The following is a 242,398-nucleotide window of genomic DNA, read 5'->3' as shown; positions in this document are numbered from 1 at the left end:
TGCATTTGGCTATCTATTACAGTAACCTCTAGCTGCGGGTGGCTAGTGAGACTTCACACATCATGGTCCTACTTGAGATATGCTGTTAGGATAAAATACATACCAGATTTTGAAGACGTATCATGAAAACAAGAACATAAAATATTCCATTAATTTACAAAATTTTTAACTTAAATTCAACTTAGTTAACACATAATTTGGTAGTATTAGTCATCTCAGGGGTAGAATTTAGTGCTTCATCAGTTGCATATAACACCCAGTGCTCGTTACATCACGTGCCCTCCTGAATGCCCATCCCTCAGTTACCCCATTCCCGAACCCCCTTCTGGAAACCCTCAGTTTGTTTCCTAGAGCTAAGAGTCTCTTATGGGGGACACCTGGGTGTTTCAGTGGTTGAGTGTCTACCTTCAGCCCAGGGCATGATCCTGGAGACCTGGGATCGAGTCCCACATCGGGCTCCCTGCATGGAGCCTGCTCTCCCTCTGCCTATGTCTCTGTCTCTCTGCGTTGCTCATGAATAAATAAATAAAATCTTTTTTTAAAAAAAGAGTCTCGGGATCCCTGGGTGGCGCAGCGGTTTGGCGCCTGCCTTTGGCCCAGGGCGCGATCCTGGAGACCCGGGATCGAATCCCACGTCAGGCTCCCGGTGCATGGAGCCTGCTTCTCCCTCTGCCTGTGTCTCTGCCTCTCTCTCTCTCTCCGTGTGACTATCATGAATAAATAAATTTAAAAAAAAAAAGAAAAAAATTTAAAAAATAATAAAAATAAAAAAGAGTCTCTTATGGTTTGCCTCCCTATCTTTATCTTATTTTATTTTTTCTTCCCTTCCCTTGTGTTCATCTGTTTTGTTTCTTAAATTCCACATAGGAGTGAAATAACATTGATTACATGTTGAAATGGTAATATTTTAGGGACATTGAATTAAATGAAATTTGTCATTGAAATAATGTTACCTGTTTTTCACTTTCTTAATATATCTAACTATAGTAAGCTTACAATTACATATGTGGCTCAAATCATGTTTCTTTTCAACAGAACCATTCTATATCATAAAGATGTAATGTTTTGTGTAAGTTCTTCATTTTCTTGCTAAAGTAAAATCTATCTGGTATTTCCTTTATGGTTTTGGCTTTCAGTATCAGGCTTATATACTCCACACCCCACAATTATATTAGTGATTGCATATAATTTGTCCTAATACATTTAACATATAAATAATTACTTAATATGAGGGCAGCCTGGGTGGCTCAGCGGTTTAGTGCTGTCTTCAGTTCACGGCATGATCCTGGAGACCCAGGATCAAGTCCCATGTCAGTCTCCCTGCATGGAGCCTGCTTCTCCCTCTGCCTGTGTCTCTGCCTCTCTCTCTCTCTCTCTGTTTCTCATGAATAAATAAATAAAATCTTTAAATAATTAAATAATTGCTTAATATGAAATGCTTTTTTTGCTCATCATAAGAGATTAGAATCTAACTTTAATTCTTTTCTAGTTATTTTGCTTTGTTTCCGAAACTTTGCTGGTCTATTCATAGTCTAATCATTATAGCTTTAGAAGGTATTTTAACATCTTTTAGGACAAATATCCCACATTGGTTTTCTCTTTCAAGTATTTCCTTCCTAAACTTGTACATGTGTAATTCCAGATGCACTTTCTATCCCTTTCATAAACAACAACAAAAAAAAATCCTTGGAATTATGATAAATATATGAACTATTTAGTATGTAGCATTTTTAATAACAGAAAAGAATAACAACAATGCCCAAGAATAGAGAATCCCTTGTCTAACTCTTGCTCCACCCCAAGTTTATGCTGTGATGATGTGGTTGTATACTTATTTTACCTGGAAAGATATCCATGATATATTATTGAATGAAAAGGACAAGTTCTGAAATATGAAGTTTAGTAATATTCTCTTAATGTGAACTTGTATACATAGATCTATATATATCATGTTCAGAGACTCCTGCCTAAAACCAGTGACAATGATTATTCTTACATGATTCTCTTCAGTTTCTTCCTCTTTTTTTTGCATTTCCTACATTACTTGACTAATTTTTTATAATTAGCCATTTTTTAAAAAAACAAAAGGTTATACAGTTAAATATCTAATTGACCAATTAATTCATAAATCCTGAATTAACATTTGTACTATACAACACTTTGTTTAGCCATTTAAGGACATATCACTCAATTTTTTTTTTTTATGATAGTCACACAGAGAGAGAGAGAGAGGCAGAGACACAGGCAGAGGGAGAAGCAGGCTCCATGCACCGGGAGCCCGACGTGGGACTCGATCCCGGGTCCCCGGGATCGCGCCCTGGGCCAAAGGCAGGCGCTAAACCACTGCGCCACCCAGGGATCCCCATATCACTCAATTTTAAGAAATATTTTGCCTCCCTCAAAAAAATTTTGCAGTTACAATCACATAGGCCCCATATATTCCTTATTATTTAAATTCCAACTTTTCTATTTTTCTACTATATATTATAGTTAGTTGTTGATATGTGGAAAAACTAGAGAATTTTATTTATTTATTTTTTTTAATTTCAGTTACCTAGAAAGGGAGCGATGCTAGGGGAAAAAATTTCAGTCACCTGATGAAAGCCTTAATTAATTCTACATGTTTCTCAGTTGATTTATTCTCTCAAATTTTCTCAATAGACAATTATATCACCTGCAAATCATCTGTTTATTTTTTCCTAATGTTTAAACTCTTTCCTTTTTTTACACATAATACAGTGGGTAGTTCTTTTTATTAATATTAATATAATTATATACTGCAGAGATATAATTATAATGTTACTAACACACATGCTTGTCTTCTTCTCGATCTAAAAAGAAATACCCCTATAATTTTGTCATAGTTACAGCTGTGGGCTCCTGGCTCCTTCTGGAACATACCACCTTGGTGTTTCTGTCTGGGGCAGACCCCAGCACAGCCCTTGCTAAGTTTTGTTTTGACATAGCTCTAGTTATAGCCAAGAGGCTGGCAAGAGATGCATATGCTGTCTGGAGAGGATGAAGCCTCTGCACTGTCTCCAAGTGAAAGCGGAGGAGGTGCTCACTCATAAGAACCAGCAAAGTCTTTCCAAGGCTCTGGGAAATGCCAGGTTGCTGGAGACACCAGTCTGAACTTCCTCTTCTTTCCCAACCAGGACCCTGCCTGGGCACAGCACACCTGCCTTGTTTGGGGATTTCACCTTTTCCAGAGCTCAGCCACACTGAGCATTCGGTCTTGGGCCTGAACCTCAGCATACTCTGCCTCTCTTCTGCAGGAGATGTGCCTCTTTCTATGCTACCAAGGAGACCTCTGCTTTCAGCTTTTTATTAGCTATACCCAGAACATCAGTCCATCTTATTCCATGGCTCTTAGAGCTGCTACTTCCCCTCCATGTCCCACTGCCTGAAACACTACAGCAGCTAACACAATCCCTTCCACCATCCCCATCCACCACCAGGGAAAGAGGCAACAATTAGACCTCTGCTTGGTACCTGGCTCCCATCAGGACAGGATCCAAAACCCCATCTTATCCCCTATGTAGCGGGCTGAGCATATCAAAAAGATATGTCTCTCGGAACCTGTAAATGGAATTGTATTGGAAAAAAATCTTTGCAGTTGTCTTTAAAGTGAAGACCTTGAAATGAGATCATCCTGGATTAGAGTGGACCCTAGGTCCAATGACAAATGTCTTTATCAGAGAAGGCAAGAAGACAGAGGAGAAGGTGAAATGAAGATGGAGACAGAGACTAGAGCTGAGCCAAGCATCTAGAAGCCAAGAATACCAAGGATTGTCAGCAGCCACCAAATTCTCCCCCAGAGCCTAGAGAAGGAGCCAACCCTGCTGACACATCAATTTAGAGTTCTAATTTCCAGACTTGTTTTAAGTCACCTAGTTCCTGGTCATTTGTCAGGGCAGCCCTAGGAAACTACTATAATCTTCTTTCTAAAACCACTCTTGGAAATAACTGTCTCCAGTTGGGTTCCCTAGGAAGCAGACTTTGTGATGGAGTTTAGAACACAGAATATTTATTGAAGACTGTCCTTGGAACCAATATCTGTGCAAAGGAAGATTGGGGGCTTAAACCAACATTTTCAACCAGAGAAATATTTTAAGATCTTGCAAAACAAGTTTTCCAAGAGGCACCATTTGGGATTTATAATTTAAAAAAACTAGGCAGGAGACATTTATTGCACACTAAACATGTCTCAAATCTCACAGAGCTTTGTCATAAGGTTTTACCAATTTTGCTAAACAAATAATCCTCATGTCATTTATACTTTTCAACACATACATGAAATATGGAAAGGTTCCCAATTTGCTCAACCAAACAAGCAGTTGCTAAGACAAGAAAAACCTGAATAGGATAAGACAAAGGAAGAAAATTATGGATCACGCTCACTTATAATGATGGATAAAAATACAGTCCAGCAGCAGGAGAAGGAACAAAGCTCTTTGACCAAGTGGGATGGGTATATTCTGGGATTACATAACATTGGGAAACTAATGAAGGCAAGTCACAATACTAGATGGGTGAAGGTGAAAATCAACACAATCATATTGATAGATGCCAAAATGGCAGTTGATACAATTAATGATCAAAATGTTCAGCAAAATTGGGGAGTGAGGCAGTGAGGTAATGTCTTAATAAAATAAAAAAGTATTATCTGATGCCAAAAGCAAATGCCACACTCACTGACTGTAGGGGATGCTGTGCTGTGCCACCTGGACCCCTGTGACACAGGACCCAACAAGACAGCAGTATGACGTTCATGTGCCATAGTAATGTTGCTTTTATGAATCTCTTCCTTCATTAAAAAGAATACATATATGTTAAAATTTATATTTTTATGATTGCATTGGTATAAAGACTAATATAATCCAAGGTGACTATATCCATTTTTCTTTTAATTTAAAAAAAGTTAAAACAATTTTGTGGCCCTTGAAAGTATGGTGACCTGTAAGCACCATCTTCCCATGTCGATAGAGAAGACAACCCTCAAGTTCCTTGGTGTGCAGATGCCTTTAGCCGCAGTCCTCTTCTGGGCTTGCCTCAGCTGTAGAGAGAGGGCACCTGGCCTAAGGTTGTGCTCCCTCCTGGGGGGCCTAGATCCAGGCTTGGCCATCTTGGTCCAACTTGGGGCAATTCAAAGAGCCATCTAGCACCACAACCACCATGGGGGCAGCCGACTTCTCCCTGGGCCCACACCTATTTCCATCCCCTCCCTCCCACAGGGGTCCCAAGTGCCCCCAAATAAACCTCCTGCCTAAGATTCCATCTCAAAGTCCTCCTCCCAACCTGATAGAGCAGCACATTACAAAGGAAACCATATTGTACATTCTTGGCTCAGAAACAGGCCAAAAGAACCTATCGTTTAAGGGGTGCATTCACAGGGGCAAAACTGCAGGAGAGTGAGGGTGCTATCATCACAAAGTCAGAACAGAGGTCTCTTCAGTGGGAGGGGGCATGCAGTGAGTTTCCCGGCGGGGGTCAGGGGGGCTGGCAACGTCTCATTTCTTGATCTTCGTGAAGTTCCAGTGGTGTTTGCTTTACAAGTGTCCTTTCTGCTGTACATGGATTTTTTTTTTACATGGATGTTTTTATGCAGTCTTCTATAATGCTAAATGCATTTTAAAAAGAAGGGTTTTAACAACAACCAAGAAAGTATATTTATTGTCGTCATTACTCTCACTGTTACGGTTTAGTGGCGGCGCTGTCCACTGTTCTGGATTCTGGATTCCCCTCCAATAGGCAGGAAGAAAGAAAGACCATATATTCCGGCTTCCGTGTAAATATAATGTATAGCCATGGCTGTGTACAACTGTGTTCCCAAATGTTGGCATCCAGGTTCCCCAGCAGAGAGGAAACATAAGTACTATCGGTGTAGATGAGTAGCAATGAGGGCTTTTTCACATAGCCTGAAAAAGTCATGCCTGCCTTCTTGACCTGCTTCCATGAATGATGAGACCTGGTCCCTTGTTACCTGCTCTTCCCAGCAGTGGGTTGCATGAGCCCAACTTCCAGGACGTTGGTTTCACATCTGACCCTGTCTGTGACATTAATGGGCATTCTCCCCTTGCTGAGACTTGTACTCAATTAAAGAACAAATAGACACCAAGATGGATGTAATAATCCCCAATGAATGGAGTGGAATTGAACCTCATCTTTCCAACAGACAGGCTGTTCAAAGGAAGGCAGCCCAAAAAAACACCATGGCTTAGAAATTTCCTTTGTCCTCAAAGCCATCAGAAGGGTAACCACAAGCCTCATGATCTGGTGAGAAGGAGAGCCACAGCCTGAAAGGCAACATTATTGCCCGCCTGCCGCCGTTCAAGGTTGTGGCAAAGAAGTGTGATATTGTCAGACCTTTCTGGGGAAAAATGGTCCATTAGGCTCCATCCACAACACGGTAGGTGTCCTGTAAAAGCCAAGAAAGTAAGCACAAAGTAGATACCTGGAAAATGCAAAAGTGCTGCCCTCCAAAAAGAGGAGGGGGAAAGTAATTTAGCTAAAGCCCCTGTTGCAGAGCCACTTAGAAATCTCTGTAAGTATTATATTTGCACTAATACTTATTTGGTTTCCATTTGGCTCTTTAAAACTTTAAAGCTAGATCCAAGAGCTATTCTCTGAAATCACTTGGTAGTTCTTTCCAGGCTTGGAGATTTGGGATGCTAATTGGAAAATGGTGCCTCCACCCAGATTCCATTCTAACTACATACTCTGGATTGACAGGCTCCCCTCACTGCCACTCAGGGCATTTCAAGGACACTTAGAAGTAACCCCTCTCATCAGCCTGCTCCCCAGCCCCATGTTTGCAAGTCAGCGAATTATGTTCCTTAGCGGCCGTCACAGTTCAAGTCAAGCACTGGACCAGGTGTTTTTACACAGCTTGTCTGATTGAATTTCCACAACTCTATGAAGTAAACACTATTCCCATTTTCCAGCTGATGGATCTGACATTCAGATGAATCACCCAAGGTGGCCTTAGTCACAAGCTGCAGAGTTGTGATTTTACATGAGTTGTCCCCCTCCTTTGCTCAAATGATTGAAAGACACAATATGTGTAAGTTGCTTAGCACAGTCTGCTCCATGAACAGAGTTATTGTTACTACCACTTATAAGAAGTGAATTGCCCCAGGACCCACCCACCCCCATCCCCTTACATTACCCTTTCAAAGAGTCATTCAATCAAGGCCATCCTTGAGGCCCATCGACCCCCCTAAGCAGAGCCTATCATGGGCAAAGGACCAAAAAAGGATAGTTTACAGAAAAAAAGGAAAAAAAATGCCCATTCAACCTATAAAAATATGCTCAACATAATAAGGAAAACTAACACAAGCTAAAGTTTATCTAGATTAGCAGATCAGAAAAGCAAAGGTCAAAGATTCTGATAGCACATGACACTAAGGAGGACATTTCTTGTCCGACTATAAACTGGTAGACCCCAAAGGAGGCAGTTTGGCAAAGTTTATCAAATTCTACATGTAATTACCATTTCGTTGCAATTACCAATTCTGAGTTATCTCTGCTCACTTCCACATCCTTCTCAATCTGTGGCATGCAGGCACAAGGAAATGAAGAACTCTGGTTTTTTCAATAGTTAGAGATCAAAGATGAGAACCATCTACTCATCAGTAGTGAGTCAGTTAGACAAAGGATGATACCTGCAAGCTGTGCCATCCTCAGCAGCTATTAAAGAATTAATTTACTAAACAAAGGTTTAAGGCCCACTCACTATGTAGTAGAACTGCAATCTTCATCAGAACCCAGGAAAAGGATGCTTTACCTATCCCCAGATGAGAAAGCAGAAGCACCAAAAAGGTAAATACTTTACCAAGATCACACAACTAAGAAGTGACAGAAGCAAGCTCTGAACTAGGCAGTCTGGCCCAGAGTCCTGCACTTGCAACACTATGCTGCAGACACCATCAAAATTATTTTTCAGGGGATGCCTGGGTGGCTTAGCGGTTTAGCACCTACCTTTGGCCCAGGGCGTGATCCTGGAGTCCCGGGATCGAGTCCCACATCAGGCTTCCGGCATGGAGCCTGCTTTTCTCTCTGCCTGTGTCTCTGCCTCTCTCTCTCTCTGTGTCTTTCATGAATAAATAAATAAAATCTTTTAAAAAATTATTTTTCAGGGACACCTGGGGTGGCTCAGTGGTTGAGCGTCTGCCTTTGGCTTAGGTCATGGTCCCAGAGTCCTGGGATCAAGTCTCACATTAGGCTCCCCTCAGGGAGCCTGCTTCTCCCTCTGCCTATGTCTCTGCCTCTCTCTCTGTGTCTCTCATGAATAAATATGTAAAACTTTTAAAAATTACTTTTCACACTGAAGACCAAATGAAGAGCTTTTCAGACAAAAAAAAAAAAAGCCATGAAAAAAAATATACTTTTTAATGCCAAGAACTGTTATTGCCAGCAATCATATTAAAAGAAATGTTAAGGAAAATTCTTTAGGGAGAAGGACAATGATAACAGATTTTTTATAAAAAAAAAAATGAAGATATCCAGAAATGGTAAAAATGAGAGTACATATAAAAAATTGCATATTCTCATTTACTCTAAAAAATAACTATCTGAAGCAAAAATAGAAACAATGTGTTACAGGATTTATAATGTGTAAAAGTAAAATGTGTGATAAGAATAGCACAAAGGAAGGGATATAGGAATTGGAGTTGTACTGTTTCAAGGCTCTTACACTATATTTGAAGTAATATGATATCATTCGAAGGTAGACTGAGAAATCAAAAATTAAGTTTTAAACCATAGGACAACCATTTAAACACGTTTAAGTCAATAACTGGGAGATAAAATGGAATCATAGAAAATAATTAACCTGAAAGTAAGCTCAGTTAGAGGAAACAAGAACAAAAAGAAGGTGGGACAAGAGAAAACATGCAGGATTCAAGCAGATTGCATTCCAACCATATCGATAATTAAGCAAAATGTACATGATCTACACTAAATAATAAGCAGAGATACCAGATTGAATTTCTTTTTTTTTTTAAGATTTATTTATTTATTTATTTATTTATTTATTTATTTATTTATGATAGACATAGAGAGAGAGAGAGAAAGGCAGAGACACAGGCAGAGGGAGAAGCAGGATTGCGCCCTGGGCCAAAGGCAGGCGCCAAACCGCTGAGCCACCCAGGGATCCCCCAGATTGAATTTCTTTAATGCAATACCCTACTATAGGCTGTCTATAAGAAGTCTATTTTAAACATAAAGACATAAATTAAAAGAAAATGAATGGAAAAGGATATTGTGGAGGCCGAGAAAAATCAAGGCCATTCCACCTCAAGTTTAGCATTAGCACAAGTACAGCCATTTAGGCCCCTGTGAATAAGAGCTGTACTTTACAGGAAAAACTGCAGAATGTCCTCGGCAGGGAATCCCATATTGGAAAGACAACAGAGCCCACACCCGTGGTAGAGGGTCCCATATTAAAATGAGAACCGAGCTCAATGCCCTTTAAAGCCCCATATCAGAATGTAAACAGAACTTGAGAAATTCCTCCACCCCTTCTGAAAATCCCCTAGGCCAGCCTATAAAAAACCCAGCTGTAACCCACTTCGGGGTCCAAGTCCCTGCTCCGCTGTGTCGGGTATACTTGGACCCAGGCTCGAGCTTGCTAATAAACCCTTGTGCACTTGCATCGGTGTCAGCTCCTTGGTGGTTTCTCAGATTCGCAATCTTGGGCACAACAGATACACCATTCAAACAGTAATTAAAACTAAGATGGAATGGTTATATCAAGAACAGACAAGTTAGATTTCAGGGCAAGAATGTGCCACAAATAAAGAGGGACATTATAAAAGGGTAAACTGACAGTGCACTAAAAAGACATAACCATCCTAAACGTAGTTAGCAGCAGAGTTTCAAAATACATGGAGTGAACACTGATAGAACTGAATTAAGAAACAAATCCACAATTTCAGTTGAAAAATTCAAAATTCTCCTCTCCATAATTGATAAAGACAAGTAGACAGAAAATCAGTAAGGGTATGAAGGACCTGAATAACACAATCACACTCGACTTAATTGACACATGTCAAGAGCAGGATATATATTCTTTTCAAGTTGTGCAGTCCCCAAGATTGACCCTATCTTGGACCATAAAAAAAAAAAAATCCTCAACAGATTTAAAAGAACCGTAATCACACCAAGGGGTATTCTCTGACCATTACAGAATTACACTTGAAAACAGTAATCCTAAGGTGGTGGCCCAGATCTGGGGGTGGGTAAGGGTTTGACAACAGAAGCAGAAGGGAATTTGGGGGTTTGATGAAACTCTTCTATATCTTGGCCATGGGGGCTATTGCCTGACTGTATTTGTCAAAACTCATAGACCCTACACTGAATCAATAAATGCTAATTTCTATAAATTATTCCTAATCAAAACTGACTAAAATTTTTCAAATAATGATAACAGGAAAACTCTCTAAAGGGCTGATATAAAAGGGAAGTCATTTTAGATTCCTTTCCAAGTCAACATGACTGTAGATAAACTTTGTTCAATACAAGGCCTGATTTGTGCCTTGTAAACCTGCTCTGTGAATAAGTAGCCTTTACCCATCCTGTCCTTGAGATATGGATCAATGCTCCCACTCCCTGCATTCCTTGAGAATAAAACTGCTGATTCCTAAGTGTTAATCTGTAATCTTTTGCAATTTTACAAGACGTAAAAAGTATATAGCACTATAAAAACTGTTCATTCTCTTGGAACACTTTCTTCCTGGTGAAGAGCATGTTTCCCCGGGCAGCTGTCCTAACTTGGCCTCAAATAAAAATCTCTTTCCTACTTTTAGAGATTCTAAAAGGTTTGTTCATTTTGTGTCGATACCTTCAGGGTATGAGGAATTCACAGGTCCTCCAGAGGTAAACAATCAGGCTCAAGGACACTCACTGCAAACTAAAGAATATTCCAGATAAAGGAGACATTGGTTTCTATAGTTTCTCCTCTGAATACTAGCAGATTATATCATCAATTTCAGAGGGAATGACTAAAAATGAAGAACATAATATTTTCATAATAAATACAATGTGTGGTAAAAACACTACTCATGGGCATGGAAAGGAGTAGATACAGAAATGGGAGTTTTTATTGCTTTCGTCAAATACTTACAGAACAATAGAATTCGGAAAAATTTGTAAAGAGTTCCAAAATACACAGCCCACTCAGCAATAAAAGAAGAAGAAGAAGAAGAAGAAGAAAAAAAAAAAAAAAAAAACCTGGGATATAAGCAAGACATCCAGAATACAGAAGATGAGAAAACAGGTGAGAAGTGAGAATCCTAAAAAGCCCACATTCTGTACATTTTATAACCATGTTAAGAAATCATTGTGGTAAATGAAAAAGACAGAAATTCTTATCTCCTGCAAGAAATAACTTTACAAGAATGGCGACGGTAGTTGAATATAAAAAGATAAAGGTAGTTGAGAGAAGAGCTAACACTATGAGAGTAAAAGTTAACTTTACGTAAGGTCTGGATGTACCAAAACTTCACAAAACCCAGAACAGAGTGTCTTCTGTTCCTTTCAAACAGACCACGGTTGACCCTGGGAGGAAAGATAGAACTGCAATGACTTGTCAAAGAGGAGAGGTAATCCTGGGACACTTCTAAGGTAAGTCATTTTTTTTAAGTATCTAGCAAATTATCAATTAACCTGGTGCCTTCTGTTCTCAAACTATTCATACAGAATAGCAGAAGAGCTGATCCTTGAATGCTTCAGAGAAAGATGTCCTCAGAGTTTTCAGGTCCATAAATAATGGGGTTGATTAAAAATAGGTCATCCAAATCTAATTGCTTTCTATTTTTAATATAAATTCGTTTCATTGATTTTTAAAATGGGCAGTCCATTAAAACACATTAATCATGACCCTAAAAGTGTACTTGTATTGCAAAAAGCTTAAGGTGAAGAATAAAAAGCAATTTCCCACCACATGAAGCTGAGGTGGGAACATCACCAAAGAGAGATGGAGCCCTACTTTTCCTAGGGAAAAAAAAAAAAACATTTCTGGGCAAAAGCTGGGAGGTGAGGTATCATTATGATAAAACATTGTCCAGCTGTTTGACAGCAGTTTTAGAATGCTTGGTGCCTTGCATGTCTAGTTTGGATAAGTGGTCCCTGATTTTGTAGAGCCAAGGTAAAAACATAGGATTGAAACTGCTGTATTTTCCTTTACGTGCGCACTCATAATTGCAGAAGACTTGTTTGTTCTAGAAAATGCAGCTAAGGAAAACTAATACTAAAAATAATCCATAATATCATCATCCGGAAATAACAGTAGAAACATTTTGATACATATCTAGTCAAATTTTTTAAACATACAATGTATATTTTAATTGCAGACCTATAATAGGCCTATAACCTTTTATACTAAAAATGTCACATACATTTCAGATGCCAACATATAGTTTCTCAAAATTGTTGTGAATGGAGCACGCTGCACATCCAAGACCATTTATCCAATCACACTTCTAGTATTGGACTTTATAAACAGTGCTTCACTAAAGTCCTACAGCTAAACCTTTGACGACATCCTTAACTACTTAAAAAAGATTTCAAAAAGTGGGCTCGTTAAATCAAAGAATAAAAACCCTTTGTGAACTTTGATACTTTTGGAAAGCCAACTTGTCAGTCCCTACAGTCTCTTACCATCAGCTCCAGACCCACGGAAGAGAATGTACCCTTTACTTGGCAGCCAAACGGATGGGGCTTTAATGTTTGTGGTTGATAATTCATCTCAGATGGATGTTTTCACTGTTATGTGGCAGTTGCTATGTCAACTGTGGGACCAGCCCAAAACTATGCTTCTCCAACCACAAATGGTGGTGACGTTTCCTCACCTTTCCAACACAGAATTATTTACATGTAAACTCTGCAGAACAAATACCCATCAATTATGTAAAATTCTGATAAAATTTAGGCACACTTTATGAGAGCAGTCATAAAAAAAATTCCAGTGAGAATTATTTCCTATGCTCATACTTTTAAGTAACACTAGAGGGTTGAAAATTCTGGCCAGGCCAGCAGAGGGAGCTGTGCAGGTGCAACCAGAGGTGGAGATCCTAAGGCAGGGCTGAGCAGCCTTCATCTCTGTTGCTATGGAAACCCTGTGAGACCCTAGGTGATGCACCTAACCAATTCTGCTGCCAGGGAAAGAACTGACTTGTGATCCTCCCCTGTTACATGGGAGCAGTGCAAGAGGAGTTTGGAGCTCTGGGGTACTGAAGTCACATGTTTAGACCGCTACATAGGGGCAGGTTGTTTATAGGGAACGGGGTCAAATAAGAAGCACCTTGTAGGGCTCCTTCCTTTGCTGAGCCATCACTTTGGGCCATGGGATGGTTAAAATTCAGTCAAAGAGGACTGGGATACCAGCTGGCCAGAAGGACAAGAGCCAATGCACTGGCTTTGGCTGGTTCGCAGGGGATTGGCCAAAGTGGGTGTGTTTTGGGAATTTCAATTAAAGACATGCACTTGAGATTGAGAAATTGTTCCCCTGAAGCTGTCCATGAATCCCTGGGGTGGAGGCAGATCCTTGGACAATCAATGAAATGAGGGTGATTAGCCCTGGAACCTAGGAGTGGGCCCACGCCCTAGGAGAGGCCAATTTTGAAGTCTCAAATCTCTAAACATGGTGAGTTAAATGTTTGAAACTAACTTGTGTGGAAACACAGAATTGAAGGAACATCAGGTTAAACTTCTGAACACTCCCAAGGGAGGGGAAGGAAGAAAACAGCCTATCTGCAAAAATTCCAAAAGCAAGAAATTAAATGTGTAGATTCAGTGGCCACTGCAGCGAGACCCTTGTTACAGGTTGGGTCCTCCAGAGATCAGACTGAGTTATTGTGCAGGGTAGGGTGTCTGCTGGGAAGTACCTTTCAGCTTGACCCCTGTGGAAGGGAGGGAAAGAATCAAAACAGGACGGGTTTCTCCATTCGTTCCAGGGAGAGGTCAGGAGCTGGAATGAACCATCAGAGCTGTCCCCCTTTGGAGTAAAGTGGCCAAGCCCTCCTATTCCCACCCGGATTTGTCAGTGAATTTGGGCCACCCTCAGGCTGCACACCATGGGCAAGGGGCTCCCCTGAAACCGAGAGGTAACCCCTGACAGCACCTGCAGATAGCCCTGCCAGCAGCTGGGGCGTCTTGAAGGCAGATCCATCCAGCACACTCTGTGCCCATCACAATACATTTCCTGGACACTTACACTCCATGCGCCCCAAAGTTCTCACCTGCTACTTCTCCCTTAATTTCTTCCTGATGGCCTAAGAGGATTGGGTTACAGGCTGAGAGGATGTGAAGAGCCCCATCTAAGGGACCTAACAGTGCTCAAAGTTATGACATTTTATAGCATTCTTCGTGTGATTGATTTTTAGTTTCAATGGCCTTCTAGAAAAGATGGTTGATAATTTCAATCTTCTTTAATTCATTAAGACTTGTTTTGTGGCCTAACACACAGTCTGTCCTGGTGAATGTTCCACGTGCCCTTGAGAAGAATGTGTGTTGTTGCTTTTGGATGAAAGGCTCCATATATACCCAAATCCATCTGATCTAACATATCACGCAAGGCTGATGTTTCCTTATTGATTTGTGTCTGGATGATATATCTCCGTTGATGTAAGTGGAATACTAAAGTCCCCTACTATTACTGTACTGCTATTTCTCTCTTCAGGCCTGTTAATATTTGCTTTATGGATTTAGGTGCTATGTTGTGTGCATACATATTTACATGTTACATCGTCTTATTAGATTGACTTCCTTATCTCATGTAACACCTTTCTTTGTCTCTTATTAGTCTTTGCTTTAAAGTTGACTTTGTCCAGGGGCACCTGGGTGGCTCAGTGGTCGAGCATCTGCCTTTGGCTCAGGCCGTGACCCCTGGGGCCTGGGATTGAGTCCTGCAGGGAGCCTGCTTCTCCCTCTGCCTCTCTGTGTCTCTCATGAATAAATAAATAAAATCTTTTTTAAAAAATAATAATAAAGTTGATTTTGTCCAGAATTAAGTATAGCCACCTCCAGTCTTTAAGTAAGCACTCAAAAACTATGTAGGAAAAAAAAAAAAAAAAAAAGGTGCGCCAGAAGGTTAATAAAAATATTATTTTCCAGGATCCTGCCACATTTACGGTATTTCTTTTTAAATATACGTTCGCTTTCCTCCTTCTGTAACGGTAATTTGGTGGTGTCCTCTTGGATCCCCGGGGTCCTAAGTGCGCACGGCCCGGGGGCCACCCCCTTCCCGCCCCGCAATCACCCAGACATCTCAAGTGCACAACTAAGAATCATCCGTATTTCGCAGGATTCTCGGTTTAGAAGACCCTGCACCTGCAGCGCCAGCACAGCCCGCATCCGGCGCAGGCGCAGTGGCGGACCCCAGCCCCTCCTTTTCGCCCCTGCGCGGGCGGGGGCGGGGCCGAAAACTCGGCAGCGGATTGGCCGGAAGAAAGATACGCAAACGCGTTTGAAAGGCCCAATCAGCGCCCGGCCTCTCTGCACCAGCCAATAGGCAGTCGGAAGGCAGGCAGAGGGGGCGGGAGTCGCTATTTGAACCGGGGGCGCGGGAGGAGCCACGGTCCCGCTTCCCGCTGCATTGGGCGGCGGGTGTCGGCGGGCCATGGAGGGCCAGCTCCGCGCGGAGGACAGGCTGCTGCGGCAGCTCCGGGACAGCCGCTGCCGCTTCCAGAGGCACATGCAGCAGCTGATAGAGAAGGTGGGCCCCCCCCACCCGGCCCAGTGGAGGAGGGGCGGCGGGGCGCCAGGCCGTTGGGGGAAACGGGGTTGGGGGAGCCCGAGCGCGGGGGCGGCGGGGCGGAAGGGGAAGGGGGGACGGGAGTGGAGAGGAGGACGCGGGCCCGGGGGGGCTGGGGTAAGGAGGGGGCAGGGGGGAGGTTGGGGGGCTGGGGTAAGGAGAGGGCGGAAGGGGCAGGGAGGAGGTGGGGGGGGCTGGGGTAAGGAGGGGGCGGAGGGAGCAGGGGGGAGGTTGGGGGGCTGAGGTAAGGAGGGGGCAGAAGGGGCGGGGGGGAGGTTGGGGGGGCTGGGGTAAGGAGGGGGCAGGGGGGATGTTGGGGGGGTGGGGTAAGGAAGGGGGCAGGAGGAGGTTGGGGGGCTGGGGTAAGGAGGGGGGCGGAGGGGGCAGGGGGGAAGTTGGGGGCTGGGGTAAGGAGGGGCGGAAGGGGCAGGGGGGAGGTTGGGGGGGCTGGGCTAAGGAGGGGGGCCGAGGGGGCAGGGGGGAGGTTGGGGGGGCTGGGGTAAGGAGGGGGCGGAGGGGGCAGGGGGGAGGTTGTGGGGGCTGAGGTAAGAAGGGGGGCGGAGGGGGCAGGGGGGAGGTTGGGGGGGCTGGGGTAAGGAGGAGGGCGGAGGGGCAGGGGGGAGGTTGGGGGGTGGGGTCGAGGGGGCAGGGGGGAGGTTGGGGGGGCTGGGGTAAGGAGGGGGCGGAGGGGGCAGGGGGGAGGTTGGGAGGGCTGGGGTAAGGAGGGGGCGGAAGGGGCAGGGGGGAGGTTGGGGGGGTGGGGTAAGAAGGGGGGCGGAGGGGGCAGGAGGGAGGTTGGGAGGGCTGGGTAAGGAGGAGGGCGGAGGGGGCAGGGGGGAGGTTGGGGGGGTGGGGTCAGGAGGGGGCTGAGGGGGCAGGGGGGAGGTTGGGAGGGCTGGGGTAAGGAGGGGGCGGAAGGGGCAGGGGGAGGTTGAGGGGCTGGGGTAAGGAGGGGGGCCGAGGGGGCAGGGGGGAGGTTGGGGGGGCTGGGGTAAGGAGGGGGGCGGAGGGAGCAGGGGGGAGGTTGGGGGGGCTGAGGTAAGGAGGGGGGCCGAGGGGGCAGGGGGGAGGTTGGGGGGGCTGGGGTAAGGAGGGGGGCGGAGGGAGCAGGGGGAGGTTGTGGGGGCTGAGGTAAGGAGGGGGCAGAAGGGGCAGGGGGGAGGTTGGGGGGGTGGGGTAAGGAGGGGGGCAGGGGGGAGGTTGGGGGGCTGGGGTAAGGAGGGGCGGAAGGGGCAGGGGGGAGGTTGGGGGGGCTGGGGTAAGGAGGGGGCAGAAGGGGCAGGGGGGAGGTTGGGGGGGTGGGGTAAGGAGGGGGGCAGGGGGGAGGTTGGGGTGGCTGGGGTAAGGAGGGGTGGAAGGGCAGGGGGAGGTTGGGGGGCTGGGGTAAGGGGGGCAGGGGGGAGGTTGGGGGGGCTGGGGTAAGGAGGGGGGCGGAGGGAGCAGGGGGGAGGTTGAGGGGGCAGAAGGGGCAGGAGGAGGGTGGGGGGGTGGGGTAAGGAGGGGGGTGGAGGGGTGGAAGGGGGGCAGACAGGAGTGGAGAGGAGGAGGCGGGCCTGGGGGTGCTGGGGGGAGGTGGTTGGTGGGCGAGAGGGAGGGAGGCCAGTCCCGTGCTCCTCGGCTGCGGCCCCTCGAACCTGAGGGACGCCCCTTTCTCTCCCGCAGTACAACCAGCCCTTCGAGGATGCCCCGCTGGTGCAGATGTCCACGCTGACCTATGAGACACCCCAGGGTACGGAGTCATCCCCTCCTCCTGCATATTTACAATGTGAACAGAGTAGCACCTTTCCAGAGTTTGCAGTGCTCTCCTTGCTCTCTTAGGAAAGTAAACTTGGTTCTCCTAGTAAGGAACTAAAATCTGACTAGTTCCTTGAACCTAGAAATGACTTAAATTACTTCTTTCCGGCAGAATTACTTACTAAAACAGAATTCCGCAGGTGCATAGTTGCCTGCTGGCTGGAAATGCCTCTGCCTGACCACGTGTCCAGTCATGGGCTGGTTGCTTTAACAGTGCGGGGGTGGCGGCCTTTCTTCGGCTGTCAAATGGGAAGATGATACCATCTGCTTGACGGGGATGTTTTAAGTTGCATGAATGTGCTTGTGGAGCTCTTGGAACAGGGCCCGGCCCTAGTAAATGCGTCCAGTAAGTTCCATTTGACTTGGAGTATTAACTGAGCCACCCCCACTTGTCAGGAATTGTTGACCATAGGCTGTAGCATGTAGCTAACACTCCCACGCTGATTATTATGAAGACCGTTGGGGAGTAATGAACAGTTGTTCACATGTGTTGACAGCTAACCGTGTGTCCTATGCTTCTGAGAATCTCATGTGTTTGATTCTCAACAACCCGTTGAGGCAGGTACTGTTCTTAGGGTCGTTGTTTTATAGCAGAGATGCAGCAGAAAGAGGTTCGGGAACTAGCCCCATGTCACTCAGCCAAACTGGCAAAGCCTTGACTGGACTTAGCACATTGGCTCAGCGTCACTCTGTCCCGGAAAGGCCACATGGCTTAGTGGTCAGGAGCACAGAGAGCCACTCCCCTGGGTTCGCAGCCTGGTCCCACCACTTAGCTGAGCAGCCTGGGCTTAGTTACTTAACCTACTTCTTGCCACTGTGTCTCCATCTGCACATGAACTTGGTGAGTGCCTACACCCTAGGGAGTTAGGAGTACTCTACACGGTCCATAAACGTGAGTTGTCAATACTAAATACAGTCTACATGCAAAGTGTTTAGAGCCTGGAACACTGCAAGCACCCTGTCAACTGCTTGCTGCTGGTATCGTGTTAGCAACCATCTCAACCCAGGGATCCCTTCTTACTCACTTTGAATTTAGCTGGGGGCAAGTGGAGGTTTAGGGAGGGACTGACTAAGCATTCTTGCCCAGGTTCTGCTAGCTAGTAAGTGGCGGGACGCCCACATCTCAGTGTTCACCCCCGTGCTTAGGCCTTGCTCCGTACATACAGATTGTCCTCAGAAAGCACTCCCTGTGCGGGGTATGGGGTAGAGAGATTGCCCTCAAAAAGTGCTCCCGGTCTATATGTAGTACGTAGATTGCTCTCAAGTTACATACTGTGAGGACGGTACTCGGCAGTTGTATGTTCCTTGTTCCCGTTTGACTCTGGCTTAACGATAGAATTGAATGAACTGCCTACTAGGTAGGAAAATTTCATTAACAGATTTTTGTCCAACCTTAATTTCAAAAAAAAAAAAAAAACCCTTCAACCTCACAAAGATGAAAAACAACAGAATATCATCACAAGTGTGGCTTGCTTTCAGTGTTACACCTTTTTTTTTTTTTTTTTTTTTTTGCCCTTCCCTTTGGTTCTCTTTGAATGCAGATTGGAGGGAAATTCCACAGTCATGATTACTTAGGTGGTAATTTTTATTTTATTTCTTTTCTGAAGGATTGAGAATTTGGGGAGGAGGACTGGTAAAGGAGACAAACAAAGGACAAATCCAGGTACTTGACGTCAAATCATACCTCCCACACGCGCTGCTGTGCAGGCATATGGATGTGAATTAAGGTGTGGGTCAGCTGTGGCTGCACCAGGAGCCTTTGGAGGTCCCCGGGGGGGCTGATCTCTGGCTTGTCAGGTACCAGGAGGAGCTGATCCCTGTTTCCTCTGCTGTGGACTGAGGAGCTCTTGACAACAGGGTGCCTCCCCCCACCCTTGCAGGGCTGGCCAGCAGGAGCTTACTTTGTTGGATTCTTACAGAAAAGACCCAACCCAGTTTCACTGAGGAAAGAAACCTGCCTCTTTCCTCTTCTGCTAGGGGAAGAGATTAGGAAGAGGGTTCAGAGTCACGCACTTCTTTCTCCCCCTAAGCTACCTTCCAAAAGCCAAGGGTGGTTTTTCCCGAATCTGGCCATGGACACTGGCGAGGTGGCCTGTTACATTCACAGGAGGAGCCAGTACAGCTTACCTTCCCCCGGGGAGACCCACAGAGTCTTGCTGCAGTAATTTTTGCAAGGATGTCCGGTGTTCCCTTACTGACTGCTTCCCAGACAGGAAGCCAGTACCCCAGAATGAAAACGTCAGGGTTAGAATTCCCCAAGCCTTTTTTTTTTAACAGCAATTCTGAAATAAAATTTCTTCCCGATTAGTCTCATCACACACATAATGCATTTAGTTGTGGAAATCTTAGAAATACACGTAACTATTAGAATCAACCCGACTTCCTTCGTCACTAATGATATTTTAGTATAATGTAATAACTGTTTATAATACACGTGTTTATTTACCCTCTTTTTCTCCACATACGTGTTCACATATACATTGTGAACCTTCCTTTTTCATCATCCACAATATAATTCAATTACCTTTTTTAAAAAACAGCTCTTGTAGATAGTTAGCTGTTTGCCCCTTCCCTTCTTATTAATCAAGATGGGCACACTTCAGATGAAGGGCCAGGTGATAAGTATTTCAGGCTTTGGGGGCCATGTGGTCACAGCTGCTCTGCTCTGTATTGTGAGGGGAAGGCTGCTATAAGCCCTACGTAACCGGGCAGGCATGGCTGTGTTCCCGTGAAACCTTATTTATAAGACACCTGTTACAGATACTCCTCAGAGGACCATCCTTGTCTCTTCCCATTGCTGATATTACGCCTTATTAATAGGTGCCAGGAGGTAGGATTATTAGGTCAAAGGATTTGCATCCTAAATTTCGTGTAATAATGATGCCCACCGATCAGACTGGTGCTTGAATGGCCCAGGTAGCAAGGTGCTTCCATCTGGACATTTATTTAAGGTTTTTGCTTAAAATGTAGGAGCGTCCCTGCCTGGGGTCTATAGAATTTTAAGCTCCTAGGATAGGAAACTGGACGTCACCTGTGCTGACCAGTCAGACGTCTGCAGCCCCCGGAAGTTACTAGGAGTGACTGTGCCCGAATCTGCCTTCTTTTCCCAGACACCCAGATAGTCCACTGCCCATCTCCCCCTCCCACACACACCCTTGAGATGCCTGCCTGAAGGCTGTAGGAGGCCGTCAGCCACAGTGGGCTGCGCATGTGTCGACCTGCCAGTTTGGTCCTGACACAAGGCCCGAGTTCTCTTTGAAGCCCCCAGAGCTTCTGGTCATCAGGGGTCATCCCCCATGGGCCGCCTCCCCACAATTCTCAAATCAAGTTCCGCCTCACTTCCAGACACAGCAGCCCACGGAGCAGCCCTGCAGACTCCACAGGTCCCTCCTGTGTGTTGTCCTAGGTGACCCAGTCCCTCCTTACCTGAGCCAAAGGGGGCGACATTCCCAAGGCAAGTTTCCTCTACCTCCTGGTGTTCACAGACAGGCACAAATTCCCCTGATCCTGAGGTGACACCCAGGGATCATCCCTGAAGGGACAGGCCTCACCGTGTTCTCATTCCTGTCCCTACAAGGTGACACGGTTCCTGAGATCCTTTGGCCAACCTGGTGTCTCGAATATTCAAGTTGCACTAACGAGAACCCATTGAGGGCATTCATCAGGATTGTCAGCGAGGCCAGGGGTACAGGCCTGGTGTGGAGAGCGGAACACGGCCCTCCCGCCACCCCCGCGGGGTGCGTCCCATCATGAGGGCTGACTGCCCCTGAGAACTGGCTTCCTCCTGCACAGGGTCACAGAAAGTCCCCCAGGGCCTCTCAGATTTCCGGGTTCTACTTGCAGACCTAGTGCCAAGGCTGGCCTGTGGCCTTTTGGTTTGTGTTGTCGCCCCCCTGGGCCGGGGTCTGGCCCCTGCATTCCTGCCCTTGCTTCTGCTTCCCCTGCTCTGCCCCTCACCACCCGAGGGGCTCTGGGAGGAGCAGCCCAGGCCACAGCCAGAGGAAGAAAGCTGTTCCCCCTGAGGGGAACCTGTGCACCCGCCTCGGGGCCCTTTATGCGGGAAAGTGCTAGGAGAGAAGCCTGTGAAACCCTGTGCTCTCAGACCCTAAAGGAAGGATTGTAGGGTTGGTACTGCACAGTGGCCTCGGAGTGTGTTGTGACTGAATCGGGCCTGTCTTTATCCACTTCCTGATTTTGAGGACTCCCTGGTGGAGTGGGTCAGCCGGAGCGGCAGCAGCCCCGAGGGAGCCAGCGCCCAATGCCCGAGGCTTCCCCTGTCCTGCGCACAAGGCCTGGGAGCGGGTGAGTGTCCCTGAGCCAGGCCGCGGGGTCGGGGGTGGGGGCTTGCATCCCGGTCCCAGCATTTAAATCCCAGATCCCCCCACTCTGGCTTCTCCCCGAGGCTATATTAAAAGCAAGAGCATCTTAAAGTGCCTGCCCCTTCCTTCTGTGCTCCTCAAAACTTGCTCCGTTACCCCCATGGTACTTGACACCTGAACAGCACTCAGACATTCCTGAATAACGGACACACACTCTCCCATTAATTAGTTTCTTAACTTATTGCCCCCCTCTTTAAAAAAAATTAATCTCAAAAAAAAAATCTCAGGAATTTCACAAGACTTCAGATTTGCCCCACAGGGCGGTGTTTGAACTGCTGACTTCCGTGCGATGTCTTCTTTCCCTCTTCCTTGTTCTCAGAGGGGCCTCCCCTCCTGCCCCAGGCCAGTCTCGCTGCCCAGACCCCCACCCAGCCTGTTCTGGGGGAACCTGCTGATCCCTGCCATGGGTGCATGGGGGCACTAGTCACCTGTGGCTGTTCAAATTAATTGAAAATTAAAAATTAAGTTCCCCAGCCTCACAAGCCACATTCCAAGTGTTCACCAGCCCGTGGCCAGCGGTTGGCCTACCAGGCAACAGGTGGGGAACTTTACATCATCACAGGATAGGTCTGTGTGGTGGTAGCGACTCAGCTCCTGGTATCAGAGCCGTTGAAGGAGCTCAAGGGGACACAGTGCTTCTCCGGGGGCACCTGGGTGGCTCAGTTGGTTAAGCATCTGCCTTCAGCTCAGGTCATGATCTCAGGGTCCTGGGTTCAAGTCCCACATTGGGCTCCCTGCTCGCCAGGGAGCCTGCTTCTCCCTTTCCCTCTGCCCTTCCCCTGCTTGTCCCCTCTCTCTCAAATGAATAAATAAATTTTTAAAATAAATAAATAGGGATGCCTGGGTGGCTCAGTGGTTGAGCGTCTGCTGTCGGCTTGGGGCGTGATCCCAGGGTGCCGGGATCAAGTCCCATATCGGGCTCCTTGCATGGACCCTGCTTCTCCTGTCTTTGCCTCTCTCTCTGTGTCTTTCGTGAATAAATAAATAAATAAAATCTAATCAATCAACCTGCTTCTCTGGTTTCCACCACTTGAGGCATAGTCCCGTTCTGATGAGTTTGTTGCATTACTAGTAATCAGAGCAACAGATGGCTATGTCCTAATTAAAGGGAGAACTCTAGAACATTCTCTAGTGGTGCAAAAAGTATCCTTAAGAGGAAAATGCTAGCTTTCTTTAAAATTCTCACTGAGATTTCCTTTTTTCGCTTTTAGATTCAAACAACAATGATGATGCGTCTTTCTATCAGGAAGATGTGATTGCTGGGTCCTTCATGGTAAGCCCTGCCTGTTGGAATGAAGGAACCGAGCTGGAGATCGGGGTGCAGACGCACATTCTCATTTCCAATGTCTGTCTTGTCCTCTTTGGAGGCTCGCTCTTTGGCTAATAGCACCCCTCACGTCTCTGGTCCTCCTCCTGTCTAGCGTGCAACAGCCATTGCTGTCTCCAGTCCAAGCCCAGTTTCCTGAACATGCATACATGTTGGGATGGAACAGTCACAATTTGTAGTGTGCCCTTACCCTTGACCGAGCACACCGTCCTGAAAGTTAGGTTCTACGTTGGTCTTTGTCCGGACAGGCAATGTCAGGAGGAGGTTGTTTCTGGGAAATATTTCCAGCTCAGCCCTTGGAAGCCCATGTGGGCCCATGTGAGGTCCTGTAATCCGGCCACTGCTCTGCCTCCCAGAATGCCCCCGTGGTCCCAGAAACCACCTGTCCTCCCCACCTGTCAGGATCTGATCTCACCTTCCCTCCATCAGAATACAGAACTTCGTCTAGCGGGCGCCTTTCCTGGCCCAAATCAGACGCTGCGATAGCCGGTGTGAGGTTTTTCTCTCAAATTGCTCTTTTTGTGCAGAGTTGGCCCATTTACCCAATGTGTGACTTCTAGTGTGTAACTAGAATAAGGTAGTGACCCTGGGGGATTGGAGGGGGTGCCTTCTGAAGTAGGACACAGAGTGGCCCCAGCAATAAGGAGCATCCTGAACCACGTGTGTGTGTGTGTGTGTGTGAGAGAGAGAGAGAGAGATTCCCCCACCTGCATCCCACTCAGCTGCAGAACAAAGGTCAAGACCCCGGGTACCTGGGGCGGCGGGGGGGGAGGGGACGGAGAGCTGGTGCCTCCTGCCTCCCGACCCAAACTGCTGAGCATCTTGTCTTAGAAACATACTGATGGGGGCTAATTCTAATAGTTGAGCCCTGGACTCACCTAAGAACATTCAGATTGTTTTCAATTATTTTCTTTTTTTTTTTTCTTTTTGGTCTTTTTTTTTTTTTTTTTTTTTTTTTTTTTTTTTACTTTCTTGGGGATTGTTGCCACTGGGTACATTATCTAAAGTTCCATTTCTGGGTCAGGTGGCTTTTCAGAGGGCCTGGACCACTTTGCGGTGCCATCTGTGGAACTTCATTTACTGATGCGTGATGAACCAACTTGCTGGTTTGTTCTAGAATCCAAGAGCACCTCCAGACCCCAGAGCTCTTAAGAATACTGATTGTCTTTTCTATCAGCCTGCAGCGCCTTGGAGCCCTTCGAAAAATGAGTTAAGGAGGAAATACTTGACCCAAGTGGATATACTGCTGCAGGACGAAGGCTGGTCAGAGGTAACGTGCTTCCCGGGATGTATCTTCATATAATCGAATCCCTAAGACACATCAAGGTCCACTAATCAGGTTTTTTTGTTCACTCTTCATGGAGCTTGTTCACTCTTCATGGAGCCTGTAAGGAGCCTTGCGAGCAAGTTTTTAACCCATTTCATTCGTGGCCTTGCAGACTTCCGGTCTTGAGGAAGCGCTCTGGGTCCTCCGGGGCAGCGGCTATCAGGGAAGCTCGTGGGATGCGCCCTCATGGCCCACTGTTCTGGGGCAGCTCACAGAAATGTAGAGGGCCCCACCCCCCCTTGGGGGCAGTGACGGGGGAGTGACAGCTCCACCCCCTGCTGCTCTGGTGTGACCGGGGCTGGCACTGGCAGCAGGGTCCCCACTGCACCTGGTGTGCGGTGTGGGCAGCCCCGCCGGGCCCTCGCAGCGTGGATGCCCGCCACACTCCACTGCAGCCGTCTGTCAGAGCTTGGCCTGACAAAGAGCAAGAAGGCCAGCTCTATTTTCTAAGTTCTGATAAAGTCTGATAAAGGACGTTTTCATACCAAATAACTAGGAGGCACGTGTCGTGGGATGAGTAATTTATCTCAAAGGCAGCAAACCTCATAGGAACATAAGACTTTTTCTCACTGTGCTGCTGACCAGTGAGGAGGCTGTGTCTGAGGACCACTGACTTGGCGAATGTACTGGAAAAGGCCTTCCCTTTATCCCAGGGCAGCGGGGGCGTCCTGGCAGGTGCGTGGTGGCAGTGGTTCCCTGGGGGCTCCCTGGGGACCACGTCGACCAAGCTCCCTGATTGTACTAAGACACTTCTTCCCACCACCGCTGGAGGCAGTGGCCACTGTGAGTGCAGTCATGCTTGTCACCTCTGCGGCCGCGCTCAGATGCACAGCCTGTGGTTGGCGAGGAGTGGCTCCTCACACCATCCCTCCCCGCACGGCACTGGCCATGGGGGGCATCTTAGGGCGCCTCCATGTGGTGATTATGTTAGAACCCTGTGCTTTGATTTCAGGGCACTGATGGAGATGGAGAGGACGCCCATGTGACGCTGATCCCTTCATCAGCCTTACCTGCCACACCTGCCCATGGTGAGTGTGACATAGAACCTTTGCATGAACTGTGTCCCTCATTCAGAGCCACGGCGCCCCTCAGAGCAGCGCCCTTAACACTGGGCACCCTTTTGCTCTCGTTCATGTTTCATGGACATAAACTGTTAGAGACAGCAAATTATTCATATTTAACCAATGAACTGCTTTTTTTCCTCTGGGATTCCAGCATGCTAATTGCTGCTGTGAAACTTTTTGATTTTCCAGAAACACAGGACTCCCACAGTGAACCTCCTTTGCTGACACGTAACAATCCACATTTTGTGGCATTTGCGTACCCGTGCTGCACCCACGCTCACACGCGATGTGCATCGGCCTGCACTCACATATGTGCTGCTGGTCTCCTAAGAACAGGGAGCCCCCACAGCCGCGGTAGGCCCGGCACAGGCCAGGAGGCCCCTGGGCCGTGTGTGCTGTCACCGTCGGCACTTTTCCTATCACGACTTCCCTGAATAGTCCTGTCCACTGATAATTTTCCAGAATGTCCCTCAATTTGGACTTCTCTGGACATTCTCAAGGTTAAGTTCAGGTTAAACATTTTTGGCACAAATACTACTCGTCTCTCTGTCCCGTTGTTGGAGATGCATAAGCCTGGGCACTTAGCCAAGGAAGGATCCCCCAGGTTTCTCCCTCCCCCAGAGTTGTCTGGGTTTCCCCTTGAGATCACCTGGGTCCCCACAATCCTCACATCCCATGGTTTGGGCGTCAGACCACAACTCCTACCTGAGTCCTGCTGCAAAGTCACATTTTTCTGGTCCTGCCATTCCTCCCATGTGCACCTGTTGGTGTTGTTGCATATATATATAAGCTTAGCCGTCTCACTTCTTTGCTGAATTCTGTTTCTTCGTTTATCTCTACATGCTTTTTATTTAAAAAAAAAAAATTTTTTTCTAGAACCAAGAAGAACTAGACTTTTATTTTTAATTCACATGTTAGAAACCACTAATGCTCGAGTTGTCCCAGATGCAGGCTGCAGGAGCCCTTCACGCTGGCTTCCATGTCCTGTGGCCCGACCCGTCAATTTTGAGCACGTCATCCCCTCACCCCGGCTCCAGCCCCGCTGATCCCCAGCACCAAAACCCTGTGTTCATCTGGTTGGTCGTGCAGCATGGAGCCGTTTGGAGTCACGGCCCCTGCCACCACTTGCCGACAACCTGCTAAGGAAGGTTCTGGAGTTCCAAGCAGCTCTTTGATCCTCAGACCGTATCCCTCTGAGGGTACGCGTTCAGAATATTGTGTTCAAAGTCATTTGGATTCTTTTTCCTCTTTCCGTTATTTATTTGATATGCACCTGGGTCCTTTCTGTGTCTGTTTTTGCTTTTAGGGTTCTCCTTATCTTTGGTTTAATTTTCTTTCTTTCTTTCTTTCTTTTTTTTTTTTTTTTAAGATTTTATTTTTTTATTCATGAGAGACACAGAGGCAGAGACACAGGCAGGGGGAGAAGGAGGCTCCCTGTGGGGAGCCCGATGTGAGACTCGATCCCAGGACCCCAGGATCATGACCTGAGATGAAGGCAGACACTCAACCACTGAGCCACCCAGGCGTCCCTTAATATTATTTCTTAAATACATAACACATTTAACATGATGTGAAAGTTAAGTCTGCATGAAGATCTGTCTCGGGAGCCCTGTGCCTTCCCCTGCTTCCCCAGCCCCGCAGGTAAACAGTGTCACTGTATTGTTTCTAGTGAGACTTTGAAAAGGCATCCAGTGTGTAAACCATCACCTGGGGAAGGAAGGCCCCTCTAGGGAAGTCTGGGTTTAAGTTTGAGAAGAATCTATTCCCACATTCTCCTGGACTTTCTGTCTTGGTTTTTGTATTGCTTAAAAACAGCGTCATGGTCATGATCCACCCTCCTTTACTTGCGTGGTCTCTGCAGATGACACGCACGCACATCACTTTGTGTATGTTTTCCTCCAGGGTGCTGTGACGTGTCTGGAGAGAGTCCTGGCGACCCAGTTGAGCCAGCTTCATGTCCCAGAGAGTGTGATCCTTCACGCCCCTGCTCGGCAGACCTGGCCCTGGTGCCTAGAAGCGACAGTCTCTGGCTACACGGGGCCGGGGGGAGCAGCTTCTCAAGCAGCCCACCCCTTGAGGCTGACAACATCTGTGACGTGACGATCAGCGACCTGTACGCAGGCATGCTGCACTCCATGAGCCGGCTGCTGAGCACAAAGCCGTCGTGCATCATCTCCACCAAAACCTCGTTCATCGCTCACAGCTGGAACTCCAGGCGGAGGCACAAGTGTAAGAGCAGAATGAACAGGACGCGTTGCCGGGGAGCCGGGCCCTCTCGGAGGGGTCCCCAGGACAGACTCCCTCCCTGTTCTGAGCCAGGGAAGAATAGGGAAGTGTTAAGAGATTGTGAGAACGTACTAGATGCTTCTGGCCAGAAAGCAGATTTAAAAATGGAAAAAGCTTTTCCTAAAGTAAACAAACTCAAGGTCTGCAAATTAGATCCAAGTTGGAGGGAGTTTAAGGGGCTAAGGAGTTTAATGTCCCAGAGGAGTTCTTCGATGACTTTCAGAGATGCCAGGGCAGTGCGTCGTCTTGATCAGGAAAATAGATTCATGGCATTAAAATGGTTAATTTCTCCTGTAAAAATCCTTTCCAGACCAGGAGTACTGCCAGGCAAGGGAGGGAATCATTACAGGCAAATTGAAATCAAATTTGATAAGCTTCATCAGGAATATTGCCCCAGCCCCGGGAAGCAGCCCTGCCTGACTGCCCCCCCAGGACCCTCGGCTGTGGCCATGTACAGGGGTGACCCAGCGAGCCCTCGCGGCCCCCAGGCCTTAGAAATCCGCAGTCTCAGCGGGCTTTTCTGCAGAGCCGAAGCCAAGAGGTCAAATGAGGCTTTTGAGGACCTGGGTGAAGGAGCTATTGGAGCAGGGAGACGCCTGCAGAGGAGGAGCTCCCCTCCCTCGCTTCCAGAGACCAGCTCCGCGCAGAGTCTCAGCCGCTCTGAGCAGACGCTGGACCTTCTTTCTCAAGGAAACAATCTTGGAATACTTGGAAAGTCACTATCCCCCAGCAGAACTAGCTCAGTAGCAGGGGTACTGCCTCTAAGCTGCGGAAGGGATCGTTACAGTGAAATTAAAGAAAAATTTGACAAGCTTCATCGAGAGTATTGCCAGAAATCGCCGAAGCGGACCCAGGCGCCTTTATGTATCGGAGCACCTCCAGAGAGATCAAGTGTGGAAGCCCCATATCCAAAAGGAGGCATCTTAGAAAAATTAAACCCAGACTTTGGCTTCCAGGGTCCCCCAAAGCTGTCAGCATCACCCCAGCGGAGCAGAGAAAGCACGCCGGGCTCAACCACACTCGAGTGCTTCATGTTCACGGCCAGGAGGGCCCACCAGTCCCCTCCAAAGAGACGCCAGTTATCAGACTCCCTGCTGTATGGACAGTGGGCCAGTTCCCCGGATTCGTCGCGTGTGGTGGGCCAGGCCACCCTGAGGCCGGGCGAGAGCCCAGCCCTCGCCAGCCCCCCTGGGAAAAGAAGGTGCGTTTCTGTTGGTTGAATGTGGGTGTTTTGCAATAGGATTCTTCTGCATTCAGTTTCCAAGCTTTCTCCCAAATTCTTTTCCTTCCTCTGAAACGAGCATTTATACCAAGAGCATGTTCATGTATAAGACGCATCGAGGTGGAGCCGAGAATGTTCCGACTGGGAACATCTTACACTTTTCCCGCCGGAGTGCGTTCAGGGGTCTTCTCTGAAAAGCCTCACTGGTGTCCTCGTCAGGCTGTCCTCCCAGCCTCTCCTGGTCTCAGGCAGCAGCTGCCACAAAGCTGATCTGGAAATAGTGACTTTCCTTCTATTTCTGGATTCCTTCCTGGGGACAGCGGGAGCGGCCTGCTCGGCCCCGCGCTCCTGCCCTGCCCACGATCTCCGTGCTCCACGGGGAGGTCTGTCTGCTGTCCTACCTCGCCCTCCGCTTGGGTTTGTGTGGACCCCTCAGTGATACACGTGTGCCACTCTCTTTTCTCCAGAGAAGCTTGGCGGAGGGGGGAGCATTGCACATCACGGCGGGTTGTTCACCTGTTTCACATGAGCGCCAGGCTTTCCAGCGTGCACTTCAGTGTATCCCCAGGCCAGGATTCAGACACGTGACTCCTCGAGTGTACGTTTGGGGGTTTGTGCGTTGGTGGTGTGGGCAGGCGAGGCCACGTAGACCACTTCCTGCTCCCTCCTCGGCGGTCGTTCAGATGGACCCGTGTGCCCTGGACGCCCCGTGTTCTCTTTGTGCCATGATCCCATCTCAGGGGCAGGTGTGTTTCTCTCAGAGATAAGCCCCAAGTTGTCACTGTCACCACCCCTCAGACCCCACAGGTCCTTCTCTGCCTTTGCTTATACTTCTCAGCATTCAGACCCACACGGCTCCCCTCGGAGAATATTTGCAAAAACCTTGCAGTGCCTTGGCCACAGCAGAGGCTGGGTGCAGGAGCCAGCTGCCTCCTCCGAGTGAGCACAACGTGTAAGTGGCCACCCCGGCTCCTGCGGCTACGTCAAGGTCAGGGTCAGAATCGTGGTCTGGTCTTTCTTCCTTCTTCCACTTCTTGGGCTGCTCCTGTTTTCTCCACCTACCATCTGGCTTGTGCTCCCCGAAGCCGCTCCCGCCACCAGCACGTCCCGTGGCCTTAGCCAGGTGGGTGGTAGCCTTTGTCAGATTAACCAGACCTGCGTTGTGATTGATCTTTCTGGTCAAGGATTGAGGTCCGGGGCCTTGGTGAGGCCAGACATGGAGCTGGAGCAGAAAGGGAGGGGACTGCCCACGCCCCAGGAGGCCCTCCCCCGATAGCATGAGATCCTTTCCCTTTCTTCTGGGCCTTGTGCTCTTTGCCTGCACCCACCTCACACCAGGCCCTCAGCAGGGTAAGTGGGAGCCACAGGGAGTCCTGTGGGGCCGAGGCTTTCAGGGACCATGGCAGGGACTCCAAGGAGACTTGAGGGTGGGTACCAGTGACCCTACAGAATGACCTTCCTTCTCAGTTGAGAAGGGTTGTCACGAAGGCAGCGCCTCTAGTGAGAGCCATTCCCGGGGTCCCCCAGCCCCTGACCCGTCAGATGTCAGGGCTCCCTTGTCCACTGGCCCCGCTCGTCTAAGCCTGCACCTGCTCCTGCAGTGTCCGTCCTGCTCCTCAGGCTCAACTCTGGCTTTTCCCACCTCGTCCCCAGATTTGCTGGCAGGTCACACCGCCTGCTGGCTCAGCCCCTGGAGCTCAGCGGGTCGCTCCCCAGCCCTCTTCTGGCTCACCAGCACCCGACCCACCTTCCCACCTCAGGAGATCCCCCTTCTGGATGCCTGGCTCTCTCGTTCACCTGCCCAGCGAGGGTGCCTGGAGCAGGGACGGCCCACCAAGGTCACAGCCGTGAGCAGTGCCTTCTGCCTGGCATTGGAGCACCTGGAGGAGGACTCAGCCCTTTGTGGGGCCCTTGGTGCGCCCCTGGAATTTGATAAGTCATGGTGGCCGCCCCCTGGACGCCTTTTGCAGTTTCGTCTTAGAACTGTGATACAAACATCCTTAACCATTTTCCACATTTTTCCTTGTTTTCCTACTTAAATTACAAATGTCTTGAGGAAAGGGACCAAAGCTTCATGAGCTGTGACTACAGAAGGGATTTTAATGGCTAACGTCTGGGTGCCTTTCTGGGTGCCAGGCTGTAGAGAACGTTCTTAATCCACGCATGAACCCGTTGATGAGATGGGTTTCATCCAACAGGCGGGTTCTGTCTCTTATTTTACAAATAAGGGAATGTAGCTGAAGCCTTCTAAGTCCTGGGTTCACCCGGGTGTCGGGGGCCAGGCCAGGATTCGAAGGCCGTGGGTGTAACCGCCCGCTTGCCCGGCTGCCCGGGAGGGGTTTACCATCAGGTGGGCTTTCACATCCCTGCCCCTTTACTGTCTGTAGTGGACGCACAAACATATGCGATACAAAACAGTTATGCTTTTGATGGCTTGGGAATTCTAATGGAATTTTACTGAAACTATTTTCATTCTTTTTTTTCTAAAGGAAAGAACACCTCTTTCAAGATGGAAGAGAAAAGTGACTTTGTATTAGAGAAATTGAAAGCTGAAGACGTATAGCCGAGTTATTTTAGAGAGTTGTCTATCTTCCCCCTTCCTGTGTGTGTGTGTGTGTGTGTGTGTGTGTGTGTGTGTTTAATCCTCAAGAATATGTGAGAACTGGCTTCACTTAACTGCCCTTCAAAGCAAATGTCAGTGAAACTGATCCCATTGAAATGACTCTTTGAGTTCTTGGTATAGAAGTTATTTGAATAAAGTTACTCGATTAAAATTTTTCACGTGACCTTTATAGGCCTGTGTTCCTCCTGTGTTCTTTTTAAAATATAGACACGTCCTCGGGATGCTCTTCATTCCTGTTTGGTTAGACAACCTCCTTTGCTCTGAAACTCCTGTAAGCCACAGAGACGATGGTTTAAGGTTTAAATTCAGAGCCAAAGGCTTGGTCTCTTCCACATTAGCAGGTAGCAAATTGAAACAGTAACCCTGAAAAGTAATTCCTAACATCATAACGTTAGCTGAAAGTGTGCTCAGACACTCCTGGGATGGTCCCCAACCTCACAGCCACGTGGCGTCCCTGACATCTCAGATTTTCATTGGCGCTGCTTATAATCAGGTACCACGGTGACTTTTTAAATAAAATATTTCACATTAGGAGCACAGTGTCAGCCCATGCATTGCCATGTGTGGCAGACTTTTAAATAAAAGGTCAAAATGAGATTAAATTCTGCACGCCTTTCCTCCCTGCCCCCTTCTGATTCTGATGGTTCCCTTTCCACCGACGCCTTCATGCCAGGACATCACCTCTGCATGAATCAGCTCAAGCTGCCTTAACAGAATAAATCCACAGACCGGGTGCCCAAGCAGCAGAAATGTATTTTGCACAGTTCTGGAGGCCAGAAGTGGGTGCCCGGACAGTTGGCTCTGCTGAGGGCCCTCCTCGTGCAGGCCCCGCCCTCAGGACCTCACCTGAACTTGATCACCCCCCCCAAAGGCCCTACTTTAGGTACCATCACATCAGGGTTAGGGCCTCCATGTGTGAATTTTGGGGGTTGCATTCAGTCCTGAGAGCCGTGAATCAGAAGACCTGCGCTGAGAACCTGCCAGGAGTCTTACCCTTGCAGGCAGCTTATCCTTCCTTGGCACAGACCCCTGGGATGCTAGACCTTTCCTTCGTGCCTGCACCTTGCTAAAAGGAGCATGACCCATCCTTTGCTCTTGGTCAGAAAAAATACCCTTACCCACAACTGTGCCTTGTCACACCACCACCACCATCCCTGAGCACGCATGCACATGCACATAGGACACTACAGTTGATGCGTGGGATGGTCTGTGTATTCTCTGCAGCTTGGTTTCACCAAGAGGTGTTTGCCCTTGACAGGAGCTGATGGATGTGGGTGTCTCGTATTTCAAGAGTCTAGGCAGCTGGTTTCCTCCACGCTCCTGCTGGGTGTCTGCTGCTACGGACGCACGCAGCCGTGATCCTTGAGCACGGGCATGGGCTCCCCTGCAGCAGACCTCTAGCGGTGAGTTGGTCGTGGATACCGGTGTCGTGGATATGTGTGTCTTCAGCTTCCCCTAATGATCGCCAACTCGCCCTCCCAAATAGCTCTTCCAGTTTGTCCAGCAACAGAAGAGATCCCATGACCCCCCTGCTGCCACCAGTCGGTGCCAGGCCGGTGGAGGTGGGGAGTGTGTGCGAAACACCTTGCACGTTACATTTCTGAGGTACTGCCTTTTCAAGGGTCCTCTCAGGACTCTCTCCTTTTTTTAAAATATTTTATTTATTTATTCATAAGAGACAGAGAGAGAGAGAGAGGCAGAGAGCAGGCTCCATACAGGAAACCCGATGTGCAACTCGATCCCAGGGTCTCCAGGATCAGGCCCTGGAAAGAAGCACCCCAGCATCATCCCCGGCCAGTGGCCATTCCTCCCCACTGCCCGCACCACTAGGGCACTAACACCCTGGCTGGGCCCTCCTTACTTGGGTCACAGTCCCCGGCATCAGACGCCTCTTTTCCCTTCAAGAATGGGGTCCTGAGGGGCAGAGACTGCGGCAGCCTGCCTCTCCTCGCTGGTTGGCACAGGGCTGGGTGGCACTGAACAAAGGTGGATTCTGACCCCCTGGGCTGAAGGGGCAGTCTGACACCCGCACGCTCCCGGGAAGCAGGAATAAAACCGCTCTCTTGGGACTAAACCCCTCTGTCTGGGCTCTGGGATGTTGTCACCTGACAGTCAGGAATCTGCACTCGCAATGACAATGGGGGTTTATTTCAAGGGGGAGGAAAGAAAGGGACACTGATTATTTTAGAATGATGCTTTTCTTAACTAAATTAAAAATATTTTTGCATTGCCGTGCTCCAGCTGCAGCCTGGCCCTCCAAGGACGCAGTTTACACTTTACACTCGAACCACCTAGCAAAATCCTCCGGATGAAGCCAAAAGCAGGTGCTGACTACACGTATCCAAGATTTTGAGAGTCTCCAGGGCTGCCCTCCGGACCCCGGGATCCGAGTCCAGCTGCAGCTCCTGGAGAGCTGAGAGTGAGCAGACACGGGACACAATCAGGACCCAGCTCGGCCGTCCCCTCCGCCCCGGGGGCCGCTGAGCCAGTGGAAGGCCCCCTGCTCCCCCCAAGCCACCATCGTCACAGCGCGGGGCTCCCGCGGGCTGAGGAAGGGGAACCCCTGTGTTTGCAGCCAGGAGACAGCAGGTGGAGCTGTGTCTGCACACACGTCCCCCCATCTGGGCCTTCTGCTAGCCTCTAGGGGGGACACAAAGATCACCCACAGAACCCGAGCTCCATGCGGATCAGTTGAAGGAATCAGGGAGGATGCATTTCGCAAATATTCGTGATGGGGAGCCGGGCAGAAGGCCTGGGGTACGGAAGGACTCCACGCCCAAATAGTTGTCTTCCTGGGAAGCCCCCGTGCAGGCCCTGATTACACAAGGAAGGGTCGGCTGGCTCTTCCCCCAGGGGTCTCTCGAAGTTTCCCCAGATGAGGTTAGCCGTCTCTACTACTCACAGTCCCGCAAAGCCGGAAAGTCCAGTTTTTTCAGATGATGTGCAGACATCTGCTTCATAATAACGCCTGGAACGAGAGCGAGGGGAAATGCCCAGCTCACAAATATTAGGGCAGCGAGAGATTCCCTTTCACCTTTTGAGACAATCTGTGTAGGGCTCCGCTGAAGATGCTGAAGTGAGAATCAGCCAGATGCGGTGGAATCGGACACCGAGAAGGGGGGCTGGCCCCTACTCTGCTGCCTGCCCCCCTCCTGCTCCAGGCCCCGGGTTCGGGCCCTCCCGCGGCCGGAGACCTCTGCTCGCTCGCCCACCTGCCAGGTCGCACGCAGCGCTTCTGATCCTTGGCAAGTTGCTACTAACATAGGTCATTGTTCCTAGCAAGAAGCTGTAGAGCACAGCGGGTTTTTTCTGAGTCTGCAAAAGACAAAGGATGAACGGAGCCATGGGGATGAGGCCCTAGCGATCGGCTGCTCACGGAGCGCGTTCCCATCTGTCTGACGCGGGAGGGGCTAGTGCCCATCCCAGCATCACACAGCAAATAGCTGGACAACTGAGGGACCTTCGGACCCTGGTGCATCGTCTGACCCAGAGAAGAGATGACATTGTCTACAAACTGCGTGGCCGTCCAATACTGTGGCCCTCTGGCCGCGTGTGGCCCTCGAGCACTTGAAATGTGACTAGTCTGAATTAAGTATAAAGAGCCTCCTGCATTTTGAGGACAGAAACTCAAAAAAGGAAAATATCACATTAAAAATGTGCACATTAAAAAAAATAAATAAATAAATAAAAATAAAAATGTGCACATTGATTACATGTTGATATGACAACGGTTTGGGTCCACTGGGTTAAGTAAACTCTCTTATTCAATCTGGTGTCACGTCTTTCACTTTTCCTAACGTGGCTACCAGAAAACGTACGGGCACGAGGCTTGCATCCTGTGTCTGTTGGACGGGGCTGCTCTGGAGGCTTCAGGTCCGACAGGTGAGCACCGGGTCACAGGACGGAAGCCTGTGGCGGCCGCGACCATAAGCCCCAACCCCAGGGCTCCCACCTCCAGCAGGCCCAGGGCCCTCGGCTTCCTCACCAGGATGGAGCAGAGCGTTGTCTGGAGGACGGTCATCTCGTCGGCCGTGCTGCTGTCACTGCGGCCTGAGCTGCTCTCCGGCGCCTTCCAGCCCCAGAAGTGTGCACACTGAAACACGGTAGCCACGCAGGCCTGGGGGGCCACGCGGCACAGAATGGAGGGAGGGCGTCAGGCAGACCCAGGGGCTCGAGGGGCTCTCGGGGCCCGGGGGTGGGGGTGGCAGGGCTGACATTCCACCCGTGGGCCAGAGGGCAGCCCCGGGAAAGCCTCATGGAAGGGTACCCGGGACCGGAGCCCTCCGTGTGCATTTATGGAAAACCCATTGGAGGCAGATGCAGCCCACTTGCACCCTCAGCCAGCACCTCCGTGCCCTGGGCAGCCCTGCCTGGGACCTGCCATCTGGGACGTCGGGGACATCAGGGTCAGGAGCCTGGCCGGGACTGGTAGGACCAGGCGGAGCTTTCTCATCCCTAGACCCTCGCTGAGCACCGAGCCACCAGGGCCCCTGGCCTCTGGCCTCCAGCGGGTGTAGGCCACAGGAGGGGACGACAGGAGGCTGCGGGGTGGGAGAGGCTGGGCTATCCATTCCCAGGGACAGGAGTGGCAGCAGTGTGGCTGGGACCAGCCCCGGGGTTCACCTCCCCTTGGTGGCCCTGCCCTGGCCCCTCCTGGCTGCTCCTTCCATCACCTTCCAGAAGTACGCCCCACAGGGCAGTCGCCATACAGCGTGAAAGAACAGTGTGAGCCACTGATGGATTTGTGAGGAAAGCATCTCTGAGAGGTGACAGTTCCCAGCCGGGTTCTCCAGTGTCTCCAAGGGAGAGCAGGTGTCGGAGCGTACCGCAGGATGCCCCTCACTGACCTAGGGGAGCCCCCAGCACCCCCACGCCAGGTGGACACCTGCAGTCCTCACAACGGCAGGATTCTTGGGACCCCAGGGCCGGAGACATGGTACTAGCTGAGCATGAGCACCCCAGTCCACGGCAGGGAGACAGAGGTCAGGGTCACGGCCTGCGCGGGGTGAGGGGCCGCCGTCGCACAGGCGGGAGCTGCGGTGGGAGCTCCCAGCAGCAGAGGAGCTGGGCGTCCAGAGGGAGGAGAACCTCGGGGTGCAGGGCCAGGCCCGGCGGCCACCCCCTCACTACCCCCCTGCAGCCCCAACACAGGCCTGCCCCACCCGGAGCCCTGACAAGGGATTTAAGGTGAGTTTTGAGTGTGACCGAGTCCTAACGCCCAAGAGTGGTGGCAAGCTGTAGAACCCACTGGAAGAAAAGGAGGTTGGGCAGAGGATGCCCACAGGCAGCAACCGGAGGAGAAAGCTACGTCAGACGCCTCAGTAAGCCTGGGGGGCGGGGGCGGGCACGGCCCCTCCCCAGCCCGGCATGAGGAACGGGGCCGATGGGGAGAGGCAGGGGGAGGACCCCCGCGCAGTCTCCTTTCGGGGCCAGCAGTCCCCCCACTTGGGGACACAGAGCGGAGGGGGTGTCCCACCTGGGCTGCATCCGGGCAGGGGTCCTGGCAGTGCAGCAGGAGCGGGATCCAGGCTTTTTTCACTTCCTCCTTGAAGAAGTGCTTCTTGGAAATCCCGACCACCTTCGCCAGCCGCCCGAACAGGACGAAGGCTTTCAAACGCAGCAGCTCGCTCTCCTGCGGCCCAGATGCACCGGTGACGCTCAGGAAGCCAGAGGCCCCCACAAAGCCCCATCTGCTCTCCGTGGACCTTTCTAGCTGTCTTGGCCCCTGCAGAGGCTTCTGGATCGCTCCGTCAGGTGGGAGGCTCTCCTGCAGGGCTCTCCGTACCGGGCCCCTTCTCTTCCCTGGGGGGCACACCACCGCCCAGCAGACAGCCCGCCCAGTACCTCACAGGGCCGAAGCCCAAAGAGCATCCCTAGGCCGCAAGGGATTAGGGGAAGCTCCACCCTAACAGCAGGGCAGGGGGCCCACAATCAGCCAATGGGTGCATCGGCGCCCAGTCAGGCCTGCGGCCCTCTCTCATCCAGAGCCTGCCTTTTCTTTAGGGGATGAGAAGTGCTGACCCAGTGGCTGAGGGGGCATTGGAGAAACCCCCTGCCACCCCGTCATAGGGCCAGGGCCCGGCGAGGCTGCACTCTGGGCTCACGCTGTCGAAGAAGGCCCTGCACTGCTCGCAGAGGACGCTGAACGAGGACCCCACGTCTCCCTCCCGGAGCTCAGCCAGGATCTTGGCCAGGGCCTCCATGCCCTCGGAGGTCACGCTGGTGCTGACGGGCCCCCTCAGGGAGTCCAGGCACTTCTCCAGCAACAGCTTCCGGTACTGCCTCACCTGAAGGGGGTGGGGGGGGACAACGAGGAGCTGCAGTCCCCACCTGGTTCCCCACTGGGTTCCCCACCTGGTTCCCCACCGGGCTCCCCAGCCAGCTCCCCAGCTGGTTCCCCTCTGCATGCGGCCAGAACAGGCCAGCCCTGAACCCCGTCCCCCAGCCCCTGCTCGCTGGGTCCCTAGGCTCTGGGCCGGGCGCCGCACCTTCTTGGGGGCACCGAGGGCCATGTTGCCCAGGGCTCGCAGGGAAAGCACCCGCAGGGCCTCGTCCTCCTGGTCGGCCCCTTTCTCCAGCAACAACACCGTGGGTTTCAGCAGTTTCTCCTGGTACAGAACCGGGTCACTCATGAACTAGAAAAGAGAACTTTCTGGCAATTTGGCCCCATGCGGGCCCCTTTCTCATCAGCCACAAGGCCAGTGTGTGACGAGATCCCATGCACAGAGGGTCTCCGTGAAGAGAGAGGACACCAAGCCCCGGCTCCCCAGGACCAACTCTTGGCTCCTCCATCCACCAGCTGGGGCCCCTGGCCAGTCACTCAGAACCCCCCGAGCCTCAGCTTCTCCCACCTGCAAGACCTGGCTCATGGGGCTGTTGTGAGGCTTCCTAAGGAGACCGTGGGGAAAGCCTCGTGAGTGTGGCCTATAGGAATACACCTGTTCAGTTAAGCTGACCGAGCAGCTCCTGTGTGCAGGAGCCGGGCCCACGGGCTTGCTGGCTTGCTTGCTTTTGTTTTTAAAGTTTTAATTATTTGAGAGAGAGAGAGAGAGAAAGAGAGAGAGAGAACACAAGCAGGGGGAATAGCAGAGGGGAGAGGGAGAAGCAGACTCCGCACTGAGCAGGGAGCCCCACACGAAACTCGATCCCAGGACCCCCGGATCCCGACCAGAGCCAAAGACAGAATCTAAACAGACTGAGCCACCCAGGCGCCCCTGTGGGCCTCAACAGATACATGAACTTCCCTCCCCCGGGACTCAGAGAACCACATCCGGCTCAGCACTCAGAGCGCCAGGACCTCAGGCCAATGGGGCCCCCCTGGTTTGTGTGTGTGTGTGTGTGTGTGTGTGTGCACGCACACGTACACAGATTATAAATAAACCTGAAAAAAGTAAACACCAAACTGGTGACCCCAAAGCAGGAAATTTGCCATCCAGCCCTTTATAGAAAATGTTTGCTGACCCTACACCAGGCGGATGTGGGGCTCCTAAGGCATATCGGGAATCACGCAGCCAACCCAATTTCTCCTAAAAGTTTTCTGGCCAATTCCCTTGGGACCTGGTAAGAGCTCAGGAGGGTGGCCGGGCCCCAGTGGGTGTCACCCCCTTCCCTGGCCTTCCTGCCTGGCCAGGCCCTATTGGCCCCTGATAGCCTTCCTACAAGGCCTTCCCCAGCCCATCAATCCTGGCGAGAGCCCAGGTGCCCTCCTCCGGGCCCTTGGGTGTTGCCGGCACTCAGCACAGCACCGCTCATTTAGCTGTGCACCCTGGGTCTGGGGCCCCCTTTCCCCACGGCGTACACCCCAAATCACTCACATCCCCAGGGAGGTGGGACAGTTGCCTGCCCCTTGACTCAGATGCCCCTCAGAGCCGGGTCCTGGGGGGTGGAATGGGGAGGGTGCACCCAGCAGCCCCGCCCCAGCTCCCCCAGCCCTCCGCGCCCCGAGCCTCACCTCCACGCAGACGGCCGTGCTGCTGATGCGACAGCTGAGGACATCGGAGTCCATGCCTCTGAGCACCAGCTCCGAGAGTCGCTGCCTGTACCCCTCCATGCTCCGCATGCACAGCCTGCGGGGTGGGGGGGTGCAGCCCAGGGCAGGGAGGGCTTCTCAGCTGCTGCCTGCAGAGCCGCTCTGGGGCTGGGCACCCGGGGGCATATCTCTTAACCTCTCTGGGCCTCTCCCTCCTTCACCAGGGGGATTTGGTCGGGGTGTCACTGGAGTACCTACTTTTCATTTCCTTTTCATCAAAAGGGACCAGAATGAGTGATCAGGACCCAGGAAATAGCTCTCTGACCTGGCCCAGCTTGGAAGCCCCATGTGGACTTGGGTGAGCCCCTCACAGCTCCCACCTTGGAGCAGGACGGGTTATGATAAAAGATTCCCCCTGCCCTACACGCTGCCATCCCAGAGTCTGGAACACGGGTCGACTTGGCAATCCCTCAGAAGCCAGGCACTCAGCCGTGACCTAGACCATCCAGCAAGGAGGCCACCCTGCGCGTCCCGCTGCCCGGGCCTGGAGGCTGGGTGCCCACCTGGCCAGCAGGCCCACGCCCTGCAGGAACGTGGAGCTGCTCTGCAGGAGGGCCCACACGCCCTGCTCCTCCAGAGTGTGAACCAGCTGCTCGCTGTTGAGTCTTCTGAACAAAAGCTGCATGGACTGGATCGTGATCCTGGAAGAAGGTGGGACTGTATCACGACGAAAAGGAGCACCCACCGCCGGGCAAACACTGCACCCGGGTCGGAGAAACAGGGGTCCCCATGCCTGCTGGGCCTCGCTCAGGGGGCTAAGGGCGATCACGTGAGGGAGTGGGTCTGCAAACAGTGAAAACTACACTGCCCTGGACTCATGCGAGGGAGGGTTGTTAAGATCTGCTTCCAGAAACTTCTCTGCAACACGAGAGGACCACAAGGCCTCTTGGTGGAGATGGCTCTTGGGATCCTTGACTTCTAAGAGGCCGGGTCCAGGTCAGGCCCACTGCCTTACACCCCCACCCCAGCCCTGCTCCGCAAGCCACCCCCAAGAGCACCTCTGCAGGTTGATCTCCTCTGGCAGCATCCCTGCATGGACCAGTCTCCACGTCTTTAGGACAGGCGACATGGCCTCTGGCCCCTGGCTGCTGCTGAGCTGCAGCAGGAGGGTGTAGATGAGGTCCGGGAAGAGGTCCAGGAGCTTGTCATTCACATCTATCTTCTGGATGAGAAGGTGGATGGTGCACAGGGTCTGCAGAGAGACGCGCTGAGGTGTCAGGGCTCCTGCTCTGAGCCTCCAAGGAGCCCAGGGCCTGCCCCTGGGACTCACCATCAGAGGATCCACTGCGGCCAGGCGCCAGATGTCAGCTTTGGAGGTGGCATTGGCCTTGGGGGTGAACCTCGACTGCAGCCGGCCCATCAGCCCGTGGAGCATCGTCCGGGCAAAGGGCACGTTCTCTGCCACAGCCAGCCACACCTCCGTCAGGTGCCTAGCCAAAGACAGGACACAAGGACCGTGGGTCTCCCGCCCTGGGCCCTGGCAGGTAAGAGCCTCTTTGGCTCCGCAGGCAACCCACTGAATAGGGGCTGAACCCCGAAGGCTGAACCTCAGGGAGGTGGGCTGAGTTGCCAAAGGTCACATAACCAGAACCCGGTCCGTGACCCCATGCTCAGCTCCCTTTCTCTGCCGTGGCCCCAGTGCCAGGTGACCTTAGAGGTGCCCACGGGGCCTCCCATCTGATGACTTTATAGGTACTTCCAGCAACAGCTGCCAAGGCCCCAGCTGGTCAGGCTGGTCCAAAGCAGCTGCCTCAACGCACAGCATCTCCTCCTCCCAACACATCTTTGAGGAAGATGCTTTCAGCTCCGTGGCCCACAGGAGAGGAAGGGGGCCTGCGGAGGTTAGGCAACCTGCCAGACGACCGTCCGAAGCGGCTCCGCATCCCCAAGTCGAGCCCACAGCTCTGCTGAGAAGGGAAGGACCTGGGGGCAGTGGTGTCATGGGCCCAGAGTGCGTAGGTGCGGGGGGGTGGGGGGGTTGCAGGGGGCTTTAAAGCACTAAGGGGGCAAGTCTACCAAGATCAAATGCAACCATGAGAGGTGCCCCCTCCCGCGTGAATCCACAGAACCAAATCCACAGACGTGAGTTCGGGAGGACACGCGCCGGGCGCCTGGTGGTCGGACGGAGTGGAGGGGTGGGCCATGAGCTCACGGGCAACCGCTGCTCATAAAGAAGCCATCGGGGTGTGAGGAAACAAGAAAGCAGGACCTCAGCCCGCGACAGCCAGAAACCGCCGCGTGCCCTGGAGGGAGCAAAGGCCCCAGCTCAGCCGGCCCCGGACCCCCGGCCATGGAAGCTGTTGGGTGGCGACGGGGCTGTTCGGAGCCTCCAAGCTCGTGGCAATTTGTGCCCAGCGAAAGGGCGCCAGTGCAGTGAAAGCCAGCGGGCGGCGGCCACCGAGACCACCAGCCTGACGGAGGCCACACTGCACTGTCCCCCACCCCAGCCCTGCTCCGCGAGCCACTAACCCCCAGCAAATCAAGCAGTCCTCACGGGCCTCCCGCCCGATGAGGAGCAGCCCCACGGCGGAGCCAGGCCTGTGTTTCTCACGGGGCAGCCCGCTCTGTTCGTGTCACAGCATGTTGAGTGACATCGGCCACCCCTCCGTCGCCCACAGTCTCAAGGCTCTTGGCTGCCCACCCCTTTCTATGCACTCCCCGGTGGGTCCTGGCACCATCCCAGACGCACTCCCCCTGCCCGGGAGACCCTGCCGCCAGCCCGAGTGCCACCGTGATGGGGACACAGGGACCCAGCAGGCAGCAGGGAACACGGAGAGGCAGGGCCGGGGCTACATTACCATGAGGCCACCTGAGGGTTTGAGGGTCTATTAGCTCGATCCTCGGGCACCTGGACCTCCCCTCTCAGGGCCGCATTTGGAAGGGAGAGGGACACAGCGGAGCGTGTCCAGAGGCCTGCATAGGCCTTGGTGACCACGTCTTCAGGCATGTCCTGGAGAAGCCCAACCTCGGAGGGGGCCCGGAGCCCTGTCCTCCAGGGGAAATGAAAGGGCTGCTGCGGGCAGAGGCCAGAGGGGATGACAGGACACCTGAGAAGCTGCGGGATCCGGACTCCAGCTCCGAAGGATGGAACGGTGACGCTGGGGCTCCAGGTCCGTGGTTCCCAGAGCCTGTTCCTCCCACAGGAGATGCAGGGACAGGGCTTGACCCACCCCAGGTTTGGACACGCCACTGCTCAGGGGCCCTGTCCTCCCGGACACGTCGGGCTGGTGAGATGGGCGAGGTCTGGGCTGCAAGGGGCGCTGTGGCTCCCTGTCCAGGGCACCCACCTCTCCATGGGCAGGGGCTGCCTCAGGAGCGATGTGAGGACTGTCTCCTGGTGGTAGTGCGCCAGCAGGAGGATGCCCTCGATGAGGCAGCGTCGCACCTCCAAGTGGTCCACCACGGGCAGGTGGACCAGGATGGCGCCCAGGATCTCGGCCACCTGGGGAAGGGCAGGCATCACCAGCACAGCCTGGGCCCCTGTGACCGCTGTGCACCCCTCCTCCAGGGGACCTTGCCCAACTAGATGTTGGGGAGGTTAAACCACCTGCGCCTCCTTTGGCCTCTTCCTGGATTTATCAGGTTTTCTGTGTGGGAGGCAGGACGCTCTGGGAGAGCGAGCCAAGGGCCTCCAGTCCACTGTCCTCTTACTTACTAGCTTCAACATGTTCCTTTCTCATTCTAGAACTCTACTCCCTGTCCTTTATACAATCAAGGGTTTGAGGAGACCTTCTCCGTAAGCACAGCTGGGCCCTTGCTTGTCCCTGGGCGCACTGGACAGCCCCAGCCCCGAAGCAGCCCAGCCACGGCTCAGCCACCTTGTCTTCCAGCTCCTTGGCCCGCATCTGGAGGAAGGTGCCTATCCAGGTGACGGAGGCCTTATCGTGCTGTAGGTCCATGGCCCCGATGTTCTCACAGAGCTTCTGGATGAGCGAGACCACCTCATCGCAGTTGAATTGCACGCAAGCCACCTAGGACCAGAGAAACCACCCCTGGGCTCCAACAGCCAAGTTGCAGGCCAACTCCCTGCCCCCACCTGCCACCACTAACGTCCCCTTCCTCTTCCATCCGACACCCCGGCCCCGGCCCAGGCCCCCATCCTCCCTCAAACCACCGCCAGGGCCTCCCCCCGCCCCGCCTCCCTGCCCTGCCCTGGGCTGTTACTCCTCCTCCACCACGGAGACCCAAAGCTCAGCCCTGCTTTCCAAGGCTTAGGACATGTGCCCCCAACCTCTGCTGCACCTCATGTACCTGACACCGCCCACCGCACCTGAATTCCACTCAGGAAGCCCCACCCACACGTTCCCCATCCTGTCTGTACTGCCCTGCAGCCTTCACTCAGGGTGTACCCTGAGCCCGGCTGCCCTGCCACCTCATCCTGCCACCCCCCACCCCCCCCACTCCAGAAAGCCGCCTCTGCCCCCTGAGGCAGCAGGGCCTCGTCCCCTCTGCAGAGTTCGGGTGACTCCGGGCATTCGGCCATCAGTGTGCCCGTGTACCGACACCTCTCCGCGGGACCCCATGTTTAACTCTCTCTGGGGCTCTCCACCTTCAGTGCGGCACACCGCAGGGATGGAGACTATTGAGCACCTACTACGTGCCAGGCACCACAGTGGGGATCTTACATACTGCAGGCCATTTAAGCACAGAGGGCATGAGTTAGACCAAAAGCCATGGGAACTTCGACATCTGGAAGAAAAGGAAGGCTGCCTGGCCAGGCTGAGCAACATCCCATGCCCCAGAGACAGTCCAGGTGCCAGAGTCCAGCCCAGGAGCCTCCCCACCTTTCCAGCTTGTCACCTTGGCAATTCTGGAAGATGCACTGAAAATCTTCTCCACATCTGGGCCCTGGAGATCCTCCTTACATTTTGCAAGCTCCAGCTCCTTGGAAGGGCCCCATGAGGAGCAGGTCTGGCTTGCTGTTAGGAACATGATTTTAGACACGATCAGAAGGATAAAGGGTCCATCCACAGGCCACATCAGGGTGGCCTCCTGGCCTGGCCCACAGGACTCCCTGGCTTCACCGGCCTGGACCACCCTTCAGTCTCTGGGCATCTCACCCATTCTTGCCTTTGCTCTCATTGTCCTATTCCCCCCACACCACCTCTACACACAGCTCAGATACCTGCTTTCTAGGAGGCCTCCAGCCGCCAAGCCGGAGGCAAAGTCTCCCCCTCTGAAAATCATCACCTTGCATTAGCCCCTGAGCTCATCTCTGGTTCCTTCTACTGTGTCCTGGGTATCTGTGAGCTGATCTTTTCCCAGGGAGCCCCTTAGTACCCAGGACATGCCCTCAATGAGTTGTGCCAAACCAGTGAGCTTGTCCTTCTGGAAACTTCCATGGCCTCTGAGCAAGCTCTGCACCCTCTCCACCATCTCTGCTGGCCACCCTTATTTGTCTATACAAAGAGGTCATGTTCCCCCCAGGATAGCCCCACAGCTGACACCCCTGCTGTCAGACCTCCCTCCCAACATCCATGTCCTGGGTCTCGCCTTCCCCATACCATGGAGATCCAGCAGGCTGGACAGGACATCCATTGAGGCTATGCGAGTTCTTCTGTGGGAGTCACAGGTACAAGGGGCCATGAGTCCCACCAGCATGCCAAACTGCCCCAGCTTCAGGGGGATCTGAGGGACAGGAGACCTCAAGGCTCACACCCTCTGTCCACTCATGCACACCTGGTGCTGTCCAGGGACAGTGTAACAGGCAACCAGAGAGAGTGAGCCCTGCTCGAAAGCACCCCAGCAGAGACCCTGGAGGCTCAGTAGCCAGGATCCCAGGAGTCTGGCTCAGGACTTGCCTTTCTGTCCACAGGCCCAGGTTTTATAATCAGGGCTCCTGCCTTGTTCCTGTAATTGAGCCCTGGGATTAAATCTGGCCTCCCCTGCTCACTAGATGTGTGACCTGGGCAGGGTACTTAGACTTGCGCCCTTATGTTCCTCATCTGTAAAGGGGAGATAACCATGGTGCCTCCTCCTCCAGGGGGATGTTGAGAATTGTGTCCAAGAATCCAGATGATATATTCTGTACAGTATCTGACCTCAAAGCTAGCATGAGGCTAGGCTCTGGCTTCACTTTGCTGGGCCTGGGTCTCCACCTGAATGGCACTCCCAGACCACCAGGAGTACTGCTCATCTAGTTCTCATCACACACCGGCCCCCACACCCCAGGGAGACCATCCTCCCAACACCATCACTGAAGACTAGGAAGTCAAAGAGCATGAGGCCAACAAATGTACAAAGAGAGGTCTCATCAAGGTGGGTCAGATTGTTAATCAACAAAAATACCTCATTGCTTTCCCAGATTTTGTGATGTTCAAGTGCTTGTCAAGTTTTATAAAATTTGTAATTTTGTAGTGGTTTATTTTCTTGTTCTAAGTAGATATTTACTCTCCTAACCAATGTGGTATTTCCTAAGTGTGTGCTCTTTTTCTTAAAGAGGGCCCTCACTGCTATGTGAGCCTGGATCCATGCTGAGCCATGGCCCACCCCTCTCTCAGCATCCCCAGAGCCTCAGGGCTAGCTCCTAGTGGGGCCTCCTCTGCCATTCCCAAATGAGACAGCCTCTTCCCAAGGGACTCTTCAGGGGGCAGAACTTGATTTTGAAAGTGTGCCCTCTTCTCATGAATAGAGACAGGAACTCTTCTGTGGGTGCCAGAGCAGCAGGCTGGGGGATTGGGGGCTCCAGGACTCACGCAGACACCGATGCTTTGCACGTAGATCTGCATGAGATGGAGATGGAGGTTTGTGGCCTTCTCCCGCTCCCCTTCTTTCTCCGACAAGATCCACTTTTCCAGGAGCTATGGGTAGAGGCCAGAACACAGAAGACGCCATTAAAATCCCAAGGCCAGCCTTTCCTGGCCAGCTATTGTCCGCCTCGTCTCTCCACTCAGAGTCTGAATTTCAGAGGTGTTGGGTGGTTCTGGAAGCCTCTCATTCTCTTTCCAGGCACCTCCATGAGGGAGATGAGGCAGAGGGCAGAGACTGTGTCCCCATTATCCTGACCAAGATGGCGCTTGGCTGACGGGTTTGGCCTTATTCCAAATGTCTGTCTGTGGGTGAAAGGTCCAGAAGCATAGCCTGCCTTGCACTCCAGGGCCTAAATGTTCACACACACAGTGACAGAGCTTAACAATGTATGAAGCAAAACTACCACAACTGAAGAAAATATAAATCCATAGTGAGAGTCAGAGATTTCAGTACCTCTTTCTTAGAAACTGGTGGAACAAGAAGACAGAAAATCAGGAAGGACAGGGAAAACTTGAACAACCCGACCAGCCAGCTTGGCCTAATACTTAGGAACCCTTGACCTGAAGCAGTAGGCAAGTGCACACAGAACACTCACCAAGATAGACCACTCTGTGCAACAAGGTAAGTCTGGGTTGATTTAAAAGGACTCCAATTATACAGAGTGTGTCCTCAGACCACAATGGATTTAAATTAGGGATGAAAAACAGGAAGATCTCTGGAAAATCTTCAAACATTTGGGTGAAAGAAGAAATCAGAAGAGAGATTAAAATGTACTCTGTATTGAAACAAAATGAGAACACAACATATGGATATTTATGGGATACAGCAGCAAAAACAAAACAAAGTCAGTGGACTCATACTATCTGCTCCTGTTTCCAAGGTTTATTATGTTACAGTAATCAGGATGGGATGGCATTGGTGCAAAGATAAAGAAATAGGTCAACAAAGCAGAAGAGGTGCCAGAGACAGGTCCATGCATACGTGGTCAGTTGATTTTTGACAAAAATGCAAAGATAATTCAATGGAGAAAAGTCTTTCCAACAAATGGAACTGGAACAGCTGGTTGTCTGTGCACAAGCAAACAAACAAACTTGGATCCATACTTCACACCACATATAAAACTTAAACTATATCCTAGACTTACTTGTGAAACCTGAAACTACAAACTCCTAAAAGAAAATCTTTGTGACTTCTGTGACCAGGCAAAGATTTCTTACATAAAACATCGAAACCAGGGGCGCCTGAGTGGCTCAGCGGTTGAGCATCTGCTTCCAGCTTCAAGGCCTGATCCCAGAGTCCTGGGATCGAGTCCCACATCGGGCTTCCTGCCTGGAGCCTGCTTCTCCTCCTGCCTGTGTCTCTGCCTCTCTGTGTCTCTCATGAATAAATAAATAAAATCTTTTTTTAAAAAAAAGAAAACAAAAGGCAAATTAGACTTCATTAACATTGTAATACTTCTGTTCTTTAAAAGACACTGTGGGGCAGCCCTGGTGACACTGCAGTTTAGTGCTGCCTGCAGCCTGGGGTGTGATCCTGGAGACCCAGGATCGAGTCCCATGTTGGACTCCCCGCATGGAGCCTGCTTCTCCCTCTGCCTCTCTCTCTCTCTCTGTGTCTCATGAATAAATAAATAAAATCTTATAAAAAATAAAAATTAAATAAAGAGCACTTCCTTAAAAAATAAATAAATAAAAATAAAAAAAAATAAAAGACACTGTGAAATCAATGAACATACAAGTCAAGGATGGGAGGAAAATATTTGTAAATCATATATCTGATAGGGACTTGAATTCAAAATATATAAAACCTCTGAAAACTCAATAATAAGAAAGCAAACAACCCAATTAAAAAAAAAAAAAAAAAAAAAAAAAACTAGGGCAGCCCGGGTGACTCAGCGGTTTAGCTCTGCCTTCAGTCCAGGGCCTGATCCTGGAGACCCTGGATCGAGTTCCACATCGGGCTCCCTGCATGGAGCCTGCTTCTCCCTCTGCCTGTGTCTCTGCCTCTCTCTTTGTCTCTCATGAGTAAATAAATAAAATCTTTAAAAAATAAAAACTAGACAATACCCCTCAAAAAATGCCAAGATTATGGAAGATTGAGGAATTGTTCTGGATTAAGGGAGATTAAAGAGATGTGGTAAATAAATGCACTGTGTAATCCAGCTTAGATCCTGGATCAAGGAAAAGAGCTATAAAGGGTATTATTGGGATAATTCATGGAATTTGAATATTGGCCATAGATTAGAATACAGCATTGTGTCAACATCACAATTCCCCATTTTGCTCATTGTACTGTTGTTATACCAGGTGTTTTTGTTTTCGACGTCTGCAACCAACTTTCATGGTTCAAAAGTGTGGTGGTGTGTAAAACAAGAGAAGGGAAGACAAAGAGGAAAAAAAAGGAAATGTGGCAAACGATTAACAATTGTGAATCTGGGTGAAGGGTATACAGGAGTTCCTTGCAAGTTTTCAGTGAATCTGAAATTTTATCAAAATAAAATTACTGTGGGATCCCTGGGTGGCTCAGTGGTTTAGCACCTGCCTTCAGCCCAGGGTGTGATCCTGGAGTCCCGGGATTGAGTCCCACATCGGGCTCCCTACATGGAGCCTGCTTCTCCCTCTGCCTGTGTCTCTGCCTCTGTGTCTCTCATGAATAAAAAAATAAAATCTTTTAAAAAGAATGAAAAATAAAAAAATAAAATTAGTGAAACAATTTTTAATGCATACCCTTGTTTTCCATAGAATCTGACCATGAGGCCAGCTTTCTGGGAGGGGTGGCCATCCCTGGCTCCTGGCCCTCCACCAGGGAACTCACGTGTACCATCTCCTGCAGCCCCTTGGGGTCCAGCTGCCTCTGCATGAGACCCTCCATCAGCTGCTCCAGGGCATGCATCGCATTCGCATACAGGGTCTGTGGCCAAGAGAGGAGAGTACCCAGCAGCAATGAGGGGACATGCACAGCCACCCACCAGGACGCTGCAAGGATCCATGTCAGGGTTGAGAAGTATGAGATGGTTTGAAACTCACCCCTTTACTTCAGCTCAGACTGGGTTCTTAATACCTATATTCTCATGTGACATACGAGACCACCTCTAAAGAGGAACCCATTTTACAAAGAAAGAAAATGAACCCCCACCACCCAGTTCTTCTGACTCCTCATCTGGGACTAGGACACTGAAGCAGAGATGGCTACCTGTTCACAAAAGGTTTGTCCTCCTTTTCCACATTGTTGCTGGGAAACAGGCAACTAGTCAGGAACTACATTTCCCAGCACCCCTTGCATTTGGGCATGGCATTTGACTGAGTTCTGGCCAGTGAAAGGTGCAGAGTGGCTCATAAAGCCTCCATCCATACTCTTTCTCTTCCACTCTAGGCTGGATATCAGTATCCCAAGGGACCTTAGGCCATGCACTAAAGATAGTAGGGCCTCTGTCAGCCTGGTTCCCAAATAACTGCATGCAGCAGCTCCATCTCCACCCCTATTGCCAGCTGGACTTCACTTGAGTGAGAAATAAACTGTCTCCTTATTAAACCATGGAGATTTCAGGGTTTAGCTGTTACAGCAGCTAACGTTACCTTACACTAACTAATAGGGCCTACTGCACTTTGCTGCCCTTAACCACTCACAGGTGGTTCAAGGCGGCGTGCTCTCAGCACTGCCCAAGTTGTTGTAAGCTTCCAAGTCCTGACCCGGAAAATGAGGCAGCCCAGAGGGACCTACCTGAATGGACTCATTGTCCTCTGCTGGGGGTTGGAGAGAAATTACAGAGTGAATACTGATATCCATCAGCTCATTGTTTTCCTCCATGGAGTAGAAAGGCTTCAGATTGCTAAGGAAAGAAGAAGGGACAAGAGGAAGGGTCAGAAGGGAGTTGAGACCCTGCCACCCCACTGCCCAGTCCAGGGTGCAGAGGCATGGCACAGAATGAGGGAGAAGACAGCTTCCCCGGCGGCGGGTGCAGGCATGCATCCCTCCCTCCCCAGGGGCCCTGGCTCCCCTCCAGTGACTGTGTCTGTGACTGATGGGGAGACGCAGGGGCCCACAGGCAGCTCTCCTCCTTGTTGCCTACTCTGAGCCTGTCCCTCTGCTGCTTGGAAACATTCCATGACTCCTCCCCGGCCATAACCATAGACTCCGCCTCCCAGGCTGGCCCTGACCCAAGGGTTTTTGGCACTTCCGAGAAATGCAAATTCTCTGGCCCTACCTCAGAGCTACTGAATCAAAAACTCGGAGTGGAGCTCAGCCATCTGAGATTTAATGAACTCTCAGGGGTGGAAGCTGGCTGCTTGATGCCTGCTAACTCATTCTTCTCCTATTTCTTCATCAATAGTTCTCAAGCCTAGGTGCATTCTAGCATCACCTAGAGAAGCTCCGAGGTGCCCAGGGGCCACATCCAGACTCCAGGGATCCTTATATAAAGATGTGGGGTGGAGCCAGGGTATCAGCTACCATTCTACTTAACTTTAAACACCTGCCCCCCAAAGATATCCTGTATTTTGCCCTGCCTGGAGCTTCCAATTCCTACCTAAATCCTGTTATTTTGTGTCAGATGCCAGCACCTTCTGATCGCCCCTCTTGTATCGACAAAATTATAACTTGTTAGTGGACCCCCTTTCTCTGGTCCTAGATTTTTTTCCTGCTTATTCATGCATTAATACACAGCTCTGCCCTATTATTCCTTCTGTAGGCATTCGTTTTACCCCACAGGTGAAGAATTCCCAGAGACCACCCAACACCCAACCACTTCAGATACTAATGTTCATAACTTCTTCCTCCCTCCCCCATTTCGCCCCAGTGAATGGACGGCTCCAGGAAGGCAAGCCTGGGGTATTATATTACTTTATATTAACTGTATCATAAAGCATCAACAATTAAATTCTTTGATCCCTGCCCAACCCAACTAGAAGGATGCCATCCCCCTGCTACCCTATCCAGTGCCATATGATTTCTTGCTCAAAATATCCCCTAATGGACCAAAGAACAGCCTACCCACCTGCCAGTCACCTCCCAACCCAGAAGAGCCCAACTGGAAATATTGCTAAAATTATGGAAAAGACCTGGCGGAAGCAGACCCCACCTCCCCGGGTGGCCCACTGCCCCAAGAGCGGCCACCCAGGGCCCCTGCTACAGAGATGGGGAGGCAAAGTAGGTGACCACCCCCCCACCGACCAAGGAGCACTGAGGGGTGGTCTCAGACTCTGCCCCAACCCTCAGAGATACTTGGGGCCCAAACAGGGGCCCAGCTCACCTCAGGTGCGAGAGGGCCTCCATCGCCATCGTCCGCACGGGAGAAACCAGGCTGTCGGTGGGTTCTTCCTTGATGGTGGCCTGCCCGGCACAGCAGAGAATGAGCCATCCAGGGCCCGCCAGTGAGGCCAGTGAGCGTGGAGACAGCGGCACCCCCAGGGCTAGTGCCCAGGGCCTGGCACTGCATGGGGTGCTGACACCCCATACCACATTCTCTGTTTTTAGGATCACTTGGCCTTTAGCATTGTAGGGGAAGCAGCAAAATCTGGTGTGGGAAGCAGCAGGGCTCCAGACAGGCCAGGGCTGCTCACTCAGGCCTGCCGCCTGCTTGCTGTGTGTCCTTGGGCAAACCCCTTCCCCTGCCTGAGCCATCACGTGTCAGACAAGGCCTGTTTCACCAGATTGTGCCCCTCGTGTAGCATGAGATGGCACACGGACAGCCTATGTCCCTGGGCTGGAACAAGGGTTCATTTCCTTCTCCAAACCTCACCTCCCTCGGGGACAGCCTCCAATGCTTTCCAGGGACCACAGCTTTAGAAGGCACTGGCGGGGCGGGGGGGTGGGGGGTGTGTGTCTGGGGACAAAGGACAGTAGCTGCCCAGAACTCCACTGCCTCTGCCATGGCTTCTTACCCTCAGGCAGCTGACGCTTTCTAGACCTTACTGAAGCTCTGTGCACAAAGAGCTTTCAGACCCTCCTGCCACGGAGCCCACCCCCTAGATCCCTGCTGTGGAGAAACACCAGGTGACAGAGGGGCGGCCCGGTGGGCTTCCTTCTGCCCACTCTGAACCAGCCACCTCCAGGCACTAGCGCATCCCTGGCCCATCATACCCTTTGTCAGATGGACAAATCTCATACTCAGAAATCCTACAGTTGGACCGAAGCACAATTGAGATAGGGAGGGACTCCTGTGACACCCCCCCGCCCCCCACGGCACCTCCATGTCCCCTCAGATGCCCTCAGAACCTCTGGAAACCTCTGACCACGGAGAAGCCGGCAGGCATGAGACCCCCAGACCGCCCAGGACCAAGGAAGCCCCCACCCAGCCTACCGTTATAATGCCCGTCAGAGTCATCTTTTGGGCAAATTGGAAATCCTCCAGGTCCTTGATGTTTTTGATGGCTTTGGTGACTTGCATCACACTCTTCATGAAGGCCATCTTGAGACAGATGTCCTGAACCCAAACCAAGAAGAGGGAATAGCAGGAGCACGTCGTGAGTGGGCCCGAAGCCCCCAGGCCGCAGCCCTGGTCAGCACCCTGCTGCTGCGTAAGGACCGGTCCTCCGCGCCCAAGGAGAGGCAGTGCCAGGGGCGCTCCGCGAGATGGCAGGCCTCCTTCTGTCCTTCAGCCCCTGGGCCGGGCGTCTGCCACATGGCCAGGGTGCCAGCGGGGGGCTGGACAAGGCGGAGTGCTCCTGCGCCCCTCTGAAAACGCCACCTCCTTCCAGCCCCCCCACACCTGTGCCTGACGACAGCAATGCCAGGACACCAAGCCCCGTGGGTCGCCAAAGGGACCGAATAAGTTGAGATAAAATCATTTTTGTTGGGGCGCCTGGGTGGCCCAGTGGTTGAGCATCTGCCTTTGGCCCAGGTTGTGATCCTGGGGTCCTGGGATCGAGTCCCGCGTCGGGCTCCCACAGGGAGCCTGCTTCTCCCTCTGCCTGTGTCTCTGCCCCTCTCTTTCTGTGTTTCTCATGAATAAATAAATAAAATCCTTTTTTTTTTTTTTATTGTTTTTGCTTTGACAACATGGAGGAGCCTTGAGGACATTATGCTAAATGAAGCAAGCCAGTCATAAAAAGACGAATGCTCTGTGAGTCAAATTCATTAGAGGCCAAGGGTAGAGTGGGGCTTGCAGGGGCTGGGGACAGGGGGTGTGGGCATATCGGCCGGTGGCTGCACAGTCTAGGCCTAGAAGACAAAGAGCACTGGAGACGACCGGTGGGGACGGTGGCACAAGTCACATGTACTCAATTATTAATTATTTAAAATAATTTTTGCTTTATCCTGTATTTCTTCTTCCTTGCCATTCCAAGAAAGTAGCAAGTCCCTTTGCATCCCTGAGGACAGCCCCACTTCTTGTCCCTTGGTAAAGGGCTTGGGTCAGATGTCAGGAGGGGAGGGAGTGGAGTCAAGGGCAGAGGGAGGGAGGGAGTGAGGCTGGGAAGAGGGGGTGCTCCTCTTGTGATTTCTGGGACCTGCCCTCACCCCCCCCCCAGCACCGTGGGGGAAAGGCTGTCCCCCTTCTCCCCCCTGCAGCAGAGAGCACCAGCCTGAGGCAATGGGCTTCCCAAACGCTGAGCGTCGGGTAGGAGTCCTGGCTGTCTGCTGGGCGGGGTTGGGGTGCTCAGATAGTGAGGCAGGTGACTGTGACTCTGCCAGCCTGGCTCTGGATGTGGCGCTGTGGCATCTGGGGTTACCTGGCAGCTGCTGGAGTAGTGGTGAATGATCTTGGCCGTGATGGGGTTGTCCACGTGGGTGAGGAGCATCTGGGGGTGGCAGTACGAGGCCACGCAGCTGTATATCACCATGAGGGCACTCTTCACTGTCTCCCGCCTCCAGGGATGGTCCTTCTGTGAGCCCAACGAGGAGAGGAAGAACCACCGGATGTGTGTGTGGGAAGAGGGGTCTTGCTCAACTTGCCTCTCTGAGAGGTAGCAAGGCCGCCCCAACTGCGCGTGGACAGTCTCTGGGCGCATGGCCGAAGGAGCCATAGAGTCAGCAGAAGGTGCTTCAACTGAGAGTTTTCTGGGTGCCTCAGATCCTCATTCATTTATTCATTCATTCAACATATCTTTCTTGAGCACCTACTACTTGCCAGGTGCCGGGTACACAGGGGTGAGCAACTCACACGAGGGCCCAGCCCAGGGAGGCTCCAGTCCAGCGGCCGATGCCCGCAGCACCTGTTAGCTGTGAGCAGGTGGTTTGTGTGGACGCCCCTAAACGAGGCCACCCATACACTCCTCCATACCCTCACATGCCAGCCACCTGCTCCGGCCCGGGGCTCTCCTGATACTGGGAATCCAGTGGGAATAAGCAGCCCGAGATGCGGTGTTGCGGGCCACCAAACCCCCATGCAGGGCGGGCAGGGGTGCCCATGCCCATGCCCTGCCAGGCCTCTATAGAAATCCCTGCCTCAGGTCCTGCTTTGTGGAGAAGCTGGGGTAAAAGCCTGAGATGCACTTGACTTTCTCCATCCAGACTGCCAGACCCCCAGGGCAAGGGTTCCAGGTCAAGGCCAAAGTCCGGGGCACCAATGACTCTGGATGGTTGCCCACTGGGGCCTCAGCCAGCCTGCGGCTCTGTGTCCTGTGGCAGAGAGGGGCAGCCTCCAGAGGTCCAGCTCCTGGCTTCACCGCTGGCCAGCTGCACACCTTGGGACAAGCTGCAGCATTCTCCTCTATGGGGCAGAGGGCAGGGTAGCCTCTCCACCCCACTCCCATTGATCCACTGAGGCAGAGCTCCCGACACGTGGGAAGTACCCACTGAGCGCTCCCTGAGCAGCTTCTTCACCTGGGTGGGGGTGAGGCCTGGGACGCTGCATTCTCACCAGCACCCAGGGGCGCTGCTGCCGCTGCTCTGAGGAGCCCCCGGTGGGCACTCCTTTGTAATATCTGGGTCCTGGAAAGGCCCACTCTGTGTTCTTGAGATCATCCAACAGCAAAAGCTTTGGTGGAGGAGGCCTCCGGGTGACACTGAGGGGAGTTTGCTGTTGAGATCTAGCGAGGACCTCGACTGGGTGCTGAAAGCACTGGTCTACGAGGCCCCCGGAGCCCTGACGCTTACCCGCCAAGCGCCGATCTGCCAGGACTGCTCCGACTCCTGGATCCTCTCCTCGAAGTCATGGAGCACGTTCAGCACAGTCTTCACCTGGCCACGGGCACAAAGGCCAAAGCACAGAATCACGCCCTGCAGGGAGAGACCCAGCCAGCTGGGCTGAGGGCGGCGGGCAGGGGCCGGAAGAGGAGCCCGCACAGGTACACATACACACAGGCATGCACACGGACGCACCTGTGCACACACATGCACACACACACTCCAGTACACGCATAAGCATGCAGGCACTCATGCACTCACAAGTAAGCACATGCCCATAACCCCGAGGGTCCAGAGGGGTCCGGTGGGTAGGAGGGGGCTGCCGGGCACCCTCACCTCCCGGTCAAAGTCGTTGCTGTAGTCTGTCTTGTACAGCAGCTCCAGCAGCAGCACCTCCACCTTGTCGGCCTCCAGGCCCATGGCCAGCGTGAAGCCCAGGGCCCGATACAGAAAGCCCTGGAGAGGCAGAGGGGCAGGGGAGCTTCAGGCCTCTCTGCTCCGCCCTCCAGGGGTTGCCGTCATGGGGATTCCCCTGCCTCACACTCGAGGCTTTTTGTTTTGGTGCACAGATATCTGTGCATTTCGTCGAGTCTTTAAATGTGCAGGTTATTGTGGAGGGCTGGACTGCGTGCAGGGAAGTGTATTATAAATAGTGGCCAAATTATTCACCCCTATAGAGGTTGAACCAATTTTCACTCACACTAACCAATCTAAGAGCACCTGCCGATTAGCCATGCTGAACAACTTCGCACGTTCTCACGATCCAGTCTCCGAATCCCTGCATGTATTCCTTTTATTTATTTTTTTAATTTAAATTCAACTGATTAACATATAGTGTATTATTGGTTTTGAGGGTAGAGGTCAGTGGTTCATCGGTCTTATATAACACCCCGTGCTCATTACATCCTGTGCCCTCCTTCATGCCCATCACCCAGTTACCCCATCTCCCCACCCACCTTCTCTCCAGTGACCCTCAGTTTGTTTCCTATGGCTAAGAGTCTCCTATGGTTTGTCTCCGTCTCTGATTTTTGTCTTATTTTTCCCTCTCTTCTCCTATGATCCTCTGTTTTGTTTCTTAAAGTCCACATATGAGTGAGATCGTATGATGATTGTCTTTCTCTGGTTGACTCATTTCACTTAACATAAGACACTCTGGTTCCATCCATGACATTGCAAATGGCAAGATTTCATTTTTTTTTTGATGGCTGGGTAGTATTCCATTGTAAACATATCCCACATCTTCTTTATCCATTCATCTATCTATGGACATCTGAGCTCTTTCCATAGTTTTCCCTGCCTGTATTCTTGCCCCATTTCCTGTTGGCTTATTTCCCCTGTCTTCTCTTTTATCCATAAGAGCCTCATGTGTAGGTTTGGAAAAACAACAAGAACAAACACGTCTTATTTCATTTAACCCACATGGCAACTCCAGATGGTAGATATGGTTGCCGTTTTGGGAGATGAAAATGCAAGGAGGAGGAGATAGAAGCAGGATTTAAAATCTGCAAAATAAAATAAAATAAAATCTGGGGTGCCTGGGTAGCCAGGCTGGCCAAGCACCTGACTCTTGGTTTCAGCTCAGGTCATGGTCTTGGGGTCATGAGATCAAGGCCAGCATCTGGCTCTGCACTCAACTCAGAGTCAGCTTGAGGATTCTCTCCCTCTGCCCCTTCCCCACCCACCCCCACTCACTCTAAATAAATAAAATCTTTAAAAAAAAAAAAAATCGAGCATGATCTGAGGCTCCTTTCTTGAGGCTCGCATACCAGAGGCCTCAACCAGCAGATCACTCTACTGCTTTGTTTTCCCCCTAAAGTCTTCGTTCTCTTTTGATTTTATATTGTGACTTTGTCACACAGGAATTGTTCATTTTCACAGAGGAAAGTGTCTTTCACTTCCTTTGCCTTTCTTGGCTGTCTTTCATGCATATGAAGGCCTACTCCACATCAAGATTTTAAAAAAATATTCATTGATATATTCTCCTAGTTGTTCCACGGTTTTCTTTCATTTTGTACACTTAAATCTTTGATCTGTTCCGAGAGAGTAAATCCTTCCTTCGTGAACTTTATTGTCGATATGTTCCTAGCTATTCTCTTCCACTCGGTCATTCAGATGAACTTGGACACAATCTAGTCAAATTCCATAAAATTACCCAATTTCCACAAAAGCTCCTTTTGGGAATTTGACGGGGAGTATGTTGTATGGCAGATTAATTTGAGAAACATGGACGGCTTTCCAACGTTGAGACTTCCCAGCCAACAACAAAGATTGTGTCAATGTCATCCCATTTCTCTCAGTGTTCCTGCCCCTCCTTGTCATTTTTTGTTCCTCACACTGGTTCCACACATATCATATAGGCAATAATTTATTCAATTACGTATTTACATTGTGTTGCTACTCGGAATGGGATCTTTTCTCATTATATTGTATTTTTGTTTTATTTGAATGTGGGAAAGATAATGATTTCTGCATATCAATTTTGGGAGAAGACTGGATCCTACACCTGGGACTGTAAGTCTGGAGGCTCCTGGTGGCCACCCTGCTCCTACCTGGAGGGTGCCAGCTGAGCCAAGAAGAGATAGGACAGTCCTGGTGAAGTTCTGTATCCAACTGTGCCTCCTTAAGTTTTCTAAGCCAGTAAAATCCTACTTATTGATATACTTTCCCTAGGCTAGGTGATCTATTGAAATAAGGTTGAATTCCACACATTTGCTTATTGAATATCATATACAACTTCCTTTTTTTAAAAAAGATTTTATTTATTTATTCATGAGAGACACAGAGAGAGAGGCAGAGACACAGGCAGAGGGAGAAGCAGACTCCTCGCAGGGAGCCCAGTGGGGGACTCCATCCCTGGACCCCGTGATCACAACCTGAGCCAAAGGAAGATGCTCAACCACTGAGCCACTAGGCATCTCATTTTGTGTCCTTTTAAAAGAAAGGCGACTGCCACATGTATCGCTTTGTTTGGATGTGTCTGGAGTCTTGGAAGCTTGACTGCCCTATGTTCTCCTTAAAAAGGACGTTGAGAGCTTGTTTGGAAGTTCTAGCAGGGGAGCACAGGTATTTGTATACCCATGACCAAGAAACAGTCCTCCTCTACTGGGGAAGGTCATCCTCCTTGACCAGGCATGCAGCTTCGAGGGAGACGCACATGAAGCAGTGAGGGAGGATGGAGATACCCAGCTAGCCAGCCAGATCAGCCAAATCAACTCTGGCAATCAATGAGGTGACACATGTCACAGCCAGATTGCCCTCACATCCTGCATACAACATTCTTGTGAATGGTCATTGTCCTTAAATTGACATTGGATAAGATCTTATACCCACAAAGAAGATTATCTGTAAGATAGCCCTGCTTTTTGTTATTTTACATACAGGCTATAAAGGCTATCTATCTCTTTGAGCAAACACAATTTTTGGTTGACACCTGTAAAAACCTTTTCTTAGACATCTCATTGAGATATAATTTACATACCATAAAATTAACCCATTTAAGGTCTACAAATTCAACAGTCTAGTCACAGAGTTGTGCAACCATCAGCACAATTTAAACTTAGAACATTTTTATCACTCCTCCAAACACACAAAGAAATCTCATACCTGTTGGCAGTCACTGCACATTTCCCATAGCCTCTGGCAACCACTGATCTACTTACTGTAGATGCTTAAGAAGATGCCTATTCTGGACATTTCAAGTAAATGGAATGTTATAATAAGTATGTGGTGGTTTGCATTCCTTTGAGTCTGGCTTCTATCATTTAGCATGATGTCCTCAAGGGTCATCCTTTCTGTACTTCATTCCCTTTAATGGTTGAATAATATTCCATTGTATGAATAGACCATATTTTGTGCTTTTTGTTTGTCTTTTCATCCATTGGTGGGCATTTGGGCTACTTCTACTTTTTGGCTATGTGAACACTCCTACTGTGAACATTTATGTACACATTTTTGTGTGGGTTTATGTTTCTGTTTCCCCTAGGCATATACAACTCAGAGTGGAATTCCCAGATCATATGGTAACTCTGTATTTAATACTTCAAGAAACTGGTTTTCCATTCACACCAGCAATAGATGAGTGTTTGAATTTCTCCACATTCTGGCCAATATTTGTTATTATCTGCTTTTTTTATCACAGCCATCCTAGTGGGTATGAGGTAATATGTCCTTGGGGGCTTTGATTTGCATTTTCCCTAATGGTGATAATCTTTAACATTTTTTTCATATGCTTACTCACCATGTGTGTACTTTCTTTGAAGAAATGTCTGTTCATATCGTTTGCCCATTTCTAAACTGACTTGACTTTTTGTTATTGAGTGATAAGAATTCTTTGTATACTCTAGATACAAGTCCCTTATCAAGGACTTAATTTACAAATATTTTCTCGCATCCTAGGAGTTGTCTTTTCACTTTCTTGATGGCATGATTTTCAGCATAAGAATTTTTAGTTTTGATGATGTCTAATTTATCTATTTTCTCTTTCCTCACTTGTGCTTTTGGTGTCATATCCAAGAAGACTTTGCCCAAAAGCAGCTGACAGTAAATGTGAGGTTTATTTCTGCACTCTCGATTCTATTGCATCAATCTGTCTACCCATCCTTATGCCAGTACTACATTGTCTTGTTTACTGTAGTTGTGTGTAAGAAGTCTTGATATTGCAAGACTTTATATTCTTGTATTCCCACATGAATTTTAGGATCAGATTGTCAACCTCTAAAAAAAGACAAAGAGGGGGATCCCTGGGTGGCTCAGCCGTTTAGCGCCTGCCTTTGGCCCAGGGCATGATCCCAGAGTCCTGGGATCAAGTCCCACATTGGGCTCCCTGCATGGAGCCTGCTTCTCTTTCTACCTGTGTCTCTGCCTCTCTCTGTGTGTGTCTCTCATTAAAAAATAAATAAATAAATAAATAAATAAATAAATAAATAAATAAATAACAAATATCTTTAAAAAAAAAAGACAAAGAGGGAAAGGCCGGCTATGGTTTATGACAGGGGTCAAAATGAATCTGTAGAGAGATTTGGGGAGTTGTGCCATCTTGACCATATCATATTCCAATTTGTGAATATGGGATCCTTTCTGTTAATTGAGACCTCTGACTTCTCTCAACAATGTTCCAAGTTTCATAAAGACCTTTTTAGGTCTTAAAGGTCTTTAGGTCATAAAGACACACATGGTCATGAGCCAGTAGCTAGATGGGTCAGGTGTACACAATGACATCCAACAACCTGCCAGTGGGGGTGGGGACAGTTGAAGGTGCTGCTCCAAATCTTAGCTTGCCTACTCTTTCTTTGCCCCCTCCTGGCTTCATCGTCTTCACTGGTGAGCTAGAACTCAACAACCCCTCAGCCCCCTTCTGTAATTCAATGTCATCCTCATCATTTTCACTATTTGCCAAAACCTGTTCAGACATCTGGATCCTTGTCTGTTGCACTCTGCTAGGAGACCAGTTCAGGTGGAGAGTGAAGTGAGAGAATCAGGAAGACTGAAGAAAGGACCACCCCACCCTCCACCCCAGCTTCAACAAGGCAGGTTCTTAGAGAAGAACAAAACAAGACACAAAAACCCACTGGCCTAAATCACCCACTTCTCCTCCCAGGACCCTGTAGACAGCCACAGGTGCAGCTGGTCTCACACAGTCTGAGCCTCCATTCCACCATCCCTGGAGTCCTCTCCCTGTCTGAGTTGCCCTGACACTGTGAACACAAACCTTCTCCAGGGAGGGGCTATCGAAGCTTTCGATCTGGTTGTTCAGCTCTTTGCTCAGACGCAAGCTCCAGTTGGAACCTCGGGTCTTCTTAAGGGAGTTTCTCAGAAACTGAGGAGGCAAAAGACGTCGGTGGGCAATGCCAAAGGCCCCCAGTCCTGTTCTCTCCCAGGCTCCAGGAGTGTTGTGTGACCTTGAGCTGTGACTCACCCTCTCCAACCCCCTTCCCCAATTCCTAAATTGCTCGACCCACTGAACCCTGACCCAGAGCTAACATTCTGTGGACCGGGGAGCAGCTGTGGCTTTTGGGCTGGAGGCAGGAGAGTCCCTGCTGTGCTGCTTTCCTGAACACTTGGTTCCCCAGGATAGAAGGCTCTCTGTTCTCCCCTGCTGACAGATATAGCTGTGGACATGCCTGGTACTCCCCAAGTCTTCTCTGACAGAAGGAGAAGTGTCCTTTAGGGACTCCTAAACTCTCCACATGCCAACCCCACCAAGCATCCTCCCATGCACCCCTCCCCTTTCTCCCTACCCAACCTCAGCAAGCTGGATCATATCTTTACTTGAATTAGCTTGTCCTCCCAGGTCTTCTGATTCCAAGTAAACTCGGTATGTTCTGCAGAAAGAAGGTCCACATATGCTACTTTCTTCTGCTGCTCCCCTCTGGATCAGCCTCCTTAGTCAGGCATTTAAAGCCCTCCATAGTTGGGCTCAGCACACACTGCATGTCCCTCCCCACGCCCCCAAGGACCTAAATAAGCCATACTGGTCCACCTTGAGCTTTGGTTCCTGTTGTTCAAGCCACAGGATTAGGACTCTCAGTATGTGCACAAAGTAGAGAGTTGACTTGGGGTCGGTGACCCGGATGCCTCACCTTCCAAGTACTTGACCAGCAGTGGGATCTCCACCTCCCACATGTCAGCCATGGAGGGCGCAATGCTCTGGCTCAGGGTCCTCAGGAGGTTGAGCATGGCTATCCCACGGCCCTCCCCCTTGTAGGGGGATGACATCAGCACCTGGGGAGCACCAACACTCCAGTGGGGCCCTGTCCCAGGCTGGGCAGTGCCAGGCATTTTGTTCCCAGAAAGGAGAGGAAGGGTAAGATAGTGGGCTTTCTCCCCACCTGAGGCTTCCGTGGAATGTGGATTAATGCCCAGAGTCAACACAAGGAGGAGAAGGGGGGCACCTGGGTGGCTTAGTCAGTCAGACATCTGGCTCTTGATTTGGGCTCAAGTTGTGAGGGGGGGTCTCAGGGTTGTGAGATTGAGCCCCGGATCCAACTCTGTGCTGGGCATGGAGCCTGCTTGGGATTCTCTCCCTCTCCCTCTGTCCCTCCCCCTCCCCACTCTCTCTAAAAAAAGAAAGGAAGAAAGAAAGAAAGAAAGAAAGAAAGAAAGAAAGAAAGAAAGAAAGAAAGAAAGAAAGAAAGAAAGAATAGATGCAAGACCTCCAGGTCTTTGGAAGTGTCATGGGGATGCTGTAGAGCTGCTCAAAGGCTGAACAGAAGAATCTGGTAACATGTCCTCACCGGGTCCCTGGGCATCTGAACACACTGCCCCTGCCCCATCTACCCAAGAGGAATGGAAGGGACCCAGAACACTCTGTCCAGCCGAGTGTCTAGTTCCCTCCTCCCACTGAGGGCTTTGGGAATTAGGAACTCAAGAAAGAGGTGCCACAGGCCATGGCCTGCTCAGGCCAGGGCAGAGCCTGGGTGAGCCACTCACCAGGAGACGGGCCAACAGTTTCTGGGGTGCAGGAAGGTCCACTGAGGAAGAAGGAAATGGGAACCTGCTCCAGTTGTGTAGCTTGAACCAGGACATGCCCGTCCCTGCTCCCATGCCCCCGTTACTCTGAGAAGGGCTTTGCCCTGGAAGGTACTTCCCCAACACCATCCCATTGCCCCCAGAACAGAGAATAGGTTGGCACAGGGACCAGTGATATGTCCATAAGGAACATTATTTTAAGTGGCTTATCCTGAGAAGAGGGGAGGACCATGCTTTGGGCTAAAGCATAGATGTCGTGGGGGTGGGGGAGCTGGCCCAGGGTCCAGATGAGGTCAAGAAGACCCCTCACCATTGGCTATCCCTTGGTCCTAAAGGGCTCCTAAAATCAGGCCCATCCCCAGTGACGCCCATCCAGCAAAGAAAGCTCCAGGTCGGTGAGAACAGCCCCCTTGGAACAAGCAGCGTCATCCTGCCCCTTAGATCGTGCCAGTCATTTTTTGAATGTCTGCTGTCAAGGGTGCCGAGTTGGGGGCGGGGGTAGGGGGAGGCATGGTAGGGTGGTTTACAGAGCACCCACCGGATGGGACCTGCTGGCTCACAGAGACCCAGACAAGCCACACCTGGAGAACAGCTGAATCTCCACAGGGCGGGGTCCTGGGACAGGGTGCAGGGGGAGGGGACATGAGGAATGAACCTGCCAAAGGAAGTTTGCACAACTTTAGGACCTCCTCAGGTATGATAAGGGCAGGCCTTTGGCCTGGCTGTCTGGATTTCTGGACGCTCCCTGGAAGATGGGGAGGGGAATTATTCCAAGAGAGCGAGCGGCCCCCCTGCCCGATGCCAGCAGCTGGCGCAGGGAGGCTGCCCACCGTGCTTGCTCTTGCTGGCCACACCGGCCGCCGCGTCCTTGGTGTGGAGCTGGCGTTCGGCCAGGTTAGTGAGGCTGATGCAGATGGGGGTCAAGGCCTCCGTGTAATCCGTCTCCATGATGTAGCACAGGAGCCTCACCCAAAACTCCTGGATCGGGCGGGGGTGGGCGGGGGGTGGGGTGGGTAGAGGCAGCATTAGCGGAGGGCAGCCGTAGCCGACCCGTCCAGCTCGCCCCACACCCGCCCCACATTCTGGTACCTGCCCTAAGCAGCAGCTCCACGGATGGTAGCTCCCACCATTCTCAGTATCTCTGTTATTACGAGAAACTGCCCCAGGACGGGGAGCATCTAGCCCAAGGCCTCACTTAAAGGACAAGGATCCCCTCCTTATAAATTTTTCCTACTCTTTGCTAGGTCACCCTGTGTCGCAATGAAAAGTTGGCACATTCGTTTCCCCCTTAAGCCTGTGACGTCCTGGGGCGTATCCTGAGCCTTCCCAGCACATGCCTTCATGTCTTCACATAGTAGGAGCTCCCTGGATGTTTGTGGAATTAATCCATTAATCCATTCGAATCATCTCTTCACACACACACACATACACGCGCACACACACACCTGGGTGGAAGGGACACATTTCTGGCTAGAAGTCAATGGGTATGTATCGAGGCCCGCTGTGTGCCAGCAACTGCCTGAGGCTCTGGGGGACCAGGTTCCCATCGAGGGTACAGCCTCTGGAATTGCATCTTCAAGGGCAAGAGCTCAGGCAGTGGGAGGATCAGGGCCTTCCCGGCATCCCAGATAGCAACAGGACAGGATTCTGGGCATGTGCCATTCGCCCCGAGCTGGTGCAGGACGCACACAGGTGAAGCTGTCACCTGCAGGGCCCTGGCCCAGGGGGTGGGGGACACACTCACATTGGTCATCCCACTGACAGAGGAGGTTATGATCCTCACGGTGTCCATGGTGACTTTATGGACCATCTTCTCCTCCAGATCCCTCTGATAAAAGCTCTCTCGGTGATTTGTCTGGAAGCCAGAACCCAGGGGTCCCTGCTCGTGGGCCGGCAGGGGCTTGCTGTGGTCTCAGGTGTGGTCTCCTCACCCCCATGGGGCTCCATGCCCAGATACTGGGTCTCCAGAGTTTTCTAGATTCCTGCCTGGGCGACTGCACACACCTCTACCTACAGCTTGCCGTGCACGTGGGCACTCGTGTCATGGATGTAGATTCGTGCGGGTTCAAGCACAGGTGCAGCAAGCAGATTCTTTCCTCAACGCTTTGGAAACCCCTTCCAAGGACCTGCAGCACCATGGTCTGCATATCCGGGCCACTCACCAGCTTGTAGGTGGACAGGGTCAGCTGCACGGACACATACTTCAGGCCCCAGCCTTTGATCCTGTCCTGGTAGCCGGATAGAGCCAATTGGCCGATGATGCGGAGAATAGCCATCCTCACCTGAGGGCACAGGGCAGTGGACAAGCCGGAATTGGGGTGGGCTCCCCGGTTGGGGGGCTTGGCATCTAAGACCCAATCTTGTCCCATGAGACAGCGAGGAATCGGGGGTGCTCTGGGTGGGGAGGGGTCGGGGGCTACTGCCCTCTCTGTCCGCCACCCCTTGACTCATCCATCCAAGGAATCAAACTCTGCAGCAGCATGCCCACCCAGGGCCGTTATCTGAGCCCTTCAGAGACACGGAGCACACCTGTCCCTTCCAGATGGGGTGCTCCATCCTCGGGCCGTCCTGTGGGGACAGCCTGACTCTTATCCTGGGCTCCCCAGGCTTGGCCAGCCCAGAACACGCCTATTCTCTCCCCCCTTGACGGCCTCCACATCTTGAGAATGGCTCTGCCTAAATCTCCAGCCCTAGCTCCTCCCCAGCCCCATGCCCTCTCACGTTTGTGCAGACCCTCACCCCCCTGGGCCTTCCCAGGGGACATGCAGCGACCTCCAGGGCCTCCGGCCAGAACTGAAGCTACATTCCAAGGTGGCTGTGGCTACAGTGGACCTGGGCTGTGGTTATTTTTTTTTTATTTTATCCTCTATTTGGAGGGTGAGGGTGAATTCCTCAGTTGCTGCTTTCAAATGTAGTAAAGATTTTATAAAACCCTCAGGATTCACTCAGCCTCCCCTCTGCCCAGGGCGGTGTCTGAGCCCCTTCACCCGATGACAGTAAGTGTCTCAGGAGCAGGACCGCAGCTCCAGTGGGCCTCTCTCCTCTACCCCTACTCCGTGCCACCCAGGAAGCTAGGTTTCCCATCAAAGGGCCTCGGGCGGGCAGCCCCCATCCACAGAGCAGATGAGCGAAGGCCACCTGCCGGGCCTCCCTCTGGGTCCCCCACAGGTGCCCTGAACACCGTCCCCTTCCAGGTCTCTGCCCTGTTACCTTGAAGCGGGTGTCAGAGAGGGTGTTCTTGACCACCCGGATGGCCAAGGAGATGGTCCTGATATTCATTCTGGGCTCTGAAAGAGGAAAACCAGCCTGGAGGGCCACCAGCCTCCGAGCTGGGCCCGGGGGGAAGCGAGAGTCCCAGAGCACCAGGCCTGCCTGCCACCCTCCACCGGGAGCCAGGCGTCAGGTGGCTCATCCACATCACGCCTCCTGGGAGCCTCTGACTCCCACCACAGCTCGGGGACACTTCCCTCAGGAGCCTCACTGGCCACCTCCTTGTCCCCTCAACACCTGTCCCACCCCGCCCGGCCAGGGGACGGTGTTTCTACACCTCATTCCCTTGGCCTCTCTGCTTTGTGATTCCCTTTGGAACCCAGTGGACTCTGCTTGCCAGCAGGGTCCCCACCTCCTACGTCGTTAGTGCCTCCCGGTGGACACGCAGGGCCAGGCACACAGTGGGCACGCACTGGTCACAAGGCACAGCGCTGCAGAGCCGGGGCGCTGGGGCCGGGCTGCCTGGGTTCAAATCCTGTGTCTGCCCCATCCTAGCTACGTGATCTCAGGTGAACTCCTCAGCGCCGCCCCCTAGGCCTCAGTCTCCCTACTTTTGAAATGTGGATGATAATAGCACCTCTGTCACAGAGCTTCTGCGAGCAGTAAAGAGTGCTTTGTAAGTGCTTATGAGTCATAGCACCGCTGACGGGCGATTCGGGGAAGAGGAAGACTAGGAGACATAAGATAGAGCCACGAGAAGGTTCTGGGGAGGCCAAGTATGGATAGAATTACGGTTGGGTGCTCAACCTGACGCTACACTCAAGGCCCCATGTTACTACGGGTCATGGCTGGTGGAAGAAGGAGAGGCGCGCAGGACAGGATGGAGGTAGCAGATAACCAGGCACTGAGGTAGCATGTTACAGTTCCAAGTTTGCACCTGCAAAGTAGAAGCCTTACACCCCACCCCCGTCCCCTATTTTAAAAATAGCATATGCTCCTTGCAGAATTATTATTATTATTTTTTTTTTTTTGCAGAATTAAAATAAAAGGTACCCACTCAACAGTCCTGGTGTGTCCCCTAAACTCACGCAGCAATAAGCATGTGGATTTCCCGCAGGTGACCAAGGTGGTGCTGCGTGTCCTGCTGCCCTTCACCCAGAGAGGGCATCTTGTCCACAAAAAGGTACAGACGGACTACACCCTTTATGGTTGAGTAATATCCCACTAGGTGGATAAACTCTCATTCGCTTCAGGAATCCCCCCCTATAGAAAACTGGTTAGGCTGTTTGCAGGGTTTTGCTTTTACACAAGACACGCTCACCAACATCCTTGTCCGGTTACCTTTAGGGGAAGGATTCCCTTCAGACAACGGTCACTGGTCAAAAAGTCGGGATGGTTAAGCCCAGGTTTTGGTCCCTATCCAATTGAGCGCCCAGAATGCTTTATCAGTTAACACCCCCTGTCCACAAAGTGCAAGAAGCTAGTTGCTTGTTGTTCCAGCTCTGGGCTTAGCAAAGTAGAACCCGCGGGCTAAATCCGGCCCAAAGCCCATTTTGGTAAACAAAGTCTCATCGGAACACAGCCACCCTCTGCAGTGTGTGACGGCTTTTGCACAGTTGAGTCGTCGTCGCAGAGGCCGTATGGCCTGTAAAGCCAAACATATTTTTACTAGCAGGCCTTTGACAGAAAAATAGCCAGGCCAACCCTAGTCGTGATCATCTCTGGCCGCCAGACAACTCAAGATGGTCTCATTGTTGCTTAAATTTGTATTTTATTTTGTTTTTCAGAGAAGGCTTTACTGGCAGCAGAATGTGCTTCATAGACAGTTGCCCAGTTTGTGCAGTGCTCGAGGGCACCCAGTTGAAGGGCTGAACAGGAGTGGCCCGGGCTCCTCTAAATAAATCGTGTACCTGCAGGGCCACAGGCTGCCAGCAAAGGGTGCCTTGCTCCAACTCACACAAAGGTGCCGTCTGAGCTAGTGTCCCAGTTGGGGACAGGTTTCCCCCCTTTTGATTGCAAGGCCAGGTTTAGAGTTTGGGCCTAGGGATTTAGAATCAGGGTGTTTAACTGCAATGAGGGACAGTGGGGCTTTAGCCCTACACCTACACGGTGGGATGTGGCCTTATTTAAAGCCTTTGATTTCACTTTGGGGTCGGGGGTGGGGGGGTTCAGTTACCAGTTTGGAATTCAGACTCAGAGGGAAGCTGGGATTCAGAGTTTGAGGAGACGACTGAGGGTGGGGAGTGTGGGTCACGGTGCTGGTTAGGCCCAAGGGTAGAAAATAGGAAGCAACCGGGAGCTGTGACTCCATGTCCAGCCCGTGGGGTCTATGAAAGAGGAAATGACAAGGGTCCAGACATGGGTGAGACCTGCCTCCCTGGCCTCCCGCCCGGTCCAGTTCCGTCCTTGCTCACCATCTGCGCTCACCACGGCCCTAATCAGGGTCAGGGTCCCCACGCGGATGGCCTCCTTGCTCATCTCTATCTGACTGAAGAAGAATTTCATCAACTCCTTGGGATAGGACCGGGCTGCAGGGAGAAGGCTGCTTTAGTCCCGGGGCTGGGACTCCCCAGGCTCACTCACAGCGGACAGGGGGTGCTCACCGAGGGCTATGAAGCACTGTACGATCTCCACCAGGTTTTGGCTGCTGTATTGCTGCTGGGCAGGAACCTTGGCACACACCTGGGAAGGGGGCGTGCAGGGAGGGTGGTGAGATCACAACCAGAGAGGGGACGCAAGTGCAGGGCCAGCCCAGCCGGGCCGTGCCAGCAGCACGTGGGCATCAACACCTTGCACCCTGCCACACCCACCCTGGGGGTACGGGAGCCCGTGAGCAAGACCGGGACTCCACCACCACCACACCCTGTCCTCCCCAGGTCGGGCATGCCACCTGCCGCAGCCCACTTCCCACTGATCCACCCTGAGGATGCTGGTGCCCCAGCCAAGCTTGCCGGCCTCACCTGGACGTGCAGTTCTGTGAAAATGGTGTGCAGTTGCATTTCGGGGACTGGGGTGTTGGTGGTGACGGACATTTCCAGGATCTGCCTTAAGACCTACAACAGACAGGCAAATGGTGGGAGATGACCTCCTGCCGATCCAGGTCACTTAACCCTAGACTCTTGCTACTCAGCCAGCAGCGTGGCCCAGCAGCCGGCAGGCCACATCCGCATCTCCCGCTGGGAGCTAGTTAGAAGCGCAGCCTCTCAGGCCCTGCTCCAGCCCCGCTGAATCTGACCCTGCATTTCAGCCAGCCCCCAGCCAGGGCCTAGCACAGTGAAGCTTGCAAAGGGCTGTGCTCGGCCACCGAGCACGGCATTCAAGGCCCTCTTCCCCTTTCTCTCAGATCCACCTGGAGGTGAAGCCCATTCTTTCGCCAGAGTGACCCAGCAGCGGGCCTCTGGATCTATCACATTAATTCCTGCTCCTTGCTTTTAGAGTTGAGGACCATGCCTCATCTGCAGACAGATGAGTGATCCCCTTACAGTGTCTTCAGCCTGGGTCACACCTCCACTCCGAACGCTGCCAAGACTCCATCTCATGTGGCTTAGGGGCTGTCGTGGGTTAAAGGGTCCCCCCAAAATTCACGTACACCGGGAACCCCTGAATGTGACCTTATTTGAAAACAAGGCTTTCCAGACATAGTTAAGGGTCTCATATGAGACCATCCTGGATTTAGGGTGGAGCTTATGTCCAACCATCGGTGTCCTTGTAAGAAAAGGAGAGGACACAGAGGCAGACACGGAGAAGAGGCCGCGTGAAGAGGGAGAGGGACCCTGGAATGGTGGGGCTGCCAGCTGCGCAATGCCTGGGGCCACCAGAAGCTGGAAGAGGCAAGAAAGGATCCTTCCCCAGGCCGTCCTTCAGGGCCTTATGGCAGCCGCCCCAGGAAACTAATGCACCACCTCACTGTGGCCTCCAAGACACTTTGGGATCTGTCCCTTCTGCCTGGAACAACAGTTTTCTCAAAAATCCAACAAGTGCCAGGCCCCAGCTTCTACCCAGGTGACACGTCCCTAGCACCCCCCCCACCCCACCCTGGAAGCAAGCATCCCGCCGGGCTGAGGCCCAGCGAGCTCTGACCTGCGTGATGAAGAGCGCCTCCAGGCTGCCCCGGTACTCCGCCAGCAGCAGCGGGATGTAGTCATACACCTGGTCCCGCAGGTCATCGTTGGGCAGGAGCAGGTTCAGCATGGGCTTCAGGGATTTGATGACCCCCAGCTTCACCTACCCCAGGAGCCCGGGACCCCGGCAGTCGCGTACCTGCAGGGGCCCCATGCTGGCCCACCAGGGCCATCACCGCACCCAGAGAGTCAAGGACACGTGACAGAGGGCCCCCCCCCAAGACCCCCAATAGCAGGCGACGAGGCCAGACCGTCCCTGCGAGTCCCAGCTCGGTCACTCAGTAGAACCTCTCTGAGGGCCTCAGTGTCCTGGTGTGCAGAGCAGTCCTGCAGCGTAGAGTTGATGCGGAAATAGCTCCCTCAGGTCGAATGCACTGTAACGGGGCCCTCACCCAGCACCCCGGGGGCCCGTTCTCAAGCCGGCCTCCTGAGGCTCCAGGTGCCCTGCCGTCCAGCTCCTCTGTCACGCCGCTGTCTCTCCGGCGTCCCAGGAATGACGCCGGGCCCAGGGGTCTCTGAGCCCTCCTAGCCACACAGGCGTGACCTGGGGGGACCACGGGACCCCCCTCCCCCCACCGAGAAAGGGGCTTCTCACCTCGGGGTTCTGGTTCCTCAGCCACACGGTCACGAAGTAGCGATACAGGGGGAACAGCTTCACGGCAAACTGATCTTCGGTCATCACGGGGTACACGCTGTCCTCCAGATGCCTCAGGTAAAACTGCACCGTCTCACAGAAGGTCTCTGTGGCTGCGGGTTTGGGGGGGGATGCAGTGAGCCCCGAGGGGCAGGGGCCGGACAGGCCTCCCCACGCACCTCCTGCAGGGGGAGCGCTGCACACTTGGGGACCCAGCGGGTGACCCACGTGGCCTCAGGCCGAGGCCTAGAAAACCCTTTCTTCCGCCCTTAATCTCTGCCCTTCCGACCCTTATCAGCTGGATATCCATGCAGGGACCCCGGTGCTACACATACAGGGGCGTCCGGGCCCCATCCTTGAGGTTCAGGTGCAGGGGTCAAGAGTGGAGCCTGGGCTGTGGCCCTAGTCACACCCCGAGGATCGTACTGCGGAGGCCGGTGAACACATTTTGCCTCATTGTTCTCAGGTATCAGAGATTCGGAGCCCCCCAAAAACGCTCAAGAAATCAAAACCCAGGCCCAGGAGATCAGATGTAAACGGCACCAAAGACCTGCCCAGGTCAGGCCACGTCAGAGCCGCTTTCCCTGGGTCCCTCTCCTGTGGATCCGAGTCACCGTGACAACTCCCTCCCGCCAGGCCACGTCCTCCTGGACGCACGCGCCACAGCTCAGCCCCCCCGAGAGCCAAACCCAGAGGCAGGTGGGGGGGGGCAATGTCCGGGCAGACGAACAAGCCCCTCCCCGGCGAGGCCCCTGCACCTGGCCGCCCAGACCGGCGGCACGTACCGCTGCAGATCACCTGGCGCATCTTGGCTTCGTTGGCGAGTCGCAGCATCGTGAATATGGTGGCCAGCGTGATGCCCATGTACGGCATGAACTCGAACACTGGGCGGGCGAGAGGCGCGGTCGGGGCTCGGGGCGGGGCAGGGAGGACGAGCCCCTGGCCTGCGCCTCCAGCCCGCGGGCCGCGTGGGAGTCAGGGCGGCCTGAAAGGACGGAGCTAGAAACAAGTGACGGGGGAGGAGCCGGGGCCCAGGACACAGAAGGAGACGGAGGACAGGTGGGGCGCCTGGCTGGCTCGGTGGCTGAGCGCCTGCCCTGGGCTCGGTGTGGACCCCGGGGTCCCGGGATCGAGTCCCGCATCGGGCCCCCCGCGGGCCTCCCTCTGCCTGGGTCGCTGCCTCTCTCTGGGTCTCTCATGAATAAGTCTATAAAACCTTTTTTTCTAATTTTAAAAAAAGGAGGAGGACGACGAAGAGCCGCAGGGAAGTGCGGGAAGTTGTGGGGGGAGAGACTCAGTGGGGCTCATGGGTAGATGCCCGGCTCCGAGGTGTCCCAGGAATGTCCTTGGATGAAACAGGGAGACAGCCCGGGTTGGGTGGGGGGGACCAGAGGCAGGCAACAGGCAGGCAGAGAAAGGAAGGCAACCCGGAGGTGGGGAGGGGGACAGAGGACGGGTTCTTGGGACACAGAGCCACCCTCCCCACCCAGGACCGACCCCCTCCATCGGGCCCTCCAGCTGCCACCTCAGCACAGCTGCCACCTCAGCAGGCTAGTCCTCCCGCCCCCAAGGCCTCTCTGCCGTCTGTCTGCTTCCACCGGCCCCATGTGACCAGAACCCGTGCACGAGGGGACACACTGGCCCCTGGGCCCTTCCTGAGTCCCTGTCCTTGCAGCCTCCACGCACACCACCTTACTGTCCCCAGATGCCTGCCAGCTGTCTTCCTGCACTGGGCTGCTCCACCCGTGTGGCCTCCTCTCACCTTGCCTCACGTCTCCCCTCCCCTCCCTTCTTCTCTCCTCTTTCCCTTCCCTCCCCTCTCCTCCCCTGTTCTCTCTTCTCTCCTCCCCTCCCATCTCCCCTCCTCCCTTCTCCCCCTCTCTTCTCCTCTCCTCGCCTCTCCTCCCCCCTCCTCTCTCCCCTCTTCTCTCTTCTCTCCTCTCCCCTCTCCCCTCCCCTCTCTCTGTCCTCTGCCCTCCCCTCCCATCTCCCCTCCCCTCTCCTCTCCTTTCCTCTCCCTGTACCCATTCTGCAGGTGTGGGTGTACTGAGGACCCTGCGAGGAAGGCCCCACCCCTGCCCTCGAGCTCTGCAACCACACATCAGCTGGCCGCTTGCCCTCCCCCCTCCGACGTCCCGCATGCATGTGGACTCAGTGCACCTGCCGCTGGCCCGCTGCTCAGACCTGAAGCCGGCATCATCCTCGGCTCCTCCTATTTACTCCTTCACCCCCAGCACACAATTCATCAACAAGTCCCATCCACTGGAGCCTCATCTGTGTCTCCCATGTGTCCCCCGCTCACGGAATGTGCCTCAGCGTGAGCCACCAGCACCTCTCACTACACGCCTCTTAGCCCTTCTCTGTCCACACAACAGCTAGGATGGTTTTCCTGGAACCTACGTTCCACAAGGCAGCTGCAGCTTTGCATCCTTCAACGGCTTTCTTGTGCCCTCGAGTGAAGTCCATTCTCCACCATGCCTTCCCCAGGCCCTGCTAGCCTCTCCAACCCCCTTTACACCATCTCCCCCTCATCCTGACTACAGCCACGGTAACCCCTCAGTTCTTCCGAGAAACCAAGCCTTTTGCTGCCTCAGGCCCTTTGCACGTGATGCACATCTGGTTCTTCACACAGTTACCATCATTTCTCATCCCTTCGGGCCACAGCTGAAATGTCACTACCTCACTGAGGGCCCCACAAACCTGAGGTCCCCTCCCTCTTGACCTCAAATAGCCACCAGGCTGTTCTCTTCCTACCCCTCATCACATATGATGACTTGTTGACTTGTTTACGGTCCTTTATAGGACAGAACCCAGCACCTCGTATTCACTGCATGGCCCAGCACCTACCACAGCCCTGCGCAGAGCCGGAGCCCAACACCTACTGGTAGAATGAGGAGGGGGCCTGAGAGTGAGAAAAGTTTGGAGAAAAAATGAGAGGAATGAAGAGATAGAGATGAGAGGCAGGGACACGGAGAACCTTAGCAGAGGGAGACACATGGAAACAGAAAGTAGGAATGCCAGAGAAAGATAAGAAAACAGGGAGGGATGGGTGGGATAGGAGGCAGGGAGTGAGGCGCGCACTTGTGATGCACAGCGGGTGATGTATGGAATTGCTAAGTGACTACACTGCACACCCAAAACTAGTATAACACTAGTTATAACACTGCATGGCAACTAACTGGAATTAAAATAAGAATGTAAGGGGGGCAACTGGGTGGCTCCATGTTTGAGCATCTGCCTTCAGCTCAGGTCATGATCCTGGGGTCCTGGGACCGAGTCCCTGTGGGGAGCCTGCTTCCCCTCTGCCTATGTCCCTACTTCTCTGTCTCTCATGAATAAATAAATAAAATCTTTTAAAAAAAATAAAATGTAATAAAAATTTTTAAAGTAGAAAAGAAAGGGACGGGGGTGGTCAGAGAAGAGAGAGGCAGAGACCAGGAGGGGGCGCCAGACTGGCCTGCAGGACCAGATGCCAGGCTGGGGACCCGCGTGGGGAACCTACCGTTGCCATTGGCCAGCTTCGCCAAGGTGATGATGACAAACTCATCCGTGAGGTTGAGGGGCTTGAGGTGGTGCTGCAGCTCGTACATCACCAAGCTGAAGTGGTTTCGGGACAGAGCCGCCAGCGTGTCACTGGCCACCTCGGCCTTCACATAGCCCTCTGCCTGCAGGGGACGGGAGAGGGATGTGGGGCCCCACCATCCGCTGGACCCTCATGCAAACCCTCCTGCCCCACATCTGCTCCAGCCCATGTGTTTCTTGGGCTCAGCCTCTTCTTATCCCCCCAACCCCTTCCACCGAGGTCACCGGACAAGAGCCTTGTGCACACCACGCCATGCCTACCAACGGCCCAGCCCCTGGGTTGGTTGGAAGGGGATGGGGGACGGGGCTCTCCTACCTCCAGGGTCTCCCTCATCTCTTTGGAGGCGATGGCGACCAACCTCTGGACTCCCTGCTCCTCCAGTTCCCCCTCCTGCTGGATGATCTCCTGGAGGATGTTGTAAATGTTGACTTTGCGCTGGGTAGAAATCTGGGAAACAAGTAGTGCAAGAGGGAAGATCCTGGGCTGGGCCGTGGCACCAGGGACAGACCCAGCCCCCACCCGCCCAGTACAGTCTGCCATCATCTCCCTCCTGCAATGCACCTGTGATTTATAAGATGCATGTATTGGATCTCTGTCCCACTTCTGGCACAGAGCTCCTAAAACTCTTGGAGTTTCCTAAGTGAGGAGAGCGATTTAAAGTGTCCTCTGTTATGTTAACGAGGTGACCTAGCTAGCACCTAAAGATGGGAGCTGGTTGCCTGGAGAACCAACCCTTCAATGGGAGGGTTGGACCTTTCAGTCTTCGGAGGGAAGGGGAGCTAGAATCTGAATGGAGGAACCGTAGCCAATGGCTTCATCAACCGCGCCTCTGTAGGAGGCCTCTGTAGGACGGGGCTCAGGGAGCTTCTGGGCTGGTGACCACGTGGAGATTCTGGGCGAGATTCCCAAGAAAGCACATACACTCCACACCCTCTCCCCACGCCTCTTCCTCTCTGCATCTCCTCCGTCTGGGTCTTCCCGAGTTATATCCTTTTATTTTTTTTTCAATTTTTTTTATTTATTTATGATAGTCACAGAGAGAGAGAGAGAGAGAGAGAGAGAGAGAGAGAGAGAGGCAGAGACATAGGCAGAGGGAGAAGCAGGCTCCATGCACCGGGAGCCCGATGTGGGATTCGATCCCGGGTCTCCAGGATCGCGCCCTGGGCCAAAGGCAGGCGCCAAACCGCTGCGCCACCCAGGGATCCCGTTATATCCTTTTATAACAAACTAGTACTCTAGTAAGGAGCCTATTCCCCTGAGTTCCGTGAGCCACTCTAGCGAATTAATTGAACCTCAGGAGTGGGTTCTGTAGCCAATTGATCAGAGGCACAGGTGACAAGCACGGGGGTAGGGCGCGGAGACAGTCTTGTGGGACTCAGCCCTTAACTTGTGGGATCTCATGCTGTCTCCAGGTGGAGACGTCGGAATTGAGTGGAACTGTAGGACACCCAGCTGGCGTTTGAGAATTGCTTGGTGGTGTGGGGAAAGCCTCCCCGCCCAACGCTGGGCCTGGTTGCAGGATGATTAATCTCCCATCCGGCAGCTGTGCCCACCATCCTCAAACTGCCCAAGAGTCAGGCCCTACTCTTCCACCTCCAACACCTTTCCCTGCCCTTCCCCATTCAACTCATCCAACTGGCCCTGTCGGTGTGGCCTGCAAGTCTGTCCTCTCTTCTCTGTGTCCAGGCTGGCATATTCAGCAAGGCAAGTGTCAAACGGTCAGCACGCAAGCTCCTCCAGGAACTTGGCATTGCCCCACTTGAAAGTCCAAGAAATCAGTCTGCCCTGGTGACGGAGCACCCGAGGCCAGCAGGTGTGCCTCTTACTGTACTTTGGTTCCTATATCACCTTATCACCATTTCTAAATGGCCTGGTTTAGGATAGAATTGGACGGATAAATGGTACAACCCAGACCACGCCTGGAAAGGCCACATTCGAGAATCAGATTTGATCAGGTCTGAGGAGCCGCTCTTGAAGAATGAGTGTGCGCCATGGCCTGCAAAGCCCTGGGCAAAGGCCTCCTCCCTCAGGTAGTAGGGTGGTCACTCCCCAGTGGCTCAGAGACCTTGGAAAATTTGGGCACCTCAAGAAGAAAAGAATTCACCCAAATTTCTATGTTTTCCTAGTGAAATCTGTTCCAGAAAGTTTTGGCTTTGCTTGCCTGGTCTTAGCATAGCCTATAACTAAAGTTTCTAAACTCTAATTGAAGGTTCCTCATGAAAATCCCAGGAAGAAAGAAAATTGTGGGACCTTGGCTATCCAATACCGCCTGGCCTGGACCAACGTCCCTCAATCTTATTTTTTACTGGTCCGTAAAGAGCCTTCTTATTTTTTTTAAGTTTTTATTTGCTTATTTGAGAGAGAGAGAGAAAGGGCATAGGGAGGGGGGAGAGACAGAGGAAGAGGGAGAAGCAGGCTCCCTGCCAAGTAGGGAGCCTGACCAGGGCTTGATCCCAGGACCGCAGGCACGTGACCTGAGCCGAAGGCAGACACTTAACCAACTGAGCCACCCAGGCACCCCCCAAAAGAGCTTTCTTAGACATTTTTCTAATCCCCCCCAACCATGAAACCTTAATACCATCTATTTATGTGCTATAGGCATCTCTGAGCTTTATACATAAAAAAGTAAGGTTTTTTCAGCCCCCACCCCGAGAACCCAATTTACCCACCTCAGGATGGTATCACCCCCATTGACAATACGTGCTCTAGATTTTCCAAGAGAACTCAAGGAGGCAGTTCCAAGAGAGCTGCAATTAGTGCTCTTGCAGCACCTGCATAAACAGCCAGGTAAATTATAAGACCAGCTTTGTTTGTGATCAAGAGGAATCTCTGGAGAGTATTTATGGTCACAAGACAAAAACTGTCCAAGACTTGGACACTAGTATAGAACAGGCACCAGAGGAGGTGTGGGTGCCGTCTGCAGCCGCTCACGGGTTTATCAGGCCTCAAGGAGAGCGTGTCCTTGACCTCCTGATGGTGATGGTCTAGGCTAGGTTACGGCTCCATGGGCATAGAAGCTCATTTGTAGGAAACTGATAACAACGCAGACAATGTTTCCCCCATAGCGACAAAAATTATTCCTCTGCGTGGCAATGTAAATGAGTTTTGCCTGGTAAAGAATATAAATCTCTAGAAGTAAAATTTTTCATCTTAACAGTTGCTAACATTTTGCTGGTTCCCTCACTGTTTGATGAATAACTGAAATCTTTGAAACACGTCAATTTTTAAAACATGCCTGCTTGCTTATTGTCTATTTATTGCCACTTATCACTCCTGATGGCCCGGGGATTAATCATGTTCTTAAATTTGTTTATATTTCCTGACATCTTGGGGCCTCACTGACCCGGGGGAGACGGCCCCTCCAAGGGCGACGCAATTATTGCTACAGAGAGCAAATAACTCAGCTTGGAGCTATGCTTTTCAAATGCCAGACAACCAATCCAGGGCCTGCACCCCAACCACCTTTTGTATCAGGCTCTAACTTGGGGGCCAGGTGCCAGACAATGGGGATCCCCATACCTAGAGCCCATTATTATTCAGTTATTCAAATTGCCCCATCCTCCCCGACAGAGACCACAATACAGACTCTTTTCCACATTTTCTCCTCGCTCCCTCTGACTCCTGGCCAACCCCAGTACTTGCTCCCATGGCCCGGCACCGTATGGCCTTGCCCTCGTCTCCTGAGTGTTGGCATCGGCGTAATAATAAAACCTACATTTTAGAAGTCTGTTATAGAAACCCTCTGCCCATGCTCCCGGACTCTGGCACACCTTCTCAGCTGCCACACATCTTTCTATAAAATGAGACTTTCCATAAAGAACCTCTACAAAGGGCAGCCCGGGTGGCTCAGCGGTTTAGCGCTGCCTTCGGCCCAGGGTGTGATCCTGGAGACCCGGGATCGAGTCCCACGTCGGACTCCCTGCATGGAGCCTGCTTCTCCCTCTGCCTGTGTCTCTGCCTCTCTCTCTCTCTCTCTCTCTGTGTCTCTCATGAATAAATAAATAAAATCTTTTAAAAAAAAAAAAAAGAACCTCTACAAAGAACTCATGTGCTTCCCACCCCCAAAGGCTACAGGAGAGTCTAAAATCCAGCAGTTCTCAAAGTGTGGTCTCCAGACCAGCAGCCTCAGCGTCACGGGGGAAGGCGTTAGAAATGCTGGTTCTCGGGCCATGCCCACGGACCTTACTGAATCAGTAAATCTCAGGCTGGGGCTCAATAATCTAGGTTTTTAACAAGCTCTCCAGGGGCTTCCGGCACTCTGGATCCACTCTGTCCTGTGTTAGAGGCCTACCACGATTGCCCATCACACATCCCATCAGTTCCCCCAACATCCCCCATCCCAGCCCCGACTCCAGCTACACGGTCTCCCCACTGGCCAGGCGTCCCTGCATCCACGTCTGGTGTGTCTTCGCTGCCCTGCGTCCACCTGCTTCAATCCTGCTCAACATCTTTGTAACCAAGTTCATGTGCCCTAGGACAACGGTTCCCAAACCCACTGTGTCCGAATAAGGCAGCTTTTGAAAGTTATGAAAGCCCCAGGCCCCCGTTGGTCGTCAGAGTTAAGGACCTCACTGTCTTCTTGCCCACCCCTGGGCCCCAGCACCTGGCCCCGGGCCCGCCACAGTCAGTAATGTGTGCTGAGCGGCGGCTGGACCCCCAAGCAGCCACAGGCTGAGCTCAGAGGGGCAGCCGAGGGTGAGCAGGCCCTACCTTGGGCACCTGCAGGCAGCGGATGAGGGCGTTCATCACCACGGACGGCTCGCTGGTGGCCTTCTCCGTGATTATCACCGAGGCCAGCGTCTTCCGCATGTCAGGACCTGCCCCGGCAGCATCCGTCTTTGCTGCCCCACTGTCCATGATGTTGAGGAGGTTTGTGACTTGTTGGAATGTACCTGAGACAAGGTGGCACAGGTGTGGTGCTGAGGGGGCCACCACGGGAGGTGCTCCCGTGGCCAGGCCTTCCCAACACGGCACAGCTGCAGCTCCCCCTGCACCATGATTGAGCCGGGCCTCCCTGTCCACCGTGTGGAAGGAGACACTGAGACCGAGGCTGGGACCCGCCCCAAGGAGTTGGTGGTCAGGACGGAGAGGCAGGGGCAGGAATGCAGTGCAGGGGTGGGGCCAGCTTTCTTACCCCCATCGTCTGGCTCCAGAGGTTCCAGGTCCTCCGTTTCCTCCAATGGGTCCTCATTTGAGTCTGCGGCTGCTTCTGTCATCTCTTCCTCAAGCTCCTCTAAGATAAACAAGACTTATGAGTTGGTGTCAACACATCCTAAGATGACCCCCAGTGAGTCATGGCCTGTATAATCCTCTCCCCTTGAGTGTGGGCAGAACTGCGACTTGGTTAGACCCGCGTTCTAGCCATTAGACCATGGTGTAGATGATGGGAAGCCACTTGCATGATCACATAGTCTCTGTCTTAGCAGACTGAAAGGGGATTCTCATACTAGCCTTGAAATGGAAACAGTGTAAGCCGCCTATGGAAGGGGCCACGTGGCAAAGAAGTGGGGGCTCCAGGCCTACAACCACAAGGAACTGGATCCTGCCAACAACCGCATAAGCTTAGAAGAGACCAAACTCCAGAAAGGATGCGGCCCCACCATTACCTTGAATGCAGCCTGTGAGATGCCCCCCTACCCCGAATCCTGGCCCATAGAAACTGCGTGACAATAGATGGGTGTTGTTTTAAGCCACTAAGTCGATGTCATTTATTACACAGCAGTAGCTAATACACTTCATTAAGAAGGGCCCTCCTCTCCTGTCTCTTGATACTGAAACTAAAGATTAATGAGAAATCTACCTCAACTGCCTTCATTCCTCTTCTCAAGGGTCTCATGCAACATCAGCAGCTTCCTAAGGGTTGGCAAACAACACAGATGTCAAAATGGAGGGCTGAACACTCCCAGATCCATCCTGTGCTCTTTCCCTCCTGGGAATCCTGTAAAGAGCTACTCTGGGACCCAAATACTGACCTTTCCACAGAGTCCTCTCCTGGATGGAACAAAAATATACCACAAGAAAAGGCCCCGTTCTTTGCCTAATACACATCAACGGTAAGGTGGACAATAGCAGGATGGGTTGTCAAAGCAATGGGATAGTTGGCTTCTCAGTCGTAATGTGGATGAGAAATGGGTCCCTTGGCGGGTGGAAGGGTTTCATGAGAATCAACACCGTTAGGCCGCAGACCCTTGGAACTTTGAGATCTAACTGACTTCCTGAGTCTTTATCAAGTGAGGGCTTTGAGGAGTGCACAGGGCCCTGTGATCAAACTGCCACATTATGTTGTCACTAAACATTTCTGTTACCAACATGTGTGGCAATGTACGGTGGCCTGTTTGGGAAAGGGACATGGTGTTAGTGGGTGCAATTCACTACCATGTCCCTTGGGGATGCACTGTTGGTTTGCAAGCTCTGCAGGAGTTTCCTGGATGAAATCTGAAACTGGGCCCTGTAGCAGCCCCCTGAGATTGGGAAAGGCAAGCAGAGCCCTCATTCCAAGGATAGGAGAGGGGCTGGGGAGCCTCCAATTTCCCAGGTCCAGCTCATGAGTCAACTGGCAGACGCATCTTTTCAGTGACCTCTTCCAACATGCGGTCATAGGGCCTCAGGGTAGAAAGGTATGATCAGGCCTGCTGGAGTGGGGTGGATGATGGAAGAGACCTAGGAAGAGGACCTTTCCACCCCAAGGACTGGACAGATTACGGAATACTTAGAAGGAAAGACCCAGTTTCCCTGAACCAAAAGTGAGGTCCAAGGATTTCCCTGTCAGTTGTAGCTGTGTGACCGGCCAGATCAAGAGTTTGAGCAATAAAATATTGGCCTTTGGAAACCTTTCTGTGCATTAAAGGGCAACAAAAACAGACTCAGAGGGCAGCCCAGGTGGCTCAGTGGTTTAGCACCGCCTTCAGCCCAGGGCCTGATCCTGGAGACCTGGGATCGAGTCCCACGTCAGGCTCCCTGCATGGAGCCTGCTTCTCCCTCTGCCTGTGTCTCTGCCTCTCTCTCTCTCTCTCTCTCTCTGTCTCTCATGAATAAATAAATAAATAATCTTTTAAAAAAAAGAAACAAACAAACAGACTCAGAGCCACGTAGGTCCAAGCCTGCTTAGTTAAAATTCCCACTCAAAGTTCGCCCACCCTCCCTAGAGTAAGTTCCTCAATCTCTGCTTGGACACCTCTGATACCAGGGTGCTCATTACCCTTCCTAGCCCACTGAAGCTGGATGCTTGGAAAACAAGCTTCCCCAGCATAGCACCAAGCACTTCTTTCCCGTAAAATTCATGCACTGTTCCTCGCTCTGCCCTTGATGACATCCTGACCAATATCGAACAGGCATAAGAAGACAGTTATCACCTGCTGCTCTTTCATAGCTACCTCTGCCCTACCTCCTCCCACTCCCTCTGGGCCTGCTCTCCTCCTCCAAAGATCCCTCAGGTGATCAATAATTCCTTCCCGAGACTTTGCTTTAATTGCTAGGATCAGGGGGCAGTTAGGATGAGTTAGAGGTTGGGGAGGAGATTACAGTGTGTGGGAGATGGGGGTGGATGGAGACTTCTCCAGTCTTTACATGCTAGTAAAATAAGGTGACGTGGTTGCCATTCCATTATGCAGACCCTACCTGCCTGCCTGTTGTGTGCAGCTAACATGGTTCTCCATGTAGCAGTGAATATAGAGATGGGTAGGATACCTTTGTTCTCTGACAGTCTAAAGACCTAATACATGAAAGATCAGGGATTTAGGGCTAGGACTGAATGTATCAGTTAGCCAGTGCTGTATAACAAACCACCTCAAAGCTTAACGATTGAGAACAACCATTTATTATTCTTCATAAACCTACAGGTCAGCTGGGCAGTTCTGTTGATCTGGGCCAATCCAACCATGGAGTCACTCAGACATCTGCAGTCAGCTGGTGGGCTCGGTGAGGGCTGGCTGGTCTAGGACAGCCTCCCACAGATTGTTAAGTCTGGTGGTTGGCTAGCTATGGGCTGAAGCAGTTAGGGAGATTGGGACACCTGTCTCTCACACGACAGGGCTAGCCCAAGCCATTCTCACAGCAGGTAGGTGGGCTTCTGAGAGAGTGGGCAGGAACATGAAGGCCTCTTGGGGCCTAGACTTGGAACTGGTTCCAGCTCCCTCTTCTACATGCTACCAGCCAAAGTAAGTCACAGGCCAGCCAATCTCAAGGCAGTGGGAAATCGGTCCCTCCTCTCCATGGGAAGAGCTGCAAAGCCACATTGTGAAGGGCATGGCTATCAGGAGGGGTAGACAAAGGGGCCATTTTTTTGTTGCACACCCAATGAGTGTGTAAGCCATGGCGAAAACTGGGATGGCCCTGAACACACTCTCCAGAGAGGACACTAAGACAATGAGATCAAGGAGAAAGAAGTGGGCTCTCCTTGGTTTTCTGAAACAAAAATATTTTTCAGGGTTTTTTTTTTTTTCTTCAGATTAGGACAATAATATTTGACTCCCATACAATTCATTGACGAAATCAGTCACTCTTATGTGCTGTCACTCCACTGAGCTTCCCACCTCTGCTTCTATGGGAATTAACTTGAAAATAAGAGAGCACTGAATTGTAGAAACCTGTGAGCTTAAATGCATGGAAGTGCCAAGGCCCGGAGTAGAAAAAATGGACACAACATTCATGGGTAGTGGACATGTTTGGGATCATCTCCCCAGCTCACTAGACTCCTCTTCCTTGACCCTTGGGGTCAGTTATGGTTCCCCGTGGCCATGTTTTCCCTGTGCAATCCCTCCCTCAACACTTCTGATTGGATGACCAGGAGTGGACACCTGATTGGACCAGTCAGTTTCTTCCTCCCTGGAATTTCAGACTCTGGGTAAGAAAGAATCTGGTCAAGTTTTCCATGGGCCTATGGGATCTTGGGGATTGAGAAGCAGATAAGGCCAAGAGGAGAAGGAAGCGTAGCTAGCACTAGCACCCAGAGCACGTAGGGACTGGGCAGGACAAAAGAGGCTCTACCAGGCAGCACCGAGGCCGGGACATGAGCCCCATGTCCTTAGGAAGCCTCCTCCTTACAAAAAAGACCCCTTTTGTGCTTAGGATAGCCCAACAAGAGGATGTTAAGGCCAGAAAAATGAAAGTATGAAGGAGCATGAGCTGGTGGAGGGCAAAGCAGCTCAGGTCCTAAGAGGTGGGGGTAGGGAGCCAGGGGCAGTGAGGCCGGGAGATGGTCCCTGGATGGACTTAGAGGGTCTTGAAGGATGGCGAACGTAGTCCATGAGTCACTGCAGGGCTCAAAGATGTGGGGAAGGATCTGGCATGAACAGCTTGTGTGCCAAAAGCAGCCAGGGGAAGGAATAAATAGGCCAGAAAGATTTTCTCATTGATGCAGTAAACTCTCCAAACAAATCCTCAGAATTGTTCAACACCCCATAGGAAAACAGGCTGAGGATATTCTCCAAAAAGGAAACACAAACGGCTCATAAGTTTAAAAAAAAAAAATCAACCTTCAAAGTAATAAATAGTAATAAAAGCACATTTAAAACAAGATCCACGGCGCTGGGTGGCTCAGGTCATTGAGTGTCCAACTCTTGGTTTCGGCTCAGGTCATGATCTCAGAGTTGTGAGACTGAGTCCTGCATCAGGCTCTGCACTCAGTGGGGAGTCTGTTTGTGATTCTCTCTCTCCCTCTCCCCTACCCTACCCTCCGCTCTTGCACTCTCTCTTGCGCGCGCGTGCACGTGCTCACTCTAAAATAAATAATTTTTTAAAAATTTTGAAACAAGATTCCCCTTTGATCTACATTTCCCCAGGGGAGCAATGCTGTGGTGCCCCACCCAGATCCCTGTCCTTCTGTATGAGTACCCAAGGGCCCACCTCCAACACTACACCGCAGTTTCTCTCCCTGGGGGCTCTCTCTGGCTTTTAGGGTCCCCTTCCCTGTCTTTGTGGTTGTCTGGAGGCGAAGGGATATTAACACGACCTGGGAGCAGCCGGTCATGGACAGGGCAAGTGCTCAGAGAGGCCAGGACTTTGCTTCTCACTAAGGTGGGATAAGTCTGGCATCTTACATTGTCTCCCAGCATCAATGTAGAGATTCAGCTCCAGCCTCTCACAGGACAACAGCTTCTTGGAGGCCCTCACTCCAGGTCCCACTCCCCAACCCCATGTCAGGGCTTCCTTCACTTACCAAATAAGCTACTTGCCCTGGAATCCTTGCCTCAAGGGAACCCAAGCTTAGACAACCATGGAGTTGATGGAAACAGTCATGAAGACGTGCAAAGATCTAGCTACTGAGCTGGTCCATTTGGGCTCTTTTATAGGAGAAAATAAAAGTGAATCCACCCAGAAGTCTTGGTTAAACAAATCCTTCCATATCCATGCAATGATTACTTCCTGGCCACTAAAAACAAATTAAGTGTTATAGAAAAGTGTGGAGATGGGGCACCTGGGTGGCTCAGTGGTTGAACATCTGCCTTTAGCTCAGCTCATGATCCCGGGGTCCCGGGATCGAGGCCTGCATCAGGCTCCTTGCAGGGAGCCTGCTTCTCCCTCTGCCTCTGTCTCTGCCTCTCTCTGTGTCTTTCATGAAGGAGTAAATAAAATCTTAACAAAAAAAAAAAAAAGAAGAAGAAGAAAAGTGGGGGAGGACAGTCCTGGCAAAGTGATGTGAAAAAGAGTGTTAAAATATACCATATATATTTAGTATAGATGCAGTATTTTCTAAGTATATGCATTTTCCAAAATAGTAACTGTGGTTATTTCTGGGGAATATGACTACCAGACTTTTATATTCCTGTGTGTGTGTGTGCACCTCTGTATTTTTCTAATTTCTGTCATAAGCATGTATTATTTTTGTAATTAGCACACATCGTTTAACAACCAATAAATGCAACAACAATGAAGAGAAGAACACCTAAGCAATATGATTTGTATGAATTTATTAATGTTTCCAGTTGTGAAAAACATCAGAGAAAATACACTTGTGAGACAGTCTGGGCTTTTCTCAAATTGAGATCCATTTGGCACAAGCCACGATTATCCTCTTGAACACATCACTCATCAATTCTGTACATCATTCTTTTTCCCTAAAGTCAGAAATCACTGTTCTCAAAAGACCCTCTGTCATTCATTTATTTCATGTACAAGGCACTATGCCCTAAGGGAATAAACGTCTCCTTCTTTAAATTCACAAAGTGACATCTGTGAAGCATACGTTAGGACCTGCCGTCTCTGGTGAGGGAATTGATCACAAGTCTACAGAAGCCAGATGATGATGTTAGAACCATGCTTCCAGGTGGGGGCTTGGGGTGGAGCACCTCTGAAACCTGTGCCCCCAAACAGGCCTCACTTCCAAGTAAAAAAAAGTAATGCAAAGTGCAAGACGGACCCGTCCAACCCTCTTGGCAAGTCCTTTGAAGGATGACAACTGTAGTCCAGATTAAACACACTAGAGGGGCCAGAAAACATTCCAGTGTCTCTACCTGTTAGGGCGTGATCAGCAATTAGATTGTTTTTATTAAAAAAAAAAAAAAAAAAAAAAAACACTCTGGGGCATCTCACTCAGAGTTAAGTGTTCTCTAATAAGCAGAACAAGAATTTAACATCGCCTCTGGTTGCAACCTCAGGCCACGTCATTTCCCACCCACTTGTCAGTGTGCCTTGGATTTGTGAGGTTTCTTAACCCGTCCTTTTTTCCCAAAGCACTTCCGGCAGCCAAAGGCACAACATTTGTAAGTGATGAAGACAACCCCCAGCACCACGGCCAGGAGGAAGCCGATCACGTCCAAAGAGTGGTACTGGTACCAGGTGAGGTCGTGGGCTGCGGGACGCAGGTGGGGAGCCCCCTTGTGCCTCATGACGAACTCCACCCAGAACACAGCCAGGTCCAGGGGCTCGATGGGGCGGTCCTTGTGCAGCCTGGAGAGGTGCATGATGTTCTCCTTATAGCTAAACACAAAGACAGTTGTGTGAATGTCTGGAATGGTGGTCTCAGCGGAACACTCTCCCTTTAGGCTTGCTGTAGTTAAGCAGGCTACCAGATTTTGCAAACTTGGTAGAGGAAATGTGTTTCCATTATAGACAGAAAAGAAACACACACACATGCATGTACACACACACACATGCTAAATGGTCTTCACCTCTGAAATTTAAAAAAAAAATGTAGAAAGAAAACTAGAAGCCAAAATTATAATATTAAATTATTTGAACCTTGCTTCCTTTCCTCTTCTTTCTTTTTTCTTGGTATTTTTGTAGGAAATTAGATACTTTCTTTACAGTAAGAGATAGAAATAAAAGAAAAGGTTGTGTCAGAAATTAGTGTGTTTTCCTTTCAGGATTTTAAACACTCACATCTAGTCAAAGCAAAAGCGATTTCTAAGTGCCATCTCCAAGGTGGTGGCATACGTGGCTTTGGTGACACCTCACACCATCCAAGTACTAACTTTAGTGGGAGGCTGTGTCTACGCAGCCTGTTCAACAAAACAGATTTTTGTTGATTTTGGACAGTGTTGACAGCTGCATCGGAACATCCAAATCCAAACTGGATTGGATGCTTTGACTCTTAGTGGGGGCGCGCTAGGAAAAGAAACAGAAGGAGGGGGAGAGGGATTAAAAGGAAAAGGAGAAGAAAGACCAGAGTAAGACACTCTTATTCAGGAGTAATTATAACTGCTGTCTTTAAACAAACCTGTCATTATAGTTCAAGACATTATTTTATGTGATAATAATATTTGGCCATAAGTCACATTAAACATCTTCCTTTCATAGAAATCTTCTCTTAAACAAGAGAGATTTTCTAGAACTTTCATTCCTTCATCCACTATTCATTGAGCACCTGTTATGGCCTGGTTGCATCACCTGATGTTCGAAATCTTTCCTTTTGTCTTCGTTTTATGCCCCAGTTTGGAGTGTTGGGAACATGGAGATTCACAACTAGGCAGAGATGACTCCCAGGTAAATAAATGAAGTTTGCTGGTAACGTAAGCTGGTTGATGAATGTTTTTAAAAAAAATAAGAGAACTTTTACCAGGTCATTTTTAGGTTCCAGGTAGTCATCAATACCACTCGACAGAAGGTCAAAATTGTGCTACTAATATGAACCTCCGGAAGGAGTTTTGTCAGCAGTTGGAGACAAGTCAGGTTTTCACTGCATGGACTTTGGAGCAGCGTGGCCTGACGCCAACCTGGGCTGCCAGGAGACGCCCATCAGAATGGAGGGATGCCACCCGCTGCTCTGGGCGCGCTGGGCATTTACCCCAGGGGTTCTGTGGACTTTTCTTTCTCATCCATTGGCACCACATCCGTGAGCACCCCATGTCCCCCCCATTTCTCCTTGCCCAGGTTCACTGTGTCACCCTGTGCAATGTCTCCTCCCATCTGAAAACACTGCAGCCTTTTCACATCTGTCCTTCTGATTGATGTCTCTTTCAAAATGAAGCAACTATGGGTGAAGACTCCTGACACTCTCGTAGACACACACACATGCACAGGCATTCACACGTGCATGCACACTCATGCGTGTACACACATTATTAATTGTTGGACGAAGTCTAGCCCGGGCCATCACTTCTTCCCGGAAGGTCTTGGCCAGCCTCTTACTAGTGAACTTGACAGCAATGTGATAAATTTCATGTGCAGAGATCATTTGATCTGATGGCTTTTGCCTCTTGAATTGTTTTCAGAGTCACATTTGAGCAAACTTATCTTTACTTTTATTATAAGGCTTTGTCTGTGATATCCACAAGACCCCATCCCGATTTAGAAATCCCCATGAACAAAATTTCTCACGGGCTTCAGTGGTAGGCAGAGCTGCACTTCGAAGCACCTGGTTTATTTTTTATCTTATGGACACTATGCTTCTTGTAAGGAAATATTTCTCTCTTTGCAGGAACTTATAGATCAGATGTCTATCTGGTGACAATATTTTCTTAATAAATTGAAGTTTTAATCCTACCAAGGGAAATAGTATTTAAAATCATTTCACTGATAAGTCCCATAGGAATTAAAATATCCTTTTATAAACTGAACAATAATAATCCCCAAATCATCTTACTTATAAATTCGGTTTTTATGTACTTGTTTTCACATTTGAATATTTGTTGCGAATGAGATGGGCAAAATATGGGTAGTATTCCTCTGTATCTTTTCTCTTACCTTTTGTCATTGATGACAGCTTTTAGGGCATTTGCTAAATCTTCAGAAGTCATTTCCAGGACATTCAAGGTCACTCCAGCCCCCCGAGTCTCCATGCGCTTCGCATTGTCCATCTGATCACCAAACAAGGGCAGCATCACCATTGGAACGCCGTTGCATATTCCCTCATATATGCCATGGGAGCCAGAATGTGTGATAAAGGCGCGAGCCTTCGGGTGACCTGAGAGGCAAAGCAGGGAGGGATGAGAGTGGTCAAGCCACCGAGTTTCACAGTCTGACACCATCTAGGTTCTGAAAGCACTCTAAGGACCCAGTGCCACCCACGCGTGGCTCCTGCAGAAGTCTGCAGAGGAGACTGTGGGCTGAGATGCCCCACTGGGTAAAAAGCTATGTAGGATACTTTGGCCATAATAGTTTCCAGCTAAACAGTCCTTGAGAACAGCCATACGCAAGCCACTTTCTTAATTTCACTTGGGTTTGACCTATGCACCAAATCCTGCCCACATACCAAGCAGATCATTCTGGGGCAGCCACTTGACAAGTATTGTATTCTTTGAAAGATTCGGTGGTGGAGTGCCAGTATAACGCCACAGGACCTTGAAGAGACAAAAACAGAATTTAAAGAACACAATAATTCAAAAACATCTGCCGTGATAGTGATAGCTAGAATGTGGAGTCCTCTGAATGAACATAAACTGGGCAAGGGTGGAAAGTGTAGCAGCTGGGAAGGCCTCTGGGGACTGGTAACATTCTGTGTATTTGTGCAAATTCATCAAACTGTACATTTATAATTTTTGTGATTTTCTGCACTTCAAGGGGAAGTTTACTTAATAAAGTGAATGAATGTAGAATTACAGAAGCAGAAATATAAGAAATGAATCCAGTGTCCTGACCAGTAGCTTTTTGCAGAAGTACTCCTATGTAATACAAAGAAACACTATCCTGTTCACTATCCTATTCATTTTATCTTTAAAATAAATTCCCCTTGGAGGGGCCTGGCTAGCTCAGTCAGTAGAGCATGCAGCTCTTGATCTCAGGATTGTAAATTCAAGCTCCAGACTGGGTATAGAGACAGCTTAAAAAAATAAAATCTTTAAAAATAAATCAATGAAATGAAATGAAATTAATTCTCCTTAGTACACTTTTGAATTTCTTAGAGAAAATAAGACCTCCAAGTGAAGTAGACAAGTTTCACAGAGTAGTTGAGTGTGACATGGCAAACAGAACTTTAGATTAATAATTGAGAAGTGGCAGGGAAACCTAAAGTCCAACTAGTAGGATTTAGCATTGATACTAGAAGTCTGGTGTTCCAACCCTTGTGAAGATAGAATCATATGGAAGCTTCTTACCGTCTGAGGTATTTTGCCCAAAGCATCAGCAATCTCCATAGCTTTCTTCTCAGGAATATCTGATACCATGGAGCCCAAAGAGAAAACCACAATTCCATGTTCTCCAGAAGCATTAACATAGGCTTCAAATTCCTAGAACCATAAGAGAAATTTCCAGTTAAGTTTTTTCTCCTCTTCTTTGGGAACTGCATACATTCAGCTATAAATCAGATCTCTTCATCTTAAGAATGTGATTAAAGGTGTGTGTGTGTGTGTGTGTGTGTGTGTGTGTGTTAGAGGCATAAAATATTAGTTCATATTACACCCTTCCTTACTTCCTTCCAAAGGGGGAAGGCTTCTTGCATATTGGGTTGTCTCCTGGGTCCTTCTTTGAGACTCAGAATCCAGGTAGCAGGCTAATTTTCCAAGGAAAAGCAGAGATAAAACCAGATCCACTTCTCAGGGGCTTCAAGCTGCTGGGAGGGTCTTGGGATAAAGCAGGCTTTTGGGGAGACTAAAGGAGAGAGCAGAAGGTAGTACAGAAGGAAGGGGGAAAGATGAATGAGCATCACAGAGAAGGGAGAGTGCTATTTAGCAGATCGATGAAGAGAGACCCTGAGAGGGAGGAAAGGTGTCCAAGGAGGATTTCAGAAAGCTTTCTGCAGACTCTAAAACTCTTGCACCGCACATTTAGGAAAATCTATAGTAAAGATGTGTATTACTTTCCAAGGCTTCTGGAATATTCCTTTTATGTGGAAAGAACAGATGGAGCCTAAGCAGAAAGCTGCAAATAATGTTGTGGATGAGGCTCATGGTTAAGGAAAAACCTCAAAAAAAAAAAAAAAAAAAAAAAAAAACAACAACAACAAAAAAGGAGAAACCTCAAAATAGCCAAGACAGCCTGTAACAATTCTTGCTTCCCCACAGCCTATAGCAGAGTCTTCCATATGGCAGCCAATACATTGGGGTGATTAGGGATCATATTCATCTCAACTCAGTGCTGAAACTTAACCAGTCAACCTGGAAATTTCCTACCTTGCCTGGAGAAGAGCTTTCTGAAGAGTGTACGTCAACTTGCCTGCCTTAGCAAGAACATGCAGAAAGATAACTGAATCTTTCTTTGCTGGCTTCATAAAGCACTGCAAAAAGCAAAATATTTCTCCCTAGGTATGAGAGATATAAAACTGGACCGAAAACCTTGCCAAGGGTGCTCCAGGATCTGAGCCCCTTCTGCAGAGCTCAGAGAGGGGACAAAGGGCACGCCAGCAAACCCTGAGTACCAAAGCCACCAGCGGGAAGGATAAACGCAAGCAGTGAGTCTCAACCCACCCAGCACATGATCCCCACAGAATATTCCTGTCCCATTCCAGAAGCTGATCCCCTCTAGCAATATACCCATCAGCGTCACCAAAGGAAGATTGCAAGTATGAGGCCACTCTGACTCCTCCAACCAAGACCACCACTGGGCATTATAGCTTTGGCTAGGTAAGCTCAAGACAAAGCAATGGGGCTTGTTTCTGAAGAAACTTCTGGGCCAGATGACCCAAGAAATAAGGAACGAACTGTGAGTGCTTTTCTACTCAATAATGAAACAACTACTAGAAAATGGACAACCCGTGTTTCCCTCGGATGAAGCAGGAGGATGGGATCTTTGGAAGTGTCTGTATATAAAGGCTGAGAGATAGTGATGGCAGGGACCCCACTAGTAAGTACAGATCACAGATTATGACCTATCAAGCCTCTACCCCTAAAGTAATGAGAAAGAGACGTTAGAGATGGATGTCGGACAAAAGCTCTGAGAGGAAGCAACAAAAAGATAATGCAATTAGAAGAACAGCAGCATTAGCTGCAGTGTAGAAACAGGAGAATCTGAAGGCAAAAGTGGTGGCTGTGTCCCCAGGAAGAGAGGAAGGAAGCCGCCAGACTCAACCCTCAGCAATAATCTCAGCCCAGCCTGATCTGGCCTTCAAAGCCAACTCCAGAATACTATGGTCTTCAGGAAACATACATACACACTCACACATACACACACAGGCACACGCTGGCATGCACACACAGAGTGGCAATTCCACGCAGAGGAAATAGAGCATGGTGTGAGTGTGGCCATTTTCCCCCAACTGTAGGTTATTAATGATCTAATTAACTCCCCTAGAGTCTCCCAAATGATTTTATACGTTTCCCAAGAATGCCAAGGACATTCATGGGACTGTGGGATGTGGTGGGGTTTGCCCAGAACGGAGCAGTTTCCTGAGATATGAGACTTTCAGTCCTGTTCAAACCAGAACGCTGGCCACCCCAGGTGTGAGATGCAGAGGACTTCCCCCAGGGCTCAGCACACATGATTTTAAGAGACTTCTTTTAAGTTTGGTTCAGAGCATGACCAGCAGAGCCCAAATACTGCCCAGCCCTCTTCAGGAATGAGTGCCCTGCCTGGTCCACTCCCACCAGCTCTCTTCGAGGCCTTCTGGCTCCCAGCAGCTGTGTCCCAGCCTTCTCCACTGGGCTCGTCTGAAAGGTCAGGGCAGCCAGCATCATCGTCCCCATCACCACACTGCATTTTTGGTCTATGGCAAAAATATCCTAAGGATGGTTTTTCTGAAGTCCTTCCTCCCTGGGATTCCATACCACATCCTTCTCTCCTGTGAAAGGACAGCTCATCTCCAAGTACCTTTTGAGTTCTTTCTCCTGAGTGAAGGTAAACAGCTTACCTCACTTCCTAGGACCTTCCCTCCTTCATGAAACCCACTCTTACTTTTACCATGTCTACAAAGCATCACGTCTGATTTCCCCTCCTTGCACACTCTCCCACACCCAGTCAGCACCCAGCAGGGTGTGATTATCATAAAATGGAAACCACAGGTCAATAAATACCCAAAGTTACATGGCAAGATTAAAGTTTAAATGTCATGAAAGTTCATCTACAGATTACAGGAGGGCAAACTGCAGAGACTGTGTTGTCATAGCCAACGCCTCTTCTGGTATTCAATAACAGCGAAGTCCACACTCTACTTGGCACAATGTCCCTAAGCCTGGCCCTGACTTCACAGACTCTAGAGTAGCCAAAGAGTGAAGCGACAGGTTAATGCCCTCGATTTCCCCACCTCTTACCCCCTTCCAAAAAGAACAAGGCCTCCCCTCTGAAGTGAAAGCACTTGCCCACCCCATTGAAACCTTTAACACAGGTCCTAACTTTTGCTGGGAATTTAGTATTTTGAGTTCCAGGCTTTTATTAGATTTTCTCTTCCCAAATGTCTTTTGTTTTTCAAAATCCTTGGTAAGCACTTAGCATGTTGGAAAACTATTGCTTTATTACTACACATTTAGAGCCACCAACAAAGACTGCAAGCTTCCCTGCTCACCAGTCTTTCTTCTCCTCACCATCGTCAAGTCAAGATGATATCCATCTCCAAATCCCAGCATGTCCACCAAGCTGGTCTCTCACCCTGAGCAGGGAAGGACATCTTGGAGTTCCCGAGTTTCATTCCTTTGCTCTCAGTGTTATTCTATCTTTTGTCTGTCAGGCATCCCAGACATGCCCCACACCAGGTGTGCTTTCCATATGGACTCTCCTTATTAACTAACTATTGTATCTCTATTCTTGAAGTTCAGGATTTTGACCAAAAGCATTGGGACCAGGCTGGTCTCCACTAGAGGAATGGAAGTATAGAAGAGCATTTATTTATTTTTTTTAATAAATTTATTTTTTTTGTTGGTGTTCAATTTGCCAACATATAGAATAACACCCAGTGCTCATCCCATCAAGTGCCCCCGTCAGTGCCCGTCACCCAGTCACCCCCAACCCCCGTCCACCTCCCCTTCCATGACCCCTGGTTCGTTTCCCAGAGTTAGGAGTCTCTCATGCATTTCAAAAAGGGGAAAAAAGATAATCAACAACTAGCCAAAACAGCAAAAATTAGGAAAAGGGAAAATGGCCAAGTAAAATAAAAATAAACTGGAAAAGTTAGAATCAAATCTCTGAATTGTTAAATTAATTGCAAACAGGCAAAATTCTCCCAAGGTTAAAAATATCAACTCCACGTTGTTTAAAAAGAAAAAAAAGAAAAAAAAAAAAGCTTGAAGACAAAGGGGTACCAAAGAGGCACTAGAGAAATGTAAACAAGATAGTGCAGGAATGGTAATGTTAATATAAAAAAACTGGAATTTCAAATTAAAAATATTAAGTAGGGCAAAGAGGGTTATTGTCCAGTAAGGTTTATAAAGACATTTCCACTCCCAGGCTTGCTTGCACCAAGTAAGGCAGCAACCAATACATAATCATGACAACTCACCACTTAGACAAATTCCGGGGGGGGGGGAATATATTAATAAATCATGCCAAAACTATAAAATTGAGGAAGACCATTGATAAAGTTCTGTAGTCCCTCCCAGTAAGTAAACTAAAATAAAGAAGAAAATCATGGAAATAAATGAAGACTACTTGCCAAAAAACAATGGCAAACATAATACAAAATGATGAAATGAAAATCAATCTTTTTTTTAAAGATTTTATTTATTTATTCATGAGAGACAGAGAGAGAGGCAGAGACACAGGCAGAGGGAGAAGCAGGCTCCTCTCAGGGAGCCCGACACGGACCCAGGATCACACCCTGAGCTGAAGGTAGATGCTCAACTGCTGAGCTACCCAGGTGTCCCAAAAATCAATCTTCATTACAATCAGGAGCAAGACAAGAATCCTTGCGACTGCCAAAATTATTCAATTGTTTTTAGAGATTCCAGTGACTTCAATAAGACCAATACCTGGCATGGAGTTTAGAACAGAAGAAACCATATTTTCTTTATGGATGAAAGTCTACATGTTAATTTGGTTTTTTTTAAAGGATGAAATCAATATTTTGATTAGGCCGAATTTTGATTTGGGACTGAATAGGGAGAAGATAACCAGCTACGAACAGAAATGGAAATCTATCACATTCACATTAGTAACAAAAAAAAAAGTGAAAAAAAAAGTGTAAAATACTTAAGAAAAACCAAACAAGAAAGGAACAGAACAAATATGAAGAAAACTACAAAGGACTTAACCTCTGATAAGGTAATATTTGAAGTAACAACAAAAAGAGCAAGACCCGGTACACAAACTTCAGTGTTCTTCCCAGGGAACTAGATCATGTGGCTAACAGAATGCCCTGTGGCACATAAATGCCATGCAACATGGAACAGTTAAAAAAATAGATATAATATTTAGAACCGAAACCACATCCATGACATATTGATAGGTGAGCAATGGGGATACATTATTACCTTTTTTTGTAAAGCAGACAGCAAAAACTTCTATACAATTACATGTTGTAAAAGTATAAGGCGATTGTAATTGTAAAAGGTGGTTACCGCCTATCTGGTGACTAGCCCTCAGTTCATACCCTTTTGTGGTTTTTGTTCATTCCTTTAACAAATATTTGGTAAGTACCGATTATATGCCCAAGACGCTGACGTTTACGAGGCACCAATCACGTGCAGACCCATCGCCGGGCCTTAAGGGTGAAGCAACAGGCAGCAGTGGTCCCTGCCCCCACATCTATGAAAGAGACGGTCAATAAACAATGATCTTTTAAATGAGATGATCACAGTACTTGATGTGCTAGGAAGGAAAGAGCACAGGATCCTATCTTAGAGAGGACTCCCTGAGGAAGTGACATTGCAGCTGATCTGGAAAATAAGAAGATAGCCACCTCACAAATTCAGGCACAGCATCTCAGAAGGATGGAACATCAAGGGTCCTGAACTGGGAAACAGTTTGGAATGTCCCAGGAATAGAAACAAGGCCAGTGTCGCCGAGGGTATCGTGCAGATTTATAAGCAGGCCCTCCTATTTCGAATGGAATTTCTATCATGCATGCACATCTCCAAAGTTTTAAATTTCAAAGTAAATATGAAACACAATTGTTTTCACTTGGATCCTATAATAATGATGCCAAAAAGTATTTCTCTTTAATTCCACTCTAACTGGGACATGCTGACTAGCTCTCTTTCCTTTGATCTATGATGTGATCACTGGTTTGGTAATATTTCACCTTCTCCTACATTGGAAAGTTGATTATTACTGGTATTCTATAACGTGAGGTTCTCTCATTTGGCTTTCTAAAAAATCAACACCATCTCCTTTCTTAACCTGATCTCTCCATCAGACATATACTTCTCCAACAGGCCATGGATTATCAGAATCTTATTGGTGGGAGATCTGCTGGGGTCACTAGATCTCTCTTCACATTATGAGGGAGGAATCAGAGCCCCACAAAGGGGATCTAGTCATGCGGTAATGGGGTGGAAGCACCCACACAACACTGGATTTCTCACAGGGTGTTTTTCCTGCCCTTCAAAGTTTCTCCTTGCCATGGCAATGACGTGATCATTTAAAATGTGAAAAAAATAAAAAATAAAATAAAATGTGAATCACATTGGAGTCACTCTGGGAATAAGATTCAGTACTCTCTGAGGGTGATGACAATCCCTTAGTAGGAGCCAGACTCAGCACCTGCAAAGTGCCTAGGCTACCAGTGGATCCTCAACTGATATTTGAAAAATAAATGAATGAATGCCCACTGATATGTCACCTCCTTGGAGAATCCTTTCCAACTCCCCATCTGACAGAGATCCTCCTGTTATTCTCTATTCCCTCCATTGCGACTCGGAAAAGGATGTGAATGCTACTTTTTTGCATATCTCAAATTCTGTATGGGAAAAACTTAACTTAAAAGCATTGCAGGGAATGAAACTCAGGACCTTTCTGCCCAATGCCAGAATCTGACTGTCTAATGTTTGCTTATTAGAAGAGAAAAGACCGTAGAAGCCAGCTTCCTATCAGAATATCTAGCAACTGTATCTTTAACCAGAAACATAAAGGTTACTTTCCCCACCAGGACCCATAGATGTCGAAGAATTATTTCAGCAATCTTTTTTTTTTTTTTTTTTTTTTTATTTCAGCAATCTTGACCCTTGTGTGCCTGACCCAATCAAGCGTAAGGTGCATACTACAGATTTGTGTTCTCTGCAAGGATCCCTACAATCATTGTTCTGTGCTTATGGCAATTATCCTTTGCTTCATCTAACTGATTACTATTCACTGGAACACACAGAATAAAATGCCCAAAGTATACTTTCCTAAAGTGTCCTATACAAAGAAATAAACCCAGAAGAGGATGCCAAAGACAGATATAGGAACACCTAGGTGGCTCAGTGGTTGAGCGTCTGTCTTCGGTTCAGGGCGTGATCCCAGAATCCCGGGATTCAGTCCTACATCGGGCTCCCTGTGAGGAGCCTGGTTCTCCCTCTGCCTATGTCTCTGTCTCTCTCTCTGTATGTCTCATGAATAAATAAATAAAATCTTTTTTTAAAAAAAAGGATATAAATTACAACCCAGACTCAGGAGATTTGTAATGTAGAAACTAACGAAAGAGGGCATTTGAGACTAGTTCAGCATGTATCGGGGGCAAGTTCATCCATCCAAAGTACTTGCGAGGATATAGGCTTGTAAAGTTCCCCCTCAAATACACACCTTGGATAGTGGGTTTTTGCTGGCACAGTTGATCCCACCAACAAAAACCATGCTGGGCATGATGGGCCTGGAGTAATCCTTGACAAAGTCACCTTTGAGAAGCCAGATGGATGCAGAGCCCATAAGTTCCTGGACTGTCACATCTTTCTGAAGGACTTCCGAGGCAAGTGGTTCATATGGGGAGTAAACCACATTGCACAAAAAGCTCTCGGACAAGAAAATGAGCATGTTCTTCACCCGCTGTAGGAAGGTCATGTGATCTGAGTTAAGGGACAGAGCCCTGGGCACATAGGATGGTGGGTTGGGGCACTGGGTACCTTGAAAATCTAGGCTGCATGGCAGTGCGTGCAAGAAGAACACAGCAGGGAGGGCCAGGTACAGGGCCACGATGGGACCGCAAGGAAGGAAGGGGTCCGTCAACACAGCATCGAAGCTGCTCTCTGCCAGCGAGGCCATCAGCTCCTTGTTATGCAGTAAATGGGAGCAAGCAGACAAAAGCAGAGCCGAGTCCTCCTTGACCTTCTTGTACGTTTTGATCACACGCCGCAGCAAAGGCACATTCTCAAAAACACCGCGCCCGAGGCTGGTAAAAGTGGCTTCCACGTCCTCCCTTCGGAATGGCACAGGGTACCTCTTCAGGGTGTAAAATGCTGCTCCTTTGATGTACACAGAAGCCTCGGAAGCTATCACCACTACCTCATGTCCCCTCTGGTGCAACTGCTTGACGACCCCGAGCATGCTCAGCCAGTGGCTGCCATCCACGGGGATCAACAGCAGCTTCCCACCCTGGGACACAGGGGCACTCAAGGCGCACAGCAGCAGGCCCAGGACCAGCGGACGTGGCCCCGGGGCCTCTGCTGCCATGGTGCCCTTGTCTTTGCTACCAAGACTCTCTCCTACCAAGAGTTTGCCCTCTCCTACTTCGTGTTGCAAGAACCAATCCATACTCAAAGTTAATGGTTGATCGTGTCACATGACCATAGTTATTCGCCAGCTGAAGATAAGTAGGAAGTTCACCTTTAGAGCTAGCTAACCAGGGCAGAGCTTTACTAGGTTCCTTTTTTTGTCCCCCAAGTATTTTTATGTTTTATTTATTTACTCTGAAGTTTTTAACTCCAGTTAGTTTAACACACAGTGTAATATTAGTTGCAAGTGTACAGTATGATGATTCACCACTCCCGTACATCACTTGGTGCGCACCCCGACAAGCGTACTAGCGTTCTTGACAGGCAACCACAGTTTAACTGGGGGAATTCTTTACCAACCACTGAAATCACATTCTTGATGGGCCAGAGAAGGGAAAACAGCTCCAGCACCTTTGAATGCATGAAATGAGTATTTCCATGGACCAAGAGGGGAGAAAAAAGGCTATGTGGTGATAAATTCGACTTCTTTTTCAGGATATGAAATAGAAAGCAGAATATACCGTTTAGAAAGAGAACAACATGCCGCTGTAAGCCTACTTTTGGCCCATGGCAGCCTTGCAGGATGTCCTTCTCCACCGGTCGCCACCAAGGACTCTGCCCAACGCTGCATCATTTTGATGCACTCATCCAACAAAATACTTATTGAGATGGCGCCGGCCCTGGGGATGCCAACAAAGACTGCCACAGATGAGCCTCCCGCCTCCCCAGAACTCAAGCTCCATCAGAAGAGACAGACTGACAATGTAAACAGATAAAGGCGTGTCAGAGGCTGTGGAACATGCCAAGAAGGAGATGAACGCTGCTGGCTAGTAAATTGCGGGAAGGGAACCCCACTTGAGCGCGCATGCACAGAAGGCCTCTCGCAGAACAGGTGCATTCTCTCAGACCGGCAACAGAGAGAGCAGACACTGAGAAATTCTGATGACCCGGTTGAAGCAAAGGGGAAAAGTGAACAAAACCAATAAGAACATATATGTCTTTAGTATGTCCTAGGAGCCAAGCATGGTGCTAAGCGCTTTACAACACATCTTATGGAATCCCCTAAAGGCAGATAACGTTATTCCCACATTACAAAGGAAGACACTGAGGCTCAGAGAGACAATACGACCTGCCAGAGTCCTGCATTTACTAAGTGACAGAGCCAAGATGCAGGCCCTAAGTGTCAGAGCATGATGACCCTGCTCTTGACCACAATTCCCCATGGCCTCTAGCAGTATCCAGCTCTTATGGCCAGGTTTGAAATTTACAGCCAACTAGGAACCAGAAGTAAAACAGTGACCCTCACAGTCACTACCCAAACTAAATGGGGAGAGATGGTGGGACTTTGGGACCAAGTAGAATGTGCTCACACAGTAATACCCAGCCCTGGCTGGTGCCCCAAAAGATCAAGTGAAGGGCCAGGGAGCGACTATGGTAGTCACAAACAGGAATACCCCTCCCAAAGAAAAGGCAAATGTGAGCATAGACAGATGAGAGCACAGATCCCAAGATTTTGATCATGGACATCGCTGGCCACCCATATTTAGGGACCTGTTAGGAAGATCATGGAGAAACTGCTAACTTTAAGGTTTTAATGTCCTGTGACGCATGTTCATAGGGCCTCCTTCATTCTGGTACTGACAGTCCCTTTTCCCCATACCACCCCTTCCTCCACAGACCTCCAGTCTTGTATGTGCTTATATATGGGTGCACGCACACACACATGGTCAAACACACATGCACTCTGAAGCTCCCCACCCACAGCACCCCCTCTCCACTCTAAGCATGTTCCATTCTCCTGGACTAAGATTCTGGGTGGGTAGAAAAGGAGGCAGCAATGCTTTGACTCACTGGTATGCCCCTATCTGCAATTCTGAAATTCATAGTCCAGTTTAAACATTAAGGGCAATAATTCTTCTGAACTCTCAATGTCATAAGAGTTCATCTGTAAATTACCCAGAGCAAAAGGGCGGTAAACACAGATAATCACCACCACGATGATTTTTTTTATTTTCCTGTATCACATAGAGCCTCAGGACTTTATGAGGCTTCTGCATACCTGGACGGTTTGGGACACGACTCTGCCCTTACAAAGCAGGCTTTCAGCACAGATGCCAGTCCATGGTTTTGAAGACAGTAAGCACTCAGTAAATGTTTTTGTATCTATATGACTTCCCTTCTCCTTTGCTGTGGACCCCATATCCAGGCAAGCGAGTGCTTAATCCACTGTCTCTGAAACCCAGCTGCCATAGTCTTGTTTCCGGGCCTCAGACTCCCAGGGCCTCCAACTCCCATCTATCCTTGCTAAGTTCCAGCATCAGCTGCGCCCTGCACTATCCCACCCCATCACCATCCATGAAGCATTGGTCAACAGCTTCCTAGGACCCAGAATAAGACGTAGCCTTGCCCGCAAAATTCCTTAGGATGGACTTTCGGCCCACCTGTCTGAGCTCATTCCTCCTCTCCAGTCCTTTCACCTCGACCCATGCTTCCAACTTTCCCTCCACTCATTCTGAATCACTTGACCTTCCCCAAACATGCCCTTCCCACGTTGCTTTATTCACGCTAGACCCTACTCCCAATCTACTCCCTATTACTGTTTATTGCGTGATTATAAGGTGCCAGCTCCAGGATTGAACTCCGTCCCTCAAGGTAACATAAAGTTAGCTCTGGTGACATAGAGTGCCTTACTGAATCTACTACCCTTTATGATGAAATATTACAGAGTTCACTGGTTAATCATTTTCCTCCTAGAACTAAATGACCTTTATTGGTATTGCCTTGCCATATACCAAAGCAAAAAATATAGTGTCAGAGAATAAGAAGAAAGTAGAGAGAGGTCAGATGTCCAAACACACCAAAAAGAAAGATCATGGTATAGCAGTTTTAGTGGAAATAATCACTGCACCCAGGTTGACCCACAGCACTATAAACATGGCCATCAAGTCTTGGTCATTTTGATACACTAGACCAGGAGTTCTCAAACTCTGGGCCAGGACACCCTTGGTATACCCAAGAAATTTTTTAGGGGAATTTTTCAAAGTCAAAACTATTTCCATAATGATATTTGGCTTTTTCACTCACATGCTCTCTTACAGGTGCAGTGGAGTTTCTCAGTGGCCTCATCACCCATGATAGATTGACTGCAGAAGCAAAGAGAAGAATCCCGTTCTCTTGTCTTAAACCACAGAGATGAGGAAGAAAAAACGTAATATGATGCCATCCTTCACCGATTTTTTTGTTTTGGAAAAGTGATTTGGGGGCACCTGTGTGGCTTAGTCAACGAAGCACAGGATTCTTGATTCCTGCTGGGGTCATGAGGTCAGAGGCCTGAGACCTAGCCCCATGCAGGCTCCACAATCAGAGAGGAGTCTGCTTGGGATTCTTTCCCTCTCCCTCATCGTATACTCTTCCCTATCCCTTGCTCCCTTGCACATGCACGCTCTCTAAAATAAATAAATAAATCTTTTTTTTTTTTTTTGGAAAAAGTTATTTTCCCATAAAAATAGGAGTCCTGTTAGCATGTAATGGCTTCATTGCTTTTAAACTGATGGATTTTTCGATTGCTTTCATTTCTAATGGAATAAGAAGTACTGACAGATACAACCTACACTAAAAAAAAAGAAAAAGAAAAAAAAAGAAAGGGCAGCCCCGGTGGCTTAGCGGTTTAGCGCCACCTTCAGCCCAGGGTGTGATCCTGGACACTCGGGATCGAGTCCCACATCAGGCTCCCCGCATGGAGACTGCTTCTCTCTCTGTCTCTCTGTATCTCTAATAAATAAATAATCTTTTTTTTTTTTTAAAGGTTTTATTTATTTATTCATGAGAGACACAGAGACAGAGAGAGGCAGAGACACAGGCAGAGGGAGAAACAGGCTCCATGCACCGGGAGCCCGACGTGGGATTCGATCCCGGGTCTCCAGGATCGCACCCTGGGCCAAAGGCAGGCGCCAAACCGCTGCGCCACCCAGGGATCCCTAAATAAATAATCTTAAAAAAAAAAAAAAAAAAAAAAAAGCAAAAGGGTCCTGAAGCCAAAAACCCAGAGAACTGCTGTTCTGGACAAATGATGGGGCGGGCTGTCCAGAAGAAACGCGCCCCATCACTCTGCCCCACGGGCTGAGGGTGAGCCTGAGGAAAGCCTGCTTTAGCAAAATCGGTCTCCCTCCATGCCAGGGCCCAGCGCGGGAGCGGGGCCCTAGTCCCTGCTAATTTCCTCTTTTTTCTGCGGGGGATTTGCAGATCGCAGCCCACCCCCCCCATTCCCCACAGCGCGCGAGGGCCGGGTGGGCGGGGCCAGAGAGAAGGCGGGGCCTCAGTGGGCGGGGCGTCCGCGGCCGTGCGAGACACGTGACAGAGAGCCCAGAGGAGCGGCGAGCCTCGCCCGCAGTGCATTCTGGGTAAGGCGTCGACCAATGAGATGCGAGCTACGTCACAAAGGCGCCCGCTCCGGGTGTCGCCCCGCAGTCGGGCCCGCGCCACGGAGGAGCCACCGGGGGTGCCGCGTGTCGTGCGGGTGGCCCGCGGGCCGAGCCGGGGGCTGTCCGACATGGTGGACTACTACGAGGTGCTGGGCGTGCCCCGCCGGGCGTCGGCCGAGGCCATCAAGAAGGCGTACCGCAAGCTGGCGCTCAGGTGGCACCCCGACAAAAACCCTGAGAACAAGGAGGAGGCGGAGAGGCGGTTCAAGCAAGTGGCCCAGGCCTACGAGGTGCTGTCGGACGCCCGGAAGAGGGACGTGTACGACCGGTACGGCGAGGCGGGAGTGGAGGGCGGCGGCGGCAGCGGGCCCTGCCACGACCCCTTCGAGTACGTCTTCACCTTCCGCGACCCGGCCGAGGTCTTCAGGGAGTTCTTCGGGGGCCAAGACCCGTTTTCTGCCTTCGACTTCTTCGGAGACCCGCTGGAGAGCGTCGTGGGCGGGCGAAGGAGCTCCCGGGGCGGCGGCGGCGGCAGGGGGACCGTCCCCTTCTTCTCCGCCTTCAGTGAATTTCCAGCATTCGGGGGAGGTTTTTCCTCTTTGGATACGGGATTCAGTTCCCTGGGGAACGGAGGCCTGTCTTCCTTCTCCATGTCCTACGGTAGCGGCGGGACGGGCAACTTCAAATCCGTGTCGACTTCCACCGAAATCGTTAATGGCAAGAAGATCACCACCAAGAGAACCGTCGAGAATGGCCAAGAACGGGTGGAGGTGGAGGAAGACGGAGAGTTGAAGTCCCTGGTGATAAATGGCAAAGAGCAGTTGCTGCGCCTTGACACCAAGTGATTTCCAGTCCACGTTTCATTTTAGAGCACGTTGTGTGGAATAGCAGGACTTTGGTTTTTTGTTTGGTTCGGTTTTGTTTTGTTGGCTTTTTTTTTTTTTTTCTGGAAGATTTCAAGTGAACTCTACTTTCAGAACAGCTGTACTCAAGAATTTATAAACAGTTCGTGCCAGTGCCTATTTGTCATTATTGTTGGGACCACACGAATAGGACCTCCGTTTGTTTGTCTCTAAGACGGTTGCAAATACCTGTAGGCACTTTGCTATATATTAAACATAATCCCGAGGCAGACGGTGACTGTTTCCTAGTATTAGGACAGAATGTTTCCAGCACCTTGAACCTTGTCTTTCCATCGTGTTTGAAATGAGAGCCAGGTAATTTGCTCTGAAGGTAACATTGCCAAGATAAATGGTCTTACTTCAGTTTTTCTTCTCCAACACATGGTGGTAAAAGGTATGAATATAGTAATATTTCTGGCTTCAGGATGGTTTTTAGCCCCACATAAATGCTGGTGACTACTGAGAGTTTTCCGTTGAAATATAATATTAAGCCTACACCTTTTTTAAAAACAGGGAAACCTGGCAAAGTGGGTGTATTCATTTCCTATGGCTCCTGTAACGAATTACCACAGATTCGGTGGCTTAAATCAATGCAGATTTATTCTCTTGATGATCTGGACGTCAGAAGTCTGAAATCCCCATCCAGTGGACTGAAGTCGGTGTAAGCAGGAACATGTTTCCTCTAAAGGCTTAGGCAAAATGCTTAAGTGAATCCCTCACGGTTACACGATTAGTTAATAGCATCCTGAGGATTTTATTCAGGTCACTTAAGAAACAAACAGTGGTAGTGATGACTCAAAACAATACAAATCCAGTTGCTAGCCCATACCCAACTTAGTTGTATGACTATTGATGGAAGTGTGGGAAGTGTTTCCCTGAGGCTACACGAAACTATCCCATCGCCATGCACAGGATGTTTCTTGTCTCAAATTAAGTTGACAAAAGCTAAGAATATTGGAAAGCTTGGATTACTGATTGGGTGAGGCAATATACGTCTGAAAGAGTAAATTTCTGTTGGCACAGTTTATACCCACAGTGAAAACCATTTTGGCCATGGTTGCCTTGGGATAGTCCATCACAAAGTGTGCCATCCTCCTTGGTCATGTCTAAGGAGAAGTTTGCATGAGGCATGGGAGCAAAAAAGCAACTGAACTGAACAGACTAAAAATGCAGCATAGTTGTAATTCTTTACAGGAAGGTCATGTGACCTGAGCACAGCAGTAACTAGGAATGTATGATGTTGAGTTTGGTCCCAGTAGAGCCCAGTCCCCATGGAATGGCATGTGAACAATTCACAGCAGGAACGTAGGATTCAGCCACTACTGTCCCACAGGGTACACAGTCTGTTAAAACTAAATCAAATGGTCACTGAGGTACCCAGGCAGTGCTTCTCGCCCACTAACTGTACAAGAAGTAACAATAAAACAGACTACACCAGGGCTTTTAAAAAATGAGTTCATTTGCTTGCCAGGCTAGGGAACTTATACCAGTGAAGATACTCAAGAGTTGTTGGTGGAGAGGGAAGGAGGAGCAGGGAGAGAAGAGATGTCAAGAGTTTTGAAGTCATAGAAAAGGGTGCACGTTTTCATGATGGTTATGCCAATTAAGGGTTAAAAAATGCCACTTTGTATAGGACAGACCAAGTGCATTTGTGCCTATACAATCAGTTAGCATGTCTCCATTGGTCAGAAAAGTCTTTAGTTGGGTCCAGTAAGAGTGGCAATCGGGCTACACACAGGTCATGGATTTAACGGCTCTAGTGGAAGCAACCCACAAGTCAGTGGATGACTGTATAAGCAAAATGTGCTCAATCCGTATGATGGAATATTATTCAGCCTTAAAAAGTAAGGAAATTCTGACACGCTGCAACATGAATGCGCCTTGAGGATATTAGGTGAAGTGAAATAAGTCAGTTGAAAAAAGACAAATACTATATGATTCCATTTATATAAGGTACCTAGAGTGGTCAAGTTCATGAAGACGAAGTAGAATGGTGGTTGCCAGGGGTTTTAACAGCATTTGTTGAAGGCACACAACATTTAGTTATAGATCTGGATTAGTGCTGCTAAGTGGAAAGTTTCCCTTTTACATAAATGTAAAATATTTAAAGAATTTTCAAAACTGAAAACCTCTTTTAAAAAATGTCAGCGCCAAAATCACTGTCCTGTATACCACTCAGTATTCCTTATCTATGGAAAGACCAGAGTAGGGAAAACACGGTAGAGAAAACAGCACTTTGTCTGGTACAGAGATGACCATCTCAAGGACCCTGTAGTGGATTCTCTACAAGGACTCACAAGCACCATCCCATGGAGCACACCAATTAAATAAGGAAGTACTTTAAGACATTTTAATAATTGGGCATATTGAGGTTTTTTAAATAGAAAAATTTTAAACACACATTTTTAAGTGTATCTTTGGAACATTTACAAATGTTAATCACATCTTGCCCAAAATAATAGCCACTAGCTACATGTGACTACTGAGCACTTGAAATGTGGCCAGTCCAAATTGAGATACGCTATAAGTGTAAAATACCAGATTTTGAAGACTTAGTATGAAGGCAAAAGAATGTAAAATATCTCATTAATAATTTTATATTTAGTATGTTGAAAGTATGTTTATACATATTTGATGAAATGAAGTATAATTTTAACCCTCATTTTGCCTTTTTCATAGCATGCCTACTAATTTTTTTAAATTATGTATGTGGCCTGCATTATTCTTCCATTAGGCAATTCTGACCATAAAGAAAACCTATCAAATTATTTAATGTAGGGACTTCATAAGAAATATTATCTAATTAATATCTAAAATGATTAGAAAAAAATAAGAGAAAGATAGTTAAAATAAATCTTAACTATATGGGAATAAACAGCTTTGAAGATAGCCATGGACTTAAAGAGGAAACTCAAACCAGAAAATTAAACGAGCAAAAACAAAACAAAACGTATGAACGATTTATGCCAAAACCTACGAGACCTAGAATATGTTCTGTTACCTTCAATGCTTCATCATTAAGAAAATGCTAACAGAAAGGAACTTAATGTTTACCTAAGGAAAATTAGAAAAATAACTATAAAATAAACCAAAAGACAAGACTGACCATTATTAATAAAAAGCAAGCTGGCATTAATGAAATAGAAAAAAAATAGTAAAAAAATAATAATAAGCAATTCCCAAAATTATTTCTTTGAGAAAACCAATAAAATAAGTTCACCCATCTTAAGTCTTTTTAAGTAGACTCCATGCCCAGCGTAGAGCCCAATGTGGGGCCTGAACTCAGAACCCTGACATCAAGACCTGAGCTGAGCTCAAGAGTTGGGTGCTTGGCCACCTGGGTGGCTCAATCAGTTAATTGTCTGCCTTCAGCTCAGGTCATGATCCCAGGACCCTAGGAGCCCCACATTGGGCTCTCTGCTCAGCAAGGAGCCTGCTTCTCTCTCTCCCTCTGCCTACTGCTCCCCCTGCTTGTACTCTCTCTTTCTGTCAAATAAATAAATAAAATCTTAAAAAAAAAAGTCGAGTGCTTAACTGACTGAGCCACCCCTGTGCCCCTCACCCATCATAAATCTTAAAGAAGAAAGGAGCAAAAATATGAAAGACTTATATATTGATCTTTCATACTTGGAAAAAGTTTCCATAAACTAGTTAAAGAAGTCACATCTCAGGGTAAACCAAACCAAACAAGAGTGACAAGATCTCAAAGTAAAAAAGAAATTTAGTGGAACAAAAGTGGGAACAGTGCACCTATCACATAAAACACTTGAGAATTTCAGTGTAAATTATCTTTCATGTACCAAAGAAATTGGCACAAACATCTAAAGGTCTTCAGATGACATACTTTGTCCTGCTGGGCACCTTTTAAATAATGATAATAGAAAATATTTATTGTGTGCTCATTGTGACAATAGTGAGGCTGTCCACCAGCCCATTCAGCTAGAAAAATGGGAGGAAAAATTTGAACCAGTGTGCTTAACTCCAAAGAATATATTCACAGAAAAACTAAAAGATGTAGTCACTACGGAAAATAGTATGGTGGTTTCTCAAAAAGTTAAAAATAGAAATACTTTATGATATAGCAATTGCACTACTAGGTATTTACCCAAAGAATACAAAAGTACTAGTTGGAAGGGATACACACACCCTGTTTATAGCAGCAGCATCTACAATAGCCAAATTATGGAAAGAGCCCAAATGTCCATCAAAAGAATGGGTGGTTAAAAAAAAATAATAAGTTAATGGATAAAGATGTGGTATAGGAACAGCTGGGTGGCTCAGTCAGTTAAGCATCCAACTCTTAATTCCGGCTAAGGTCATGATCTCAGGGGCATGGAATTGAGCCCCACATAGGGTTCCATGCTGGGCATGGAGCCTGCTTGAGGTTCTCTTACCTTCTTTCTGCACCTCTCCTCCTCCCCACCCCTGCAGACACTCTCTCTGTCCCTCTCTCTCTCAAAAAAAAAAAAAAAAATGCAATATATATTTAGATATATAATGGAATTTTGCTCAGTCATAGGAAGGAATGAAATCTTGCCATTTGCAACATATGGATGGAGCTGACTTATTTAGCTATAATGCTAGTTAAATAAGTCAGTCAAAGAAAGACACATACCATATGATCTTACTTGTATGTGGAATTTAAGAAACAAAACAAACATGGGGGAAGAAAAAGAAAAATCAAGAAACATACTCAATACAGAGAACAAACTGGTGGTTATGTGAGGGGTGGTGGGTGGAGGGATGGGAGAACTAGGAGATGGGGATGAAGGAGCCCACTTGTTGGGGATGAGCACCAGGTGTTTTATGGAAGTCCTGAACCACTAAATTCTACACCTGAAACTAATATTATACTATATGTTAATTAACTGGAATTTAAAAATTTTTTTAAAATATTTTTTTAAGATTTTATTTATTTATTCATGAGAGACAGTAAGAGAGAGAGGGGGAGGGGCAGAGACACAGGCAGAGGGAGAAGCAGGCTCCATGCAGGGAGCTCGACATGGGACTCGATCCCAGGTTGCCAGGATCACACCCTGGGCCAAGGGCAACTAAATCACTGAGCCACCCAGGCTGCCCTAAAAAAAATTTTAAAGCAAAAAACCAACAATGACTTCTTTTTTTTTTTTTTTCTTGTTTTGTGTGGTGTATATGCAAAGCAACAAATGTTGGATTGTTTGGTTTTTGTTGTTTTTTTTTATGATAGAGAGAGAGAAAGAGGCAAAGACATAGGCAGAGGGAGAAGCAGGCTCCATGCACTGGGAGCCCGATGTGGGATTCGATCCCGGGTCTCCAGGATCGTGCCCTGGGCCAAAGGCAGGCGCCAAACCGCTGTGCCACCCAGGGATTCCCCAACAATGACTTCTTAAATGCCTTTCTATTTTTCAACTTTTAAAAATCTATTAAGTATATATATATTTTTTATAAGTGAATAAATGCATTATGTGAGGGAAAAAGAAAGCCAAGTAGGATAAATCCCTTTTGGTATCGGCAAAAACAGAAATGACATTAGAGTCCTGTGCAATAATATATACATAAAAAGAGCTGCAGGAATAAGAATACAAAAACTATGAAAAGATCTAAAGTCATGGAAGTTAACATAAACGAAGTGAATATGGCATAAATGGTAAAAAAAAAAAAAAAAAAAAAGGCTAACTCAGTGAACTAAGAAACAAATAGCTCCCATGAGTCCTACTTCAATTAAACCCAAATATCTAGGATTAATGTAAGTTGCCTGTGAAACTATTAGTAAAGCAGTAGTTCCTAACATGGAAATGTGGGGTGGGGTGGGCTTGGTGATGCAGTCACCCCTCTGAACATCCCCTTCCCCTTTTAGATGTTCATCACTGCCCACCCCCTTCACTGGGTTTATGCCCTCAAAGCTTGATCTCCATCCTAGTCCCTCCCACCGTCCTCTAATGACTTCAGCATCACAAGTAAAAGACCTAGCCAACCTGCAGTCCAACTCTGATTGTGCCCATGCCATACACCAGATCTCAACCCCGGGTCAGAAAACTAGTCAGCACAGCTCCACCTCTGAAAAGCTGAACTCCTTTCTTTTTCTTATGGATCGCACGGACCCCTTCTTCTCTTATCTGCATTGTCTCGCTCCCACATTATTTACTCAAGTTCTCTGACACTTCTACTTCCTTGTGGAGGTTAGGTCCCCTGTGATCAGATCACACTCTAATTCTTTCCAAGACAGGGCCACTAAAAGCTATCATGTTAACAAACTCAATCTGCAGTTCCTTTTTCCTTCTATTGAATAAGCAAAAACTCCTGACGGGAGTCACCTGAGCAGATCATGGGTTAAGTGGTTAAACATTTGCCTTCCGCTCAGGTCGAAATCACAGGGTCCTGGGATCCAGCCCTGCATCGGGCTCCCTGCTCAGCAAGGAGCCTGTTTCTCCCTCTGCCCCTTACCATACTCATAATCGCTCTCTCTCGCTCTCTCTCTCAAGTAGATAAATACAATCTTAAAAAACATACACACACACACACACACACAACAATTCCTGATAGATCGGCTCACAAATCAGCATCCCTGTTCCTGCACAAAGAAACTTGCACAAACATGAAGACAGTGCATTTCCAAAAGGACAGTGTTGGTTGCTCATGCCAGAGCTGGTTCAGCCCAGCACAGACTCTCACCTCTACCTCTCATTTCTCTTGGTGACGATTGCAAACATTTACAACACTAGTGGAAGTACTTTAATATTTATCTTACCAAACTGTCAGCAGAAGGAGATGAAGAAATCACAGAACGACTGGTAGACAAAAAAGGAGCTGGAAGTAAACTTCCACCTGTAAAACTGATCGCACATAGGATCCAATACAAACCTGAGACAATGGCTTCCTGTTGGCACAGTTTATGCCTCCAATGAAGAACATGTTGGGCATGATTGGCCTGGGGTAGTCCAGAACAAAGTCCCCTCTGAACAGCCACACAGATCCAGAGCTGAGGATGTCCTCCAGGGATACCTCTCGCTGAAGAAGCTCAGAGGCAAGGCTTGCATAAGGAGTGAAAGAAAAGTGGCAAAAGTACTTCAGGGCCAGGGGGTAGAGCATGTTCTTGACCCTTTGCAGGAACGTCATGTGGTCTGAATTCCTTGTTAATAATCTGGGAATATATGAGGAAGGGTTTGGGCACTGCGTGCTCTCAGATTCTAAATCACATGGAATGTTCCGCAAAAAAAACACAGAGGGAAGGGACAGGTACCTAGCCAGTATTGCCCCACAGGGATAAACAGGATCAGTTAAAAGCACATCAAAGTAACTGGCATTCAGGTGCCTGATCAGGTTCTTGTTATGCATCAGCGACTCACAAGATCTTTGAAAAATCAAAGTAGCAGTTTTCAAACCTTCCATAGTTTTCAAAAATGTTTTTAGAAAAGACATCCTTTGAAAAACCAGGTAACTCTGGCCCAACATAAAGTTATCAAATTCTTCCTGGGTGTAAGGTGTGGCATAGGTTGTCAGGGTGAAAAAATCCTCTTCTTTGATATGCATATTCGACTCTGGGGAAACCACCACCATCTGGTGGCCTCTGGCATGGAGCTTCTGCACAGCCTTCTTCATGCTAAGCCAGTGGCTGCCATCCATAGGCACCACCAGTACCCTCCCACCTTCAACCCAGCGTCCAACACACAGGATGAGCAACAGCCCCGTGAGCACTGGCAGGGGAGCCAGGAACCCTGCAGCCATGTCTGTAGAAGCCCAAAGCACCGGCTTTGCAGATCAGGCTATTTCTCCTACATTTATTTTCTTTGACTTTATCTTATCACTAAGCCACTTCGCAGGGCAGGTAACTGGCAGGCAGCATGCCCTCCTTGTGTTAATCATTAGACTAGACCTGTCCCACTCTTCCACCACTGGCCCCACTCTTCTGCTTCCACGCAAGGAGAAATCAATCCCCCTTATCTAGGAAATATCTCACCTGCCTCTATGCTCTCTCCAGGGAACATTCTAATTGTCTCTGTTGCCTTCTATCCAATTCCCAAAACAGGGCTGTGGATGCCCAATTCACTGGATCTCCTCCTAGTTCCTGGTTTGTCCTGTGCCAAGAGCTGTGACTGAGCTCTGGGGAGTCACCAATGCCCCAGCCTCAAGCATAACCTCTCTGTGGGATGGAAACTTAGCTGCAAACTGTTGAAGCGCTTTCCTCTCGTTTGTGGGGAACATGGAACACACCCAGAAAAATATATAACACTGCTAAGGCAGCTTTCTCTAAACAGGGAGGGGGACACTAGCTCTTAGGTTTTGCTCCTTTTCCACACCAGGACATCTCTTGCAATGGTCAGGAAAGAATCTACTTGAAGCGCCTGTCAAATAAGGAAATACCGTGAAGGATCCTGCAGTGCACATGTGAACACACGGCAAGAGTTGTTGAGCATTCCATACTTACTTCTCAGAATAAGATCTTTTGTTATCTAAAGCATATATGGGCAAGATAACCCTTATGGATGACATAAGGGACCAGAGAGCACCCTCCCCCCGGAGCCTGGTCACCTTGGAACAAGGAGAGCTGTCACAAAGCCTCCAATCAGGCCCTGACTCCACTCCTCTTCTCCTGTCTCCTGCTACCTTGTTTAGGGACTGGGGTCTTTCACTAATAACTTCCTGGCCCTCCTTCCCATGAAAACCACCCATTTCATACAAGGCCTCAGAGCTCCCCTCTGCTTCCTAGATGGGATGCTGCTCAGTTCATGAATCCCTAATAAGGCCACTTGATCTGCAAATTTACAGGTTGGACTTTCGTTCTTTAACAACACTAAGATATCAATCTAGATAGAATAAATAAAGAGACTGCAACATGCTGGATGGGAAGATTTCACTTTGTAATGCTCCTGATTTTGTCCCCAGTGAAGCAATAGATTCATTTCATAAGCATGAAAGCCAAACAAAATCTCACTGGGATTTTTAACATGACCAAACAACGTTTTCAAAATCACCTAGAAGCCTTTGGGGCTTCTGCTAATACAGGAGTAGCTCCTCTCAGTCGCTGGTCCCACAGATAATGATTATAAACTCTTGCAAAATGTTTTTCTAAATAATGCTGTCTGAAGGCCTTGGGCAGCAAACAAATGAGGGCAGAAATGGAAGAGACAAAGGGGACAGGATGATGGCACAGGACCTCAAGGGTAACCAGGAGGGAGGGTAGAGGTTCCTTACACTTCTTAGCAGCCACCTCTCCTACCTCTAGCCCCACCCACTGCACAGCTTCTCCCTATTAACAGGGAGATTGTCTTAATGCCATTGTACCCACGTGGCCAGGAAATGGCCAGCACCTCAGTCAATCCACTACTCATCATCGGGTTTCACCCCCTTCCAGAGCTTGGACCAAAGTTCAAGGGGCATTCTCCTTCTGTGGTCTCTATCATGGGGTCCAACCCATACCTTGTTGATCCACCTTGAAGCCACCAGACCAGTGGGCATCGCACATCCTTCTGCAACCTCAGCCCTCTTCCAACCTTGTCATTCAGGCTTTAGCCTCTAGTTGAATTTCAGTGGTCTGCTGACCTGCCCCCCACAGCAGCTGGCCCAGCACACAGACATCTGTTTCCACTCTCTGCCACAGGCTGCCCTGAGCAGCCCCGCCAACACGCCCATCGAACCAGCCAGTGTTTTCATGTGTCCCCATACTCACATGGCAGTCCATAAGCATCTGATATAGGTGCCCCTCATCCTATAAAAATGGCTAGTTCACCAATTGTTGGCTCACAAACTGGCCACTGGATATGGAGGCAAGGACACACTGAAAACAAGGCAGGCTGATCTGGATGGGTGGTGGCAGGGGTCAGAAGCAAGGGATGTTCCTCACAAGGCTTGTCTTGAATGGCCACAAGACCAGTAGATCTCTGCCCCTGCCTGCCAAATCTAGAAGGCTATATAGACACATTAACTGGGTTCACTTATGTATACCATCTGGATAGTATACTGTCCACAACACCTGACTCTCTCAAGGCCACATCTTGGAAACCAGTCCAACTGAAAGAATGGTGGGCAAAACATACATTCCGAGGACTCCTCCTTCCGAGGAGGAGTTGAGAAGCCTCCAAATGCCTGGAACCAGCCCCCTTGTAAACCTGCATCAACATCCTCACAATAACTCCCTCCAACACTCAACAACATCAACAGAAATAGTTTTTTAAAATACACAAGGGATCAGAATAGATTACTGTTGAAGAAGATAGAAGAACAGTCAACAAGCCTATGAAAATATACTCAACATCAATAGTCACTAAGGAAATGCAAATAAAAATAAGATATCACTTCTTGCCACCTAGGGTGGCTATAATAAAAAGTAACTGAAAACAACTGTTAAACAAAACCTTTACAGAAATGCTCATAGCAGGAGGATAGACAACGGCAAAGAGTAGAAACCCATCAACTGGTAATAGAAATGTTGTCCATCAGCAGGGGTGCCTGGCTCAATCCGTCAGAAGAACATGCGACTCTTAGCTCAGGGTCGTGAGTTTGAGCCCCACATCGAGTGCAGAGTTTACTTCAATAAGACTTTAAAGAAAATGTCTGTCAACTGATAAATGTACAAACAGTGGTCCATCCACAGAAAGGAATATTATTTAGCCATAAAGACATGAGGTATCAGGGCACCTGCATGGCTCAGTCACTTAAGCATCTCACTCCATTTTGGCTCAGGTCCTGGTCTCAGGTCCCAGGATCGAACCTCGCTTCAGGCTCCGTACTCAGTGAAGAGTCTGCTCAAGGACTCTACTCTCTCTCTCACTCTTTCCCTCTGTCCCTCGTTCCACAAATAAATAAATCTTTAAAAAAGAAATTAAGTACCAACATGTGTTATTATATGGATGAACTTGAACATTAAACTAAGTAAAGGAGCCAGATACAAAAGGCCACATCCTGTATGATTTCATTTCCATCAAATCGCCAGAATAGGCAAATCTATAGACAGAAAACAGATTCGTGGTTGCCAGGAGTTGGGGAGGTTAGAATCAGAGTGACTACTTAGAAAAGCACGTGCATGTCCTTTTGGGGTGATAAGAATGTTCTGAAACTAGATAATGGTGATGATGTACATCACGGGTGTATCAATCACCACTGGAGAGCACACTTTAAAATGGTCAGTTTTACTTTATGTGTATTTTATCACAATAAAACAAAGGGAGCAGGCACTCTGAACAACAATCTGGCCATTCCTCAAAGGTTTATCACACAACCCAGATATTCCACTCCTCAGTACATATGCAAGAGATTGGAACATATGTCCGCATAAAACTTGCACAGGAATGTTCACAGCTGCAGTATTCACAATGGCCAAGAAACAGTAAAAACACAAAAGTCGATCGACTGATGAGTAGGTACATGAAGTGTGGTATATCCATAGAAGGAAATATTATTAAGCAATAAAAACAATACTACAACCTGGATGAATCCGGAAGTATCATGCTATATTTAAAAAGCCTGTTAGGGCAGCCCGGGTGGCTCAGCGGTTTCACTGCCCTCAGCCCAGGGCCTGATCCTGGAGTCCCGGGATCGAGTCCCATGTTGGGCTCCCTGCACGGACCCTGCTACTCCCTCTGCCTATATCTCTGCCTCTCTCTGTGTCTCTCATGAATAAATAAATTTTAAAAAAGAAAGAAAGGAAAGTCTTGTTTGACCATGCTGACGCTTGTTGATCTCATCACAGACCTGCACCCCTGCCTCTCAATTCTCTTTGTGACCATTGCAAACCTTTAATGCATGAGTGGAAGTACTTTAACACTTATTTCACAGAACTCACAGGAGAACAAGAGGTAGAAGACATCTCAGAAAGACTGGCAGATAAGTAAGCACCTGGAAGTAAGCTTTAAAAAAACATAAGTGTTCCACCTGGAACACTAATCGCACATAGGATGCAATACAGACCTGAGACAATGGCTTCCTGTTGGCACAGTTTATGCCTCCAATGAAGAACATGTTGGGCATGATTGGCCTGGGGTAGTCCAGAACAAAGTCCCCTCTGAACAGCCACACAGATCCCGAGCTGAGGATGTCCACCAGGGATACCTCTCGCTGAAGAAGCTCAGAGGCAAGGCTTGCATAAGGAGTGAAAGAAACGTGGCAAATGTACTTCAGAGCCAGGGGGTAGAGCATGTTCTTGACCCTTTGCAGGAACGTCATGTGGTCTGAATTCCTTGTTAATAATCTGGGAATATATGAGGAAGGGTTTGGGCACTGTGTGCCCTCAGAATCTAAATCACATGGAATGTTCCGCAAAAAAAACACAGAGGGAAGGGACAGGTACCTAGCCAGTATTGCCCCACAGGGATAAACAGGATCAGTTAAAAGCACATCAAAGGAACTGGCATTCAGGTGCCTGATCAGGTTCTTGTTATGCATCAGCGACTCACAAGATCTTTGAAAAATCAAAGCAGCAGCTTTTAAAGCTTCCATAGTTTTCAAAAATGTTTTTAGAAAAGGCATTCTTTCAAAAACCAGGTAACTCTGGCCCAACAGGATGCGATCAAATTCTTCCTGGGTGTAAGGTGTGGCATAGGTTGTCAGGGTGAAAAAATCCTCTTCTTTGATATGCATATTCGACTCTGGGGAAACCACCACCATCTGGTGGCCTCTGGCATGGAGCTTCTGCACAGCCTTCTTCATGCTAAGCCAGTGGCTGCCATCCATAGGCACCACCAGTACCTTCCCACCTTCAACCCAGCGTCCAACACACAGGATGAGCAACAGCCCCGTGAGCACTGGCAGGGGAGCCAGGAACCCTGCAGCCATGTCTGTAGAAGCCCAAAGCAGCCGGCTTTGCAGATCAGGCTATGCCTCCTACATTTATTTTCTTTGACTTTACCTTATCACTGAGCCACTTCGCAGGGCAGGTAACTGGCAGGCAGCATGCCCTCCTTGTGTTAATCATTACAGACTAGACCTGTCCCACTCTTCCACCACTGGCCCCACTCTCTGCTTCCACACAAGGAGAAATCAATCCCCCTTATCTAGGAAACATCTCACCTGCCTCTGTGCTCTCTCCAGAGAACATTCTAATTGACTCTGTTGCCTTCTATCCAATTCCCAAAACAGGGCTGTGGATGCCCAATTCACTGGATCTCCTCCTAGTTCCTGGTTTGTCCTGTGCCAAGAGCTGTGACTGAGCTCTGGGGAGTCACCAATGCCCCAGCCTCAAGCATAACCTCTCTGTGGGATGGAAACTTAGCTGCAAACTGTTGAAGCGCTTTCCTCTCGTTTGTGGGGAACATGGAACACACCCAGAAAAATATATAACACTGCTAAGGCAGCTTTCTCTAAACAGGGAGGGGGACACTAGCTCTTAGGTTTTGCTCCTTTTCCACACCAGGACATCTCTTGCAATGGTCAGGAAAGAATCTACTTGAAGCGCCTGTCAAATAAGGAAATACCGTGAAGGATCCTGCAGTGCACATGTGAACACACGGCAAGAGTTGTTGAGCATTCCATACTTACTTCTCAGAATAAGATCTTTTGTTATCTAAAGCATATATGGGCAAGATAACCCTTATGGATGACATAAGGGACCAGAGAGCACCCTCCCCCCGGAGCCTGGTCACCTTGGAACAAGGAGAGCTGTCACAAAGCCTCCAATCAGGCCCTGACTCCACTCCTCTTCTCCTGTCTCCTGCTACCTTGTTTAGGGACTGGGGTCTTTCACTAATAACTTCCTGGCCCTCCTTCCCATGAAAACCACCCATTTCATACAAGGCCTCAGAGCTCCCCTCTGCTTCCTAGATGGGATGCTGCTCAGTTCATGAATCCCTAATAAGGCCACTTGATCTGCAAATTTACAGGTTGGACTTTCGTTCTTTAACAACACTAAGATATCAATCTAGATAGAATAAATAAAGAGACTGCAACATGCTGGATGGGAAGATTTCACTTTGTAATGCTCCTGATTTTGTCCCCAGTGAAGCAATAGATTCATTTCATAAGCATGAAAGCCAAACAAAATCTCACTGGGATTTTTAACATGACCAAACAACGTTTTCAAAATCACCTAGAAGCCTTTGGGGCTTCTGCTAATACAGGAGTAGCTCCTCTCAGTCGCTGGTCCCACAGATAATGATTATAAACTCTTGCAAAATGTTTTTCTAAATAATGCTGTCTGAAGGCCTTGGGCAGCAAACAAATGAGGGCAGAAATGGAAGAGACAAAGAGGACAGGATGATGGCACAGGACCTCAAGGGTAACCAGGAGGGAGGGTAGAGGTTCCTTACTCTTCTTAGCAGCCACCTCTCCTACCTCTAGCCCCACCCACTGCACAGCTTCTCCCTATTAACAGGGAGATTGTCTTAATGCCATTGTACCCACGTGGCCAGGAAATGGCCAGCACCTCAGTCAATCCACTACTCATCATCGGGTTTCACCCCCTTCCAGAGCTTGGACCAAAGTTCAAGGGGCATTCTCCTTCTGTGGTCTCTATCATGGGGTCCAACCCATACCTTGTTGATCCGCCTCGAAGCCACCAGACCAGTGGGCATCGCACATCCTTCTGCAACCTCAGCCCTCTTCCAACCTTGTCATTCAGGCTTTAGCCTCTAGTTGAATTTCAGTGGTCTGCTGACCTGCCCCCCACAGCAGCTGGCCCAGCACACAGACATCTGTTTCCACTCTCTGCCACAGGCTGCCCTGAGCAGCCCCGCCAACACGCCCATCGAACCAGCCAGTGTTTTCATGTGTCCCCATACTCACATGGCAGTCCATAAGCATCTGATATAGGTGCCCCTCATCCTATAAAAATGGCTAGTTCACCAATTGTTGGCTCACAAACTGGCCACTGGATATGGAGGCAAGGGCACACTGAAAACAAGGCAGGCTGATCTGGATGGGTGGTGGCAGGGGTCAGAAGCAAGGGATGTTCCTCACAAGGCTTGTCTTGAATGGCCACAAGACCAGTAGATCTCTGCCCCTGCCTGCCAAATCTAGAAGGCTATATAGACACATTAACTGGGTTCGCTTATGTATACCATCTGGATAGTATACTGTCCACAACACCTGACTCTCTCAAGGCCACATCTTGGAAACCAGTCCAACTGAAAGAATGGTGGGCAAAACATACATTCCGAGGACTCCTCCTTCCGAGGAGGAGTTGAGAAGCCTCCAAATGCCTGGAACCAGCCCCCTTGTAAACCTGCATCAACATCCTCACAATAACTCCCTCCAACACTCAACAACATCAACAGAAATAGTTTTTTAAAATACACAAGGGATCAGAATAGATTACTGTTGAAGAAGATAGAAGAACAGTCAACAAGCCTATGAAAATATACTCAACATCAATAGTCACTAAGGAAATGCAAATAAAAATAAGATATCACTTCTTGCCACCTAGGGTGGCTATAATAAAAAGGAACTGAAAACAACTGTTAAACAAAACCTTTACAGAAATGCTTATAGCAGGAGGATAGACAACGGCAAAGAGTAGAAACCCATCAACTGGTAATAGAAATGTCTGTCCATCAGCAGGGGTGCCTGGCTCAATCCGTCAGAAGAACATGCGACTCTTAGCTCAGGGTCGTGAGTTTGAGCCCCACATCGAGTGCAGAGATTACTTCAATAAGACTTTAAAGAAAATGTCTGTCAACTGATAAATGTACAAACAGTGGTCCATCAACAGAAAGGAATATTATTTAGCCATAAAGACATGAGGTATCAGGGCACCTGCATGGCTCAGTCACTTAAGCATCTCACTCCATTTTGGCTCAGGTCCTGGTCTCGGGTCCCAGGATCGAACCTCGCTTCAGGCTCCGTACTCAGTGAAGAGTCTGCTTAACGACTCTACTCTCTCTCTCACTCTTTCCTTCTATCCCTCCCTCCACAAATAGATAAATCTTTAAAAAATAAATTAAGTACCAACATGTGTTATTATATGGAGAACCTTGAAACATTAAGCTAAGTAAAGAAGCCAGATACAAAAGGCCACATCCTGTATGATTTCATTTCCATCAAATCGCCAGAATAGGCAAATCTATAGACAGAAAACAGATTCGTGGTTGCCAGGGGCTGGGGAGGGTAGAATCAGAGTGACTACTTAGAAAGGCACGTGCATGTCCTTTTGGTGTGATAAGAATGTTCTGAAACTAGATAATGGTGATGATGTACATCACGGGTGTATCAAGCACCACTGGAGAGCACACTTTAAAATGGTGAGTTTTACTTTATGTGTATTTTATCACAATAAAACAAAGGAGCAGGCACTCTGAACAACAATGCAGCCGTTCCTCAAAGGTTTATCACAGAACCCAGCAATTCCGCTCCTCAGTACATATGCAAGAGATTGGAACATATGTCCGCATAAAACTTGTACAGGAATGTTCACAGCTGCAGTATTCATAATGGCCAAGAAATAGAAAAAACACAAAAGTCCTCAACTGATGAGTAGGTACATGAAGTGTGGTATATCTATAGAAGGAAATATTATTCAGCAATAAAAAAACAATACCACAATCTGGATGAATCCTGAAAATATTCTGCTATATTTAAAAAGCCTGTCGAGGGGCACCTGGGTGCTCAGCCACCTGGGTGGCTCAGTGGCTGAGTGTCTGACTTCGGCTCTGATCATGTTTCTGGGGTCCTGGGATTGAGTTTGCATCACGCTCCTACTGGTATGCTGCTCCTCCCTCTGCCTATATCTCTGCCTCTCTCCTTGCATCTCTCATGAATAAATAAAATCTTTTTAAATAAATAATTAAATAAAAATACAAAGGCCAGCCACATATTCTGTGATCCCATTTGTTTGAGATGATCTGAATAGGGAAATCCATAAAGACCGAAGAGTATTTCAGTGGTTGGCAGGGGCTGTAGAGTGACTACTCACTGGGCAGGGGTTTTTTAGGGGTGATTGCAAACATTTCAAAACCAATTGTGGTGATGGTTGCTCAGAATATGCTAAAAACCATCGAACTGTAAACCTTCCTAGAATGAATTGTATGATCTATGACTTATATCTCAGGAATGTTGTTTGTTTTTTAAACCCGTTTAATCTCATTCTCTTAGAATTACACAAATCAATCAACCAAGGTTGAAATTTTTCAGATACTCATGTAGGATACTTTTTTAAAAAGGCTGACTCATGCTAGCATTGTGCTACTCTGGATAATTATTAACAGAAAAAATACTATCAAAATGTTCTACATGTCCAATCAGTCATAAATACAAACACATTTCAAAATCCTTTTTGAAAGAAAAGCAAACCACAAAAAGTATTGTAGACATTGACCTTAATTATGTACTTTAAAAAGTACCTATTAAGAATGACTTGGCATTTTGGCGTTTTGTTGCTTTGACTTGACTGGAATTCAGTCCTCAGATCAACCAAAAAACGTGGAAGCCCCAGCTTGGGTGACTATTGCTTGTAGAGACCCCTGAAGGGAGACCACATGGCTCAGGGAATGGGCAGAGGATTCTTGTGGCCCCCCATCACTCAGCTATGGTCCTGGGTAGAAGTCACTGATACTCACATGGAACTGATTTAGATCACCAGTATTTCTCAACTTCAGCACTATTGGGGAACAGATAATTAATTCTTTGTTAGGAGTGGGTGGGTCGCTATGTCTTGTGCTTTGTAGGACTTTTACCAGCATCCCTGGCTTCTATCTACTACATGTCAGTTTCACCCCCTAATTGTGACACCAAAAATGTCTCCAAAAGTTGCCCTCTAGGGGTGCAAAATTTCCCGTTTGAGAAATGCTATCTAGATGATTCCAGAAGGGGACACCCGGGAACAAAAGAGCTAGTCCTTGGGAATTGGGATCTAGCTTTCTGCGAAAACATTCCCCCTAAGATGCTGCAAGAAAGCCAAGCTGTTTGTATCAGCTCAGTCAGCATTGCACAAAGGTCCAGAGAAGGGAGGGCCAGAGACCATGGCTTCCCTACTAGTCTATCAGGCAGGCACCTCCACATGCTGCCCAAGTCATCCTCAAACAGCCCTGTGAGGAGCAAGGCACATGATCTCCACCCCATTCTGAGATAAGAAGACTGAAATCTAAGGTCACTTGGCCAGGAGGAAGCTCTTCAAATCTGCTGACTCATTGTCCAACCTCATTTCTTCCCTTCATGAGTCTGCTACGCTCCAGGTCTTATATCTTTGGAAAATGAGTGCTGGGCAAACATGTGGCCTTGGGATGGGAGAGTGACAAGGAGGTGGGTTCTCATCCTGCCTCATCTCCTCGCTGCACCCCGTGGCCTTAGGCAGCTCATCTGTCTTGCCTGGTAACTTTGGTTTGCTCGTGTACAGGAGAATAGGACTCTCTCTTGCATGGGGGGGGCTCTGTCCTGTTATTCCAGCCTAAAGAAGCCTGTCCTACGTGTGTTGCATTTGTGGTTTTCAAAATTCTCCAATGAACTCCATCTTGCCTGCCCCAAACCCTGACCTTTAGAGTGTTCCCATTTCACAGATGGAGACATGAACAATGCCAGAGATAAGCCACCTGCCTCAGCCACAAAGCTGGGCTTGAATCCAAGTCTTATCACTTTTACTCCACCAACATAAGGGGGACGAGGGTGGAATCTCTGGAGCCAATGGGGAGGGAAAGCTAGCCCTTTTCCACCCAGGTATAAGCTAGGGCTGGGCTCTGATGCATTCCCTCCCACAGAGCAGCCTGGGCAGAGAGGTGGTGCTGTTATGGGAGCCTGAGCTCCCTGGGTTTGTGTAGCCCCTAAAAGGGAGATTGGAAACCTGTTCCTGAAGCTTTGAGCAGTTCTCTGCTTTGCAATTGGAAGAGACTGGGATTTACCCCTGAAATCCTTTGTTCTAAGAAAAACACTTCAATGGCCCTTCTAATAGTGAAATGTAACACCAAACTCTCTTCTAAAATGGAGATGTTGGAGGGCACCTGGGTGGCTCAGTCGGTAGAGCATCCTACTTTTGATCTCAGGGGCTTGAGTCTGAGCTCCATATTGAGTGTAGAGATCTCTTAAATTAATAAAACTTTTTTTTTTAATTTAATGGAGATATTGGAAACCTAAGGAAAAGAAGTTAGCCATGGGACAGATGAGTCTCAACTCAGGGTTGGAGAGGAGGCCTTGGGTTCAGGACATCTGGGGTCTCCCATTGGGAACCAGGCACCTGAGCAGCTTCTCCAAGAGCATCTTGGGCCAAACCAACCAGGGAACCCTCTGAGGTCCCCAGTCCTTTCCTAGGCAGAGGAGGCAGGAGGAGCCGTAGTCAGTCACGCTACCTTGGGCATTGGGGAGTGATCTCATGCTCTGTCATACATGCAAGCCTGGGAGCACACAAGTTACCCTGAGAATAAGCACACCTCCCCAGATGGTGAATCATAGCATTATTTATGCAGAGTGTTCACAAAGCTCTGGTTTTCAAAAGGCTCTGCACAGTAGCAGAAGCATAATAAGAAACTTAATTATACTGGTTTTATAATTAAGCCCATAGCTACTTATAAAACGTGCTTGCTGACTTGCTCAGCAAAATTGAATTTCATTGCTTATAGTCTGAATTTCTTGGATTATTTCTGAAGCCAAATATGTCTCCAAACTTAAATGGACACTTGTATTGTGGTTAGTATTACCTGATAAAGTTATTTGCCTACTAAGGAGTATGCGGGGTTTTTTGTTGATGGTGGTTTGTTTTCAGCTATAAATTAGGCCTTTGTTTTTCCTGATCTATGATGTATCTTCTTTTTTTTAAGCAATTTTTTTCGATGAAGTCACATAACATCATCAACGATATTAAAGCGAACAGTTCAGAGGCATTTAGTACACTCACCATGTGGTGCAACCACCACATCTACATGATTCCAAAACATTTCCATCATTGCAAAATACACTTTTTTTTCCCAGAGTGTTGAAATGGTTAGATCATTTAAGCCAAAAAAAAACTCTGATTTTGATCACTTTAATTTTCAATATACAAATACAAGTTGATAATTATATACTGTGTAATACAGAATGTTCTCTGTGGTAATATTTGGGTAATAGCTGAGAATCCCATGTAAATTCATGATGCTCAAAAAACACATTCCCTACAGTCTGGTTTTCAATATGACTACATGCAATTCTTTTTGCAAAAATGCGATTGTTTCCTTCTTATGCCATATATTTCTTATGATATTTTTGCTTATTGACTGACTACTGGGTTAAAAGTCCCTGGCATGTGGGATTTGCATTCTGTGCCCCATGCTTCCTGGAACCAGTCTGATTATGCCCATTGCCCCTGCTCCTACCAGCTCCTATAGGCATGGCCAATTGTGCAACGTGCCAACAAAGAAATTGGCAGATATTCAAGAAGAGGGATAAGGGTCTTTGGGACCTGCTTGGGATTTTCTTTCTGATGAAAAATGCATTGAAAAAGAGAATTCTGCTGGGAAAGTGTGATCTGAAGCCTTTCAGAGGTATAAATACAAATACAAAAACCTCACAAGTTTTTAATTTCCAAAGGAACTCTGGGCTCTCTTCCCATATGTCAGGAAGGCATCTAAAACCATTTGCCTTAGTTCAGAGGTCAACATACTTTTTCTGTAAAGGGTCAGGTAGTGAGTCACATACATCTCCATCCCGTATTCTTTGTGGTTGCTGTTTTTAACATTCCTTTAAAAATATAAAAACCAGGGGGATCCCTGGATGGCTCAGTGGTTTAATGCCTGCCTTTGGCCCAGGGCCTGATCCTGGAGACCAGGGATCGAGTCCCACATCAGGCTCCCTGCATGGAACCTGCTTCTCCCTCTGTCTATGTCTCTGTCTCTGTCTCTCTCTGTGTGCATGTCTCTCATAAATAAAAAAATAAAATATTTTAAAAAAAACTTAAAAAAAAAATAAAATAAATAAAAACCATTCTTAGCTCTGGGCAGATTTGGTCCACTGGCTATTGTTTGCTGATCTCTGGTTCAGGACCCCGGGAAAAAGCATGGTACCTAAGTGGGAGAATGGGTTTCCACCTGGACTGTCCTTACAGCTCTGTGTCCTCCTAGTCAAGCCCTCACCTGTTTCCTCAATGGGTGGGTGTAGGATTAGATTGGAAATTTCCAAGGCTCCTTCTATGCTCCATGACTGTCCTCAGATGACCCAGCTAAAGGTACCTCCTCTTGTTGTCAGGCATACACCCTGTCTTCCCCCAAAGCCTCAGCTTCATTCAGAACCTCAGCCTTGGGGCACCTGGGTGGCTCAGTGGTTGAGTACCTGCCTTTGGTTCAGGTCGTGATCTTGGGTTCCTGGGATTGAGTCCCATATCAGGCTTCCCTAGGGAGCCTGCTTCTCCCTCTGCCTGTGTCTCTGCCTCCTCTCAGTGTCTCTCATGAATGAATGAATGAATGAATGAATAAATAAATAAATAAATAAATAAATAAATAAGTAAATAAAATCTTTAAAAAGAAGAAAAGAAAAAGAACCTCGACCTCATACCCCCACCACGCCCCTCTACTCTGATCCTGGCATCTCCTCATTGAGGAAGCCCTCCCAAGTGAGAGTTGGCTCAAAGAGCCAAGTGATGAGAGAAGACTGAGCACATCAGAATAATATCTGCCCATGAAGAAACAGAGCAACCAAAAAAAAAAAAAAAAAACCACTAACCTGAGGCAGGACTCCCTTCATCTTGCAGTTGGTCCCTCCAATGAAAACCATGTTGGGCATGACTGGTCTGGGATACTCAAACACAAAGTCATATCTTAACAGCCAAATGGAGCCGTTCCGATACAAGGTGGGTAAGTGCACATCTCTCTTGAGGATATTGGATGCAAGGTCTTCGTACTTTGAATACAGACAGTAGAACAGGTAGGTCTCCAGGTAATTAACGAGGTAGTTGCCCACCCGTTGGGGAAATGTCATCTTGTCTGAGAACTGAGTATAGCACCTGGGAATGTAGGACACAGGGTTTGGGCTCCTGCTGATAGTATGCTCCAGGGAGCATGGGAAGCCCCTGAAGAGGTACACGGAGGGCAGGCCCAGGTACTCGGCCAGGATCACCCCACAGGGCAGAGCTGGGTCTGTGAAAAGGGCATCGAACTTGCTCTGCCTGAGGACACTGAGCGTGGCCGAGTCCTCCAGAAGGCTCTGGCAGTTGGTGAAGTACATGTCAATAACAATCATGCTATTTCTGTACTCCATCTGAGCAGCGTTCAGGAGCCATCTCTCAGCAAAGTGATTCTTTCCAAAAGAGCGGTAGCGGTTCTCCAACTCTTCCTGGCCAAATGGCACTGAGTAGATTTGTCTCGTGTAGTGTTTGGATTCCTTCAGAAGCAAATTGACTTCTGGCACCAGCACCACAATGTCATGCCCCTTCTCACTGAGGAGCTCAACTATGTTCTCCATACTGAGCCAGTGGCTTCCGTCCTGAGGGACCACCAGAAGCTTGTCACCTACAGCCTCCCCCCAGAGCATTAGGAAGAACACCTTTTGAAACAAATGAAGGAGGCGAGCCATCTGGGGGAGAGGACAGGTAGCCGCGAGAATCAACAGTTTCTCTCTCTAAATAATTCTCGGGACTCCTGGCTATTTTCCCTAAACTAACTAGTTCTCTTCACAGCCCCTGCCTACCTCACCTTGCTCTGAATTTTGCCCTTTGTTTTAAAAGAACCTAAATTAATATTTAACCATTTTTATACACATAGCCATCTCGAGCCAATGAGGTCCCTTATCAGCTTTCGGCTGAGCTTTTGGGTTTATCTTTCTCTTTTTCTCCACCGTTCTGTCTCTCCACCCCAAACTCAGTCACATTTTGAGGACAGCTTGGGAGGCCCCTGGAGGCTGGCGGCAGTCCCCTGCCCTGAGCTTCCTGGATCCCCTGCATGGTCACGATGCCCGCAGACGAATAGCTCTTAGCACGTCGCCACTTCCTCGACGTATCTCAGAAAGCATGTGTCAACAGATGCCAAATTCAAGACTTGAAACAACACGATGGAGCTGGCGACTCCACACTCCGGTGATCTGGTTACCACAGCGATAGCTGGATTAAAAGGTGGGCAGCATGAAGCTGAAGGGGCAGAGGGGAGTCCGATCTAGCTCCCCGCTTCTCTTGGGTCAACCACTGTTACTGGGAGTTTCCTGTTCCATCAGAAGCCAGACTCTAATCCTGAAGATAGTCACTCTAACACCAAATTCCCACATTGACTGTAATTAAAAGCAAAGATTCTGGAGTCAGCCTAGCCCTTCCAAGCTGTGCAACCCCCACCGCTCTCTACCTGAACTCCCCATCCCTCAAACAGGGGTCGCGTCTGTACCTCCCCCTGCCCGGGGTGGGAGGGGAGGGTGTGAGATTAGTGAGTCAATCTGTAACCTGTGGGTGCCCAGGATAGGTCCCACCGAGAGGCTCCCTCTGGCTGTCATCAGGCAGCCGGGATCTATATGCTACAGACTAAGAGGCACCCTGGTGATTGGAAAGTAGCCCCTAAGAAGTCTCAACAAGTGAAAGAACCAATTCTGCACTGTAAACACAAGAGTATAGGAGGAATAAAGTGCGAGAGAAGAGGAGGTGGAAAAATCAAAAGGGAAGGAAATGTAGAAACATCAAACAATGCGAAGGCTTCAGATGCCAAAGCATTTAACGGTAGCAACTGACCAGCCTGTACCCAGAACAAAAAGGAGGCTCTAACATCAGGACCTCTGACACCTACAGAACACTTTCTGGTTTGCAGAACAGTTTCCCATTGTCTCGGTCCTAGGGTCTCTGCAACAAAGTATCACACAGTGGCTGGCCCAACAAGGGAAATTTCTTCCCATAGTTCTGGAGGCCAGAGTCTGAGGCCAAGACATCAGCAGAGTTGAATCATTCTGGAGGTTCTGAGGCAGCATCTGTTCCTCTCTCCTAGCTTCTGGTGGTTTGCCGGTGATCTTTGGCATTACAGGGGGTAGACAGGCATCACTTCAGCTCTACCTTCACGTTCACCCTTCGCCCTGTGTATGTCTTTCCAGGGACACGAGTTAACCCATAGCACCCATCTATCATCTCACCTAATTCAAACCCCAAAGTACAGGTCTGATTATCCTTGCACGGGGAGAAACTGAGCTTGCCACCTATGGAAAGGGCATTTTTAGGGAACTTCCGCAGCTCAAAAGGAAGTACAGAATTGGCCCCTTCTAGATCCGCCATTCCCAAACCTTTACCGTCTCAGGCCTCCTTAACACTCTTAGCAATGATAGAAGACCCTAGAAAACTTTTGTTTGTGTGGGTCATGTCTACTCAGATGAACCGTTTTAGAAACTGAAATCAACACATATAAAAAGGAACTTCCTCATACATTTACGGTAACAAGACTAAACCCAAGACAAGTTAACATGACTGACAACTTTAGGGAAAAAGTACTATATTTCCCCAAACAAACAAAAAATTAGTCGGAGGCAGAACACTGTTTTACACGTTCTGCAAGCAAGCCCCTTTAATGTCTGACTTTGTCCATGACGGAGGGACTCTGCTACCCACCTCCGCACTATGCCTTTGCAATACCATGTGTCACGGTGCCTTTGGAAGACTCCACAGTACCATGGTGAGAAGATGAAGTAGAAAAAGCAAGTAACATCTCAGCAGTATTATGAAATCGTTTGACTTCAGGGATCCCCTGAAAGGCCCTCAGGAATCCCCCCATTTCTACACTTTGAGAATCACTGTTCTAGATCAGGGGATTTTTTTTTCAAAGGCAATTGTGCCAGTGAGCGCCCAGATAGAAGACTAAACAAATGGGCCTGGAGTCCCCTTCCAGCCCTGCCACCTGTCAGCCTGGGACATGACCCATCTCCTGACTCTCAGGTTACTCAACTGAGATCCAGAGAGAAGATCATGTTTCTCCTGCCTGATATACCACATGATTGAGGGAGGTCCAAGAGGGTGATAGATGTGGATATGGGGCTGTGCAAGTGAAAGGTGGTTCCTGGCTAGAACAGACTCGCCCACAGCTAGTCACGCACAACTGAACTGTCACACAAGGTCTTGTCATAACCCATGCCCAATGACTCTGGAGGCATGCTGGGATCTTGGAAAGCAGGAGGAGCCTGAGGAGTGGCATGGAAGGGATTATCTCAAGCACAGGGCTGGCCCCGGGAATTTGCAGCCAAGATGCAAATTCATTGCAACCTCCTACAGGGAGGGACACCAGCAGGATTTCCATTCACAATGATCAGAGCCAAGAGGAGGGCAGCATTCTGGTTTGAGTCCATTTAGATCACAATAAGACCCCAAGATGGTTACAAAGTGAGCACAGAGCAGGTCCATCCCTCCAGGGCAGGGATGAATTAAACAGGTCCTTTCTAAGAGCAGTACATGGGGAGGCAGAAAGACTTACACAAATATGTAGACATAGGAGAAGCCAGGTGTGCTATAAACTTCAACTGCTTCACACCAGACCCCCATTCTGCTGAGGACCTTGGCCTGGGCTCTTCCTAGCAAAGTCTTGCTCTGGTCTTTGTGTTGTTAAACAAGAAGCCTGGGAGAAGCACATGACTTCCAGGGGATGGGGGGAGCGGGTGGTCCATTCTCATTCCTAGCAGGCCCACAATACATTGGGGAAAGGAGATGAAGGAAAGGAACTAACCTCACTTTGCAAAACATCACTAGAGAGATGTCTTGCAAATTAAGAGAGCTTTAGAAAACATTTCTAGGGGATCCCTGGGTGGCTCAGCAGTTTAGCGCCTGCCTTCGGCCCAGGGCATGATCCTGGCTCCCTGCATGGAGCCTGCTTCTCCTTCTGTCTCTCTCTCTCTCTGTCTGTCTGTCTGTCTGTGTGTGTGTGTGTGTGTGTGTCTCATGAATAAATAAAATCTTAAAAAAAAAAAAAAGAAAACATTTCTAATCCTCCTTCTGAGATTGGGCTATTTGGGCTATTCCTAAGAATGGTGTGTGTGTGTGTGTGTGTGTGTGTGTGTGTGTGTGTGTGTGAATCCAGTGGGTCTGTCAGTCCCAGTGGTTGCAGAGATCCTAAACATAAGCTGTTAGGACCTGCCCTGGGCATGTGGAGCTTGACCTGTCTTCAGGCATCATGAAGAGTCTGGGCAAAGGCCAGTCTCTTCTCGGGGATTCCTGCAGACCCCCTTGGGACATGGCCATGTATTAGTGGGGAGAAGGAGGTAGATCCTGGGATTTCCCAAAAAGTCAGTGGAGGACACCTGGCATTTTGCATAGAGGGGGAATCATAGGTGTGCATGGAGGTGATGACATAATAGGAGCAGGAGGTGTTTAGAAAGGTTGGCCCTCCAATCACCCACAACCTATGATAACGGAGCCTGGACCTACAAGATTTAAAAGCATCTGAAAAGTGCTTGGGACCTGAATAAAGGACATTTGTTAAATGCAGAGTACAAAAAATGGCACAATCAAATTAATAAATGTTTTATTAAATAACTACACAAATATGTCTATGTCTGAATGGTCCGCTATGGTTCAGCTCATCAAGTGATGCAACGGCGTATGTAATGTGGGATCCTGGGGCAGTTTAATCCATTGGGTAGGCTGCAGAAATCAGTGCTCTGTGCTCTGTGCTCTGGGCCCAGGTCCTAGTGCAAGTCCAACATGGTCAAGTCTGGATCATCCATGGCTGGGACATGGCAGTCCAGAGAAGGATGGCTTACCTGGCCAGACATCCCCAATGGGCACTTGTCCTACTGTAAGGACTGTGTCTATCCCCACTCAGGGAGGTTTGCATTGACATGGGTGGTGGTTCCAGAAGCCTGGAGCAGTGAGGAGTGTCATGGCCACTAGCCATGACAAAGGGACTACTTAAAGGACATAGTCAATAAGATTTACTAGAGTAAAGAGACCCACAAACACAGGGTAAAGGGGGAAGAACATGCCCGGGTTCCAAACATTAAAGACCTTGCGCTATGAGGCTTCGTGTCTCACCTGCTCCTCTGCTTGGCACACCCTTCCCCAACTTCACCCAAGATTACTCCTCCTCAGCCTGCAAGTCTGCTATTATCAGTTCTCCTTAAACTCTTTCCTTGGGATGCCTGGGTGGCTCAGTGATTGAGCATCTGCCTTTGACTCAGGTTGTGATGCTGGGGTCCTGGGGTTGAGTCCCAAATTTGCCTCCATGGAGCCTCCTTCTCCCTCTGCCTGTGTCTCTGCCTCTCTCTCTCTCTCTCTCTCTCTCTCTGTCTGTCTCTCATGAATAAATAAATAAATAAATAAACCCTTTACTTTTGGGGGTACCTGGGTGGTGCAGTTGGTTGAGCATCCAACTCTTGATTTCAGCTCTGGTCAAGATCTCAGGGTCATGAGGCCTCAGGATCAGGCTTTATGCTCAGTGGGGAGTCTGCTTGAAAGTCTCTCTCTCTCTCTCTCTCTCTCTCCCTTTGCCTCTCCCACTCATCCTAACTCTTTCTCTCTCTCTCTTTCTCTAAAGTAAATAAATAAATCCTTAAAAAAAAACCTTCCTTTTCCTTCAAAGTATGTTTCATGATTTGTAATTGATGAACATCTGCCTCCCCTACTGGACAGCAAGGCTCACACACAGTTATTTGTTCAATGACAGACCTTTTGTGATAGTTAAATAATCAAAAAAGAAGGAAGGAGGCACCTGCCTGTTTGTCTGTAACAACACAAAGCAAACAAATGCCATGTCCACTGAGTGATTAGAAACCATGTGATGTAAGTCAAGATCACCCTCAGTAAATTTCCCTGCATCTAATATTCCCTAGAGACCAGGGGCATGATGTTCTCTGAGAAGTTTCAAGTCTACACAGGGAGGCAGTCGAGCAAGGTTAGGCACCTGGGCTCCAACATCAGAAGGTCCGGGCTCAGGTTCGTGTGTACCTGAATGTTCACAGCAGCATTGCTCATCATGGCCATCAAATAGAAACAACCCAAATGTCCAGACACTGATGAATGAGCAAAATGTGAGGTCCATACAAGGGAATAGTATTCGGCCATAAAAAGAAACGAAGTACTGCTTTTGTGCTATAAAACAGATGAATCTTGAAAACAAAGTGAAAGAAGCCAATCACAGAGGTCCACATACTGGGTGATTCTGTTTCCATGAAATGTTCAGAATAGGCAAATCCATGAAGACAGAAGGCAGGTGAGTGGTTTCTAGGGGCTGGAGGGATGGCAGTGACTGCCAGTGGGCAGGGGCTTTCATTTGAGGGCAACGAAATGGCCTGGAATGAATGATGATGGTTGCTCATACCTTGAAAATACTAAAGACCACCTAACTGCACCTTTTTTAAACTCACAAACTTTATGATACATGAATTGTATCTCAATTAAAAGAGAAAAAGAACATCTGTCTGTGTTCAAGTCCTGGCTTCCTTGCATTTTAGAGATGTGACCATGGGCAGGCCTCTTAACCTCTCTCTGCCTCAGTTTCATTATCTGTGTGTGGAATGGGGCTGCTAGTAATATTAACATTCCTTAGCTTTTGGTATATTTAATTTGCAAACTCTCCCTAAGGGGATAGTCCACCCATCAGAGGGTTAAGTTAATTCATGAAAGCCTCCCAACAAGAGGGGATTATTGATATCTGATCACGTGCCTAATATCATGGAGGTTGGAAATGATCTGTGCCCCAGCCAATTATGGCTATCACCAATTCTTTACCGCATCCCATGCACTGTTGCATTTAGTCTGGAAAAGAGCTCTGCGTGGTGGTACTACGTTATCCCTATTTCACCCACTTAGGAACTCCGGTTGCTGCTACGTGAAAGAGCTGGTGTGTTTATGAACCCAGGCTGGGATGGCTCCAGAGCTCATGCTCAAACCCTATAATATACGTCCTCCAAGTCCTCCGGCGTCTAAACCAGGACTGGAGGTTCAGCTTTACTGCTTCCTTATTAACCCCCCACAGCCTCCAGGCATGAGCCGGCCCGTGCACATCCTTCCTTTCGGAGCCCTGGTGGCAGGGCTCAAGGTGAGGAGATGACACAGAGAGGAAAGACATGGGTGGGAAAGAAGATGGAGAAGAGGAACAGAATAGAGAGGAAAAGTAAAAAGGGTGGAGGAGATGGCAAAGGAGAAATGTTATGCAGAGGGATTTTCTGAAATCTAGAGTCGGTTCTATGCGCTTATCAGCTGAGATCATCTTGCTCCTCATGGTCTAGATGACACACCCTGCCAAGAGTCCCAGGCTCTCCCCCTAAACTTCTGACTCCTGAGTGAAGCTCTTGCTGATTCCTGGTCTTCTCTTCTCTGTCTTCCAGATATCCTTTTATTTCAAATCAAACAAAGGACCCAGCCCCTTGATGCCACCCCCAAAGCAATTCTCAATGCCAGGCTGTTTCTCAAAGCAAAACTTTCATGAAGGTCAAGGGTCCCTAAGGAGGGAGCTGTATCAATGCAGCACAGAGATAACAACTTACAAGCACAGGTAGACTCTCTTGTTCCTAAAAGTCCTCCCAGCCACTGGCAATTTCTCACTTACCAGGTGGCTCCCCAAGGTGACCAATCTGCTCTGCCCTCCTCCCTCACAATGGGAGGCCTCGAAGAGTAGATGCGAATTTTTGGAAAGCGGTTTGACAGAAACATAAAACACAGGCCAGCATTTCCACCTGTTCTGTCCTGCAAGGTGCTTTGTGCTCCTAACAGGAGGGTAAAATCCACAGGCTAAGGAGTCTGACTCGGGACGCCTGCCTTTCTTCCTCTTTCAACAATCTCCCAAGGCCTCGATCCTTCAGCACCAGCACCGAGGGACAGGGCAACGGAAAAGCCAGATGTGGTTCCTGCCCTCGTGGAGCTGATAGCACACAGGAGTATAACAGACACCACACAGTGTTGTTGAAGACTTCATTAATTGCCATTGTGGTAAGTGCTGGAAGGAAAGGTGATAGCAGGCCTGAGGCCCGGCGGAACGTGGTGGGTGAGAGACCAGAAGCACGCAGTGTGGCTGGAACAGGAACAGGGGAAAAGACGCAATGGAGGGGTGGGCGGAGGCTAGATGGCACAAAGCTTCGTCAACTGTGCCAACCATGCCCTGGGGGCCCAAGTCCAAACCAAAAGATCATTGGCTCACACTTGTCCAGTCTGACCCAGGCTTGGTCACCCGGTCTTGGGTCCCTCAGGACCGCCAGGAAGCCTAAGCAGACACACGACAATGTGACTCTCCACTCGAAGAGCCAGGTACCTTCCGGCATGATGCAATACGAAGTACACCGCACTGTGGATGAAGTGTGCCTGTCAAACAGTGGAACCTGGATCCGTCAAACCCACACCGCCTTCCAGTTTCCAAGAACAGCTTCCACACTGCCGCCAGAGAGCAATGACACAGACTGGAAGAGGGAGTATCCTCCAGGACACCTGACCCAGTTAACTACAAAAAGGTACAGCCGTTATGAAAGGGGAGGGAACTGTTACAGATTAATGGAGTGTTAGAAGAAATGATGCAACATGGGAAGCGTGTTTGTATTCTGTTCAAACAAACCAGCTGCTGAAAGACATCATTTCCCTTTTTAAGAAAATTGTGGTCAAATTCACATGACATGAAATTCATCATAATCATTTTGAAGCATACAATTTGGTAGCATTTAGTTCAGCCACAGCGCCATGTAACCATCACCACTGTCTAGTTCCAGGACGTTTTCATCGCCCTAAAGGAAATCTGTTCCCCATTAAGCAGCCATTCCCCATTTCCCCCTCTCCTGAGCCTTTGGCGACCCTTCATCTGTGTTCTATCTGTGGGCTTGTCTATTCTGGGTACTTCACCAAAATGGAATCACAGCACATATGGCCCTTCGTGTCTGGGTTCCTTCACTGAGCGTTGCATTTTCAGTGTTTATTCATATTACATACCAGATATCAGGTCTTCATCCACTCTTACAGCTGAGTGATATTCCACTATATGAATAGACAGCATTATGTTTATCCATTCACCACTCAAAAGACATTTGGGTTGTTTCTGCCTTTTGACTATTATGAACAGTGCTGCTACGAACATGCCTATAGAAGCTTTGGTATCAGTACCTGTTTTCAATTCTTTAGATACATACCTGGGAGCAGAATTGCTGGGTCATACGGTAGTTCTATGTTTAACTTTTGGAGGAACTACCAAACTGTTTTCTACAGGAGCTACATCGTTTTATGTTCCCACCAACAATGGATGAGGGTTCTAGCTTCTCCACATTCTTGTCAATTCTTATTCCACCCCCCCCCCTTTTTTTTAAATATATTCATATCAGGCATGAATTTGTATCTCATTGCGATATTGATTTGCATTTCTCTAGTACCTAATGATGAGCATCTTTTCCTGTACTTTTTGGCCATTCATACATCCTCTTTGGAAAAATGTCTATATTCCAAGTCTTTGTCTGTTTTTATGCTCATTAGAGTTCTTTACCTATTTTGGATACCAGAATCTTATCAAATATGTGACTTGTGAATATTTTCTCCCATTCTATGGGTCGTCTTTTCATGCTCTTAATTGTGTATGCATAAAAGTCATTCATCTTGGTAAAGTCCAGTTTATCAATTTCCTTGTCTGTTTCTTGTACTTTTGGTGTTATACTTAAGAAACCATTGCCAAATGTAAGGTCATGAAGATTTAGTTCAATATTTCCTTCTAAAAGTTTAATAGTTTTACCTTTTATATTTAGGTTTTTGATCCATTTTAATTTTTATATATGGTGTCAGGTGAGGGTTGAAATTCATTTCTTTGTATGTGGATATCCAGCTGTCTCAGCACCATTTGTTGAAGAGACTACTCTTCCACTGCTGCACAATTTTGACATTTTGTCAAAATCAATTGGCCACAGATGTATAGGTTTATTTCTAAATTTGTAACTCTATTCCATTTATCTGTATTTAAAAGATACAGAGATAACTGGGGAAATTTAATAAATAGTCTAGAAATTAGATAACGTTAAAGAATTATTGATTTTGTTACGTGTGATCAATATACTGCAGCTATGTAATAACAAGTTTTCCTTATTTTTTATATTTAGTGAAGTCTGGGGATGGAATGACACGTCAAGAACTTCCTTTAAAAAATAACAGTCAAGGAGGGATTCCTGGGTGGCTGAGTTGGTTAAGTATCCAACTCTTGATTTCAGCTCAGGTTGTGATCTAAGGATGATGAGCTGGAGCCCTGCATTGGGCTCCACACTCAGTAGGGAGTCTGCTTGAGATTCTCTCTCTCCCTCTGCCCTTCTCCCCCCACCCTGTTCTCTATCTCTCAAATAAATAAATCTTTAAAAAATAAAACAAAAATTTAATTTAAAAAGTAAAGAAGTCAAAAAATTTAAGAAAGAGACAATGGGATAGATGAATTAGTACAGCAAAATACTTAAAATATTGAAAATTATTTAACCTAGGGATCAATATATGGGTGTTAATTATTCTACAGTCTCTCCTTTTGTGCATGTTTGAAGACTTTGATAATAAAAAGTTGAAATAAATAATCTTAGTGAGAGGTGCTGGGTTTCCCCACTAACAGATACATTTGAATTTGAATTTGACTTTTGGGATGAAGCCAGAAGCTGAGAGAAACGAAGAAGCATGCATAAACTCTTCCTGTTTCCATTTCTCCAGAGCTAGAGCAACTGCCCTGAATTGTATAGACTCAGACTGAATTCTTTCTAGCTGGACCCAGTAATCAATTCTGTTAGAACTCACTAAAAATTGAAAAATTCTGGAAATGATTTTTTTTTCCCCACTAAAACTACTTTAGTGTTTTCCTGAATGATAATCTGCCATCCATGTGAAAGCATTTAATTACATCCCTGAATATAACTCCCCTGGACAGGTTAAAGGAGATTTTGTTGTAGGAGACTCTTAGGAAAATCTCCCTCATGGCACTTGAGACACAGGACTACAAACACACACATGCACACACTAAAATGCACATGAGCAAAACACACTATTATCAGGCTATGTTTTCTTCTATCAGACAGATGAGATTCAGACTATGACTCCTGTTCTCAAGCACGGTACAACAAACTATGTGCTTTTTCCAAGAGACATCCTGCCCATCTGAAACAAGGCAGGAGAAATATGCAATGTCCATAGGTCTTTTGATGAAAATGTACTTTTGCAGTTATGCTGTATCCAATGTTTTTTGTTAAGGGGGTCTATTTAATTTCAGAATTCCTCTTTAGGATCAGAATTCCTCATAAATAATTATGCTTACTTTGGGACACCTGGCTGGCTCTGTCAGGAAAGCATGTGACTCTTTTTTTTTTTTTTTTTTTTTTTTTTTTAGCATGTGACTCGATCTCAGGGTCATGGGTTCAAAATCCACATTGGGTATAAAGAAAGAATATACTTACTTTAAAATTATATTTATAAATATATGTTGCAAAAATAGAAGCACATTTATAAATATATAACCTTTTACATATATTAAAGACTTTCATACATATACACCCTTTAATAGATATATAAAACCATAAAATTTTAAAATATTTGAAGATATGAATAACCAAACATACAAAACTGTATATGGTTCAATATATTTTACGGATCTCTATATAGTAGGTAGCTATGAAATCATATATGGCTTTACACATCTCTAAAATCCTCTGAGTGATCCAGTATAGACTGGTTTGGGAAGCATTTGGGATCTTACCCCAGGGTAGAGGGGAAGGGTGCAGGTGGTAAACAGGTGGTGCTTGGCACTTTCACTGATACAGAGCAAACAGGGAGGCTCAGCCTCTCAGAATCCTGCAACTTGATCTCCTTGCCATCAAGAGAACCACAGCCTGTTCTTACCAAGAGCAGAAAGCCAAGCCTAATGTTGACAGGCCTAAAGAGCATGATTTCCCTTTCCCATTGGTGGCTGACAAGTCACTTATATACCAACCATCTGCTGAGAATGTGTAGGGTTGAGAGCATAGGACTAGACTTTAGGGGCCAATAAGGATCCAGGGTATATGGTGTGCCTTTGCCTCTTCAACTCAACTTTGCTGTGAATCTAAAACTTCTCCTAAAAATGAAATAGATTAAGGGAAAAACAAAAAGATGGAGGCTCAACCCTGGCCTCCAGGAGAGCTCTTCCAGCAGAGAAGACAGATAGGCAAATGATGCCAGACAGGATGAGGGTGGCACTGCTCTGCCAGCTGGCTTACTAACAACTGCCTAAGGAGCCATGGCAGCAGGATTTAGAGCCGCCTGCAGCCCCATTACCGTACAACAGCCACAAACAGGTGCCTCTGAGCAGCCTTTACCTGGCTTCTACCAGCCTGAGTGTATCAGCAGCAATTCCAAGTTAATATGAGCTCAACTCAGGACACCACTGACACCCCTGTGCTCAGACTCCCTCTGCTTCTAGGCCCAGGTACCTGACAGCCACTCTAAAGAAAGGTTAGCTCTTACTTCTTCCCACCTCTCCAAGGCTACTGTGTGCCCCAGTTCTGATCTAGCCTGAAGAGGGGCCGGGCTGGGCTGAAACTGAGTGTTCAAGGGGCCACTGGCCTATGTCCAAGAGACCATAAAAGGGCAAGGCAGGCCTATCTGTAAGGTCAGACACTCCTTCCACTTTTCCAGATAGGCTTCCTGTTGCAGCTCTGAATCATCTCGTCTCTGGAGCCCTCCCAGATTTCCCTGGCCATGGGGTTCCATGTTCCCCTTTCTGTGCACATCCACGCACTGTATGGGCACTTCCACTTCCCGACTCTGTGCCCTGGACCAGAGCTCCTCTGGCCCTCCCAGCTGTAGCACAGACCTAGTTCCATTGCATCCCCAATGCAAGTCTGTCTGGAAAATGTCAGCGTAGGATCATCACACTGCAACATCTCTTAGTAACATGCCTGATAGCTTCCCAACAAAGTCTATGGAAACGAGTGTCTTTTCAGGAAGAAAGAAAAGCCTTTTGTTTTCTACCTTCAGGAAGCACTAGTTGAAGCACTGCTGGGATGTGCAGCAGACAGAAAGCCCAATGATGTGACCCAGGAAATGTCCCATCCTTTTGGAGTGAGGGACAAGGTCTCTGTCCCTGCCCCCAGGGAAAAGCCAGAAGTAAAAAACCAAAGAGAAGGGGAGTCAAATGAGCCAGTCAAAGACCCCATTAACCACAAGGGTTCAGGGACATGTGCAAATCCTAAAATAGGGGTACCTGGGAGTCAAGAGCATTACAAAATTATCCTACTTCCATGTATTTGTTATTGATGGAAAGATGTATGAATGGGGATGTTGCAACCCCAATTGTATTAGGAGAAACATGACCTCTGCATCCAATCACAGTACTTTTCTTTAAAAATAACTGCAAACACAAGGACGCCTGGGTGGCTCAGTGGTTAAGCGCCTGCCTTGGGCCCAGGGCATGATCCCAGGATTTGGGATCAAGTCCTGCATCAGGCTCCCTGCATGGAGCCTGTGTCTCTGCCTCTCTCTCTGTGTGTCTCTCATGAATAAATAAATAAAATCTTAAAAAAAAAAAAACTGCGAACACCAGTCATGATCCCACAGCTGATCAGAAGCACTTCGGTTACCTCTTGAGTGCTCTAAATTCAAATTCAGTAACCCTGCTTTGTATCAGTAGCATTCATTTACTAATAAATTTTCATGACCTGGTGGTGCAATGACTTTTTTCAGGGATAATAAAGTATTACCATTTATCTAAAACTTATGTTTTCTTATCAGATCCCCCTTCTTCAGTCATCGCATTTCTGACTTTTCCCCGAAGGAGCCCAGAAATCTTGTTCTCCACTTCCAAAGGGATAGAAAAATCTGAGCAACCTATTTTTGTATGGCTCATGAGCTAAGAATGGATTTTATATTTTTAAAGAGCAGTAAACAAACAAGCCAACAAACAGACAAACAGTTTACAAGACACAGATGGAATATGATGCTACAAAGTCTAAAATATTTACCTTCATGCCCTTTACAAAAAAGTTTACCACTGAGGGGGGTACTTGACGGGATGAGCACTGGGTGATATGCTATATGTTGGCAAACTGAACTCCAATAAAAAAATAAAATAAATTTTAGGGGATCCCTGGGTGGTGCAGCAGTTTGGCGCCTGCCTTTGGCCCAGGGCGCGATCCGGGAGACCCGGGATCAAATCCCATGTCGGGCTCCCGGTGCATGGAGCCTGCTTCTCCCTCTGCCTATGTCTCTGCCTCTCTCTCTCTCTCTCTCTCTGTGTGACTATCATAAATTTAAAAATAAAAAAATTAAAAATTAAAAAAATAAATAAATAAAATAAATTTTTTAAAAAGTTTACCAATCTCTGATGCAACATCTTTAATTTACACAAATTAACATGATCCCTATTATAACACTTAAATTCACTCTTAATGTATGGATGATGAAATTGCTTAATGATTATTTTGCCCCCCCCCCCAAATTTCTTGAGGTAAATGTCATGCATTACATAAGTCTGCATATCCTACAGGTCAACAGATACCTTCATTCTCATTTGCCTGCAGTCATGCTAAATAAACCCATCATTATCATCTTAGTTTTCATATATGTATGTGTGTGTGTGTGTGTGTGTGTGTAATCTGAGCACAATTTCTCCAGCTATGTGAAAATTCTGGTGCCTGTGGTATGCAAGACAAGGTGAGCAGAGTCCCCTTACAAAATGCTGTCTTTCCAGAAGTGGTTCAGGCTGTGGGTAGTCTGAGTTACATACACAGCATGCCCACAGTACAGATTCATGGAGGGCATGGTCCAATCCTAGCCACTGTTTAGTTCAACAGGGAAAATCAGGTTCCCACTATATGGGAAAATATGACTTTTACAATTTGCTGAGCCTTCAATAGCCAGATCAGTAGATAAAATGCACAATACGTCCCTAATAAAATAATTAACCATAAGATATTTCATCTGGATTTAGTTGCAATGTATTCACAAGGAATCTTACTCTTGTATTTGTCAAGACCTTGTCAATTGTAGGGACTGAATCCCAAATCAAACTGGCCAGACCAACTATTTAACATTATTCAGGAACTATCAAATAATTGTTCTGAACTAATTGTTCAACAATGTTTTGAAGGTACATGCTCCAATAAAGCAAAATAAGAAGCATGAATACGGGGAAGGATTACTACAGGCAGATGATATTGTATACCTAAGAGTCTTAGAAACTAAGAAGAGAAATTAAGAATGTGGTTAGATAGAAGATAAATGTGCAAAAACCAAAGCTATACATTACTTTATACTAAAAATTACTAAAAATTTTTATGCTAAAAATTGATTACTAAAAATCACTTCAAAATAGCAATGAAAAAATGCCCTATTCACAATAGTTTCAAAAATAGTAATATGCCTAGGAATAAACGTTACAAGAAAAGTGAAAGGCATATAAAGTAAACTGCAAACTTTTATTAATACAAATAAAGTAAGATCTGAATAAAGACAAATATTACAACTCTAAGTAGGAAAACATCAAAGCAAAAAGATGTCAATCTTTCTCAAATTAACAAAGACCTTTTTGTCATATAAACACAACCCTATTATTTTTGAAACTAGACAAAGGAATTTGCAATTTTGTGAAAGAGAAGCAAAAACAAGAATCACCAAGAAAATATAGAAAAAAATAGTGACTATGGGGATTTCCTTATTATATATTAAAACAGACTATAGAGCTACTACAATAAAAATATGATACTGCCACATGAGTAAATAAATAAATTGATAGAACAAAACTGAGAGTTCAAAAGTAGAGTTCAAAAAAGTAAATAAGGGCAGCCCCGGTGGCGCAGTGGTTTAGCGCTGCCTGCAGCCCAGGGCGTGATCCTGGAGACCCGGGATCGAGTCCTGCATCGGGTTCTCTGTGTGGTGCCTGCTCCTCCCTCTGCCTGTGTCTCTGCCTTTCTCTCTCTAGCTGTGTCTCTATAAATAAATAAAATCTTTTAAAAAAAAGTAAATAAATCTGGAAATTTAAAAGATGATAAAGATGCATTTCAACAGATAAAGAATGGATTTCTTTATTACATGATGTTGGGACAATGGACTATCCATTTAGAAAAATAATAATGTTAGATCTTTATACCATGTAAATTCTTCACGGTAATAAACATATTAACACTGGAAGAATTAAAAATACTAAAACATAGTATGGAAAAAATGTTTATATATCTCAGGCTTGGAAAGACCTAAACAAGGTGAAATCCAGAAACCACTAGGAAAAATGGTAACAAGTTTCACTAACCAAAAAGAAAACTCTATATGACAAAAGATAAAGAGTAGTCAAAAAATATTTGCAATACATAAAAAATGTTAATATTAATAGTCCTACTACTCAAGAGACTTACAGTCATTAGCTATAAAAAGACAAATGGCTCTAGACAAACGACTAAAGAGGTGAATACATAATTCCCAAAAGATGAAATCAAGTGACCAATCTATGTATGAAAATCAAAGCAGCTATGTAGAATTTTTTTGTTAAAAGAGTTTTGAAAGTCTGACGACATCTAAAGCTGGAGAGGGTATGGAAAAACTAGAGCTCTCATGTACTGTTCATCAAAGTGTCAGAATGTTCAATCTTTTGAAAGCAATTTCTCAAATTAATTAAAAGGTAATATGAGTATACCATATGGCCCAGCAAGCCCTACTCCTAAGGACATTGCCTACAGAGAGAAGAGAAAGAATGTGGTAATGTGAGCATGCAAAGAAATTATTTAAGAATGTTTAGCACAATCTTGCTTATAAAGGAAACAGTGGGAAAAGCTTAAATATCTATCAGTATGGATGAGTTGAATGAACTATAGTGTACCCAAAATAAAGAATTTTATTATTAAAAAGAATGTGACAGATTTGTATGGGCTGACTATAAAGATGTTAATGATTTATTAGAAAGTGAAAAGAGCAAGGGGGATGGCTAAGTGGCTCAGTGGTTGAGCCTCTGCCTTTGGCTCAGGGCATGTTTCAGGGGTTTCTGATTTAGTCTCCCATCAGGTTCTCTGCAAGGAGCCTGCTTCTCCCTCTACCTAGGTCTTTGCCTCTCTCTCTCTGTCTCACGTGAATAAAAAAATAAAATCTTTAAAAAAAAAAAAAAGCAAGGTAAAGAACAATATGTCCAATCAATTACTATATTTTATATTAATAATACAGATGTGACAATTTACATTAGATATATGTGTGTATGTATGTATATATATATATAATTTCAGAAATGGGAAAAGAAAAGTAGCATACAAAACTGCTAAGGGCATTTTCCTAAAAGAGATGGCATTAGAATTTTCAAAAAGAGAAATTTCACTTCTTACTGTGTTTTTCAGTAGTTTCCAAAGGATAGTACTACAAAACACACCCTAAAATTATATACAATTATATCAATTGTATATATATACATGTCAAAGAGGGCAACTTTATAAGATTTGCTAATCCACGAATCAATGAAATGGCACAAAAGAATTCTTTCAACCAGGAAAAAATCTCCAAATGTAAGAAATGTAAATGTCAAATCCGGAGTTCAGTAGGAATCTTTTTTTTTTCCTAATGCCCAAAGCCAGATTATTCTTACTATGCAAACGAAGAGGTAATTACCTTTGACAATGGATTTCCCTCCTGGCATTTGATGCCTGCAATGAAGACCAAGTTGGGCATCACAGGTTTGGGATAGTCCAAAACAAAGTCAGTTCTTAACCAAATTGACGTAAGGCTATAGAGATCATAAGGTATGACAGCTGTTTGGAGAATCTCAGATGCAACTTCTTGAGTTTTTAAAAAAATAGTGGGAAAATAAATGTTCCTCCAAGTGGGAGATATGATTCCTCACTCTCTCTGTCTCTGAAACTCATGGCATCTGACAACATGGAGAAAGGTCTAGGAACATAAGAAAGGGGACTGGGGCACTGTGTGCTTTCTTCAAGAAAATGGCAAAATAATCCCCTGGTGAAGACCACGGATGGGAGTGAAAAATACTTGGCTACAATTAAGCCACACACATCGAAAGGATCCAGAAACACTGCATCAAAAGAACTCTCCTTTAGGAATTCTATTTGTATCACTAGGGCAGCCCCGGTGGCTCAGCGTTTACGGCCGCCTTCAGCCCAGGGCATGATCCTGGAGACCTGGGATTGAGTCCTACATCCGGCTCCCTGCATGGAGCCTGCTTCTCCCTCTGCCTGTGTCTCTGCGCCTCTCTCTCTCTCTGTCTCTCATGAATAAATAAATAAAATCTTTTTTAAAAAAAATTTGTATCACTAAACAAATTCTTACAATGTTAAAAATGTGGCAGCCGAGAAAATTAAGGCCATTCCACTTTAAGTTCAGCGTTAGCACAAGTACAGCCATCTCAGGCCCCTGCGAAGAAGAGCTGACATTTACCTTGCTTCAGTTACAGGAAAAAACAACTTACAGCTTAATGCTCTAGAAAGCTCCATATCAGAATGAGAATAGAGCTTAATGCCCTCGAAAGCCCCATATCAGAATGTAAACAGAACTTGAGAAATTCCTCCCCCACTTCTGGAGGTCCCCTAGACCAGCCCATAAAACTAAGCTGGAACCCCCCCTCGGGGTCCAAGTCCCTGTTCCACTTGGACCCAAGCTCGAGCTTGCTAATAAACCCTCATGTGTTTGCATCGGTGTCGGCTCCTTGGTGGTTTCTCAGATATGTAATCTTGGGCACAACATTTGGGGACTTGTCCGGAATCCGAGAGACCCCCAGGACCCCATCCGGAGGGTTTCATGCATGGTGAGCGCACTCAACTTTTTCCACCTTTTGCGTGCATATTCTCTGAGAGCTCTAAATTGTACTTTTACCTGTAGGAATTCCAATCTGTATTGGGTCGACATTGGCTTAGGTGGACGCACTGGTGGGCTGTCAACCGGGGGTCTTGAGGAGACGTCCCTTGACCCTGCCGGGAGGACAGGGTCCTCGTCTGTAAGGAGGACGGAGGTCCTCGTCTGTAGGGAGGACGGGATCCTCATCTGTAAGGAGGACAGGGTCCTCATCTGTAAGAGGCGGAGGTCCTCATCTATAAGCGGGACTTAGGTCCTCATCTGTAAGGGGGACGGGGTCCTCGTCTGTAAGAAGGACGGGGTCCTCGTCTGTAAGGAGGGCCGGCTGGCAGCTCTTCAGTTTACTTTTTGCTTTGTCTCCGCAGCCGCACTGGAACGTTTGTCTGCGTTACTGTGTCCTTGTTAACTATCGTAACTGTCTGTGCAAAGTTCTCTGATAATCTGAGAGATCTAACGGGGCTCTTAGATACTGTTCTCTTTACCCACCAGCCTACTTGGGAGGACTGCCAACAGCTCTTGTAGGTTCTCTTCACCACGGAAGAGAGAGAATGAGTTCAGGTGGAAGCCCAGAAGTCTGTCCTGGGAGAAGACAGACAGCCCACCCAAAACCCAGACCTCTTAAACGCGGTCTTCCCCTTATCCTGCCCCACCTGGGACCACAACTTGGCTGAAGGTAATGAGAGGCTCCGGCTCTACCACCAGACTCTGCTGGCAGGTCACCAGGCTGCCGTGCACAAGCCTACCCATCTGGCCAAGGTCTATGATGTGAGACAGGGCAAGGACGACAGTCCAGCAGCCTTCTTAGAGAGAGTCATGGAGGCTTTTAGGCAGTGCACCCTTATGAGCCCAGAAGCCCCGGAAACAAAGGCCGCAATTATCATGGCCTTTGTTAACCAGGCTGCTCCGGACATTAAAAAGAAATTGCAAAGATTAGAGAGACTGGGAGGGAAGAGCTTGCAAGGCTTAGTAATAGTAACACTTCTACATCATGATCCTGACCACTCCCACCACTCTCAAGGTCGACAGGATTACTCCCTGGGTCTGCTACACCCACATCCGACCAGCTGATCCACATGCCATTCTCAAGGACTTTGTTCCAGACTGGAAAAGCCAACCAGACAAGGACAATCCCCTAAAGTTAAGACTGCGCCGTTCTCACCTCTTTCCCACCTCCAAGACTCCCTAGTCTGAGGTTGTCCTTCAAAATAGAAGGGGATTAGACTTAGTCTTCTTACAACGGGGGGAGGGGGTGGGGGTGGGGTTATGTGCTGCCTTAAACATAGGAGGTTGCTTCTTCACTGAGATGTAAATGGGAACGAGAAGAGCAACAAGGTTGGTTCAAACCGTGGTTTAATCATTCCCCCTGGCTCACTCTGAGAGCAGCCTGGACCCATGATAGGGTCCTTCCTTAGGTTCCTCTGAGAGGGGGAAATGTGGAGGCCAAGAAAATTAGGCCATTCCACCTTAAATTCAGCGTTAGCACAAGTACAGCCATCTCAGGCCCCTGTGAAGAAGAGCTGACATTTACCTTGCTTCAGTTACAGGAAAAAACAGCTTACAGCTTAACGCCCTAGAAAGCTCCATATCAGAATAAGAACAGAGCTTAATGCCCTCGAAAGCCCCATATCAGAATATAAACAGAACTTGAGAAATTCCTCCCCTACTTCTGGAGGTCCCCTAGACCAGCCCATAAAACTAAGCTGGAACCCCCCTCAGGGTCCAAGTCCCTGCTCCGCTGTGTTGGGTATACTTGGACCCAAGCTCGAGCTTGTAAATAAACCCTCATGTGTTTGCATCGGTGTCGGCTCCTTGGTGGTTTCTCAGATACGTAATCTTGGGCACAACAAAAAAAGGTATTGAAGACTGTCTTTTAATGGACTTAAGACCAAAAAAAGTGAGCTTTGCTGCAGAGTTTTTCCATTGAGAATCAGAGAAAGTCTTGAACATCTGAGTCAACTCCTCCATAGTGTAAGTTGTGGAATAAGTCTTCACCGTAAAATTGGAGGATTTTCCCAGTTGCCAACTCACCTCTGATATGATTAAAACCAACTCATGCCCTCTTTGGATGAGTTGCTCCACAACCAAACGCATGGTAAACCAGTGGCTCCCATCCATGGGTACTACCAACAGCTTGCCTGCCTCAGCAAAGCAGATGTCAGCAGGAGACACACACACAACAGAGGAAAGCCGGTCAAAATTGTGGCAGCCGTTGGAAATATGCAGCCCAGGGCAATCCAGTTGCTTGGGTTCTGAGTTGGTGTGATAGAATTGGGGGAAGAAGTACAGACACAAAGCCTGTCCCAGGAAAGGGGATGTAACCACACATTCGTAAAAAAAAGAAATTACACTCATTGCCAGTAATGCACTGGTAAGAACAATAATGAATGAGTAGCATTTGCTGACACACATACTTGTACACTTTCCAAATAAGAATACCTTTTGATCTTTGCCTTGGACAAAGATCATGCACTGTATGTCACGCAAAACTCATTTGGAAACAGAATTATTAAGCAATGCCTTTGAGGACTCAGAGCGATCAAAAGAAAAATAAACTTCAAAAAGGTGATATCTTTGCAATTTGTTCCAAGGAAATTTTGGTTTTTACTCTCAGGATACATAAGACAATTTTGCCCAGAAAGATATTGGCATCCAAGTTTCCTAGGAAAGACCTGAAGTCACCTACCACTACCTTCCTCGTGGGTAGTGGAACTGTATTCACATGAGTCCCTTAGATGCCTCGCATTGCCACGTGTTTGTTCCATATCCAAACTCTCTGAGGCTCCAAAATGCTAAGACTGTCAAATCCCGCCTCCATGGACCATTCTAGGGATTGATTGATGGAATGTGACTGTCATCTATATTCAGTCACTTTCCCTAGACACATCACATGCAGTGGGTGATCACCTGCCTAATGCTTACCAAAAGCACTCTGCTAGGCATTCTCTCTCTTTTCTCTGGGCTTCTGCATTCCTCTCTGCATTCCTCTATAGACCTCTCTGTGATGGCTGCCCCACTCGGCCTGCTACCTACCTTCAGGAATCTTTGTATCTGTCTCCCACACTCTACCAAGCACTCATTGAGGCCAGAGGATGTATTTTCTTCATATTTGCACCCTCCTCCCACAGGACCCATGCTATGTCTCACACAGAAAAAGCACACAAGGACCCTTTGTTGGATTGGACTGAATTGCATTATGTGAGTTTTCTACACACCTTTATCAGTGAGCTCAGTGGTGTATGTCAGATAAGACCCTGAGTCTTAGTGAGGAATTCTACAGTCAAGTTGGGGGCATAATCTTTGTTAGGAGCCAGCATGTTCCTTCGGAGATGACTGAACTAGGTTACTAGATATTTGTTTAGTCACCTTTTTCCTCGGTGACTGAGGAACTTTGAGATTAATGTCTGAAAAATAATATGGTAGCAAATGATCTTCCTTTCGAGGAGGATCCTTTAGAATATACATCAATAAAGTAGAAAATAGAAGAAAAATAGAAAAAAATCAATGAACCCAAAAATTTGTGCATTAAAAAGATGAACTAAACTTATAAAGCTCTAACCAAACTGATCAGAAAAAAAGAAGAAAAAAATTACCAATATCAGGAATGAGAAAGGTGGCATCACTACAGATTCAACAGATGCTAAAGGGATAATAAGAAAGACTATCAAGAACAAGTTTATGCCAATATATTCTACAACTTAGATGAAATGAACAAATTCCTCAAAAGATGCAAACTACTAGAGTTTAACAGAGAAATAATACATAAGCTGAATAAAAGTACCTTGTATGTTTTAAGTTGAATTAAGTTTGAATTCAAACTTTCCAACTAATAAAACTTCAAGCCCAGGTGGCTTCACTAATACAAACTACCAAATATTGGAGGAAGAAATAAAACCATTTATTATTCCAGTATACATCCTGAAATGAGCAAATATTATTTCAAGAGAACAGAAAAATAGAGAAATTCCTAATCTTTCTATGAGACCACAGAATTTGTCTCTGAGACCAGCATTGCCACATACCAAAACTAGATAAAGACATCATAAGAAAGGAAGAAAAATTTATAGACCAATACCCTCATAAATATTATGCAAAAATTCTATCCCAAATTTTAGCAAATCAAATTCAATAATATAATGTATATAAAATATGAGATCTATATAATAATTATATACAAAAAGATAGTGGGACTTACACCAAAAAAGGCTCTTTTAACATTAGAGAATCACTCAAGGTAATTCACCATAAAAATAGACTGAAAAATACAACCATATGATCATCTCCATAGGCACAGAAAAAGTATTTGACAAAATCCAACATCCATTAGTGATAAAAATTGTCAGAAAACAAGGTAAGAAGGGAATGCTCTCTACCTAATAGAAAGTATCTACGAAAACCCATAACTAACAAAATACTTAATGATGAATGACTGAATGCTTTACTCCTAATCACATACAAGTCAAGGTTGACCATCCTACCACTTCCATTCCTATTGTTCTGGAGATTCTAACCAATCCAATCAGTCAAGAAAAATAAAAGGCCTCCACTTTGGAAAGAAAACTCTAACTGCGTTACTCACAGATAACGTGATCATCTCTGCAGAAATTCCAATGTAATCTACAAAATATCCTAGAACAAATAAGTTAGTTTAGCATTGTTGCAGAATACAAGATAAATACTTAATAATCAATCATATTTCAGGGCATCTGGGTGGTTCAGTTGGTTAAACAATCAGCTCTTGATCTCAGCCCAAGTCCTGATCTCAGTGTCCTGGGATGGAGCCCCAAGTCAGGCTCTGTGCTCATTGCAGGGAGTCTGCTTCAGGATGCTCTTTCTTCTTCTGCCCCCCTTCCCCCTGATTGCTCATGTTCTCTATTTCTCTCTCTAAAATAAATAAATAAATAAATAAATAAATAAATAAATAAATATTTAAAAACCAATCAGGAGAAGTCCAAGAAGGCAGATGAGAAGGAGACCTTAGTTTCATCTGCTCCCAGGAATTCAGCTAGATAGTATTAATCATCCTGAACTCCTGCAAACTCAACAACCACTGATCTAAGAAAAGAATAGCTGCAACTCTACAAATAGAAAAGTGACCACTTTTTGCAAAATAGGAGGCTGGAGATGTGAATCTGGGGCAATATAACAGAAGATAAACCCTGGGAGGAGGGAGACTCCATAAGCTGGCTACCAGGAAGTGCTAGAGCAGTGGAGCACAAAATCTGATGATTAAATGCAATAAAAAATGGAGGCTCTGAAGGCTAGGATAATGAGGCAGAAGAAAAAATAAGTGATATAGCAGATAAAATGATGGAGAAAAAAGAAGCTGAGAAAAAGAGAGAAAAACAAATACTGGATCACAAGGGGAGAATTCGAGAGACAAGTGATAACATAAAGGAAAACAATATTAGAATAATTAGGATCCCAGAATAAGAGAAAGGAGGGGTGCAGAAGGTATATTGGAGCAAATTAAAGCAGAAAATTACCCTAACCCGGGGAAGGAAAGAGGCATTCAAGTCCACCAGGCACAGAGAACCCCCTTCAAAATCAATTAATTAGATCACACCACAACACATAACAGTGAAACTTGCAAATCTCAGAGACAAAGAGAAAATCTTGAATGCAGCTCAGGAGAATAAGTCCATATCCTACAAGATAGAAACATTAGGTTGGCAGCATACCAAACCACAGCGACCTGGCAGGCCAGAAAGGGCTGGAACGATATATTCAGGGTGATAAATGAAAAAAAAATATGCAGCCAAGCATACTTTATCCAGCTAGGATGTCATTCAAAATAGAAAGAGAGATAAAAAGCTTTCAGGACAAATAGAAACTAAAAGAATTTGGATCACCAAAATAGCCCTACAAGAAATATTAAAAGGGACCCTTTAAGCAAAGAGAGAGCACAATAGTAACACACAGCAGAAAGGAACAGAGACAATCTACAGAAACAGTGACTTTACAGGTAATACAATGCCACTAAACCCATATCTTTCAATAATCACTCTGAATGTAAATAGACTAAATGCTCCAATCAAAAGACACTGTGATCAGATTGAAGAAAAAACAATAGCTATTGATATGCTGTCTGCTAGGGACTCACTATAGACCCAGAGATACATCTAGATTTAAAGTGAGGGTGTGGAAAATATTTATCATGCTAATGGATGTCAAAAGAAATCTGGGGTGGCAAGCCTTACATCAAACAAATAAGATTTAAACCAAAGACTGTAATAAGAGATGAGGAAGGACACTATGTCATAATTAAAGGGTCTATCCAACAAGAAGATCTAACAATTGTAAATATTTAGGCCCTTAATATGGGAGCAGCCAATGAGAGAAGCCAATAAAACCTAAACCCAGCAGGAGAGGAGCAAAAATTAAGATGAGAGCAGAAATCAATGAAATAGAAACCAAAAGAACAGTAGAACAGATCAACAACACTAAGACCTGGCCTGGCTCTTTAAAAGGATTAATAAGATTGATAAGCCCCTGGCCAGACATATCAAGAAGAGAAAGGACCCAAAAAATAAAAATATGAATGAAAAAGGTAGATCACAACCAACACTAAAGAAATACATACAATTATAAGAACATATTATGAACAACTGTATGCCAACAAATTAGGCAATCTGAAGGAAATAGATGCATTCCTAGAGATGTGTAAACTACCAAAACTGAAACAGGAAGAGACAGACAACCTGAACAGGAAGGAAATTGAAGCAGTAAACAAAAACCTCCCAACAAACAAGAGTCCACAGCAGGATGGCTTCCCAGGGGAATTCTACCAAACATTTAAAGAAGAATTAATACCTATACTCCTGAAGCGGTTTCAAAACATAAAAAAAAAAAAAAAAAAAAAAAAAAACGGATTGAAAACTTCCAAACTCTTTCTAGGAGCACAGCATTACCTTGATCCTAAAACCAGACAAATATTCCCCCAAAAGGAAAATTACACACCATTATCCCTGATGAACATGAATGCAAAATGCTAGCCAATAGGATCTAACAGTACATTGAAAGGATTATTCACCACAACCAAGTGGGAGTTATCCCTGAGCTGCAAAGGTGGTTCAACATCCACAAACCAATCAATGGGATACACTACATTAATAAAAGAAAGGAGAAGAACCATATGATCCTTTCAATAGATGCAGAAAAAGCATTTGAGAAAGTATAACATCCTTTCTTGATTAAAACGCTTCTCCAGGTAGGGATAGAGGGAACATACCTCAATATCATAAAAGCTATCTATGAAAAGCCCACAGTCAATATCATTCTCAATGGGGAAAAACTGAGAGCTTTTCCCCTAAGGTTAGTAATATGCAGAGATGTCTAATCTCACCCCTGCTATTCAGCATAGTACTAGAAGTCCTAGCATCAAAAGTCAGAAAAACAAATAGAAGGCATCAGAATCTGCAAATAAGTTAAAATCTCACTCTGCACATGACATGATACTATATGTGGAAAACTCAAAAGACTCCACCCCAACATTGCTAGAACTCATACAGCAATTCAACAAAGTTAACAAGTCAGGAAACAGCAGATGTTGGTGAGGATGCAGAGAGGGGGGCACCCTCGTCAATGTTGGTGGGAATGCAAGCTGGTACAGCCATTCTGGAAAACAGTATGGAGGTTCCTCAAAAAGTTGAAAATAGAGCTACCCTACAACACGGCAATTGCACTATGGTGTATTTACTCCAAAGATACAAATGTAGTGATCCAAAGGGGCACCTGCACCCCAATGTTTATAGCAACATTGTCCACATTAGGTGAACTACGGAAGGAGCCCAGATGTCCATCGAGAGATGAATGAATAAAGATTTGGGATATATATACAATGGAATACTACTCGGCCATCAAAACAATGAAATCCTGCCATTTGCAATGTCATGGATGGAACTAGAGGATATTATGCTATGAGGAATATTTCAATCAGAGAAAGGCAATAATATGTCATCTTGCTCATATGTGCAATTTAAGAAACAAAACAGAGGATCATGGGGAAAGAGAGGAAAAAATAAAACAGGATGAAATCAGAGTGGGAGACAAACCATAAAAGACTTTTAATCCTAGGGAAAAAACTGAGGGTTGCTGGAGAGGAGAGGGGTGGGAGATGGGGCATCTGAATGATGGACATTAAGTAGGGCACAGAATGTAATGAGCACTGGGTATTATGTAAGACTGATGAATCAATGATTTCTACCTCTGAAACCAATAATATATTCTATATTAATTAATTGAATTTAAAGAAAAATTTAAAAATTAAAGTAAATAAATAAAATGTTCTAGGGAGCTAAAAAAACAATTGTATTTCTATATACAAGCAATGAACAATCAGAAATGAAAATTTCAAAATACCATTTAAATAGCATCAAAATTTTGAAATACTTATGGGATAACTCTGACAAAAGATGTGAAACACTGTACCCTGAAAACCACAAAACATTAGTGAGAGAAATTAAAGAAAATATAAATAACTGAAGGGATAAATCATGTTCATGAACTGGGAGATCCAGAGTTGTTAAGATGACAATTCTCTCCCAAATTGATCTGTAGATACAATATAATCTCAACCAAAATCCCAGCAGGCATTTTTGCAGAAATTGGAAAACTGATTTAAAAATGTATATGGGACTGTAAAAGATCTAAAATGACCAAAATAACTTTAAAAAACTTGGAAATGGCATACACTGTATACTTATATCTCCCTAACATTCATATTTGAAACTCTATACTGATATGATGGTATAAGGAAGTGGAGCTTTGGGGGTTAATTAGGATTTAGATAAGGTAGTGGGGCCCCCATGAATGGGATCAGTGCTTTTATGGGTCAACAGAGACCATGTTTTCTCTCTCTCTCTCTCTCTCTCTCTGTCATGTGAGTATACAAGAAGTCACCAGACTGCAACCCAGAAAAGGGCTCTCACCAGAATGCAACCATGGCAGTAACCTGATCTTGGACTTCAAACTTCCGAACTTCTCTATAGTATTCTGTGACAGCAGCTGAACCGACTGAGACAGAAAGCTAACACTTTTCATTTCAAGACTTCTTGTAAAGCTAGAGTAATCAAGTGTTTCATAAACAGATCATTGAAACAGATTAGAAAGTCCAGAATAAATCCATAGATATATGTACAACTGATCTTTTATGGAGATGCAAAGGCCATTCAGTAGAGGAAACAATAGCCTTTTCAACAATCAGATATCCATCAGCCAGAAAGCAAGAAAAGACATCACCTCTGTGGTCTTCCTCCCAAAATAGCTGAAGTCTGGTTTCATCATGATTTTTTTTAAAAAAGGACAAACCGGGGATCCCTGGGTGGCTCAGTGGTTTGGCGCCTGCCTTTGGCCCAGGGCACGATCCTGGAGACCCGGGATCGAATCCCACATCGGGCTCCCAGTGCATGGAGCCTGCTTCTCCCTCTGCCTATGTCTCTGCCTCTCTCTCTCTCTCTCTCTCTCTCTCTCTCTCTCTCTCTCTCTGTGACTATCATAAATAAAAATAAAAATAAAAAATAAAAAAAAGGACAAACTGAAATTGGGGGCATTCCACAAAATACCTAAACAATAATTCTCAGAACTGCAAATGTCATCAAAATCAAGGAAAGTCTGAGAAATCATCACAATTTAGAAGAGACACTCACTATAATATGATATTCTGGATGGGATCCAGGAAATGAAAAAGGACATTAGGTAAAAATCAATGAAATCTGAGTAAAACATAGACTTTAATCATATCATATTGGTTCATTCATGTGACAAAGGCACTGTAGTAAAATAAGCTGTTAACTATAAGGGAAGGTAGGTACATAGTATATGGGAATATTTCCAACTGCATTTTACAATATTTCTGTAAATCTAAGTCTGTTCTAAATTAAAATTTTATTTTTTAAAAAGGAGAATCCAGGGCAACTAAATGGCTCACTTAGGTAAGCAGCCAACTCGTGGTATAAGCTCAGATCATGAAAACAGGGTGGTGAGGAGTCCCAAGACCAGCACCATGCTCAGCAGGGAGTCTCCTTGAGATCCTCTCCCCTTTGCTTGTCCCTCCCCCTCTGCTTCTCCTCCACACTCACACACACTCTCTCTTTCTTTCTCTAAAATAAAGAAATAAAATCTTTAAAAGGAGAAAAGAAAGAGAATGAAAGAGAGAAAGAGGGGAAAGAAAAAGAAAGAAGAAAGAAGAAGAACGAAAGAAGAAAGAAAGAAAAAAGAAAGAAAGAAAGAAGAAAGAAAGAAAGAAAGAAAGAAAGAAAGAAAGAAAGAAAGAAAGAAAGAAAAGAAAGAAAGAAAGAAGACAATAAAGACAGAATCCACAGACTGGGAGGGAATATTTGTACAGCATATACCTGATTAAGAACTTATGTACTGAATCTATTAAGAACTCTTGAATCTCATGAATAGGGAAACATTTATTTATATACACAAAGATTTGAACAGACATTTCACCACAAGACAATAGAGATGGGAAACAGGCACATGGAAAGGTGCTTCACATCATTGTTCAATAGAGATGTCAAGTTATAGCTACAATTTAATTTGCACACATCTTAGAATGGCTGAAATGTGAAAGAGAGACCACACCCATTGTTAGTGACTCTCTGGAAGGGCTGGGCACTCATTTGCTGCTGGTGAGACCCTACAGTGGATCAGCAGTTTCTTAGAAACCTACACCTGCCATACAGCCCAAGGCTTCCCATTCCTAGGTATTCACCCCGGAGAAAAGAAAGTACACTTCCTGAGTGGCTGATACTTTTCATTTTCTGGTGAAGTTCTGACATCTTACAAAACCTTCTGACTGGGGAGACACCAACACACACACATGCTTCCCCAGCCCTGATTCTTAGAGATCCCAAGAAGCCCAGCCCACTGTAAGCCTTTGAGATGCAAACTACCAATCCAGAGCCATAGGAGACAATATTCCTCTGCCTTAATCATCCCAGGCCTAGGGACCAGGCAACCAGGGAACACCCCTATAGCTTAGAACCCACCAGAGTTCTTCACACTAGCCAGTCCTAGGCCATTTGCCCTGCCCTGACTTGCCTTTCCATGAAAACACCAATGAAGTCAGTGACCCAGGCCCTGTCCTGGCTCCTGCTGCTTCTGCCTCCTGACCAACCCTGGTGCTTCCCCATGTAGCCCTGCGTGGCAGCCCCTTTCTCTAGGACTTGTGAGTAATATAAACTTTGTTTCCCTGAGCCTCTCCTGTGTCTCCTCTTATGGCCGCACCTAAGGGACCATCATATAAAAGGACACAGAATGCTTCCATCCAAAAACCATTTGTATGGGATACGAATATTCAGAGCCACTTTATTTGAGCCACAGAAAACTGGGAACAGCACAAAGACTTATCAACATGTGACTGGATAAAGTGCGCGTTATCCACAAATACAATGCTTCTCTACAATAAATAGGAATGAACTACTACACATGAAACAACAAGGATGAATCTCAAAATAATTTTGCTAAAGAAGCTATGTCAAACAAGAGAGTCCATATTGCATAATTCCATTATGCAAAATTCTAGAAAATGCAAATTAAATAGAGTGACAAAAAAGAGAGCAGTGGTGGCTTTTTTTAGGGTGAGTGTTGTATTACCATATACCTAAAACTTACCTTTTCTTACTAGATCCCTCTTCTCCCTCAGCATCTTATTACTGACCATCCCCTAGGGGAACCCAGAAAACTTGTACTCCATCTCCAAAGGGATGGGAAAATCTGAACAAACTATTTTTTTATGGCTCATGAGCTAAGAATGGAACTTACAATTTTAAAGAACTATAAACAAACAAAGCAACAAACAAAAAGGTTATTAAACAGAGATCATATATAACCCTGCAAAGGCTAAAATATTTGCCCTTTAAAAAGGTTTGCCAATCTCTGAGGCAGCATTGTTAATTTACACAAACTAACATGTTCCCTCTTACAACACTAAAATTCACTTTTAATGTAAGGATGATGGAAAGAGTTTAATTATTCTTATCTCCCCCCCTCCAAATTTCCTGATATCACTGGCATGTTTTATAAAAGTCTATACATCCTACAAGCCAACAGATACCTTGGTTCTCATTTACTTGCAGTCATGCTAAATAAACCCATCATTATCTTAAGTTTCATATATGGGCACGTGTACCTAGTATGAGTGCAGTTTCTTCAGCTATGTGAAGATTCTGGTGGCTCTGCTCATTTCAAGGTGAGCAGAGCCCCCTTACAAAATGCTATCCTTCCCAGATATGCTTCAGGCTGTGGGTAGTCTGAGTTACATAAACAGCATGCCCACAACACAGATTCACTGAGGGCATGATCCATTTCTAGCCACTACTTAATTCAAAGGGAAAAATCAGGTTCCCACTATATGAGAAAACATGACTTTTGCAAAATTTACTGAGCCTTCAGTAAGTCTCTAATAAAATAATTAACTGAAACATGCCACCAGGTTCTTAATTTGGATTTGGATGCAATGTACTCATCAGAAATCTTACTCTTGAATTTTTCAAGACCATGTCAATCCCAGTGATTGAACCCCAAATCAAACTGGCTGGACCAACTATTTAACATTATTCAATAAGAACTATTGAATAATTGTTCTGAACTAATTGTTCAACAATGTTTCTGAAGGACATGCTCCAATAAGGCAAATAAGATGTATGAATTTGGGGAGGGATTATTACTGGCAGATGATATTGTATACCTAAGAGTCTTAGAAACTAAGAAGAGAAATTAGGAATGTGGCTAGATAGAAGATAAATGTGCAAAAACCAAAGCTATACATTAATTACTAATAATCACTTCAAAATAGCAATGAAAAATGCCCTGTTCACAATAGTTTCAAAAATAGTAATATGCCTAGGAATAAATGTTACAAGAAAAGTGAAAGGCATATAAAGTAAAATGCAAAAGTTTATTGATACATATAAAGTAAGATCTGAATAAATAAAGAGAAATACTACAATCCTAAATAGGAAAAGTTCCAAGCAAAATGATGTCATTCTCTCTCAATTTAATAAAAGCATTTTGTCATATAATCAGAACCCTATTGCTTTATTTTATTTAAAACTAGATAAAACAATTCACAATTTTGTGAAGGAGAGTCAAAAACAAGAATCACCAAAAAATTTAGAAAAACAGTGAGTATGAGCATTACCTTACGACATATTAAAACAGACTATAGAGCTACTACAATAAAAATATGATACTGGCACATGAGTAAATAAATAAATCGATGGAACAAAACTGAGAGTTCACAAATAGAGTTCAAAAGAGTAAATAAATCTGGAAATTTAAAATATGATAAAGATGCATTTCAACAGATAAAGAATGGTTTCTTCATTACATGATGTTGGATCCTTGTACCATATAAATTCTTCACTGTAAAAAATGTATTAACCCTGGAGGAATTAAAAATACTAAGACATAGTATGGAAAAAGTGTTTATATATCTCAGGCTTGGAAAGACCTAAACAAGGTGAAATCCAGAAATCACCAGGAAAAACGGTAACAAGTTTCGCCAACCAAAAATGAAAACTCTATATGACAGAAGATAAAGAATAGTCAAAAAATATTTGCAGTACATAAAAAGTGTTAATATTAGTAGTCCTACTACTCAAAAGACTTACACTCATTTCTCTAAAAAAGACAAATGGCCCTAGAAAAAGGACTAAAGAAGGTGAATACATAATTCCCAAAAGATGAAATCAAATGGCCAATTTATCTATGTAGAATATTTTTTTCTTTTCTTTCTTTCTTCTTCTTTTTTTTTTTTGTTTTTTTGTTTGTTTTTTTTTTTTTGGTTAAAAGAGTTTTAGAAGTCTGACAACATTTGAAGCTGGAGAGGATATGGAAAAACTAGAGCTCTCATGTACTGTTGACCAAAGTGTCAGATTGTTCAATCTTTTGAAAGCAATTTGTTGAATTGGTTATAAGATAATATGGGTGTACCATTTGGCCCAACAACCCCTACTCCTAAGGATATGCAGCCTATACAGACAGAACAGCAAGACTGTTGAAATGTGAGAATGCAAACAAATTATTTAAAAATGTGTAGTATAGTCTTGCTTATAAAGGACACAGTGGGGAAAAAGATTAAAAATCTATCGGTATGGATGAGTTGAATGAACCATGGTGTATCCAAAGTAAAGAATTTTATGTAACTATTAAAAAGAATGCAACAGGGGCACCTGGGTGTCTCAGTCAGTTAACTCTCTGCCTTGGGCTCAAGTCATGATCCCGGGGTCCTGAGATGTAGGCCTGCATTGGGATCCCTGCTCAGCAAGGAGACTGCTTCTATTTTTCCCTCTGCTGTCCCCCTCCTTGTGCTCTCTCTCTCTCTCTCTGTCTCAAATGAATAAATTAAATCTTTTAAAAAAGGGATGCAACAGATTTTTATGGATTGACTGTAAAGATGTTCATAATTTATTAGTTAGTGAAGAAACCAAGGTAAAGAACAATAGGTACAATCCATTATAGATTTTATTTTAATAAAATAGGTGTGACAATTTACATTAAATATATGCATATACATAAAATAATTTCAGAAAAATGGGAGAAATACCATACAAAATATCTAAGGGCAATTCTATAAGGCAATACGATTATTCCTATATGGGACAACTGGGTACTCAGCAGTTGACTATCTGCCTTTGGCTCAGGGCCTGATCACAGAGTCTCAGGATCGAGTCCAATATTGGACTCCCTGCACTGAACCTGTTTCTCCCTCTGCCTATGTCTCTGCCTCTCACTCTCTCTGTCTCTCATGAATAAATAAATAAATAAATAAATAAATAAATAAATAAATAAATAAATAAAAATAAATAAATAAAATCTTTAAAAAAAAAAAAAAGGATTATTCCTGTATGGCAAAATCTATGACATTAGATCTCTTTTTAAAAAACTGAAATTTCAATTCTTAGTGTGTTTTTCAGTAGTTGCCAAAGGATAGTACTACAAAATGCACCCTAGAAATTATATACAATTATATCAATTGTATACAAATACATGTCAAAGAGGGCAGCTTTATAAGACTTGCTAATGCATGAATCAATGAATTGGCACAAAAGAATTCTTTCAACCAGGAAAAAAAATCTCCAAATGCAAATGTCAAATCTGGGGTTCAGGAGTGTAAATGTCAAATCTGGAGTTCAGTGGGAATCTTATTTTTTTTCTAATGTCCAAAGCCAGATTATTCTTACTACACAAAAGAAGAGGTAACTTACCTTTGGCAATGTCTTTCCCTCCTGGCAGTTGATGCCTCCAATGAAGACCATGTTGGGCATCACAGGTTTGGGATAGTCCAAAACAAAGTCAGCTCTTAACAACCAAATTGACGTATGGCTATAGAGATCATAAGGCGTGACAGCTGTTTGGAGAATCTCAGATGCAACTTCTAAAGGAGTTTTTAAAAAATAGTGGCAAAATAAATGTTCCTCCAGGTGGAAGATGTGATTCCTCACTCTCTCTCTGAAACTCATGGCATCTGACAACATGGAGAAAGGTCTAGGAACATAAGAAAGGGGACTGGGGCATTGTGTGCTTTCCTCAAAAAAATGGCAAAATAATCCCCTGGTGAAGACCACAGATGGGAGTGAAAAATACTTGGCTACAATTAAGCCACACACATCAAAAGGATCCAGAAACACTGCATCAAAAGAACTCTCCTTTATGTATTCTACTAATTTTGGATCACTAAACAAATTCTTACAATGTAAAAAAAGGTGTTCAAGACTGTCTTTTAATGGACTTAAGACCAAAAAAAGTGAGCTTTGCTGCTGAGTTTTCCACTGAGAATAAGAGAAATTCTTGAACATCTGATTCAACTCCTCCAGATTGTAAGTTGTGGAATAAGTCTTCACCGTAAAATTGGAGGATTTTCCCAGTTGCCAACTCACCTCTGGTATGATTAAAACCAACTCATGCCCTCTTTGGATGAGTTGCTCCACAACCAAACGCATGGTAAACCAGTGGCTCCCATCCATGGGTACTACCAGCAGCTTGCCTGCCTCAGCAAAGCCAGATGTCAGCAGGAGACACACACACAACAGAGGAAAGCCAGTCAAAATTGTGGCAGCCATTGGAAACCTGCAGTCCAGGGCAATCCAGCTGCTTGGGTTCTGAGCTGGTGTAATAGAGGCAGTCCGTGGAAGAAGTACAGGCACAAAGCCCGCCCCAGCGGAGGGAGTGTATTTACACAGTCATGAAAAAAAAAAAAAACTACACTCATTGCCAGTGATGCCCTCCTAAGAACGATAATGAATGGGTAGCATTTGCTGACAAACATGCTTCTAAATTTTCCAGACAGCAGTACCATTTGATCTTTGCCTTGGACAAAGATCATGCACTGTATGGCATGTCGATGCTCTTTTGGAAACAGAATTATTAGGCAATGTTTTGAGGACTCAGAGTGATAAAAAGGAAAGTAAATATCAATTAAAGTGATTTTTTCCAATTTTTTCCAAGGAAAACTTGGGTTATCTTCAGGATACATAAGACAATTTTGCCCAGAAAGAGATTGGCATCCCAGTTTCCAAGGAGGACATGAAGTCACTTACCACTAGCGTCCTCATGGACAATGGAACTGTATTCACAAGAGCCTCTAAAAAGCCTGGCATTGCCACCGGTTTTTCCACTTCCAAACCCTTTGTGGGCTACAAAAGGTTAAGAGTGCCAAATCCTGCCTCCATGGACCATTCTAGGAATTGATAGATGGAATAGGACTGTCCTCTATATTCAGTCACTTTCCCTACACACATCACATGCAGTGGGGTGGTCACTTGCCTGAAGCTTGCCAGAAGCACTCTGCTAGGCATCCTCTCTCTTTCCTCTGGGCTTCTGCATTCCTCTGTCTAGACCTCTCTGCTGAAGGCTGACCTAATTTGGCCTGCTACCCACCTGCAGGAATCTTTGTATCTGTCTCCCAAACTCTACTGAGCACTTGTTGACGCCAGAGGGTATATCTTCTTCATAGTTGCACTTTCCTTCTACAGGACCCATGCTATGCCTCACACATGGAAAGCACACAAGGACTTTTTGTTCCACTGGACTGGATTGCACTGTGTGAGTGCAATTATGGGTGGCTTAAGTGGTGCATGTCAGATAAGACCCTGAGAAACATTTACTGAGGGATTCTAAAGCCAACCTGGGGGCATAATCTTTGTTAGGGGCCAACATGGCTTCTTCTGAGTTGCCCAAACTACTACTAGACAAATAATAATATTTGCTTAGTCACCATTTATATCAGGGACTGATGGACTTTCAGATGAATGTCTAAAAAACAAAAATGAAGGCACATGATCAATCTTTCTGGATGGCTTACTTCAGAATAGATATCAATAAGATATAAAATAGCAGAAAATCAATGAACCCAAAAGCTGGTTCTTTGAGAAGATGAATTAACCTGATGAAGCTCTAGCCAAACTGATCAGAAAAAAAAAAGAGAAGAAAAAATTATCAATATCAGGAATGAGAGAGTTGGCATCACTACATATTCCACAGATGTTAAAAGGATAATAAGAAAGAATACCAAGAACAAATTTATGTCAGTATATCTACAAGTTAGATGAAATGGACAAATTCCCCAAAGATGCAAACTATTAGTTTAACGGAGAAATATTACATAAATTGAGTAAAAATAATTTGTATATTTTAAGTTGAATTAACTTTGAATCCAAACGTTCCTACAAATAGAATTTCAAACTCAGATGGCTTCATTGATACAAGGTACCAAACATTGGAGGAAGAAATAAATTATTATTCAGAATATATCCTGAAAAGAGAAATAATATATTCTAGAGAACAGAAGCAAAGAGAACTTCCTAATCTTTCTAGGAGGCCACTGAGTTTGTCTATGAGACCAGCATTGCCACATACTAAAACTAGATAAAGACATCAAAAAAAGAAAAATGTAAAGACCAGTACTCCTCATAAATATAAATCAAAAATTTGACACAAAATTTAGCAAACCAAATTAAATAATATAAACTTATATAAAATATATTTTATCCCAGGAATACAAAGTTGTTTTATCAATAGAAAATCAGTCAAGGCAATTCACCATATAAATATATCATGCCTATAGAAATGATTATATGGTTTAGAAAAATATATATATACACACATATATATACCATGTATATGGTATATAAAGATATATAATAATAATATACAAAAAGTAGTGGGTCTTATCTCAGAAACACAAGGCTCTTTTATCACTAGAAATCAATCAAGGTAATTCATCATATAAATAAATCATCCTTATGAAAATGATTATATGGCTTATAATCATTTCCATAGGCATTGAAAAGGTATTTGACAAAAGCTAACATCCATTCCTGATAAAAATTGTCAGAAAACTAGGATCAGAAGAGAAAGTACTATACCTAATAAAGAGCATCTGTGGAAAAATCCATAACTAACAACGCACTTAACGATGAATGACTGAATGCTTTACTCCTAATCACATACAAGTCAAGGATGACCATCCTACCACTTCTACTATTGTTCTGAAGATTCTAACCAGTGCAGTCAGTCAAGAAAAATAAAAGGCCTCCACTTTGGAAAGAAAACTCTAACTGCCTTCTCCACAGACAACATAATCATCTCTGTAGAAATTCCAAGGGAATCTACAAAATATCCTAGAACAAATAAGTTTAGCATTGTTGCAGGATACAAGATAAATACTCAATAATCAATCATATTTCAGGGCATCTGGTGGCTCAGTTGGTTAAGCAATCAGCTCTTGATCTCAGCCCAAGTCCTGATCTCAGTGTCCTGGGATGGAGCCCCAAGTCAGGCTCTGTGCTCATCATGGGGAGTCTGCTTCAGGATGCTCTTTCTTCTTCTGCCCCCGCTTCCCCCTGATTGCTAATGTTCTCTATTTCTCTCTCTAAAATAATTAAATAAGTACACATTTATAAAAAAAACAATCAAGAGAGGGTCCAAGAAGACAGATGAGAAGGAGGCCTTAGTTTCATCTGCTCCCAGGAATTCAGCTAGAGAGTACTAAATCATCCTGAACTCCCACAAACTCAACCACGGATCTAAGAAAAGAATAGCTGCAACTCTACAAATAGAAAAGTGACCACTTTTTGCAAAATAGGAGGCTGGAGATGTGAATCTGGGGTGATATATCAGAAGATAAAACCCCCCCGGGGGGGTGGGGTGAGGCAAGATGGCAGAAGAGTAGGGTTCCCATGTCACCTGTCCCCACCAACTTACCCAGATAACTTCAAATCATCCTGAAAACCTATGAATTCGGCCTGAGATTTAAAGAGAGAATAGCTGGAACGCTACAGAGAGAAGAGGTTTTGCTTCTAACAAGGTAGGAAGGTGGTGGTGGGGGGGATAAAAAAGAATCAAGTGGGGGAGGGCCTCCCCAAAAAGCCAGGCTAAGAGGGGCAGGGACAGCCTCAGGGCAGGAGAGCCCTGCCCCGGAGAAGCGGGAACTTTAAAAATCCGCACCGGATTCTTCCTCGACAGAAAGGTGCTTAGCAGGGAACCCGGGCAGAACCGCAGGAGGGGCATTGGGGCCTCCAGGTACCTGGGGTCACTAAAGAGGAGGGGCACCCTGGTTAGATTGCTGCACCACGCGGGCTGAGCTCTGTAAAGGCCTGGAGTGCGCACCCGGTGGAGCCTCGGGAGCAGCTCAGGGGGTGGCTCCCTGTGGAAGGGGCCAGCCAGCCGGCAGTAGGATCCCAGCAGCACAGGGCCCGGAGCCCAGGGCACCGGGGGACACAGCCCTGGACCCTGCGCTGCCCTTGGCACAGGCAGAGGCAGGGAGGGCACAGGACAGTCAGGATGCTCCTGCTGCCGGATGGCCCCGAGCTGTGCAGGTCAGCGCCCCCTGCCCCCTGGAGCATCCAGGCCCTTGTGGACTGGGAGACTGTGGGAGTCACTGCAGGAGCTGACTCCAGGGCTGGAGATCTGGCCGCCTCCAGTGGTGTTGTTCCTCCTGGTGTCACCCTGTGCCTGGGACAGAGTGGGCTGCCCGGGGACAGGGGCCTCATGGGGTAAACAGCTCCCACTGAGCCGTGCACCTGGCAGGGGGCCGGGCAGCTCCCTCAGGTGCACACACCTGAGCTTCAGCACAGCAGGCCCCTCCCCCAGAAGACCAGTTGGAAGGACAGGGGAAGAGCAAGTTCTTGACTGAGAAGCACTGGAAAGTTCCAGGGGAAGTCGAGGGAATTACAGTATATAGAACCAAAGGGTACCTCTCCTTTTTTTTTTTTTTCTTTTTTTTTCTTCCTTTTTCCAGTACAACTTGTTTTTAGCCACTGTGCACTGAGCAAAATGATGAGAAAGAAGAACTCACTACAAAAGTAAGAATCAGAAACAGTCCTCTCTGCCACAGAGTTACAGATTTTGGATTACAATTCAATGTCAGAAAGCCAATTCCAAAGCACAATTATAAAGCTACTGGTGGCTCTGGAAAAAAGCATAAAGGATTCAAGAGACTTCATGAGTGCGGAATGTAGATCTAATCAGGCCAAAATTAAAAATCAACTACATGAGATGCAATCCAAACTGGATGTCCTAATGACGAGGGTTAATGAGATAGAAGAAAGAGTGAGTGACATAGAAGACAAGTTGATGGCAAGGAAGGAAGCTGAGGAAAAAAGAGAAAAACAAAAGACCATGAGGAAAGGTTAAGGGAAATAAATGACAGCTTCAGAAGGAAAAATCTGTTTAATTGGGGTTCCAGAGGGTGCAGAGAGGGACAGAGGACCAAAAAGCATATTTGAACAAATCATAGCTGAGAACTTCCCTAATTTGGGGAGGGAAGCAGACATTCAGATCCAGGAGATAGAGAGGTCCCCCCCTAAAATCAATAAGAACCGTTCAACAGCTTGACATTTAATAGTGAAACTTGCAAATTCCAAAGATAAAGAGAAGATCCTTAAAGCAGCAAGAGACAAGAAATCCCTAACTTACATGGGGAGAAATATTAGATTAACAGCAGACCTCTCCACAGAGACCTGGCAGGCCAAAAATGGCTGGCAGGATATATTCAGGGTCCTAGATGAGAAGAACATGCAGCCAAGAATACTCTATCCAGCAAGGCTCTCATTCAGAATAGGAGAGATAAAGAGCTTCCAAGATAGGCAGAAACTGAAAGAATATGTGACCACCAAACCAGCTCTGCAAGAAATATTAAGGGGACTCTGTAAAAGAAAGAGGAAGCCCAAAGAAATAACCCACAAAAACAGAGACTGAATAGGTATTATGATGACACTAAATTCATATCTTTCAATAGTAACTCTGAACGTGAATGGGCTTGATGATCCCATCAAAAGACACAGGGGTTCAGACTGGATAAAAAGCAAGACCCATCTATTTGCTGTTTACAAGAGACTCATTTTAGATCTAAGGACACCTACAGCCTGAAAATGAAAGGTTAAAGAACCATTTACCATTCAAATTGTCCTCAAAAGAAAGCAGGGGTAGCAATCCTCATATCAGATAAATTAAAGTTTATCCCAAAGACTGTAGTAAGAGATGAAGAGGGACACTATATCATACTTAAAGGATCTATCCAACAAGAGGACCTAACAATCATGAATATTTATGCCCCTAATGTGGGAGCTGCCAAGTATATCAATCAATTAATAACCAAAGTACGGACATACTTAGATAATAATACACTAACACTGGGAGACCTCAGCACTGCACTTTCTGCAAATGACAGATTTTCTAAGCACAACATCTCCAAAGAAACAAGAGCTTTAAATAATACACTGGACCAGATGGATTTCACAGATATTTACAGAACTTTACATCCAAACACAACTGAATACACATTCTTCTCAAGTGCACATGGAACTTTCTCCAGAATAGACCACATACTGGGTCACAAATCAGGTCTCAACCGATACCAAAAGATTGGGATTGTCCCCTGCATATTTTCAGACCACAATGCTTTGAAACTTGAACTCAATCACAAGAAGGAATTTGGAAGAAACTCAAACATGTGGAGGTTAAAGAGCATCCTGCTAAAAGATGAAAAGGTCAACCAGGAAATTAGAGAAGAGTTAAAAAGATTCATGGAAACTAATGAGAATGAAGATACAACCATTCAAAATCTTTGGGATACAGCAAAAGCAGTCCTAAGAGGGAAATACATTGCAATACAAGCATCCCTCAAAAAATTGGAAAAAACTCAAATACACAAGCTAACCTTGCACCTAAAGGAACTGGAGAAAGAACAGCAAATAAAACCTACACCAAGCAGAAGAAGAGAGTTAATAAAGATTCAAGCAGAACTCAATGAAATAGAGACCAGAAGAACTATAGAACAGATCAACAAAACCAGGAGTTGGTTCTTTGAAAGAATTACTAAGATAGATAAACTATTAGCCAGCCTTCTTAAAAACAAAAGCGAAAAGACTCTAATTAATAAAATCACAAATGAAAAAGGAGAGATCACAACCAATACCAAGGAAATACAATTTTAAAAACGTATTATGATCAGCTATATGCCAATAAATTAGGCAATCTAGAAAAAAAATGGACGCATTTCTGGAAAACCACAAACTACCAAAACTGGAACAGGAAGAAATATTTTCAATGTTTGCATATGTATGTATACACACACACACAACAGGATGATCAATGAAAGATTCAGGCATAAAAGCAGGTTAAAAACCTATGGCATTGTGGAATAGAAATACAAGCTCAAAGAGATAAAGGAGTGATGGTTGAATGTCAGAATGAGCAAACCGAACAAACACACCCACTCTTCAACCTGTCCTGGAGACAACCTGTTCAATCTGTAGACATCCCAGACTGTGAGGAAGCTCTTTCTTATAAAAACGACTCAACGGCTGCTCCCTGGTCCTGATTTATTTACTCTGACAGTACAGAATGGATTCTAATGGCATTCGGATCCCAACTTACTAGCTTCTAAAATTTCATATATCTGAAACACAACTCTTGAATTCCCTCCAGAAGCTCACCTTCTCTTCTAGGCTTTCCATGTGGTAATGATACTTCCATCTACTTAGTATTTCAGGTCACAAAGTGTACGAGGCATCACGCTCCCACAGCCCATCATTTACTATTCAGGGTTCAATCAGAGACATGAGGCCACCAAAGATTCATGTACTCAAGGATTTGGGGGTTTTTTCGTTAAGATTTTATTTATTTATTCATGAGACACACACACACACACACACACACACACAGAGGCAGAGGGAGAATCAGGCTCCGTGCAGGATGCCCACTGTGGGACTCAATCCCAGGACCCCGAAATCACATCCTGAGCTGAAGGCCGACACTCAACTGCTGAGCCATCCAGGTGTCCTTAGTCAAGGACGTGTTACAGGGATTTGATCCAACACTATGTGGGAGCTGATTGCACAATTTCTAGAAACAGTGTGATGCTGGAGCTTAAGGACAGCAAGGTGTGTCTTCAGAAAGCATGGGTGGGTGTGAAGTGGGGGAGAGCAAGGACAAGCTGGGACCCACAAGGATGAGCTAAAACCCATGAGAAGGGACTAGACCCCTGCAGTTGTGCTCAATGCCTCCAACCTTGATGATGTGAGTGTCCTGTAGGAGAAGCTGGTGCTCTTCCTCTCAGAGCTAAACACACATGTCCCAGGTGTGGGGAAAGCTGAAGGAGGAGCCAGCGAAGGGCAGAGCAGTTGAAGGTCCAAATGCTATTTCAGGCAAGTGAATTGAGCCTGCAGATAGGGGACGATGTGTCTGAGCCAACTAAATCATCTGTCCTGAGCATCTGCGTGTAAGAAAACACTAATGGCTGTGCTTCACTTCTACACTATCATTTCAAAAATGATATGACAAAAATACCTGAGACCTACCCTAATCAGAAACATCCAGATTGTTTGATCTTTTGAAAGCAACTTGTTGAATTAACTTAAAAGGTAACATGGGCATGCATTTGGCCAAACAACCCCTACTCCCAAGGACATTCAGCCTACAGAGAGAAGAGCAAGAATGTGGAAATGTGAGAATCTAAAGCAATTATTTAAGTAGATTTAGTGAAGTCTTGCTTATAAAGCACACAGTGGGATAAAGCTTTAAAAATCTATCACTATGGCTTAGTTGAAAGAACTATGGTGCATCCAAGTAAAGAATTTTATGCAACTATTATAAAGAATGTGACGGGGGCCTGGATCTCTGGGTCAGTTAATTTTATGCCTTGGGCTCAGGTCATAATCCCAGGGTCCTGGGATGTAGCCCTGCATTGGGCTTTCTGCTCAGCAAGGAGCCTGCTTCACCCTCTCCTTCTGCTGCCCTCTCCTGGTACTTATTCTCTCTCTCTCTCTCTCTCTCTCTCTCTCTCTCTCTCTCTCTGACTCAAGTAAATAAATAAAATCTGAAAAAAAAAAAAAGGCCACAGATTTTTATGGATTGACTATAAAGATATTCATTATTTATTAGTAAATGAAAAAGCAAGGTAAAGAACATTAAGTCCAATCCATTACTAGATTTTATTTTAATAAAACATGTGAGAGAATATACATTAGATATATGCATATAGAAAAAATAATTTCAGAAAAATGGGAGAACTACCATACGAAACTTCTAAGGGCCTTTTCCTCAAAGGATGGCATTAGTTATTTTAAAAAGTGAAATTTCAGTTTTAGTGTGTTTTTCAGTAGTTTCCAAAGGATAGTACTACAAAACCAGCCTAGAAATTATATACGATTATATCAATTGTGTACATATACGTATCAAACAGAGCAGCTTTATAATTTGCTACAGCACGAATCAATGAATTGGCACAAAAAGAATTCTTTCTACCAGGAAAAATTTCCAAATGTGGGAAATGTAAATGTCAAATCTGGAGTTTAGTAGGAATCTTTTTTTTCTTTTCCTTTTGTGTGTGTGTGTGTGTGTGTGTGTGTGTGTGTGTGTCCAAAACCAGGTTATTCTTACTAGGCAAAAAAGAGGTAACTTACCTTTGGCAATGGCTTTCCCTCCTGGCAGTTGATGCCTCCAATGAAGACCATGTTGGGCATCACAGGTTTGGGATAGTCAAAAACAAAGTCAGTTCTTAACAGCCAAATCGACATATGGCTATAGAGATCATAAGGTGTGACAGCCTTTTGGAGGATCTCAGATGCAACTTCCAAAGCGGTTTTTAAAAAATAGTGGCAAAATAAATGTTCCTCCAGGTGGAAGATGTGATTCCTCACTCTCTCTCTGAAACTCATGACATCTGACAATATGGAGAAAGGTCTAGGAACATAAGAAGGAGAACTGGGGCACTGTGTGGCTTCTTCAAGATAATGGCAATACAATCTCCTTGTGAAGCCCACGGATGGGAGTGAAAAATACTTGGCTACAATTAAGCCACACACATCAAAAGGATCCAGAAACACTGCATCAAAAGAACTCTCCTTTATGTATTCTACTAATTTTGGATCACTAAACAAATTCTTACAATGTAAAAAAAGGTGTTCAAGACTGTCTTTTAATGGACTTAAGACCAAAAAAAGTGAGCTTTGCTGCTGAGTTTTCCACTGAGAATAAGAGAAATTCTTGAACATCTGATTCAACTCCTCCAGATTGTAAGTTGTGGAATAAGTCTTCACCGTAAAATTGGAGGATTTTCCCAGTTGCCAACTCACCTCTGGTATGATTAAAACCAACTCATGCCCTCTTTGGATGAGTTGCTCCACAACCAAACGCATGGTAAACCAGTGGCTCCCATCCATGGGTACTACCAGCAGCTTGCCTGCCTCAGCAAAGCCAGATGTCAGCAGGAGACACACACACAACAGAGGAAAGCCGGTCAAAATTGTGGCAGCCATTGGAAAACTGCAGCCCGGGGCAATCCAGTTGCTTGGGTTCTGAGCTGGTGTAATAGAGTCAGTCCGTGGAAGAAGTATAGGCACAAAGCCCGCCCCAGCAGAGGGAGTGTTTTTACACAGTCATGAAAAAAAAAAAACTACACTCATTGCCAGTGATGCACTCCTAAGAACGATAATGAATGGGTAGCATTTGCTGACAAACATGCTTGTAAATTTTCCAGACAGCAGTACCATTTGATCTTTGCCTTGGACAAAGATCATGCACTGTATGGCATGTCAATGCTCTTTTGGAAACAGAATTATTAGGCAATGTTTTGAGGACTCAGAGTGATAAAAAGGAAAGTAAATATCAATTAAAGTGATTTTTTCCAATTTTTTCCAAGGAAAGCTTGGGTTATCTTCAGGATACATAAGACAATTTTGCCCAGAAAGAGATTGGCATCCCAGTTTCCAAGGAGGACATGAAGTCACTTACCACTAGCGTCCTCATGGACAATGGAACTGTATTCACAAGAGCCTCTAAAAAGCCTGGCATTGCCACCGATTTTTCCACTTCCAAACCCTTTGTGGGCTACAAAAGGTTAAGAGTGCCAAATCCTGCCTCCATGGACCATTCTAGGAATTGATAGATGGAATAGGACTGTCCTCTATATTCAGTCACTTTCCCTACACACATCACATGCAGTGGGTGGTCACTTGCCTGAAGCTTGCCAGAAGCACTCTGCTAGGCATCCTCTCTCTTTCCTCTGGGCTTCTGCATTCCTCTGTCTAGACCTCTCTGCTGAAGGCTGACCTAATTTGGCCTGCTACCCACCTGCAGGAATCTTTGTATCTGTCTCCCAAACTCTACTGAGCACTTGTTGACGCCAGAGGGTATATCTTCTTCATATTTGCACTTTCCTTCTACAGGACCCATGCTATGCCTCACACATGGAAAGCACACAAAACTTTTTGTTCCACTGGACTGGATTGCACTGTGTGAGTGCAATTATGGGTGGCTTAAGTGGTGTATGTCAGATAAGACCCTGAGAAACATTTACTGAGGGATTCTAAAGCCAACCTGGGGGCATAATCTTTGTTAGGGGCCAACATGGCTTCTTCTGAGTTGCCCAAACTAATACTAGACAAATAATAATATTTGCTTAGTCACCATTTATATCAGGGACTGATGGACTTTCAGATGAATGTCTAAAAAACAAAATGAAGGCACATGATCAATCTTTCTGGATGGCTTACTTCAGAATAGATATCAATAAGATATAAAATAGCAGAAAATCAATGAACCCAAAAGCTGGTTCTTTGAGAAGATGAATTAACCTGATGAAGCTCTAGCCAAACTGATCAGAAAAAAAAAGAGAAGAAAAAATTATCAATATCAGGAATAAGAGAGTTGGCATCACTACATATTCCACAGATGTTAAAAGGATAATAAGAAAGAATACCAAGAACAAATTTATGTCAGTATATCTACAAGTTAGATGAAATGGACAAATTCCCCAAAGATGCAAACTATTAGTTTAACGGAGAAATATTACATAAATTGAGTAAAAATAATTTGTATATTTTAAGTTGAATTAACTTTGAATCCAAACGTTCCTACAAATAGAATTTCAAACTCAGATGGCTTCATTGATACAAGGTACCAAACATTGGAGGAAGAAATAAATTATTATTCAGAATATATCCTGAAAGAGAAATAATATATTCTAGAGAACAGAAGCAAAGAGAACTTCCTAATCTTTCTAGGAGGCCACTGAGTTTGTCTATGAGACCAGCACTCCCACATACTAAAACTAGATAAAGACATCAAAAAAAGAAAAATGTAAAGACCAGTACTCCTCATAAATATAAATCAAAAATTTGACACAAAATTTAGCAAACCAAATTAAATAATATAAACTTATATAAATATATTTTATCCCAGGAATACAAAGTTGTTTTATCAATAGAAAATCAGTCAAGGCAATTCACCATATAAATATATCATGCCTATAGAAATGATTATATGGTTTAGAAAAATATATATATACACACATATATATACCATGTATATGGTATATAAAGATATATAATAATAATATACAAAAAGTAGTGGGTCTTATCTCAGAAACACAAGGCTCTTTTATCACTAGAAATCAATCAAGGTAATTCATCATATAAATAAATCATCCTTATGAAAATGATTATATGGCTTATAATCATTTCCATAGGCATTGAAAAGGTATTTGACAAAAGCTAACATCCATTCCTGATAAAAATTGTCAGAAAACTAGGATCAGAAGAGAAAGTACTATACCTAATAAAGAGCATCTGTGGAAAAACCCATAACTAACAACGCACTTAACGATGAATGACTGAATGCTTTACTCCTAATCACATGCAAGTCAAGGATGACCATCCTACCACTTCTACTATTGTTCTGAAGATTCTAACCAGTGCAGTCAGTCAAGAAAAATAAAAGGCCTCCACTTTGGAAAGAAAACTCTAACTGCCTTCTCCACAGACAACATAATCATCTCTCTAGAAATTCCAGGGGAATCTACAAAATATCCTAGAACAAATAAGTTTAGCATTGTTGCAGGATACAAGATAAATACTCAATAATCAATCATATTTCAGGGCATCTGGTGGCTCAGTTGGTTAAGCAATCAGCTCTTGATCTCAGCCCAAGTCCTGATCTCAGTGTCCTGGGATGGAGCCCCAAGTCAGGCTCTGTGCTCATCATGGGGAGTCTGCTTCAGGATGCTCTTTCTTCTTCTGCCCCCCTTCCCCCTCATTGCTCATGTTCTCTATTTCTCTCTCTAAAATAAATAAATAAATAAAATTTAAAAAACAATCAGGAGAGAGTCCAAGAAGACAGATGAGAAGGAGACCTTAGTTTCACTGCTCCCAGGAATTCAGCTAGAGAGTCCTAAATCATCCTGAACTCCTGCAAACTCAATCACGGATCTAAGAAAAGAATAGCTGCAACTCTACAAATAGAAAAGTGACCACTTTTTACAAAACAGGAGGCTGGAGATGTGAATCTGGGGCAATATATCAGAAGATAAACCCTGGGAGGAGGGAGACTCCATAAGCTGGCTACCAGAAAGTGCTAGAGCAGTGGAGCACAAAATCTGAACTTTTAGAAGTCTGCTGGAGATTAGAAGGCCGCCTTTTTACCTCTCATCTTCTACAAGGGTGAGGTAAGACCTCAGGGAACAAAAGCCACAGGGAGCAATTGGGAGCTGGTTACTTAGCCTGGCCCCCTGGCAAGGGAGCTGCAATCCCCCCCCACCCCCCAGGGCAGACACTTGAGAATGAACACAACAGGCCCCTCCCCCAGAACAACAGCAAGAACATCCAGCCAAGACTTTGTTTACTGAACACTGAGAACTGCAAACACCCAGCGCTGAGGAATATAAGACATAGAATTCATGGGTTTTATCCCATTATTCTTTGTCTTTCCATTTTCTTTTTTCTTTCTTTCTTAAGATTTTATTTATTTATTGAGACACAGAGAGAGAGAGAGAAAGAGAGAGAGAGAGGCAGAGACACAGGCAGAGGGAGAAGCAGGCTCCATGCAGGGAACCCCACGTGGGACTCGATCCGGATAACCAGGATCACACCCCGCTAAACCTCTGCGCCACCGGGGCTGCCCTATTTTTCTATTTCCTTTTTTCCATATCTTATTTTATCAAGTCTTTTTATAAAATCTTTTTTAATATTCATGTTTACAGTTATTGTCATTATATTTGCTTTTATTTTTGTATATATCTAATTTTTATTTCTCTTACAATTTCAGATGCAGTTTCTTCTAACGCACCAAAATACACCCAGAATCTAGTATATAGATTATTCTGTTCTGTTCTCGTCACCTGTCTGATCATATTTGCTATGATTTTCTTCATTCTTTTTGGTTCTTTTCTGTTTATTAAAGTCTTTTTTAATTTTCATCTTTGTCTTTAATTTTATTTGTGTGTGTGTGTGTGTGTGTGTGTGTGTGTGTGTGTTTCTTTCTTTACAATTTGAGATGTAGTTTCTTCTAACAAACCAACCAAAATACATTCAGGATATAGTGTATTGCTCTGTTCTGTTCACCTGTCTGTTTATATTCCTTCTCTTTATTTTTTTTTTTTGTCTTTTAATGTTCATTTTTACAGTTACATTCTATCTTTTCATTGTATTTTTGTACATTGATCAGTTTTTCTTTGGTCACAATTTTGGGATCTCGTTTTCTAACAAACAGACTAAAATTCACACAAGATCCTGGTACTGCTCTATTCTGTTCACCTGTCTGATTATATTCCTTTTTTGTTTGCTTGTTTGTTTTTTGTTGTCTCAAGACTCTTCTTATTTGTTTAGTGTATATTTCTCTGGGGTCCTTGTTGCCATTTTAGTATTTTGTTCTATTCATCAATTCTTCTCAGGAGAAAATGACAAGATGGAAAAACTCACTTCCAAAAAGAGAACAAGAGGCAGTACTGGCTGCTAGGGACCTAATCAGTATGTACATAAGTAATATGTCAGAACTAGAATTCAGAATAATAATTATAAAGATACTAGCTGGGCTTCAAAAAGAGCATAGAAGACTACAGAATCCCTTTCTGAGAAATAAAAGAACAAAAATCTAAATAAGTCAGAATCAAAAAGATGATTAATGAATGCAATAAAAAACGGAGGCTCTAACTGCTAGGATAAATGAAGTACAAGAGGAAATTAGTGATATAGAAGGCAGAATGATGGAGATTAAAGTGAGAAAAGAGAGAAAAACAAAACTGGATCACCAAAGGAGAATTCAAGAGATAAATGATACCATAAAGGGAAACAATATTAGATATGGGATCCCAGAAAAAGGAAGAGAGGGGTGCAGAAGGTATATTGAGCAAATTCTACATAGAACTTCCCTAATTTGGGGAAGGAAAGAGGCATCCAAGTCCACCAGGCACAGAGAACCCCCTTCAAAATTTATAAAGATCCATCACACCCCAACATATCATTGTGAAACTTGCAAATCTCAGAGACAAAGAGAAATCTTGAATGCAGCTCAAGAGAAGTCCATATCCTGCAAGGTAGAAACATTAGGCTGGCAGCAGACCTAACCACAGCGACCTGGCAGGCCAGAAAGGGCTGGGACGATATATTCAGGGTGATAAATGAAAAAATATGCAGCTAAGCATACTTTATCCAGCTAGGATGTCATTCTAAATAGAAAGAGAGATAAAAAGCTTCCAGAATAAATAGAACTAAAAGAATTTGGATCACCAAAATAGCCCTACAAGAAATATTAAAAGGGAACATTTAGCAAAGTGAGAGCAAAAAGTAACACACAGCAGAAAGGAACAGAGACAATCTACAGAAACAGTGACTTTACAGGTAATACAATGTCACTAAACCCATATCTTTCAATAATCACTCTGAATGTAAATGGGCTAGATGCCCCAATCAAGACACAGGGTATCATATTGAAGAAAAAACCAATAGCCATTTATATGCTGTCTGCTAGGGACTCACTATAGACCCAAAGACACCTCCAGATTTAAAATGAGGGTGTGGAAAATATTTATCATGCTAATGGATGTCAAAAGAAAGCTGGTGTGGCAAGCCTTACATCAGACTAACTAGATTTTAAACTAAAGACACTAATAAGAGATGAGGAAAGATACTATGTCATAATTAAAGAGTCTATCCAACAATTGACTGAGACAGAGGACTAACACTTCCTAACACATTTCAAGACTTCTTGTAAAGCTAGAGTAATCAAGTGTTTCATAAACAGATTGTTGAAACAGATTAGAAAGTCCAGAATAAATCCATAGATATATGGACAACTGATCTTTATGGAGATGCAAAGGCCATTCAGTACAGAAAACAATAGCCTTTTCAACAATCAAATATCTATCAGCCAGAAAGCAAGAAAAAACATCACCTCTGTGGTCTTCCTCCCAAAATAGCTGAAGTCTGGTTTCATCATCAATGATTTTTTTTTTTTTAAAAAAAGAACAAATTGAAATCGAGGGGCAATTCTACAAATTCCCAACAATATTTCCCAGAACTGCCAATATCATCGAAATCAGGAAAGCCTGAGAAACCATCACAATTTAGAGGAGACACTATAATATGATATTCTGGATGGGAACCAGGGAAATGAAAAAGGACATTAAGTAAAAATAAATGAAATCTGAGTAAAATATAGACTTTGATCATATCAATATTGTTCATAGTAGTGAAAAGGCACTGTAGTAAAATAAGCTGGTAACAATAGGGGAAGGTAGGTACAGAGTATACGGGAATATTTTCAACTGCATTTGCAACATTTCTGTAAATCTAAGTTTATTCTAAAATTAAAATTTACTTTTAAAAAAGGAGGAATCCAGGGCAACTAGATGGCCTCACTTAGGTAAGCATTCCACTCTTGGTTTCTGCTCAGATCATGAGGTGGTGAGATGGAGTCCCAAGTCAGGCTCATGCTCTGCAGGGAATCTCCTTGAGATCCTCTCCCTTTGCTTGTCCCTCCCCCTCTGCTTCTTCTCCACACTCACACTTTCTCTCTAAATAAAGAAATAAAATTCCTTAAAAAGAAAATCCAATCCAATGGTGGAAAATTTGGCTCAGGACAAGAAAGAAAGAAAGAAAGAAAGAAAGAAAGGAAAGAAAGAAAGAAAGAAAGAAGAAGAAAAGAAGAGAAAGAAAACAATAGAATAGAAAAAGAATATAAAAGACAGAAAATCTACAGACTGGGAGGAAATATTTGTACAGCATATACCTGATTAAGAAACTTATGTACTGAATCTATAAAGAACTCTTGAATCTCATTAATAGGGAAACATTTTTTTTTAAGATTTTATTTATTCATAGAGACAGATGAGAGAGGGCAGAGACACAGGCAGAGGGAGAAGCAGGCTCCATACGGGAGCCCGACGCGGGACTAGATCCCGGGCCTCCAGGATCACACCCCAGGCTGCAGGCGGCGCTAAACTGCCGCGCCACAGCGGCTGCCCAACATTTTTTTTTATATACACAAAGATTTGAACAGACATTTCACCACAAGACAATAGAGATGGGAAACAGGCACATGGAAAGGTGCTCCACATCATTGCTCAATAGAGACGTCAAGTTATAGCTACAATTTAATTTGCACACATCTTAGAATGGCTGAAATGTGAAAGAGAGACCACACCCATGTTGGTGACTCTCTGGAAGGGCTGGGCACTCATTTGCTGCTGGTGAGACCCTACAGTGGATCAGCAGTTTCTTTTTTTATTTATTTATTTATTTATTTATTTATTATTTATTTATTATTTTGGATCAGCAGTTTCTTAGAAACCTACACCTGTCATACAGCCCAAGGCTTCCCATTCCTAGGTATTCACACCGGAGAAAAGAAAGTACACTTCCTGAGTGGCTGATAACTTTTCATTTTCTGGTGAAGTTCGACATCTTACAAACCTTCTGACTGGGGAGACACCAACACACACCATGCTTCCCCAGCTTCCCCTGATTCTAGAGATCCCAAGAAGCCCAGCCCCACTGTAAGCCTTTGAGATGCAAACTACCCAATCCAGAGCCATAGGAGACAATATTCCTCTGCCTTAATCATCCCAGGCCTAGGGACAGGCAACCAGGGAACACCCCTATAGCTTAGAACCCACCAGAGTTCTTCACACTAGCCAGTCCTAGGCCATTTGCCCTGCCCTGACTTGCCTTTCCATGAAAACACCAATGAAGTCAGTGACCCAGGCCCTGTCCTGGCTCCTGCTGCTTCTGCCTCCTGACCACCCTGGTGCTTCCCCATGTAGCCCTGCGTGGCAGCCCCTTTCTCTAGGACTTGTGAGTAATATAAACTTGTTTCCCTGAGCCTCTCCTGTGTCTCCTCTTATGGCCGCACCTAAGGGACCATCATATAAAAGGACACAGATGCTTTCCATCCAAAAACCATTTGTATGGGATACGAATATTCAGAGCCACTTTATTTGAGCCACAGAAAACTGGGAACAGCACAAAGACTTATCAACATGTGACTGGATAAAGTGCGCGTTATCCACAAATACAATGCTTCTCTACAATAAATAGAAAATGAACTACTACTACACATGAACAACAAGGATGAATCTCAAAATATTTTGCTAAAGAAGCTATGTCAACAAGAAGAGTCCATATTGCATAATTTCATGTATGCAAAATTAAGAAAATGCAATAAGTTCTACAGTGACATAAAGGACATCAGTGGTTGGTGTCCAGGGAGGCGGGTTGAGAAGGGGAGGCTTCAGGGAGGGATGGAGCTGGGAGAATTAAAAATGGGCACAGGGAGGGACACCTGAGTGGCTCAGCAGTTGGTCTGCCTTTGGCTCAGGACAAGAACCCGGAGTCCCGGGATCAAGTCCCACATCGGGCTCCCTGCATGGAGCCTGCTTCTCTGTTAGCCTGTGTCTCTGCCTCTCTCTTTCTGTGTCTCTCCTGAATAAATACGTAAAATCTTAAAAAAAAAAAAAAAATGGGCACAAGGAAACATTTGCAGGTTGTTAGGGGTCAAATCGTGTCCTCCCCAGAACAGATGTACTGATGTCCTAAACCGAGGAATTAGAAGATGGTCTATTGGAAATGGGATCATGGCAGATACAATTCGTTAAGATGAGGTCATCCTGAGGTGTAACAGACTCCTCATGGCATATTCCTGGTGTCCCCCTAAGAAGATGGCCATTGCCTACTGTCGTAAGCCACACAGTTGGTGGTACTTTGTCACGGTAGCCCAGGGATACTGATACTGCTGATCATTCTCCTGATTGTCGTGATGATTTCGCTGGACTTTACATATGTGAGAACACATTAAATCCTATATGTCAGATCTGTGCACTTTATCACATACCCTTTACGTCAATGACGTTGTTACACATTACTTAAATACGTATATCAATAGAAGTTCTTCTCTTTGATTCTAGTGTCTGCACATTGGCGACCACTGGCCCACGCTGTATAAAGTTTGCACAAATGGGTTTGCAGAGGCTGGCACAAGGTCAATAATGATCAAAGAGAGTGGCTTTCAAACAATTTGGCCGAGGCCTTGTAGCGATAATTTACATATAACATTGAATCAATCACAAATATAGATCTACGTATCTGAAACAAAACTCCACATGACAGCCTTTGTCTTCACAACTCTGCTTTTTTCCACCCCATCCAATCCTACGCTATTGCTTGTCTTTTATTCTCTGTCTCTCTCTAAATGTTTATTCCAACCCCCCTGTGAATACATTTTATAACCCACTTTAATAGGACAGGACCTTCAGTTGGAAAGATTCTTATTCATAGCTTTGCATAACACATACATTGCATAATAGTGATACAGTGTACAAAGGAAACTAACTGCAAGTTTTTCAGGTCAGGGTCTTGGTTTTTTTAACTCATCCAAGCCAATAGAGGCAAAAATCCCAGAATATTTAAAAAGAAACTATAGGCCTTGGAAGAGTTGGCCTTAAGCAATTCTTGCTTACATCTATTACTGCATCTGTGGGGTCTCTGGCTCAGGTGGGCCTCTGGGTGTGGTGTCATTCTGCATGGCAGGTGTCTTTAACAGATGTCATTCTGCATAACAGGTGCATGACAGGTGTCATTCTGCACGAAAGGAGGCTGCATCCAGGTGGCCCTTCTGGAGCATCCCTCTGGGGAGCAACCAGTGGAAGAGAAACATCCACCCAGGCCCAGAATCTGTAATTTGGGGTTGGTATGCAAGTCTACTAACCTGGTGTTCCTGATCCATGAATTAAGAATCACACAGGGGTCTCTGCCTGTCCTTTCCCTAATAACACCAGTGAAGGGTCAGCTCTATTACTTATCAATAGGTTCTATGCAAAAGCCCTGGGTACGACCATTTATCCAGCATTGTCCTCTAGATATACAATAGGAGTTACATACATCGTTTTAAAAAATTTTGGTAGCCACATGTAAAAACCAAAATAAACAGCTATAATTAATTTTAATAGTTATTTTATGTAACCCAGTCTTTGCAATACGTGATCATTTCAACATGAAATCAAATAGAAATGAGATTTTCAGGTTCCTTTTTTCATACTAAGTCTTCCAAAACTGGTCTATTTTACACTACAGTACATCTCAGGATGAGCCACATTTCAAGTGCCCGTGGTCACAAGTACCTACCCAGTGGCTGCTGCCCTGGAGAAAGCACAGGCCCAGCCCCTGGCAATTCATAGGACTCTTGAGACTAGCAGTGTAGGCATAACCTGGGGTTATGTCGTGCTCAAGCCTGTGACCCTGAGATCAAAACCTGAGCTGACATCAATTGTCGGATACTTAAAACCTAAGCCAAAAAGGCACTCTTGTTAGGAGATTTTTGATTAATGATTCATTTGATTAATGATTGATTAATAATCAAATTAGTCATATTTTTAATGATTCAATCTCCTTACTCATTACTGGCTGTTTAGATTTCATATTTCTTCATAATTCAGTCTTGGTAGGTTGCAAGTTCCTAGGAATTTATCAATTTCTTGTAGGTTGTTCAGTAGTGTTGGTATGGAATGGTGAATAGGAGTCTCCTATGGACTGTTGTATTTCTGTGCTATCCCTTGTGATATCTCCACTTTCATTTTTTATTTTGTTCAATTGAGCCTTCTCTGTTTGCTTCCTTAATCCAGCTGAAAGGGGATCCCTGGGTGGCGCAGGGGTTTGGCGCCTGCCTTTGGCCCAGGGCGCGATCCTGGAGACCCGGGATCGAATCCCACATCGGGCTCCCGGTGCATGGAGCCTGCTTCTCCCTCTGCCTGTGTCTCTGCCTCTCTCTCTCACTGTGTGCCTATCATAAATAAATAAATAAATAAAAATTAAAAAAAAAATCCAGCTGAAAGTTTGTCAATTTATTTATTTTTTAAAAAACCAACTCAAGTTTCATTAATCTTTACAATTGCCTCTGTAACCTCAATTTCCCCTATTTTCTGGTCTGATCATTTCCTTCTTTTTACAAATGTCGGTCTTTGTTCTTTTTCTAGTTACTTGAGGTATAAGTTAAATAGTTTATTTAAGATATTTCTTTTCATAATGTGAGTGTGTATTGTTATGAACTTCCCTCTTAGGACAACCTTTGCTGCATCCCATGTATTTAGGCAGGTTGTCTTTCCATTCTCATTAGTCTCGCCTTTTAAAAAATATCTAGTTCCCTCCCTTTTCATGGATGAACTCCTGTTACTAGGATTTTCTGTCCCATCAGAAGACAGACTCTAAAACAAAACAAAACAAAACAAAAAAAAAAAAAAAAAAAAAAACACAGACTCTAATCCTGAAAATATATGTTCTAACACCACAATTCCCGTTGACTGCCATTAAAAGCAAAAATTTTGGAGTCAGCCTATCCTTTCCAAGCTGTACAACCCCACCCTCTGTGCCTGATTCTCATTCCCTCAAATGGGGCTTGCATCTGTACCTCCCTCAGGGGGCTGTGAGATTAGTGAGTCAATCTGTAATCTGTGGATGCCCAGGACAGGTCCCACGGAGGGGCTTCCTCTGGCTGTCATCAGGCAGCTAGGTCCTATGTGATATGAACTAAGGGGCACCCTGGTGGTCAGAAAGTAACCCCTAAAATCTCTCAATGAGTGAAAGAATCAGCTCTGCACCGTGAACACAAGAGTATAGGAGGAATAAAGGGGGACAGAAAAAGAGGTGGAAAAATTTAAGGGGAAGGAACTGTAGAAATATCAAACAATACGAAGGATTCACGTGACAAGCATTTGATGGCAGCAACTGACCAGCCAGTACTCAGAACAAAAAGGAAGCTCTAACATCCACATCCCCGATACCTGCAGAACACTTCCTCGCTTGCACTAGAATGGGACACCCTATGGACAGGGACAATATTTATTTTGTTCTCTGCTATATGCCCAGTGTCTAGAATAATGCTGAGCATACAGTAGGCTCTCCAAAAATGTTTGCTGACTAATGAACAAGCCCTTGTTTTGCCTGTTTTATTCCTACACTTAATTGAATTTTCTTTCCTTCTTTTATTAACAGAGGCTCCCTGCCCAGTGTGGAGCCCATCATGGAGCTTGAAAATACAAGCCTGAGATGAAGACCTGAGCTGAAACCACAGGTTAGATGCTTAACGTACCGAGTCACCCAGGCACCTCTCCTACATTTCACCTGCCTGCTTCTTTCCAAGTTGTGAGAATGCACATATGAAATTAAAGAACCAGGTGCTCTATTTTGAGAAGAAATTTATCAATGACATTATGAGCATGTGATTGATCACTTCCCTTTAGGAAATTAAGATTTGAGAACTTTAAGTGGAGTCAGAAGGTGGTGAGAGCCCTGGAGCAGCCTGGAGTCCCCTTCCAGCCCTGCCACCTGTCAGCCTGGGGCATGACCCATCTCCTGACTCTCAGGCTTCTCAACTGAGACCCAGAGATGGAAGATCACGTTTCTCCTGCCTGATATACCACATGACTGAGGGAGGTTAAAGAGGGTTATGGGTGTGGATACAGGGCTGTGCAAGTGAAAGGTGGTTCTTGGCGTGGCTAGAACAGACTCGCCCACAGCTAGTCATGCACACCTGAACTATCACACAAGGTCTTGCCATAACCTATGCCTGTTGGCTCAGGAGGCATGCTGGAACCTAGGAAAGCAGAAGAAGACCCAGTGATTCTGAATGAAAACCTAAGCCCATCCACACACTCAGCCATCTCCCCACCGCCAAACAAAAGCTCCACAAAGCCAACAAATGTCATGTCCACTGAGTGATTAGAAGCCGTGTAATTTAAGTCAAGACCACCCTCAGCAAATTAAACTTCCTCTAATGTTCCCCAGAGACTAGGGGCACGATGTGCCCTGAGAAGTCTCCAGCCTGCACAGGGAGGCAGTTGAGCAAGGTTAGGCTCGTGGGCTCCAACACAGAAGATCTGGGCTCAGATTCATTGTACACGAATGTTCACAGCAGCAGCACTCATCACAGCCATCAAGTAGAAACAAACCAAAGGTCCAGCCACTGATAAATGGACAAGATGTGAGGTCTGAGCAATGGAATATTTAAGCCTTGAAATGTTCGTGTCACAAAATAGACGAACCTTGAAACCAAAGTGAAAGAAGCCTATTACAAAGGACCATACATTGGGTGATTCCATTTCTATGAAATGTCCAGCAGCAGCAAAGACATAGAGACAGAATTAGGTGAGTGGTTGCCAGGTGCTGGAGGGATGGAAGTGATGACCAACTGGCAGGGACTCTCCTCTGGGGGCAAGCAAATGGCCTGGAATTAGACAATTAATGGTTTCTCATCTCTGTGAAAATACTAACCACTGCTGAACTACATATTTTTTAAGGGCAACCTTTAAGATATATGAATTAATTCTTTTTTTATTTATTTATTTTTTATTGGTGTTCAATTTACTAACATACAGAATAACCCCCGGTGCCCATCACCCATTCACTCCCACCCCCCGCCCTTCTCCCCTTCCACCACCCCTAGTTCGTTTCCCAGAGTTAGCAGTCTTTACGTTCTGTCTCCCTTTCTGATATTTCCCACACATTTCTTCTCCCTTCCCTTATATTCCCTTTCACTATTATTTATATTCCCCAAATGAATGAGAACATATAATGTTTGTCCTTCACCGACTGACTTACTTCACTCAGCATAATACCCTCCAGTTCCATCCACATTGAAGCAAATGGTGGGTATTTGTCATTTCTAATGGCTGAGGAATATTCCATTGTATACATAGACCACATCTTCTTTATCCATTCATCTTTCGTTGGACACCGAGGCTCCTTCCACAGTTTGGCTATCGTGGCCATTGCTGCTAGAAACATCGGGGTGCAGGTGTCCCGGCGTTTCATTGCATTTGTATCTTTGGGGTAAATCCCCAACAGTGCAATTGCTGGGTCGTAGGGCAGGTATATTTTTAACTGTTTGAGGAACCTCCACACAGTTATGAATTAATTCTTAATTAGAAATAATCTGTGCTTGGAATAGTACATGCACCACCCAATTGTAGCTATCACTGATTTTTTACTACATATCACCTGGGTAGAGGGTAGGTGGTAACCGGGTGGTACCAGGCACTTCTGCTAACACAGAGCAAACCTGGAAGGCTCAGCCTCAGAATTATGCAACTTGATCTCCTTGCCATCAAGAGAACCATAGCCTGTTCTTCCAAGAGCAGAAAACCATGCTAATTAGTTGACAGGTCTAATTACCCAGATTTCACAAAGAACATGATTTCACTTTCCCATTGGTGGCTGACAAGTCACTTATATACCAACCATCTGCTGAGAATGTGCTGGAGCGAGAACACAGGACTAGACTCTACGGACCAATAAGGATCCAGGATATATGGTATGTGTTTGCCTCTTCCACTCAACTTTGCTGTGAATCTAAACCTTCTTTAAAAAGGAAACAGATTAAGGAAAAAACAAAAAGATGGAGGCTCAACCCTGGCCTCCAGGAGAGCTCTTCCAGCAGAGAAGACAGATAGGCAAATGATGCCAGACAGGATGAGGGCAGCGCTGCTCTGCCAGCTGGCTTACTAACAACTGCCTCAGGAGCCTGGCAGCAGGATTTAGAGCTGCCTGCGGCCCCATTACCATACAACAGCCACAAACAGGTGCCTCTGAGCAGCCTTTACCTGGCTTCTACCAGCCTGGGTGTACCAGCAGCAATTCCAAGTTAATATGAGCTCAACTCAGGACATCACTGACACCCCTGGGCTGTGCTCAGACTCCCTCTGTTTCCAGGCCCAGGTACCTGACGGCCACTCTAAAGAAAGGTTAGCTCTTACTTCTTCCCACCTCTCCAAGGCTACTGTGTGCCCCAGTTCTGATCTAGCTTGAAGAGAGGCCAGGCTGGGCTGAGACTGAGTGTTCAAGGGGACATTGGCCTATGTCCAAGAGACCATAAAAGGGTAAGGCAGGCCTATCTGTAAGGTCAGACACTCCTTCCACTTTCCAGATAGGCTTCCCGTCCCAGCTCTGAATCATCTCATCTCTGGAGCCCTCCCAGATTTCCCTGGCCATGGGGTTCCATGTTCCCCTTTCTGTGCACATCCATGCACTGTATGGGCACTTCCACTTCCCGACTCTGTGCCCTGGACCAGAGCTCCTCTGGCCCTCCCAGCTGTAGCACAGACCTAGTTCCATTGTATCCTCAATGCAAGTCTGTCGGGAAAGGAAAATGTCAGTGTAGGATCATCACACTGCAACATCTCTTAGTAACATGCCTGATAGCTTCCCAACAAAGTCTATGGAAAGAAGTGTCTTCAGGAAGAAAGAAAAACCTTTTGTTGTCTGTCTTTGCAAAGCACTAGTGGAAGCCCTGCAGGGATGTGCAGGGGAGAGCAAGCCCAGGGATGTGACCCAGGAAATGTCCCATCCCTTTGGAAGTGAGGGACAAGTTCTATGCCTCTGCCCAGGGAAAAGCCAGGAGAATGGGATTCAGATGGCCCAAGACTGAGACCCCATCAGCCACAAGGGTTCAGGGACATGTGCAAATCCTAAAATAGGGGTGCCTGGGGGTCAGGAGCATTACAAAAGTAGCCCTTCCTGCATCCAATGCTCTTGTTATTGATGTGAAGATGGATGGATGATGACGTTGGAATTCCAAATACAGAAACAGAAAACAAGACCTTTGTGTCCAATCACAGTACTTTTCATAAAATTAAATGCACCACAAACCACGGGCCCATTGTGAATCAGGACTTTGGTTACCTCTCGAATGTTTTAAATTCAAATGTATTACTCTTTTAAGTAACTCTGTCTTGTACCAGTAGCACTCATTTATTAAAACTTCTCATGACCTGGTGATGCAATGGCTTTTTTTAGGGTGAGTAGTGTATTACCATATTTCTAAAACTTACCTTTTCTTACTAGATCCCTCTTCTTCCTCAATCATCTTATTACTGACCTTCCCCTAGGGGAACCCAGAGAACTTGTACTCCATCTCCAAAGGGATGGAAAAATCTGAACAACCTATTTTTGTATGGCTCATGAGCTAAGAATGGAGCTTACAATTTTTAAGAACTATAAACAAACAAAGCAATGAACAAAAAAGTTACAAGACAGAGATTGTATGTGACCCTGCAAAAGCTAAAATATTTGCCCTCTTGCCCTTTAAAAAAAAAAAAAAAAACTTTGCCAATCTCTGGTGCAGCATCGTTAATTTACACAAACAAACTAACATGTTCCCTCTTACAACACTTATATTCACTTTTAATGTAAGGATGATGGGAGTGCTTAATTATTCTCATACCCCTCCCCAAAATCCCGATACCTAATGGCATGCATTGTATAAGCCTGTACATCCTACAGGCCAACAGATGCCTTGGTTCTCATTTGCTTGCAGTTATGCTAAATAAACCCATCATTATCTTCTTAGGTTTCATACATGGGTGTGTGTACATAATCTGAGCACAATTTTCTCAGCTATGTGAAGACCTTGGTGCCTGCAATAGTCCAGACATGGTGAACAGACCCCCGTTACAAAATGCTATCCCAGCCAGAAGTGGTTCGAGCTCTGGGTAGTCTGAGTTATATAAGCAACATGTCCACAACACAGACTCACTGAGGGCATGATCCATTCCCAGCCACTCCTTAGTTCAAAGAGGAAAATCAGGCTCCCAGTGTATGAGAAGATAAGACTTTACAAAACGTAATTAGCCTTAAGATGCCTGATCAGTAGATAAAATGTATAATACATCCCAATAAAGTAATTAACTGAAACATGACACCAGGTTCTTAATTTGGAATTGGATGCAATGCATTCCCTGGGAATCTTACTCTTCAACTTTTCAAGAGCTTATCAATCCCAATGACTGAACCCCAATCAAACTGCCTGGACCAACTATTTAACATTATTCAGGAACTATTGAAAAATTGTTCTGAACTAATTGTTCAGCAATGTTTAAGAGGTACATGCTCCAATAACACAAAATAAGAGGCATGAATATGGGGAGGAATTACTACTGGCAGATGATATTGTGTACATAACAATCTTGGAACTAAGGACAGAAATTAGGAATGTGGCTAGATAAAAGATAAATGTGCAAAAAACCAAAGCTATACATTAATTACTAATAATCAGTTCAAAATACCAATGAAAAATGCCCTGTTCACAACATTTCAAAAGTAATGACATGCCCAGGAAAAAATTTCAATTAAAAAAGTGAAAGATATATGAAGTAAAATGCTAACTTTTATCAAAGGACATAAGCAAGATCTGAATAAATAAAGAGAAATATTATACCCTAAATGGGAAAACTTCAAAGCAAAAAAGAATGCCAATCTGACTCAAATTAATAAAAGTATTTTACGTCATATAAACAGAACCCTAATATTTTATTTTTACTTTTGGAAATAGACAAAACATTTTTCAATTTTGTGAAGGAGGGTAAATTACAAAAGTCACCAAGAAAAATTAGAAAAATAGTGAGTATGACGCTTACCTTACTACATATTAAAACTTGCACTAACGCTACTACAATCAAAATATGATACTGGCACATGAGTAAATAAATAAATTGATGGAACAAAACTGAGAGTTCAAAGTACGTGCAAACATATGGAAATTTAAAATACAATAAAGATGCATTTCAATTACACACATAAAGAATGGATATTTTTATTACATGATATTGGGTCAATGACTAACCATTTAGAAAAGTAACAAAGTTAGATCATTATACCATGTAAATTCTTCACCGTAAAAAGTATAACTCTTAACAATGGAGGAATTAAAAATACTAAGAAATAGTATGGAAAGATATTTGTATATTTCTGGCTTGGAAAGATCCAGACAAGTTGAAACCCAGAAACCACCAGGAAAAACGTTAACAAGTTTGACTAACCAAAAATGAAAACCATATATGACAAAAGATGAAGAAGAGCCAATGAAAAAATATTTACACTTCATAAAAAGTGTAATAATAATAGTCCTTCTACTCAAAAGACTTAAAATCATTAGCCGTAAAAAAGACAAATGGCCCTAGAAAAACGATTAAAGGATGTGAATACATAATTCCCATAAGATGAAATTAAGTGGACAATCTTTGAAAATTGAAGCGGCTATATAGAATTTCTTTTTGCTAAAAGAATTTTAAAAATCTGACAACATCTGAAGCTGGAGAGGGTATGGAAAAACTAGAGCTCTCATTTATTGTTGACCAAAGTATCAGATTGTTCAATGTTTTGAAAGCAATTTATCAAATTAATTAAAAGGTAATATGCGTGTACCATTTGGCCCAGCAACCCTTACTCCTAAGGACATTCAGCCTACAGAGAGAAGAACAAGAATGAGGAAATGTGAGAATGCAAACAAATTATTTAGGAATGTTTACTACAGTCTTGCTCATAAAGGACACAGTGGGGAAAAGCTGCAATGTCAGCATGGCTTAGTTGAGTGAATTGTGGTGCATCCTGGGATCTAGCCCTGCATTGAGCTCCCTGCTGAGTGAAGAGTCTGCTTCTCACTCTCCCTCTGCTGTCTCCCTGCTTGTGCTTGCACACTCTCTCTCTCTCTCCCAAATGAATAAATAAATAAATAACATCTTAAAAAAAAGAAATGCAACAGATTTCTATGGATTGACGATAAAGATGCTCATAATTTATTAGTAAGTGTAAAACTAAGGTAAAAAACAACGGTCCAATCGTTATTAGATTTTATTTTAATAAAACAGACGTGAGAATTTACATTAGATATATGCATATATATAAAATAATTTCAGAAAAATGGGACAAGTACCATACTAAACTTCTAAGGGCATTTTCCTATAAAGGATGGCATTAGATTAACAAAGAGGGAAATTTCATTTCCTACTGTGTTCTTTGGTAGTTTCCCAAGGATAGTACTACAAAACGTAGGCTGGAAATTATGTAATTAAGTTATACCATTATATACATATGCATATAAGAGCACAGCTTTATAAGATTTTGACGCATGATGCAATGAATTGGCAAAATATAATTCATTTAATTAGAAAAAGATTTCCAGATGTGATGATTGTAAATGAGAAATGACAGTTCAATAAGGAATCTTTTTTTTAATGTCCAAAGCCAGATTATTCTTACTACACAAAAGAGGAGGTAACTTACCTTTGGCAATGGCTTTCCCTCCTGGCAGTTGATGCCTCCAATGAAGACCATGTTGGGCATCACAGGTTTGGGATAGTCAAAAACAAAGTCAGCTCTTAACAACCAAATTGACGTATGGCTATAGAGATCATAAGGCGTGACAGCTGTTTGGAGAATCTCAGATGCAACTTCTAAAGGAGTTTTAAAAAAATAGTGGCAAAATAAATGTTCCTCTAAGTGGGAGATGTGATTCCACACTCTCTCTCTGAAACTCATGGCATCTGGAAACCCTAAAAAAATTCTAGGAACATAAGAAGGAGGACTGGGGCACTGTGTGCTTTCTTCAAGAAAATGGCAAAATAATCCCCTGGTGAAGACCACAGATGGAAGTGAAAAATACTTGGCTACAATTAAGCCACACATATCAAAAGGATCGAGAAACACTGCATCAAAAGAACTCTCCTTTATGTATTCTATTAATGTTGTGTCCCTAAACAAATTCTTACAATGTAAAAAAGGTGTTCAAAAATGTCACTGGATGAATCGAAGAACATAGTAAGTAAACTTTGTTGCCGAATATTCCAGTGAGAGTCAGAGAAAGTCTTGAACATCTGATTCAACTCCTCCAGATTGTAAGCAGTGGAATAAGTCTTCACCGTAAAATTGGAGGATTTTCCCAGTTGCCAACTCACCTCTGGTATGATTAAAACCAACTCATGCCCTCTTTGGATGAGTTGCTCCACAACCAAACGCATGGTAAACCAGTGGCTCCCATCCATGGGTACTACCAGCAGCTTGCCTGCCTCAGCAAAGCCAGATGTCAGCAGGAGACACACACACAACAGAGGAAAGCCGGTCAAAATTGTGGCAGCCATTGGAAAACTGCAGCCCGGGGCAATCCAGCTGCTTGGGTTCTGAGCTGGTGTAATAGAGTCAGTCTGTGGAAGAAGTACAGGCACAAAGCCCGCCCCAGCAGAGGGCGTGTATTTACACATTCAGAAAAAAAAAAAACTACACTCATTGCCAGTGATGCCCTCCTAAGAACGATAATGAATGGGTAGCATTTGCTGACAAACATGCTTCTAAATTTTCCAGACAGCAGTACCATTTGATCTTTGCCTTGGACAAAGATCATGCATTGTATGGCATGTCAATGCTCTTCTGGAAACAGAATTATTAGACAACGTGTTGAGGACTCAGAGTGATAAAAAGGAAAGTAAATATCAATTAAAGTGATTTTTTCCAATTTTTTCCAAGGAAAGCTTGGGTTATCCTCAGGTTACATAAGACAATTTTGCCCAGAAAGAGATTGGCATCCCAGTTTCCAAGGAGGACATGAAGTCACTTACCACTAGCGTCCTCATGGACAATGGAACTGTATTCACATGAGCCTCTAAAAAGCCTGGCATTGCCACCGGTTTTTCCACTTCCAAACCCTTTGTGGGCTACAAAAAGGTTAAGAGTGCCAAATCCTGCCTCCATGGACCATTCTAGGGATTGATAGATGGAATAGGACTGTCCTCTATATTCAGTCATTTTCCCTACACACATCACATGCAGTGGGTGGTCACTTGCCTGAAGCTTGCCAGAAGCACTCTGCTAGGCATCCTCTCTCTTTCCTCTGGGCTTCTGCATTCCTCTGTCTAGACCTCTCTGCTGAAGGCTGACCTAATTTGGCCTGCTACCCACCTGCAGGAATCTTTGTATCTGTCTCCCAAACTCTACTGAGCACTTGTTGACGCCAGAGGGTATATCTTCTTCATATTTGCACTTTCCTTCTACAGGACCCATGCTATGCCTCACACATGGAAAGCACTCAAGGACTTTTTGTTCCACTGGACTGGATTGCACTGTGTGAGTGCAATTATGGGTGGCTTAAGTGGTGTATGTCAGATAAGACCCTGAGAAACATTTACTGAGGGATTCTAAAGCCAACCTGGGGGCATAATCTTTGTTAGGGGCCAACATGGCTTGTTCTGAGTTGCCCAAACTAATACTAGACAAATAATAATATTTGCTTAGTCACCATTTATATCAGGGACTGATGGACTTTCAGATGAATGTCTAAGAAACAAAAATGAAGGCACATGATCAATCTTTCTGGATGGCTTACTTCAGAATAGATATCAATAAGATATAAAATAGCAGAAAATCAATGAACCCAAAAGCTGGTTCTTTGAGAAGATGAATTAACCTGATGAAGCTCTAGCCAAACTGATCAGAAAAAAAGAGAGAAGAAAAAATTACCAACATCAGGAATGAGAGAGGTGGCATCACTCCAGATTCCACCGATGTTAGAAGGATAATAAGAAAGAATACCAAGAACAAATTTATGTCAGTATATCTACAAATTAGATGAAATGGATAAATTCCTCAAGGATGCAAACTATTGTAGTTTAACAGAGAAATATTACATAAATTAAGTAAAAATAAGTTGAATTAAGTTTGAATTCAAAGTTCCTACAAATAGAATTTCAAGCTAGATGGCTTCCTTGATACAAGCTACCAAACATTGGAGGAAGAAATAAATAAATTATTATTCAGAATATACCCTGAAAACAGGAAATTATATATTCTAGAGAACAATACCAAAGAGAACTTCCTAACCTTTCTATGAGGCCACAGAGTTTGTCTATGAGAACAGCATTGCCACATACCAAAACTAGATAAAGACATTAAAAAAAAAAAAAAAAAGAAAAGAAAAATGCAAAGACCAATACACCTCATAAATATAATGCAAAAATTCAACACCAGATTTAGCAAACTAAATTTAAAATGACAAAGGTATATAAAATATATTTTATACCCCAGGAATACAAGGCTGTTTTATCATTAGAAAATCAATCAAGGTGGGGAATCCCTGGGTGGCTCAGCAGTTTAGCGCCTGCCTTTGGGCAGGGCATGATCTTGGAGACCTGGGATCGAGTCCTACATCGGGATCCCTGCATGGAGCCTGCTTCTCCCTCTGCCTGTGTCTCTGCTTCTGTGTGTGTGTGTGTGTGTGTGTGTGTGTGTGTGTCTCATGAATAAATAAAATCTAAAAAAAAGAAAATCAATCAAGGCAATTCACCATAGAAATAAATCATGCCTATAGAAATGATTATATGGTTTAGAAAAAATTATATATTTGCATATATATATACCATATATATATGGTATATAAAATATATATAATAATAATATACAAAAGGTGGTGGGTCTTATTCCAGGAATACAAGACTGTTTTATCTTTAGAAAATCAATCAAGGTAATTAACCTTATAAATAAATCATTCCTATGAAAATGATTATGTGGCTTATAATCATTTCCATAGGCACTGAAAAGGTATCTGACAAAATCCAACATCCATTCCTGATCAAAATTTTCACAATTCTAGGATAGGAAGAGAAAGGAGTAAACCTAATAAAGAGCATCTGTGAAAAACCCATAACTAACAACATACTTAATGATGAATGACTGAATGCTTTATTCCTAATCACATACAAGTCAAGGATGACCATCCTACCACTTCTCTTCCTATTGTTCTGGAGATTCTTTTTTTTTTTTTTTTTTTTTTTTCTTTTTTTTTGTTCTGGAGATTCTAACCAGTGCAGTCAGTCAAGAAAAATAAAAGGCCTCCACTTTGGAAAGAAAACTCTAACTGCGCTACTCACAGATAACATGATCATCTCTGCAGAAATTCCAATGTAATCTACAAAATATCCTAGAACAAATAAGTTAGTTTAGCATTGTTGCAGGATACAAGATAAATACTCAATAATCAATCATATTTCAGGGCATCTGGTGGCTCAGTTGGTTAAGCAATCAGCTCTTATCTCAGCCCAAGTCCTGATCTCAGTATCCTGGGATGGAGCCCCAAGTCAGGCACTGTGCTCATCATGGGGAGTCTGCTTCAGGATGCTCTTTCTTCTTCTGCCCCCCTTCCCCCTGATTGCTAATGTTCTCTATTTTTCTCTCTAAAATAATTAAATAAGTACACATTTATAAAAAACAATCAAGAGAGGATCCAAGAAGACAGATGAGAAGGAGGCCTTAGTTTCATCTGATGGACTTTCAGATGAATGTCAAAAAACAAAAATGAAGGCACATGATCAATCTTTCTGGATGGCTTACTTCAGAATAGATATCAATAAGATATAAAATAGCAGAAAATCAATGAACCCAAAAGCTGGTTCTTTGAGAAGATGAATTAACCTGATGAAGCTCTAGCCAAACTGATCAGAAAAAAAAAAGAGAAGAAAAAATTATCAATATCAGGAATGAGAGAGTTGGCATCACTACATATTCCACAGATGTTATAAGGATAATAAGAAAGAATACCAAGAACAAATTTATGTCAGTATATCCACAAGTTAGATGAAATGGACAAATTCCCCAAAGATGCAAACTATTAGTTTAACGGAGAAATATTACATAAATTGAGTAAAAATAATTTGTATATTTTAAGTTGAATTAACTTTGAATCCAAACGTTCCTACAAATAGAATTTCAAACTCAGATGGCTTCATTGATACAAGGTACCAAACATTGGAGGAAGAAATAAATTATTATTCAGAAATATATCCTGAAAAGAGAAATAATATATTCTAGAGAACAGAAGCAAAGAGAACTTCCTAATCTTTCTAGGAGGCCACTGAGTTTGTCTATGAGACCAGCATTGCCACATATTAAAACTAGATAAAGACATCAAAAAAAGAAAAATGTAAAGACCAGTACTCCTCATAAATATAAATCAAAAATTTGACACAAAATTTAGCAAACCAAATTAAATAATATAAACTTATATAAAATATATTTTATCCCAGGAATACAAAGTTGTTTTATCAATAGAAAATCAGTCAAGGCAATTCACCATATAAATATATCATGCCTATAGAAATGATTATATGGTTTAGAAAAATATATATATACACACATATACCATGTATATGGTATATAAAGATATATAATAATAATATACAAAAAGTAGTGGGTCTTATCTCAGAAACACAAGGTTCTTTTATCACTAGAAATCAATCAAGGTAATTCATCATATAAATAAATCATCCTTATGAAAATGATTATATGGCTTATAATCATTTCCATAGGCATTGAAAAGGTATTTGACAAAAGCTAACATCCATTCCTGATAAAAATTGTCAGAAAACTAGGATCAGAAGAGAAAGTACTATACCTAATAAAGAGCATCTGTGGAAAAATCCATAACTAACAACGCACTTAACGATGAATGACTGAATGCTTTACTCCTAATCACATACAAGTCAAGGATGACCATCCTACCACTTCTACTATTGTTCTGAAGATTCTAACCAGTGCAGTCAGTCAAGAAAAATAAAAGGCCTCCACTTTGGAAAGAAAACTCTAACTGCCTTCTCCACAGACAACATAATCATCTCTGTAGAAATTCCAAGGGAATCTACAAAATATCCTAGAACAAATAAGTTTAGCATTGTTGCAGGATACAAGATAAATACTCAATAATCAATCATATTTCAGGGCATCTGGTGGCTCAGTTGGTTAAGCAATCAGCTCTTGATCTCAGCCCAAGTCCTGATCTCAGTGTCCTGGGATGGAGCCCCAAGTCAGGCTCTGTGCTCATCATGGGGAGTCTGCTTCAGGATGCTCTTTCTTCTTCTGCCCCCGCTTCCCCCTGATTGCTAATGTTCTCTATTTCTCTCTCTAAAATAATTAAATAAGTACACATTATAAAAAAAACAATCAAGAGAGGGTCCAAGAAGACAGATGAGAAGGAGGCCTTAGTTTCATCTGCTCCCAGGAATTCAGCTAGAGAGTACTAAATCATCCTGAACTCCCACAAACTCAACCACGGATCTAAGAAAAGAATAGCTGCAACTCTACAAATAGAAAAGTGACCACTTTTTGCAAATAGGAGGCTGGAGATGTGAATCTGGGGTGATATATCAGAAGATAAAACCCCCCCGGGGGGGTGGGGTGAGGCAAGATGGCAGAAGAGTAGGGTTCCCATGTCACCTGTCCCCACCAACTTACCCAGATAACTTCAAATCATCCTGAAAACCTATGAATTCGGCCTGAGATTTAAAGAGAGAATAGCTGGAACGCTACAGAGAGAAGAGGTTTTGCTTCTAACAAGGTAGGAAGGTGGTGGTGGGGGGGATAAAAAAGAATCAAGTGGGGGAGGGCCTCCCCAAAAAGCCAGGCTAAGAGGGGCAGGGACAGCCTCAGGGCAGGAGAACCCTGCCCCGGAGAAGCGGGAACTTTAAAAATCCGCACCGGATTCTTCCCCGACAGAAAGGTGCTTAGCAGGGAACCCGGGCAGAACCGCAGGAGGGGCATTGGGGCCTCCAGGTACCTGGGGTCACTAAAGAGGAGGGGCACCCTGGTTAGATTGCTGCACCACGCGGGCTGAGCTCTGTAAAGGCCTGGAGTGCGCACCCGGTGGAGCCTCGGGAGCAGCTCAGGGGGTGGCTCCCTGTGGAAGGGGCCAGCCAGCCGGCAGTAGGATCCCAGCAGCACAGGGCCCGGAGCCCAGGGCACCGGGGGACACAGCCCTGGACCCTGCGCTGCCCTTGGCACAGGCAGAGGCAGGGAGGGCACAGGACAGTCAGGATGCTCCTGCTGCCGGATGGCCCCGAGCTGTGCAGGTCAGCGCCCCCTGCCCCCTGGAGCATCCAGGCCCTTGTGGACTGGGAGACTGTGGGAGTCACTGCAGGAGCTGACTCCAGGGCTGGAGATCTGGCCGCCTCCAGTGGTGTTGTTCCTCCTGGTGTCACCCTGTGCCTGGGACAGAGTGGGCTGCCCGGGGACAGGGGCCTCATGGGGTAAACAGCTCCCACTGAGCCGTGCACCTGGCAGGGGGCCGGGCAGCTCCCTCAGGTGCACACACCTGAGCTTCAGCACAGCAGGCCCCTCCCCCAGAAGACCAGTTGGAAGGACAGGGGAAGAGCAAGTTCTTGACTGAGAAGCACTGGAAAGTTCCAGGGGAAGTCGAGGGAATTACAGTATATAGAACCAAAGGGTACCTCTCCTTTTTTTTTTTTTCTTTTTTTTTCTTCCTTTTTCCAGTACAACTTGTTTTTAGCCACTGTGCACTGAGCAAAATGATGAGAAAGAAGAACTCACTACAAAGTAAGAATCAGAAACAGTCCTCTCTGCCACAGAGTTACAGATTTTGGATTACAATTCAATGTCAGAAAGCCAATTCCAAAGCACAATTATAAAGCTACTGGTGGCTCTGGAAAAAAGCATAAAGGATTCAAGAGACTTCATGAGTGCGGAATGTAGATCTAATCAGGCCAAAATTAAAAATCAACTACATGAGATGCAATCCAAACTGGATGTCCTAATGACGAGGGTTAATGAGATAGAAGAAAGAGTGAGTGACATAGAAGACAAGTTGATGGCAAGGAAGGAAGCTGAGGAAAAAAGAGAAAAACAAAAGACCATGAGGAAAGGTTAAGGGAAATAAATGACAGCTTCAGAAGGAAAAATCTGTTTAATTGGGGTTCCAGAGGGTGCAGAGAGGGACAGAGGACCAAAAAGCATATTTGAACAAATCATAGCTGAGAACTTCCCTAATTTGGGGAGGGAAGCAGACATTCAGATCCAGGAGATAGAGAGGTCCCCCCCTAAAATCAATAAGAACCGTTCAACAGCTTGACATTTAATAGTGAAACTTGCAAATTCCAAAGATAAAGAGAAGATCCTTAAAGCAGCAAGAGACAAGAAATCCCTAACTTACATGGGGAGAAATATTAGATTAACAGCAGACCTCTCCACAGAGACCTGGCAGGCCAAAAATGGCTGGCAGGATATATTCAGGGTCCTAGATGAGAAGAACATGCAGCCAAGAATACTCTATCCAGCAAGGCTCTCATTCAGAATAGGAGAGATAAAGAGCTTCCAAGATAGGCAGAAACTGAAAGAATATGTGACCACCAAACCAGCTCTGCAAGAAATATTAAGGGGACTCTGTAAAGAAAGAGGAAGCCCAAAGAAATAACCCACAAAAACAGAGACTGAATAGGTATTATGATGACACTAAATTCATATCTTTCAATAGTAACTCTGAACGTGAATGGGCTTGATGATCCCATCAAAAGACACAGGGTTCAGACTGGATAAAAAAGCAAGACCCATCTATTTGCTGTTTACAAGAGACTCATTTTAGATCTAAGGACACCTACAGCCTGAAAATGAAAGGTTAAAGAACCATTTACCATTCAAATTGTCCTCAAAAGAAAGCAGGGGTAGCAATCCTCATATCAGATAAATTAAAGTTTATCCCAAAGACTGTAGTAAGAGATGAAGAGGGACACTATATCATACTTAAAGGATCTATCCAACAAGAGGACCTAACAATCATGAATATTTATGCCCCTAATGTGGGAGCTGCCAAGTATATCAATCAATTAATAACCAAAGTACGGACATACTTAGATAATAATACACTAACACTGGGAGACCTCAGCACTGCACTTTCTGCAAATGACAGATTTTCTAAGCACAACATCTCCAAAGAAACAAGAGCTTTAAATAATACACTGGACCAGATGGATTTCACAGATATTTACAGAACTTTACATCCAAACACAACTGAATACACATTCTTCTCAAGTGCACATGGAACTTTCTCCAGAATAGACCACATACTGGGTCACAAATCAGGTCTCAACCGATACCAAAAGATTGGGATTGTCCCCTGCATATTTTCAGACCACAATGCTTTGAAACTTGAACTCAATCACAAGAAGGAATTTGGAAGAAACTCAAACATGTGGAGGTTAAAGAGCATCCTGCTAAAAGATGAAAAGGTCAACCAGGAAATTAGAGAAGAGTTAAAAAGATTCATGGAAACTAATGAGAATGAAGATACAACCATTCAAAATCTTTGGGATACAGCAAAAGCAGTCCTAAGAGGGAAATACATTGCAATACAAGCATCCCTCAAAAAATTGGAAAAAACTCAAATACACAAGCTAACCTTGCACCTAAAGGAACTGGAGAAAGAACAGCAAATAAAACCTACACCAAGCAGAAGAAGAGAGTTAATAAAGATTCAAGCAGAACTCAATGAAGTAGAGACCAGAAGAACTATAGAACAGATCAACAAAACCAGGAGTTGGTTCTTTGAAAGAATTACTAAGATAGATAAACTATTAGCCAGCCTTCTTAAAAACAAAAGCGAAAAGACTCTAATTAATAAAATCACAAATGAAAAAGGAGAGATCACAACCAATACCAAGGAAATACAATTTTAAAAACGTATTATGATCAGCTATATGCCAATAAATTAGGCAATCTAGAAAAAAAATGGACGCATTTCTGGAAAACCACAAACTACCAAAACTGGAACAGGAAGAAATATTTTCAATGTTTGCATATGTATGTATACACACACACACAACAGGATGATCAATGAAAGATTCAGGCATAAAAGCAGGTTAAAAACCTATGGCATTGTGGAATAGAAATACAAGCTCAAAGAGATAAAGGAGTGATGGTTGAATGTCAGAATGAGCAAACCGAACAAACACACCCACTCTTCAACCTGTCCTGGAGACAACCTGTTCAATCTGTAGACATCCCAGACTGTGAGGAAGCTCTTTCTTATAAAAACGACTCAACGGCTGCTCCCTGGTCCTGATTTATTTACTCTGACAGTACAGAATGGATTCTAATGGCATTCGGATCCCAACTTACTAGCTTCTAAAATTTCATATATCTGAAACACAACTCTTGAATTCCCTCCAGAAGCTCACCTTCTCTTCTAGGCTTTCCATGTGGTAATGATACTTCCATCTACTTAGTATTTCAGGTCACAAAGTGTACGAGGCATCACGCTCCCACAGCCCATCATTTACTATTCAGGGTTCAATCAGAGACATGAGGCCACCAAAGATTCATGTACTCAAGGATTTGGGGGTTTTTTCGTTAAGATTTTATTTATTTATTCATGAGACACACACACACACACACACACACACACAGAGGCAGAGGGAGAATCAGGCTCCGTGCAGGATGCCCACTGTGGGACTCAATCCCAGGACCCCGAAATCACATCCTGAGCTGAAGGCCGACACTCAACTGCTGAGCCATCCAGGTGTCCTTAGTCAAGGACGTGTTACAGGGATTTGATCCAACACTATGTGGGAGCTGATTGCACAATTTCTAGAAACAGTGTGATGCTGGAGCTTAAGGACAGCAAGGTGTGTCTTCAGAAAGCATGGGTGGGTGTGAAGTGGGGGAGAGCAAGGACAAGCTGGGACCCACAAGGATGAGCTAAAACCCATGAGAAGGGACTAGACCCCTGCAGTTGTGCTCAATGCCTCCAACCTTGATGATGTGAGTGTCCTGTAGGAGAAGCTGGTGCTCTTCCTCTCAGAGCTAAACACACATGTCCCAGGTGTGGGGAAAGCTGAAGGAGGAGCCAGCGAAGGGCAGAGCAGTTGAAGGTCCAAATGCTATTTCAGGCAAGTGAATTGAGCCTGCAGATAGGGGACGATGTGTCTGAGCCAACTAAATCATCTGTCCTGAGCATCTGCGTGTAAGAAAACACTAATGGCTGTGCTTCACTTCTACACTATCATTTCAAAAATGATATGACAAAAATACCTGAGACCTACCCTAATCAGAAACATCCAGATTGTTTGATCTTTTGAAAGCAACTTGTTGAATTAACTTAAAAGGTAACATGGGCATGCATTTGGCCAAACAACCCCTACTCCCAAGGACATTCAGCCTACAGAGAGAAGAGCAAGAATGTGGAAATGTGAGAATCTAAAGCAATTATTTAAGTAGATTTAGTGAAGTCTTGCTTATAAAGCACACAGTGGGATAAAGCTTTAAAAATCTATCACTATGGCTTAGTTGAAAGAACTATGGTGCATCCAAGTAAAGAATTTTATGCAACTATTATAAAGAATGTGACGGGGCCTGGATCTCTGGGTCAGTTAATTTTATGCCTTGGGCTCAGGTCATAATCCCAGGGTCCTGGGATGTAGCCCTGCATTGGGCTTTCTGCTCAGCAAGAGCCTGCTTCACCCTCTCCTTCTGCTGCCTCTCGGTACTTATTCTCTCTCTCTCTCTCTCTCTCTCTCTGACTCAAGTAAATAAATAAAATCAGAAAAAAAAAAAAAGGCCACAGATTTTTATGGATTGACTATAAAGATATTCATTATTTATTAGTAAATGAAAAAGCAAGGTAAAGAACATTAAGTCCAATCCATTACTAGATTTTATTTTAATAAAACATGTGAGAGAATATACATTAGATATATGCATATATATAAAATAATTTCAGAAAAAATGGGACAAGTACCATACTAAACGTCCAAGGGCATTTCCTATAAGGATGGCATTAGATTAACAAAGAGGAAATTTCATTTCCTACTGTGTTCTTTGGGAGTTTCCCAAGGATAGTACTACAAAACGTAGGCTGGAAATTATGTAATTAAGTTATACCATTATATACATATGCATATAAGAGCACAGCTTTATAAGATTTTGACCGCATGATGCAATGAATTGGCAAAATATATTCATTTAATTAGAAAAATTTCAGATGTGATGATTGTAAATGAGAAATGACAGTTCAATAAGAATCTTTTTTTAATGTCCAAAGCCAGATTATTCTTACTACACAAAGAGGAGGGTAACTTACCTTTGGCAATGGCTTTCCCTCCTGGCAGTTGATGCCTCCAATGAAGACCATGTTGGGCATCACAGGTTTGGGATAGTCCAAAACAAAGTCAGCTCTTAACAACCAAATTGACGTATGGCTATAGAGATCATAAGGCGTGACAGCTGTTTGGAGAATCTCAGATGCAACTTCTAAAGGAGTTTTAAAAAAAATAGTGGCAAAATAAATGTTCCTCTAAGTGGGAGATGTGATTCCACACTCTCTCTCTGAAACTCATGGCATCTGGAAACCCTAAAAAAATTCTAGGAACATAAGAAGGAGGACTGGGGGCACTGTGTGCTTTCTTCAAGAAAATGGCAAAATAATCCCCTGGTGAACCACAGATGGAAGTGAAAAATAATTGGCTACAATTAAGCCACACATCATCAAAAGGATCGAGAAACACTGCATCAAAAGAACTCTCCTTTATGTATTCTATTAATTTTGTGTCCCTAAACAAATTCTTACAATGTAAAAAAAGGTGTTCAAAAATGTCACTGGATGAATAGAAGAACATAGTAAGTAAACTTTGTGCCGAATATTCCAGTGAGAGTCAGAGAAATTCTTGAACATCTGATTCAACTCCTCCAGATTGTAAGCATGTGGAATAAGTCTTCACCGTAAAATTGGAGGATTTTCCCAGTTGCCAACTCACCTCTGGTATGATTAAAACCAACTCATGCCCTCTTTGGATGAGTTGCTCCACAACCAAACGCATGGTAAACCAGTGGCTCCCATCCATGGGTACTACCAGCAGCTTGCCTGCCTCAGCAAAGCCAGATGTCAGCAGGAGACACACACACAACAGAGGAAAGCCGGTCAAAATTGTGGCAGCCATTGGAACCTACAGTCCCAGGGCAATCCAGCTGGTTGGGTTCTGAGCTGGTGTAATAGAGTCAGTCTGTGGAGAAGTACAGGCACAAAGCCCGCCCCAGCAGAGGGCGTGTATTTACACATTCATGAAAAAAAAAAACTACACTCATTGCCAGTGATGCACTCCTAAGAACGATAATGAATGGGTAGCATTTGCTGACAAACATGCTTCTAAATTTCCAGACAGCAAGTACCATTTGATCTTTGCCTTGGACAAAGATCATGCATATGTATGGCATTCAATGCTCTTCTGGAAACAGAATTATTAGACAACGTGTTGAGGACTCAGAGTGATAAAAAGGAAAGTAAATATCAATTAAAGTGATTTTTTCCAATTTTTTCCAAGAAAGCTTGGGTTATCCTCAGGATACATAAGACAATTTTGCCCAGAAAGAGATTGGCATCCCAGTTTCCAAGGAGGACATGGAAGTCACTTACCACTAGCGTCCTCATGGACAATGGAACTGTATTCACAAGAGCCTCTAAAAAGCCTGGCATTGCCACCAGGTTTTTCCACTTCCAAACCCTTTGTGGGCTACAAAAGGTTAAGAGTGCCAAATCCTGCCTCCATGGACCATTCTAGGAATTGATAGATGGAATAGGACTGTCCTCTATATTCAGTCATTTTCCCTACACACATCACATGCAGTGGGTGGTCACTTGCCTGAAGCTTGCCAGAAGCACTCTGCTAGGCATCCTCTCTCTTTCCTCTGGGCTTCTGCATTCCTCTGTCTAGACCTCTCTGCTGAAGGCTGACCTAATTTGGCCTGCTACCCACCTGCAGGAATCTTTGTATCTGTCTCCCAAACTCTACTGAGCGCTTGTTGACGCCAGAGGATATATCTTCTTCATATTTGCACTTTCCTTCTACAGGACCCATGCTATGCCTCACACATGGAAAGCACACAAGGACTTTTTGTTCCACTGGACTGGATTGCACTGTATGAGTGCAATTATGGGTGGCTTAAGTGGTGTATGTCAGATAAGACCCTGAGAAACATTTACTGAGGGATTCTAAAGCCAACCTGGGGGCATAATCTTTGTTAGGGGCCAACATGGCTTCTTCTGAGTTGCCCAAACTAATACTAGACAAATAATAATATTTGCTTAGTCACCATTTATATCAGGGACTGATGGACTTTCAGATGAATGTCGAAAAAACAAAAATGAAGGCACATGATCAATCTTTCCGGATGGCTTACTTCAGAATAGATATCAATAAGATATAAAATAGCAGAAAATCAATGAACCCAAAAGCTGGTTCTTTGAGAAGATGAATTAACCTGATGAAGCTCTAGCCAAACTGATCAGAAAAATAGAGAGAAGAAAAAATTACCAACATCAGGAATGAGAGAGGTGGCATCACTCCAGATTCCACCGATGTTAGAAGGATAATAAGAAAGAATACCAAGAACAAATTTATGTCAGTATATCTACAAATTAGATGAAATGGATAAATTCCTCAAGGATGCAAACTATTATAGTTTAACAGAGAAATATTACATAAATTAAGTAAAAATAAGTTGAATTAAGTTTGAATTCAAAGTTCCTACAAATAGAATTTCAAGCTAGATGGCTTCCTTGATACAAGTTACCAAACATTGGAGGAAGAAATAATAAATTATTATTCAGAATATACCCTGAAAACAGGAAATTATATATTCTAGAGAAGAATACCAAAGAGAACTTCCTAACCTTTCAATGAGGCCACAGAGTTTGTCTATGAGAACAGCATTGCCACATACCAAAACTAGATAAAGACATCAAAAAAAAAAATAAAAAGAAAAAATGCAAAGACCAATACACCTCATAAATATAATGCAAAAATTCAACACCAGATTTAGCAAACTAAATTTAAAATGACAAATGTATATAAAATATATTTTATACCCCAGGATACAAGGCTGTTTTATCATTAGAAAATCAATCAAGGTGGGGAATCCCTGGTGGCTCAGCAGTTTAGCGCCTGCCTTTGGGCAGGGCATGATCTTGGAGACCTGGGATCGAGTCCTACATCGGGATCCCTGCATGGAACCTGCTTTCCCTCTGCCTGTGTCCTCTGCTTCTGTGTGTGTGTGTGTGTGTGTGTGTGTGTGTGTCTCATGAATAAATAAAATCTAAAAAAAAGAAAATCAATCAAGGCAATTCACCATAGAAATAAATCATGCCTATAGAAATGATTATATGGTTTAGAAAAAATTATATATTTGCATATATATATACCATATATATATGCTATATAAATATATATAATAATAATATACAAAAGGTGGTGGGTCTTATTCCAGGAATACAAGACTGTTTTATCTTTAGAAAATCAATCAAGGTAATTAACCATATAAATAAATCATTCTATGAAAATGATTGTATGGCTTATAATCATTTCCATAGGAACTGAAAAGGTATCTGACAAAATCCAACATCCATTCCTGATCAAAATTTTCACAATTCTAGGATAGGAAGAGAAAAGACTAAACCTAATAAAGAGCATCTGTGAAAAAACCCATAACTAACAACATACTTAATGATGAATGACTGAATGCTTTATTCCTAATCACATACAAGTCAAGGATGACCATCCTACCATTTCTCTTCCTATTGTTCTGGAGATTCTTTTTTTTTTTTTTTTTTTTGTTCTTTTTTTTGTTCTGGAGATTCTAACCAGTGCAGTCAGTCAAGAAAAATAAAAGGCTCCACTTTGGAAAGAAAACTCTAACTGCGCTACTCACAGATAACGTGATCATCTCTGCAGAAATTCCAATGTAATCTACAAAATATCCTAGAACAAATAAGTTAGTTTAGCATTGTTGCAGGATACAAGATAAATACTCAATAATCAATCATATTTCAGGGCATCTGGTGCTCAGTTGGTTAAGCAATCAGCTCTTGATCTCAGCCCAAGTCCTGATCTCAGTGTCCTGGGATGGAGCCCCAAGTCAGGCACTGTGCTCATCATGGGGAGTCTGCTTCAGGATGCTCTTTCTTCTTCTGCCCCCCTTCCCCTGATTGCTAATGTTCTCTATTTTCTCTCTCTGAAATAATTAAATAAGTACACATTTATAAAAAAACAATCAAGAGAGGGTCCAAGAAGACAGATGATAAGGAGGCCTTAGTTTCATCTGCTCCCAGGAATTCAGCTAGAGAGTCCTAAATCATCCTGAACTCCCACAAACTCAACCACGGATCTAAGAAAAGAATAGCTGCAACTCTACAAATAGAAAAGTGACCACTTTTGCAAAATAGGAGGCTGGAGATGTGAATCTGGGGTGATATATCAGAAGATAAAACCCCCGGGGGGGGGGGCGAGGCAAGATGGCAGAAGAGTAGGGTTCCCATGTCACCTGTCCCCACCAACTTACCCAGATAACTTCAAATCATCCTGAAAACCTATGAATTCGGCCTGAGATTTAAAGAGAGAATAGCTGGAACGCTACAGAGAGAAGAGGTTTTGCTTCTAACAGGTAGGAAGGTGGTGGGGGGGGGGGAATAAAAAAGAATCAAGTGGGGAAGGGGCCTCCCCAAAAAGCCAGGCTAAGAGGGGCAGGGACAGCCTCAGGGCAGGAGAGCCCCTGCCCCGGAGAAGCGGGAACTTTAAAAATCCGCACCGGATTCTTCCCGACAGAAAGGTGCTTAGCAGGGAAACCCGGGCAGAACCGCAGGAGGGCATTGGGGCCTCCAGGTACCTGGGGTCACTAAAGAGGAGGGGCACCCTGGTTAGAGTGCTGCACCACGCGGGCTGAGCTCTGTAAAGGCCTGGAGTGCGCACCCGGTGGAGCCTCGGGAGCAGCTCAGGGGGTGGCTCCCTGTGGAAGGGGCCAGCCGGCCGGCAGAGTAGGATCCCAGCAGCGCAGGGCCCGGAGCCCAGGGCACCGGGGGACACAGCCCTGGACCCTGCGCTGCCCTTGGCACAGGCAGAGGCAGGGAGGGCACAGGACAGTGAGGATGCTCCTGCTGCCGGATGGCCCCGAGCTGTGCAGGGTCAGCGCCCCCTGCCCCCTGGAGCATCCAGGCCCTTGTGGACTGGGAGACTGTGGGAGTCACTGCAGGAGCTGACTCTAGGGCTGGAGATCTGGCCGCCTCCAGTGGTGTTGTTCCTCCTGGTGTCACCCTGTGCCTGGGACAGAGCGGGCTGCCCGGGGACAGGGGCCTCATGGGGTAAACAGCTCCCACTGAGCCGTGCACCTGGCAGGGGGCTGGGCAGCTCCCTCAGGTGCACACACCTGAGCTTCAGCACAGCAGGCCCCTCCCCCAGAAGACCAGCTGGAAGGACAGGGGAAGAGCAAGTTCTTGACTGAGCAGCACTGGAAAGTTCCAGGGGAAGTCGAGGGGAATTACAGTATATAGAACCAAAGGGTACCTCTCCTTTTTTTTTTTTTCTTTTTTTTTCTTCTTCCTTTTTCCAGTACAACTTGTTTTTAGCCACTGTGCACTGAGCAAAATGATGAGAAAGAAGAACTCACTACAAAAGTAAGAATCAGAAAACAGTCCTCTCTGCCACAGAGTTACAGATTTGGATTACAATTCAATGTCAGAAAGCCAATTCCAAAGCGCAATTATAAAGCTACTGGTGGCTCTGGAAAAAAGCATAAAGGATTCAAGAGACTTCATGAGTGCGGAATGTAGATCTAATCAGGCCAAAATTAAAAATCAACTACATGAGATGCAATCCAAACTGGATGTCCTAATGACGAGGGTTAATGAGATAGAAGAAAGAGTGAGTGACATAGAAGACAAGTTGATGGCAAGGAAGGAAGCTGAGGAAAAAAGAGAAAAACAAAAGACCATGAGGAAAGGTTAAGGGAAATAAATGACAGCTTCAGAAGGAAAAATCTGTTTAATTGGGTTTCCAGAGGGTGCAGAGAGAGACAGAGGACCAAAAAGCATATTTGAACAAATCATAGCTGAGAACTTCCCTAATTTGGGGAGGGAAGCAGACATTCAGATCCAGGAGATAGAGAGGTCCCCCCCTAAAATCAATAAGAACCGTTCAACAGCTTGACATTTAATAGTGAAACTTGCAAATTCCAAAGATAAAGAGAAGATCCTTAAAGCAGCAAGAGACAAGAATCCCTAACTTACATGGGGAGAAATATTAGATTAACAGCAGACCTCTCCACAGAGACCTGGCAGGCCAAAAATGGCTGGCAGGATATATTCAGGGTCCTAGATGAGAAGAACATGCAGCCAAGAATACTCTATCCAGCAAGGCTCTCATTCAGAATAGGAGAGATAAAGAGCTTCCAAGATAGGCAGAAACTGAAAGAATATGTGACCACCAAACCAGCTCTGCAAGAAATATTAAGGGGACTCTGTAAAAGAAAGAGGAAGCCCAAAGAAATAACCCACAAAAACAGAGACTGAATAGGTATTATGATGACACTAAATTCATATCTTTCAATAGTAACTCTGAACGTGAATGGGCTTGATGATCCCATCAAAAGACACAGGGGTTCAGACTGGATAAAAAGCAAGACCCATCTATTTGCTGTTTACAAGAGACTCATTTTAGATCTAAGGACACCTACAGCCTGAAAATGAAAGGTTAAAGAACCATTTACCATTCAAATTGTCCTCAAAAGAAAGCAGGGGTAGCAATCCTCATATCAGATAAATTAAAGTTTATCCCAAAGACTGTAGTAAGAGATGAAGAGGGACACTACATCATACTTAAAGGATCTATCCAACAAGAGGACCCTAACAATCATGAATATTTATGCCCCTAATGTGGGAGCTGCCAAGTATATCAATCAATTAATAACCAAAGTACGGACATACTTAGATAATAATACACTAACACTGGGAGACCTCAGCACTGCACTTTCTGCAAATGACAGATTTTCTAAGCACAACATCTCCAAAGAAACAAGAGCTTTAAATAATACACTGGACCAGATGGATTTCACAGATATTTACAGAACTTTACATCCAAACACAACTGAATACACATTCTTCTCAAGTGCACATGGAACTTTCTCCAGAATAGACCACATACTGGGTCACAAATCAGGTCTCAACCGATACCAAAAGATTGGGATTGCCCCCTGCATATTTTCAGACCACAATGCTTTGAAACTTGAACTCAATCACAAGAAGGAATTTGGAAGAAACTCAAACATGTGGAGGTTAAAGAGCATCCTGCTAAAAGATGAAAAGGTCAACCAGGAAATTAGAGAAGAGTTAAAAAGATTCATGGAAACTAATGAGAATGAAGATACAACCATTCAAAATCTTTGGGATACAGCAAAAGCAGTCCTAAGAGGGAAATACATTGCAATACAAGCATCCCTCAAAAAATTGGAAAAAAACTCAAATACACAAGCTAACCTTGCACCTAAAGGAACTGGAGAAAGAACAGCAAATAAAACCTACACCAAGCAGAAGAAGAGAGTTAATAAAGATTCAAGCAGAACTCAATGAAGTAGAGACCAGAAGAACTATAGAACAGATCAACAAAACCAGGAGTTGGTTTCTTTGAAAGAATTACTAAGATAGATAAACTATTAGCCAGCCTTCTTAAAAACAAAAGCGAAAAGACTCTAATTAATAAATCACAAATGAAAAAGGAGAGATCACAACCAATACCAAGGAAATACAATTTTAAAAACGTATTATGATCAGCTATATGCCAATAAATTAGGCAATCTAGAAAAAAAATGGACGCATTTCTGGAAAACCACAAACTACCAAAACTGGAACAGGAAGAAATATTTTCAATGTTTGCATATGTATGTATACACACACACACAACAGGATGATCAATGAAAGATTCAGGCATAAAAGCAGGTTAAAAACCTATGGCATTGTGGAATAGAAATACAAGCTCAAAGAGATAAAGGAGTGATGGTTGAATGTCAGAATGAGCAAACCGAACAAACACACCCACTCTTCAACCTGTCCTGGAGACAACCTGTTCAATCTGTAGACATCCCAGACTGTGAGGAAGCTCTTTCTTATAAAAACGACTCAACGGCTGCTCCCTGGTCCTGATTTATTTACTCTGACAGTACAGAATGGATTCTAATGGCATTCGGATCCCAACTTACTAGCTTCTAAAATTTCATATATCTGAAACACAACTCTTGAATTCCCTCCAGAAGCTCACCTTCTCTTCTAGGCTTTCCATGTGGTAATGATACTTCCATCTACTTAGTATTTCAGGTCACAAAGTGTACGAGGCATCACGCTCCCACAGCCCATCATTTACTATTCAGGGTTCAATCAGAGACATGAGGCCACCAAAGATTCATGTACTCAAGGATTTGGGGGTTTTTTTCGTTAAGATTTTATTTATTTATTCATGAGACACACACACACACACACACACACACACAGAGGCAGAGGGAGAATCAGGCTCCGTGCAGGATGCCCACTGTGGGACTCAATCCCAGGACCCCGAAATCACATCCTGAGCTGAAGGCCGACACTCAACTGCTGAGCCATCCAGGTGTCCTTAGTCAAGGACGTGTTACAGGGATTTGATCCAACACTATGTGGGAGCTGATTGCACAATTTCTAGAAACAGTGTGATGCTGGAGCTTAAGGACAGCAAGGTGTGTCTTCAGAAAGCATGGGTGGGTGTGAAGTGGGGGAGAGCAAGGACAAGCTGGGACCCACAAGGATGAGCTAAAACCCATGAGAAGGGACTAGACCCCTGCAGTTGTGCTCAATGCCTCCAACCTTGATGATGTGAGTGTCCTGTAGGAGAAGCTGGTGCTCTTCCTCTCAGAGCTAAACACACATGTCCCAGGTGTGGGGAAAGCTGAAGGAGGAGCCAGCGAAGGGCAGAGCAGTTGAAGGTCCAAATGCTATTTCAGGCAAGTGAATTGAGCCTGCAGATAGGGGACGATGTGTCTGAGCCAACTAAATCATCTGTCCTGAGCATCTGCGTGTAAGAAAACACTAATGGCTGTGCTTCACTTCTACACTATCATTTCAAAAATGATATGACAAAAATACCTGAGACCTACCCTAATCAGAAACATCCAGATTGTTTGATCTTTTGAAAGCAACTTGTTGAATTAACTTAAAAGGTAACATGGGCATGCATTTGGCCAAACAACCCCTACTCCCAAGGACATTCAGCCTACAGAGAGAAGAGCAAGAATGTGGAAATGTGAGAATCTAAAGCAATTATTTAAGTAGATTTAGTGAAGTCTTGCTTATAAAGCACACAGTGGGATAAAGCTTTAAAAATCTATCACTATGGCTTAGTTGAAAGAACTATGGTGCATCCAAGTAAAGAATTTTATGCAACTATTATAAAGAATGTGACGGGGGCCTGGATCTCTGGGTCAGTTAATTTTATGCCTTGGGCTCAGGTCATAATCCCAGGGTCCTGGGATGTAGCCCTGCATTGGGCTTTCTGCTCAGCAAGGAGCCTGCTTCACCCTCTCCTTCTGCTGCCCTCTCCTGGTACTTATTCTCTCTCTCTCTCTCTCTCTCTCTCTCTCTCTCTCTCTGACTCAAGTAAATAAATAAAATCTGAAAAAAAAAAGGCCACAGATTTTTATGGATTGACTATAAAGATATTCATTATTTATTAGTAAATGAAAAAAGCAAGGTAAAGAACATTAAGTCCAATCCATTACTAGATTTTATTTTAATAAAACATGTGAGAGAATATACATTAGATATATGCATATAGAAAAAATAATTTCAGAAAAATGGGAGAACTACCATACGAAACTTCTAAGGGCCTTTTCCTCAAAGGATGGCATTAGTTATTTTAAAAAGTGAAATTTCAGTTTTAGTGTGTTTTTCAGTAGTTTCCAAAGGATAGTACTACAAAACCAGCCTAGAAATTATATACGATTATATCAATTGTGTACATATACGTATCAAACAGAGCAGCTTTATAATTTGCTACAGCACGAATCAATGAATTGGCACAAAAAGAATTCTTTCTACCAGGAAAAATTTCCAAATGTGGGAAATGTAAATGTCAAATCTGGAGTTTAGTAGGAATCTTTTTTTTCTTTTCCTTTTGTGTGTGTGTGTGTGTGTGTGTGTGTGTGTGTCCAAAACCAGGTTATTCTTACTAGGCAAAAAAGAGGTAACTTACCTTTGGCAATGGCTTTCCCTCCTGGCAGTTGATGCCTCCAATGAAGACCATGTTGGGCATCACAGGTTTGGGATAGTCAAAAACAAAGTCTAGTTCTTAACAGCCAAATCGACATATGGCTATAGAGATCATAAGGTGTGACAGCCTTTTGGAGATCTCAGATGCAACTTCCAAAGCGGTTTTTAAAAAATAGTGGCAAAATAAATGTTCCTCCAGGTGGAAGATGTGATTCCTCACTCTCTCTCTGAAACTCATGACATCTGACAATATGGAGAAAGGTCTAGGAACATAAGAAGGAGAACTGGGGCACTGTGTGGCTTCTTCAAGATAATGGCAATACAATCTCCTTGTGAAGCCCACGGATGGGAGTGAAAAATACTTGGCTACAATTAAGCCACACACATCAAAAGGATCCAGAAACACTGCATCAAAAGAACTCTCCTTTATGTATTCTACTAATTTTGGATCACTAAACAAATTCTTACAATGTAAAAAAAGGTGTTCAAGACTGTCTTTTAATGGACTTAAGACCAAAAAAAGTGAGCTTTGCTGCTGAGTTTTCCACTGAGAATAAGAGAAATTCTTGAACATCTGATTCAACTCCTCCAGATTGTAAGTTGTGGAATAAGTCTTCACCGTAAAATTGGAGGATTTTCCCAGTTGCCAACTCACCTCTGGTATGATTAAAACCAACTCATGCCCTCTTTGGATGAGTTGCTCCACAACCAAACGCATGGTAAACCAGTGGCTCCCATCCATGGGTACTACCAGCAGCTTGCCTGCCTCAGCAAAGCCAGATGTCAGCAGGAGACACACACACAACAGAGGAAAGCCGGTCAAAATTGTGGCAGCCATTGGAAAACTGCAGCCCGGGGCAATCCAGTTGCTTGGGTTCTGAGCTGGTGTAATAGAGTCAGTCCGTGGAAGAAGTATAGGCACAAAGCCCGCCCCAGCAGAGGGAGTGTATTTACACAGTCATGAAAAAAAAAAACTACACTCATTGCCAGTGATGCACTCCTAAGAACGATAATGAATGGGTAGCATTTGCTGACAAACATGCTTGTAAATTTTCCAGACAGCAGTACCATTTGATCTTTGCCTTGGACAAAGATCATGCACTGTATGGCATGTCAATGCTCTTTTGGAAACAGAATTATTAGGCAATGTTTTGAGGACTCAGAGTGATAAAAAGGAAAGTAAATATCAATTAAAGTGATTTTTTCCAATTTTTTCCAAGGAAAGCTTGGGTTATCTTCAGGATACATAAGACAATTTTGCCCAGAAAGAGATTGGCATCCCAGTTTCCAAGGAGGACATGAAGTCACTTACCACTAGCGTCCTCATGGACAATGGAACTGTATTCACAAGAGCCTCTAAAAAGCCTGGCATTGCCACCGGTTTTTCCACTTCCAAACCCTTTGTGGGCTACAAAAGGTTAAGAGTGCCAAATCCTGCCTCCATGGACCATTCTAGGAATTGATAGATGGAATAGGACTGTCCTCTATATTCAGTCACTTTCCCTACACACATCACATGCAGTGGGTGGTCACTTGCCTGAAGCTTGCCAGAAGCACTCTGCTAGGCATCCTCTCTCTTTCCTCTGGGCTTCTGCATTCCTCTGTCTAGACCTCTCTGCTGAAGGCTGACCTAATTTGGCCTGCTACCCACCTGCAGGAATCTTTGTATCTGTCTCCCAAACTCTACTGAGCGCTTGTTGACGCCAGAGGGTATATCTTCTTCATATTTGCACTTTCCTTCTACAGGACCCATGCTATGCCTCACACATGGAAAGCACACAAAACTTTTTGTTCCACTGGACTGGATTGCACTGTGTGAGTGCAATTATGGGTGGCTTAAGTGGTGTATGTCAGATAAGACCCTGAGAAACATTTACTGAGGGATTCTAAAGCCAACCTGGGGGCATAATCTTTGTTAGGGGCCAACATGGCTTCTTCTGAGTTGCCCAAACTAATACTAGACAAATAATAATATTTGCTTAGTCACCATTTATATCAGGGACTGATGGACTTTCAGATGAATGTCTAAAAAACAAAAATGAAGGCACATGATCAATCTTTCTGGATGGCTTACTTCAGAATAGATATCAATAAGATATAAAATAGCAGAAAATCAATGAACCCAAAAGCTGGTTCTTTGAGAAGATGAATTAACCTGATGAAGCTCTAGCCAAACTGATCAGAAAAAAAAAGAGAAGAAAAAATTATCAATATCAGGAATAAGAGAGTTGGCATCACTACATATTCCATGGATGTTATAAGGATAATAAGAAAGAATACCAAGAACAAATTTATGTCAGTATATCTACAAGTTAGATGAAATGGACAAATTCCCCAAAGATGCAAACTATTAGTTTAACGGAGAAATATTACATAAATTGAGTAAAAATAATTTGTATATTTTAAGTTGAATTAACTTTGAATCCAAACGTTCCTACAAATAGAATTTCAAACTCAGATGGCTTCATTGATACAAGGTACCAAACATTGGAGGAAGAAATAAATTATTATTCAGAATATATCCTGAAAAGAGAAATAATATATTCTAGAGAACAGAAGCAAAGAGAACTTCCTAATCTTTCTAGGAGGCCACTGAGTTTGTCTATGAGACCAGCATTGCCACATACTAAAACTAGATAAAGACATCAAAAAAAGAAAAATGTAAAGACCAGTACTCCTCATAAATATAAATCAAAAATTTGACACAAAATTTAGCAAACCAAATTAAATAATATAAACTTATATAAAATATATTTTATCCCAGGAATACAAAGTTGTTTTATCAATAGAAAATCAGTCAAGGCAATTCACCATATAAATATATCATGCCTATAGAAATGATTATATGGTTTAGAAAAAATATATATACACACATATATATACCATGTATATGGTATATAAAGATATATAATAATAATATACAAAAAGTAGTGGGTCTTATCTCAGAAACACAAGGCTCTTTTATCACTAGAAATCAATCAAGGTAATTCATCATATAAATAAATCATCCTTATGAAAATGATTATATGGCTTATAATCATTTCCATAGGCATTGAAAAGGTATTTGACAAAAGCTAACATCCATTCCTGATCAAAATTGTCAGAAAACTAGGATCAGAAGAGAAAGTACTATACCTAATAAAGAGCATCTGTGGAAAAACCCATAACTAACAACGCACTTAACGATGAATGACTGAATGCTTTACTCCTAATCACATACAAGTCAAGGATGACCATCCTACCACTTCTACTATTGTTCTGAAGATTCTAACCAGTGCAGTCAGTCAAGAAAAATAAAAGGCCTCCACTTTGGAAAGAAAACTCTAGCTGCCTTCTCCACAGACAACATAATCATCTCTCTAGAAATTCCAGGGGAATCTACAAAATATCCTAGAACAAATAAGTTTAGCATTGTTGCAGGATACAAGATAAATACTCAATAATCAATCATATTTCAGGGCATCTGGTGGCTCAGTTGGTTAAGCAATCAGCTCTGGATCTCAGCCCAAGTCCTGATCTCAGTGTCCTGGGATGGAGCCCCAAGTCAGGCTCTGTGCTCATCATGGGGAGTCTGCTTCAGGATGCTCTTTCTTCTTCTGCCCCCCTTCCCCCTCATTGCTCATGTTCTCTATTTCTCTCTCTAAAATAAATAAATAAATAAAAATTTTAAAAAACAATCAGGAGAGAGTCCAAGAAGACAGATGAGAAGGAGACCTTAGTTTCACTGCTCCCAGGAATTCAGCTAGAGAGTCCTAAATCATCCTGAACTCCTGCAAACTCAATCACGGATCTAAGAAAAGAATAGCTGCAACTCTACAAATAGAAAAGTGACCACTTTTTACAAAACAGGAGGCTGGAGATGTGAATCTGGGGCAATATATCAGAAGATAAACCCTGGGAGGAGGGAGACTCCATAAGCTGGCTACCAGAAAGTGCTAGAGCAGTGGAGCACAAAATCTGAACTTTTAGAAGTCTGCTGGAGATTAGAAGGCCGCCTTTTTACCTCTCATCTTCTACAAGGGTGAGGTAAGACCTCAGGGAACAAAAGCCACAGGGAGCAATTGGGAGCTGGTTACTTAGCCTGGCCCCCTGGCAAGGGAGCTGCAATACCCCCCCACCCCCCAGGGCAGACACTTGAGAATGAACACAACAGGCCCCTCCCCCAGAACAACAGCAAGAACATCCAGCCAAGACTTTGTTTACTGAACACTGAGAACTGCAAACACCCAGCGCTGAGGGAATATAAGACATAGAATTCATGGGTTTTATCCCATTATTCTTTGTCTTTCCATTTTCTTTTTTTCTTTCTTTCTTAAGATTTTATTTATTTATTGAGACACAGAGAGAGAGAGAGAAAGAGAGAGAGAGAGGCAGAGACACAGGCAGAGGGAGAAGCAGGCTCCATGCAGGGAACCCCACGTGGGACTCGATTCCGGATAACCAGGATCACACCCCGCTAAACCTCTGCGCCACCGGGGCTGCCCTATTTTTCTATTTCCTTTTTCCATATCTTATTTTATCAAGTCTTTTTATAAAATCTTTTTTAATATTCATGTTTACAGTTATTGTCATTATATTTGCTTTTATTTTTGTATATATCTAATTTTTATTTCTCTTACAATTTCAGATGCAGTTTCTTCTAACGCACCAAAATACACCCAGAATCTAGTATATAGATTATTCTGTTCTGTTCTCGTCACCTGTCTGATCATATTTGCTATGATTTTCTTCATTCTTTTTGGTTCTTTTCTGTTTATTAAAGTCTTTTTTAATTTTCATCTTTGTCTTTAATTTTATTTGTGTGTGTGTGTGTGTGTGTGTGTGTGTGTGTGTTTCTTTCTTTACAATTTTGAGATGTAGTTTCTTCTAACAAACCAACCAAAATACATTCAGGATATAGTGTATTGCTCTGTTCTGTTCACCTGTCTGTTTATATTCCTTCTCTTTATTTTTTTTTTGTCTTTTAATGTTCATTTTTACAGTTACATTCTATCTTTTCATTGTATTTTTTGTACATTGATCAGTTTTTCTTTGGTCACAATTTTGGGATCTCGTTTTCTAACAAACAGACTAAAATTCACACAAGATCCTGGTACTGCTCTATTCTGTTCACCTGTCTGATTATATTCCTTTTTTGTTTGCTTGTTTGTTTTTTGTTGTCTCAAGACTCTTCTTATTTGTTTAGTGTATATTTCTCTGGGGTCCTTGTTGCCATTTTAGTATTTTGTTCTATTCATCAATTCTTCTCAGGAGAAAATGACAAGATGGAAAAACTCACTTCCAAAAAGAGAACAAGAGGCAGTACTGGCTGCTAGGGACCTAATCAGTATGTACATAAGTAATATGTCAGAACTAGAATTCAGAATAACAATTATAAAGATACTAGCTGGGCTTCAAAAAGAGCATAGAAGACTACAGAATCCCTTTCTGAGAAATAAAAGAACAAAAATCTAAATAAGTCAGAATCAAAAAGATGATTAATGAAATGCAATAAAAAACGGAGGCTCTAACTGCTAGGATAAATGAAGTACAAGAGGAAATTAGTGATATAGAAGGCAGAATGATGGAGATTAAAGAAGTTGAGAAAAAGAGAGAAAAACAAAACTGGATCACCAAAGGAGAATTCAAGAGATAAATGATACCATAAAGGGAAACAATATTAGAATATGGGATCCCAGAAAAAGGAAGAGAGGGGTGCAGAAGGTATATTGGAGCAAATTCTACATAGAACTTCCCTAATTTGGGGAAGGAAAGAGGCATCCAAGTCTACCAGGCACAGAGAACCCCCTTCAAAATTTATAAAGATCCATCACACCCCAACATATCATTGTGAAACTTGCAAATCTCAGAGACAAAGAGAAAATCTTGAATGCAGCTCAAGAGAAGTCCATATCCTGCAAGGTAGAAACATTAGGCTGGCAGCAGACCTAACCACAGCGACCTGGCAGGCCAGAAAGGGCTGGGACGATATATTCAGGGTGATAAATGAAAAAAATATGCAGCTAAGCATACTTTATCCAGCTAGGATGTCATTCTAAATAGAAAGAGAGATAAAAAGCTTCCAGAATAAATAGAACTAAAAGAATTTGGATCACCAAAATAGCCCTACAAGAAATATTAAAAGGGAACATTTAGCAAAGTGAGAGCAAAAAGTAACACACAGCAGAAAGGAACAGAGACAATCTACAGAAACAGTGACTTTACAGGTAATACAATGTCACTAAACCCATATCTTTCAATAATCACTCTGAATGTAAATGGGCTAGATGCCCCAATCAAGACACAGGGTATCATATTGAAGAAAAAACCAATAGCCATTTATATGCTGTCTGCTAGGGACTCACTATAGACCCAAAGACACCTCCAGATTTAAAATGAGGGTGTGGAAAATATTTATCATGCTAATGGATGTCAAAAGAAAGCTGGTGTGGCAAGCCTTACATCAGACTAACTAGATTTTAAACTAAAGACACTAATAAGAGATGAGGAAAGATACTATGTCATAATTAAAGAGTCTATCCAACAATTGACTGAGACAGAGGACTAACACTTCCTAACACATTTCAAGACTTCTTGTAAAGCTAGAGTAATCAAGTGTTTCATAAACAGATTGTTGAAACAGATTAGAAAGTCCAGAATAAATCCATAGATATATGGACAACTGATCTTTTATGGAGATGCAAAGGCCATTCAGTACAGAAAACAATAGCCTTTTCAACAATCAAATATCTATCAGCCAGAAAGCAAGAAAAAACATCACCTCTGTGGTCTTCCTCCCAAAATAGCTGAAGTCTGGTTTCATCATGATTTTTTTTTTTTTTAAAAAAAGAACAAATTGAAATCGAGGGGCATTCTACAAAATTCCCAAACAATATTTCCCAGAACTGCCAATATCATCGAAATCAAGGAAAGCCTGAGAAACCATCACAATTTAGAGGAGACACTATAATATGATATTCTGGATGGGAACCAGGAAATGAAAAAGGACATTAAGTAAAAATAAATGAAATCTGAGTAAAATATAGACTTTGATCATATCAATATTTGTTCATTAGTAGTGACAAAGGCACTGTAGTAAAATAAGCTGTTAACAATAGGGGAAGGTAGGTACAGAGTATACGGGAATATTTTCAACTGCATTTTGCAACATTTCTGTAAATCTAAGTTTATTCTAAAATTAAAATTTTACTTTTAAAAAAGGAGAATCCAGGGCAACTAGATGGCTCACTTAGGTAAGCATCCAACTCTTGGTTTCTGCTCAGATCATGAGGTGGTGAGATGGAGTCCCAAGTCAGGCTCCATGCTCTGCAGGGAATCTCCTTGAGATCCTCTCCCCTTTGCTTGTCCCTCCCCCTCTGCTTCTTCTCCACACTCACACTTTCTCTCTAAATAAAGAAATAAAATCCTTAAAAAAGAAAATCCAATCCAATGGGTGGAAAATTTGGCTCAGGACAAGAAAGAAAGAAAGAAAGAAAGAAAGAAAGAAAGAAAGAAAGAAAGAAAGAAAGAAGAAAAGAAAGAAGAAAAGAAAACAATAGAATAGAAAAAGAATATAAAGACAGAAAATCTACAGACTGGGAGGAAATATTTGTACAGCATATACCTGATTAAGAACTTATGTACTGAATCTATAAAGAACTCTTGAATCTCATTAATAGGGAAACATTTTTTTTTAAGATTTTATTTATTCATAGAGACAGAGAGAGAGGGGCAGAGACACAGGCAGAGGGAGAAGCAGGCTCCATACAGGGAGCCCGACGCGGGACTAGATCCCGGGCCTCCAGGATCACACCCCAGGCTGCAGGCGGCGCTAAACTGCCGCGCCACAGCGGCTGCCCAACATTTTTTTTATATACACAAAGATTTGAACAGACATTTCACCACAAGACAATAGAGATGGGAAACAGGCACATGGAAAGGTGCTCCACATCATTGCTCAATAGAGACGTCAAGTTATAGCTACAATTTAATTTGCACACATCTTAGAATGGCTGAAATGTGAAAGAGAGACCACACCCATTGTTGGTGACTCTCTGGAAGGGCTGGGCACTCATTTGCTGCTGGTGAGACCCTACAGTGGATCAGCAGTTTCTTTTTTTATTTATTTATTTATTTATTTATTTATTTATTTATTTATTTATTTTGGATCAGCAGTTTCTTAGAAACCTACACCTGTCATACAGCCCAAGGCTTCCCATTCCTAGGTATTCACACCGGAGAAAAGAAAGTACACTTCCTGAGTGGCTGATACTTTTCATTTTCTGGTGAAGTTCTGACATCTTACAAAACCTTCTGACTGGGGAGACACCAACACACACACATGCTTCCCCAGCTTCCCCTGATTCTTAGAGATCCCAAGAAGCCCAGCCCACTGTAAGCCTTTGAGATGCAAACTACCAATCCAGAGCCATAGGAGACAATATTCCTCTGCCTTAATCATCCCAGGCCTAGGGACCAGGCAACCAGGGAACACCCCTATAGCTTAGAACCCACCAGAGTTCTTCACACTAGCCAGTCCTAGGCCATTTGCCCTGCCCTGACTTGCCTTTCCATGAAAACACCAATGAAGTCAGTGACCCAGGCCCTGTCCTGGCTCCTGCTGCTTCTGCCTCCTGACCAACCCTGGTGCTTCCCCATGTAGCCCTGCGTGGCAGCCCCTTTCTCTAGGACTTGTGAGTAATATAAACTTTGTTTCCCTGAGCCTCTCCTGTGTCTCCTCTTATGGCCGCACCTAAGGGACCATCATATAAAAGGACACAGAATGCTTCCATCCAAAAACCATTTGTATGGGATACGAATATTCAGAGCCACTTTATTTGAGCCACAGAAAACTGGGAACAGCACAAAGACTTATCAACATGTGACTGGATAAAGTGCGCGTTATCCACAAATACAATGCTTCTCTACAATAAATAGAAATGAACTACTTACTACACATGAAACAACAAGGATGAATCTCAAAATAATTTTGCTAAAGAAGCTATGTCAAACAAGAGAGTCCATATTGCATAATTTCATGTATGCAAAATTAAGAAAATGCAATAAGTTCTACAGTGACATAAAGGACATCAGTGGTTGGTTGTCCAGGGAGGCGGGTTGAGAAGGGGAGGCTTCAGGGAGGGATGGAGCTGGGAGAATTAAAAATGGGCACAGGGAGGGACACCTGAGTGGCTCAGCAGTTGGTCTGCCTTTGGCTCAGGACAAGAACCCGGAGTCCCGGGATCAAGTCCCACATCGGGCTCCCTGCATGGAGCCTGCTTCTCTGTTAGCCTGTGTCTCTGCCTCTCTCTTTCTGTGTCTCTCCTGAATAAATACGTAAAATCTTAAAAAAAAAAAAAAAATGGGCACAAGGAAACATTTGCAGGTTGTTAGGGGTCAAATCGTGTCCTCCCCAGAACAGATGTACTGATGTCCTAAACCGAGGAATTAGAAGATGGTCTTATTTGGAAATGGGATCATGGCAGATACAATTCGTTAAGATGAGGTCATCCTGAGGTGTAACAGACTCCTCATGGCATATTCCTGGTGTCCCCCTAAGAAGATGGCCATTGCCTACTGTCGTAAGCCACACAGTTGGTGGTACTTTGTCACGGTAGCCCCGGGATACTGATACTGCTGATCATTCTCCTGATTGTCGTGATGATTTCGCTGGACTTTACATATGTGAGAACACATTAAATCCTATATGTCAGATCTGTGCACTTTATCACATACCCTTTACGTCAATGACGTTGTTACACATTACTTAAATACGTATATCAATAGAAGTTCTTCTCTTTGATTCTAGTGTTCTGCACATTGGCGACCACTGGCCCACGCTGTATAAAGTTTGCACAAATGGGTTTGCAGAGGCTGGCACAAGGTCAATAAATGATCAAAGAGAGTGGCTTTCAAACAATTTGGCCGAGGCCTTGTAGCGATAATTTACATATAACATTGAATCAATACACAAATATAGATCTACGTATCTGAAACAAAACTCCACATGACAGCCTTTGTCTTCACAACTCTGCTTTTTTCCACCCAATCCAATCCTACGCTATTGCTTGTCTTTTATTCTCTGTCTCTCTCTAAATGTTTATTCCAACCCCCCTGTGAATACATTTTATAACCCACTTTAATAGGACAGGACCTTCAGTTGGAAAGATTCTTATTCATAGCTTTGCATAACACATACATTGCATAATAAGTGATACAGTGTACAAAGGAAACTAACTGCAAGTTTTTCAGGTCAGGGTCTTGGTTTTTTTAACTCATCCAAGCCAATAGAGGCAAAAATCCCAGAATATTTAAAAAGAAACTATAGGCCTTGGAAGAGTTGGCCTTAAGCAATTCTTGCTTACATCTATTACTGCATCTGTGGGGTCTCTGGCTCAGGTGGGCCTCTGGGTGTGGTGTCATTCTGCATGGCAGGTGTCTTTAACAGATGTCATTCTGCATAACAGGTGCATGACAGGTGTCATTCTGCACGAAAGGAGGCTGCATCCAGGTGGCCCTTCTGGAGCATCCCTCTGGGGAGCAACCAGTGGAAGAGAAACATCCACCCAGGCCCAGAATCTGTAATTTGGGGTTGGTATGCAAGTCTACTAACCTGGTGTTCCTGATCCATGAATTAAGAATCACACAGGGGTCTCTGCCTGTCCTTTCCCTAATAACACCAGTGAAGGGTCAGCTCTATTACTTATCAATAGGTTCTATGCAAAAGCCCTGGGTACGACCATTTATCCAGCATTGTCCTCTAGATATACAATAGGAGTTACATACATCGTTTTAAAAAATTTTGGTAGCCACATGTAAAAACCAAAATAAACAGCTATAATTAATTTTAATAGTTATTTTATGTAACCCAGTCTTTGCAATACGTGATCATTTCAACATGAAATCAAATAGAAATGAGATTTTCAGGTTCCTTTTTTCATACTAAGTCTTCCAAAACTGGTCTATTTTACACTACAGTACATCTCAGGATGAGCCACATTTCAAGTGCCCGTGGTCACAAGTACCTACCCAGTGGCTGCTGCCCTGGAGAAAGCACAGGCCCAGCCCCTGGCAATTCATAGGACTCTTGAGACTAGCAGTGTAGGCATAACCTGGGGTTATGTCGTGCTCAAGCCTGTGACCCTGAGATCAAAACCTGAGCTGACATCAATTGTCGGATACTTAAAACCTAAGCCAAAAAGGCACTCTTGTTAGGAGATTTTTGATTAATGATTCATTTGATTAATGATTGATTAATAATCAAATTAGTCATATTTTTAATGATTCAATCTCCTTACTCATTACTGGCTGTTTAGATTTCATATTTCTTCATAATTCAGTCTTGGTAGGTTGCAAGTTCCTAGGAATTTATCAATTTCTTGTAGGTTGTTCAGTAGTGTTGGTATGGAATGGTGAATAGGAGTCTCCTATGGACTGTTGTATTTCTGTGCTATCCCTTGTGATATCTCCACTTTCATTTTTTATTTTGTTCAATTGAGCCTTCTCTGTTTGCTTCCTTAATCCAGCTGAAAGGGGATCCCTGGGTGGCGCAGGGGTTTGGCGCCTGCCTTTGGCCCAGGGCGCGATCCTGGAGACCCGGGATCGAATCCCACATCGGGCTCCCGGTGCATGGAGCCTGCTTCTCCCTCTGCCTGTGTCTCTGCCTCTCTCTCTCACTGTGTGCCTATCATAAATAAATAAATAAATAAAAATTAAAAAAAAAATCCAGCTGAAAGTTTGTCAATTTATTTATTTTTTAAAAAACCAACTCAAGTTTCATTAATCTTTACAATTGCCTCTGTAACCTCAATTTCCCCTATTTTCTGGTCTGATCATTTCCTTCTTTTTACAAATGTCGGTCTTTGTTCTTTTTCTAGTTACTTGAGGTATAAGTTAAATAGTTTATTTAAGATATTTCTTTTCATAATGTGAGTGTGTATTGTTATGAACTTCCCTCTTAGGACAACCTTTGCTGCATCCCATGTATTTAGGCAGGTTGTCTTTCCATTCTCATTAGTCTCGCCTTTTAAAAAATATCTAGTTCCCTCCCTTTTCATGGATGAACTCCTGTTACTAGGATTTTCTGTCCCATCAGAAGACAGACTCTAAAATAAAACAAAACAAAACAACAAAACAAACAAACAAAAAAAACAAAAAAAACACAGACTCTAATCCTGAAAATATATGCTCTAACACCACAATTCCCGTTGACTGCCATTAAAAGCAAAAATTTTGGAGTCAGCCTATCCCTTCCAAGCTGTACAACCCCACCCTCTGTGCCTGATTCTCATTCCCTCAAATGGGGCTTGCATCTGTACCTCCCTCAGGGGGCTGTGAGATTAGTGAGTCAATCTGTAATCTGTGGATGCCCAGGACAGGTCCCACGGAGGGGCTTCCTCTGGCTGTCATCAGGCAGCTAGGTCCTATGTGATATGAACTAAGGGGCACCCTGGTGGTCAGAAAGTAACCCCTAAAATCTCTCAATGAGTGAAAGAATCAGCTCTGTACCGTGAACACAAGAGTATAGGAGGAATAAAGGCGGACAGAAAAAGAGGTGGAAAAATTAAAGGGGAAGGAACTGTAGAAATATCAAACAACACGAAGGATTCACATGACAAGCATTTGATGGCAGCAACTGACCAGCCAGTACTCAGAACAAAAAGGAAGCTCTAACATCCACATCCCCGATACCTGCAGAACACTTCCTCGCTTGCACTAGAATGGGACACCCTATGGACAGGGACAATATTTATTTTGTTCTCTGCTATATGCCCAGTGTCTAGAATAATGCTGAGCATACAGTAGGCTCTCCAAAAATGTTTGCTGACTAATGAACAAGCCCTTGTTTTGCCTGTTTTATTCCTACACTTAATTGAATTTTCTTTCCTTCTTTTATTAACAGAGGCTCCCTGCCCAGTGTGGAGCCCATCATGGAGCTTGAAAATACAAGCCTGAGATGAAGACCTGAGCTGAAACCACAGGTTAGATGCTTAACGTACCGAGTCACCCAGGCACCTCTCCTACATTTCACCTGCCTGCTTCTTTCCAAGTTGTGAGAATGCACATATGAAATTAAAGAACCAGGTGCTCTATTTTGAGAAGAAATTTATCAATGACATTATGAGCATGTGATTGATCACTTCCCTTTAGGAAATTAAGATTTGAGAAGTTTAAGTGGAGTCAGAAGGTGGTGAGAGCCCTGGAGCAGCCTGGAGTCCCCTTCCAGCCCTGCCACCTGTCAGCCTGGGGCATGACCCATCTCCTGACTCTCAGGCTTCTCAACTGAGACCCAGAGATGGAAGATCACGTTTCTCCTGCCTGATATACCACATGACTGAGGGAGGTTAAAGAGGGTTATGGGTGTGGATACAGGGCTGTGCAAGTGAAAGGTGGTTCTTGGCGTGGCTAGAACAGACTCGCCCACAGCTAGTCATGCACACCTGAACTATCACACAAGGTCTTGCCATAACCTATGCCTGTTGGCTCAGGAGGCATGCTGGAACCTAGGAAAGCAGAAGAAGACCCAGTGATTCTGAATGAAAACCTAAGCCCATCCACACACTCAGCCATCTCCCCACCGCCAAACAAAAGCTCCACAAAGCCAACAAATGTCATGTCCACTGAGTGATTAGAAGCCGTGTAATTTAAGTCAAGACCACCTTCAGCAAATTAAACTTCCTCTAATGTTCCCCAGAGACTAGGGGCACGATGTGCCCTGAGAAGTCTCCAGCCTGCACAGGGAGGCAGTTGAGCAAGGTTAGGCTCGTGGGCTCCAACACAGAAGATCTGGGCTCAGATTCATTGTACACGAATGTTCACAGCAGCAGCACTCATCACAGCCATCAAGTAGAAACAACCAAAGGTCCAGCCACTGATAAATGGACAAGATGTGAGGTCTGAGCAATGGAATATTTAAGCCTTGAAATGTTCGTGTCACAAAATAGACGAACCTTGAAACCAAAGTGAAAGAAGCCTATTACAAAGGACCATACATTGGGTGATTCCATTTCTATGAAATGTCCAGCAGCAGCAAAGACATAGAGACAGAATTAGGTGAGTGGTTGCCAGGTGCTGGAGGGATGGAAGTGATGACCAACTGGCAGGGACTCTCCTCTGGGGGCAAGCAAATGGCCTGGAATTAGACAATTAATGGTTTCTCATCTCTGTGAAAATACTAACCACTGCTGAACTACATATTTTTTAAGGGCAACCTTTAAGATATATGAATTAATTCTTTTTTTATTTATTTATTTTTTATTGGTGTTCAATTTACTAACATACAGAATAACCCCCGGTGCCCGTCACCCATTCACTCCCACCCCCCGCCCTTCTCCCCTTCCACCACCCCTAGTTCGTTTCCCAGAGTTAGCAGTCTTTACGTTCTGTCTCCCTTTCTGATATTTCCCACACATTTCTTCTCCCTTCCCTTATATTCCCTTTCACTATTATTTATATTCCCCAAATGAATGAGAACATATAATGTTTGTCCTTCACCGACTGACTTACTTCACTCAGCATAATACCCTCCAGTTCCATCCACATTGAAGCAAATGGTGGGTATTTGTCATTTCTAATGGCTGAGGAATATTCCATTGTATACATAGACCACATCTTCTTTATCCATTCATCTTTCGTTGGACACCGAGGCTCCTTCCACAGTTTGGCTATCGTGGCCATTGCTGCTATAAACATCGGGGTGCAGGTGTCCCGGCGTTTCATTGCATTTGTATCTTTGGGGTAAATCCCCAACAGTGCAATTGCTGGGTCGTAGGGCAGGTATATTTTTAACTGTTTGAGGAACCTCCACACAGTTATGAATTAATTCTTAATTAGAAATAATCTGTGCTTGGAATAGTACATGCACCACCCAATTGTAGCTATCACTGATTTTTTACTACATATCACCTGGGTAGAGGGTAGGTGGTAACCGGGTGGTACCAGGCACTTCTGCTAACACAGAGCAAACCTGGAAGGCTCAGCCTCAGAATTATGCAACTTGATCTCCTTGCCATCAAGAGAACCATAGCCTGTTCTTCCAAGAGCAGAAAACCATGCTAATTAGTTGACAGGTCTAATTACCCAGATTTCACAAAGAACATGATTTCACTTTCCCATTGGTGGCTGACAAGTCACTTATATACCAACCATCTGCTGAGAATGTGCTGGAGCGAGAACACAGGACTAGACTCTACGGACCAATAAGGATCCAGGATATATGGTATGTGTTTGCCTCTTCCACTCAACTTTGCTGTGAATCTAAACCTTCTTTAAAAAGGAAACAGATTAAGGAAAAAACAAAAAGATGGAGGCTCAACCCTGGCCTCCAGGAGAGCTCTTCCAGCAGAGAAGACAGATAGGCAAATGATGCCAGACAGGATGAGGGCAGCGCTGCTCTGCCAGCTGGCTTACTAACAACTGCCTCAGGAGCCTGGCAGCAGGATTTAGAGCTGCCTGCGGCCCCATTACCATACAACAGCCACAAACAGGTGCCTCTGAGCAGCCTTTACCTGGCTTCTACCAGCCTGGGTGTACCAGCAGCAATTCCAAGTTAATATGAGCTCAACTCAGGACATCACTGACACCCCTGGGCTGTGCTCAGACTCCCTCTGTTTCCAGGCCCAGGTACCTGACGGCCACTCTAAAGAAAGGTTAGCTCTTACTTCTTCCCACCTCTCCAAGGCTACTGTGTGTCCCAGTTCTGATCTAGCTTGAAGAGAGGCCAGGCTGGGCTGAGACTGAGTGTTCAAGGGGACATTGGCCTATGTCCAAGAGACCATAAAAGGGTAAGGCAGGCCTATCTGTAAGGTCAGACACTCCTTCCACTTTCCAGATAGGCTTCCCGTCCCAGCTCTGAATCATCTCATCTCTGGAGCCCTCCCAGATTTCCCTGGCCATGGGGTTCCATGTTCCCCTTTCTGTGCACATCCATGCACTGTATGGGCACTTCCACTTCCCGACTCTGTGCCCTGGACCAGAGCTCCTCTGGCCCTCCCAGCTGTAGCACAGACCTAGTTCCATTGTATCCTCAATGCAAGTCTGTCGGGAAAGGAAAATGTCAGTGTAGGATCATCACACTGCAACATCTCTTAGTAACATGCCTGATAGCTTCCCAACAAAGTCTATGGAAAGAAGTGTCTTCAGGAAGAAAGAAAAACCTTTTGTTGTCTGTCTTTGCAAAGCACTAGTGGAAGCCCTGCAGGGATGTGCAGGGGAGAGCAAGCCCAGGGATGTGACCCAGGAAATGTCCCATCCCTTTGGAAGTGAGGGACAAGTTCTATGCCTCTGCCCAGGGAAAAGCCAGGAGAATGGGATTCAGATGGCCCAAGACTGAGACCCCATCAGCCACAAGGGTTCAGGGACATGTGCAAATCCTAAAATAGGGGTGCCTGGGGGTCAGGAGCATTACAAAAGTAGCCCTTCCTGCATCCAATGCTCTTGTTATTGATGTGAAGATGGATGGATGATGACGTTGGAATTCCAAATACAGAAACAGAAAACAAGACCTTTGTGTCCAATCACAGTACTTTTCATAAAATTAAATGCACCACAAACCACGGGCCCATTGTGAATCAGGACTTTGGTTACCTCTCGAATGTTTTAAATTCAAATGTATTACTCTTTTAAGTAACTCTGTCTTGTACCAGTAGCACTCATTTATTAAAACTTCTCATGACCTGGTGATGCAATGGCTTTTTTTAGGGTGAGTAGTGTATTACCATATTTCTAAAACTTACCTTTTCTTACTAGATCCCTCTTCTTCCTCAATCATCTTATTACTGACCTTCCCCTAGGGGAACCCAGAGAACTTGTACTCCATCTCCAAAGGGATGGAAAAATCTGAACAACCTATTTTTGTATGGCTCATGAGCTAAGAATGGAGCTTACAATTTTTAAGAACTATAAACAAACAAAGCAATGAACAAAAAAGTTACAAGACAGAGATTGTATGTGACCCTGCAAAAGCTAAAATATTTGCCCTCTTGCCCTTTAAAAAAAAAAAAAAAACTTTGCCAATCTCTGGTGCAGCATCGTTAATTTACACAAACAGACTAACATGTTCCCTCTTACAACACTTATATTCACTTTTTTTTTTCTTATATTCACTTTTAATGTAAGGATGATGGGAGTGCTTAATTATTCTCATACCCCTCCCCAAAATCCCGATACCTAATGGCATGCATTATATAAGTCTGTACATCCTACAGGCCAACAGATGCCTTGGTTCTCATTTGCTTGCAGTTATGCTAAATAAACCCATCATTATCTTCTTAGGTTTCATACATGGGTGTGTGTACATAATCTGAGCACAATTTTCTCAGCTATGTGAAGACCTTGGTGCCTGCAATAGTCCAGACATGGTGAACAGACCCCCGTTACAAAATGCTATCCCAGCCAGAAGTGGTTCAAGCTCTGGGTAGTCTGAGTTATATAAGCAACATGTCCACAACACAGACTCACTGAGGGCATGATCCATTCCCAGCCACTCCTTAGTTCAAAGAGGAAAATCAGGCTCCCAGTGTATGAGAAGATAAGACTTTACAAAATGTAATTAGCCTTAAGATGCCTGATCAGTAGATAAAATGTATAATACATCCCAATAAAGTAATTAACTGAAACATGATACCAGGTTCTTAATTTGGAATTGGATGCAATGCATTCCCTGGGAATCTTACTCTTCAACTTTTCAAGAGCTTATCAATCCCAATGACTGAACCCCAATCAAACTGCCTGGACCAACTATTTAACATTATTCAGGAACTATTGAAAAATTGTTCTGAACTAATTGTTCAGCAATGTTTAAGAGGTACATGCTCCAATAACACAAAATAAGAGGCATGAATATGGGGAGGAATTACTACTGGCAGATGATATTGTGTACATAACAATCTTGGAACTAAGGACAGAAATTAGGAATGTGGCTAGATAAAAGATAAATGTGCAAAAAACCAAAGCTATACATTAATTACTAATAATCAGTTCAAAATACCAATGAAAAATGCCCTGTTCACAACATTTCAAAAGTAATGACATGCCCAGGAAAAAATTTCAATTAAAAAAGTGAAAGATATATGAAGTAAAATGCTAACTTTTATCAAAGGACATAAGCAAGATCTGAATAAATAAAGAGAAATATTATACCCTAAATGGGAAAACTTCAAAGCAAAAAAGAATGCCAATCTGACTCAAATTAATAAAAGTATTTTACGTCATATAAACAGAACCCTAATATTTTATTTTTACTTTTGGAAATAGACAAAACATTTTTCAATTTTGTGAAGGAGGGTAAATTACAAAAGTCACCAAGAAAAATTAGAAAAATAGTGAGTATGACGCTTACCTTACTACATATTAAAACTTGCACTAAAGCTACTACAATCAAAATATGATACTGGCACATGAGTAAATAAATAAATTGATGGAACAAAACTGAGAGTTCAAAGTACGTGCAAACATATGGAAATTTAAAATACAATAAAGACGCATTTCAATTACACACATAAAGAATGGATATTTTTATTACATGATATTGGGACAATGACTAACCATTTAGAAAAGTAACAAAGTTAGATCATTATACCATGTAAATTCTTCACCGTAAAAAGTATAACTCTTAACAATGGAGGAATTAAAAATACTAAGAAATAGTATGGAAAGATATTTGTATATTTCTGGCTTGGAAAGATCCAGACAAGTTGAAACCCAGAAACCACCAGGAAAAACATTAACAAGTTTGACTAACCAAAAATGAAAACCATATATGACAAAAGATGAAGAAGAGCCAATGAAAAAATATTTACACTTCATAAAAAGTGTAATAATAATAGTCCTTCTACTCAAAAGACTTAAAATCATTAGCCGTAAAAAAGACAAATGGCCCTAGAAAAACGATTAAAGGATGTGAATACATAATTCCCATAAGATGAAATTAAGTGGACAATCTTTGAAAATTGAAGCGGCTATATAGAATTTCTTTTTGCTAAAAGAATTTTAAAAATCTGACACCATCTGAAGCTGGAGAGGGTATGGAAAAACTAGAGCTCTCATTTATTGTTGACCAAAGTATCAGATTGTTCAATGTTTTGAAAGCAATTTATCAAATTAATTAAAAGGTAATATGTGTGTACCATTTGGCCCAGCAACCCCTACTCCTAAGGACATTCAGCCTACAGAGAGAAGAACAAGAATGAGGAAATGTGAGAATGCAAACAAATTATTTAGGAATGTTTACTACAGTCTTGCTCATAAAGAAGGACACAGTGGGTAAAAGCTGCAATGTCAGCATGGCTTAGTTGAGTGAATTGTGGTGCATCCTGGGATCTAGCCCTGCATTGAGCTCCCTGCTGAGTGAAGAGTCTGCTTCTCACTCTCCCTCTGCTGTCTCCCTGCTTGTGCTTGCACACTCTCTCTCTCTCTCCCAAATGAATAAATAAATAAATAACATCTTAAAAAAAAGAAATGCAACAGATTTCTATGGATTGACGATAAAGATGCTCATAATTTATTAGTAAGTGTAAAACTAAGGTAAAAAACAACGGTCCAATCGTTATTAGATTTTATTTTAATAAAACAGACGTGAGAATTTACATTAGATATATGCATATATATAAAATAATTTCAGAAAAATGGGACAAGTACCATACTAAACGTCCAAGGGCATTTTCCTATAAAGGATGGCATTAGATTAACAAAGAGGGAAATTTCATTTCCTACTGTGTTCTTTGGGAGTTTCCCAAGGATAGTACTACAAAACGTAGGCTGGAAATTATGTAATTAAGTTATACCATTATATACATATGCATATAAGAGCACAGCTTTATAAGATTTTGACGCATGATGCAATGAATTGGCAAAATATAATTCATTTAATTAGAAAAAGATTTCCAGATGTGATGATTGTAAATGAGAAATGACAGTTCAATAAGGAATCTTTTTTTTAATGTCCAAAGCCAGATTATTCTTACTACACAAAAGAGGAGGTAACTTACCTTTGGCAATGGCTTTCCCTCCTGGCAGTTGATGCCTCCAATGAAGACCATGTTGGGCATCACAGGTTTGGGATAGTCAAAAACAAAGTCAGCTCTTAACAACCAAATTGACGTATGGCTATAGAGATCATAAGGCGTGACAGCTGTTTGGAGAATCTCAGATGCAACTTCTAAAGGAGTTTTAAAAAAATAGTGGCAAAATAAATGTTCCTCTAAGTGGGAGATGTGATTCCACACTCTCTCTCTGAAACTCATGGCATCTGGAAACCCTAAAAAAATTCTAGGAACATAAGAAGGAGGACTGGGGCACTGTGTGCTTTCTTCAAGAAAATGGCAAAATAATCCCCTGGTGAAGACCACAGATGGAAGTGAAAAATAATTGGCTACAATTAAGCCACACATATCAAAAGGATCGAGAAACACTGCATCAAAAGAACTCTCCTTTATGTATTCTATTAATGTTGTGTCCCTAAACAAATTCTTACAATGTAAAAAAAGGTGTTCAAAAATGTCACTGGATGAATCGAAGAACATAGTAAGTAAACTTTGTTGCCGAATATTCCAGTGAGAGTCAGAGAAAGTCTTGAACATCTGATTCAACTCCTCCAGATTGTAAGCAGTGGAATAAGTCTTCACCGTAAAATTGGAGGATTTTCCCAGTTGCCAACTCACCTCTGGTATGATTAAAACCAACTCATGCCCTCTTTGGATGAGTTGCTCCACAACCAAACGCATGGTAAACCAGTGGCTCCCATCCATGGGTACTACCAGCAGCTTGCCTGCCTCAGCAAAGCCAGATGTCAGCAGGAGACACACACACAACAGAGGAAAGCCGGTCAAAATTGTGGCAGCCATTGGAAACCTACAGCCCAGGGCAATCCAGCTGGTTGGGTTCTGAGCTGGTGTAATAGAGTCAGTCTGTGGAAGAAGTACAGGCACAAAGCCCGCCCCAGCAGAGGGCGTGTATTTACACATTCATGAAAAAAAAAAACTACACTCATTGCCAGTGATGCACTCCTAAGAACGATAATGAATGGGTAGCATTTGCTGACAAACATGCTTCTAAATTTTCCAGACAGCAGTACCATTTGATCTTTGCCTTGGACAAAGATCATGCATTGTATGGCATGTCAATGCTCTTCTGGAAACAGAATTATTAGACAACGTGTTGAGGACTCAGAGTGATAAAAAGGAAAGTAAATATCAATTAAAGTGATTTTTTCCAATTTTTTCCAAGGAAAGCTTGGGTTATCCTCAGGATACATAAGACAATTTTGCCCAGAAAGAGATTGGCATCCCAGTTTCCAAGGAGGACATGAAGTCACTTACCACTAGCGTCCTCATGGACAATGGAACTGTATTCACAAGAGCCTCTAAAAAGCCTGGCATTGCCACCGGTTTTTCCACTTCCAAACCCTTTGTAGGCTACAAAAGGTTAAGAGTGCCAAATCCTGCCTCCATGGACCATTCTAGGAATTGATAGATGGAATAGGACTGTCCTCTATATTCAGTCATTTTCCCTACACACATCACATGCAGTGGGTGGTCACTTGCCTGAAGCTTGCCAGAAGCACTCTGCTAGGCATCCTCTCTCTTTCCTCTGGGCTTCTGCATTCCTCTGTCTAGACCTCTCTGCTGAAGGCTGACCTAATTTGGCCTGCTACCCACCTGCAGGAATCTTTGTATCTGTCTCCCAAACTCTACTGAGCGCTTGTTGACGCCAGAGGGTATATCTTCTTCATATTTGCACTTTCCTTCTACAGGACCCATGCTATGCCTCACACATGGAAAGCACACAAGGACTTTTTGTTCCACTGGACTGGATTGCACTGTATGAGTGCAATTATGGGTGGCTTAAGTGGTGTATGTCAGATAAGACCCTGAGAAACATTTACTGAGGGATTCTAAAGCCAACCTGGGGGCATAATCTTTGTTAGGGGCCAACATGGCTTCTTCTGAGTTGCCCAAACTAATACTAGACAAATAATAATATTTGCTTAGTCACCATTTATATCAGGGACTGATGGACTTTCAGATGAATGTCGAAAAAACAAAAATGAAGGCACATGATCAATCTTTCCGGATGGCTTACTTCAGAATAGATATCAATAAGATATAAAATAGCAGAAAATCAATGAACCCAAAAGCTGGTTCTTTGAGAAGATGAATTAACCTGATGAAGCTCTAGCCAAACTGATCAGAAAAATAGAGAGAAGAAAAAATTACCAACATCAGGAATGAGAGAGGTGGCATCACTCCAGATTCCACCGATGTTAGAAGGATAATAAGAAAGAATACCAAGAACAAATTTATGTCAGTATATCTACAAATTAGATGAAATGGATAAATTCCTCAAGGATGCAAACTATTATAGTTTAACAGAGAAATATTACATAAATTAAGTAAAAATAAGTTGAATTAAGTTTGATTCAAAGTTCCTACAAATAGAATTTCAAGCTAGATGGCTTCCTTGATACAAGTTACCAAACATTGGAGGAAGAAATAAATAAATTATTATTCAGAATATACCCTGAAAACAGGAAATTATATATTCTAGAGAAGAATACCAAAGAGAACTTCCTAACCTTTCAATGAGGCCACAGAGTTTGTCTATGAGAACAGCATTGCCACATACCAAAACTAGATAAAGACATCAAAAAAAAAATAAAAAAGAAAAATGCAAAGACCAATACACCTCATAAATATAATGCAAAAATTCAACACCAGATTTAGCAAACTAAATTTAAAATGACAAATGTATATAAAATATATTTTATACCCCAGGAATACAAGGCTGTTTTATCATTAGAAAATCAATCAAGGTGGGGAATCCCTGGGTGGCTCAGCAGTTTAGCGCCTGCCTTTGGGCAGGGCATGATCTTGGAGACCTGGGATCGAGTCCTACATCGGGATCCCTGCATGGAACCTGCTTCTCCCTCTGCCTGTGTCTCTGCTTCTGTGTGTGTGTGTGTGTGTGTGTGTGTGTGTGTCTCATGAATAAATAAAATCTAAAAAAAAAGAAAATCAATCAAGGCAATTCACCATAGAAATAAATCATGCCTATAGAAATGATTATATGGTTTAGAAAAAATTATATATTTGCATATATATATACCATATATATATGCTATATAAAATATATATAATAATAATATACAAAAGGTGGTGGGTCTTATTCCAGGAATACAAGACTGTTTTATCTTTAGAAAATCAATCAAGGTAATTAACCATATAAATAAATCATTCCTATGAAAATGATTGTATGGCTTATAATCATTTCCATAGGCACTGAAAAGGTATCTGACAAAATCCAACATCCATTCCTGATCAAAATTTTCACAATTCTAGGATAGGAAGAGAAAAGACTAAACCTAATAAAGAGCATCTGTGAAAAACCCATAACTAACAACATACTTAATGATGAATGACTGAATGCTTTATTCCTAATCACATACAAGTCAAGGATGACCATCCTACCACTTCTCTTCCTATTGTTCTGGAGATTCTTTTTTTTTTTTTTTTTTTTTGTTCTTTTTTTTTGTTCTGGAGATTCTAACCAGTGCAGTCAGTCAAGAAAAATAAAAGGCCTCCACTTTGGAAAGAAAACTCTAACTGCGCTACTCACAGATAACGTGATCATCTCTGCAGAAATTCCAATGTAATCTACAAAATATCCTAGAACAAATAAGTTAGTTTAGCATTGTTGCAGGATACAAGATAAATACTCAATAATCAATCATATTTCAGGGCATCTGGTGGCTCAGTTGGTTAAGCAATCAGCTCTTGATCTCAGCCCAAGTCCTGATCTCAGTGTCCTGGGATGGAGCCCCAAGTCAGGCACTGTGCTCATCATGGGGAGTCTGCTTCAGGATGCTCTTTCTTCTTCTGCCCCCCTTCCCCCTGATTGCTAATGTTCTCTATTTCTCTCTCTGAAATAATTAAATAAGTACACATTTATAAAAAAACAATCAAGAGAGGGTCCAAGAAGACAGATGATAAGGAGGCCTTAGTTTCATCTGCTCCCAGGAATTCAGCTAGAGAGTCCTAAATCATCCTGAACTCCCACAAACTCAACCACGGATCTAAGAAAAGAATAGCTGCAACTCTACAAATAGAAAAGTGACCACTTTTTGCAAAATAGGAGGCTGGAGATGTGAATCTGGGGTGATATATCAGAAGATAAAACCCCCGGGGGGGGGGGGGGCGAGGCAAGATGGCAGAAGAGTAGGGTTCCCATGTCACCTGTCCCCACCAACTTACCCAGATAACTTCAAATCATCCTGAAAACCTATGAATTCGGCCTGAGATTTAAAGAGAGAATAGCTGGAACGCTACAGAGAGAAGAGGTTTTGCTTCTAACAAGGTAGGAAGGTGGTGGGGGGGGGGGATAAAAAAGAATCAAGTGGGGAAGGGCCTCCCCAAAAAGCCAGGCTAAGAGGGGCAGGGACAGCCTCAGGGCAGGAGAGCCCTGCCCCGGAGAAGCGGGAACTTTAAAAATCCGCACCGGATTCTTCCCCGACAGAAAGGTGCTTAGCAGGGAACCCGGGCAGAACCGCAGGAGGGGCATTGGGGCCTCCAGGTACCTGGGGTCACTAAAGAGGAGGGGCACCCTGGTGTGAGTGCTGCACCACGCGGGCTGAGCTCTGTAAAGGCCTGGAGTGCGCACCCGGTGGAGCCTCGGGAGCAGCTCAGGGGGTGGCTCCCTGTGGAAGGGGCCAGCCGGCCGGCAGTAGGATCCCAGCAGCGCAGGGCCCGGAGCCCAGGGCACCGGGGGACACAGCCCTGGACCCTGCGCTGCCCTTGGCACAGGCAGAGGCAGGGAGGGCACAGGACAGTGAGGATGCTCCTGCTGCCGGATGGCCCCGAGCTGTGCAGGTCAGCGCCCCCTGCCCCCTGGAGCATCCAGGCCCTTGTGGACTGGGAGACTGTGGGAGTCACTGCAGGAGCTGACTCTAGGGCTGGAGATCTGGCCGCCTCCAGTGGTGTTGTTCCTCCTGGTGTCACCCTGTGCCTGGGACAGAGCGGGCTGCCCGGGGACAGGGGCCTCATGGGGTAAACAGCTCCCACTGAGCCGTGCACCTGGCAGGGGGCTGGGCAGCTCCCTCAGGTGCACACACCTGAGCTTCAGCACAGCAGGCCCCTCCCCCAGAAGACCAGCTGGAAGGACAGGGGAAGAGCAAGTTCTTGACTGAGCAGCACTGGAAAGTTCCAGGGGAAGTCGAGGGAATTACAGTATATAGAACCAAAGGGTACCTCTCCTTTTTTTTTTTTTCTTTTTTTTTCTTCCTTTTTCCAGTACAACTTGTTTTTAGCCACTGTGCACTGAGCAAAATGATGAGAAAGAAGAACTCACTACAAAAGTAAGAATCAGAAACAGTCCTCTCTGCCACAGAGTTACAGATTTTGGATTACAATTCAATGTCAGAAAGCCAATTCCAAAGCGCAATTATAAAGCTACTGGTGGCTCTGGAAAAAAGCATAAAGGATTCAAGAGACTTCATGAGTGCGGAATGTAGATCTAATCAGGCCAAAATTAAAAATCAACTACATGAGATGCAATCCAAACTGGATGTCCTAATGACGAGGGTTAATGAGATAGAAGAAAGAGTGAGTGACATAGAAGACAAGTTGATGGCAAGGAAGGAAGCTGAGGAAAAAAGAGAAAAACAAAAGACCATGAGGAAAGGTTAAGGGAAATAAATGACAGCTTCAGAAGGAAAAATCTGTTTAATTGGGGTTCCAGAGGGTGCAGAGAGGGACAGAGGACCAAAAAGCATATTTGAACAAATCATAGCTGAGAACTTCCCTAATTTGGGGAGGGAAGCAGACATTCAGATCCAGGAGATAGAGAGGTCCCCCCCTAAAATCAATAAGAACCGTTCAACAGCTTGACATTTAATAGTGAAACTTGCAAATTCCAAAGATAAAGAGAAGATCCTTAAAGCAGCAAGAGACAAGAAATCCCTAACTTACATGGGGAGAAATATTAGATTAACAGCAGACCTCTCCACAGAGACCTGGCAGGCCAAAAATGGCTGGCAGGATATATTCAGGGTCCTAGATGAGAAGAACATGCAGCCAAGAATACTCTATCCAGCAAGGCTCTCATTCAGAATAGGAGAGATAAAGAGCTTCCAAGATAGGCAGAAACTGAAAGAATATGTGACCACCAAACCAGCTCTGCAAGAAATATTAAGGGGACTCTGTAAAAGAAAGAGGAAGCCCAAAGAAATAACCCACAAAAACAGAGACTGAATAGGTATTATGATGACACTAAATTCATATCTTTCAATAGTAACTCTGAACGTGAATGGGCTTGATGATCCCATCAAAAGACACAGGGGTTCAGACTGGATAAAAAAGCAAGACCCATCTATTTGCTGTTTACAAGAGACTCATTTTAGATCTAAGGACACCTACAGCCTGAAAATGAAAGGTTAAAGAACCATTTACCATTCAAATTGTCCTCAAAAGAAAGCAGGGGTAGCAATCCTCATATCAGATAAATTAAAGTTTATCCCAAAGACTGTAGTAAGAGATGAAGAGGGACACTACATCATACTTAAAGGATCTATCCAACAAGAGGACCTAACAATCATGAATATTTATGCCCCTAATGTGGGAGCTGCCAAGTATATCAATCAATTAATAACCAAAGTACGGACATACTTAGATAATAATACACTAACACTGGGAGACCTCAGCACTGCACTTTCTGCAAATGACAGATTTTCTAAGCACAACATCTCCAAAGAAACAAGAGCTTTAAATAATACACTGGACCAGATGGATTTCACAGATATTTACAGAACTTTACATCCAAACACAACTGAATACACATTCTTCTCAAGTGCACATGGAACTTTCTCCAGAATAGACCACATACTGGGTCACAAATCAGGTCTCAACCGATACCAAAAGATTGGGATTGCCCCCTGCATATTTTCAGACCACAATGCTTTGAAACTTGAACTCAATCACAAGAAGGAATTTGGAAGAAACTCAAACATGTGGAGGTTAAAGAGCATCCTGCTAAAAGATGAAAAGGTCAACCAGGAAATTAGAGAAGAGTTAAAAAGATTCATGGAAACTAATGAGAATGAAGATACAACCATTCAAAATCTTTGGGATACAGCAAAAGCAGTCCTAAGAGGGAAATACATTGCAATACAAGCATCCCTCAAAAAATTGGAAAAAACTCAAATACACAAGCTAACCTTGCACCTAAAGGAACTGGAGAAAGAACAGCAAATAAAACCTACACCAAGCAGAAGAAGAGAGTTAATAAAGATTCAAGCAGAACTCAATGAAGTAGAGACCAGAAGAACTATAGAACAGATCAACAAAACCAGGAGTTGGTTCTTTGAAAGAATTACTAAGATAGATAAACTATTAGCCAGCCTTCTTAAAAACAAAAGCGAAAAGACTCTAATTAATAAAATCACAAATGAAAAAGGAGAGATCACAACCAATACCAAGGAAATACAATTTTAAAAACGTATTATGATCAGCTATATGCCAATAAATTAGGCAATCTAGAAAAAAAATGGACGCATTTCTGGAAAACCACAAACTACCAAAACTGGAACAGGAAGAAATATTTTCAATGTTTGCATATGTATGTATACACACACACACAACAGGATGATCAATGAAAGATTCAGGCATAAAAGCAGGTTAAAAACCTATGGCATTGTGGAATAGAAATACAAGCTCAAAGAGATAAAGGAGTGATGGTTGAATGTCAGAATGAGCAAACCGAACAAACACACCCACTCTTCAACCTGTCCTGGAGACAACCTGTTCAATCTGTAGACATCCCAGACTGTGAGGAAGCTCTTTCTTATAAAAACGACTCAACGGCTGCTCCCTGGTCCTGATTTATTTACTCTGACAGTACAGAATGGATTCTAATGGCATTCGGATCCCAACTTACTAGCTTCTAAAATTTCATATATCTGAAACACAACTCTTGAATTCCCTCCAGAAGCTCACCTTCTCTTCTAGGCTTTCCATGTGGTAATGATACTTCCATCTACTTAGTATTTCAGGTCACAAAGTGTACGAGGCATCACGCTCCCACAGCCCATCATTTACTATTCAGGGTTCAATCAGAGACATGAGGCCACCAAAGATTCATGTACTCAAGGATTTGGGGGTTTTTTCGTTAAGATTTTATTTATTTATTCATGAGACACACACACACACACACACACACACAGAGGCAGAGGGAGAATCAGGCTCCGTGCAGGATGCCCACTGTGGGACTCAATCCCAGGACCCCGAAATCACATCCTGAGCTGAAGGCCGACACTCAACTGCTGAGCCATCCAGGTGTCCTTAGTCAAGGACGTGTTACAGGGATTTGATCCAACACTATGTGGGAGCTGATTGCACAATTTCTAGAAACAGTGTGATGCTGGAGCTTAAGGACAGCAAGGTGTGTCTTCAGAAAGCATGGGTGGGTGTGAAGTGGGGGAGAGCAAGGACAAGCTGGGACCCACAAGGATGAGCTAAAACCCATGAGAAGGGACTAGACCCCTGCAGTTGTGCTCAATGCCTCCAACCTTGATGATGTGAGTGTCCTGTAGGAGAAGCTGGTGCTCTTCCTCTCAGAGCTAAACACACATGTCCCAGGTGTGGGGAAAGCTGAAGGAGGAGCCAGCGAAGGGCAGAGCAGTTGAAGGTCCAAATGCTATTTCAGGCAAGTGAATTGAGCCTGCAGATAGGGGACGATGTGTCTGAGCCAACTAAATCATCTGTCCTGAGCATCTGCGTGTAAGAAAACACTAATGGCTGTGCTTCACTTCTACACTATCATTTCAAAAATGATATGACAAAAATACCTGAGACCTACCCTAATCAGAAACATCCAGATTGTTTGATCTTTTGAAAGCAACTTGTTGAATTAACTTAAAAGGTAACATGGGCATGCATTTGGCCAAACAACCCCTACTCCCAAGGACATTCAGCCTACAGAGAGAAGAGCAAGAATGTGGAAATGTGAGAATCTAAAGCAATTATTTAAGTAGATTTAGTGAAGTCTTGCTTATAAAGCACACAGTGGGATAAAGCTTTAAAAATCTATCACTATGGCTTAGTTGAAAGAACTATGGTGCATCCAAGTAAAGAATTTTATGCAACTATTATAAAGAATGTGACGGGGGCCTGGATCTCTGGGTCAGTTAATTTTATGCCTTGGGCTCAGGTCATAATCCCAGGGTCCTGGGATGTAGCCCTGCATTGGGCTTTCTGCTCAGCAAGGAGCCTGCTTCACCCTCTCCTTCTGCTGCCCTCTCCTGGTACTTATTCTCTCTCTCTCTCTCTCTCTCTCTCTCTCTCTCTCTGACTCAAGTAAATAAATAAAATCTGAAAAAAAAAAAAAAGGCCACAGATTTTTATGGATTGACTATAAAGATATTCATTATTTATTAGTAAATGAAAAAAGCAAGGTAAAGAACATTAAGTCCAATCCATTACTAGATTTTATTTTAATAAAACATGTGAGAGAATATACATTAGATATATGCATATAGAAAAAATAATTTCAGAAAAATGGGAGAACTACCATACGAAACTTCTAAGGGCCTTTTCCTCAAAGGATGGCATTAGTTATTTTAAAAAGTGAAATTTCAGTTTTAGTGTGTTTTTCAGTAGTTTCCAAAGGATAGTACTACAAAACCAGCCTAGAAATTATATACGATTATATCAATTGTGTACATATACGTATCAAACAGAGCAGCTTTATAATTTGCTACAGCACGAATCAATGAATTGGCACAAAAAGAATTCTTTCTACCAGGAAAAATTTCCAAATGTGGGAAATGTAAATGTCAAATCTGGAGTTTAGTAGGAATCTTTTTTTTCTTTTCCTTTTGTGTGTGTGTGTGTGTGTGTGTGTGTGTGTCCAAAACCAGGTTATTCTTACTAGGCAAAAAAGAGGTAACTTACCTTTGGCAATGGCTTTCCCTCCTGGCAGTTGATGCCTCCAATGAAGACCATGTTGGGCATCACAGGTTTGGGATAGTCAAAAACAAAGTCAGTTCTTAACAGCCAAATCGACATATGGCTATAGAGATCATAAGGTGTGACAGCCTTTTGGAGGATCTCAGATGCAACTTCCAAAGCGGTTTTTAAAAAATAGTGGCAAAATAAATGTTCCTCCAGGTGGAAGATGTGATTCCTCACTCTCTCTCTGAAACTCATGACATCTGACAATATGGAGAAAGGTCTAGGAACATAAGAAGGAGAACTGGGGCACTGTGTGGCTTCTTCAAGATAATGGCAATACAATCTCCTTGTGAAGCCCACGGATGGGAGTGAAAAATACTTGGCTACAATTAAGCCACACACATCAAAAGGATCCAGAAACACTGCATCAAAAGAACTCTCCTTTATGTATTCTACTAATTTTGGATCACTAAACAAATTCTTACAATGTAAAAAAAGGTGTTCAAAAATGTCACTGGATGAATCGAAGAACATAGTAAGTAAACTTTGCTGCCGAATATTCCAGTGAGAGTCAGAGAAATTCTTGAACATCTGATTCAACTCCTCCAGATTGTAAGTTGTGGAATAAGTCTTCACCGTAAAATTGGAGGATTTTCCCAGTTGCCAACTCACCTCTGGTATGATTAAAACCAACTCATGCCCTCTTTGGATGAGTTGCTCCACAACCAAACGCATGGTAAACCAGTGGCTCCCATCCATGGGTGACTTGGGAGCAGCAGCTTGCCTGCCTCAGCAAAGCCAGATGTCAGCAGGAGACACACACACAACAGAGGAAAGCCGGTCAAAATTGTGGCAGCCATTGGAAACCTGCAGTCCAGGGCAATCCAGCTGGTTGGGTTCTGAGCTGGTGTAATAGAGTCAGTCCATGGAAGAAGTACAGGCACAAAGCCCGCCCCAGCAGAGGGCGTGTATTTACACATTCATGAAAAAAAAAAAACTACACTTATTGCCAGTGATGCCCTCCTAAGAACGATAATGAATGGGTAGCATTTGCTGACAAACATGCTTGTAAATTTTCCAGACAGCAATACCATTTAATCTTTGCCTTGGACAAAGATCATGCACTGTATGGCATGTCGATGCTCTTTTGGAAACAGAAGTATTAGGCAATGTTTTGAGGACTCAGAGTGATAAAAAGGAAAGTAAATATCAATTAAAGTGATTTTTTCCATTTTTTTCCAAGGAAAGCTTGGGTTATCTTCAGGATACATAAGACAATTTTGCCCAGAAAGAGACTGGCATCCCAGTTTCCAAGGGGGACATGAAGTCACCTACCACTAGCGTCCTCATGGACAATGGAACTGTATTCACAAGAGCCTCTAAAAGCCTGGCATTGCCACCAGTTTATTCCATTTCCAAACCCTTTGTGGGCTACAAAAGGTTAAGAGTGCCAAATCCTGCCTCCATGGACCATTCTAGGGATTGACAGATGGAATAGGACTGTCCTCTATATTCAGTCACTTTCCCTACACGCATCACATGCAGTGGGTGGTCACTTGTCTGAAGCTTGCCAGAAGCACTCTGCTAGGCATCCTCTCTCTTTCCTCTGGGCTTCTGCATTCCTCTATCTAGACCTCTCTGCTGTGGGCTAACCTCAGTGGGCCTGCTACCCACCTTCAGAAATCTCTTTATCTGTCTCCCAAACTCTACCACACACTTGTTGAGGCCAGAAGATATATTTTCTCCATAGTTGCACTTTCCTT

General features: G+C 45.1%; 5 protein-coding genes and 2 pseudogenes across 24 annotated transcripts; 2 read left to right on the top strand and 5 right to left on the bottom strand.

The window, feature by feature from the left end:
- Positions 1-15,556: 15,556 nt before the first annotated feature.
- LOC112669931 (Holliday junction recognition protein) lies at positions 15,557-31,945 on the top strand. 6 transcript variants are annotated; one of them, XR_004818490.2, is made up of 13 exons: positions 15,557-15,715; positions 17,417-17,483; positions 19,156-19,211; positions 21,748-21,850; positions 23,139-23,200; positions 24,432-24,524; positions 25,534-25,609; positions 27,548-29,132; positions 29,621-29,751; positions 29,992-30,105; positions 30,338-30,503; positions 30,807-31,067; positions 31,643-31,945. XR_004818490.2 is itself a non-coding variant. In XM_025463516.3 (10 exons), the coding sequence occupies exons 1-9, from the start codon at positions 15,620-15,622 to the stop codon at positions 29,739-29,741; spliced, it is 2,259 nt and encodes a 752-aa protein (XP_025319301.1). In that variant the 5' UTR covers positions 15,557-15,619; the 3' UTR covers positions 29,742-29,751; positions 31,643-31,945. The 6 variants fall into 6 exon arrangements, 2 of the variants coding, with proteins under 2 accessions (XP_025319301.1, XP_025319302.1); XR_007405863.1 differs by lacking the exon at positions 30,338-30,503; XR_004818489.2 differs by having other exon boundaries at positions 30,338-31,067.
- A 1,496-nt stretch (positions 31,946-33,441) lies between these two features.
- MROH2A (maestro heat like repeat family member 2A) lies at positions 33,442-80,902 on the bottom strand. 9 transcript variants are annotated; one of them, XM_049101186.1, is made up of 44 exons: positions 80,606-80,902; positions 80,434-80,486; positions 79,768-79,864; positions 79,344-79,525; positions 74,949-75,080; positions 74,553-74,715; positions 71,836-71,934; positions 71,012-71,163; positions 70,376-70,519; positions 69,256-69,348; positions 68,899-68,977; positions 68,710-68,823; positions 66,296-66,372; positions 65,248-65,367; positions 64,830-64,940; positions 63,916-64,063; positions 63,624-63,830; positions 63,047-63,087; positions 62,197-62,338; positions 61,886-61,938; positions 61,326-61,433; positions 55,955-56,074; positions 55,589-55,711; positions 54,223-54,375; positions 52,854-52,976; positions 51,804-51,883; positions 50,276-50,384; positions 49,370-49,465; positions 46,501-46,605; positions 45,310-45,433; positions 44,606-44,724; positions 43,624-43,776; positions 43,093-43,247; positions 41,076-41,235; positions 40,804-40,997; positions 40,309-40,446; positions 39,728-39,842; positions 38,265-38,384; positions 37,881-38,063; positions 37,253-37,408; positions 35,762-35,893; positions 34,989-35,091; positions 34,679-34,744; positions 33,444-34,590 (listed from the first exon to the last, which is right to left on the bottom strand). In XM_049101186.1, the coding sequence occupies exons 2-44, from the start codon at positions 80,467-80,469 to the stop codon at positions 34,217-34,219; spliced, it is 5,499 nt and encodes a 1,832-aa protein (XP_048957143.1). In that variant the 5' UTR covers positions 80,470-80,486; positions 80,606-80,902; the 3' UTR covers positions 33,444-34,216. The 9 variants fall into 9 exon arrangements, with proteins under 9 accessions (XP_048957149.1, XP_048957143.1, XP_048957144.1 ...); XM_049101187.1 differs by having other exon boundaries at positions 38,265-38,411; positions 55,589-55,672; XM_049101188.1 differs by having other exon boundaries at positions 33,445-34,590; positions 38,265-38,411; positions 79,768-79,866; positions 80,606-80,901.
- A 4,621-nt stretch (positions 80,903-85,523) lies between these two features.
- On the bottom strand, positions 85,524-231,577 carry LOC112669926 (UDP-glucuronosyltransferase 1A1-like). Of its 7 annotated transcripts, XM_049101183.1 has the most exons (6): positions 116,083-116,634; positions 110,661-111,039; positions 90,104-90,235; positions 89,263-89,350; positions 88,755-88,974; positions 85,524-86,549 (listed from the first exon to the last, which is right to left on the bottom strand). In XM_049101183.1, the coding sequence occupies exons 1-6, from the start codon at positions 116,565-116,567 to the stop codon at positions 86,252-86,254; spliced, it is 1,602 nt and encodes a 533-aa protein (XP_048957140.1). In that variant the 5' UTR covers positions 116,568-116,634; the 3' UTR covers positions 85,524-86,251. The 7 variants fall into 7 exon arrangements, with proteins under 7 accessions (XP_048957140.1, XP_048957142.1, XP_048957141.1 ...); XM_049101185.1 differs by lacking the exons at positions 110,661-111,039; positions 116,083-116,634 and adding an exon at positions 230,685-231,577; XM_049101184.1 differs by lacking the exons at positions 110,661-111,039; positions 116,083-116,634 and adding an exon at positions 169,218-170,145.
- Positions 102,961-104,317, top strand: LOC112669929 (dnaJ homolog subfamily B member 3). The gene has a single exon (XM_025463503.3). The coding sequence runs from the start codon at positions 103,047-103,049 to the stop codon at positions 103,761-103,763; it is 717 nt and encodes a 238-aa protein (XP_025319288.1). The 5' UTR covers positions 102,961-103,046; the 3' UTR covers positions 103,764-104,317.
- On the bottom strand, positions 143,037-159,569 carry LOC112670165 (UDP-glucuronosyltransferase 1A8-like; annotated as a pseudogene).
- LOC112669928 (UDP-glucuronosyltransferase 1A9-like) lies at positions 210,680-211,651 on the bottom strand (annotated as a pseudogene).
- Positions 231,578-240,611: 9,034 nt separating the features above from the next.
- Positions 240,612-241,495, bottom strand: LOC112642630 (UDP-glucuronosyltransferase 1A8-like). Its single transcript, XM_035720166.2, is given in 2 exon segments — positions 240,612-241,403; positions 241,406-241,495. Coding segments are annotated over 2 exon segments (882 nt in total).
- Between the last annotated feature and the right edge of the window lie 903 nt (positions 241,496-242,398).

The sequence above is a fragment of the Canis lupus genome, chromosome 25, assembly GCF_003254725.2.
Source record: "Canis lupus dingo isolate Sandy chromosome 25, ASM325472v2, whole genome shotgun sequence".
NCBI classification, from domain to species: domain Eukaryota; kingdom Metazoa; phylum Chordata; class Mammalia; order Carnivora; family Canidae; genus Canis; species Canis lupus.
Note: the sequence above shows the minus strand (reverse complement) of the source record. Positions and strands in the feature narration are given on the sequence as shown.

Bases quoted from the DNA above. Each gene is read 5' to 3' on its own strand.
- LOC112669931 (XM_025463516.3), top strand. From the start codon at position 15,620: ATGGAGGGCCAGCTCCGCGCGGAGGACAGGCTGCTGCGGCAGCTCCGG. The intron at 17,484-19,155 runs GTACGGAGTCAT...TCTTTTCTGAAG, and splicing joins GACCTATGAGACACCCCAGG to GATTGAGAATTTGGGGAGGA. The intron at 19,212-21,747 runs GTACTTGACGTC...CCTGATTTTGAG, and splicing joins CAAACAAAGGACAAATCCAG to GACTCCCTGGTGGAGTGGGT.
- MROH2A (XM_049101186.1), bottom strand. From the start codon at position 80,469: ATGAGACCCTTGAGAAGAGGAATGAAGGCAGTTGAG. The intron at 66,373-68,709 runs GTGAGCAAGGAC...TTCCTCTTTCAG, and splicing joins GGCCGTGGTGAGCGCAGATG to AGCCCAGAATGAATATCAGG. The intron at 38,385-39,727 runs GTGAGGCTCGGG...GTTCTGTACCAG, and splicing joins GCACGGCCGTCTGCGTGGAG to GAGAAACTGCTGAAACCCAC.
- LOC112669929 (XM_025463503.3), top strand. From the start codon at position 103,047: ATGGTGGACTACTACGAGGTGCTGGGCGTGCCCCGCCGGGCGTCGGCC.
- LOC112669926 (XM_049101183.1), bottom strand. From the start codon at position 116,567: ATGGCTGCAGGGTTCCTGGCTCCCCTGCCAGTGCTCACGGGGCTGTTG. The intron at 90,236-110,660 runs GTTTGTATTGGA...TTATGGTTCTAG, and splicing joins ACAGGAAGCCATTGTCTCAG to GAATTTGAAGCCTATGTTAA. The intron at 88,975-89,262 runs GTATGTGGGCAG...TTTGCCTCTCAG, and splicing joins GCCCCAGAATGATCTGCTTG to GTCACCCGAAGGCTCGCGCC.